A 288,358-nucleotide genomic window follows, 5' to 3' on the forward strand; every position below is an offset into this window, starting at 1 on the left:
TGACTGTATAATGTCCATTATACTGATGAATCATAAGTTATTTACTAATTCTCTATTGTTCAACGTTTTTATTTTTTTCTCCATTAAGAATAACACTGCTATTAATATCTTTGTGCATAAGTGTCCGTGTCTCTGATTATTTCCTTAATATAAACTACTAGAATAGAACTACTGAGTCAGAGTCAGAACATTTCTGAAAGTCTTGATATATGATGCCAATTTACCCTTAAGGAAATATGTACCAATTTACCCTCCCACTAATAGTGTATAATAGTAATATTTCAGCACCCCCTGCTAAGAAGGCTGCATATTATCTCTATTTTAATATTTTCTATTTTAATGAGTGAAACTGATTTGCTTTGTTTTTATGTGGCCACCTTGCCCTGTCACTCCAGCTGTGGTACTCATTTCTTTGTTACCTGTTGGTTAAGTGTGTATGCCCTGTCTACCTCCAAACAGAATTTGAAGTGGTTCTGACTAAATCATAAGCCCTTAAAGCTAGCAATTTCCCCTCTTTTTAGCTTAAGGTTTCTGTGGCTGGCACAGTGGGTTTCACATATTCAATATTTGATATGTTTGGAGGTTATTTTTGAACTCTATAGAAATATCCACTAACAGAATATTTTCTCTTTCGTGGATGCATATGGCTCTATTATGTCCCCTTCTCTCAACTCTCATCGTCCTTACGGGTATATTATGTAATTTAACGTTTCATTTTATATGTGTATAATTATGCAGTAGTTTGTTGGGAGGAAAAAACAAACAACAACCCGAAAAACCCTGTCTCCCTAGCTGGATTATCAGTTACTTGAGCTCAGGGAATATGTTATTTATTTCTCTTAGAAAAAACGAGCACAGCATTGAGCACATGCAAACACTGTGTGTGTGTGTGTGTGTGTGTGTGTGTGTGTTTCTTTGATTTTTTTTTTTCTTTTTGAGACAGAGTCTCACTCTGTTGCCCAGACTGGAGTGCAATGGCACAATCTTGGCTCACTGCAACCTCTGCCTCCCGAGTTCAAGTGATTCTCCTGCCTCAGCCTCCCGAGTACCTGGGATTACAGGCATGCACCACCACACCTCGCTAATTTTTTGTATTTTTAGTAGAGATGGGATTTCACCATGTTGGCTAGGCTGGTTTTGAACTCCTGACCTCAAGTGATCCACCTGCCTCAGTCTCCCAAAGTTTTGGGATTACAGGTGTGAGCCACCGCACCCGCCCTGATGTTTATTAAGGCATGACTTATCAGTAAAAGCTTTCTCACATTTATTGCACTCATAAGGTTTCTCTCCTATATGGGTTCTCTGGCAAACACTTTTTTTTTTTTAATGAAACATGATTGAGTGTTTGTTATGTGTCAAGCACTGCACTCAGTGCTGAGGAAACCAGTGCACAGTCTGATAGAAGAGGTGGCATGTAGGGGCACGAGGAATGTGATGAGAGCTTTAGGAGAAACCTGAAGCCCCAATTGGAGGAATCAAGGAGGACTTCCTGAAGTAGGCAGTGACTCACAAGAGTTAGCCAATAAATAATACAGCTGAGAGATTGAGCATTTCAAGAAGACAGAACAGCATATGCAAAGTTACAATAGACAAAAAATTTATTACTGGCTGGAGGAATATATTCAACATATTCAGAACAGAGAAAATTGCAGGAGGTAAGGCTGGAGAGGTGAGCAAAGTCCATTATGTGCACAGTGAGAATGGAAGCCACTGGTTTTGGCCTTCATCAGTGTGTATAGTGGTGATCCCATTAGCGTCAATACCCAGCTCTCACAAACTCTTGAGTCTCACTGGCTTAACTAAAAGAAGTCAAGATCCATGCAGGAAATCAAAGTTATTTTCAGAGTTTTCCCTGCCAAATACTTAGGGAACTCTTTGGGGAGTACTTTTATGTTTTCATGAACCCATCTAGATTACCACTTGCTACCATGTCTAGCCAGGCTGCATTTCTGCAGTTCCAAGGCTTATTGATTTAACAGGGTACCAACACAAGGTTGGAACATTTTTCCTATTATTGGCATGAATACCTAGACAATTAGGTTCATAATATTGAAACTGGAGCATCACTGCTGCATCTGAAGACCAGACTTTATTGCCACTGCTCTAGTCAAGTGTGAAGGAAAATGCTCTGATTGGCTACAGGTCAATTAAGGGTTCCATGGCAAGCCTGCTTTGGCTCCAAAATAACAGCTCTTTAAACCTCCATACAAGCCCCTGCAATGGTTGGAATGTTTATGTCTCTTGAAAATCCATGTTGAAACTTAATCTTCAATGCAAGAGTATTAAGAGGTGGGGCCTTTTGGGAAGTGATTGAGTTATGAGGGCTCTGCCCTTGTGAATGGCACTAATGTCCTTATAAGACAGGCTTCAGGCCAGGCGAGGTGGCTCACTCCTGTAATCCCAGCACTTTGGGAGGTCAAGGCAGGTGGATCACCTGAAGTCAGGAGTTTGAGACCAGCCTGGCTAACATGGTGAAACCCCATCTCTACTAAAGTTACAAAAATTAGCCGGATGTGGTGGTGGGTGCTTGTAATCCCAGCTACTTGAGAGGCTGAGGCACAAGAATCACTTGAACCTGGGAGATGGAGGTTGCAGTGAACCAAGATCATGCCACTGCACTCCAACCTGGATGAGAGAGAGACTCTGTCTCAAAAATAAATACATACACACAAACATACATACATATATACGTACATATATACATACATACAAGAGGCTTCAGAAAGCTACCTGACCCTTTTTGCCTCCTTTCCATCATGTGAGAACACAGCATTTGTACCTTCTGCTTTGTGAACACACAGCAAGAAGGCAACATCTTGGAAGCAGAGAGCAAGCCTCTAAATCTGCTGGCATCTTGCCCTTGGACTTCCCAGGCTCTAGACTGGAAGAAATAAATGTCTATTGTTTATAAATTACCCAGTTTTATAAATTACCCCGTCTGTGGTAAATTACCCAGTCTGTAAGAAATAAACGTCTATTGTTTATAAATTATATTGTTTATAAATTACCCAGTCTGTGGTATTTTGTTATAGCAGCAGCCCAAACACACTAAGACACCCATTTTCTCTCAGCACCCACATAGGCTGCCAAAGCAGCTAGGTGAGACAAGTTCCAGTACTGGGTTCCACAGTGAACCCAGAACTGCTTTTGGACATTCTGGCTCAAATGCTAGGTTGGATCCAAGGTGCCAGATCCCTTCTGCTCTATGATGACCTACTTTTCAGCACCACCCACACCACCACCACTTTAATCATGTCTCCCTCAGGGCCACCCCAGTCCATCAGATGACTGAAATCCAACCAAGAACAAGGTGCAGACCTTTTCCTCATAGACCATACTGTTTAATCTGTGTGTAAATCAACGTATGTAAATGGACACATGGGGAGAAAGGAATTGAGTTGCCTAACTGTCCTTATCAAAGGCATCTGAACAGCATCTCCTGCCCAGACAACATACTTCACTTTGTTAAAACACCTGGACTTGGCTGGGCGTGGTGGCTCACGCCTGTAATCCCAGCACTTTGGGAGGCTGAGGTGAGCATATCATGAGGTCAGGAGATCAAGACCGTCCTGGCTAACACGTTGAAACCCCGTCTCTACTGAAAAATACAAAAAAGATTAGCCAGGCGTGGTGGCGGGTGCCTGTAGTCCCAGCTACTTGGGAGGCTGAGGCAGGAGAATGGCATGAACCCGGGAGGGGGAGCTTGCAGTGAGCCGAGTTCGTGTCACTGCACTCCAGCCTGGGTGACAGAGTGAGACTCTGTCTCAAAAAAAAAATAATAATAATAATAATAATAAACCTGTACTTTATTCTGTAGGCAAAGAACTGTCAATAAAGTTTTTATGAAGTATGCTAGAATGCTAAGTATACTACATTAATTGCTGATTGATATTGATAATACACAAAAACTCTCAGAAATTGATTAGAAAAGACAAAACTAGTAGAAATAGATGATATGAATGAAATGTAATTCATAGAAGAGAAATTCTAAGGATCTGATATTTATTTATTCATTTGAGACTGGGTTTCCCTCTGTTGCCCAGACTGGAGTGCAGTGGCATGACCATGGCTCACTGCAGCCTGACTTCTCTGGGCTCCAGTGATCCTCCCACCTCAGCCTCCCAAGTAGTTGGGACCACAGGCGTGGGCCACCATGCCCAGCTAATTTTTGTACTTTTGGTAGAGATGGGGTTTCGTCATGTTGCCCAGACTGGTCTTGAACTCCTGAGCTCAGGTGATCCACCCTCCCTGGCCTCCTAGAGTATTAGGATTACAGGCATGAGCTACTATGCCTGGCTAATAAATAGATTTAAAAGATGCTCAATATGACTATCAATCAGGGAAATGAAAATTAAGGTAATAACATAATATTACTTTATACCCTTCAGATTGGTAAAAATTAAGAGTGAAAACATCTACTATTGATAGAAAGAATGAGGAGGAAATAGATACTCATGTATTGCTGGGTGCAGTATGAGTTGCTACAAACCTTTTGGCAATTAGCAAAGACTATAAAACTTTAATACATTTGCCCTTCAACCTAGTAATCCCACTGCTGGGAATCTACTCTATAGAAATAAAAGCACCAACACACAAAAAAACCGCATGTACAAAGGTGTTTATTGCTGCATTGTTTGTAGTTGGCAAAACACTGAAAACCAAGCAAAGCCCATCATTAGGGGAATGAATGAATAAATTATAGTGTCTTATACATGGGGAATTGTGTAGCCATTTAAATATATGTTAGATCTATATTAATGGACTTGGAGGGATTTCTATGAAATGTGATTAAATGGGGAAAGCTATATGCAAAGGTATAGATGTACTCTGAACCAATTTTCAGAAACTGATGACATCTACCAACAGCAAAACAAAAACCCTAAAACCGTGTGTGTGTGTGTGTGTGTGTGTGTGTGTGTGTGTGTGTGTTTAGGTACAGCCTGCTAGCTGCCTACCTAAATCTTTTATTTCTTTCTTCCTTACTAAGAGAACCTCCATTATTAGGGGTAGCAATGTGCTCAAACGTTTCTCTTCTTGCAGATAGGAATGGCCAGTGAAATTTAAGTGGAAGTTTTGGATGAAGTGTTGGATGAAGTTTAGGTGAAGCTCTTTTTGGCCGCTGGTCTTCCCCATTTCTTACCTGAAAAGGGTGCATGGCTGGTGCTTTTATAGTCATTGTTTGACTTTGAAGATATGACAATGTGAAAGATTGCCAGGCACACAGTTTGAAGGAAGCTGGCTCCCTGATCACTTTGTGTAACCACCATAGCAGCCCTGGATGCCTACGTACAAGAATAAACTCTAAAGTGATTAAGCCTGTGTTGAGTCGCTATTATGGGGAGCCAAATGCAACATATGATTATATGAGCATGAAGAAAAGGTATGAAGGTACACATACCAAGTTATTAGCACTGGTTACCTAGGGTGCAGGTGAAGCTGCAAGGAGTAGAAAAAGACAGAGGAGGGAAGGTAAACAAAAAAGATTACTTAAATAGAATGTTCTTGTAGCAGATTTTGCACAGTAAAAAAATATTTTAAAAAATAAGATGTGCCCCTCTTTGAAAACAAAACAACATTATGATTGTACTAGTGCATTTTCTGTTGCTTATAACAGAATACCTGAAACTGGGTAATTTATAAAGAAAAGGAGTTCATATCTTACAGTTATGGATCTTGAGATAGTCAAGGAGCCACATCTGGTGAGGGTCTTCTTGCTTGTGGAGACTCTGCACAGTCCTAAGGTGGCACAGAGTATCACATTGCAAGGGAGCTTAGCATGCTAAGATGCTAGCTCAGGCCTCTTTTCCTCTTCTCATAAAGCCACCAGTTCCCCTTCCATGATAACCCTTTAATCCACTAACCCATTAATCCATTCATCCATGAACAATGGCTCTGCCCTCACGATCCATTCATCTTTTAAGGCCCAAACCTCTCAGTATTGCCACACTGGGGATAAAGTTTCCAACACATGAAACCGGGGGAGGCATTCAAACCATGGCAATTAGATTTTGCCATCTGTTTACGATTATATATACCCTCTTTCTAGGCCTTCTTTGTCCCTAATTAAAATTGTTCCTCTTTCAAGGCCACTCTCTGACATCTGAATCCCAATGAAGATCACAGTTCAGACCCTTTTCTCATATGACTGATCAACATAAAAAGGTGCATGAGGCTGTGCGCGGTGGCTCATGCCTGTAATCCCAGCACTTTGGGAGGCCAAGCTGGGTGGAACCCAAGGTCAGAAGATCGAGACCATCCTGACTAACACAGTGAAACCCCATCTCTACTAAAAATACAAAAAAAATTAGCCGGGCGTGGTGGCGGGCACCTGTAATCCCAGCTACTCGGGAGGCTGAGGCAGGAGAATGGCATGAACCCGGGAGGCAGAGTTTGCAGTGAGCCGAGATCGCACCACCACTGCACTCCGTCCAGCCTAGGTTACTCTGTCTCAAAAAAAAAAAAAAAAAAAAAAAGGTGCATGAAAGGATAATCACCAAAAAGTTAGTGGAAGAATGAGGGTATCTTAGGGCAGTGGGATTTCAGGTGATCATTTCTCCCTCTTATTTTTGCGATTCTTTTTGTTTTTATATTGACCTTATAGTATCTACATAATCAGAAAAAAAAAAAAAAACAATAACGCTGTTTTCAGTGTGAAACAACAACCACCTAAGGATTGGAGTGAGGCAAGATTGGAGGCAGGGTCAACTACAATGGCATTTTAGTAATCCAGGTAAGAACTGATGATGGGCTGAGTGCAGGTAATGACAATGGACATAGAGAGAGATGTAGAAACGTTTAAAAATAATAAGGTAGTAGAATCCACAGGACACAGTGATTGATCGGGAGAGAGGAAGAAGGCAAGCTTTCTAGCTTAAGTAAGTGGGTGGAGATGTATGCTATTCTCTGACAGGGAACACAGGAGGAAAAGCAACCACTGAATGGAGGACATGAAGCATCTTCAAAATATTGAAGCCCGGTCCCCACTCTGAATACTTTAGGCAGTTATTTCCAGTGATTCCTAGACACAGCCAGGGCTGAAAAACGCTGGTGAAAACCCCAACATGGGGCTCTCAGGGGGCCCCATACTTGAAGTGTGGACTGAGGACCAGGAACTTGGAGGCTAAGAAAACATGGCCAGGGAAAGAAAGGGAAACCAAAGAAAAGTATATCCTGGAAATGGACAGAGGAGGAAGTTTCTGCTGGTGCTCAATAAATATTGACTAGATGACAGAAGGAAGGAGAGTACAATGGTGTCAAATAATCCTGAGGAGTCGAGAAAGAGAAGGGTTATAATGTGTCCAATGGAGTTAGCCTCAAAGAGGTCACCTATGACCCTTCTGGATCTGTTTCTGTTGTTGAGTGAGAAGTGAGGGCAAAAATCAATGGTTTGACAACTGAATGGAAGAGGACAAGCTATCCTATTGAAAAGTGTGATAATACCTTAGAAATTACATTTACAAAACATAATTTGTGATATTGAAAAATACTTAGAATATAGCACTAAGTGAAAAGCAGGATATAAAACATTACCTATAATATATGATTCCAATTCTGGTATAAATTAGAGGCATAAGGAGCAGGGTTAAGATCTCGCCCTCTGAAGCCAGACTCCCTGGGATCAAATCCAGACTAGGCCACTGACTGGATGTGTAACCACGGTAAAGTCCCTCACTGGGTGGTGGTTAGCCTGGCATGCAGAAAGCGTTCAGTAAAATGTTAGCTACTAAATGCTGAACATAGATATATACACATAGAAGCAAAATATTGTCAGGTGGGGCTGGGCGCTGTGGCTCACACCTGTAATCCCAGCACTTTGGGAGGCCGAGGTGGGTGGATCACGAGGTCAGGAGATTGAGACCATCCTGGCTAACACAGTGAAACCCTGTCTCTACTAAAAATACAAAAACGTTAGCTGGGCGTGGTGGCACGTGCCTGTAATCCCAGTTACTCGGAAGGCTGAGGCAGGAGAATGGCGTGAACCCGGGAGGCGGGGCTTGCAGTAAACTGAGACTGTGCCACTGCACTCCAGCCTGGGGGACAGAGCGAGACTCCGTCTCAAAAAAAAGATATCCTCAGGTGGAGAGATTCCAAAATGAGTGGCAGGGTTACAAAGTTTTTTCGTTTTTTTGTTTGTTTGTTTGTTTTCTGTACAGTTTTCTTTGTTTTCTAAATATTCTGCAATGAACATGTACTATTTTTATAAGTAGAGAAAAATGTAAAACAGTATTTAACAAAAAACAAGCTTTGCTGTTAAAGGAAAGAGAAAGAAAAGGCATTTTAGTCTGTTTTGTGCTACTATAACAGGATACCACAGACTGGGTAATTTATAAAGAAAGGAAATTTATTTCTCACAGTTCTAGAGGCTGGGAAGTCCAAAATCAAGGTGCTGGCTCCTTATGAGGGCCTTCTTGCTGCATCCTCACATGGAAAGCAGAAGGGCAAGAGAGAACCAACTTCCTCTCCGAATCCCTTTATTAGGATATGTAATCCCATTCAAGAGAAGAAGCCCTCATAGCATAATGATCTCTTAAAGGCCATGCCTTTTAATTCTATCACATTGACAACACCTGATTTTTGGGAGGGACCCATTTAAACCATAGAATTGAGCAATAGCTACAGGGTATAGGATTAATGCTTCATGTGCTCATGATGAGACTTCCTGCTCACAGTTTTTGGGAAAGATCCTGAAAGGAGTTGAGGGTGACAACTGATGTAATTATTATTATTATTAATATTTTATTTTATTTTTTTTTGAGACAGTGTCTTGCTCTGTCACCCAGGTTGGAGTGCAGTGGTGCAATCTCAGCTCACTGCAAGTTCCACCTCCCTGGTTCACGCCATTCTACTGCTTCAGCCTCTCGAGTAGCTGGGACTACAGGTGCCCGACACCATGTCCGGCTAATTTTTTGTATTTTTAGTAGAGACGAGGTTTCACCATGTTAACCAGGATGGTCTCGATCTCCTGACCTCGTGATCCACCCGCCTCGCCCTCCCAAAGTGCTGGGATTACAGGCATGAGCCACCACGCTCGGCTGTAATGATGTTTTTGAGGAAAAAGGAAAGCATGAATGTGGTGTGGGGAATTAGTCTTTAATAGGACATCTCTTCCTGTGATTGGGGAAGAAAGAATTTGTGAGTAGGTATAAATATAATAATTTGTAGGTGCAGAAACAGGAGGCTGAGGAAGTTCATGACTGATAGCCTTGATGTTAATCACTGAAGCCAGCAAGGCTGTCTGCTGAGAGGGGGGTGTCTGAATATCCACAGAGGGGATGAAGGAGGAAACTGACACACAGCTGCATTGCCAAACAGCAATGAGAGCCTGGTGCTGCCTGGAGACGTGACTCTGCTACGACCCTGACCTAGGTCACCCCCAGTGCAGCAGATATAGTCACGGTTCTGTCACACCGTTCTCGTGTGCTTGTGGCTTGCTCTAGATCCTTAACTGAGTTGCTTCCCATGGGAATTCCACTCCTCCCTCTCACATACAGAAATCCTACTCAGTCTGCAAGGCTAGCTCAGGTTTGTTTATTCAACTATTCAGATATTAATTTATCCAATTTCCAGTTGGTCTCTCAGAACCCCATGGCTTCTGGGTTCAAGAACTTGCAAAAGCTCCATCTCTGTCTTTTCTCTTTGATACCTGTGCTATCTGATCATGAAAGAGTCGTTTCAGGACAGAGGGCTTGCCTTGAAGTCTGACTTCCTGATGATTTTTGATTGGGGGCCAGTATTCTATTCAGTCTGTGTGTGAGTGTACATGTGCTTCCTTTCCTTCTGCTATTAGGGGTTTAATTTACTGGAGGGGAAGCACCTGTAATCCCTGTTTGGAAAAATGTCTGCTTAATGGCAGTTCTCCCGGATGTGACCCACTTGATAATAAAAGTTCCAGTGGAATCGGTTCTCTCTGTAGCCCAGTTCATGTGAAGATATAATCAGGCATTTGGCCAGCTATTCTTCGATTTTATCAAGATCTCCAGCACTTCCACCCCTCCATTTTCTACCAACTCAGTGCATCTCCTGGCACATTTTTTTTTTTTGTACAGCCCGCCTGAAACCCATGGCATATTTTCTGGCATTCTTGGTATCCAAACTCTCTCATCTTCCTGTCACATCTACTTTACAGAGTATCAGCTGTGAATCAATCCTGACATTCCTCCTGCTTCTTCGCCAAGGCTATTGGGCCCTTCATCAGGGTCTAGGCTTTGGCTTCAGCATGGCCAGCAGCAAATAGTGAGGGAAGAATTTAGTCCTGATGTCACTGGCGGGAATCAGTGGGGCACCAGAACCAAGGACTGGCTCCAGAGTGGCCAGAATACTGGTTATATACAGGGAGATTGAGCAAATACATAAATGTACAGAAGATAATGAAAGCTGATGCTCTCACTGTGAATGAATAGAGTTACAAATATGGAAAGGGTCCTGCTGAGGAGCACCAAAGGAAATAAAAGTTAAAATTAAAAAGACAAAAATGGAAAGGGGAAGGCTAAAATAAACCCTGTGATATTGGATTGGAATTGGAGGCATTGGTGAGGGCTCATGGTTTTAATAGATAGTTATAGAAACAGATAGAGGTGTGCATGTGTATATATATGTGAGTATATATATATATATGTACATTTCCTAGCTCTGTCCATTGAGAGGACAGGGGCCTAGAAGTAATGAACGATACTCTAGTAGCAATGAGCACACTAGTACCTAGATCCTGCTTTGTAAATATCACTTTCCACAAAAAGAATCAAGTCTCCTTAGAGAAATGGCTGATTTCAGGGGAAGGGCAGAAGACTATAAAATGAGCCTGGAACCTACTACCAGAAGTAACAAAGTGCTCAAAGAATGATGGGAGACATATCAAAAGGACACAAGAAGTAACTTAAAGGGATTTCCATTGACCAAATCTGGGATGATTTGAAGACTGAAAAAATAATAATAACAGTAATAGATCGTATCACTGAATCAAATAGGAATCTGTGAGTCTATACAATTGAATTTTAACCAAAAGTTAACAATAATTTGTGGAGTTTATAACATATGTAGAAATAATAAAAGGCATTATAGCAATAGAAAAAAGACCAGAAAGGGAATAAATATAAGTATGTTGTTTTATGTTTCTTATCTTACCCATGAAGTGGTATAATCTTACTTTGAGATATACCTGTGATAAGTGACGGATGTATATTATAATTTCCAGAGCAACCACTAAAACAAACAAACAAAAACCACCTGAACTAGCTCAAGAGTCAATAGAGGAGATAAAATGAAACCCTGATAATTTTCTTCTTGCTTTATACAAAAGAAAGCCGGAAAAGAGGCAAAAGGAACAGAGAACAGATAGGCTAAATTGAAAATAAATAGCAAGATAGTGGACATCAACTGCATCAATAATTACATTAAATATAAATGGTCTTAACACTATAATTAAAAGGCAGAGTGGATAAATAGGATGGTCTAGGAAAGCCTCGCTATGAAGGTGACAATTTAAAAAATACTGTAAGAAGAAGGATCAAGGATGCAGATAATAACTAGAATAAGAGTGTTCTAGACAGGTAAACACATACAAGATCCTGAGGTGGGTGCATTCCTGGTATGACAGAAGAACAATGAGCAGGCCAGTGTGGTAGAGCTAAGTGAGCGAAAAGGAGGTGAGGTCAGCCAGCTAATGGGGTAATAGATTAAACGGGACCTTGAAGGCCATTGTAAGAACCCCGGATTATACTCTGAATGAAATGGGAATCCATTTTTGATGGTTTTGATCCAATAAATGGCATAATGTAATTTGCATTTTTAATCTTTATTGCAATACAATTTTTTTGAGACAGGGTCTTGCTGTGTTGCCCAGGCTGGAATGCAGTGGCACAATCATATCTCACTGTAGCCTTGACCTCCCAGGCTCGAGCAATTCTCCCACCTCAGCCCCCTAAGCAGCTGGGACTGTAGGCACACACCACCACATCTGGCTAATTTTTTATTTTTTTATTTTTTGTAGAGACAGGGTCTCACTATGTTGCCCAGGCTGACCTCAAACTCCTGGGCTCAAGCGATCTTTCCACCTTGGCTTTCCAAAGTGCTGGGATTATAGGCATGAGCTACCACGTCTTGCAATATAATTTGTACATAATAAAATTTGCCAATTTTAAGAGTACCATTTGATGAGTTTTGACAAATGTATGGACTCATGTAACCACCACCACAATCATCATATAGAACATTTCCATCACCCTACTCTGGATCCTGTGCTGAGAAAGACTGGAAGATGGAAGCAGAGAGACGAGCTGAAAGGTTACTGTGGTAATCTTGGTGAGAGATAACCATGGCCTACATCAGGTGGCAGCAGTGCAGGTGGTGAGAAGTGGTCATAATCTGAATATATTTTGAAAGTAGGAACAACAGGTGTTTCTGAAAGACTGGCTATAAGGTCTAAAATAAGTCACAAATGGCTCCAGGGTTTTTGTCCTAGCATAGTGAAAGGATAGAGTTGCCATTCATTGAAACGGACAAGACTGTGGGAGGAGCAAGTTTGGTGGCAGAAGATGAGTCTGGGGTATTTTCCATTTAAAATGTGTAATGGATATTCAAGTGTAGGTGGTTTGAAACACAAATAAAATGTCCAATTCATTGGAACAATCTAAGCAGAGGAGAGGTATGAGTTAGAGGGAGATTTGAGAGAGAAACTATATCAGAAATAAACTACAATGTACCATCAGGAAAGGACAGCACTCTCGGGGTGTTTGGTGGTAGATACAGACTATTTCAACAAGGGAGTTGATTAGCAGACACTGTCCAGAAGAGAGGCTTCCTGGATTCTCAGTGACTGAAACATTCAGAAATATTCTTAGACTATATATTGGTAAGTTATTATGTCTTCAGAGATTTGTAGGAATATCCCTCAGAACACAACAAGTTCTGATTCTTGAATAGGCCTTTTCCGAGTTGACTATTCCACACTTTACCACAAGCCCCTTGTGGAAAAGGTGCCCAGTTTATGGTGATAATTATTTCAGAGTTGTAGAGTTAGAGCTTGGAAGATATCTTAAAGGTTCTCTTGGTCCCAACCTCACACCCATGGCATGGCTGATAGATAATTAGAGTCACATCCAATGGAAATGATCTCACATCTCCCAGGCTGACTCTTCCCCTGATGGTCAACTCCATTAGAAAGTTCTGTCATGTCGGGCATGGTGGCTCACGCCTGTAATCCCAGCACTTTGGGAGGCTGAGGCAGGTGAATCACCCGAGGCTAGGAGTTCAAGACCAGCCTGGCCAACATGGTGAAACCCTATCACTATTAAAAAATACAAAAATTAGCCAGGTGTCATGGAGCATGTCTGTAATCCCAGCTACTTGGGAGGCTGAAGCAGGAGAATTGCTTGAACCCAGAAGGAGGAGGTTGCAGTGAGCTAAGATTGTGCCACTGCATTCCAGCCTGGGTAAAAGAGGGCAACTCTGTCTCAAAAAAAAAAAAAAAAAAAAAGAATTCTTTCTTGCGTGAAGCACAAACATGCCTCACTGTTGTTACATTTTTTTCTGCGTCTAAGAGACCCCGATGAATGCCTTACTACATTTAGCAAATGAGACTCAAAGTGCAAGAGCGTCAATGTGACCATAAGTTTCACCTTCACGGGGCCTGTCAAATGGTTTAGGTTTCAAAACTTAAGCCCTTGGCCTTCACTAAACCTTCCCAATATCTTCTGTCAAGAGGCTTCCTGGACTTTTGAAGAGAAAGTAAACCAAATGGGTGTTTGTTTCTCATCAGTGAAAGCAACGTGCTTGCAGAGGCCAGCTGGTCTATTTTTGTCTGTGGGTGGTGGATGGTTGCCAGGATTGAGCAGAGGTGTTTTCCTGTGGTAAAGACCAAAGATGGGGGTTGGTGGAGATGGTTCTTAACGCAGCAGAAGGAAGATTCCTGAACAGGATTCAGAACCTGGGAGCCTGTTGAGCTGGTCCTAGGTCTACCTTCAAGCTCAGACCCCTCATTCGCCACCTCACTTGCATCCATCCTTTTTTAATGTGTGCTCAGGGACTGCTAAGAGAGTCATTCCTCCCCTAATGGGCAGTAGCTATGAGGCTTTTAGTTAGGCCAGGTCTTGCAGGACACTCATCCTTCTGTATGATGGTCTCATTGCTGGTACCCTGGGTCCAAGTGTCCCCTACCCATCCTCACTAACAGGGCTCTGGCACTGCTTGTTTGGATGCAAATGTCTGGGGTATGTGGCATGAAATGCCCAGGAGTCAAGTTAATCCTAAGGATTCGGGGACTAACTCAGATGCAAAGCCTGAGAAACACCTTGTCCACAGGCCCAAAGAATGTCTAGGGTTTTACAGCCACGGATTTGAGACCCAGTAGAGCTGGGACTAAATGAAAGCAGTTTGGGAACAAGCCAATGTAGGGTCCTGGGTTATTTTAGCATCTGCACTTTCTTTAAGGGCCCACGTGTATGTGGGATATTCACAAGTGTGAATTCAGGGTGGTTTTTTTTAAAATCGAGATTTTTAAATATAGATTTTAAAAATATAGATAAAAATATGGATTTCTGGGCCTTGTCCTTAGAAATTCTGATTCAGTGAGTCTGAGGGGGACTCAGAAAGCTGTCTTTTGAAAACTTTCCCAGATGTGTGTTTGCGAATCATCAGCTTAACGAATTAGAGGTGGGGCAGACACTTGTCTGTCAACATCCAAATTTCCTGTCCTCAGCCTTGGTGGTGCGCTTGTCTTCACGTTTCTTTTGCCTACCTGGATGACTCCCGCTGCTTGATTACCTCCCTGCCCAGTCTTAGCAATTCCACAGGGCTGCTGTGAGGCTTAAGTGAGCTAATGTGCAAAGAGTGCTTAGCATAGGGCCAGTACTTAGTAATCACTCAATAAAAGTGGGTTGTTATTCTTATTATCTGTGGTTAAAATGATATGACATGTCTGAGCTGTATGACTCATTGGACCAGGCAGTAATATCCCTTGAACACAGTGGAATTAGGTCAACCTCCTGCCACCACTAATCCTGGCATCTCTCCTCCCCCAGTGAGCTTCCTATTTGGCCCTGTTGGGTTCTCACTTGGTGCCAGTCTGACTTTCTTGGGTTTGCTTTCTATTCTTTTGGCAGGACCCAGGGCAGGTGCAATCCCCTTTGTGTTTGTTTAGAAACTGCTCTTCAGCGGTTGAGAGGAGTTGGGCCTCCCAGTCACAGTGTTTTGGTAGTTTGTTTCCATTCCTCCTTTGTGGTTGTGTTTATGACTGTGGTACGACTACTTGGAACTGAAATGTAGTTTCTTTGGAGACAGGGGTATTCTGTAGACACAGTGAAATTCCTTGGACTTGGAGGGTCTCCAGAATGCAATACAATATCTCTAACTGGCTCTAGAATTACCCAGAGTGAATAGGATTCTATTGTTACAGCTAGAACTAGGGTGAATGAATGAAGGATTCTTCATTTATTCAACCAATGTGTGTGAGCACTTCTAATGTGCCAGGCACTATACTAATACTGGGAAGAATAAAATAGCCCTGACCATTCCAGCTGAGATTTCCTTTGTTCCCTTTCCAGTCCATCAAGCACAATGCTGCCAGGTTAACCTTCACACACTCAGACTCACAGGTATTAACACTTACTCTATGTTAGGGTAAAAAGTTGGTTATGGAGCTGGGCGCAGTGGCTCACACCTGTAATCCCAGCACTTTGGGAGGTTGAGGCGGGTGGATCACCTGAGGTCGGGAGTTCAAGACCAGCCTGGTCAACATGGCGAAACCCCATCTCTACTAAAAATACAAAAAAAAAAAAAAAAAAAAAAAAAAAAAAAATTAGCAGGGCGTGGTGGCAGGTGCCTGTAATCCCAGCTACTCAGGTGGCTGAGGCAGGAGAATAGCTTGAACCTGGGAAGTGGAGGTTGCAGTGAGCTGAGATCACACCATTGTACTCCAGCCTGGGCAACAGAGTGAAACTCTGTCTCAAAAAAAAAAAAAAAAAAAAGGTTGGTAGGGTATAGTCCCTGTCTCTCAGAAACACAAAATTATCCTATTTTAAGGCCTGTTTGGAATGAGTGAAATACATTTATTCTACCAAGTGCTTGGGACTAGAATAGAGTTATAATAGAAATGCCTGGAGAGTACAGGAGCATGAGAACTAAATCTACTGCAAAGGAGTCATTTGCTGAATGCCTACTATATGCCCAGTGATAAAAAAAAACAGCTTTGGCTTCCGAGCTGAGATGTGAGGACTTTGGAGTAAAAGAAACCTGAGTTTGTAAACTGGATCTACCACTTAACAGCTGTGTGACCTTGGGCAAGCTCTTTATCCTCTCTGAGCCTCACATTTCTTGTCTATGAAGTGGAAGAAATAATATCTACCACAGAGCATTATTGGAAAGGATAAGGGAGATTTTTTTTTTTTTTAAAAGCTTTCAGTCTGGTAGCCTTTTGTTCTCATTTACCACCATATATGAGTTCGTTTTTTGGTGCCTGACAGTTGCCCTAGACCACGAGCTTTCCAAGGGTGGCGACTGTCCTATTCAGTTTCGTATCTACTGTGACTGTTGCTTGTTGAAGTGACTGTTTCCAGCTCACCTCTGGTTTCAGAGTCTGCCTAGCAGAGACCCTCACAGTTATGGCTCATGCTCGCCTGCTGCGGCCCATGAGCCTGTGGTTAGGCTGAGTTGATTCTCACTGCAGAGGACAATATCAGTACTGGGTCATGGTGCAGGAAGCTGCCTCTGGTTAAGTTGCTCCTCCTCTCCTGCAGGTTTCTGATGTGCCCCTTCCATTTCAACTTCCACTCACACCAGGTTCTTGAACCCACTTGGCCCCAACCCCTCTCTTGGTGCCCATGTGGGCACGGTCTTGTCTGCCTGCTGCTGACTTCCTGCCTGGCCTGATTCACCAAATCCAAGGTCACCTGGCTCCCTGGTAGTCTGATTGGCAGCTTTGTGTGCTTCAGAAGTTTGTGGTCACACAGGAGCCACCCCAACTGGGCTCTAGATCTCTGACCCAGTGACCTACTGGTCACCTTGTTATCAGCTTGGCTGCCCTAGTTGGACTCTGGTTCCACCCTGACCCACTCAACATACATGCATTGAGTTCTGAAAGTGTACCAGGCCCTGTGATAAGCAACACGCAAATGAATGACATGGTTCTTGCCCTGAAAGACACCTGTAACTGTGTCTGTCTTCAACATCCTCAGGCTAAAAATGATGTTAGAAAAAGAGTCTACAGCTGGCGAGATGACTGGTTGCGGGAAAACACCCTTTTCACAGTCACAGTGAGGTTTCTTTGCCTGCTTTGATGAGTAGACAGCAGTGTGCCGTCTGGCAGAGAACTAGGGTGGGATCCTTTACCTGACCTGAAAGAACGCACAGACATGAAGCAGGTATAACGGAAGTGAGATATAGGCCGGGCGCAGTGACTCACACCTATAATGCCAGCACTCTGGGAGGCCAAGGCAGGCAGATCACTTGAGGTCAGGAGTTCGAGACCAGTCTGGCCAACATGGTAAAACCCCGCCTCTACTAAAAATTCAAAAGTTAGCCAGGCGTGGTGGCACACACCTGTAATCCCAGCTACTTGGGAGGCTGAGACAGGAGAATTGCTTGGACCTGGGAGGTGGAGGTTGTAGTGAGCTGAGATCACTCCACTGCACTCCAGCCTGGGCAACAGAGCGAGACTCCATCTCCAAAAAAAAAAAAAAAAGGGAGATATAATTTCTGTCCTCACAGAGCTTGGAGTCTGTGGTAAGCAGAATAACAGCTCCTGGAGACGTACACATTCTTATCCTCAGATGCTATGAATTTACTATGCTACATAGCAAGGGGGAGTTTAGATTGTAAACGGAACTGAGTTTGCTAATTAACTGACTTTGAAATAGGGAGATTGGCTGGGTGTGGTGACTCACACCTGTAATCACAGCACTTTAGGAGGCTGAGGTGGGAGGATCCCTTGAGGTCAGGAGTTCAATGACCAGCTAGGCAACATAGTGAGATCTCGTCTCCACAATTTTTTTTTAAAAAATTAACCTGGCATGGAGGCACGTGCCTATAGTCATACTTACTCGAGAGGCTGAGATGGGAGGATTGCTTGAGCTCAGGAGGTCAAGGCTTCAGTGAGCCGTAATTGTGCCACAAGCACTCCAGCCTGGGAGATAGAGTGAGACCCTGCCTCAGAAAACACACACACACACACACACACACACACACACACACACACACAAAACCAGGAGATTATCCTGGATTATCCAGGTGGGCCCAGTGGTATCACAGGGCCCTTAAACATGGAAGTTCAGTGTTAAATGATGTGATATGAGAAAGACTTGATCAGCCACTGATGGCTTTGAAGATGGCCAGGGAACCTAGGAACAAGGGCAGTCTCTAGAGGCCCAAAAAGGCAAGAAACAGTTTCTCTCCTAGAGCCTCCAGAAAACACAGCCCTACTGATGCCACGGTTTTAGCCCAGTGAGAATCATTTCAGACTTCTGAACTTTAGAACTATAGAACAGTAAATGTATACTGTTCTAATCCACTGAGTTTGTGGTAACTTCTTATAGCAGCAGTAGGAAATAAATACAGTCCAACTGGAAAGATGGGAATTAAAGAAAGGATTACAATTCCAAGTGATGTGTGCAGGGACATGAAAAGTAGGGAATGCTGTGGGGATCACCAAAAGGTCCCTCCCCCAGTCTTAGTGGGCACGGTGGTGGAAGAGTCAGCCAATGCGTTCTGGAGGAAGAGGGCTTGGTACCCTCAGGAGAAGGAAAGGAGCCAGGCAGGAAATCTACTGGAACTGTGTGAGGAGGGCAATGACCTGATCCGTCCAAAGAGCTGTAGGAGGACCCAGGCTGTGAGTGAGGCAGGCGTGCAGAGCTATCCGGGTTGGTTCACCTAGGTTGACTCCTCTGCCTGAAGTTCCTCCCACATGAAGAGGAATTTGGCTGCAGTTCAAAATGTCAACGGTAGATTAATAAATTGGCATATTCATACAATGGAATGCAGTAAGTCTTTACAACTTCCCCGGTAGGTTCTTGGAAATTGAGACTTTAAGTGAAAAGGAGTATAATGAAACGAATTTTACCATAGGCTAATGGGTATAAACAAGAATTAGGTTCCTTTGGCATATTTCTGGTCACAGAAACAGCTTCTAAATAAAGACAAAAACACTTCTAATATGAAATGTCTAAATAAATGTGAGCTATACGTACATTTAAGGAAGATTAATAAAATCAAGTAAGATCACTATTTACCTGTTTATTCCAGTTCAGGATCTCCGGTTGGCAGAGCCCATCCCGGCAGTTTGGGGTACAAGGCAGGAACCCACCCTGGCCAGGACACCATCCTATCACAGGACACACTCACACACACACCCACTCTCACCCAGACGGGGACCACTGAGGCACATGAACGAGCCTCACAGGTACAGCTTTGGCATGTGGGAGGAAACCAGAGTACCCAGAGAAAGCCACGCAGACATGGGAAGAACATGCAAATTCCTCACAGACAGCAGCCCTAGCAGAGAATCCATTTTTTTCTCATCAGTGTTATAATGAAACAACAACATTGTTTGAAAATCTGCTGTATTACACTTCAATTAAAAAGTTAATAAAAGTATTATTTTGGCCTGGCATGGTGGCTCATGCCTGTAATCCCAGCACTTTGGGAGGCCAAGGTGGATGGATCATTTGAGATCAGGAGTTCGAGACCAGCCTGGCCAACATGGGGAACCCCGTCTCTACTAAAATTTAAAAAAATGAGCAGGGCGTGGTGGTGCATGCCTGTGGCCCCAGCTATTTATTATTTATTTATAAATAAATAAATAATATTATTTTACAAAAAAATGTAAAAGGCACAAACTCTTTGACCCAGCAATTTTCACTGCTAAGATTTGCCTTCCACATGTGCTCTCACAGGGGTTCAAGGGAATGAGGAAGGAAACTCCCTGCTGAATTCTTTGTAATAGTTAAAAACTAAAGGTCGGACATGGTGGCTCTTGCCTCTCCAATCCCAGCACTTTGGGAGGCTGAGGCGGATGGATCTCTTGAGTCCAAGAGTTTGAGACCACCCTGGGCAACCTGGCAAAACCCCGTCTCTACTAAAAATACAAAAATTAGCCGGGCCTAGTGGCGAGCCCCTGTAATCCCAGTTACTCCGGAGGCTGAGGCGAGAATCACTTGAAACCGGGAGGCAGAGTTTGCAGAGGTCATGCCACTGTACTTTAGCGTGGGAGAGAACAAGCCTCCATCAAAAAAACAAAACAAAACAAAACAAAAAAACCCCAAAAAACAAAAAAAACGAACTAGGAATAACTATTCATAAATAGATGATTTAGTTACAATTGAGGTATCTGTGATGTGCCATTTCATGAAACTTACTAAAAGCAAAAAGGCGGATTCATTTTGCCTGATAAATAGAGTGACTATGAGATTTATCCAAACCAGGATTCTTTTGAGAGTGGGAAGGGATTCTACTGGTAACTATACTGGGACAAAAACTGTAAACCAGGACTGGTCCAGGCAAACTGGGACATATGATCATACTACTGATAAAAGAGTGATTGCCAAAGAAGATTTTTAGGTGAAGAAAGCAGATGTATAACAGTATGTATAGCATGATTCTGTTTGTGTTGTGTTGTGGTTTTTTTTTTTTTTTTTTTTTTGCAAAAAAGATACATTCTTATATTTGCATACATACTTTTTAATAAAAATGTCATTTACCATGGTCGTATCTGAGGAGGAAAACAAATTCTACACTAGACATTTATATTTATTTTACACTGGGTATTTAAGTTACTTTTATTACACTGGGTAATAAAATGTGTGTTAGCTTGGGCTGCCATAACAAGATACCACAGACTGGGTGGCTTAAACAACAGAACAATTTTCTCAGAATTCTAGAGTTTGGAAGTCTGAGGTTAGGGTGCCAGTATGGTTTTCTGGTGAGGGCTCTCTTCCTGGGTTACAGACAGCCACCTTCTTGCTGTGTCTTCACATGGCGGCAAGAGAGAGAGAGAGAGAGATTTCTCTCTCTCCCTTCTTTTTATGAGGCCACCAATCCTGTCTGATTGGAACCCCACCCTCTGACTTAATTTAATCTTAATCTCCTCCTAAGAGCCCTATCTCCAAGTGCAGTCACATTGGGGATTAGAGCTTCAACATATGAATTTTGGGGGGATGCAACTCAGTCCATAACATTCCCTAGGAAAGCTGATTATATAATTCCAGTCCAAAAGCTGGCAGGCTCAAGACTCAAGAAAAGCCAGTATTTCAATTCAAGTCCAAAAGCAGGAAAAGATTGATGCCTCAGTTCAAGCAGCCAAACAAGGGACATTCCCTCTGACTTGCAAGAGGGTCCGCGTTTTTGTGCTATTCAGGCCTTTCATTAATTAAACAAGGCCCACCTGGATGATGGAGAGTCGCCTACTTGACTCAGTGTACTGACTCAAATGTTAATCTCATCCAGAAATACCCTCACAAACAAACCCAAAATAATATTCAACCAAATATCTGGGGACCTCATGCCCCATTCAAGTTGACCCACAAAATTAACCATCACAAAATAGAAATTTGAATAGGTGCATATATTGTTTTCAGGTTTTTTTTTTTTTTTGGGACTGAGTCTTGCTCTGTGGCCCAGGCTGGAATGCAGTGCCACAATCTCACATCACTGCAACCTCCACCTCCTGGGTTCAAGCGATTCTCATGCCTCAGCCTCCTAAGTAGCTGGAATTACAGGTGTGCACCAACTCACCCAGCTAATTTTTGTATTTTTAGTAGAGATGAGCTTTCACTATGTTGGCCGGGCTGGTCTCGAATTCCTGACCTCAAGTGATCTACCCACCTTGGCCTCCCAAATTGCTTGGATTACATGTTTGAGCCACTCTTTCTGGCCACATACATTATTTTCATAATTAAAAAATGCAAATTTAAATAAAGTCATAGAAAGTCAAATACACTTTCATTTAGCAGTGTGCCCCAATCTTTCTCTGTTTCATAGGTTGGCTTCCTTGCCAGTCTTTCCCCTCTTAATCCCAGCCTCATCTCCTCACACACCACCCAGTATGAATTGCAGCAGTTGCAACAGGAGGTGATGGGAAACATGTAGTAAATAAATAAACAGCTCAACCTCACAGATGATAAAAATCTCCCCAGGTTTCCAACTGGGACAATTAAAAAAGTAGAGGCTAAAATTTCCAGGGAAAAGTATCTTTAAAGCTACAAACTCTTCACTCAGGTTGTTCATTTTTAGAAAATATTTTTCCTCTATATTCTAAAAACTACTGCAGGACAGTAAATTCTTCCTCCCACTCCTTTTTACCTTCTGCACTGAAAAGGGAGCACATTTTAAAGCTTTTCTCCTTTAGATGATAAGTTCCTTCCAAGAAGAGAACAGTTGAATTTTAGGTCATGTGTCCACCTACTTCCTGAAAGGAGATCACTTCCTTAGTCCTTATTATGTCCCTGCCTGAGAGCAAGGGACGGGGACTGTTTCTTGGCTTGTTGGTTTGGTCAAACTGCCTTAGAGGGATCAAATTTGTCTGAAGACCTATTGATGTCCATGGATTTTTTTTTTTTTTTTTTAACCTTGAAACTTCTCTCAAGGAAAAGGAAAGGATAGAAACACCCAGATCAAAGGACAGAGAGGGTGGAGGTTGTTTGACTATTTCTATTTCCCTGAATAACTTTTTAATAGGAAGAGTCCCTGTCAGACTCATTATGTTTCTGACTTTTCCCTACTCCTCATGATCACTTAACTTTTCTGGCCTCAAAGAGCTTTCCCTCGCAGTGAGGGGCAGGCGGTGGAGGGTGGAGGTAATAGCAGCAGTAAGTGGCTGAGCTAGGGTTTGACCAAGTCTGTCCTCCTCAAAAGCTTGAGACATCTCCACACATCTGGCCTATACCAGTTCGTTCTCTCTTCTCCTTTTTTTTAACCCCCTTTTCTTAGAGACAGGGTCTGTCCATTGCCCAGGCTGGAATGCAGTGGTGCGATCATGGCTAACTGCAGCCTAGAACTCCTGGACTCAAGCAGTCCTCTCATCTCAGCCTCCCGAGTAGCTAAGACTATAGGAGTGTGCTACCACACCCAGGTAATTTTTAATTTTTAGAGACAAGGTGTTGCTATGTTGGCCAGACTGGTCTCAAACTCCAGTCTCCAGTGATCCTCCCGCCTTGGCCTCCCAAAGTGTTGAGATTACAGGCATGAGCCATTGCACCTTGCCCCCTCTTCTCCTCATGAGAATTCAGTATTCCTCTCTTCATGCCTTTCCTCAGCTCCTGTGTGTCCCTGCATCTTCTGCCCTCCACACCCCATTCCCATCCTCCCACCCCAACTCCCTTCCAAATACCATTCATTTTTCAGGGTAGACCAGTTCTATCTCTTATTCTTTCATGAAGATTTCCCTGAGCATTGATGTTATTCTAAAAAGATAGTGGATTTTAAAAACTAAAAAATGTGCAAAAGATGTTTATTGTTATCATTCATAATAGTAAAGTCATTGACTAGCTGTGGCTCACATACAAGCTCCCGGTTGAGCCCAGTGGCAGGGAGCCTGTTGTAGAAGCATTGGACTCTCCAAGCTGTTTTTCCAAACTGTGACCTAGAACAGCCGTAGGCAGGGACCAAACAGCCCAATGGACCCAGTAGCTCTTCACTCAGGGTGAAAGCCAAGCCAGTTGTAACTGGCCTGATAGCAGAAGGTACTAGGAAAGAACAGGCTGCAGTTTGCACATCAAACCCCAAGCTGTTTTGCCAGAAATACAAAGGAGTCATTTTCTAAGAGGAAGTCAGCTCTTCCCGCTGCTTATCTGGTGCTACCAAAACAACTGTTGCTTGATTTATCAGGGCACAAGGGGATGGTGTGGTCTCAGAACAGAACCTGGCTGGACATTCATCCAGCCTGCTTCTCTAATTAGAGCATTCTGGCCTTTACCACCCAAACCCATGGGTTCTCATTTCCAGCTGTGTTCAGTGGAAAGAGAATCGGAACTTGAGTCAGATCATCATAAAATGTTAAGAAATAGGAGAGAATCAACAGGAATATTTGTCAGTCTTCCAAAAAATGACAATAAGGACAAAGTAGTCTCCTTTTATTTTTAGAATACACTGAATAAAACAAACGAAATTTATTTAATTTAAAAGATGAGCTCTTAATTTTGATATCATGGTCTTCCTTGTTCTTAATATTAAAATAGCATTTCTTTTGTGCAATGATGTTGATCATAGATGGTAGCTGATCTTTAAAACTCTCTTTTTTTTTTTTTTTTTTTTTTTTGAGACGGTATCTCGCTCTTAACTCCCAGGCTGGAGTGCAGTGGCGTGATCTCAGCTCACTGCAACCTCTGCGTCCCAGGTCCAAGTGATTCTTCTGCCTCAGCCTTCCGAGTAGCTGAGATTACTGGCACCTGCCACCATGCCCAGATAATTTTTGTATTTTTGGTAGAGACAGGATTTCACCATGTTAGGCAGGCTGGTGGCAAACTTCTGATCTCAGGTGATTCACCCACTTCGGCCTCCCAAACTGCTGGGATTACAGGCATGAGCCACTGTGCCTAGCCTAAAGCTCTTTTTAAAGAAAGTAATGACTAAACTCCCTCTCTACTAAAAATACAAAAATTAGCCAGGCGTGGTGGCCTGCACCTCTAGTCCCAGCTACTCAGGAGGCTAAGGCAGCAGAATCACTGGAGCCTGGACGGTGGAGGTTGCAGTGAGCCCAGATGGCACCACTGTACTCCAGCCTGGGTGACAGAGTGAGACTCTGTCTCAAAATAAATAAATAAATAAATAAATAATAATAACTACACTTGTAATCACAAAGTTTGGATACTGTAGAGTTAGGTAATTCACTAAAGACCATAGACATCTAGTCAGGAACAAAGCTAGATTTGAATTTCTGTTACTAATTGTGTTCTTCTAAGCCACAGAGATACTAAAGGTATGATTGGGGTAAGTGATTTTATATCCTGAGCTTCATATTTTGCTTCTGTAAAATGAGGGATAATGAAATCTGCCCTGTGTCACCAAGTAATCAAGAGGCTAAAATGAGATAATGGAGATGAAAGTGTTACAGTAGGTAGCCAAGCAGACATGAGCAGGCAGGAGAACACTGTCCCCCACCCCCACCAGGAAAGTCAGTGATCATCAGGTGATGGTCAGGCAGGTGTTAAACTCTCGCGCTCAGATGATAATTGACCGCAGCTGGCACCAGGGAAGGGCAGTCTACCAATAGATAGAAATGCCTGAAATTGGTGATCAGCAGCTTCCCGATAAGATCTCAGGAGGTGGGTGAGTGGGCTCAAGCATGAGCACTAAGAGGTAAATTGATGGAGTTTTTTTTTTTCGTTTTGTTTTGTTTTTGAGAGGGAGTCTCACTCTGTCACCCAGGCTGGAGTGCAGTGATGTGATCTGGGCTCATGGCAACCTCCGCCTCCCAGGTTCAAGCGATTCTCCTGCCTCAGCCTCCTGAGTACCTAGGATTACAGGCACATACCACCACGCCTGGTTAATTTTTGTATTTTTAGTAGAGACGGGGTTTCACCATGTTGGCCAGGTCTCGATCTCCTGACCTCATGATCCGTCCGCCTTGGCCTCCCAAAGTGCTGGGATTACAGGAGTAAGCCACTGCACTCGGCCTAATTTTTTTTATTTTTAGTAGAGACAGGATTTCACCAATTTGGCCAGGCTGGTCTTGAACTCCTGACCTCAGGTGATTTGCCTGCCTCAGCCTCTCAAAATGCTGGGATTATAGGCGTGAGCCACTACACTCAGCCAAAATGACAAAGTTCAACTGGCATATGACCTTTCTCTGGGAACACTTGACTGGTAAGGGAAGAATGCTCAAGTGAGCATGTGTACAGCTCCAGTAAACACACTACACATGTGGCCCTCCCAAGTGCTAGCAGGCCACTGCACGTTCAGACAGCCACCCCAAAGGAAGAATGAGGGGAGAAGGCCCCCAGAAGCGTGCCAAGGTGTAAAATCCCAAGTCAAAGGTCAAAACATGCACTTGGATGTCTCAAGTCACCCGCATGGCCCTTTTCCAAGTGTACTTCCTTTCGTTCCTGCTGTGAAACTGTTTTTTTTTTTCTTTGAGACGGAGTCTCGCTCTGTCACCCAGGCTGGAGTGCAGTGGCGCGATCTCGGCTCACCGCAAGCTCCGCCTCCTGGGTTCACGCCATTCTCCTGCCTCAGCCTCCCGAGTAGCTGGGACTACCAGGCGCAACGCCACCATGCCCGGCTAATTTTTTTTTTGTATTTTTAGTAGAGACAGTTTCACTGTGTTAGCCAGGATGGTCTCCATCTCCTGACCTCATGATCCACCCGCCTTGGCCTCCCAAAGTGCTGGGATTATAGGCGTGAGCCACCGTGCCAGGCCCCTGCTCTGAAACTTAAAATAAACTTTCACTCCTACGCTAAAACTTGCCTCAGTTTCTCCCTCTGCCTTACACCCCTTGGTGGAACTCTTTCTTCTAAGAAGGCAAGAATTGAGGTTGCTGCAGACCTGTACGGATTAGCCGTCACTAAGAAAAGGACTTTGAGAAGTAAAGTTTTTACATTGTATAGGAGCTTGGTGTGATTATGTCAGTCCATCCATTTTTGAGGCTCCAGCTGTGTGCAGATTATTTGCTTTGAAGGCTCTATTAGTTTCCTAGGGATCTCCAAACAAAGTTCCACAAACCAGATGACTTAAAGCACCAGAGACGTATTCTCTCAGAGTTCTGGAGGCTAGAAGGTATTGGCAGGGCCACACTCCCTTATAAGACTGTAGCAGAGGATACTTCCTTGCCTCGTCCTGGCTTCTGGTGGCCTCAGGCATGCTTTGGCTCTAATCTCTGCCTATGTCTTCAGGGGCTTCTCCCTGTGTGTTTGCCTGTTCTCTCTCTCTCTCTCTCTCTCTCTCTTTTTTTTTGAGACAGTCTCTCTCTGTTGCCCAGGCTGGAGTGCAGTGATGCAATCTGGGCTCACTGCAAGCTCCGCCTTCCGGGCTCAAGCAATTTCTCCTGTCTCAGCCTCCTGAGTTACTGGGATTACAGGCACACGCCACCACACCCGGCTAATTTTTTTGTATTTTTAGTAGAGACAGGGTTTCACCATATTGGTCAGGCTGGTCTTGAACTCCTGACTTCAGGTGATCCACCCACTTCAGCCTCCCAAAGTGCTGGGATTACATGTGTGAGCCACTGCACCCGGCCCTGCCTGTTCTTTTTATAAGGACACTGGTCGTACTGGATTATGGGGCCCACCCTACTCCAGTATGACCTCATCTTAACTTGAATTCATCTGCAATGGCCCTATTCCCAGATAAGCTCACATTCTGAGGTACTAGAGGTTAGGACTTTGACATATCTTTTGTTGGGGGGACACATTTTAACCTATAACAAAGATGACGTAAATTTTAAGTTGCATTTTAATGAACACCATCTGCTCTGACTTTAAGGAAAACAAATTTCTCCCCACCCTTCTAAGAAGAAACACTATAGGCCGGGTGTAGTGGCTCACGCCTCTAATCCCAGCAGTTTGGGAAGCCAAGGCGGGTGGATCACCAGGTCAGGAGATCCAGACCATCCTGGCTAACATGGTGAAACCCCATCTCTACTAAAAATACGAAAAATTAGCCGGGCGCGATAGCGCACGCCTGTAATCCCAGCTACTTGGGAGGCTGAGGTAGGAGAATCACTTGAACCCAGGAGGCGGAGGTTGCAGTGAGTCGAGATCACGCCATTGCACTCCAGCCTGGCGTCAGAGTGAGAACCGTCTCAAAAAAAAAAAAAAAAAAAAGAAGAAACACTGTGAAGCAGAAACAAAGGGAACTGGGGTGGGGCGGGAGTGTGGTGGGAAGTTGAATTTTAGAGGCAAATTGAAGCAGTTGGTTAATGAACAAACAAACTCCTTGGCTCCTGAGAGACGAGCATTTTAGAGCCCGAGTGGCAAATCAGTAGTGACCCAAGCTTAAAAGCAAACTCTAGGCAGCACTTACTCCACGGAGAGCTCTCAGCTGGAGGCGGCTCCCGGAGATTAATCTGCACTGCCAGGGAAGGGTGAAGGAACCACAGTTTCTTAAGTCAACACACTTGGGCTTGAAGCAATATTTATTCAGGAGGATCTGAGTTGGGTTCTGCTCTGCCCGGAACTGGGCTGTGCAGTCCCACCTCGCCAGGCCCTGGGGCCAGTGAAATGACACCAGCACTCTTCTTTCCTACCTGCAGGCCTCTGCTTCCTTCCCAGAGAGCTGTTTTGTTTTTTATCCTGCCTCAAAGGATAAAGGCAGCTGTGTTCAGTTCTCCAAAGGACTGGGCCAAGGGAGGACATGGTCAAAGCAGGGATTCTGAGGCCTTGGGGGAATAAACAGTCCCGTCTCCAGGAAGTTTGTGAACCCTGCAACCTGTTACTTAAGGAAGTCAGGGCCGCATTGTAACTTCTGCTAGCCCTCGGCACTTAGGCCTTTTACGGGTCCTTCCTCCATAAGAACATATCAAATTATATTTTATATAACTGGTATAAAGAATATGATCCAGGCTGGATTCATTGTTATCTATCCATTCTTATTACATCCTTTGTATTTTCCTGGTTTGAAATCAAATTAAAACATTTTTATTGGCCCCTAAAATACTCTCCACGCTGTGCCCACTGTGCCTATGGACAGGTCAGCCCTGGAGAGAGGCTATTCTATTTTTAAGCATGTGGGTGTGGGGTACAGTAGGTGGGGGGTGTGTGTGTTAGATCTGGGAGATGATTTGAAATCAGTCCAGTCTAGGCCAGGTGCAGTGGCTCACACCTGTAATCCCAGCATTTTGGGAGGCTGAGTCAGGCGGATCACTTGAGATCAAGAGTTCGCGACCAGCCTGGCCAACGTGGTGAAACCCCATCTCTACTAAAAAGACAAAAATTAACCGGGTGTGGTGGCAGGAGCCTGTAATCCTGCTACTCAGGAGTCTGAGGCAGGAGAATTGCTTGAACATGGGAGGCGGAGGTTGCAGCGAGATGAGATTGCACCACTATACACCAGCCTGGGTGACAGAGTGAGACTCCACGTTAAAAAAAAAAAAAAAAAAAAGGCCCGGCGGGGTGGCTCACGCCTGTAATCCCAGCACTTTGGGAGGCCGAGACGGGCAGATCACGAGGTCAGGAGATCGAGACCATCCTGGCTAACACGGTGAAACCCCGTCTCTACTAAAAAATACAAAAAACTAGCCGGGCGAGGTGGCGGGCGCCTGTAGTCCCAGCTACTCGGGAGGCTGAGGCAGGAGAATGGCGTAAACCCGGGAGGCGGAGCTTGCAGTGAGCTGAGATGCGGCCACTGCACTCCAGCCTGGGCGACAGAGCGAGACTCCGTCTCAAAAAAAAAAAAAAAAAAAATAGAATTAAAAAAAAATCAGTTCAGTCTAGTTAGAGGGGAATGATCAAGATGACCTTTTGAGACCCTTGTAAGGTGAAGGAATAAGGTTTAAGGTATCGAGCTGTTTCTCTTCATAGTTAGATGCTCCCATTTCCTCCTATGGACCCAGATGTATGTTCAAATATAAAGTGCATCTACCTTGTCAGTGGTTCCCTGTTGTCCAACTGTAGTATCTGGGTACCTTGCTCCACATCAGGTCAAAAAAGTGGATGGGGTTGTGCAAACAGGACAATGAATGGGGAGAAAGTTGAGAGGAATTACCTGGACCACTGATCTGAACAGGGGCCCAGGATCTGACATTATTGCGTATCACCACAAATTCTTCCTTGCTGGGGTCCTAAAAAACATTTTTTCACTAGGACCAGAACTATTCACAGTTTTGAGCACAAAGCATTTCATCTTCCATCTAACCTTGTACTCACCTCCCTTCTCCTCCATCAAGGAAAACTGTGTCAACTCTACGGAGTCTAGGAAGCACTGATTGAGTCACTTTAGACTAACCTAGAGATTGGCAACTTTTTCTGTAAAGGGCCAGATAGTACATGTTTTAGACTTCGTAGGCCTTATGGTCTTCGTTGTAACTACTTAACTCTGCTGTTAGAGTGAACAAGCAGCCATAGACAATATGCAAATAAATGGGCATGGCTGTGCTCCAATAAAACTTTCTTTTAAAAAACAGACGGGGCCTGGTGCGGTGGCTCATGCCTGTAATCTCCACACTTTGAGAGGCCGAGGAAGGCGGATCACGAGGTCAAGAGATCGAGACCATCCCGGCCAACATGGTGAAACCCCATCTCTACTAAAAATACATAAATTAGCTGGGAGTGGTGGTGGGCACCTGTAGTCCCAGCTACTGGAGATACTGAGGCAGGAGAATCGCTTGAACCTGGGAGGCAGAGTTGCAGTGAGCCAAGATCGCACCATTGCACTCCAGCCTGGTGACAGAGTGCGACTCCATCTCAAACAAACAAACCAAACAAACAAACAAAAAAAACAAACCAGATGGAGGGGCCAGGCGCGGTGGCTCATGCCTCTAATCCCAGCACTTTGGGAGGCTGAGGCGGGTGGATCACTTGAGGTCAGGAGTTTAAGACCAGTCTGTTCAACATGGTGAAACCCTGTCTCTACTAAAAATATAAAAATTAGCCGGGCATGGTATGGGTGTGCACCTGTAATCCCAGCTACTCGGGAGGCTGAGATACAAGAATCACTTGAACCCAGGAGGCAGAGGTTAGAGTTAGCTGAGATCATGCCACTGCACTCCAGTCTGGGTGACAGAGCGAGACTCCATCTAAAAAAAACAAAAAAACAAAAAAACAAAAACAAAAACAGATGGAGGGCCAGATTTGGCCTGTGGTTTATTGTTTGCTGAACCCTGAAGTAACCCATCTTTTATTTCCTGACCACATCATTTTCCTTCTTTCCAGAAAATTTTTTTTGGAGTGTCTTTTATGTGCCATGTACTATGTTAAGTATATTATGAGGCCTTGTTTTTTATATATATATATAAAACATATATATAATATATATTATATATAAAACATATATATAATATATATTATATATAAAACATATATAATATATAACATATATAATATATAACATATAATATATAATATATATAACATATATTATATATATGTTATATATATAAAATTTTTTTTTTTTTTGAGACAGTCTCATTCTGTAGCTTATGCTGGAATGCAGTGATGCGATCTTGGTTCACTGCAATCTCCACCTCCTGGGTTCAAGTGATTCTCCTGCCTCAGTCTCCCTGGTAGCTGGGATTACAGGCATGCTCCACCATGCCCTGCTAATTTTTGTATTTTTAGTAGAGACGAGGTTTCACCAGCCAGGCTGCTCTCGAACTCCTGACCTCAGGTGATCCACCCGCCTCAGCCTCCCAAAGTGCTGGGATTACAGGCGTGAGCCACTGCACCAGGCCAAGGCCTTGTAATATTTAAGTTTTCCTATCCTTTTTCTGGTTTCTTCAATAACCTCAATGGCCTTGTTTTCTTCCATACTCACCCTGAGGCCTAATGCAGTGCTGAGCTGAGCATACTCTGGCTTCTTAGGATATTTATTGCTTACATTCTTCTAGTCTCAAAATCAATGAGGAAGGCATTAGTTAAATTCACTAAAACCCACCTATTGGTTTTTGGGGTTCAACCACCTTTCCTCTCAGGCCTCTGCTTTCTTTATGGAGCAACCTTCAGCTCTTGCCTGCAAGGCTTATCCTACAGAGCTTTGCTCTCTGTTAACTCTACTTGCCATTCATTTATTCAGTCAACAAATATTGATTGAGTGCCTACCAGTATACTCTAGACAATGCTAGTAAATGTGAACATTTCCAAAATAGAAGATACAATCTCTACCCTAAGTGTTTATAAACTGTGGTCAACATTGATGGCCCCCAATAAACCACATCTTCTGCTAGTCATATCCTTTTGAAGACTTTTCCCACATCAACTTGGGGATTTTTGTTTTTTTTTTTGAGATGGAGTTTCACTCTTGTTGCCTAGGCTGGAGTGCAGTGGTGTAATCCCGGCTTACTGCAACCTCCACCTTCCTGTTTCAAGTGATTCTCCTGCCTCAGCCTCCCAAGTAGCTGGGATTACAGGCACCTGCCACAACACCTGGCTGATTTTTGTATTTTTAGTAGAGACAGTGTTTCACCATGTTGGCCAGGATGGTCTCAAACTCCTGACCTTGTGATCCACCCATCTCAACCTCCCAAGTGTTGGGATTACAGGCGTGAGCCACTACACCTGGCCATGACTTAGGGATTTGTTATGTGACTTCTTTGGCTAGTGAGATCCTAACAAACATGAAACAAGTAGGTAAGCTCTTGCATATGGAGGCTCAACTTCTTGAAATACTCTCTTTTGGAATTCAGCCACCATGCTGTAAAAAAGTCCAGGCTAGGCCGAGCGTGGTGGCTCATGCCTGTAATCCCAGCACTTTGGGAGGCCGAAGTGGGCGGATCACAAGGTCAGGAGATCAAGACCATTCTGGCTAACACGCTGAAACCCCATCTCTACTAAAAATACAAAAAATTAGCTGGGCATGGTGGCGGGCACCTGTAGTCCCAGCTACTAGGGAGGCTGAAGCAGGAGAATCACTGGAGCCTGGAAGGCAGAGGTTGCAGTGAGCTGAGATTGTGCCACTGCACTGCAGCCTGGGTGAGAGAGTGAGACTCTGTCTCAAAAAAATAAAATAAAAAAAGTCCAGGTTACCCTGCTGGAGAGAGAGGCTCATGTAGAGAGGCCCTGGAAGATGAGACCTCACATGGAGAGATGGGACAATTAGTCCCTCCCTGTTATAATCTCCTCAGCTGAGGTGTCAGACAGGTGAATGAAGCCCTCTGGGATCCTCCCACCCCTGCTGAGCCTCCAGATGACTGAAGCTGCATGAGAAACATCAAGCCAACCAGCAGAAGAACCACCCATCTGATCCCAGCCTAGTCTAGGAGTAAATCAATAGTTGCTACTAAGTTTGGGGGTGGTTTTTCATGCAACAGTAGATAATTGACAGACTAATCAGGAAGAGAGGGGATACACACACACACACAGAATCCAGCCAAGAAGTCACACAAGGCCATAGCTACTAGATCAAATACATGTACCAGCAATACAGAGCCCAAAGAATAGGGCAACAGAGCAGAGTAGGCTGGAACGAAACCATTGAGGAAGTGCACCGGGCCCTGACTGACAGCCAGGATTTGAATATATGGAAAAGAGCAACCTAAGCAGGGGACAGCTAGGGCAAAGGGTCATTGTCCCTGGATTATGTGCCTTTCAATGGAGATTCTGGGGGCTAAATGAGTCCCTAAGGACTGACTCTAATAATAGAGAACAGTGATGTGAAGAGTCATTTTTGTATACGACTGAGGCACCTCCCCATGTCTCTCAGAACACACACGTAGGTAGCAACCTACTCCACTTACTCATAAAGTCAGCCCTGATAAAAAATAATCTCTTACCATTTTAGAAACCTCCTAGAGCTAAATCCCCAGGACCCTAATAGAGGCTTCTCTTAAGAGAAATAGCCAGGAACAGCTAGATTTCTACCTTCTACTATATAAAATTGCTGAAGGCCAGGTCTTAGGGTCCCATTTTTCTCTCTCCTGGTCCATCTTATAATATGCTTTGGTTTCATGTTGTTAATCTCCTCTGTGAAGGCTAAATGCTTCTCTAACCCCTGACTTTTTGGTTTCCCAATGGCAACACCATCAACTGAGATGCAGAGCTGGACAATTACCACATTATATTGTAGTTGACTATCCACTTCTCTTCATCCTTACAAGATCCTCAAAGGCAAAGATGTCTTATTTCCAACTTTGTGTCTCTAATGCTTATATAGTAGCCAGCACATAGTAAGTGTTCAATAAATGTGCAATTAATGACTGAATTAGTGAGGAACCCAGAATACAGCCACCATAAAACCAGGCAAATTAGAGTGGAAACATCACCAGGCACAAATATCACTAACATTGATTGGCACAACTTTGTTGCAGATTCTGTGCTAAGCAGTTTATGAACCTTTTGTTCTCTCTTTCTTTTTGTTTAGAGGGGTTTTATTTCAATTTGCAAAGGTTAAATTATTTATCTGCAGAGCTGGAATTCAACTAAGCCCTTCTGTTCCCAAGTTCATGCTAGGTTTTCTTACCCTCTTGGATACTGAATACTGCCCAACTGCTCCTATGTGAGGGTTCACCAAATAGGGGCAGGAGATAGAGGGGAGATTCACAAGGAAATCTGAGAGAATTTTTGCTTAGGCCTCAAGAAAGAACTTAACCCTGAGTGCCGGCTGAGGTGGATTAGGATGCAGACAGGAGAGGCCCTGAGAGTCTTTGCATTGGCACAAGGAGAAAGGCCTTGGCACCCAGCTTCAGTGGGAATAATAAGGATGAGTTCTTCCCAGGCTGCTCTTTTCTTTCTGAGGAACGAGTTCATGCTCTCTGCAAGGACTGACAGGCAGGAGAGGGCAGCCAGATCTGCCTATTCATAGGGTGGGGTGTTACCACTTAACCTTATTTCCCCAAAGTTTCATGATTAAGACCTGGAGCTAGGGGTGGGGCAGGGGCTTGGCACTGGGGATGGGGTAGACAAGGCACATTTGGGCTCATGAAGGGCAGGGTGGAGCTGGGCTGACTCAGTGGGGCTGCCTTTGGCAGGCAGAGGCAGATCTGAGGAAAATGTCTAACCGCACATTTGTGCCTGTAACTTTGCAGGCACCATTTGGCAGCTGCAGTGTGCTAAGGTCATCTGTGGCTTGGTCTCTGACATCCTAGGCTCAAATTTTAGCATGGACATTTACTGTCTTTGGCTCTGCCAAATCATTTAACTTTTCCAAGCTCCCATTTCCCCTTTTATAACCTAGGACCAAAAAGCTGGGCTGGGGTGACAAATAAATGGGAACACACACTGAATATCAGTTTCCCTCCATCTCCCTGTCCTGACTGGCTCTTGCTTGATATTAGCCAGAGCTTAAAGGGGAGCTTAGTCAGGGCCACACTGTCATTTTCATGGGTCTTTTTTGCCTTCCTGGTTGCTTTCTCCATTAAAAAAAAAAAAAAGGAGAAAGAGAAACTGTATTTTATGACTACATTGGTATAAAGATGATTATAATTCCAACTGGATTTATTACCTCATATTAATTATTATGTTCATTTTTCTTCTGATTCTAAAATAAATTGAAATATTTTTGCGGGCCCCTAAAAGTGTCAGGAGTCCTCGGTGCTAAGTTTCCTGTGCCTAATGGACAAATCAGCCCTGGTGTCAGGCCACAAGCTATTCCTGCAGGCTCCAGTCTTTTCTTTCTTTCTACATCTTTGAGTCCCGTTGCAATCCAGGTAGTTCAGTACAGTGAATTCACAAGTGAGGGGGCCTTTTTCCCTCAGGTCAGTGTGTTGTTTCCCATGGCTGTCTGGCCGTGCTATGTTTCTTTTTCTATCTAGGAGTGTTTCTATGGTTGTTTTGGTGCATCTGCATTTCAGGAGGTAGCTGTTTTGGAGTGGAGTAGGGTAGTGTGAATTCCTAGACTATAAAGTCCCTGAAACTTTACCTGTTCGTTCAACAAATTATTTTGCATATCGACTACATGCCAAGCACTGTTACAGGAATTGGAGATATCGTGCAATAAACAAAAACACAAAGTCCCTGGCTTCACGCACGTTACATTCTAGTGGAGGCAGATAGATAGTAAACAAAAATTGACGGCAGGTGGTAAGTGCTAAAGCAGGGCAAAGGGGAATAGGGGGTGTGGGTGATGATAAGATGGGAGTAGAGGGCCAGGCACGGTGGCTCATGCCTGTAATCCCAGCACTTTGGGAGGCCAAGGCAGGTGGATCACCTGAGGTCAGGAGTTCAAGACCAGCCCAGCCAATATGGTGAAAACCCATCTCTAATAAAATTCAAAAGTTAGCCAGGCCGTGCTCGTGCATGCCTGTAGTCCCAGGTACTCAGGAGGCTGAGGCACAATAATTGCTTGAACTCGGGAGGTGGAGGTTGCAGTGAGCCGAGATCGTGCCACTGCACTCAAGCCTGGGTGACAGAGCAAGACTCTGCTAAAAAAAAAAAAAAAAAAAAAAAAAAAAAAAAAAAAAAAAAGATGGGAGTAGAGTTTGTTATGACTTATGTGATGGTCTGGAAACATCTCTGTGTCAAGGTGATATTTGAGCAAAGTCCCAAAGTAAGTGAGGGATGGAGTCATGTGGCTATCTGGGAGAAAAGCTTTCCAGGCAGAAGGAAAGGCAAGTGCACAGGGTCTGTGGCAGGAGCATCCTTGGTGTGCCTGAGGAGCAGCATGGAGGCCAGAGGCTGGAACAGGGCTGGGGGAAGAGGGACAGGGGAGGAGGTCAGACAGGTGGCCTAGCGCCAGGACATGGAGGGCTTTGGAGGCTCTTGTAAAGACTTTAGCTTGTAGTCTGAGTGTGATGAGAAGCCACTAAAGGAATTTGTTAGAGAAGTGACATGAATAGACTTAGCTCTTAACAGGATCACTTTGGCTGCTTGCTTGGAATAGACGGGACGGGGCAAGCGCAGAAGCAGGGAGGCCAGCTGGGGGCTATAGTGTGTTCCAGGTGAGAGTTTATAAGGATTTGAACCAGAGGGTTAGCAGCGGTGTGCTGAGAGGTGGTCAAATTGTGGAGGTGAAAGCAGAGCCAACAGGATTTGCTGGCAAATTAGATGTGGGGAACCAGAGAAAGAGAAAAGTCAAGGAAGACTGCAAAGTTTTAGACTGGACAAAAAGAATGGAATTGGCATGTACTGAAATGGGTTTAGGTTTAGAGAGAGAGACTTGGCTGTGAACAAGTTAACTTTGAGATGCTTTTTAGACAGAATTGCCTCAATCTGAGGCACTGGGCAAGGCTTTGTAACCCCATATGGACCAGTCTTTGGATGTGGGCTGCCCCCAGTGAGGGGGTGTAGCATTGAGTCAAGGAAGCTCCCTTCAGCTGCCAGCAATTGCCCAGAGAGGGACACAGCTGTGAGCTATCAATAGTCAACACTCTTGGATGCTGAGGAGATGAATGTCTTAGTTCTGAAGGGGGAATTTGGATGTTCTATCGCAGAGTCTCCTACAAACCACAAACCACTCCTTTCACCATTCACATCCATTTGCTTCTTATAATAAATTCACTCCATCTGGGAATAACTTCTCTAGGATTCTGCTTGGTCTATTTCCTTGGGAAACTTAAAGGTTAGTGGGACGAACTAGCCACCGCTTCCTCTGTCCCCTCTGCTGCAGCTAGTCTTGAGGCCACATCAACATTCTTCATCTCCCTCCTCTACTACCCGTTCTAGAGTTCCCTCACCCTTCGCTAGCACCTCTGCTATTCCATACCTTGTGGTATGACCCAGACCTTCATCCCTAAGAATTCTTAGCCGTGGGTCACCATGCCCTTCTCAGATCAAGGCTGCACTTCTCCACTTACCTCTATAATTAGGAAAGGAGGCCGGGCGCGGTGGCTCAAGCCTGTAATCCCAGCACTTTGGGAGGCCGAGACGGGCGGATCACGAGGTCAGGAGATCGAGACCAGCCTGGCTAACCCAGTGAAACCCCGTCTCTACTAAAAATACAAAAAATTAGCCGGGCGTGGTGGCGGGCGCCTGTAGTCCCAGCTACTCGGGAGGCTGAGGCAGGAGAATGGCGGGAACCCAGGAGGCGGAGCTTGCAGTGAGCTGAGATCGCGCCACTGCACTCCAGCCTGGGCGACAAAGCGAGACTCCATCTCAAAAAAAAAAAAAAAAAAAAAAAGAAAGGAAGTGTTAGGAGATATCTCAGTGGATTACATGAATTTGAAATTCTTCTCTGCCCTCACAGCATAACACAGCCTTATCGCCTTATGATCAGGGTCAATTACGTCAGCCTGTGTGGTCACTCCCTTCCTTGTGTGCTGGTCTCTTGGCATGAGGAGTTTAGTGACTGGGCAGCAGCCATAGCTTAGTTTACTGAAACTACTATACCTCCTCCTGGTGGAAGCATTCTCCCTTTGGGAACTAGGACTTCCAGAGTCACAGAAGCCAAAGTTGCAGAAATAGGGCGCACAAATTCCTCCAGGAGGTCACTGGAGTGATGGTAAGTGGGTCTACGCCTTGGTTCCTGGATCTATGTATTCTGCCCACTGGGGACACAGTGTCATATCATGGTCGTTGATTTAGGATGACACCTGGAGGATGACACCTCAACTTTGTAGGATATCAACTCCAAGTTGGCACCTCAGCTGCATCTTTTTAAAATTTTTTAGTTTTTAATTTGTATGGATACATAGTATTTATTTATGGGGCACATGAGATATTCTGATACAAGCATACAATATGTAATATTCATATCAGGATAAATGGGGTATCTATCTCAGCACCATAGGAATGGTTTTTAAAAATGGAGTATCTATCACTTCAAGCATTTATCATTTCTTTGGGTTATGAACATTCCAGTTGTACTCAGTTAATCTAAAATGTACAACAAATTATTGCTGACTGTAACAACCTTGTGCTATCAAATACTAGATCTTATTCATTGTATCTAACCATATTTTTGTACCCGTTAACAATCATTTCCCTCTCCCCCTCCTGCCACGACTTTCCCCACTACCTTTCCCAGCTTCTGGTAATTACCCTCCTATTCTCTATCTCCATGAGTTCAATTGTGTTAATTTTTAGCTTCCACAAATCAGTGAGAACATGTGAAGTTTGTCTTTTTCTGCCTGGCTTATTTCACTTAACATAATGTCCTCCAGTTCCACCCATTTTGTTGCAAATGACAGGATCTCATTCTTTTTTATGGTTGTACTCCATTATGTGTATGTACCACATTTATCCATTCATCTGTTGATGGACACTTAGGTTGATTCCAAATCTTGGCTATTGTGCATAGTGCTGCAGTAAACATGAGAGTGCAGATGTCGCTTTGATATACTGATTTCCTTTCTATTGGGTGTATACTTAACAGTGGGACTGCTGGATCATATGGTAGTTCTATTTTTAACTTTTTGAGGAACCTCCAAACTGTTCTCCATGGTGGTTGTACTAGTTTACATTGCCACCAACAGTATACAAGGGTTCCCTTTTCTCCACATCCTTGCCAACATTTCCTATTGCATCTTTTGGATAAAAGCCATTTTAACTGGGATGAGATGATATCTCATGGTAGTTTTTATTTTCATTTTTCTGATAATCAATCATGTTGAGCACCTTTTCATATACCTGTTTGCCATTTGTATGTTTCTTTTAAGAAATGTCTATTTAGATCTTTTGCTTATTTTTAACTAGATTATTAGATTTTTCCCTATTGAGTTGTTTGAGCTCCTTATATATTCTTGTTATTAATCCCTTCTCCGATGGATAGTTTGCAAATATTTTCTCCCATTCTGTGAGCTGTCTCTTCACTTTGTTGATTGTTTCCCTTGCCATGCAGAAGTAAGTTTTTTTGTTTGTTTGTTTGTTTTTTAGAGATGGGGTCTCATTATGTGGACTAGTCTGGTCTTGAACTCCTGACCTCAAGTGATCCTTCCATCTTAGCCTCCCAAAGTGCTGAGATTATAGGCATGAGCCACTATACCCAGCCCTGTGCAGAAGTTGTTAATTTGAGGTGATCCCATTTTTGCTTTGGTTGCCTGTGCTTTTGGTGTATTACTTAAGAAATCTTTGCTCTGACCACTGTCCCCAATGTTTTCTTTTAGTAGTTTCATAGTTTGAGGTATTAGACTTAAGTGTTTTCTTTTTCTTTCTTTCTTTCTTTTTTTTTTTTTTGCGACGGTCTTGCTCTGTTGCCCAGGCTGGAGTACAGTGGCACAGTCTCAGCTCACTGCAACCTCTGCCTCCTAATTTCAGGCGATTCTACTGCCTTAGCCTCCCGAGTAGCTGGGATTACAGGTGCACACCACAGTGCCCGGCTAATTTTTTTTTTTTTTTGTATTTTAGTAGAGACGGGGTTTCACCGTGTTGCCCAGGCTGGTCTTGAACTCCTGAGCTCAGGCAATCTGCCCGCCTTGGCCTCCCAAAGTGCTGGGATTACAAGCGTGAGCCACTGCACCTGGCCAGATTTAAGTCTTTAATCAATTTTGATTTGATTTTTGTATATGGTGAGAGATAGGGGTATAGTTTCATCCTGCATATGGATATCCAATTTCTCCAGCACCATTTATTGAAGATATTGTCCTTTGCCCCATGTATGTTCTTGGCACCTTTGTCAAAACTGAGTTCACTATAGATATATGGATTTATTTCTGGGTTATCTGCTCTGTTCCATTGGTCTATGTGTCTGGTTTTATGCAAGTACTATGCTGTTTTGGTTATGATAGTTCTATAGTATAAGAGGTTGGGTAATGTGATTCCTCCCACTTTGTTCTTTGTGCTCAGGATGTCTTTGGTTATTCAGGGTCTTTTGTGGTTTCATATAAATTTTAGGATTGCTTTTCCTCTTTCTGTGAAGAATGTCATTGATATTTTGATAGAGATATAGAGAGTTCATTAAATCTGTAGATTGCTTTGGGTAGTGTGAACATTTTAACAACATTAATTCTTCCAATCCATGAACATGGAATATCTTTCCTTTTCTTGTAGCCTCTTCAATTTCTTGCATCAATGTCTTATAGTTTGTATTGTAAGGATCTTTCACTTCTTTGGTTAAGTTTATTCCTAGGTATTTTATTTTATTCATAGTTATTGCAAATGGGATTACTTTCTTGATTTCTTTTTCAGGTTGTCCACTGTTGGCATATAGAAATGCTGCTGATTTTTGTGGGTTCATTTTGTATCTCGCAACTTTACAGAATTTGTTTATCAGTTCTAATAGTTTTTTTTTTTTTTTTTTTTCAGCTGTGTCTTTAAGCAGTCACTCCATCACTCTATCAGGCCAGGAGCTTTGGGGTATGAGATAGAACTAGTGCACACCATGGTCATGTGCCCACTTCCACACACCTTTTGCTGAAAAGTAAGGCCCTTGGTCCAAGCCAAGGTTATACTCAGTCTTATGTCAGTGGAACAAATGTTCTCTGTAAACCCCTGGATACTGGTGTTGGCTGAGGCTTTACTGGTAAAAAAGGCAAATTCAAATTTGGAAGATCAATGTGGAATATGTTGTTTTAAAATTAAACTTTTATTTTTGAGATAATTGTAAATGCACATGCAGTTGTAAGAACTAATACACGTACCCTTTTTCCAGTTTCCCCCAAAGGTAACATCTTGCAAAATTGTAGTACAATATCACAACCAGGATATGGGCATTGATACAACCACCCAGACTTATTCGGATTGCACCAGTTTTACTTGCACTCATGTGTGTATGTGCATGTGTTTAATATCAAATTTTATCACATGGTAGGCTTGTATATCCACCACCACAGTCAAGGTACAGAACAGTTCCCTTCCCACAAGGATCCTTGTGTTTACCTTTTATAATCACACTCACTTCTTCCTCCCTTTCCTGTCCCTAACCCTTGGCAACCACTAATCTGTTATCCATTTCTGGATATTTTGTCATTTCAAAAGTATTTTAGAAAAGACTTAAAAAATATTTATTTTAAGTTCAGGGGTACATGTGCAGGTTTGTTACATAGGTAAACTCATGTCACAGAGGTTTATTGCACAGATTATTTTGTCACCCAGATATTAAGCCTAGTACCTGTTAGTTATTTTTCCTGATCCTCTTCCTCCTCTTACCCTCCACCCTCGGGTAGACCTCAGTGTCTTTTGTCCCCCTCTTTATGTCCATGAGTTCTCATCATTTAGCTCTCACTTATCAGTGAGAACACATGGTATTTGGTTTTCTGTTCCTGCATTCGTTTGCTAAGGATAATGGCTTCCAGCTCCATCCATGTTCCTGCAAATGAAATGATCTCATTCTCTTTTATGGCCACATAGTATTCCATGGTGTATATGTACCACATTTTCTTTATCCAGTCTAGCATTGATGGACATTTGGGTTGATTCCATGTCTTTGCTATTATGAATAGTGCTGCAATGAACATATGTGTGCATGTGAGAATGCTTTATGTTCCTTTGGGTATATACCAAGTAATGGAATTCCTGGGTTGAATGGTAGTTCTGTTTTAAGCTCCTTGAGGAATCACCATATTGCTTTCCACAATGGTTGAACTAATTTACGCTACCATCAACAGTGTATAAGCATTTGTTCCTTTTTCTCTGCTCTCTGCAATCTTGCTAGCATCTGTTATTTTTTTCCTTTTTTTTTTTTTTAGATGGAGTCTCTGCAATCTTGCTAGCATCTGTTATTTTTTTCCTTTTTTTTTTTTTTTAGATGGAGTCTCACTCTGTTGTCCAGGCTGGAGTGCAATGGTGCAATCTTGGCCCACCGCAAACTCCACCTCCCGGGTTCAAGCAATTCTTCTGCCTCAGCCTCCCGAGTAGCTGGGATTACAGGCATGCACCATCAGGCCTGGCTAATTTTGTATTTTTAGTTAGACGGTTTTCTCCATGTTGGTCAGGCTGGTCTCGAACTCCCAACCTCGGGTGATCTGCCTATCTCAGTCTCCCAAAGTGCTGGGATTGCAGGCATGAGCCACCGTGCCTGGCCTATTTTTTGACTTTTTAATAGCCATTCTGACTGGTGTGAGATGGCATTTCATTGTGGTTTTGATTTACATTTTTCTAATGATAAGTGATGTTGAACTTTTTTTTTTTTTTTTTTTGAGGCAGAGTCTCACTCTGTCGCCCAGACTGGAGTATAGTGGCATGATCTCTGCTTACTGCAACCTCTGCCTCCTGGGTTCAAGCAATTCTTCTGCCTCAGCTTCCTGAGTAGCTGGGATTATAGGTGCATGCCACCACACCTGGCTAATTTTTGTATTTGTAATAGAGATGGGGTAATAGAGATGTAATAGATTTTGTATTTGTAATAGAGATGACCATCATGTTGGTCAGGCTGGTCTCAAACCCCTAACTTTGTGATCCACCCACCTTGGCCTCCAAAATGCTGGGATTACAGGCATGAGCCACTGCGCCTGGCCCAATGTTGAGCTTTTTAAAAAACGTTTTTATGAAATGTTGGAACCATACAGTACAGAATTGACTCTTTTTATTCAGCATAATTGCCTGAAGATTCGTCCAAGTTGTTGCATTCATCAATAGTTCATTCCTTTTTATTGCTGAGTATCCCATGGTATGAATGTACCAGTTTGTTTAACCACTCGCCCACTGAAGGACATCTGGGCCGTCTCCAGTTTTTTGGCTGTTATGAATAAAGCTTCTATGAACATTTGTATACAGGTTTTTTTGTGAACATAAGTCTTCATGTCTCTGGGATAAATGCCCAAGAGTACACTTGCTAGGTCATATGGTAATTGCACATTTGGTTTTATTAAAAACTGCCAAACTGTTTTCCAGAGTTTCTGTACCATTTTACATTTGCACCAGCAATGTATGACTGATCCAGTTTCTCCAAATCCTTGCCAGCCTTTGATGTTGTCATTATTTTTTAATTTTGTGTGTAGTGATAGTCATTATTGCTTTAATTTGTATTTATTTAATGGCTAATGATATTGAATCTCTCTCTTCATGTGCTTATTTGCTGTCTACATATTCTCTTCAGCAAAATGTCTGTGGATATCTTTTGCCCATTTTCTAATTCAATTTTTTTTTACTGTTGAGTTTTAAGAGCTCTTTATGTATTTTAGATACCAGTCTTTTGTTGGATATGTGCTTTGCAAATATTTTCTTCCAGTTATAGCTTGTGTTTTCATCCTTTCCACAGGGTCTTTCACAGAGCAAGTTTTTAATTTTGATGAGGACAAATTTATCAAATTTTTCTTTTATAGATTATGCTTTTAGCATCAAGTCTAAGAACTCTTTCACTAACTCTTGGCAAAGCCCAAATATATTCTCCTCTGTTTTCTTTTCAGATGGAGTCTTGCTCTGTTGCCCAGGGTGGTACGATCTCGGCTCACTGCAATCTCCACCTCCCGAGTTTAAGTGATTCTCCCACCCCAGCCTCTTGAGTAGCTGGGATTACAGGCATGCACCACGACACCTGGCTAATTTTTGTATTTTTAAAATAGAGACGGGGTTTCCCCATGTTGGTCAGGCTGGTCTTGAACTCCCAACCTCAGGTGATCCATGTGCCTCAGACTCCCAAAGTGCTGGGATTACAGGCATGAGCCACCGTGCCTGGTGGTCTCCTCTGTTTTTTCTAAAAGTTATATAACTTTACATTTTACATGTATATCTGTAATTCCTTTCGAGTTCATGGAACAGGTTTTAATCCCCAGTCAAGGTAAACTGTTATCTCTTCCAGAGTGAAGAAGACCCAGTGTAATCAACTTGCCACCAAATGATTGGATTGAATCCTCAAAGGATGGTGCTGTATTGAGACTGAGTAAGTTTCTGTTTCTGGCAGGTTGGACATTTGCAGCAGCCATAGCTAGACCAGTCTTCGAGGGTGGCACTAACGAGTCCCATGACACAGGCTATCTGACATCAGCTGGCTGAGCCATTCTGCCTGCTTGGCTGATGCTTTCTTGTGGGAAGTAACTTGTGGTACGAAGATCTTCACACTTGTAACTGTCTTTTCACATACACACACACACACACACACACACACCTCTCAGACCTCCTTGCCCCCAATCCAATCTTTCACCTTCCAGAACCCTGACCAATACAGTCAAGCCCTTCACCACAACCTATGAATCTTTGTACTTTTTACCTCATGCAACTTCTCTTCCCTCATCAATGAATGACAGATGCATAGGAGCACTGTCTACGGGGAAGATTTCCCCTCACCACTGTCTTTCAGAGCTGCCCTGAAATGGGCTGAGAGGCAGTACCATCTGTGGCTTGACCCATACGTGAACCAAGGCTGGTGCTTTTTCCTCCTCTGTTGGCCGATCCTAAGGGACCACCCAGGTGGTCACAAGTGCGAGCTGCGGGAGAGGTGGTAGATGATATTGGTGTCTGGAAGCTTCACTGCCTTTCCAACCTAGGCTCAAAGTCAACACAGCTTCATTACCATATGCAATGGGTAGAAACAATCATAAATTTTCCCAGATTAAAGGAGGAATGGAAATAGACTCCACCTCTTAGTGTGGGAATAACAAGGTTGCAAGATTGGAACTATTGGTCCGTCTTTGGAAAATACAGTCTGTCACAAGGTCTCTCTACTTTGACTGGTCAGAACTTGAATGATCCAAGCCCTACATGAGCTCTAAGGATGTTTGGCTTCCACCTCCTCTGTCATTGTTATTTCCCCAGCAGTTGTTTTTTGGCCTGGCCTTGTGGAGTGTCACCCTACGCATGCACTACTGGTATTCAGCTAGAGACTCAATGTTTTACATGGAGCTCTTTCTCTGTGTAGCTCCCTCCTCACTGGTATTTTATCTAGCAAATTCTAACTGATTTGGCTTCCCGGTACTCCAGTCTCTGACTCCTCAACTCGGGAAGACCACAGGGCTCTTTCTAAGTTCTCCTTTTCTGTATTGAAATCTGGAAGTTGCCTCCACAACTGTGGGCTAACCTCATTTGTTCCCTTCCCTGAGTGGTCACAGTCCTGTACTGCCTTTTGTCTGTGTCTGGAAATAGCTGTTTCGTGTGTTTGATCCAGCTTCTCAGTTGTTTAGCAGGAGAAAGCAACTCCTGTTTCAGTTATTCCTCCATGAGTGGAAGCAGAGTCTGAATATATTGTGAAAATAAAGCCAATAGGGCTGGGTGCAGTGGCTCACACCTGTAATTCCAGCACTTTGGGAGGCCAAGGCCTATGGATCACTTTGGGTCAGGAATTTGAGACCAGCCTGGTCAACATGGTGAAACCTCGTCTCTACAAAAAATACAAAAATTAGCCGGGCGTGGTGGTGCACACCTGTAGTCCCAGCAACTCGGGAGACCGAGGTGGGAGAATTGCTTGAACTCAGGAGGCAGAGGTTTCAGTGAGCCAAGATGGCATCACTGCATTCCAGCCTGGGCGACACAGCGAGACTCTGACTGAATAAATAAATAAATAAATAAATAAAGCCAATAGGATTTGATTATGAGTTGGATATAGGTTGTAAGAAAAAGAAAGATATTAAGGATGACTTCAAGCTTTTGGCCTGAAACTGGGAGAGGGGCATTGCTATTACCTGAGGTTAGATCACATTTGGGGTTGTGAGGGTGGGTAAAATTAGGAACTCAGTTTTAAACATGTTAAATTTGAGATGCCTGTTAAACATCCCAGTGGGGATGTCAGCTTTGCAGTTGGCTATACAGGCCAGGCATTCAGGCTGAAGGCCAGGCTAGAAACATAAAATCGGGAATTGTCTGTGTACAGCTGGTATTGGAGGCTGAGTCTGGATGAGCTCAATAAGGAAGTGAGTGTAAAGAAAAAAGACAGAAAAGATAAAGCCAAGCACCGAGCCCTGGGCAGTCTAATATAAAGTTATTTGGAGAGATGAAGAGGAACTCTTGACTGTTTGTGCCAACTCTCCCCCACCCATTGTCTCTTACACCCATGACTCTCCCCATCCTGTCTGCTCGGTCAGCCTTCTCTTGCCACCTTTCTGGCACTGGCTTCTGCTGACCTGCTTTGTTCTGTGGCCATCCAGCTCCAGGCCTGACCGATCAGTTCCAGGGCTGGTTCCGGGCCTTGGAAACGGACTCTATCAGGACCAGTTTTCTGCCAAAGTATAGCCTGGGAATAAGGCAAATGGTCTGTGACTTCCAGAGTGAGCAGAGCCTTGTCCGGAAGCCCTTGCCAGTCCGTCCATGGTGATGCCTCTCACGTTGACAGCTCCAAAGAACAGGAAAAGGGAGATATATCACCCTAGACAGAGCAAGTAGTTTTTTTCTTTTTTTTCTTTTTTTTTGCCTCAGATTCTGTCCTGGACAGTGTTCCGGTGTGGTTGCTTAGTAGTTGCACTCCATATTATTGACCTCAAAAGATTAAGTGTACATTCCAAACATCCCCACTTTCCCTACAGTAATTTATTACTGACTGGATAGTGGTAATTAATGTTAGCATTATTCATCCTGTCACATCATATGTAAAAAGAACCAAATGAGGACGTTTGCTGCAGTGCTATTTATAAAGGTAAAAATATTAGAAACTACCTAAATAACTAACAATGGGGGACTAAGTAAATAAGTATGACAAATCCATAGTATGCACTTAGTAAATAATTTTGCAGATATGGGAGATGTTTGTAACATGTTGCAGATTTAAGCTTTTTTTTTTTTTTTAAGAGATGAGGTCTTACTGTCACCTAGGCTAGAGTACAGTGGCACAATCATAGCTCACTGCAGCCTCAAACTGGGGCTCAAGTGATCCTCCCACCTGAGCCTTCTGAGAAGCTGGGACTACAGGTGTGTGCCACCATGCCTAGCTAATTAAAAATGCTCTTTTTAGAGCCGGGCGTGGTGGCTCATGCCTGTAATCCCAGCACTTTGGGAGGCCGAGGCAGGCGGATCACGAGGTCAGGAGATCAAGACCATCCTGGCTAACACAGTGAAACCCCGTCTCTATTAAAAATACAAAAAATTAGCCGGGTGTGGTGGCGGGCGCCTGTGGTCCCAGCTACTCGAGAGGCTGAGGCAGGAGAATGGCGTGAACCCAGGAGGTGGAGCTTGCAGTGAGCCGAGATGGTGCCACTGCACTCCAGCCTGGGTGAGAGCGAGACTACGTCTTAAAAAAAAAAAAAAAATGTTCTTTTTGTAGAGACAGGAAGGTCTCACTATGTTGCCCAGTTTGGTCTCAAACATCTGGCCTCAAGCGATCCTCCCACCTAAGCCTCCCCAAGTGCTGGGGCTGGGATTACAGGTGTAAGCCACCACACTTGGCAGATTTAAACATTTCAATGGAGCAGTACAGTGTGGTGTTTAAGAGCACTTTAGCATAAACAGACTTGAGAATGCCATGACTTGAACTCTGACAATTAATGACTAGGTAGAGAAAATGAACCTGCAAATGAGACTGAGCAAGAGTAGTCAAAGACATAGGAATTAAGCAGGAAGAGTGTTTCATCATAGAAGACAAGGAAAGTTTTTTTTTTTTCTTTAAGAAAGACGAAATGGTCAATCATTCAACAGTGCCAAATGATGAAGAGCCAAGATGAGGCCTGAAAGGTGACCACTGTATAAAACAACACGAATGTCATTGATGACCGTTGCAAGAGCTGTTCCAATACAATAATGAGAGCAAAAGTCAGATTGGAGCAGGTTGAGGGGTGAATGGGAGGTGAGAAATGGAACTAATGGAACTAGAAAGTGTAGAATTATTTTGAGGAATTAGAGTGTGTAGAGGCAGAGGATTTTTTTTTTTTTTTTAACAGGGATATCAGCTTCTTTAAATAACCATGAGATGGATCCAATAGAGAGGGAATGATGAAATGCACAAGAGAGGAAGTGGGTAATCTAGAGAGAAGGGTGATGAAAAGGTAGGAGAAGATGGGATCTAAAACACAAGTGGTGGAGCTGCTCTTGATTAGACAGAAAAGAAACTCCTCAATTGCAACGGGAGGCAAGGAGGAGGGTGCAGGTGTGGGTGGGTTTAAGCATTTGGTAACACAAGGAAGAACTCAAAGATTATGACATCGGCGGAGAGTGGGGGGTGGGGGGAGTGTCGGAGGTATCGGGAGAGCGCAGAAGGTTTGAAATAGTTGATTGTAGTAGGAATGTGAGCTATAGCACTACATTTTCAGAGCACAGTTGTCATATTTTCGAGCATCCTTTGGTCCCATGTGGAATTGGTGATTCTGAATTATAGAGAAACCCATCTGCCTTATGGTGACTTTCTCTGGTAGTATTTAGTTGCCTTAGGCCAGGCATGGTGGCTCATGCCTGTAATCCCAGCACTTTGGGAGGCCAAGGTGGGTGGATCACTTGAGGTTGGGAGCTCAAGACTAGCCTGGCCAACATGGTGAAACCCCCGTCTCTACTAAAAATACGAATATCAGCCAGGTGTAGTGGTGCACGCCTGTAATCACAGCTACTCAGCAGGGTGAGTCAAGAGAATTGCTTGAACCTGGGAGGTGGAGGTTGCAGTGAGTTGAGGTCGCGCCACTGCACTCCAGCCTGGATGACAGAGCCAGACTGTGTCTAAAAAAAACAAAAAAAAAGTATTTCGGAGGCTGGGTGCGGTGGCTCATGCCTGTAATCCCAGCACTTTGGGAGGCCGAGGTGGGTGGATCACTTGAGGTCGGGGGTTCGAGACCAGCCTGACCAACATGGGGAAATCCTGTCTCTACTAAAAATACAAAAAATTAGCCAGGCATGGTGGCGCATGCCTGTAATCCCAACTCGGGAGGCTGAGGCAGGAGAATCCTTTAAACTGGGAGGCAGAGGTTGTGGTCAGCTGAGATCGGGCCAATACTCTCCAGCCTGGGCAGCAAGAGCAAAACTCTCAAAAAAAAAAAAAAAGAAAAAGAAAAAAGAAAAAAAGGCCGGGCGTGGTGGCTCACACCTATAATCCTAGCACTTTGGGAGGGCGAGATGGGCGGATCACGAGGTCAGGATAGCGAGACCATCCTGGTTAACATGATAAAACCCCATCTCTACTAAAAATACAAAAAATTAGCTGGGCGTGGTGGCGGGTGCCTGTAATTCCAGCTACTTGAGAGGCTGAGGCAGGAGAATGGCATGAACCTGGGAGGTGGAGCTTACAGTGAGCCGAGATTGCACCACTGCACTCCAGCCTGGGTGACAGTGCGAGACTCCGTCTCAAAAACAAACAAACAAACAAAAAGTATTTGGTTGCAGGAAAGAAGGAAGAAAATAGTTTCCTTCATCTGGGGGTGGGATTTAGCCAGAGAGAGGAGAGAATTTCTCTGCACTGCTTTGAGACCTGGGTAGATGGAGACAGCCAGCCACTCAGCTCTTCTGTGGAAGCACAGCCACAGGGAAGTGGGAGAGGGTGGTTCTCCATCCCCATAAAAGGAGGTTCCCTGCAGTTCACCTTCTAACTTCCTGTCCCTGGGAGAGCCCGCCCTTTGTTAAGCCTGACAGATTCCCCATGTAGAGCTCAGTCCCCCCATATGCTGTTTGCTGTTTTTACAGGCTTGTCAGGAACAATCCTTTTCAGCCTTCAGAAAGGTCTTTTTTCTTGATCCATACTGTGCTTGGAAATGCACGGGAGGGCCAGGGGTGACCCCCTGAGGAAGGTCACTATTAATATCAAGTGAGGACAAAACAGCCTTCTTTAATGCTCCCAGCTCACATGATACTCCAATACAGCCCATAACAAGCAAGGGGACTTCTCTTTCCTATGGCCCTTGGCTTCTGTGGGAAGCAAAATAGAATGGAGACACTTACTTTCCTGAGCTCTGTGCTTTTTACCCAAAGAGACAGGGCAGCCAAGTTAGAATTTGTGAATGTGTGGCCGGGCACGGTGGCTCACGCCTGTGATCCCAGCACTTTGGGAGGCCGAGGCGGGCGGATCACGAGGTCAGGAGATCGAGACCATCCTGGCTAACACGGTGAAACCCCATCTCTACTGAAAATACAAAAAAATTAGCCGGGCATGGCGGCAGGCACCTGTAGTCCCAGCTACTGGGGAGGCTGAGGTAGAATGGCGTGAACCTGGGAAGAGGAGCTTGCAGTGAGCCCAGATTGTGCTACTGAACTCCAGCCTAAGCGACAGAGCGAGACTCTCTCAAAAAAAAAAAAAAAAAAAAAAGAAAAGAATTTGTGAATATGTGACATTCCTAACTTGGTCTTTGGGCCAGAGCTGGTGCTGGGAAGGGAAAAGCTTAGGGAGGAGGATGGGAGGAGTGGTGGCATCAGGTTCCAGCTCAGCCACAGGCTCCAGCCATGCCTCTACTGCTCGGGAGACAGAGGAGTGAGGGTGAACATGGGAGGGTGGCTCTGCTGGAGGGTGGACACTATTCTCCAAGCAGACTGGCCTTGGGGAAGGAGCCAGTCACTCCCACTCCTACCTGGACATATACACCCCAACCGGAGAAAGGCTGCCCTGTGCATCCTGCATGCCTCTGTTACCTCAGGCCAGGCCAGGGACAACCCCATTTAATAAGAAGTCACTGGCCAACTGACAAGGATGGGGAGGTGATTTGTCATCTCTGGGCCTGTTCCTCATTTACAACCTGAAAATTGAACAGGGTAATTTCTTTTTTTTTTTTTTTTTTTTTTTTGAGACAGAGTCTCACTGGAGGGCAGTGGCGCCATCTCGGCTCAGTGCAAGCTCCGCCTCCCAGGTTCACACCATTCTCCTGCTTCAGCCTCCCAAGTAGCTGGGACTACAGGCGCCCGCCACATTACCCGGCTAATTTTTTGTATTTTTTTTAGTAGAGACGGGTTTCACCGTGTTCGCCAGGATGGTCTCGATCTCCTGACCTTGTGATCCGCCCACCTCGGCCTCCCAAAGTGGTGGGATTACAGGCGGGAGCCACTGCGCCTGGCCGAACAGGGTAATTTCTAAGGCTCCTTTACTTCTGGCTATTAGTCTCTGGTTGGTCTGAAATGACACTGGGTTTAAATTATTTTACAGTCTTTGGATATCAAAGTCTTCACATGATTCAGTTGATAAGCACAGAGTTCCGGCAATGGTCCCAGGGCTGTGGGGAAGAGAATGACTTGGGAGGGCTCTGCCTTGAAGAAAGGCCCTGACTCTACTTTGTAGGCTTCAGTTTCCTCAACTGTAAAATGAGACTCTGAAGTCCAGAAGATCTTTGAGATCCAGTTGTGGTTCTCTATGCTGAATCTCTGTCTTCAGGCAATTTGGATCCCCAGTGAAAACATACTTCCTGAGCTATTTGCTTGGCATGTGTGCAGTACTACAGTGGAACACGGTCCCTGTCCTTAAGGAGCTCACAATGTATTTTAAAAAATAATAAGCCACATACATAGGAAAAACTAGTGTAATCCACATCCAAACGAAGAATAGAGACACCAGAGAATGACTGTCTCTGGGTATACTGCAGGCCGGAGGAAAGCAGGCAGAGGCTGTGACTAGAGCTTGCTCACCCCATGACTTCCTGCTAACTCGGCTCTCAGAGGGGCGTGGTGGAGCCACACTGTCTGGGTTCAGTCCTGTCTTCACTGCTTGCAAGCTTTAGGGAAGTTACTCAACCTCTCTCAGCCTCAGTTTCCTGATCTTTAGGATGGGGATAATAAAAGCATTGCCTTGCATCTTTGTTGTGAAGATAAAGTGAAATTATCCATGTAAAGTATTTAGCATAGTGCCCAACACATAGTTGGTGCTCTATAATGATCCCTTCCCACCCTGACCTGCCAGGAAGCCCAGCTGTGGGAATGACTCCAGATTAGGGAGGGTTCAATACAGCTGGCCAAGTCCAATATGACCCTGGCTTAGTGCCAGATCACTCAATTCAAAGTCTAAGTCCATGTCTAGGTAGGACTGGGCATCCTACCTAGAGCATACCATTGTCCTCCTGGCCTACAGGTAATCCCTGCTTTTCCAGGAGAAAAATCTAGGTGCAGATGGAGTCAGGGCAGGATGAGGACTACATGCAAATCAAGGAGTGTCAGGGGCTGGGTGCGGTGGCTCAGGCCTGTAATTGAAGCACTTTAGGAGGTGGATGTATTAGTGAGGGTTCTCTAGAGGGACAGAACTAATGGGATAGAGAGATATATAAAGGGAGTTTGTTAAGTATTAACTCACACGATCACAAGCTCCCACAATAGGCTGTCTGCAAGCTAAGGAGCAAGGAGACCTAGTCTGAGTCCCAAAGCTGAAGAACTTGGAGACCAATGTTCGAGGGTAGGAAGCATGCAGCATGGGAGAAAGATGAAGGCTGGGAGGTTAGGCCAAGTCTGGTCTTTTCAGATTTTTCTTCCTGCTTTATATTCCAGCATGCTGGCAGCTGATTAAATGGTTCTCACCCAGATTAAGGGTAGGTCTGCCTTCCCCAGTCCACTGACTCAAATGTTAATCTCCTTTGGCAACACCCTCACAGACACACCCAGGATCAGTACTTTGCATCCTTCGATCCAATCAAGTTGACACTTGGTATTAACCATCACAGTGGAAGTGAGAGGATCACTTGAAGCCAGGAGTTTGAGACTAGCTTGGGCAACACATAGCAAGCCCCCAAGACCTTGTCTCTGTGAAAAATAAAAAAAATTAGCTGGCCATGTTGGCCTGAGGAACATAGAAAGACCCCATGTCTACCAATAACATAACATAACATAACATAACATAACATAACATAACATAACATAATAAAATAAAATAAAATAGCTGGGTACATTGGCATGTGTCTATAGTTCCATTCTGTTTTTTTTTTTTTTTTTTTTCTTTGAGACAGAGTTTCACTGTTGCCCAGGCTGGAGTGTTACAGTGGCATGATCTCGACTCACCGCAACCTCCACCTCTTGGGCTCAAGCGATCCTCCTGTCTCAGCCTCCCAAGTAGCTAGGATTACAGGTGTGCGTCACCACGCCTGGCTAATTTTTTTTGTTGTTTTGGAGACAGAGTCTTACTCCGTCGCCCAGGCTGGAGCGCAGTGGCACGAACTCGGCTCACTGCAACCTCCACCTCCCAGGTTCAAGCAATTCTCCTGCCTCAGCCTCCTGAGTAGCTGGGATTACAGGCATCTATCACTACGCCTAGCTAATTTTTGTATTTTTAATAGAGGCAGGGTTCCACCATATTGGCCAGGCTGGCCTCGAACTCCTGGCCTCAAGTGATCCTCCTGCCTCAGCCTCCCAAAGTGCTGGGATTATAGGCGTGAGGTGAGCCACTGTGCTTGGCCTTTTTTGTATTTTTAGTAGAGATGGGGTTTCACCATGTTGGCCAGGATGGTCTCAAACTCCTGATCTCAAGTGATCTGCCCACTTTGGCCTCCCGAAGTGCTGGGATTACAGGTGTGAGTCACTGTGCCTGGCCTGTAGAGCTCCTGTGTGCAAAGTTAGCTCAATTATTAGGGAGTCACTTGAGCCCAGGAGTTTGAGGCTGCAATGAGCTATGATTGTGCCACCACGTCACCATACTACAGCCTGGATGATAAAGCGAGACCCTGTCTCAAAAACAAACAAAAACAAAGAATGTCAGGGATTGAGGAAAAGAAGCAGCAAGATGATGGAGTAAACACGGTAGAGTCAGAACAGGGCTGGGAGCTTGCTTAGGTACCTAAAATAGTTTTATCTGGATTTAGTGTGGAATCCTGGCTCCCTTTTTTAGTTGTTTAGTTCCAGTATTTACTCAAACTTTTAGAGTTGCCCTATTCCAGAGTCACATGCCCATCAAAGATGAGTCTGAAACTAAAGTGGCCATAGATGGTAGAGGACCTTAAATTTGTCTCCCTCCAACTTGATTTATGACATGAAGAGATCTTGATGCTGTGGCCAATGGGATCCCTGGGTGTAGACAGCATCTGAATCAATATCTATGCAGAACAAGATAACTATATTGCCATAGAAGAAGATGCTGGCACCAAATTGTGTCCGTATGTGTTTGTTTTTGTTAGTAACTTCTTCTTTTTTTTTTTTTTTTTTTTTGACACAGAGTCTGGCTCTGTCGCCCAGGCTGGAGTGCAGTGGTGTGATCTCAGCTCACCACAATCTCCACCTCCCGGGTTCAAGTGATTCTCCTGCCTCAGCCTCCCAAGTAGCTGGGATTACAGGTATGAGCCACTGCGCCTGGCTAATTTTGTATTTTTTTTTTTTGAGACGGAGTCTCGCTCTGTCGCCCAGGCTGGAGTGTAGTGGCGCAATCTCGGCTTACTGCAAGCTCCGCCTCCCGGGTTCACGCCATTCTCCTGCCTCAGCCTCCCGTGTAGCTGGGACTACAGGCACCCGCCACTGTACCCAGCTAATTTTTTGTATTTTTGGTAGAGACGGGGTTTCACCGTGTTAGCCAGGATGATCTCGATCTCCTGACCTCATGATCCGCCCGTCTTGGCTTCCCAAAGTGCTGGGATTACAGGCTTGAGCCACCGCGCCCAGCCTGTATTTTTTTTTTTTTAGTAGAGACAAGGTTTCGCCATGTTGGCCAGGCTGGTCTTGAACTCCTGACCTCAGGTGATCTGCCCACCTCAGCCTCCCAAAGTGCTGGGATTATAGGCGTGAGCCACTGTGCCCGGTCAGTTTTTGTTAGTAATTTCTTAAGGAAGGTTTGAGCCTTATGGTAAATAGTACGTAGCACAGTGCTTGGTGCACAGTGGACGTTAAATATGTTTTTTTGATAAATGAATAAATGAACAAATGTATGATAGACACTTAGTAAATACTGGCTGCCTATCTTGGTTCATATCTTTAAAAATGGAGATATTATAATCATGTGCTTTCTTCCATATATAAAGTTGATATTCCTGATTCACCATTAAAAGAACATCTACTTTGTGGTGTGACATAGGCTGTAGTCCTGACCCTGCCTGTAATTATCTATATGACCTCAAGTAAATGACTAATATTCTCTTGCTTCTTTTTTTTTCCTGTTTAATCTGTAAAACGAGGTGGTTGAACTGAGCACATGCTAAACCTCCTTCTTGATCTGAACTTTTGAGATTATTCTATGGTTCTAAGATAAGAGCTGCTGTGTACAAAGTTGGCTCGACCACATAGGGACCAAACCTACCAGCCTTGTTCCATCAGCATTGTGCTTGGGCTTGAATTGGCTTAGAGTAGTTTAAGGCATCTTTAAACAGAGATCTACAAATCTCCCAGACTCCATCAAGGGGCTTTATACGGTTTACAAACTTGCAGCCCCTCCTCACACTCTTATAAGTAACATTTTGTATATAAGCATCTTGTGAATTTTTCTGGGTTATGTGTCCTTAGGTTTCAAAGAGTCTTAAAAATGTGGATAACCTCTAAAGGTTAAGAAATCCTGCTCTGTCACCCAGGCTGGAGTGCAGTGGTGTGATCCCAGCCCACTGCAACCTCCGCCTCCCAAGTTCAAGTGATTCTCCTGCCTCAGCCTCCCAAGCAGCTGAGTCTACAGGACGTGCCACCATGCCTGGTGAATTTTTGTATTTTTAGAAGAGATGGGGTTTTGCCATTGTTGGCCAGGCTGGTCTTGAACTTCTGAACTCAAGTGATCTGCCTGTCTTGGCCTCCCAAAGTGCTGGGATTACAGGCATGAGCCACTGCACCCAGCCTGTTTCCAACACTATTGCATTTAATCTGATAAATGAGTAAGTCCCAGTTGTAGCCACAGAAAAACTAATGGAATTTAGAACACAGATCTCACCATTTCTATGCTTTAGACATTTTGCCTACAGGGAAGCCTGAAACCCTCTCGATTAATCAACGACAGAGAAAAATAGAGAACGCTCTGACTGCAGGACAATTATCTCTGGGCACAATAGAATTCCACCCGATTGGGCTTATCACAGAAAGGAATCTGTCAGAAAGTTCCCCCAGTGTAGTGATGACCATTACCCGATGCAGTGACGTCCAGACTGTCACACAGGAGGGGTCCATACCTGTGGTCACAAGTGGTTTGGGTCTTAGACTGGCACAAACCAGAGATCAGCAGGTGGAAGGTGGGCCAACTGACAGAGGCAGAGACTGTGGGGCTCTAATCACTGCTGGGCTATAAAGTTCTTTTATTTGTTGTTTTTTGTTTTTTTTTTTGAGGCACAGTCTTGCTCTGTCGCCCAGGCTGGAGTGCAGTGGCGCAGTCTCCGCTCACTGCAAGCTCCGCCTCCCAGGTTCAAGCCATTCTCCTGCCTCAGCCACCCTAGTAGCTGGGACTACAGGCACCCGCCACCACACCCAGCTAATTTTTTGTATTTTTAGTAGAGATGGGGTTTCACCATGTTATCCAGGATGGTCTTGATCTCCTGACCTTGTGATCCACCCGCCTCAGCCTCCCAAAGTGCTGGGATTGCAGGCGTGAGCCACTGTGCCCGGCCGCTATAAAGTGCTTATGACCATTCAGTGCAAACCACTCAATCTCACTGGATTCCAATTCCTTTCTTTCTTTCTTTTTTTTCTTTCTTTTTTTTTTTTTGAGATGGAGTTTTGCTCTTGTTGCCCAGGCTGGAGTGCAATGGCGCCATCTTGGCTCACTGCAACCTCCCACTCCTGGTTTTAAGCGATTCTTCTGCCTCAACTACCCAAGTAGCTGAGATTATAGGCATGCACCACCATGCCCGGCTAATTTTGTATTTTTAGTAGGGATGAGGTTTCTCCATGTTGGTCTTGCACTCCCACCTGCCTCGGCCTCCCAAAGTGCTGGGATTACAGGCGTGAGCCACTGCGCTTGGCCCCAATTCCTTTATTTCATAAGGGTACTTAATATGAGAGAAATTGAATTCCTAAGAAAAAATCCCAAGGAATCAATAGGACATACTTTTTAAGAAAAAGGTGGGTCAGTATATAAGAAATTAAGATATTAATGGCAACTCACCTAGAGTCCAGACTTGGGGGATCTGGAGGGGTCTAAGGAAGACTGGAGATTTAAGGGAACCAGATCTACTATGCAAGAACCATGAGTATCCCCAGGGCTGAGTCTTTGGTTTTATATGTTTAGCAGAAATTAACCCAAAGGCTTGTCTCAAAGGTTCTCAGGGCCAGTTAGCTCAAGTTTCCAGAGCACTGTGCTCAAAGAATCGCAAGTTTGTGTATATGCGACAACTAATGTCACTCTCTTTTCACATTAGACTGAGCCCTAGCTGTAGCCAGGAGCATCACTAGAGACTCATGGAGGACTGGCTGGGAGAGTGTGAGTGGCATCCCTGCCTTTGGAAACCAGCTCAAAGTCCACTCTAGCTCAAACTGCACACCTTAACACCTCAAGTTTGTATGTGTTCTGCATGTCATCATTTTAGGTAATTTTCAAAGAACAAGTCAGCAGCGAAAGTAAACAAGGCTCACTCCTAAGGGACTTCAGGCTGAGGCACTAGCCCAGTTGGGATGACCAATGGGATTGACTCCTTCAAGAAGTAAGGACTCCTTTAAGAAGCAAAGACTCAATTCCCCCTGTCTTTGGTGAAGTCACATAACTCATCTTTTTTACAGGGCCTGCCTCTCTGGGCACCTCAGCCAGTGCCTGCAGGGCTGGTTATCCAGGCTCGCACTGAGACCTGTCACTGAGTGTCAGGCACACAGAACCAGAGGCCTGGGCCTTTGACAGCAGCTCCCAAAATAAGGTGCCAGGCCCTGCTTCTCACTTTCCCCTTGTGCCCTGTGAGCTGCTGGCATTGCCTTTGGAGTCATTACTCAGCAGGCTGAATGTAGCAGAAATAGGATGCTGCACTGACTCAGGAGCCCAGATTCTTTCTCGGGCTGAGTCCTGCAAGCCTGTCCCCTGCACTGCAATGGGGGGGCCCTGGCAGGGCTATGTGGGGCCATAACCTGGCCTCTCACTCTCGCTTCCTGGCAGGGCAGTAATCCAGGACAGTGTTTCACTGCTAACTATCCCTGGGCTTTTGCAGATGTCTCTGTGACCCTGGGCTGTACAGCACCAGCTATCTGGTGAACACCCTTTCCTTACCTCCTCCATTCTTTTCACACACACTCCTTCCCCCTTCTCATCCTAAATGAAAACCTGGCCTGCCACCAGGCCCCACCTCTCTTCCTTGGGGTCAGAATAGGCTGACATTCTCTAACCTCCTGACCCCAGCTTCTCCAGACCCCAGTTTCCCCTCCCTTCTTGGGCACATCATCCTGTTTTACTGCCGGCTCAGTCCACTCAACTGTTCGCTGGTGTCCAGCGCATTCTCTTACCCTCCTCAGTGGCTTAACACCTACCTGCCTAGTAGCTTTCACGGCAACTTAGCTTCATTATTGTTTTTTTTTTTTTTTTTTTTTTTTTTTTTTTTTGAGACTGAGTATCACTTTGTCACCCAGGCTGGAGTGCAGTGGTGCGATCTTGGCTCACTGAAACCTCCACCTTCCGGGTTCAAGCAATTCTCCTGCCTCAGCCTCCTGAGTAGCTGGGATTATAAGCACCCGCCATCACGCCTGGCTTATTTCTTTAGTAGAGACGGGGTTCCACCATGTTGGCCAGGCTGGTCTTGAACTCCTGACCTTGTGATCCACCCGCCTTGGCCTCCCAAAGTGCTGAGATTACAGGCACGAGCCATCACGTCCGGCCTCATTATTGTTTTCTAAAACCTACAAATGACATTAAATTCTGCCCAACCTGTCATTCACTGTAACAAATACGCTTTGGACATGGGCATCAGAATGGCCCATATCATACCAAATTCTTACAACGCTACTCTGACCACAAACATCTTAGCTTCTTTTTACTTGTCTGCTTCAGGTAATTCTTCCTCACCTGCTTGCCCTTCCCAGAATCTCTTGCATCCTCCACATCCAGCCCGGATCCCTTGGCCTGCCGTTTCCAGGGTGCCCGTGGGACCCACATGCTTTCACTCTTCCCTGGGTCGCCCCTGATGACTTCCCACCTTGGGTAATCCCTACCTCAGTTTTCTTTGGCTCTGCTCCCAGATTGCTGAGTGCAGCTGAAAACATACAAGCTCTCTGTGGTGTTGGAGCCTTCAACAACCCATTCCATTAAGACCATGTGTGTCTGACTGTCTTCCCCACTATTTGCACTTCAAGGTAGGGACTTTAGCACCCCCAGGATAATCATAAAGAGTTAAAATGTAGTACATGACTGGCACTTGTCTAGGCATCTTACATATAGTAATTCATTTAATCCTCCGATGTCTCCGATGACAATTTCTCCGATGAGAAAGTACTGTTATTGCCTTTCCTGTTTTTCAGTGAGGACACTGGGGTTCAGAGAAATGAAGTCACTTGCATAAGGTCACAAGATCAGTACGAGTCAAGATTATGGGATCTGGGTGACACGTTTATACTGTTCTCTTCACAAGAGCTCCATGGAAAGTTTGTTGACTTTCATCAGAGTTTCTGCTGCATCTAGCAATCTTTTAAATCATCCCCTGTTCACTCTTAATTGGACTTATGTATATTTCTTTTTTTTTTTTTTTTCCGAGATGGAGTCTTGCTCTGTTACCCAGGCTGGAGTGCAGTGGGGTGATCTTGGCTCACTGCAACCCCCCTCCCAGGTTGAAGCGATTCTCCTGCCTCAGCCTCCTGAGTAATTGGGATTACAGGCGCACGTCAACATGCCCGGCTAATTTTTGTATTTTTAGTAGAGACGGGGGTTTCATCATGTTGGCCTGGCTGGTCTTAAACTTGTGACCTCGTGATCCACCCGCCTTGGTCTCTCAAAGTGCTGGGATTACAGGCGTGAGCCACTGTGCCCGGTGGACGTATATATATTTCAATTCTGACTCTTCAATACTTCTGTTAAATTTAGACTAGAGATCATTGCTCTCTGGTCCCAGTGAGCATCTAGACTCTCAGGGCATCCTTCCATGCTCTTCTTCCTTGTGTTTGACTGAATCACCTCCCAGATGAGCTTCCCTCGGGGCCCCATGTGCCACAACCCCAGATACCTCCACTGTTCAGCTGGGCTGTGCTGTCCCAGTTCCCATTCTCTAGGGAAGAGAGAAGACATTACAATTGTCATGATAGTTATTTAAAGTCATTTCCATGTCAACAGGTTTTGGAGGCTGGTACTTAAATCCCCCCTCTGCCACTCACTACCTTCCATGGGCAAATCACTTAAATTCAAAGAGATTTAGTTTCTTTCTCTCTTCTCTTCTCTCTCTCTCTCTTTTTTTTTTTTTTTTTTGAGACGAAGTCTTGCTCTGTTGCCCAGGCTAGAATGCAGTGGCACAATATTGGCTCACTGCAACCTCCACCTCCTGAGTTCAAGCGAGTCTCCTGCCTTAGCCTCCTGAGTAGCTGGGATTACAGGCACGTGCCACCATGCCTGGCGAATTTTTGTATTTTTTTAGTAGAGACACGGTTTCGCCATGTAGACCAGGCTGGTCTCGAACTCCTGACCTCAAGTAATCCACCCCTTGGCCTCCAAAAGTGCTGGGATTACAGGTGTGAGCCACTGTGCTTGGCCTAGATTTAGTTTCTTTATCTGCAGAATGAGAATAATAATGATACTATTAGGGTTATATTTATTAAAGAGCCTTGCACAGAGCCTGGTTCATATTAGGCACTGTAAATATTAGTTATTTTTCCTTCTCTTACCCCTACACCCCTCTCCTGTCAATTTATTCTCTGCAGATGATCTTTTAGGGTGAATTCTCTCAATTCTCTTTTATTTCTATCAAAAATTTCTCATTTATAGTACAAATTTCTTAAAAATGAGTTGGTACTTTTAAGGCAATTGCCTTTATCAGACTCTTTGTCATAGTAATTCCACTTCTAGGAATCTATTATGAAGAAGTAGTTGGATATGTGTGTATAATATTCTGTAACATAGTTATATCATCTTATATAATCTGTTATATTTAAATATTTTCCATTATAAGACTCTATATTCTGTGTTTTTTTTTTTTTCTTTTGAGACAGACTCTCACTCTGTCACCCAGGCTGGAGTACAGTGGTGTGGTCTTGGCTCACTGTATCCTCCACCTCCCAGGTTCAAGCAATTCTTGTGGCTCAGCCTCCTGAGTAGCTGGGATTACAGGCGTGTGCCACCATGCCTGGCTTATTTTTGTATGTATGTATGTATACATTTTTTAGTAGAGACAGGGTTTTCCCATGTTGGCCAGGCTGTTCTCAAACTCCTGGCCTTAAGTGACCCACTCACCTTGGCCTCCCAGAGTGCTGGGATTATAGGTGTGGGCCAACATGCCTGGCTTATATTCTGTGTGTGTTTCTTTTCTTTTTTTTTTTTTTGAGGTGGAGTCTCGCTGTGTCACCCATGCTGGAGAGCAGTGGTGTGATCTCGGCTCACTGCAAGCTCCACCTCCCGGGTTCACGCCATTCTCTTGCCTCAGCCTCCCAAGTAGCTGGGACTACAGGCGCCCGCCACCACGCCTGGCTATTTTTTTTTGTATTTTTAGTAGAGACGGGTTTCACCTTGTTAGCCAGGATGGTCTTGATCTCCTGACCTCGTGATCCACCTGGCTTACCTTCTCAAAGTGCTGGGATTACAGGTGTGAGCCACCACGCCTGGCCTATTCTGTGTTTTTATACACACAAAGATGTTCATTGTGAAATTCCTTATCCTGGAAAAAAATGCAAAGCTTCTTTGTATCTCTGCTCATTATTTCTTCATTTTCTCCTACTTCTGAGAAATAAGTAACCTCTTTCCTCCCTAGTTTCAACTAAACCTTATTTTGTAAAACAACTTTTACATTTTATTTATTTATTGTTGAGACAGCATCTCGTTCTGTTACCCAGGCTGGAGTGCAGGGGTACAATCATGGCTCAGTGCAGCCTCAACCTCCTGGGCTCAAGTGATCTTCCCACCTCAGCCTCCCAGGTAGCTAGAATAGCAGGCGCTTACCACCACACCCAGCTAATTTTTACAATTATTTTTGGTAGAGACGAGGTCTCAACTATCTTGCCCAGGCTGGCCTCAAACTCCTGGGGCCAAGTGATCCTCTTGCTTCAGCCTCCCAAAGTGCTAGGATTACAGATGTGTGCCACTATGCCTGGCCTGGCTTAAAATAACTTTTTTTCCTCTTTTTTTTGAGACGGAGTCTCGCTCTGTCACCCAGGCTGGAGTGCAGTGGCACAATCTCAGCTCACCGCAACCTCCGCCTCCCAGATTTAAGCAATTCTCTGCCTCAGCCTCCTGAGTAGCTGGGATTACAGGCACCTGCCACCACGCCTGGCTAATTTTTGTATTTTTAGTAGGGATGGGGTTTCACCGTGTTGGTCAGGCTGGTCTTGAACTCCTGACCTCGTGATTTGCCTGCCTCAGCCTCCCAAAGTGCTGGGATTACAGGGGTGAGCCACTGCGCCTGGCCAAAATAACTTTTTAAAATTACAATATTAACATATGCTTCTTGTAGAAAATTTGGAAAATGCAAGCAAAAGAAAAAAATCACTTGTGGTTTCTACTATGATTACAGTACATTTCAATGTATGTGTCTGTATATAATATACTAAGCTTGTCCAACCCATGACCCATGGGCCGCATGTAGCCCAGGATGGCTTTGACTGTGGACCAACACGAATTTGTAAACTTTCTTAAAACGTTATTATTTTTTAAGCTCATCAGCTATTGTTAATGTATTTTACATGTGGTCCAAGACAATCCTTCTTCCAATGTGGCCCAGGGAAGCCAAAAGATTGGACACCCCTGATTTATACCATTTATGTATTTATTTAGAGACGGAGTCTCACTCTATTGCCCAGGCTGGAGTGCAGTGGCACAATCTCTGCTCACTGCAACCTCCACCTCCCGGGTTTAAGTGATTCTCCTGCCTCACCCTCCCAAGTAGCTGGGATTACAGGCACACCTGCCACCACGCTCGGCTAATTTTTGTATTTTTTAGTAGCGATGAGGTTTCACCTTGTTGGCCAGGCTGGTCTTTAACTCCTGACCTCAAGTGATCTTCCTGCCTTAGCCTCCCAAAGTGCTGAAATTACAGGTATGAGCCTCTGTGCCCAGCCGATTTATACATTTTATAACAAAATTATATATTATACCTCTTATTTTATAACTTATGTCCTATTTTTAAAAAATCATTACAGTAGTATAGTTTCTAACAGCCACATTTTAATTTATTTAAACATCCTCTAAGAATGTTGGAACTGTGTTATCCAGTGTAATACCCAATGTAATACCTACATGAAATAGGGGATTTTCTACCCGACCTTAACTCTGATGCCTAAGATCAAAATTCCTCCTCATGACCAAATTGGCTAAGACTGATGGGATCCCAGATGGTACTCACTTTACCTCTGAAGTACCTCTAAGTTCATTATAATCTAATTCCCATACTAAATGACACTCCCACAGCACCATGACAGTTGATCACCATGACAATGACCAGAAGAAACCACAAAAGGACATAAAGGAAGGTAGCACTTCTTTTTTGAGTTCTCTGCCTATTCCTAGAAAAGACATGAATATTCCTCCCCTGGCTTTTAATGCCCAAACCTTTCATTAAATATACCCTGTATCTGTGACTTCCCAGCTCTCACAAGCTGATAAATTGGTTTATGAGTCAAACTCCCACTTCTCAATTCCATGGCCATTGAATAAGGCCTGCACTGCTAGACACTCACTTTTGGTTTTGTGTATTGGCTTTGTAGCACCGAACAGGGAGAGATCCCATTTTTGGGGCACTGGCTTTGTTGGTAACAGAAACATTTAAGCTGTTTCTATTTTTCCAAGATTATACATAACACTGTGATAACTTCAACTGCATTTCTGGGCACTTTCTAAATTATTTCTTTGCCCATCTCTGTTCCTGATGCCATCCCTCCCAAACCTCCATTTCTGGGACCCTGAACTACTGCTTCACCTCTCCCATAGCATGGGCCCTGCCTCTGGCTGGCTCCTTCCCTTCTGCCTACAAACATTACAAACTTGGTGCAGGATACCTATTCTTCCAAACCCTCCCAGATTCTTCTGGCCTTTCCTGGCATCCCCAGCCGCCCCTCTGGCCTCAGAGGTGGGGCTCCTCCTCCTGCTTAAGGCAAAGTCCCCTTCCTTCCTGCTTCCCTTGTTAACCCCTCATTGTTATCTGGGTCTTTAAAACTTTCCTCTTTCTTGCCTGCTTTCTCCTAGCCCATGAACCTTCCCCATCCCCAAGTCCTTTCTTGACCATGACCCCTTCCATACCCTCTCAGTGTCTGTTCTTCTCACTTCTCTTTTCAGCCAAACTCTCTGGAAATGTAAACTGCACTTGCTCTCTCCCATTCCCTGACACTGCCACTTGGCTCCAATCTTACCTTCCAGATTGTCAAATGCAATTGACATTATTTGTGCTTCATCCGGCTTGACTTTACTGTTTTACTCCTTGAAACTGTCCTGGACTCTCTCCCTAAAATAGCTTCTCAGTCACCTCTGTCAGCTCTTCTTTCTCTAATTACCCATAATGCTGGCCTTTCTCCACACTTAAGAAGACTTTAGTTTGCCACTTCAGGAGCATCTCTCAAAGCAGTAACATCCTCTCATGTGCACCATTGTTTTGTTTCAGGTCCACCTTCCATACTGCATGGATCACTACAATCACCTCCTGATATGGTTTCACTGTGTCCCCACCCAAATCTCATCTTGAATTGTAGCTCCCATAATTCCCACATGTCATGGGAAAGACCCAGTGGGAGGTAAATGAATCATGGGGATGAGTCTTTCCCGTGCTGTTCTCGTGATAATGAATAAGTCTCACGAGATCTGATAGTTTTATAAAAGGGAGTTCCCTTGCATATGCTGTCTTGCCTGCCGCCATGTAAGGCGTGACCTTGCTCTTCATTTGCCTTCTGCCATGATTGTGAAGCCTCTGCAGCCATGTGGAACTGAGAGTCAATTGAATCTCTTTCCTTTATAAATTACCCAGTCTCGGGTATGTCTTTATTAGCAGTGTTGAGAAGAGAGACAGACCCTCTCATATTGTTTTATACTCAGAAAAGGAAAGAGAAGCAAAACTAAAGGCACGTAGCCTGGCACCTAGGAACTAGACCCGAAACCAAGGAACCAGACCTGAAACCAGGCCTGGGCCTGCCTGTCCTAAGCTTGGTAGTTAAAATTCCACCCCTGACCTAGCAACTGATGTCATCTATAGATTATAGAAAGACATTGTAAAACTTTCTGGTCTGTTCTGTTTCACTCTGACCACTGGTGCATGTAGCCCGTCACGTACCCCCTGCTTGCTCAATTGATCATGACCCTCTCATGCAGACCCCCTTAGAGTTGTGAGCCCTTAAAAGGGACAGGAATTACTCACTCAGGGAGCTCAGCTCTTGAGACAGGAGTCCTGCCGATGCTCCTGGCCGAATAAACCTCTTTCTTCTTTAACTCGGTGTCTGAGGAGTTTTGTCTGCGGCTTGTCCTGCCACAGTGTGAGAACAGACTAATACATCTCCTAACTGGGCTGCCTGCCCAATATCTGGTTCCTTTACAATCTTTACATTAACCGTTTACATTACTATGTAAAAGAACCACTTTTCAAAAATAAAAATCTGATTGTGCTTGTCCCCTGCTTGGTCATTCAGTAGTTGTCTAGTGCCTCAAGATAAAGCTCAAACTCAGTATGGTGGCAATGCCAGGCCTTTGTGCCCTACCCCTGCTTACCTCCACAGTCTCATCTCCTGCTGTTCTTTACATGTTCTCTCTGCTGCAGCCATCAGGGAAACTGGAATAACAGAGTTCCTCAGACAGGCCATTCTTTCTCATGTCCTCAAACCTCTGTTCATGCTATTGTGCTATTTCCTTTGCTAGGATAATTCTTCACTTAAACATCTGGAAAATTTGTTTTTTCTCCAGAGTTAAGCTTAGAGTTGACTTCTGTATGCAAACTTCCTGGGATCTCCAGGCTCATTTTAATATGCTCCAACAGCCCCCAGATCATGCCTTCAGAGCACTTGTCATTGTGTTCTTGTGTTTGTCTGCCCTGTGAGTCCAGGAGGAAATTGAGGATGGGCCCATGTGTTGTCTTTGTTTAATGCAATGCCTGACACATAGTAGATGTTCAGCAAATAGCTGTTTAACAAGAGAAAGACTCCTCTTGTCTTGAAAGGAATTTACATCTACTGCTCATTTCCTAGCCACCTGTATTTTTTTTTATTCCCAGCCATCTTTCATATCTATCATCCTACTGAAGTAGCTCTTGAGAAGGACAAAGATGTGCTTAATTTAGCCTTATTTAAGTTATCTTCCAACCTGTCTGCAGCAGTGAACACCCACTTCTCAGAAACTTCTCTTCCCTGGGCTCCTGAGCTGACACTATTTGAATTCTCTTTCCTTTTGATCTGCACTTTCACTGGTTGCCTTTCTTCTTCATGCATCTTACAACCACTATGCCAAGCACTACAGCAAGCACAGGGGCAGACAGGTGGTGGCAGGATATGTGCAGTGATGTGCTGGTGAGCTAGCTCTCCAGAAAAAAATAAAAGACCCCGATTTGTACCTTCTGCCTACTTCCACAGTGTAAATACTCTTGCCATGATTGAGTATTTACTTCTGAGTATCAGGCTACTAACACTTTAACAGCTCACAAAATCCCTGAATATTTAATAATTGGCTGTCACGAGTATAAGCCAGTTCCAGCACAATAATGGGTATAGAGAAATAAGTAAGACCAGTTAGATATTGAGGAGACTAGTCTAGTGGAGGAAATATATAAATAATTCTAAGACAAATGTGCTAAGCACTGTCAGAGTGTTGAAACCAGACACTATGGGGCTGAGTGGAAGGAAGCTATATTAGGAAAATCTGTGAAGAATTCCTACAGGAAGTGGTGGAGGGGTTGAACTGGATCTTTAAAAATGAGGGCTTAAAGGTAGTCCTAAGGTGGGAAAACTATTCCACGCAGAGAAACATTTTGAATAGCAAAGTATTCAAGTGTTCAAAATATTCAAAATACCAGAATAGCAAAGAATTGAGGATAATGGCTAATAGATCAAGAGGACTGGGTGCAAAAACTGTAGGATACCAGCATGGATTCTGCCACTATCTAGTTTTGCGACCCTCTGTATCTTTAAAATAGGAATTTGATTTCTATGCCCCATTTCTGCATTGATTTGATGGTTGACCTTGAGGAGAGAAAGAAAATACAAGACTGGGGAAGGAGGAGAAAGGAAGAAATGCATATGATGTGGAGCTTTAACAGGCTGCCAAATGCTGCAGTGCTGGCAACGCTACAGGACCTCCCTCTGTTGGCCACCCCTTGCTGTCTTCTGGCTCAGTCCCAGCTATGAAAATCCCAAACCCCATGCTTCAGCCACAGCACATTTTGCTGAAGGGAAAATTCTTTTCTTTTAAACTGAATGCATATACTGAATCCTGACAGTATATGGAGAGGCAACTTAGTTTATCCTTCTGCTTTGAGGGAACAGAGGATTCTCCTGTTTTCCTTAGAAAGCATCAAGAAGACCCACAGTCTCACTCCAGTAGCTTATTCCCTTTGAAGAACTGGTAGCCAAGTCTATCTAGACCTCCCCAATGCCCACCCCTTGTCTATCTTCTCTAGAGAACTATCTGATCTTCATTCCTTTTTTAAAAAACCTTTAAAATCATGAATCATAAAACATATATAGAAAAATGTATAAAACATAAGTGCAAGATATAATTATAGAGCAAACACCCGTATAATCACTAACCAGGGCAAGAGACAGAACCTTACCATAACCTAGGAAGTCCTTCACGTTACTACCCAAGCACAACCCTCCAGAGGGAACTACTGTTTCATTATAATAATCAAATCAGGATTTTGTTTTGCTGTTTACCACCCATGTGTATATTTCTCCATACTAGTTAGAATTTCCTGTCTTGTTAACACTTGATCTGAATGCAATCATATTTAATACATTCCTCTTTCTTGCTTCTTTTGCTCAACATTCTAACCATTCATTGGCATTGTCATGTAGCTAGTTCATTCTTTTCCATCTCCTTGTAATATACATTTACAATATGAGTATTTCACAATTTATCCATTCTACTGTGGACAGACATTTGGATTATTTCCAGCCTTTCACTAGCATAAACAATGTTGCCACAAACATCTTTATACATGTCCCAGTGCATGAGTTTCTCTCGGGTAGAAGGGTGGAATTGTTGGGTCATAGGGCATGTGTACCTTTATCTTCATTCTCTGCCGTCATATTCGGGGGTAAGCCTTTCTTCACTTTTTCTAATTTTAACTTCTGTGCTTTTGTTCCTGTTTTCCTATCACTGTGTTCATCAGTCTTCTTCCTGTGCTCTTATAACACACTCTCAGCACTGATTCTAGCTTCTAGTCCTGCATATTCCCTTCCTTCTATAGTTAACAATTGTTTCTTCTCCTAAGGAATATTTTTTCAAATATTACTCTAGTAGGAAATGTATTTTGAGAGTTCTTCTCTTTTGAATATACTAACAATGGAAAGCACATATTTGATTGATGGGGAGGGCCAGAGGACAGACACTCTAGGATGGGAATTAAGACTGTGGGCTTTGAGTCAGACCAAATCCACAAGCTGCCACTTGCTACATATCCTTGGGCAAGTTATTTAACTTGTGTTTTAGTTTCCTTACCTGAAAAAAAAAAAATGGGGATAATAATTATACCCATTTATAGGGTTATAAGTGGGTACAGGAGTGTGCACTAAATCAAACAATCTACAACTTTGATTGTAAGAGGTTTATACAATTGGTCTTCAGGCAGGAAGAGGAAAGACAGGCAGCACTGAGAATGCCTTCAGGTTGTATAGTGAGGATACATACTATGAGTTTCTATCTAGTGTTTATACCAAGTCTAAACTCTGTCCACTCCTCCTTGTGGAGTGGCTGGCTAGCGCAGGCAGTGAGACGCTGCCTGTGGCCACAGAATACACACAGTGAAATGAATTGGCCCATTTGGGAATGAAACCCACAATCCTGGGTTCATGCACTACTCAAATGAGTACAGTGGCCAAAATGACATAAAAAGGGAGAATATAAATGGGCTTAGAAATGCTGTCAACGTAAACAGGAAGGCAAGAGGACACCACAGGATAACTCAAATTAACAAGCTGCTCTAAACAGCATCCTCTCTTTGTGCAATTTATTGTACAGGAGAGTTGGCTGGAACAGAAACTGCTCCTATTCATTATAATTTTTTTTATCCTGCAGGCTTTCCGTGTATAACTTCAGACTCTGTCACTTACACTTCTTGGTTTTAGGAGTTTTCCAAAGCCAGATACTTAATTACACATGCAGCACTCCAAGGCCAATACCTCATTATCTAATTAGGGAGTTGGGAAGTGTTTATCATAACCACACTCAAGATACTGATGTTCGTTTTAACTTGTCTTCCTCTTTCTGAAGACATTGATTTTTGGACTCTGAGTCTCTTACTCCCATATAAAACTGTCTAAATCCAAAAGGGCTTTTGAGGAAGCAGCATTTCCAACTTGACATTAATGGTTGGGCTGAATGTTGCCTCTCATAGAGGCAACAATGCCCACTGGATTTTAATTTCTCAGTTCCTGAACCACTAATAAGTTATTTCACAGTTACATTTAATAAATCCTCTTTATGCTTCTTTTCAAATAATTCTTGGAAAATTGTGTTTGAATATATTGCAGGAGATGAGGGAAAGGTGGAAGAGAAATTAACAGTCATGCTGAATGATTATCAAGTGACATGGTATAACAATATTTGCTAACTCCATGTCAACACAGCAAGGCCAGATGGTTTGGTTTTGTTTCAGTAACATATATCATATGGTGATATATTGACAGAGAAAGGGTTGATTTGTATAATTGCTTTTAGACCTTGATTTCAGAAGTAAGCAAGGTTGTTATCAAGAAAAAAACAACCCAGCTCTTAACATCTTCATTTGAATTGATAACTGGCACAAACCCATGAAGGGGATACAAGGTGGCAGGACTATTTGCAGAAGCAGATACCAGCTTCTAATAAAAGCATGCCACATTCCTTAAGTTCCTGTAAATTGGAATCTAGGGTCCTTAATAGCATCAGTGGCAGCATAAATTCGATGCTTAGATGACAGCTGAAACCCCAGTGTTGGATTTATACATCAAAATATCAAGCAAACTTTCAGGGCTGGTATTTTCACACTGATGTGAGAATGGCAACAAGTATTATTGGCATCAAAAACAGAGTAGCCTGGGGAAGAATCTCATCAAGTGAGAGCGAAGAATCTAGAGTCTTCATTATACTTCAATGAAATGTTTTAATCTTCTTTTGTATCCTACTACTAACAGACAGCAACATGGCTTGTTTTCAGCTTTACCTATTTTATTTGTCTGCTCATGAGCAAGAGAGCACAATAGCCTAACAAGTGAGCAAGAGTTGGCTCTTGGCTCTAAAGACCAGCAGCTGCAGCTTCCTCTCTAAAGGTGATCACATCTTAAACAATGAGGCAGAGCTGGGGGCAGCAGTCAGGAAATGGGAGGGTGGGCTTTGTGTGAGCAAAGGCTTTGGTTTGTTTAAGAGTTCAGGATACAGATTTGAAGATTATGGTCTCTTTGAACAGTGGCTACAGGCCACATATGAAATAATCTCTGTAATTTTCATGTGTACCTGGTAGGACAAAGTCATGAATTTCAAACTTGATTTTTCCCCACAGACCTACTTGCTCTTTTTGAAAAGTGCTGGGACTGGGAGCCCCAGGCAACATTTATGCTTTTGTTGTTGTTTTTTAATTACCAGTTGATTCTGATTTGTGAAGACCTTTGCAGACTGTAGCTGTTAGTGGAAAGGGAACAGGAATGAGCTAAACTTTTATGTCCATGTATCGAATATGGATAATAACCTTTGCCCTCCATACTTTACAGCTAATAGCAACTGTTCAATAAAATATTAGGTATTATGTGCCAGGCACTGTCCTAAAAGCTTTATGTGTAATAACCACAAAAATCCTTTTTTTTTTTTGAGACGGAGCCTCGCTCTGTCATCAGGCTGGAGTACAGTGGCACGATCTCAGCTCACTGCAACCTCTCGACTCCCTGGTTCAAGCGATTCTCCTGCCTCAGTCTCCCGAGTGGCTGGGATTACAAGCATGCACCACCATACCCAGCTAATTTTTGTATTTTTAGTAGAGACGGGGTTTCACCGTGTTGGCCAGGATGGCCTCCATCGCCTGACCTTGTGATCTGCCTGCCTCTGCCTCCCAAAGTGCTGGGATTACAGGCACGAGCCACTGTGCCCCGCCCCACATAATTCCATTTTAAGGTAGGAAACTGATTCACAGAAGGGTTAAGTAACTTGTCCACTAACACACAGGGCTTGGATTCAAAGCTAGACAGTGTGGCACTAGAGATCATGTTTTCAACCATTATTTATAACCTTGTAAGGAATTTAATAAAAACATGTATCCAAAAAGTATTTTACTTTGAGAAGTTAAAAGTTCTAAGCAGCAGCTGAATTAAGTTCCTGGAGGGAAAAGTAGGCTTCTAGACAGTACTTGCTACATAATAGCTGATTACAAAACAACTTTATTCAAAGGACTTGAAATCTGATCTTTGCTGTTTCTCTCAAATGCTGACTCTGGCCTCCTGAGGTATTATAAAGTGACTCCTTTGGCAACTGAAAATAAAGAAAGGAACTCTTTGCAGACCAGGTGCCTCACACACAGGGCTTGGCACCCAGGTGATATGTAAATGTTGGCTGACTTAAACGCCTTCCAATCAAAGGCATTTTGAAATATGCTATTCATATTTCACAAAATGGCTTGAATATAAATTATTCAGAATGTCAAAACAAAGGGGCATGTGGCAAGTTAAGGAAATTAAAGACAAATGGAGTATAAACGGAATATTAAACCTTTTACATTCAAAATAAGGAACCTGGTTACATACCCTAAAACCCTCTTTCCTGGCTTAGCGAGGGATGAACTTTAAGGTTCAAATAAGCCTATTCTTTAGTAACATAATATCTCTCATTTGTGATGTTATATGCTTGCTGCAGGCATACCAATATAAACAAGCTACTTAATATGCTCAGGTGATTTCTTCTTTAAAGGTTGAATTTATCTTACATCATTTCTCAACAACCCCTACACTTTTTAGCTTGTACTCAAACACAGCTCAGAAATAAAACAGGTTTTGCTACCACTTTAGGGATCAAAATGGTTACCTTATAACAAGCTAGGGTTGTATTCCAGGGATGAAAGCATTAAGCTGAAGTCCAACAAAATGTATTCAGCCTGCCTATAACTTCCAACGAATATCTAAAGAACTGATGCATAATCCAATTTTTTTCCCATAATCCCTGATAATTTTATGAGTAATGGGTTAATTGGTAATGTGGCATGATCCAAACCTAGGGCAGGCAAAGAATTCCCTGTGAAGACCTGTGTGAGAAGCAATGAGATCTACCCACAAGAGCTCAACTGGGCCTACATTTAGCCCTTTATGGAATTATGAAGCAGAAACCACTTGTGTTGAATTGCCATAGGGAGGAAATGAACTCAGTTTTTCTAGTACAATATTTTCACTCAGTCTCTCTTCTGACACACATTTGTAAAATGTTGCCCACACTACCTAGTTGTGGAATTGATTTTTCTCTGTGAGACTACTTGGCCTTTGCTTTAAGAGCAATGTAAAAGGAAGTCTGGCCCTCTTGGGACTAGGAAAAGCAGAAAAACAGACTTAGGAAAAGCAGAAAAAAAGAGCAGCAGTGTGTTGGCTATGACAGGCTCTCAAAAAGCATTTGTTGAACCCACACACGACTGATGTTACGAACATGGCCATAGGCTAATTTCAAGCTGGGAGTTAAAGCTGTTTTAAGCTATTAGGGCTGGGGATGGGGATAATGGGCTGACCCTCAATACAAGAGTAGCTACACATGGTCTTGATCCATCATCAGTTAAATATGCAGTCCAGATGAAGAAACATTTGAAGGGACTAGTCAGTCATCCTCACAAAATTAAATTAAGGGCCCGTGTTGAAACAGCCAAAAGCAAACTCTTATACGGGATCCTAGCAATAGTGCTTGGAATGTATTCAAATGGAAAAGTTTGTGCTGGAAATACTTGTTTAGAAAAAGAACTACATCACTCCACCCTCCTTTATCAAGTAATCCAAGCCATCTTAAATCCTCAAGGTCTGACCCAGGCAAGATTTTTTTTATTAAAAGCTCTTTCAGCTTGAAATAGATTATAACTTTGGGAATAAACATTTTATTTAATGAACAAGTAGAAGGGATTCTTGACTACCATAGTTCTTTTGTGTAGACTGCTTCTAGGTAATGCAAAAAGCTCAGAAAAGGACATCAGATAAGGTAAAAGGCTTTATTATTCAGGATCAGCTCAAAGTCTGACACCGACACAGGCAGGGATAATTATCTCATTACAGTTGACCTTTGGCACCCATTTAAAAGTACTAGCTTTCCAAGTGAGACATATTATACCCAGCAGACTCTCGGTATAGTTTCTGACAGCCAAATGTATCCCAATTTCACTCAGTAGTGCTGCCAGGAGATGTGTAGGGATACAAACAAAATCACCTACTTTATCAATCTTTTTCTTTTTCATGGATTTTCCCCCCCATTGGCTTTCAAAGCAAGTGAGATAAACAGCATTACTGGCAGATATTGGTCATAAATAACATCTTTCCAAAGCCCAACAGTCAAAAAACAAACACTAGATATAAGCAGATTTCCTAAATATTCAGTTAAGGCTATGGTGTGCTTGGTTTTGACCAGAGCAATTCTATGGCTTCCTTTTATTTATTTTTCTCCCTGGATGAAACTATGCGTACTTGACCCATGCAATTTCAGTTGTTACAGCTTTAACTTATAAGATCAAAGGAATTAAAAAGTTGTCAGTAAGAATAGATTTTCAAATAATGACAAAAACCGACATAAAGTTACACAGTCCTCAGGGATATGGATAAAACAAACAAAGTTTCATGACTGGAAGGAGGCTCCCTTCTAAGTAGGTAGTACATAGAAAGTATGTAAAGCCTCTTTCCGTGAGGTTACAAAGGTGAAAAATATAAAACAATGGTTCAAGATCACTGATACATAATTGTTGCTTAAGGGGAGGGATGTTGAAGATATTTTGCACATTATTAACTTAGAGTCAGTCTATACACTCTGTATTAAATATCTAGAGAAAATTCTATTACTTTTCAGCTCAAGGCTATCTATACTAAAAGGCTATTGCTTTTTATGTACATGAAGAGAAACTCAAGATTTATGTTTCTGGTTCTGGATTTTCAGTTAAAAGCTATATTCTGTTATAAAAATATCAATAAGAAATCATCACTTTTTTCTTAAAATCTGATGACTTATTTTTTTAAAAACATTGCAGCCCCTAAAGAACCGATGACTACACCTGAATTCAAACCCCAAATTGATTTTATAAAACATCTTCGTCTAGTAAATGGCGAAAATCACAACCTCCTGTAGAAAGTGATGTTGGGTTGGCTGACATACCAGATCGCTTGGTGAAAACATGGGGACCCGAAATCTCATACGGGAGATATATTTGAGAGAAAAAAGACAAACACAGATTTCTGTTGTTGTTCTCCTAGTTTCTCCAAAGAGTTGACATTTATCACTGCATTTAAAATAAAGATGACTTTAACTCAAGAGACTGCATTTTAACACTGAACTGATATAAATGTACTTATCTGAACATCACATTTTTACACATACTTAAAAAAACCTCCACAAAAGCATAGTGAAAAGATTATGTATTTCAAATAAAATTATACATGTTGGAGGCAGAACAGAACCAGGGGTCTTCAGCAGAGGATTTCTTCAGCAGTCAGCCTTCACAGGCCTCATGCTGCAGCTGGCAGATACTTTTCACTGAGAATAGAAAAGTTTCAGGATAACAAGAAACTTGTTTTTTGCCTCCATGAACCAGGATGTCATTATTGTAGAGAACATGAATAATTTAAAAAGTGAAAACTATTCATTCAAAATGCTAGAGTGACAAATTTACTTTATGAAATTTAAACACAGCATTCATCCTGGGGAAGCTGCATATACATTATGGTAGCAGAACGGGATTAGGTACATTTCAGCATTGAAAATATTTTGTCTAAAAATGAAAGGCAGCTTTCTTAAAGACCAGAGTTATAGAGTCAGTCTTGTATTTTTCATCTTATTTTAGTGGACCAAAGCTCAGTAACTCACTCAGATTAGAATCTATAATTCTGTTGAGTGTTCAGGACCACAGAAGTCCTCCTGGGACTTTCTATGGAAGTATGTGCAGATTTTCCTCATGGAGCTGGGAGTGATGGTGACCTAGAGGAAGAAAGTTTAGATTTCAGAGATTTCCTTGAAGTTCAACTGTTACCAAGTTATTACTAAGGTGTACCTTAAATTAGGCTGCCAGAAATTTGATTGTTTAGTTAACCTACTTTCAGCTCCAAATACTTTTAATGGCAATGTCTTTTTGGCTAATTTGTACTGACTACAGTAAAAACTTAACAGATGATATGTAGGGAAAGAAGGCATAGACTTTTTACGTGAAAAGAAAACATTTACTAGCTAAGTCTCCTAATAAGAAATGAAGAAGTTACAATTAACATCCTTTTTGAAATAAATGAATAAATCAGCCCCCCCATTTATAAACAAAATAGGTATTCAAATGGAAGCTGTTACTCTCTTCTGAAGTTGACATTATCATCATATAAAGGTAAAAAATTTTTAAGAAATGTTAGCTTCAAATAAATTATAAGACCAGCACACTATTTCTACTTTTTAAAGATTTTAAGATTTATTTATCAGTGAAAGTAGTTTTTCCTTGAAACTACTTTTCTGCTAACACATAGCTGAGACCAGCTCCCTTGAAAAAAAAAAAAAAAATAGAAATTTTGGCTAGGGATAAAGAGCAGTCACAATTTTGAGAGAAGGAAAGATTCCTTATAACTCTTTTTTCTCCACTTTCTACAGCAAGGTCTTGATTGCAGTTTGTGTACTAAGTTGTCTTTAAAATGTATCAGTTTATTTTTCTAAAATTATGGGATAGGCCTTCATGAGAGCAGGTGGGGGATATGAACACTTATTAAACCAAAACTGGCCTAAGGTTGGTTATCTAGCTTCTGCCCTTTAAAATGGCAGATGATGCTGATCATGATCCCGGATTCTATTTCAATCATCCTGCCACCACTTCCATAACTCATAACAAGAGCTACTGTGAAGTACAGTGGAAACTTGGTTAACCCATCTCCCCTTAACATGCAAACAATAGAAGCTTTTTATTCCCTCTGACAGGTGCCCATAGCTCACCCAATGCTCTCAGCTACTTCTGCCTCCATCACTGTAATGAATCTTGTTTTTCAAGGTTCACAAACCTATTTCTGCCAGCAATCACTGATGACTGATATTATCTAATTTAAATATTAAGTCAGTCAATGAAATGAGTTCTAAAAAGGTGACACTACACTGAATGTTAAAAAGATTAGATATAAGTGTCAAAAGTATTACTGTGGTGTGGCAAGATGATTATAAAAGACTGGGGAGAAGTCATAAAAATCTAGAAAGATTCTGCACTCAAATTGTTCTGTAAGTATCTAAGTTTCACTGTATTTTAAATAATCACAAAATGTAATTACAAACTGGAAATCTACTTATGGATGTTGGCAACTTTCCCATGAACAACAGCTTTATCTATAAAAAGAGGATGGCATACTGTCTAACAGGGGAGGGGAGATATTTTTGAATTGATATCCTGGAGCATGATGAGGGCTTTAGTGAATCAGGCAACAGGGCTGAGGAGTATGGACCCTGACAGGAGGGATTTTAATGGGATTAAGTAGAGTTGCCAGATAAAATACAGCACATCCAGTTACATTTGAATTTCAAACAAAAAGTTTCTTAGCATAAAAAATTTTTAGTTAAAATATGGCCCATGCAAAATTTTGTATTTATGTGCTAAATTTGGTAGCACTAGGAATAAATAGATTTCTTTCTTTAAAAAAAAAAAAAAGCATCTTGACTTTAGACATCTGGGTGTCTGGCCTCTTTTAAGTTAGGAAATGTATCTTCCCACCACTGCTGACTTACCGGGCTTGGCGATGTCTTTCCGCTCTGTCTCCTGGAATTGGGTGTCTGGGATGACGGACTTCGTGGAGATGGATTCTCAGCCTTCCGTTTGGCTGCCATGGCCAACAACCAGTTTTTATTCTCTGGGGAACTATTCTCTTTGCCTACCATTTCAGACCCTTCTCCACAAGGTCTCAAAGGAAGAGGTAGCGTTCCACAGCTTTCTGAAGCATATGGACTGACAGGAGACGGAGGCTCTGAGATACTTGTACCAGCTCCTTCAATTTTGCTTGATTTGGTAGGACCTAGAGAGTCCTTACTAAGGTCTTCCTGGTTACCAGCAAGGCAGCACAGATCCAAATGAAGATTTTCAACTTGGCCATCAAGCTCAGTCACACAGTTACAACTCTTCACACACTTTTGTTTCACACTCTCCAGACAGCTTGAGTCTAGCCTCCTCTTTACTCTATTTCTAGACTCAGAGCAAGCCTCTGCTTGGGATGACTTCTGGCTCACGGGAATAAGGGCTTTTCTTGGAGACATGATCTTGGTCTCGGAAGCAGGTGGAGTGATGGGTGGTGATGAGGAAGGTGTTCGGGTCACCCAGTTTCTAATTGACATCTTGAAAGATGAAGGTGGCTTGGGAGAGACGGAGGAGACAGAACCTCTTCTGTTGAGGGGAGACCGGGCCTTGGCAGGAGGGGTTTTAATAGAGAACGTAGGAGTATTTGAAGGAAGAGGGAGGTCTCCAGCACAGCTTGGGGCACAAGCTGCAGATGACGGGGAAGAAATGGATGCATTGCACTTTACCCTGGGGGCTTTGGCAGGAGTACTCTGGCTACTCGTTACTGTTACTGAAAAAGAGGAGAGGATCATGAAAATCAGAAGTGAAAGCCATACAAAGTCCCTAAATTCTCATCAAGAAAAATCATAGTTAACTTAATTATCTAAGGGTCAATTTGCCAGTAAGTAGGTTATATACATCACTTGATTCCAACCATACCCTTTTATCATTTTCCTTTCTCTTTTCCAAGTCACCAACCTCCCAGCTATCCCATTATAAAATATATACTTGTAAAAATCAACAAAATACCAAAAAACATAAAGAGAAAAAATTTAAAGCGCCTACATAAACCATGTTTAGCATACTTTCTATATTTGTGCATGTGATACATACTACATATCTCAACTTCTTTCTATACAAAAATGAGACTGATAGAAGGGGAAGGTGGCAGATAGGAGGCAGGACTAACTTGCCACTCAGACAGAACAGAACAGCATGTGGAGACTCACATAGTGAACTCTGGCTCCAAGAACTACCGCAGGAACATATCAGAAAAAACAAAAGAATTAACAGATCCTTTGAAAGAAGTAGTTTGCTGCTGCAAAATCCATAAGACAGCAGAAAAATTGAGTGCCCAAAGTGTGAGAGGGCTCCCAAAACTGCATGCTTGGTTGAAGAAGACAACCATCCCTGATAGAGAACTGGTCTTCGGTCAAGGGTATATGAGCAGCTGTACTCCTCTGCTAGAACCTCCAAACAAACTCTCAAGGTCCAAAGTGTGAGAGGGTGGCCGTGCATGGTGGTTCATGCCTGTAATCCCAGCACTATGGGAGGTGGAGGTGGGTGGATCACTTGAGGTCAGGAGTTCAAGACCAGCCTGGCCAACATGGTGAAACCCTGTCTCTATTAAAAATACAAAAATTAGCCAGGCATGGTAGTGTGCACCTGTAGTCCCAGCTACTCAGGAGGCTGAGGCAGAAGAATCGCTTGAACCCAGGAGGTGGAGGTTGAAGTGAGCCAAGATCTTGCCCACTGCACTCCAGCCTGGCCGACAGAGCATGACTCCATTTCAAAACAAAAAACAGTGTGAGGGGTGAAAATCCACCTCTGCACACATCCTGACTGAGGAACTTGAAAATCCAGATCATGGGAGAAGGAGAACTGAAATAAATTTAGAGAGCCAAGCAAAATATATTAAGTAGAAGCAGCAGCAGGAAGAGCCCTGTAGGCACTCCTGGTCCCCAGGGAAACCATTTCTGACTATCTCACAGGGGTCTTTGGAGAGGGCAGCCAATGGAATTGGGGAAGGACCATAGGGAGAAGGAGACTTTCAGGTGAACTTTGTAATAATTTCAACTGAGCGTGAATTTTCCTGGGCAGAATCTGTGGGGGGGATGGGACAAATAGGAAGTGCACATATGAGCAGAGAAGCCGTGGCAGGCAGATGGGCAAGGTCTAAAACCCCTGCTTGCTTTCTCGGCGGGGAGGCGTGTAGTCTAGGGCACAATATCCACCCTGTGCACTGGAGGCATGGATATAAATTTGGTTCTGTTGGGCTGTTGGGGAAGCACGGCAGGAGTGAGACTGGCCTTGCTGGCTGTGGCCTGTCACTGCCGGCTTTCCCCTATTTCCCTGGTGATGTGTATGAAGCAGCAGAGGCAGCCATAATCTCCCTTAGAACATAACTCCGTTGGCCTGTGAACTACCACTCCCACCACCCACAGGCCACAGCAAGCCCCACCCAAGGAGTCTGAGCTCAGACACACTATCCCTGCCCCCACCAGATGGTCTTTCTCTAACAGCCCTGGTAGCCATAAACAAAAGACATAAACTTGTGGGAGCTCTATGGTCCTGCTCATCGAGTGAGAAACCCGAACATTTATCCAGGCAACCTTAGGGCAAGCTTATATCCCCGCTATACTACCACCGCAGTTGATACTCTCTTGAAAGCAACACCTCTGGGCTGGAGGCCAACCAAATCAAGCCATCACAGCAACTCAACAGAACCACCCTGCTCCAAGAAAGGAGAAAACAGCAGCTAATTCTACTGCCTGTAACATCTCTGCCAACCAGAGGTCCTGAGTCTGTCCATGTAATAACTTCAGTGCTAGTAGAACTAGCATTCAAGACAACCAGTGCACTAAACAAAACTACAACCAAATACTCTCACACAGTCCACTTCATTCCCTTGCTACCACCTCCATCAGAGCAGGTGCTGGTATCCATGGCATACAGACCTGAAGACAGATCACATCACGGGACTCTGCAGACACTCTCCAGTACCAGACTAGCACCCAGTAGCTCTGCTGAGTGGCTCGACCCAGAAGAGCAATAACAATCACTGCAGTCCGGCCCTCAGGAAGCCCCACCCCTAGGGAAGGGTGAGAGCACCACATCAAGGGATCACCCTGTGGGACAAAATAATTTAAACAGCAGACATTGAATCCCAGATCTTCTGATATAGTCCACCCAAATGAGAAGGAACCAGAAAAACAATTCTGGTAATATGACAAAACAAGGTTCTATAACCACCCCTAAAAGATCACACTAGCTCACCAGCAAATGGATCCAAACCAAGAATAAATCTTTGAATTGCCAGAATTCAGAAGGTCAATTATTAAGCTACTTAAGGAGGCACCAGAGAAAGGTGAAAACCAACTTAAATTTTAAAACAAAACAGGATGTAGATGAAAAGAATCTCCAGAGAAACAGATATCATAAATAAAAAACAATCATGACTTTTGGAAATGAAAGACACATTTAGAGAAATGCAAAATACACTGGAAAGTTTTAACAATAGAATCAAACAAGTAGAAGAAAGAATTTCAGAGCTCAAAGACAAAGCTTTTGAATTAACCGAATCCAACAAAGACAAAGGCAAAAGAATAAAAACTTCTCTGGCCTTGCTCGAGATCTAGACATCCAAATACAAGAAGCTCAAAGAACACCCAGGAAATTCATCACAAAAAGATCATCACCTAGGCACACAGTCATCAGGTTATCTAAAGTCAAGATGAAAGAAAAAATCTTAAGAGCTGGGAGGCAAAAGCATCAGGTAACCTGTAAAGGAAAAACCTATCAGATTAACAGCAGATACCCTACAAACTAGAAGGGATTAAGGTCTTATCTTTAGCCTTATTAAATAATTATTAGCTGACAAAATAATTATCAGCCAAGAATTTTGTATCCAGTGAAAGTAAGCTTCATAAATGAAGAAAAGATAAAGTATTTTTCAAATGCTGAGACAATTTGCCACTACCAAGCCAGCACAGTTTACAAAAACTGCTAAAAGGAGTTCTAAATCTTGAAGCAAAACCTCAAAATACACCAAAATAGAATCTCATCTCATAGTGGGGGACTTCAACATAGAAAGTCAACATAGAAACAGTGGACTTATACCCTAGAACAAATGAATTTAACAGGTTATTTACAGAACATTCTACCCAACAACTGCAGAGTATACATTCTATTCATCAGAACATTCATGGAACATTCTCCAAGATAGAGACCATATGATAGGCCACAAAACAAGTCTCAATAAATTTAAGAAAATCAAAATTATATAAAGTACTCTCTCAGACCACAGGGGAATAAAATTGGAAATCAACTCCAAAGGGAATTCTTAAAACCATGCAACATTAAGTAATTTGCTCCTGAATGATCTTTGGGTCAATAATGAAATCAAAATCAAGCTAGAAATTAAAAAATTCTTTGAACTGAATGAAAAAAGTGACACAACCTAACAAAACCTCTGAGATACAGCAAAAGCAGTGCTAAGAGGAAAGCTCACAGCATTGAGTGCCTACATCAAAAAGTCTGAAAGAGCACAAATTGACAGTCTAAGGTCGCACCTCAAGAACTAGAGAAACAAGAACAAACCAAACCCAAACCCAGGAGAAGGAAAGATATAACAAAGATTAGAGTAGAACTTAGTGAAACTGAAACAACAACAACAACAACAACAACAACAAAATACAAAAGACAAATGAAACAAAAAGCTGGGTCTTTGAAAAGATAAACAAAATTGATAGCCCATTAGTGAGATTAACCAAGAAAAGAAAAGAGAAGATCCAAATAAGTTCAATTAGAAATGAAACAGGAAATATTAACAACGAATACCACAGAAATACAAGATCATTCAAGGCTACTATGAACACCTTTATGCTCACCAACTGGAAAACCTAGGGAGATGGATAAATTCCTGGAAATATACAACCCTCCTAGATTAAACCAGGAAGAAATAGGAACTCTGAACAGATCAATAACAAGCACTGAGATTGAAATGGTAATTAAGAAATTGCCAACAAGAAAAAGTCCAGGACCAGATGGATTCACTGCTGAATTCTATCAGACATTCAAAGAAGAACTGGTACCAATCCTACTGAAACTATTCCAAAAGAGAAAGAGGGAATCCTCCCTAAATCATCCTATGAAGCCAGTATCACTCTAATACCAAAGCCAGGAAAGGACATGACAAAAAAGAAAACTACAGACCAATATCCCTGATGAACGTAGATGCAAAAATCCTCAACAAAATACTAGCTAACCAAATCCAACAGTATATCAAAAAGATAATCTACCATGATCAAATGGATTTCAAACCAGGGATGCAGGGTTAGTTTAATATACACAAGTCAATACATGTGATACGGCATATAAACAGAATTAAAAACAAAAATCAGGCCGGGTGTGGTGGCTCACACCTGTAATCCCAGCACTCTGGGAGGCCGAGGAGGGCAGATCACTTGAGGTCAGGAATTTGAGACCAGCCTGGCCAACATGGTGAAACCCCATCTAAAAATACAAAAATTAGCTAGATGTGGTATCCCAGTTACTTGGGAGGCTGAGGCAGGAGAATCCCTTGAACCTGGGTGGCGGAGGTTGCAGTGAGCTGAGATCGTGCCACTGTACCCCAGCCCGGGCAACAAGAGCGAAACTCTGTCTAAGAGAAAAACAAACAAAAACACATGATCACCTCAATAGAAGCAGAAAAAAACATTTCAGAAAATCTAGCATCGCTTTATGATGAAAACCCTCAGCAAAATCAGCATAGAAGGAACATATTTTAAGGTAATAATAGTCATCCATGACAAACCCACAGTCAACGTTATAGTGAACGCAGAAAAATTGAAAGCATTCCTCATGAGAACTGGAAAAAGACAAGGATGCCCACTTTCACCCTTCTATTCAACATAGTAGTGGAAGCCCTAGCCAGTCACAGCCAGTCAGAAAAGAGAAATAAAAGGCATCCAAATTGGTAAAGAGGAAGTCAAGTTGTCGCTGTTAGCAAATGATATGATTGTATACCTGGAAAACCCTAAAAACTCATGCAAAAAGCTCCTAGATCTGATAAATGAATTCAGTTAAGTTTCAGGATACAAAATCAATGTGCATAAATCAGTAGTACTGCTATACAGCAATAGCAAACAAGCTGCAAATCAAATCAATAACTCAACCCCTTTTACAATAGCTGCAAAACCAAAGAATATACCTAACTAAGGAAGTAAAAGACCTCTACAAGGAAAATTACAGAACATTGCTGAAAGAAATCAGACAACACAACAAATGGAAAAACACATCCTATGTTCAAGGATGGGTAGAATCAATGCCGTGAAAATAACTATACTGCCAAAAGCAATCTACAAATTCAATGCAGTTCCCATCAAAATACCATATAATTCCTCACAGAACTAGAAAAAACAATCATAAAAGTTATATGGAACGAAAGAACAGCCCACATAGCCAAAGCAAGACCAAGCAAAAAGAACAAATCTGGAGGCATCACATTACCTGACTTCAAACTATACTACAAGGCTATAGTCACTCAAATAGCATGGTACTGGTATAAAAATAGGCACATAGACCAATGGAATAGAAGAGAGAACCCAGAAATAAAACTAAATACTTACAGCTAACTAATCGTCAACAAAGCAAACAAAAACATAGGTGGGGAAAGGACAACCCTATTCAGTGGTGCTGGGATAATCGGCAAGCCACATGTAGGAGAATGAAACTGGATCCTCATCTCTCACCTTATACAAAAATCAGCTCCAGATGGACCAAAGACTTACATCTAAGACCTGAAACCATAAAAACTCTAGAAGATAACATGGGAAGAACTCTTCTAGACATGGCCTAGGCAAAGAGTTCATGACCAATAACCCAAAAGCAAATGCAAGAAAAACAAAGATAAATAGATGGGACTTAATTAAACTAAAAAGCTTCTGCACAGCAAAAGAAATAATCAGCAAAGTAAACAAAGAACCCACAGAGTGGGAGAAAATCTTCACAATCTATGCAACTGACAAAAGACTATTATCCAGAATCTACAAGGAACTCAAACAAATTGATACAGGAGTGCTGGGAAGGGAAGAGCATGGCCCCTTTAAATGATACAGAATGAGGGAAGAGAAGTGCTGGGTAGAAGGTGTGATCCCTGGCTAGGGCTCCATCCCCACGGACCTAGGTGAGGACAGGCATTTCCTGCCCAAATGTTGCATTTCCCAGACCACCTTGGCCTGCCACGCCCCCATCCTGTGCCTATAAAACCCCCCAAGACCCTAGCAGGAACACATGGTGACTGGATGTTGTAAGGAACACATCAGCAGAAAAAGACACAAGTGGCTGCTCCTCAAGCAGACCTTGAAAGGAGCACGCTGGCGGAAGAGCACACTGACAGGCTTCGGCAGGCTGGCCAGCAGGGCATCAACCGGTGGAATGATGCAGTTTGGTCGGGGCAGTCAGAGGAGAACTTGGGCCGCCAAGGGCCCAACTCCAGGGGAAAACCATCTCCCTTCTGGCTCCCCCATCTGCGGAGAGCTACTTCTGCTCAGTGGAACCTTGCACTCGAATTCTCCAAGCCCACATGTGATCCGATCTTCCGGTATACCAAGGCAAGAACCCCGGGATACAGAAAGCCCTCTGTCCTTGCGATAAAGCAGGGGTCTAATTGAGCTAGTTAACACAAGCCGCCTATAGACAGCAAAACTAAAAGAGCACCCTGTAACACATACCCACTGCGGCTTCAGGAGCTGTAAACATTCACCCCCAGACACTGTTGTGGGGGTGGAGCCCCACAGCCTGCACATCTGTATGCTCCCCTAGAGGTTTGAGCAGCGGGGCACTGAAAAAGAGAGCCACACCCTCACTGCACGTCCTGCAAGGGGGACAAGGGAACTTTTCCCGTTTTAAAATCAGCAAGGAAAAAAACAATCCCATCAAAAAGTGGGCTAAGGATATGAATAACAGAAAATTCTCAAAAAAAAAAAAAAAAAAAAAAAGAGATACATAGGGCCATCAAACTTACGAAAAAATGCTCAACATCACTAATAATTAGGGAAATGTAAATCAAAACCACAATGCAATACCACCTTACTCCTGCAAGAATAGCTGTAATTGGGGTGGATGTGGTGGAAAGTGAACACTTTTACACTTCTGGTGGGAATGTAAACTAGTACAACCACTATGGAAAACAGTACAGAGATTCTGTAAAGAACTAAAAGTAGATATACCATTTGATCCAGCAATCCCACCACTGGTATCTACCCAGAGGAAAAAAAGTCATTATATGAAAAAGACACTTGCACATGCATGTTTATAGCAACATAATTTGCAACTGCAAAAATGTGGAACCAGCCCAGATGCCCTTCAATCAAAGTGGATAAAGAAAATGTGCTGTGTATATATATACCATGGAATACTACTTAGCCATAAAATGGAATTGAAATAATGGCATTTGCAGGAACCAGGATGGAGTTGGAGACCATTACTTTTTTTTTAAGCTGTTGTCTCGCTATGTCACCCAGGCTAGAGTGCAGTGGCACAATCTTGGCTTGCTGCAACCTCAACCTCCATCTCCCAGGTTCAAGCAATTCTCCTGCCCCAGCCTCCCAAGTAGCTGGGACTACAGGCATGCACCACCATGCCTGACTAAGTTTTGTATTTTTAGTAGAGAGGGGGTTTCACTATGTTGGCCAGGCTGGTCTTGAATTCCCGACCTCAGGTGATCCACCTGCCTCGGCCTCCCAAAGTGCTAGGATTATAGGCATGAGCCACTGCGCCTGGCCTGGAGACCATTATTCTAAGTGAAGTAGCTCAGGAATGGAACCAAACATCGTATGTTCTCACTTACAAGTGGGAGCTAAGCTATGAAGATGCAAAGGCATAAGAATGATACAATGGAATTTGGGGACTCAAGGTGGGAGGCAGGTAAGGGATAAAAGACTACACATTGGTTACAGCGTACACCACTGGGGTGATGGGTGCACCAAAATTTCAGAAATCACTACTAAAGTACTTATCCATGTAATCAAACATCACCTGTTCCCCCAAAACCATTGAAATTTTTAAAAAAGAGATCACTATATATATACACTATTTAGTAATCTTTTATCTCAAGTCAATTTATTTGTATTATGTATATAGGCTATAATGTGATGTTTTGATACATGCATACATTGTAGAATGATTAAATCAAGCCAATTAACATCACTTCATATATTTTTGCAGTGAGAACATTTAAAATCTACTCAGCAATTTTCAGGTACATAGTACATTATTCTACTCTCTGCTCCTATGAGTTCAACTTTTTAAAATTCCACACGTGAGATCATGCAGTATTTGTCTTTCTGTGTCTGGCTTATTTCTCCTAGCATAATGTCTTTCAGGTTCATTTCTGTTGTTGCAAATGACATTAACTTTCTTCTTTTTCAAGGTTGAATAGTATTCTATTGTGTATATACATCATATTGTCTTTACTGTTGATGAATACTTAGGTGATTCTGAATCTTGGCTATCATGAATAGTGCTGCAGTCAACACTGGAGTGCAGGTATCGCTTCCACATACTGCTATCATTTTTTTGATATATACCCAAAAGTGAAATTGCTGGATCATTTGGTAGTTCTATTTTTAATTTTTTGAGAAACTGCCATTCTGTTTTCCATAATGGCTATACTAATTTACATTCCCACCAGTGCACAAGGGTTCCCTTTTCTCCACATCCTTACCAATACTTGCTACCTTTTGTCTTTTTGATAAAAGCTATTCTAACAGGTGTGAGGGGATATCTCATTGTGGTTTTGATTTACATTTCCCTGATGATTGGTGATGTTGAGAAGTTTTTCATATACCTGTTGGGCATCTGTATGTCTTCTTTTGAGAAACATCTATTCAGGCTCTTTGCCCATTTTAAAATTAGGACCAACCTGCTTCCTTAATGTATCGTGAACATTTCCCACATTAATACAGATTTACCTTATCATTTTTAACAGCTACAATGTATTCTAAGGTATAGGTATTCTACTGCACATTTAATGCTGCCATTAGCATTCTTATATATACTCTTGAGCAATGCTAGGGCAGAAAGGCACTGCACAGGGGCTCTCAAACAGGAACCCACGGATCTAAAATCTGGCACAATCACTTACTATGTGACTTGGGCATAACCCTTTATCTCCTTGGACTCAGATTCTTTATCTGTTAAATGGAGATAGTTTTTCTTTTCACAAGAAGCCATTCAATCAGTTACGTGTTTAGGTTATCAGGCCTCACATGGCTTTCCACTTTATTTTACAAATGACTACTATTTTCCACAAATAAAAAAAAATTCAGAATCTCAGTGCTTGCTCTCTGTAAATCAAATCAAACTTAGTAAATAGGGTTTCTCTATGTGTACCCATCCCTTTGTTTACATACGATGGCAAGTACTTCAGGCAAATTTTTATGAACTTCATGCTTCTTCCCTCTCAGGCCCCACCACAGACAACACTTTCTCAATTTCCTTCTGAGCTTTCTAGATTGCTGAAATAGCATTCCTGTTGTCAAATAATAAGGGCATTTATTTATTTCTTAGTCACAAAGCCTTTGAATTGTTAACTATGATTTTTACCTAATTGCATTTATATCCAGCTGAATTTAGGATGGGCTGATATAAAAATGCAATCTCTCTTTTAGCAGAAATAAAGATTGGCAAGTACTCACTTTAGTCAGTTAATTATTCTGTCCTTTTTTACTCTGTGCTTTTCACTCCTAAAGCAGTCTTGCCTTGAGAGAGAGAAATTCTACAAATTGACTTTTGCTTAAACTTTTCTCGTCAACCATATGTTTAGAACCAGCCAAAATGATACTGCTCTTTTTAATAAGGATCATTAATGAAAAACCCCATTTTGTCATAAGGTGCTATGAAAATGACTTAGTAACAGGGACCTATTCATGAAGCCTCTGGTTATGGTTCTCACACTAATGCTCTAGAGCTTGATAACAGCTATTTTTTTCAGCAGAAGGAAGTTTTCATTTGTTGCACTCCTTGGTGCAGGTCAATAGTCACTGCACAGCTGCCACAGTCATCTGTAATCTGTTCCATTTAAGTAGGTCAAAGTGTACATCTAGGGCAGAAAGTTCTAAAATTTTATGAGTCCTATAATATGCCAATTAACAAGGCAGGATTGGAGAAGAAGGAAGAGTTGGGACAGGGACAAACCAGGTATGTAGGTTTCTGAAACTTGCATGGCATACACTGGAAGTATTTACTGATAGGGCTGGTATAAAACTGATGTGTTGGAAAGTTGGGGCATTTCCTCTTCCTTCAGGATGTCATGGTGAAAGAGGAAATGGACCATGGGGGTCAAAGAGATTTTGTTAGCTTTGAAGGTTAGCAAACACTGGGTCAAATTTAGTGTGTGTGTATGTGTTTTTTAAACAGTAACTAGATTATAACAGTATGAAAGTTAATGGTAAAAAAATTCAACCAATACAGAGGGGAAGAGGGTAGAAACAGGATCCTCTTTCAGAAACCTACATACCTGGTTTGTCCCTGTCCCAACTCTTCCTTCTTCTCCAATCCTGCCTTGTTAATTTTCAACTTTTTCATTTCACTTTTACATTCTTGTGCATTCCACAATTTTCTCTATGCCTATTTAGCATATACAAAGGTTATGTACCGTACCTTAAAAAACTCCAAAATACAAATGGATTATACTATATCTATGTACATGTTCTGCAATTTGCTCTTTTATTTTTATGTCTCTTCATGAAAGTACACATAGATGCACTGCATTATTTTTTACAGGTGCATTGCATGCCATTATATGAGCCTACACATTTAAATATGGCATGCCATTTTCTTTAGTACTTCATCTACTTAAGTAGACCAACTCCTTATTGACCTTAAGCAATATATGAGATTTGATGACATGGTAGCATAGATGGAGTTATTGCCCTAAATGCTTCCTAAAGTCAGTTCCTTTGAAGAATTATAAGGAGTCTACTAATAGTTTGCAGCTTCTTTCTTTATTTTTTGAGATGGAGTCTTGTTTTGTCGCCCAGGCTATAGTGCAGTGGCATGATCTCAGCTCACTGCAACCTTCACCTCCTGGATTCAAGCGATTCTCCTGCCTCAGCCTCCCAAGTAGCTGGGATTACAAGTGTGTGCCACCATGCTTGGCTAATTTTGTATTTTTAGTAGAGATGGGGTTTTGCCATGTTGGCAAGGCTAGTCTCGAACTCCTGACCTCAGGTGATCCACCCGCCTCGGCCTCCCAAAGTACTGGGATTACAGGCGTGAGCCACCATGCTAGGCCAGCTTCTTTCTATATGAGAGTTTGGCATCTGGCCTCAGCCTGCCTTTTCAGTCTTATCATGAACTTTGCTATTCTAGGATCGTGTTACAGGACACTACTAGTTGCTTCCTGAACAAGCTGTGTACTGTCACATTTCTTTGTTCATGTGGTTTTCTTGCCAAGTCAGCTCCTCCTTTGTCAGGCAGAAATTCTTCTCATGTTTCAAGACTCTGATGACAACGTTAACTCCATTGTGAAGAATTCACAACTTCTTTCCTCTTCTCCCACAGAGGAAGTAGGTTCTCAGAGTCCCTTGTTTATACAGCTAATGGCTGTGTGCTACAGTTTTTGAATATGCCTCCTAGACTAGACTGTGAGCCTAGAGGGCAGCTAACAATGGTTTATTCATCTTTAGGCCCAGTGCTCCTATAGTGCCTAGCAAGGAATTATTAAACAATGTTTGTTAAGTTTCATTACTGCTGACAAGGATACAGGTGAGGTTCTAGGCATCAGAAAATTAACTCCATAATTATCCTGTTGACTTGTGAGACTGCAGCAACTGAGACAGAATAGGTAAGGTTTCCTTCTCTTTAGGATAAGGATAATCAACTTTGTCACTCAATAATGCTTAAACCAGAGGTTCTCAATCCTGGCTACATAACAGACCTACTTGGAGCTTTGTAAAAATACAGGTACTTGGCCTCCACCCCAGTCCTATTGAATCAATCACTGGGGATACATGGACTTGAAAAGCTCCCCAAGTAGCTATGATGCATAGCCAAGATTGAGGACTATTGGTTTCAGCAGTGCTATGAGATCTCTGGCTAAAACACAGGGAAAGAGCGGTAAGCAATAAAGCAGGTGCCGGCTGGGAACAGTTGGGCAGGGGAAAAGAGGCTGTGTCTTGGCACTTAAACCCTTCCAGTTAATGTGTTAACTGGGGGGTTTACAAACCAGGGCCAGAAGTGAAGATATGCAGCCCAGGATAGCAATGAAAGGTTGGTGTGGCAATTAGAAGCTTGGGAAAGCAGAGGAACATGATTTTCAAGATGGCAATGTGATTAGAAGCAGTAAATCTGTGGCTGGAAGCTGGCTTAGAGAGTCGTATGGTCAGTGTGCCAGCCTTTGGCACCCATGTCAGGTTGTTGCTTCGTAGTGCTCTTCAGAGTAACCCTAGCATCACCCATAAATGGGGTAATCTAGGCATAACTCTTACTCCGATCTTAACCTGAACTTTTGCCTTGCTTTGTTAGGTTCTAAAGAAGGCAGTGCTGCAGAGTGGTTCCGAGCATGTGTTCTAGAGTCAGACTGTAAGGGTTCAGTTATAGACTCTGGTTCTACAACTTCATAGCTATGAGATTTTAAGCAAGTCTAACTTCCTTGACCTTCCATTTCAGTTGTTTTCATAATTAAATGAGATAATCCAAGTAGGTCCTTAGAACAATTATGCTAGGAGTCAACAGTGGCTAAACGTTGTTATTATTACAACTCAAATTTGGTCAATATGTAACTTTTTGGTGACTTGGCTTCTAAGAATAATTAATGGCACACTAAAAGTACATAGTTAAAAGTCAGATACTTTTCATCACAAATTTTAAAAAATGGTATAGTCATTAACACAAGAATTCCACCTTTGGGAATCTTATTTTAATGGGAAGGGGGACCCTAAATTCAGGGAGGAAAAACCTCCAACTTTTAAAATATTGGAAACAAATGTTTAACTACAGTAGAATAGCTAGGTAAATTATGGAACATTTACTCAAGTATAGTATTTTAAATAGTGTTGCAAAAAAGATAACATAGAAAGTACTTAAGGCTGGGTGCTGTGGCTCATGTCTGTAATCCCACCACTTTGGGAGACTGAGGTGGGTGGACTGCTTGAGCTCACGAGTTGAGCCCAGCCTGGGCAACATGGTGAAACCCCACCTCTACAAAAAATACAAAAATCATCCAGGTGTGATGGTCAGAAGTCAGAAATAAACCCTCACATTTATGGTCAATTGATTTTTGGCAGATTTTTACTAAGGGTGCCATGACAATTCATTGGGCTAAAGAATAGTCTCTTTAACAAGTGATGGTGAGAAAGTTAAATATCCATATGTAAAAAATTAATTTGAATGCCTAACTCACCATAACACAAAAATAAACTCAAAATGAAACACAGGCCTAAATTAAAAAACTGGAAGAAAGCACTGGAGTAAATCCTTGTTACCTCAGAATAGGCAGTAGTTTCTTTGGTTTAACATCAAAAGCATAAGTGACAAAAGAAAAAACAGATAAACTGAACTTCATCAAAATTATAAAGTTATATGTATCTAGAGACACCATCAAGAAAGTAAAAACACAACCCACAGAATAAATCATTTCAAATCATTACATGACAAGGGACTTACGTCCAGAATATATAAAGAATGCTTACAACTCAACAATAAAAAGACAAATAACCCAATTAAAATATGGGCAGAAGATCTGCATAGACATTTTGCCAAGGAAAATATATAAATGGCCAATAAGCACATGAAAAGATGTTCAACATCACTGGCCATCAGGAAAATACAAATCAAAACCACAATGGGATACTAATTCACACCTGCTAGAATGGGTACAATGAAAAAGACGGACAATAACAAGTGTTGACAAGAACACAAGAGAAATTGGAACCTTCATTTTAGGTGTTGAAAATATTCTAGAATGAGATTGTATTAATGACTACATAACTCTAAATATAGTTAACTCTCTGTATCTTGAGTTCTGTATGCTGGGTTCCACAGCCATGGATTCGGTTAACCACAAATTGAAAATATTAAAACAAAAATGTGAAAAAAGATGGTTGTGTCTGTACTAAACATGTACAGACTTTTCTTTCCTGTCATTATTCCCTAATGATATAGTACAACAACTATTAGTATAGCATTTATACTGTAAATCTAGAGATGATAAAAGCACACGGGAAAATGTACATAGGTTTTAGGCAAATACTACAACATATATAACGAATCGGAGCCTCTGTGGACTTTGGTATCTGTTGGGGGTTCCTGGGTCCAATCCCCCATGGACCCTGAGGGACAACTGCATACTTAAAGGAACTGAACAGTATCTTGATTTAACCAAAATCATGACTCTGTATTAGGAGGATGAGGAGTATGAAGGTTTGATAGTGGTGGGACACAGGAAAGGGAGTTAAATCCTCATGCCACAAAGGAAAGAAGTTAATAAAGCTGAAAATTGCAAAAAATAAATAGAAATGCACAAAACTATTTAGAGGTCTAGACATACATATCAAAGAATCAGCAAAAAGATTTAAAAGAGGTTGCCTCTGGGAAAGGGAAACTATGAGGCAGAGGGTCTGTGGATTGCTATTTATCTTATTCACTCTTGTAGAACTAGCTGACTTAATATAAAAATTAGCTGGGCATGGTGGCGTGTGCCTGTAATTCCAGCTACTCGGGAGGGTGAGACAGGAGAATCACTTAAATCTGAGAGGCAGGGGTTGCAGTGAGCCGAGATCATGCCACTGCACTCCAGGCTGGGCGACAGAGTGAGACTTCGTCTCAAAAAAAGAAAAAAAAAAAATTAAAGCAAAGAGCAAAAACAAATAAGGCAGCACCATCAAAGACTACAGAAACCAGACTTAGAGCAAAAGACTCCTCTGAAGTCTAGTTCTGCATCTTATAAGCAACTAAATAAGTCATTAGAAAAATGGGCCTGTATATTTTCCCTTTCTCACCTTCAATTCCCCATTAACCTTAGGCCTTGATGGCTGAAGTAAAATGAATCTTTAAGTTTAAACCTCAAGCTTAAAGATAATAAAGTCTGAAACAGTCACTGAGAGAATATAAGAGTAAATGGACAGGGAAATATGATTGTTGGCCAGTAAGAGTCAACTTCAGGCTAGCAGTAATTAATTGAAAGTGAGCATTCCACATGGTTGTGTGTTTACCATGTAAGTACAAATTGATACCCTGAGGATCCACTGTGGCTGGCTCATTGCTTGAAGATTTTTGCTCTTGGTTCATTGTTACTCTCTTCAACATCGTCTCTGTCAATTTGTGGTGATTAAAAAATCCACGTACATAATCTTTCCAATACCTTGGTTTCTCAGTTTCTTGACCTCCTTCTTCTATAATAATCTTGTCCTTTCACTTTCCTAAGCCACTTATTCTTGATCTTATTATTACTAATACCTGGAAATCTTCCATGATCTTAATTTCAGTCATCCCACCACTTATTTTCCCAGCTCCCTTTAGTATTTCAATTCCAACAATCTTTTATCCTCAATCCATTGATAGTACCACATTTACACTATCCCTTGGCCCCATTATGTCCTCACTTCCCCTCCTGACATAGTTTTGCTGTTTCCCCACCTGAGTCTCATCTTGAATTCTCATGTATTGTGGGAGGGACCTGGTGGGAGGTAACTGAATAATGGGGGCAGGTCTTTCCCATGCTGTTCTCGTGATAGCGAATAAGTCTCATGAGATCTGACAGTATTATAAGGGGGAGTTTCCCTGCCCAATCTCTTTCTTTGTCTGCCGCCACCCACATAAAATATGACTTGCTCCTCCTTGCCTTCTGCCTTGATTGTGAGGCCTCTCCAGTCATGTGGAACTGTAAGTCATTAAACCTCTTTCTTTTGTATACTGCCCCGTCTCGGGTATGTCTTTATCAGCAGTGTGAAAATGGACTAATATGCCTCCTTACCAAGGTTATATCCTATAGTCATAATCATCCTCTTTGCATCCACCCTCAACTTCCTTCTTCACTTGCATTGCTAAACCACATCCCTGGTTAAATCCAGCTCCCTACCTATAGTATACTTGTACTTGCATAGCAAACACAGAACCATGTGGAGTGCTCACTTTCAATTAATTACTGCTAGCCTCAAGTTGACTCTTGAAGCCCAACAATCATAATTTCCTGTCCATTTATTCCTCTATTCTCTCAGTGACAATTTCAGACTTTCTTATCTCTTCTAAAATCTCTACTCCCTTTCTCCCTTATCCTTATTCACAGTTAATAACCCTAATTCACATTTTAACATCAGAACAGAAGGAAACTTCCATTAAGTTATGGCCATCTCATCTCTCCACCTCTCCCCCCACCATCTCTCAGTAGCCTACCTGCACCATGCTTATATATTCCACCTTTTCTCCAATTACTATGGATCAATTATCCACGTTCCTGGCAAAGGCCTACCCTCCTACTGCGTATCAGATAGTATCCCCTCATGCTTAACATTGCTCCAGCAAATTCCCCTGCATCAATTTCCCCCTCTCTATACGATCCTGCCAATCACTGCGAAATGTTACATTCCTATTTAAAAAAAACCCAGCAAACTTCAACCCTGCTTCTTTCTCCAGCTACCACTTCACTTTTCTTCTTTCCTTTATAACAAAACTCCTTGAAATAACTGTCTATACTTGTAGTCCCCAAGTCATACACATGAATGACACCAATCAGGCCACCATACCAACAAAATGACACTTATTAAGGTCACCAAATAACCCCTACAACTGCCTAATCCAATGGTCAGTTTTTAGGCCTCATCTTATTTGGTATGCCAGAAACATCAGATCAAATTCATTCCTCTCTCCTCTTATTTAGTTGGCTTCCAGGGTACAACACTCTCCTAGTTTTTCTCTTACTTCTCTGGTTGTGGCTGCTCAGTAGGCTTTAATGGTATTTGTCACCTCCTCAACCTCTACACACCGGGGTACCCCAAGACACCAGGCCTAATTTTTTCTATCTATACCTATCTTCATCCTGTGTGATAATGAACCTCACATCTACAATCTCAACCCTGAACTGCAGAATTGAACATCTAAATGTCTCCCTGACATGTACACTTGGGTGTTTAATAATCATATCAAACAACATGTCCAAAGGGAACTCCAGCTGTTACCTCCCAAACTTGCTCTTCCTGCAGGGATATTTATCTAGGTTAATGAAACTCCATCCTTTTAGCTTCTTAAACAAAACCTCTGAAGTCATCCTTGATAACTCTCTCATATAGCCACACATCTGATCTCTCAACATATTCTGTTGGCTCTGTCTTATAAATATATCCAAAATTGAATGACTTCTCATCATAGTTTCTGCTACTACTCTGGTCTAAGTCACCATCATCACTTCCTGGATTATCTCAATGGCTTTTTAAAAGTAGCTTTTTGCTTTTATCCTGACCACCTTACTATTTATCCTCAACACAGGAGCAAGAATGATCAAGTTAAAAGTCAAATTATGACACCCTTCTGCTCCAAACCCTCTGGTGGACTTCTCTCTATCAACATAAAAGCCAAAATCTCACAAGAATTTCATTTTCTACTACTATTCCCTCCCTTTCCTTTGCCTGCTCCAGCCCTAGGGGCCTGCCAAGCTAGCCTCTCTGAGGAAGAGAAAATATGCCAAGCATGCTCCTGCTTTAGGGCCTGTGTACTTTTATCTGCCTTGAATACTCTTCTTTAAAATATCTACATGGCTTACTACTTCACTTTCTTTACTCAAATGCCACCTTTTAATTGAGGCCTCCCTGGTCACCTAATATAAAATTTTGATAGCATACTTTACCCTTGCCCTTCTCCCTTTCCTATTTCCTTTATTCCTAAGCCCTTATTGTTATTTGACACAGTATATATTTTACTTTTTTATCTTGTTTATTGCCTCTCACACTAATATGTTAGCTCTATTTACATCTTCAGGATTTTAAAAATTATTTTGTTCATTGCTGAATCCCTAGCAACTAAGAATAAGGCCCAGCACATACTGGGTGTTTAAGAAATATTTGTTGAATAAATCCACCACTGTAGTACCTTGTGTAAATGATAAACATGGTAGTGCTTGGGAAGTACTTATCAAAAAGAATGAATGGCAAGAAGATACCAAATATACCAAAGCAAGATCAAATCTAGCTTATTACTCTGTACTGTAGGATTAAACTAGTCAAACCATAAAAAACTTGGAAAGTACATGATATCCTTACCTAGGCCAGGTCTTGACTCTTTTTTCTTCTGAGAGGCCCAACCCACCATGGAAAATTTATCACTTCCTGGTTTCTCCTCTAAGCCTCTATTCAAGCGCCAGATTTTTAGTGTATTGTCATCAGAACAGGTAGCAATCTAAGAGGGAGCACCAAGAAGGGAATTAAGAAATTTTAATCAAAGATTCACAATACATTAAAAAAACAGGTGTGTCTTAAGGACTTGTGACTGGAGAATTATTTTGTCTAATAAACAGGATATAGAAAATAATATCTGAAAGATCATGTACATCCATTTCTTGCTTTCAGGAATCATTCCAGATTTCCAACAAAGCTGACTCTTTAGTTTCTTCTTCGTATACATTCTACTAGTATGTCTTTTGTTAATGGTCATTTCTTATCTAATCTAAAGTTCTGCTATAAAACCTGGCTCTTTATTATCTTCTGTATAAATACAAAATATGTAATTAAGACACCCTTTTTACGTTTCTGTTAAATAATCAATCAGTATATGTTACCAACATTCAATTTCTACAATTTTCTTCTGAATTCTGCATTTTGTGCTACATTGCTAAAGTAATGGCACCATTTGCAAGATCAGACTTGGCCCATGTCTCTAGTAGGCTGTGACAAGTAGAAGGAAACCATTCCTTTTGAGATTCTTTTTCAGATAGGTAAAGGAGCAATCTGGGAAAACAAGTTCACTAGGCTGAAAGAAGTTAAAAAATAACCTTTGCCCCTTTAAAAATATCTGACTATTCTCGATCTTGGTCCCAAGCCTTTTATGGCAGAGAAAGTCCAGCTTGAAGAGCTTGTGGCAAATGGCCACTGGTACCAGAGCTGTTCCCCAGCATTTGTTTATATAATTTCTCTATTTCAGTCACTAAAGAGAAAGAAAAAAAGAATACACGTTCTCTTAAGTCTTGGCCCCCAAGAGACTGGCAGCTTTTTCCTTTCCTTACTGGGAGGCCAAAAGAAGATACACATATTTAACTGTTCAATATGAAATGTTTGGAATCTCACAGTTCCTCTATAGTTTATTAACAATAGTTATTTACAGAGCATCTACTGTGTGTCTGGTAGTTTACATTCTTTATCTTATTTAATTCTCACACTCTAAAAGCTTTGTACTCAAATAATCTCATATGCAAAATGGGAATAAAGTTATTTGCCCAAAGTAACCACAATCAAATGGAGGAGCTAGAATTTAAACCAAGCTTTCTCTTACTCTAAATGTCAGACATTAAAAACACAAAAACAACACAAACCATATCCTACTTTCCTAATTCTAGTCTTGGGATGAAATTATTTTTAAAAGACTTAAAAAAGTAGCCAATACATTAGTATAGATAAACAGCCCTGGTATTCCCTTTGAGCACCAGAAAAAAGGATAATTAATATATGATGTCTGAGATGCATAGGGGTAAGGATAATATATAACAATTGAAAAAAGATAACATAATTAACTGAATAATTCAAAAATCATTCAACTTAGTAAGTCCATGAAGATGCAACACTCCATGTTAAAAGTAGACATTTCACTAGAAATTACATGGAATCTCAGAGAAAAAAACATCATTAACATGTAATTTCGGGTGATTAAAGTAATGACTGAAAAAAAAGAAAAGGTCTGCCATGAAGTTGAACACAGAAATGGTAACAAGAATAAGAAGAAATACACAGCAATACTGGAAGCTAGCAGGGATGCCACAAATAGACCAGACCATGAGGAAGTTTCTGGAAGATAAAGAACAGATGGGAATAGGCAACAAAACCTCAAAATGTCATACGTGAAAGGGGAGACCTCCACAGAAATAAGATGTCCTGTAAAACCCAGAATAACTCGAAGACCAGAGGCAATGGGGGTTGGGAGAATGACCGGAACTTGAGCTACTATTACATGAAATTCCAATATATACATAGGTTTTAATGTTTTTGGCCTTTCTACATTTTAGGGGTTTTTTTGTTTCTTAAAGTGTCGCTATAAAAAAATTAAAAGGTGGGCATATTGTCTTCTTTCTGGAGTATCTAAAACATTTCAGACCTACTTACATAGTTTAGCAACAGATAACCTAACATGTTAAGACTTCACAGTAACCATTTTGTTAGTCATATGTGAAAACCCAAATGAGGCTGTCAAGATGTTACCTTTAATATACCACATTGATAGTATCTAAAAAGTAAAAAAGACTAGTTCTCACCTTAGATCATATTTTTATCTTAGATTTTAATAGAAAACTTTAATTAAGTTAACAACTTAATTCTACATTTAGGAAAGAAATAACTCTATGGAACCAGAAATCTATCCTTATTTCACAGGGCATAATACCATTATGGTATGGTTAGAGAAAAGCAGAATATGCTTGAGTAATGTGAATATAGATCCTGGATGGCACCTAGATCTTTAAAATCTCAAACATAAAAATTTATATCATTCTCAAAACAAACCTTAGAAAAACCTATAAACCTGTGATCTACATTTTAAACCAACTATAGAGATTCATTTACAAACCTTTGTGAAGTCAGACGGACACCAGCACACAGACGTGACCTCTTGAGAATGACCCAGGAGCACAGTAGGAGGTTGCCAGGGTGTGGAGACCTAGTCCAATCAAAAAGAAACAAGTCAGCAAAGCAATGTTAGATTTCCCAGATAGAGGCCTTTGAATTCAGAAGTGTGTCTTAGAGAGTTTTAGGATTGTTACCACTAGACCTTCCTAGAGATAGTTTGGGCGGGGGGGGGGGGGAAAGATTTCCAATGGGCAATGAAATATTTCTGTTACTGATCTGGGAAAACACAATGAAAACAGCCAAAATAAGTAAATAATATGAGCTTACACACAAGGATAGTTCTTATTTCATATCAGGACAACCTAGCCATATATATTTTGACTAAAATTCAAGACTGGCATTGTCCCTTATTCCTCAGGTGGTAAACTTTCTGCAAGGATGTTATCCATCCTTAAGTAGTCAACTTGACAACTCAGTCCTGTTTTTACACAGCACAGACATCGTCAGATCTCTAGTCAGCTACTTCTAGGAACACTAAATTAACTGTGAAACTTGCAGATTTCTGAAACATGCTACCAGCTCTCTTGGGACAAAACGACAGTCTTCCTTCCAAAACAAGACCATTCTCTTGTCCCAACAGAGCTGGTCAGTAACTTTTACCAAAACCCAAAGTTATACTCCTTCATTTTGAGTTGGATAACCTTCATTCTGAAGGGATATAAACTATATTTTACATGGCACTTTGGTATCCTTTCTGGAAAAACATATTTTTTCCTCTAAAACTTTATTTCAGTTAATTTTCTGAGAGAAGTTTTGAATTTTCAAGTAAGTGTCACTCACATTTTAATATATTTTAATGTAGAAAGAAGGGTCACATTGTACTGTCCTGTACATGTGACTAAGAATCGTATTTTTCCATCATCAGGTGCCACCAGTTATGTGCATTTGACAGCATCATACAGCTGACTCATTCAAGAGATGTCAATCTCTTTCATAGGCCATGGGAATTAATCAGCACAATAAGGAGTACAAACTCACATAACTATTATTAGCATGTGTGTTTCAAAAGAGCAAGGAGGTTGGGGCTGAGAGAAGTTATTCTCTTTCCATTTTCCTGAGGCTCTGAATCATGGCTCATTTGTATGAAGAAAGTGGAGGTGACTCTGGAATGATTATTTGTGGGAATGACTAAGTAAACTTAATAGATTCCCCATATTATAGTTAAGAGATCTGACACACTGATTGATAAGGTTATTCAACTCAATCATTAAATGGTTTAAATGGTACATATGCAATAATTCAAAAAGCAAAAGAATACAACGAGCAGAGTCTAACTTGTCTTGCTGAGTAAATTAAAATTTAACAAAAAGGAGGCTTTTTCCACATCCACAGGAACCTCACTTACTGCCTACTCCTACAATGGCACAGAGATAATTCATTCTCACAAGGTAAAATATTTTAGAAAAGACTTTGAAGATCGTCTCTAACTATCCCAGCAGTCACAGAAATTTTCCTTTCCTCTTCCATTTGGGAAGGCCCCAGTCTATTAAGTTTCTCTTCACCCAAGGTCCAAACAGGTCTGGTAGCAGCAAATTAAAAAGGAGAGGAAATCCTCAAGTCCTACTGAGCATCCCTGGTAGAAACACATTATTCTCTTCCATTGGTTCACCCTGCTTATTGCCTCTAGCTTTTAATTTCATGATATTGGTCCTTCCTCAGTTTCTGTATTATAATACCTAGGAGAACCTAAATGTGTACACCAAGGATTAAAATAAGTTTCAAAAAACCCCCGAAATACCCACCAATAGAATATATGCACATTTTTGCATTTATCTATAGGGTTTCAGAGAAAAAAGAAAGAGACCCATTAGAAAAACATTTTGGAATATGATAACAAGGTATCAATGATGACAGTAAAAGTCTAATCCAGGCACTTTACAAGCATTAAAAGTGGGGGGAAGGTTCCTCAAAAAGTTAAACAATTATATGACCCAGCAATTCTATTCTTAGGAATAGAATTCTGTTCCTATACTCCCAGGAGAATTAAAAACCTATGTTAAACAAGAACTTACACACAAATGTTCATAGCAGCTTTATTCATGTCAAAAATGGAAACAACTCAAATATCCATCAACTGATGAATGAATAAACAAAATGTGGTCTATCCGCACAATGCATATTACTTAATCATAAAAAGGAATAAGTACTGACTCATGCTATAACATGGATGAACCTTGACGATGTTAAGTAAAAGACGTCAGACACAAAATGCTGATTTTGTATGATTCCACTTATATGAAATGTCTGGAATAGTAAATCCATAGAGACAGAATGAGGTTTAGCAGGTGTTGGGGAGGAAGAGGAGATTAGAGAGTGACTTAACTGTTAAAGGACACAGGTTTTTTTCTGGTGTGATGATGTTTGGGAATCAAATAGCGGTGATGTTGGTACAACACTGTGATTACAATAGTAAGTACTCCATTGTAAACTTTAAAATGACTAAAATGGTGAATTTTATGTTATATGAATTCTATCTCAATAAAGAAAAGTTGAGGGAAGGGCATGTTATGGGTTAAAATGAGAAACGAATGTCTAACAAGTTTTTATGAACTTTTATGCTTTGATAGTTTAAGACTATCCCAGGGTATAGTATGACTACTTCAAGAAAGATTCATTTCTTCTAATGAGATTCAGGTGACTTTTAAATCCTTCATTTTTATTCAAATAAGTTTTTATTTATGTCCCTACATTATTATAAGAACATTATCATAATTACATAACTTCATTTTTTAAAGCTTCCTTTCCCTTTTAAGTAGGAAGACTATTAATTCTAAGAGACATTTATATCCATGCATTTTGGAGATACTCAGACACAGAAGACTGTCCTCTCTTACATATTCTACCTTTTGTAAAATAAAGACTTCAATTCAAGGCACAAGGAATCCCAAAGTTAAATCTCCTAGAACTATGAAGGTACCTCTAGAAGTAAATGGCTCTAACCTACAGAGCTCATAAAGTTATTCTGTGTACTGAAACATACAAAGAAGATCAGCACTTTTTCTCACAAAATCTCTTCTCTGCCCAGTTGGAAACCAAGTCTAATCTTTATTTCTGCCATGAGATCATTTACACTTCCTAAAGTGTCAGGCTCAACGTTTCACCAGTCAGTGGTAGAATGACTATGCCAAATCAGTTTATTTATAACCACTTCGATGCTATTCAGTGGCTGTATCAGAAACAAACCAGAGAAAAGAGGATGGGGTGAGGGTGGGACAATAGTTAGGAAATAAAAAAGAAAAGGTATAATATTAAATCTTTTTAAGACTTAGACCTCAATATCAGTCTGAATATATTATATTTCCCCTTTGCTGGGCAGTAGTGAGGATTAAAAAGCCATTCTTTTCTGTCTTAAGATACAAAACTCCCTTCTATTTTGTTTTCTTGTGCCCATGGGCTTTTGGCTTTTTAGCATAGAACAAATTCCAATACTTAAGATAATTCTGACTTTTTAACACGTAGAAGAGCAATCTAACAGCCTGGATATTCAGCTTGAATGGAATTGCTCTTAAAATACTACTCCTCCTTTTTTTAATCATGGAAAAGAGAAACTGAGCCACCTCACTAGGCAAATTCAATTTTAGGAGGTGCAAGCTTGCCAGGATCTCAAATATCAGAGCCTGTACACCGAGTTATGTGGACAGGCAGAAGAACATCACATCTGAACCACGTCATTCAACACTGACATGTGATCCAGCCTAGGAATTAAAAAAGGGTGACCCATGTATGTGGTAGCCACTGATTGGTTGTCTGAAAATGGCTTAGAAACAACGGCCAACTATATTTAGTGTATATCTTTAAAGGCAGGAAGTATTCCCTCAACCTTCATTCCCTGAAACAAAATTTTAAAAAGGCCTTTGTGCTAGAGAAGAGGAAGGAACTTTAAGAATTGTCAAGAAAACTTTACACACATACACATACTATATAATTGTACACATAATTATGTATATATATAATTTAAAAATTTATTAAGAATTTTAAAACTATCAAGAAAACTATACAACATACATGTAATTGTATACATAATTATGTACATATAATTAAAACTTATTAAGAAAAATTTAAAAAGAATGATCAATGCGTATTTTTTTAATTATTCTTTACATGCTTTTTGTTATGTTTGGAAAAAAATTTTTTTTTTTTTTAAAGAAGAAACAAACTTTAAAAGATACAGACCTGTGGTAGGAATAAAATCCTCTAGTTAAGTTGGGAGCCAAAGTAGAGAAGGAAACACAGGTAAGACAGTGAGCAAAGAAGAAAGGAAAAAGGTAGCAAAATAAGCATTAAGACCAAATTTGAAACTGAAAATTTAAAATATAAGAGCATTAGTGCCAGTGACATAACATTGTTAAAGTTAAAATCTCAAGTAAGAAGAATACTATAAAAAGGAAACTCCATCTTGTGATGGAGTCTCAAGTATATATTTTACAGGCAAATTTTCATTTAAAAATATAACGAAAGAAATATGCTTGTAGAAAAAGGCAGGCCCAACATAGAAGCATCTTGGATAGAGCAATATCTCCACCTTGTGACTATTTAGGATATTGTCACTAAAATTTTAATAAAGCAGTGTTGCATTTTCGCAACTCTAGTTATATAGAAACCACTTTTTTTTTGTACTTCCCTCAGGACTGGAAGAAATTAAGCTGAAGAATTATGCTTCATACTAAACAGGTTTTACCCCTGTCCTAAAAAAAATTAGCAATATTACTTTCTAGAGCTTGGCAGGATAAAGAATGATACAACTTTCTCTTGAGAAGGGTTTGATACTATCAAAACTATGGGATCTATGAAGTTTTAGACGTTATGACTTTAAAACCCAAAATATGTGAACTCTAATCATTCAATTCACCAATGTCAAAGACATTTATGAAGTTACAGGGAGATCTAGAAGATAACTAATTCTTAGTCATGGGTAAACAATGCGTTAATGATCGTTCTCTGAATTCCCAGAACATTTCCATAATTAATTCTTCCTTCAAGAGACAGTTTTCAGTAATAAGTGCTACCTGTTGTGTAATATTTTTATTTTCTCCACTGGACTTCAAAAGGACAGCTTTAAATTTCTTAGCTTACAGTAGATACTTTAGAATTACTGTTATTTAAAAAAGTTAATTAAAAGATTATTGGTCAGGCGTGGTGGCTCACCCTGTAATCCCAGCACTTTGGGAGGCCGACTTGGGCAGATCACGAGGTCAGGAGATTGAGACCCTCCTGGCTAACATGGTGAAACCCTATCTCTACTAAAACTACAAAAAAAATTAGCCGGGCGTGGTGGCAGGCGCCTGTAGTCCCAGCTACTTGGGAGGCTGAGGCAGGAGAATGGCATGAACCTGGGAGGCGGAGCTTGCAGTGAGCCGAGATCATGCCACTGCACTCCTGTCTGGGTGACAGAGCGAGACTCCATCCCAAAAAAAAAAAAAAAGATTATTAAATAATGCTATTAAGTATATAAAAATCTGAGAAAGCAGCCATATCTACTTGTAGCCTGAAGATCAGCTACTTGTAACAAGAGAATAAAGATTAAATTAATCACACAAATAGTTTTGAGTTTCGGTTTTGTGCAAGGCTCCATGGGTGATTCAAATACAGGATCCTGAGGATCAAAATACTGTATTCTCAACAAGAGTTTGAAAACACAGGGCAGAAAGTCAGTACAGCATATTTTCCAGGATGCAGGAACAAAGTAGTTAAGGTTCTTACTACCCTCTGAATTCTCAATTCCTAATCATTTGTGAAACAGAGGATACAAATTGTCAATTTCTGACGAGCTATGGCCCTGAAAGTGTCATACATTCTGTAGCAGAGTAAGGTTTCAGCTATATTAAGAGCCAAGAGCAACCTTTACTAAATATCTGACGTAGGAATAGTACAGTATGTGGTTACATTAAACTTACCTCATATTGGACAGAACAAATATTTGCAAGAATACTTCAGTCTAACATTTGTGGGTGAAGTTTAGCAGCTTACCTTCCATATGTAGGCAGCTTCATCACTTGAGCCACTGACTAAAAACTGGTCATCTGGACTAAGGCTGGATTTTACATAAAAGGTAGAGTTCTGGTGTCCATTGAAAATAGCCACTGCCAGAGGAAAAAAAACAAATTACTTGGCTCTTGTTATTTCTAGTGGTCAAATGGATATAGACAGCATATATATTCTAGCAAGTTTTATCACTGTATTGCCTATTGAAGCAGATGGTCTAGCTTTATCCATCAAATACAAGGGAACTGGACACTGGCAGAAAAACAAAACCCTAGAAAGAGGCTTTAGATTAGATCCAATCTCATGAACTCAGTCTGAATACTTGGTATGAAAATGGCGATATCAAGAGAAAAAAATTTGATGGAAAACATTTCTTAAAAAAAGAATGCAGCCAATGTGCAACTGACAGTAAAACACCTTTATAAGACCCTCTCTCTCCAGCCCAGGGTAGGATTTCTTCCATTGCATAATATATTCATCTAATTTCCCCTTATACTTCAAGCCTCTTGAGGATAAATTTTATGTCTTACTTTTTCTTCACTAGATTTTATAGTGCTTTGAACAGAGTAGATCCTCAAACATTTGTGCCATGAATCGGAAACAAACAAACAAACAAAACAGTGAAAAGTATCATTTGAGTTCTGGTTAAAACTTACTACCAGCTTATCTGGGATGTGAGAATCATTTTAATCCAGCATTTTAAGTAGGCTGAATGGTGAAAGTAGCTAGTGGGGTAAACTATGTTCATATGCAAGGTACTAGATTAGGTTTAGCCTTCTCACTATCAGTGGCAAAAGGGCAGGTAACCCAATCTAGCATACGTTCTTGATAGGTTCTTCTATCCTAAGAAGGTCAAAACCTGAGGCCTCTGACATTAGAACACTACTAGGAAATACAAGAGAAAAATCTCAATGTTTGGAGAATTTAAGGATACCTTTAGGCAGCAAAAAACAATCACACTCCAGAGAGAAAAGTATTAGTAGGGGACTTAACAGCTTTCCATAAGTGCTTACAGGAATCTCTTCCATTTTCTAGAATAAAGCTGGAAAAGAACTTTGTATTTATAGCTTTTAAGGAAAAAGCTATGCAGGCATAGCAAATACTCCTCACATCAGATATTTTTACTGTGAAAGTGAGGCAGGATATTAATCAATTTGTATACACCTATCATCACTGCAAAATAAACAAGTTCCTTTATTCTGAACATTGTTTTAAAACTGTAATTTTTAATCTTCCTCAACTCTGAACTATGAATGGAAAACTCTAGCCTGAATTTCCCACTATACCTGTAAGGATTTATTGCCCTCTGCTGGTCTAAGAAAGGCTGGTATGATATGCACTGTAAATGTTTAAACCTTGCTAAAAATCCTCCTAAACTGCATATTGGCTTTAATGAGCTCAATTTAATCTTGCAAAGTCATCCTCATGAACATCACTTAATATAACACCATAAATACAAAGCATGGTAGATCAAGTATCAAATCCAAGTTGCTTTCAGAAGTTTTGAAAAGGACAAGTAATTACAAGATGTTATACACACACACACACACACACACACAGAGTTGTCATTCAATTTTTTTTTTTTTTTAAGACAGGGTCTTACTCTGTCACCCAGGCTGGAGTGCAGTGGCAAGATCATGGCTCACTGAAGACTCAAACCTCCCAGGATCAAACGATCCTCCTACCTCAGCCTTCCGAGTAGCAGGACTATAGGTACATGCCACCACATTCAGCAAATTTTTTGCATCTTTGTCAAGATGGGGTTTTGCCATATTGCCCAGGCTGGTCTTGAACTCCTGGGGTCAAGCGATCCGCCAGCCTTGGCTTGGGTTTATAGGTGTGAGCCACCATGGCCAGCTGTCATTCAATTTTTAAGGAACAAATTGATCTATTAATCTATTTACCTATCTATCCATCTGAGCAAATGAAATTAAATAGAAGCACACAAAAGGTTTACTAAATTATTAGCAAAGTGTTTGACGGCAGGACACTAAACTCAAGGCCCTTTTCAGTGCCACACTGCAGCAAAAATTATATAGAAAGAGCTCTTGTACATCTGATAATATAATCAGGATTAGGTTTTATCTTTCAAGGAAAGATTTTTGATTAACTAAATTAGCAGTTCTCCAAGCTCAGATTCCATTAAGGAAAACAGCAAAAGAAACACCTCTTCCCTTTTCTAAATACTATTGCTCTTGTTTAGAGAAAACCAGACCAAGTACAAAGCATCAGAAATGCCGACTATGATACTGCCACCAATACTAAAGTCCTAATAAGATTGCTTGGAGTGACCTTTGGAACTTCTGTAAGATCTCAGCTAAAATGACAAGTTCTGGGCCGGCACGATGGCTCACACCTGTAATCTCAGCACTTTGGGAGGCTGAGGTGGGCGGATCACGAAGTCAGGAGTTCGAGACCAGCCTGACCAACAAGGTGAAACTCCGCTTTTACTAGAAATACAAAAATTAGCCAGGCGTGGTGACCTGTAATCCCAGTTACTTGGGAGGCTGAGGCAGAAGAATTGCTTGAACCCAGGAGGCGGAGGTTGCAGTGAGCTGAGATCGAACCACTGCACTCCAGCCGGGGCAACAGAGAGCAAAACTCCGTCTCAAAAAAATAAAAAACAAAAGATAAAAAAAAATAAATAAAATGACAAGTTCTGTACTTGAGGTTTCTTGTTTATCAAACCATTTCACTTTAGTGGAAACTGGGTAACTCTGAGGATTGGTTATGGAATTCAAAGTGTTTTTGAAAGATCTATAGATGAGGAATAACCAGGCTACTAAGATGTAGCTTAAGAAACTGATGTTCTTAAAAATAACGTAACCCAAATAACTCTCTTAAAGCACGCCTGAGGCTAGTGATTTGGAAGAGGGAGGGGAGAAGATTAAAAAAAGAGGAAAGCATGCTTGAGAAACTTGGGTTTTCTTTTTAAAATTATCATTTATTAGTTGTAAGTATCAGATTCTATTTTTATAGTTTTGAGGGGAAAAAAAAAGGCGAGGCTGGGGAAAACATCTAGAAATAAAAGGGCCTCTCTTTAACATTAAGGAGAAGGCTGAGATAGGCTAAAACTATTTTGGGGGTCTGAGAAATTCAGCCCCCTAATTTTAACCAGTAGCCCCTAAAGAGGACAAAAGCTGAGCAGAAGCGCTTTGTCTACTCCACAGCTTATTAAATCAAAAATTGAGAGAATTCTAAATACAGACCAAAGGGTATAATTTTAGGAGATATTCTCTATTAAAATAAAATTAAGTCACCATATAAAGCACAATTCAGCTTACTTATGAAATCACAAGGAATGTACACTTAAGAAATTATCACCGGATGTAATCAAAGATGTCAAAGTCCTCATATGGCTTAACAAGTTCAGTTTAGAAGAAAACCCATTGAATTATCATTACCAAAAAAAAGCCCATAATGGTTTCCTGGTAAGAGAATTTGAATGACTAATGTCTTACCTGGAGAAGTCTTCAACCCAGTCATATTGAACATGTAGATGTTATCGTCTGTGCAATTAGCAAATAAAGTAGAGCCAGTGGAATCCAAAATCAGACTTGAATATCCTGGAAAAAGGAAACTTAAGTTAGCATGTCCTGATGATGGTGAGTAGATTTGAGGTAGAGACAAAACGTAGAGACAAAAATAGATCGTTCCTTAAGAAGAATCATCAGAATTCTTTGTCCCCAAAATATACACAAACCAAAAACATTCTTCTGAGTTTTTATCTTTTGAACTTCACATATTAGAATTTTTCGTATCAATGTTACTGGAAACTAGCCTAAGGTTTTTTTTTTTTTTTTTTTTTAAACAAAAACTCATATCTCCCCCAAAAGACCTATACAAAGGCTTACCAAGTTTTCGAGTGCTGCTACCTGGGTACAGGAAAGACTTGGATGCTATAGGTTCTTGTCGATAAGCAGTATAATTCTTACGTAAATCCCATACTTTGATTATCCTAAAAACCAAGGCAAATAAATATTTTGTAGACCTTCTTCCAACCCCAAACAACTTCAATTACACTAAATGTGAAATGACTTTTAATCTAACTCTTCTGGCACATTAGCTAGGTACAGTGAGGATACTTCATTGGGAAACAAATCAAACTATCTTACACTGTTGTCTCCAATACCAGGCTTATAATTCTGACAGAACGGAAACAGATGTGATTTGACCCAGTGATGGGTTACTGTAGTTTACTCTAAGGGAAGGAAAAGGAAGATGAAGGTTGAGTGCCGATAGTAATTGTTCCATTGTTTTTAGAAAAAACACTTCCTAAGCCTTAATATTCTGCATATATCCTTTGATATCATAAGTAGTAAGTTCTGTCCCTGTGGTTACATCTCCGTACATAATTCCTTAAATAATCTAAACAAATTGTTCCATGAAATAAAGTATTTTTTCATTTCATCTACTGAGATAATTGTCTTAACCCTCTACTTCTAGCATGAAGGCAACTTGAAAACACAGACCTGATATGAAATGACAGTATTCTTGGAAACAAACAGAGCAAGCTTTCACAGTCATTCACAAGCAGAACTAATAACTTTTAGATAATCCTTCATTCCTGCCTGATAATTTGGTTCAGAGGGTTTTAGTGCCCAGAGGACACAATGGAAATCCTAGCTTGGTAAGCCATCATATTTTAAATTAAAAATTTTAAGGGAAGGATGCCTTGAGAGATATAATAGGAAGGAAGCTTAAAAAGAGAGTCTCCATTTGCAAAGAATTTATATTCTACAAAGCAACCAACCAACAAGCATCACAGAGCAGACTTATTTGGAAGCCAAGAATTCAGACTAATCATGGATGATAGGTATGTGAAAGTCATTAGACCTTACTATCATCAATCTAGTTAGATTACTCCCAGAAATGTTAATTACATCCCCAGAATCAGATTTCTTCTTTTAGGATATTCTTAAACCTGAAAAAGATAAAACCCGAAGTAACAGAAATTTTACTCTTCAAAATGAGAATTAGTGACTAAATTATATTGCATCAGGCAAGCAAGCTACCCAGCCAGCTTTTCTAAGATAGCAACAGCAGCTACCACTGCTCTTACGTGCTAGACAATGTGCTAAGCGTGACACATGTATTCTTTCATTTAATTATCCTTCAAGAGTCCTTCAACTAGGTATTTTCCAATGTGATCTACAGTTCCTTTTCTCATTTGGGGTACTTGCTGTGCAGACAGTTGAAAGCACACACATTCAATTATAATGAGACTATGTGACTGTACCATCACAGCTCAAAAAAAAGATCTCGTCGGAAGAAATAAGAAATAGACTCTTACCCATCCACGGCTCCTGCTGAGACTAATGTATTCTCGTCTTGAAAGAGGACCACAGTAACACTTTGCTGGAAATCCTGATAGCACAAGAAAAGAAAAAGAAGATTCTATCTTGAGCATCATAATCTTTACCATCAAGAGAACGAGGTGCTAAAAAACGACTTTTCTCCCCAGACTGACTTAGATGAAGTCTTCTCTAATGAGCTCAATCAGATATATATGCTGACCAAGAGGTAATTTTAGCAAGGATCATTAAGTTTTAGTATATAATACTTCAACTTGTACTCAAGAAACAAACTGGTGACTAAAAGATTTTGCTTGTCTGAGCCTACTGCATCTAGTTAGACTCAGCCCTACTAATATGCTGTGTGTATCCTTAGGAAACTTATTTAACTTTCTTGTGCTGGTTTAACCTCTAAAATGTTGCTCTACCTAGATTATCATACAGGAGTATCAAAAGAATTATGAATAAAAGATTATTACATGTTCTCTGAAAAAGAGGCCCAGTGGAGTCTTACCTCCTAATTGCTATTACCTAACAAGTTATCTTGGCTCAGAACCCGATTAAATGTCTGAAATGTTACTCATTTTAACTTCATACGGCCTCCACTATCTGCCTCCATTCATGCTTGTGTCCTGTTCATGGTGTATAGTTTTAAGTCTTAATGTCTTAGCAGTCATACTTCCCCCAAAATATTAACTTGTACCCTACACACCACGAATATGAAAAAAATTAAAGTGAGAAAAAGGGCAATTTTTTAAAAGAAAAAGGATATATTATGGGCATTGTTTGAGCTCTGACTGTAAGTTATTAGAGTGGTACTATGTTCTACCCATGTGTTTCTCAATATATTTAATAATATTTTGTCAAATGCTTAAAAATAAGCTGGCCGGGTGTGGTGGCTCACACCTGTAATCCCAGCACTTTGGGAGGCTGAGGTGGGTGGATCACGAAGTCAGGTTATCGAGACCATCCTGGCTGACACGGTGAAACCCCCTCTCTACTAAAAATACAAAAAATTAGCCAGGCATGGTGGCGGGTGCCTGTAGTCCCAGCTACTCAGGAGGCTGAGGCAGGAGAATGGCGTGAACCCAGGAGGCTGAGCTTGCAAGGAGCCAAGATCGCGCCACTGCACTCCAGCCTGGGTAACAAAGCGAGACTGTCTCAAAAACAAAAAACAAAGAAACAAAAAACAAAAAAACGTATCTCTCTGTAGTTTGTATTACGAAAACAACAGGTATTTTTCCCCACAGAAGACTGCATCACAGTACTTAAAATGCTTCCTCAAACTACTCCTCCCCGACTTTTCCTAATGAATTCCACTATACTATAGGGGTGTGTGTGTGTAGAGAGATTTTTAGGGATGAGACTCAGTAAGGTGAATTTTTAACATGTGCCTCAGGCAACTCTGATGTACATAGTATTTGAGGTGATGGCTATCTCAATTACGCTGATTTGATCATTATACATAGTGTGCCCCCCCAAATATGTACAATTATGTTATTAATTTTTAAAAATGTAGATATTGAAATTTTTTAAAAAATCATCACTTGAAAGCTTAATGGCATGAGACAACATGATCTTATGTTTAATTCAATCTAATTATTTAAAACCAAAATAAATTTAAAGATATTTATCAACAAGCCTACGTATATTTTAATTCCATCAGTAATATAGGTAAATGTAATTATAATTCAGAAGAACTAAACATTAGAATTTGAGAACCACAAATGTAGGCACTGAATAAGCAATAAACCATTGATATCAAATGAAAATCATGAAGATTCTCATTCACTTAATCAATAGCCTCCCATTTATTCTATCCTACAGATAAGATCTGCACACATGTATACATCTGTAAAACCTTACCACAGATGGAGCAAGTCCTTTTGAATTCTGTTTCTTCTTGGGTTTTGAAGGGGTTTGCTTGTCTGAGGTATTGTGAGCTCCACTGATTTGATTCACTTGCCTATAAAACCCATCTGAAAGATATTCCAAGGAAATTTAGGTTTCAGGATTCTTACATGCTGAATACAACATGTGTACATAAAACTTCAATATTAAGTAATTTTTGACCAAATTGGTGAAATTAGAAGCCAGCAGAGCCAGCTACACTACATCTCCTGTGGTGAGACTATAATGTATAAAAAGGGAGAGATGTTTTAACAGCTTTAATAATTGCCAAAACTTGGAAACAACCAAGATGTCCTTTAATAATTGCCAAAACTTGGAAACAACCAAGACTCCATCTCCAAAAAACCAAAAAACAAAGATGTCCTTCAGTGGGTGAATGTATAAACTGTGGTTCATCCAGATAATGGAATATTATTCAGCACTAAAAATAAATGAGCTTGATAAAGCCATAAAATGACATGGAGGAAATGTGACTACGGGAAGTAATAAGATCAGTGGTTGCCAGGGCTTAGAGGGAGGTAGGGATGAATAATTGGAGCACAGAGGAATTCTAGAGTAGTGACACTATTTTGTATGATGCTACAATGGTGGACGCGTGTCATTACACATTTGTCAATGTCCACAGAATGTGTAATACTAAGACTATATAACACTAATGTAAATTATAAACTCTGAGTGACAGCATGTGTTGATATAGGTTCACTGATTATATAACAAATGTACCACTCAGGCATAGGATGTTGTCAGTGGGGAAGCCTGTGTGTGGGCAGGACAGGGGCTACATGGGAACTCTCTGTACTTTCTGCTCAGTTTTGCTGTGAACCTAAAACTGTTCTACAAAATAAGGTTTATTAAAATTTTCAAAATAATTTTATTATATATTTCAAAATAGCTAGAAGAATGGAAGGCCAAGGCAGGCAGATTGCCTGAAGTCAGGAGTTCCAGACCAGTCTGGCCACATGGTGAAATCCTGTCTCTACTAAAAATACAAAAACTAGCAGGGCGTGGTGGCATGCACCTGTAATCCCAGCTACTCGAGAGGCTGAGGCAGGAGAATTACTTGAACCCAGGAGGTGGAGGTTGCAGTGAGGTGAGATCACGCCACTGCACTCCAGCCTGGGTGACAGAGTGAGACTCCATCTCCAAAAAAACAAAAAACAAAAAACTAGAAGAGAAGAATTGTAATGTTTCCAACAAACACAAAGAAAAATGTTTGAGGTGATGGATTTCCCAATTACCCTGATTTGATCATTTCATGTTCTATATATGTATCAAGATATCACATATACCCCCCAAAATATGTACAACTATGTTATCAATTTTTCAAAATGTAGAAACTAAATTTTTAATAAATTAACTAAACGTGAACAGTGAGATAATCATCATTGTCTGCTTAATGGCATCACGAGACAACCATGAGTTTATGTTTGAATTCAATCTAATTCTTTAAAATCAGGCCGGGCATGGTGGCTCACACCTGTAATTTCAGCACCTTGGGAGGCCGGGGTGGGCAGATCACTTGAGGTCAGGAGTTTGAGACCAGCCTGGCCAACATAGTGAAACCTCATCTCTATTTAAAAAAACCAAAAATTAGCCAGGCATGGTGGCAGGTGCCTGTAATCCCAGCTACTCAGGAGGCTGAGCTAGAGGAATTGCTGGAACCCAGCAGGTGGAGAGGGCAGTGAGCCAAGTTCATGCAACTGCACTCTAGCCTGGGCAACGGAGACTCCAGCTCAAAAAAAATAATAAAATAAAAAAAAAAATAAAAATTCTTGAAAACCAAAATAAATTTAAAGACATTTACCAGTGAGGCTGCGTATTAATATTTTTAAGTCCATCAATAATGTGGGTAAATAGCATTATAATTCAGAAGACAATATGAGAGAAATACGTGAGTGTAATACTTGTAACAATGACAAAGATCCTGAGATCTGGAACAGTGAGTAGAAATGGGGAATTATGAGTACACGCCCCCTGGTGGTAATCAGATGAAATCACTAACTCTTTCACTCAAAATTAAGCACAGGGTAATTCCAAATCTCTCAGAATTAAAATCTAACCTTTTTTGTTGCACCTGGTATCCCAGACCATAATGTTGCCATCTCTTCCACCTGTACAGAATACAGCTGTGCGGGAAATAAACAGATTATTGAGAGGTTAACAAAACCAGTAAATGACACATATATTTCAATTTAAATTTCCTAGACTATCTATTATGCGCTAGGTACTGTATCTGGCACTGGAGTCAAACATTTAAAAATATATGGCTCAATAACAAATAGGAAAAAGGATTACGAAGAGCTTGAGATACTAATGTTGAACCAAAACTTTATAGAATCACTCCTCTGTAAAATTTTTAAAACCCATATAAAATATATAGTGGTTATACTAAGAACGACAAGCAAGAGTCAAAATACAGAGTGCTTATTATTCTAAATGTTAGCTATTATCCCACATGTTTTATACAAATTATCTCAATCCTTGCTATCAACCTTATTAGGTAGGTACCAAGAGAGGCACAGAGAGGGTAAATAACTTGTAAAGGTATTCCTGGCAGTATGAATCAGCTTACACTCCAAACCTCTAAACTGTATTGGCTCAGTATAAAAATATGGACCAGATCCGTATGAAGTTTGTGAAAGAGGCTGCCTCTGGGATGCAATGGGATTGGAGAAGGCACTATAGGAGAACTTCAATTTATCTGTAATGTTTTATTCTTTAAAAGTAAGCCAAAGGGGTTACTTCTTTAAAAGTAAGCCAAAGGGGTTACTTTAAAACCCCTGCCTCCTGTGTGAAAGAGTGAGCACTTAAAACTAATCCACTTGCATTAGTTGTAAATGGGATAAAACACAAAAACAACTATCTGAGGGCTCTGTGGAAACTGAAAACATGCAATTTTGCTTACTGATACACATAATAGTTTACATATTTATGGGGTATATGTGATATTTTGATATCTGCCTGGAATGTGTTATGATCAAGTCAGGGTATCTGGTATCCATCACCTTGAGTATTCATCATTTCTATGTGCTGGGAACATTTCAATTTGTCTCTTCTAGCTGCTTGAAATATACAATATTTTGTAAGGTGACAATAGTCAGGTTTCGAACAATGGAACTTATACCTTCTATCTAACCTTATGCTTGTATCCATCAAGCAACCTTTCTTCATTCCACCCTCACACCCACTCACTTTCCAGCCTCTGGTTATCTATCATTTTATTCTCTACCTCCATGAGATTGTTTTAGCACACACATATAAGTGAGAACATGTGAAATTTATCTTTTGTGCCTGTCTTGTTTAACATGTTGATGTGAATGACATTTCATTCTTTCTTATGGCCAAATAGTATTAAATTGTGTATATACTACAATTTTTAAAAACTCTATTTGTTCGTTAATAGACAGATTGATTCCATATCTTGGTTATTGTGAATAGTGTTGCAATAATGTGACTGCAGTTATCCCTTTGATACACTGTTTCCTTTTGGCTCTATACCCAATAATGAGACTGCTAGATCAATAGTAATTTTTTTTTTTTTTGAGAAATCTTACTGTTTTCCATAGTGGCTGTACTAATTTACATTCCCATCAACAGTGTATAAGAGTTCTCTTTTCTCCACATCCTTGCCAGCATCTGTTTTGTTTAATAATAGCCATTCTAACTGGGTTAAGATGATATCTCACTGTGGTTATTAGTCATGTTAAGCAGTTTTTCATATACCTGCTGACCGTTTGTATGTCCTCTTTCATGAAATGTCTATTCATGTTGCCTACTTTTTTTTTTTTTTTTTTAGACAGGATCTCACTGTCACTTAGGCTGGAGTACAGTGGTGTAATCACCGCTCAGGGCTCAGGTGATCCTCTCATCTCAGTCCCACCAAGTAGCTGGGACTACAGTAGGGCACCACCATGCCCAGCTAATTTTTTTGTTTTTCTTTGCAGAGCCAGAGTTTTGCCATATTGCCCAGTCTGTGTTTGCCTACTCTTTTGTTTTTTCTACTGTTGAATTGTTCGAGTTCCTTGTATAGATTCTACATATTATTCCCTTATTAGATGAATAGTTTGCAAATACTTCCCATTCAAAAGGTTTTGGCATGCAGAAGCTTTTTAGTTTAGTATAGTCTATTTATTTGTTCTTATTGTCTGTGCTTTTGAGTTCTTAGCCATAAAATTTTTGCTTAAACCAATATCCTGAAGTGCTTTCCCTAAATTTTCTTCTAGTTTTTGTTTCAGGTCTTACATTTAAGTCTTTATAATCCATCTTGATTTTTTATTTTTATTTTTTTTTGAGACTGAGTCCCACTGTGTCAACCAGGGTAGAATGCAGTGGTGCTATCTTGGCTCATTGCAATCTCTGCCTCCTGTGCTCAAGCGATTCTTAAGCCTCAGCCTTCCAAGGAGCTGGGACTACAGGCACGCCCACCACGCCAAGCTAATTTTTTGTATTTTAGTAGAGGTGGGGTTTTGCCATGTTGCCCAGGCTGCTCTTGAACTCCTGAGCTCAGGCAATCATCTGCCTTGGCCTCCCAAAGTGCTAGGATTACAGGCATGAGCCACCATGCCCAGTCTATCTTGATTTTCTTTAATATAGTGAGACAGGGGTACAGTTTCATTCTTCTGCATATGGATACTCACTTTTCCCAGCACCATTTATTGTATGTTCTTGGTACCTTTATTGAAAAATCAGTTGGCTGCAAATACATGGATTTATTTCTGAATTCTCTATTCTGTTCCATTGGTCTGTGTGTCTGTTTTTACGCCAATGCCATGCTGTTTTAGCTATATTAGCTTTATTCTTTTTGCTTAGGATTGCTTTGGCATTTGGGTTCTTTTTGGCTCCACATAAATTTTAAGATTGTTTTTTCTACTTCTGTGAAAAATGATGTTGGTATTTTGATAGGGATTGCACTGAATCTGTAGATTGCTTTGGGCAGTATGCCCATGGGAAAATAATTTTTCCCATCCATGAGCATGAGGTCTCTTTCCATTTGTCTCCTCTTCAATTTCTTTGATCAGTGTTTTATAGTTTTCCTTGTAGAGATCTTTCACCTCTTTGGCTACATTTATTCCTAGGTGTTTTATTTTTTGGTAGCTATTGTAAATGAGATTGCCTTCCTGATTTCTCTCAGCTAATTCATTATCAATGTATAGAAATGCTATTGATTTTTGTATGTTGATTTTGTATCCTGCAACTTTTAATGAATTTATTAGATCTGAGGTTGTTTTTTTTTTTTTTTTTGGTAGAGTCTGGTCCTGAACTTTTCTTTGCTGGAAGACTTATTATTGCTTTGATCTTGTTATTATTGATTTGTTCAGGTTTCCTATTTCTTTCTGATTCAGTCTTGGTAGGTTGTGTCTTGTAATCTATCCATTTCCTCTAGGTTTTCTAGTTAGTGTATAGTTGTACACAATAGTTTCTGATGATCTTTTGTATTTCTGTGGTATCAGTTGTAATGTTTCCTTTTTCAGTTCTGATTTTATTTAGACCATCTTTCTTTTTTTCTTGGTTAGTCTAGCAAGTACTTTATTGATTTTATCTTTTCCAAAAACCAACCTTTTGTTTTGCTGACCCTTTTTCTTGCTTTTTAAGTCTTTATTTTATTTAGTTCTGCTCTGCTATTTATTATTTCCCTCTGTTAATCTGGGGTTTGGTTTGTTCTTGCTTTTCTGGTTCCCTGAGGTACACCATTAGATTCTTTTAAAGTCTTTCTACTTTTTTGGTATAGATGCTTATTGCTATAAACTTTCCTCTTAGCACTGCTTTTATTGTATCCCATGGGTTTTGGTATGTTGGGTTTCAATTTTCATTTGTTTCAAGAATTGTAAAAATTTCCTTCTTAATTTCTTCCTTGACCCAAGTCATTCATACCATACTGCTTAATTTCCATGTATTTATAGTTTCCAAACTTCCTTTTGTTGTTGTTTTCTAGTTTTATTCCATTGTGGTCTCAGAAGATACCTAATATTATTTCAGTTTTTAAAAATGTGTTGAGACTTGTTTTGTGTCTTAACATGTGGTCTATCTTGGAGAATATTCTGTTTGTTGATGAGAAGAATGTGTGTTCTGTAGCTGTTGGATGAAATGTTCTGTAAATATGTTAGGTCCATTTGGTCTAATGTGCAGTTTAAATCCAATTTTCTGTCTAGATATCTAATGCTAAGTGGGGTGTTGAAGTCCTCAACTGCTATTGCACTGGAGTCTCTCTCTCCCTTTAAATCTAATAATATTGGCTTTATATATCTATGTGCTCCAGTGTTAGGTATATACATGTTTAGAATTGATATATCCTTTGGCTGAATTGATTTATCATCATTGAATAACCTTCATTTCTTCTTACTGCTTTTGACATAAAGTCTGTTTTATCTGATGTAAGTATAGCTATTCTTGCTTGCTTTTGGTTTCCATTTGCATGTAACATCTTTTTACATTCCTTTATTTTCAGTTTATATGTGTCTTCACAGGTGAGATGCATTTCTTGTAGGCAGTATATAATTAGGTCATGTTTGTCTATTTGCCCAGTCTGTATCTTTTAAATGGAAAGTTTAACATGTTTACATTCAATATTATTGATATGTGAAGGCTTATTCCTAACTTTATTGATTGACTTCTGGTTGTTTTGTATATCCTTTGTTCCTTCCTTTCTCTGGTATTTTATTATTGTGGTTTCATGGTATTCTATAGTGGTAACATTTCAGTCTTTCCTCTCTCATGTGTCTGCTTACCAGTGGTTTTTGTATTTTCATAATAGTAGATATTGTTCTTCACTTCCTGGTATAAGACTCCTTTAAGTAATTTTTGTATGGCCCATGTATGGTGATTAACTTCCTCAGTTTTTGTTTGTTTGGGAAAGACTTTATTTCTCTTTTATTTATGAAGGATAATTTTACTGGGTGTAGTATTCTTGGGTGGCAGGGTTTTTTGTTTGTTTGTTTTTGTTTTTTTCTTTAAGCATGTTGAATATATCATCTCATCCTCTCCTGGACTGTAAGATTTCTGCTGTGAAATCTGCTGTTAGGTCTGGTGGGGTTTCTTTTATAGGTGACTAGATGTTTTTTCTTTGCTTTTAGAATTTTCACTTTGTCTTTGACTTTTGACAGTTTGACTACAATGTGACATGGAAAAAAACCTTTTTGAATTATATACTTGTGGGGATCTTGGAGCCTCCTGTATGTGGATATATAAATCTCTTGCTAGACTTGGGAAGTTTTCACCTATTATTTTGTTAAATAGGCTTTCTAACTCTTTCATTTTATCTTTGTCTTCTGGGACACTGAAAATTCATATATTTGGCCACTTTATAGTGTCCCATATGCCATGAAAGCTTTAGTCATTCATCTTTATTATTTTTTCTCTATTTTTGTCTGACTAGGTTATTTTAAAAGATCTTCAATACTTCTTCAAGTTCTGGGATTCTTCTGCTTGATCTAGTGCATTGTTGAAGCTTTCAAAGGTATTTTGTATTTCATTCAATGAATTCTGTAGTTCCAGAATTTAGCTCTATTTTATAATACCTATCTCTTTGGTAGATTCTTCATTCATTTCCTTAATTATTTTTCTGTTTCTTTGTATTGTCTTTCAGAATTCTCTTGTATCTCACTGAGCTTCCTTAGTGTCAATATTCTGGATCATTTTTCCAGGATTTTGTGAATTCCTTTTTGATTGGAATTTGTTGCTGAAGAATTACTGTGTTCCTTTGGATGTCTCACATATCCTTGCTTTTCAATTTCTCTGTGTTTTTATGTCGATATTTGTGCACCTGGTGTAACAGTTGCTTCTTCCAATTTTTTGAATTTGGTTTGTAGTGGAGAACATTTTCCTGAAGATGTATCTATGGTGACGGTTGGAAAGGATACTTGGCTTTGGTTCTGGATGCATGCAGTAGCATAGTCTCTATCATTCCTTTTGGCCATAAATAGAGTCAGTGGTATCTGTGGTTTCATTGGTAGATTAGAGTGTGGTTGTTAGTGCAGACTGGTTAAGTTTTGCCAGAAACTGAAATACCAGGTAGGCCAGTCTTCAGGCCTCAGTGGTGACAGCAGTGGTCTGAGCCTGCTTGTCCTTTGGCTCCAAGGCAGCATACACTGGCACTGGTGTTAATGGATCCAGGCAGGTAGATTCTTGGGCCTTCAGATTGCTTACTCAGGTATTGCAAATGGCAGCAGTGGGCCAGGTAGGTGGGCAAGTTCTTGAGCCCCTGGGCAGCAGGTGTGGAGTGATATGGGTGATGACAGTAGCAGTGATGGAAAAATCCCCTGGAACCCAAGTGTTCCATACTAGTGCTGGCAGTGGCTGTGACAGGTTGGGCAGGCCAGTCCCCAGACCTGCAGGTTGCACGTACAGGTTGATGCCATCTGTGGTGGTAGCAGCAGATTGAGTAGGCCCAACTTCAGACTCTAAGAGGAGTGCTCAGGCACCACTGGTGATGAACTGAACTGGGCAATCCTCAGGCTTCCCAGATGGTGTGCTTGGGTAGTGGCGGGTATGAAGCTAGGCTGGGTAGAACTGCCCTCAGTGACCCTGGTGGTGCCTGTAGGTGCTGGCTATGGAAGGCAGGGGTGGGGTGATCCCCAGGCTTCCGGTGGAATGCTCAAGTAAGGGGCAGCAGCAGCTATGCTGCAGTACTGACATGGAGAGTGGGGTTGCTTTCCCTGGGAGTATCCATAGGCAGGCAGTGAAGGGACTGAGCTTCGCTTACACCTCTGCCCTGCGGCAGCTCAGAGTGGTGGTGGTTGCAGGCAGTGGAATTTGTCCTTGGGAAGTGTGAAAATGTGCAGCTGCCCCTCCACTCAGGGGAATGAGGTTGCTGTGTGTGGCTCCTAATTCAGCCTGGGTGGCAGGGCAGGACACAGTCTGGTGGGGGCTGGGCTCTGAAAATCAAACTGTGTTATAGCTGCTTAGGACTTGGAGGTTTGTGGGACCCAGTATGATATCTCTCTGGAGCAATGCCTTCATGAAGTCTCCAGGCAGCTCCCTATGTTAGTCTCAGGGTCCATGAGCATCAAGGGGGTCTCCCATGGCTATTATTATTAGGGTTCACAGTAGGTATTTGGGCTGCTGTGTGTCTCACTTCCTCTTTCCCTGCATAGGAAGCCTCTCCAGATTCCTAGCTGATCCCAGTCAAATAGGCTGCTTTACTTTTCCCTCCTTCCTTGCTTCCAGAGCTTCTTGTCACTTCCCTGTTGAATCCCAGTGTTCTCTCTTACATGATCTATTTGAAGTGTGATTATCTACGATCTCACTATCACTATAATATCTCACTATTTGGGTTCCACTCTGTGAAAGAGGTGAGTGCCAGATGCATCTAATCAGCCATGTTGAAACCATTCATCTAATTCAGCACTTTTTAAGTGTCAGGCACTATTCATTCCTTTTAACAGCTTTGGTTGTACAGACTCTCACTCAGGTTCATTTTCCCCCTCTTTTGTTGGAATTTGTTGCCTAAAATAGAAACTGTTGTTTGGGGATAAAATTTACTCCTCCCTTTAAGTTACCACTTTCTCCTTTTTTTTTTTTTTTTTTTGAGATGGTATCTCGTTCTGTCACCCAAGCTGGAGTGCAGTGGCACGATCTTGGCTCACTGCAACCTCAGCCTCCCATGTTCAAGCGATTCTCCTGCCTCAGTCTCCCAAGTGGCTGGGATTACAGGCATGCACTACCACACCCTGCTAATTTTTTATATTTTTGGTAGAGATAGGGTTTCACCATCTTGGCCAGGCTGGTCTTGAACTCCTGACCTCAGGTGATCTGCCCACCTCAGCCTCGCAAAGTGCTGGGATTATAGGCATGAGCCACCAAGTCCAGCCCACTTTCCTCTTAAACATACAATTTTTGGAGGAGAGTCAACATCTTTAGCAAATGATTGCCCTGAGGTTAAGTTACTGGGTTTTTTGTTTTGGTTTTTTTTTTTTTTTTTTTTGTGGTTTTACCTTGAGGACAGCCAAAGTTGCAGCATTAATACCAGGCAGCTAAAATGCAAATTAAAAAATCTGCCATCTTTCAAGCCAGAAGAACCAGGAAAAGGAGACTGGGAGCAACAAGAACAGTCAGAGAGTGAGGGGATGGGAAAACCTGGATACAGCTAGAGAAAGGGAACCCATGGAATTATGATTCCATGTTTAAACTCAGTCCAAGTCTCTGGCTAACCCCTGTACAATATGGGCAAGAGAAACTGAAAGCAGTTTGCAACTGAGGCTTAAACTAAAGAAAATAATTAAGATAAGATCCACTGTCCTCCTGTAGGTGTGATAGTCTTCAATTTGGATCTAAACAAGTGAATTGCCTGTTAAAAAAGGAACACCTACTCTTTTCTAAGCAATATAACAGAATCTAGAATCCATCATACCATTCGCAATGTCCAGAATATAATCTTAAATTACTTGACTTACAAAGAGCCAGGAAAATGAATTATTCTCAATGGAAGCCAATCCCGAGATAATCCAGATGTTGATTTATCAGATAAGGTTGTAAAGGATACATATCCATGTTAAATGAGTTAAAGAAACGTACACTTGGCCTGGGCAACATGGCAAAACTCCATCACTACAAAAAATACAAAAATTAGCCGGGTGTGGTGGTATGCACCTATAGCCTCAGCTACTTGGGAGGCTGAGGTGGGAGGATCACTTGAGCCTGGGAGACAGAGGTTGCAGTGAGCAGATTTCACCACTGTACTCCAAACTGGGTGACAGAGTGAGACCCTGTCTCAAACAATAACAATAACCAAAAAAAAAAAGGAAGAAAAAAATATATACATTTGCAATCAATAAAAAGATGATAAATCTCAGCAGGAAACAAACAGATGAAGGTCAGGCACCGTGGTTCATGCCTGTAAACCCAGCATTTTTGGGAGGCTGGGTTGGCAGATCCCTTGGACCCAGAAGTTCAAGACCAACCATGGGTGAAACTCTCTCTCTACAAAAAATACAAAAAGAAATTAGCCAGGCATGGTGGCATGCACCTATGATCATGCTACTGCCCTCTAACCTGGGCAACAGAGCAAGACCCTGTCTTTAAAAAAAAAATAAGAAAATTTTAGAACTGAAAACCAGTATCTGAAATGCATCTGAAATGAAAAAATTCACTTGATAGGCCTAAGAACAGACTGGAGAAAACTGAGAAAGTGAACTTTAGGACAAATTAATGGAAATCATTCAATATGAAGAAGAGAGAGAAAAACAGAACTGAACATTATGTTAAATTAAAGAAGCTCGTCACAGAAGATCACATATTGTATCATTCCATTTGTATGCATGTGTATAACGGGCAAATCTATAGAGACCGAAATTACTATAGTGGTTGTATAGGGTTGGAAGGAATGAGTGAAAGTACTGCTAATATGTTCAAGTTTCTTTTTGGGTTGATGAAAAGATTCTACATTTAGATTGTGGTGATAGCTGCACAACTCAGTGAATAAACTAAAAACCACTAAAACGTGCACTTTAAATGGATGGATGTTATGGCTTTTTCAGTTTATCTTAAATTTAGGATAACTGAAAAAAAAGAAAACCTCAAGGATGCATGGGATAATTTAGAAAAGTCAAATATATGAGTAATTGAAAATATATATATACATATGAGTAATTAAGGTACCAGAAGAAGCAGGGAGGAGAGAAAATATGAATAAATTAGGCAGAAAAAATATTTCTTTCTTTTTTTTTTTTTTGAGTCAGAGTCTCGCTCTGTTGCCCAGGCTGGAGTGTGGAGTGCACACTCATGATCTCAGCTAACTGCAACCTCCACCTCCCAGGTTCAAGCAATTCTCCTGCCTCAACCTCCTGAGTAGCTGGAATTACAGGTGCCCACCACAACGCCCGACTAATTTTTGTACTTTTAGTAAAGACGGGGTTTCATCGTGTTGGCCTGGCTGGTCTTGAACTCCTGACCTCAGGTGATCTGCCTGCCTCAAGCCTCTCAAAGTGCTTGGATTACAGGCCTGAGTCACCATGCCTGGCCCAGAAAAAATATTTCAAGAAATGATAGAAAAATTCCCTATTCAGTAAAAAGGAATTTACAAATACAAAAGGCTCAGCAAGCTTCAAATAGGAAAACTGTGAAGGGAACCATGACTAGACATACCACAGTCAAACTGCTAGAAACCAAAGACAGAAAATCCTGAAATTAGTCAGGAAAAACAGCATATTATATACAGGGAAATGATTTTAACAACCATAGAGTTCTCAATGAAAGCAGAGATGATAGTGGAACATCTTCAGGCAATGAAAGGAAAAAAAGCTGTTGACCCAGAATTTCATATCCAACAAAAACGTCCTTCAAGAATGATGATGAAATAAGGACATTTTCAGATAAAGAAAAACAAAGGTAAATTATTACCATCAGACTCGCACTATAAGAAATGTTAAATGAAGTTATTCAAGGAAGTGATACCAGAGAAGATGAAAAAGATGGCATTGCCAGGGAGAAATCATGAGTTCAGGAAGGAAATTGTTGGTTCAGTTTTTCCTATGTTGAATCGGAAGTACCTGCAGAAAGGTTAAGGCTAGGATTATAGATCTGGGTCAACACAAGCAGAATGAAAAACAAAACAAAACTGGTACAGATGAAACTGTCCAAGAAGGCATAGGTTGAAAGCAAAAAAAGGCTAAACACCAAATCCTGGGCCTTGATAACACTTCAAGCTTGGTAAAAGCAACTATGAAAGAATAAAGAGAAAGCAGAAGGAGTACCAGAGGGAGTGGGATGTCGCAGATTCTAAGCAAATACTTTTACTGAAATTTTATAAACACTAAAAGTGTAATATATTATAAACACTAAGTGTAGCATATTATACAAGCAGAAGAAAAGACCTGGAAAGTTTCACGCTTTCTGATAATTAGATAATAACCTTAGCAAGAGTGATTTCAGGAAGAGGGCTAGATGTGGAAAATAGATTAAACCAAATTAAAGGAGATGGAAAATATGTAACAGTAACTAAAAGAGAACACAGGGTTAAGATATTTGGGAAAATAGGTCACAGGCATTCTTGAGTCTTTCCTAAGGCGAATCAGCCAATAGAGAGGGAGAACTTGAAGATACAGGGTAGTGGGGATACGTGCAATGGGGGAAGGTCTTGGGAAGAATCAAGAATGTTTCTCAATTTTAGCTACACATTGGAATCCCTTGAGGAACTTTAAAAAAATAAATGCCTGGCCCACTTCCAAGAGATTCTCATTTAATTAAAACTTGAGAATGATGAGAAAGAAGGTTCAAATATAGGTAAGTTTGTAGGAGAGGAAATAGAAATAAATTTATAATCAATTTTAATTTTCCACTAAAGTTCTAATACTTGCCCTTTTGCCACATAAAGCACTTATCTGAGTCCATTTTCTTTGCTTTTAGTTGGTAGATACTTAGGGAAGGCAAATTCCATTAGTATGACTATGTCCAGTTAGGATTATTTGTATCCTACCCAGGTAGGGTGGGAAGAACTGGACCAATGATCTTTTCTACCATGCTACCTACAAAAACCTCCACAAAACACTAAGTATTTATATGGTCCCCTGATTGATTATAGACAGATCAATTGATTTAATTTATTTTGAGACTGGGTCTCACTCTATTGCCCAGGCTAGAGTACAATGGCACAATCATAGCTCACTACAGCCACAAACTCCTGGACTCAAGCGATCCTCCCACCTCAGCCTCCCAAGTAGCTCGGACTACAGGTGCATACCACTGTACCAAGCTAATTTTTTATTTTCTTAGATATACGGTCTCACTATGTTATCCAGGTTGGTCTTGAACTCCTGCCTCAAGCCATCCTTCTCAGCCTCCCAAGTTGCTGGGATTATAGGAATGAGCCACCATAATGAGCTCAGATTAAAAAAAAAAAAAGCATTCATATTTCACCTCACTTTTATGTCTACAATATTTTTGTGACCTAAATAGAATAGGTATTTATCTCACAAAATTAGAAAATGAAGGCCTGAGGAGGTAAAAATCACTTTGCCCAAGAGTCCAGAATAAAACAAAGGGCTTCCATGTTTAGTTGCAAAGGTTTGTCCTGTAAGAGGGCTTATGGCTGAGGGAGTGAATAGAGCTATTATCTGTTCTGTTTTACCAAAACAAACCACAGGGCTTGGGAGTAGTATCTGATCAGATTAATTTACACGAGAGCACCTATGGACTACTGAAAGCCATGAAAAAAGCCACCTGCCCCAATCTCTAACTCAGTGCCTTTTCTTCTACAGCTCATTGTCATAAGCTGGTTCACATGCAGAGTTGTAAAAATTAAGCAAAAAGACCAAAAAATATGATGTTTTCCATTATTCTGTAGTTAGATAAATTTTCATTATTTTAACATTATTTTTACAAACTCAGAGTGAACTCTGACACATGAGTGTAGAAAACTAGAACACAAGCATACCTAACTACTTAAATATGTTAATAAAGTTATGCAGAAATAAGAAAAATCATGCCATAGTTCTCCTTAAAGGTTCCAGTTTCAACTGCAACCACAGTAGATTAAAACTGACTTTCTTAAAAGTCCAAGCCAGGCTGGGCATGGTGGCTCATGCCTGTAATCTCAGCACTTTGGGAAGCCAAGACGGGCAGATCACTTGAGGTTAGGAGTTCGAGACCAACCTGGTTGACATGACAAAACCCTGTCTCTACTAAAAATACAAAAATTAGCTGGGTGTGGTGGTGCACGCCTGTAATCCCAGTTACTCGGGAGGCTGAGGCATGAGAATTGCTTGAACCTGTGAGGAGGAGGTTGCAGTGAGCAGAGATCATGCCACTGCATTCCAGCCTGGGCAACAGAGGGAGACTTTGTCTCAAAAAACAAACAACCAGTCCAAACCAGCTTAACCTCCTAAATGGCTCAGGTGAATACATGGAAACATCTGATTTTTAAAACAGAGTATTTTTTTTAAGTGATAAAGGAGATTGTAATGTCTGTCACTATTATTCAGAGATTAAAGTCAGATTACTTCAGAGACTCCTTTGAGATGCATGTTTGTTGGTCCACTAAAAAAAATTTATTTACTGAGAAACAAATGGAAGGAGAAAACAAAACAAAACAAAAAACAGAAATGAAGAGCTTATTCAGACACCACTGATACATTTTTCGCTAGCTGCCACAGTACTGCGCTGTGTTATATCACTCTTAAATCTTCCTTGTCCGTTATAACAATAAAATAAACATAGGAAAATCAAATTTTAAGTAATAGTTGAAAACACAATAGAAAATTGGACCATCTGGCCGGGTGCGGTGACTCACGACTGTAATCCCAGCACTTCAGGAGGCTGAGGCAGGTGGATCATGAGGTCAGGAGTTTAAGACCAGCCTCGCCAAGATGGTGAAACCCCGGCTCTACTAAAAAACAAAAATTAGCTGGCTGTGGTGGCGGGCTCCTGTAATCCCAGGTACTTGGGAGGCTGAGGCAGATGACTGCTTGAACCCGGGGGCTGGAGGCTGGCTTGAACCCAAGGTGTGGAGGCTGCAGTGAGCCATGATCGAGCCTCTGCACTCCAGCCTGGGTGAAAGAGCGAGACTCCATCTCAAAAAACAAACAAACACACACAAAACAAAAAACGGCCCATTTAAACCAAATACATGATAAATTTTTAGGTAGAAAATCATGTTCAGTTTATCAGCCTTATAGCTCATTTAGATTTTACAAGTAGAGTTAAAGTAACTCTGTTTTACAGAGTTAATGAGTGCCCAGTACAAGGTTTTACCTTCAATGAACAATCAAAGTTAAACAATGGTATCATAGCTGTTTATAAATCTTCACCTTATGTGCATGACTATATAAAAATTTACCAAAGACTCTTGACTTTCAGAGACAAGCTAGAGATAATGTCCAGAAGAGTGGGCCTAAAACCAACTTAATTTTATTAAGGTTTTCAGTCATATTAGAATCTTAATCACCTGGCTGAGTGCAGTGGCTCACACCTGTAATCCTAGCACTCTGGGAAGCTGAGGCAGGTGGATTGCCCGAGCTCAGGAGTTCTAGATCAGCCTGGCCAACATGGTGAAACCCCATCTCTACTAAAAATACAAAAAAATTAGCTGGGCATGGTGCTGCGCGCCTGTAGTCCCAGTTACTCCAGAGGCTGATGCAGGAGAATCACTTGAACCTGGGAGGCAGCAGAGGTAGCAGTGAGCCAAGATGGTGCCACTGCGCTTCAGCCTGGGCAACAGAATGAAACTGTCTCCAAAAAAAGAATCTTAATCATCTAGGTAGGTAAAGTAGTAACTTTGATAGGGGAAAGGGTAGAAACAATTATAGGTTCTTATCTCCCCACTGTAAAGAAGGTTAAGGAGATGAAAGAGGATAAGCACAAACCTACCTTTTTCAAACTTAGAAAAGGCAACTGACTTGAGGCTGCATTGATGACCTTTGCACGTTCCAATCAGCTCACCAGCTTTCACATCCCAAAATTTGGCTGTTTGATCACCTGCTGCTGTAACCTTTCAAAAATAAGGTAAGCACAATTTAACAAAGCAATCCCTTATCAGTATTTACCCAGATCCTAATGAAATAAAGTCACTTACAAGTTTAAGTTCACCAGGAACCCAGGCCAGGTCAAAGACAGCATTCCAGTGAGCCATCCATTCTAAACAAAGAAAATGGTAAATGTGAAATGTCTAAATTGTATTCTGTGGTAGCCATATTAATAGAAGTTTAAATGCCCGGAAAGCTGTAGTAGTAAAATGATCAGTAGTCGATCATTAAGAGAAATACAAATCAAAACCACAGTGAGATATCATCTCACGCTAGTCAGAATGGCAATTATTTAAAAAGTCAAGAAACAACAGATGCTGGCAAGGCTGCGGAGAGACAAGAATAGTTTTACACTGTTGGTGAGAATATAAATTAATTCAACCATTGTGGAAAACAGTGTGGCGCTTCCTCAAAAGACCTAGAACCAGAAACACCATTTGACCCAGCAAACCCATTACTGGGTATATACCCAAAAGAATATAAATCATTTTATTACAAAGATACATGCATGCATATGTTCACTGCAGCACTATTCACAATAGCAAAGACATGGAATCAACCCAAATGCCCATCAATGATAGACTAGATAAAGAAAATTTGGTACATATACACCATGGAATGCAATGCAGCCATAAAAAGGAATGATATGTCTTTTGCAGGGACGTGGATGGAGCTGGAAGTCATTATCCTCAGCAAACTAATGCATGAACAGAAAATGAAACACTGTATGTTCTCACTCATAAGTGGGAGCTGAACAACGAGCACACATGGACACAGGGAGGGGAACAACACACACTGGGGATTGTTGAGGGGGAGCACGGAGAGGGAGAACATCAGGAAAAATAGCTAATGCAGCCGGGTGCGGTGGCTCACGACTGTAATCCCAGCACTTTGGGAGTCCGCGGCGGGCGGATCACGAGGTCATGAGATCGAGACCATCCTGGCTAGCTCGGTGAAACCCCGTCTCTAATAAAAATACAAAAAATTAGCCGGGCGTGGTGGCAGGCACCTGTAGTCCCAGCTACTCGGGAGGCTGAGGCAGGAGAATGGCATGAACCCAGGAGGCGGAGCTTGCAGTGAGCCGAGACGGCACCACTGCACTCCAGCCTGGGTGACAGAGCAAGACTGTCTCAAAAAAAAAAGCTAATGCATGCTGGGCTTAATACCTAGGTGATGGGTTGATATGTGTAGCAAACCACCATGGCACACGTTTACCTACGTAACAAACCTGCATGTCCTGCACATGCACCCTGGAACTTAAAATAATAAAAACGAAGATGCATACACAAAAAATCAGTAGTCAGCACCCTTTGGCATGAGCAAAGATAATTGTGGACTCACAGAAATTACACATTCCCTTAATTACCACATGAGAACTAACATCTGATGTCAAATTCCTTTCCATGAGTTCACTAGTAATATATTCTCTAAAATGGAATCTTTCTGAAACATATTCCAGTTCAAAAATCTTCATGATACTGGCTGGGCACAGTGGCTCACACCTGTAATCCCAGCACTTTGGGAGGCCGAGGCAGGCAGATCACTTGAGGCCAGGAGTTAACCGGCCTGGCTAACATGGTAAAACCCCATCTCTACCAAAAACAAACAAACAAACAAACAAAAAACAAAAATAAAAAGAACTTCATGATGCTCTCTGAATGGAATGTAAAATACTTTAGTTTGACATTCAACATTTTGCATTCTTTTTTTTTTTTTTTTTTTTTTTGAGACGGAGTCTGGCTCTGTCGCCCAGGCTGGAGTGCAGTGGCCGGATCTCAGCTCACTGCAAGCTCCGCCTCCCGGGTTTACACCATTCTCCTGCCTCAGCCTCCCGAGTAGCTGGGACTACAGGCGCCGCCACCACGCCCGGCTAGTTTTTTGTATTTTTTTAGTAGAGACGGGGTTTCACCGTGTTAGCCAGGATGGTCTCGATCTCCTGACCTCGTGATCCGCCCGTCTCGGCCTCCCAAAGTGCTGGGATTACAGGCTTGAGCCACCGCGCCCGGCCTCATTTATAGCCTTTGTTTTATTTATTTCAACACTTGACTTATAGGTTCCAAATTATCAGCTTCTTAAGGTTAGAAGAACTTTGCTTTATACCTGAAAAATGTTTGATCAATATAAATATTTTAAAGCAACACTTCTCTAACCACATTAAGTGTTAAAGATTCAACTTTTTGAAGGAATTGTTTTTAATCCTAAAATGTATTTTTCTTAACTTTGAGTAAAGGCATTGTCATAGTTAACAGTTATTGACAGATAGGTAGTCCACCATTCACATCTAACCTGGTCCCTAAAAAGACTTAATCAGAAGTTAATATAATCGGGAATGTGTTACATATACTTCAGATGTTTGTCCCTTCCCAAATCTCATGTTACAATTTAATCCTGAAAGTTGGAGGTGGGACTTAATGGAAGGCATTTGGGTCATGGGGGTGTATCTCTCATGAACAGATTAATGCCCTCCCTAAGAGGTGAACAGATGAGTGACTTCTCACTCTATTAGTTCCCTGGAGAGCTGATTGTTAAAAAAAGAGCTTGGTACTACCCCTTTCTCTTGCCATGTAACCTCTGTATTCATGGGCTCCTCTTTGCTTTCTGCCATGAGTTGGGGCAGACTGAGGCCTTCACCAGATGTCTAATCTTCTAGCCAGCAGAATCATGCACCAAATAAACCTTTTTTCTTTATAAACTACCCAGTCTCAGTTATTCCTTTGTAGCAACACAAGACAGACTAAAACAGAATGTGTTCAAATAATAATACACTTGAGGATCTGTAAAGTTTTTTAAATGTTAAAACAAAAATTGTAGACCTAGACTTACCTTTGAAGCACTTCTTTCTGAAAGTTTGTGATTCAGTGTTATACAATCGAACAAAGCCTTCTTCATTGGCAACTGCTAGTACATGTTCCATATTGGGAGCTAAAGCAGAAATAAAGAAAAAAATATATGAAGAGTAACACAAAATTTTTTTTTTTTTAAGACGGAGTCTGGCTCTGTCGCCCAGGCTGGACTGCAATGGCACGATTTGGCTCACTGCAACCTCCACCTCCTGGGTGCAAGTGATTCTCCTGCCTCAGCCTCCCAAGTAGCTGGGATTACAGGCATGCACCACCACACCCAGCTAATTTTGTATTTTTACCAGAGATGGGGTTTCACCATGTTAGTCAGGCTGGTTTTGAATACCTAACCTCAAGTGATCCACCTGCCTCAGCCTGCCAAAGTGCTGGGATTACAGGCATAAGCCACTGCGCCCAGCCACAAAACTTTTTAAGCTTACTCAAAACCACCAAAATTTTCTTCACATAATCTCTTATTTAGAGGGCTAAATCGAGGGTTGTACTTAAACAAAACAGGAGTGGTACTGGCCAATGGCAAACAAAGGCATATGATGATGTAGGCCGCCAGCAGGCTGAGTCTATTTTTTTTTTTAATCATATTTTTATTTACGTATTTTTACCACAATCATGACTACGTAATAGTCTATTAGTTTTTATTTGTTTTTGAGATGCAGTCTCCCTCTGTCACCTAGGCTGGAATGCAGTGGCGTGATCTTGGCTCACTGCAACCTCCGACTCCCAGGTTCAAGCAATTCTCTTGCCTCAGCCTCCCCAGTAGCCGGGACTACAGGCGTGCACCACCACGCTTGGCTAATTTCTGTAAGGAGTCTATTAGTTTTAAATTTTCTTTTCACAACTTTTTCTCTCCTTTCACAACTATTATGGGTGGAGACAAGTACTTCCATTTCTTTTTTCTTTTTTTGGAGATGAAGTCTCATTCTGTCACCCAGGCTGGAGTGCAATGGCACAATCTTGGCTCACAGCAACCTCTGCCTCTCAGGTTCAAGTGATTCTCTTGTCTCAGCCTCCCAGGTAGCTGAGATTACAGGCATGCGCCACTACGCCCAGCTAATTTTTTGCAATTTTAGTAGACATGGGGTTTTACCATGTTGGCCAGGCTGGCCTCGAACTCCTGACCTCAAGTGATCTACCTGCCTTGGCCTCCCAAAGTTCTGGGATTACAAGTGTGAGCCACTGCACCCAGACTCGCCTTGGGCTCCTAAAGTGCTGGGATTTCAGGTGTGAGCTACTGAGCTTGGCCAAAGTACTTCTATTTCTGTTCATATATTCCCCAGTGAGTCACAGAAAGATACATTCCACCAGATCAAAGGGTATGTATCTACTGGGTAAAACAGTTTCCATTGTAGCTGAACCTTTGCAACCATCTCCTTATATTGGTTTTTTTTAAATGGTGCTATAATAATCCTATGCTTTAGAAGAAATATAGTTATGCTAATGATGCATAGAGATTAAGAAAAGTCTATTTTATAAATCAAAAGACAACAGTTTTTACAAAAACTCTAACATCTACCTAGTTTACTTTTTGAAGTATATTTGCCCTGTAAATGTGAAATAGATCATTTCTGTCCAAGCCTTGCCTAGAGAGTAATTCTCTTACCAGAAGAGAAGGTACATCCAAAAGGAGGAACTGGGACTCCTGTTTCTCCATAAGAAGTGTGTTCATCATTACCACTGCATTGATAACCAGTCAGAAGGGATTGTAGAGGGTATTGTGAAGACCATCCTAAAACAAGACAATTCCTTATAGAATTCCAATAGAGCATCACATTTCAGCATTTTTAACAAATCCAGAGGTAAATATTTGTTCTTAAGAAACTTTAGATATTAACATAGATCCACTTACTATTAATATCTATGGAAGACACCGTTTCTGGTATTTCCTTAAAAGAGTCCTAAGGAAAAAATGAAACAGCACTTCCAACTTCTGGGGAGGTATAGCTTTGGGCTTACTATCTAAAATGAAGACTCTCACTAGCACATTGAGATTAGAAGAAATAAGAGGCCTTTGCATATTAAGAAAGATCTTCCCCCTTCTCCTACCAAAGAGACAACCACAAAAGCATTCCATTAAAACTGTTATCCCTTTCTATTAAATTCTTATGCTGGAACATCATACAAAATCCAGTGGTCAAAGAGCCAAAGAAAATAATATATATCAATGCAACTACTATACCCAGTAACATATTCACCAAATTTACATTCTTTTTCCTTTAGTGCTGAAATTGTAGGAATCTAAAATGTTAATAGCAACACTTATAGTATCTTAAATGATATTAGAGAAATTGTAAAGTGAAGCGTTACGTACCTACCCCTAGAAAACATTTAGTTAGCCCTGGCTAGTGGCAGTGGGTCAGGCAGTCTTTACAGGGGGTCTTGAAAGATGGGTAAATTTTCACTGAATTTAGAACAGAGAACAGGAAACTCAGGGTGGAAGAAAAGTTTATTCTGCTTGGGTCAGAGATCTAACGTGCACTATGGTCCTACATAGTAAGACATCTTCAGAGATTTGTTTTTATCATACTGATTTGTGGTCAAGACATTTTAAACATATAAAAGAAACATTCAACAAGTAATTACTGAAAACCAAATGTTCGATAAGCATTGGAGGAAACACTGAGTTTACAATCTATTGAAAGCATAACAAACTCACATTTTAGGGTACTCTGAATTCTCACTTTTCATCAAAAGTACTATGTGGAGAATACATCCTAGCTTGACATAACCTCAGACAAATCTACATTTGGATGTTCATAGACATAACCTGAAGGAATCAATAGAAGGGCACCAAAAAATTTAATCCAAATTTAATAATTAGTTCTGGGGCCATCATGTCATAATTTCAACATCAGATATCATTGTAAAGGAGCCGATAAAGACCACTAAAATAATGCAATAGGCTGGGCGCGTTGGCTCATGCCTGTAATCCCAGCACTTCGGGAGGCTGAGGTGGGAGGATCACGAGGTCAGGAGATCAAGACCATCCTGGCTAATCCAAGAAACCCCGTCTCTACTAAAAATAAAAACAAAAACAAAAACAAAAAAATTAGCCAGGCATGGTGGCAGGCGCCTGTAGTCCCAGTTACTCAGGAGGCTGAGGCAGGAGAATGGCGTGAACCCAGGAGGCAGAGCTTGCAGTGAGTCGAGACTGCGCCACTGCACTCCAGCCTGGGCGACAGAGCAACACTCCGTCTCCAAAAAAAAAAAAAAAAAAAAAAAAAAAAAAAAAAAAAAAAAAAGAATGCAATAGTTACGTTGAGTTCACAAGTATTAACCTACAGAATAAGTGTGTAAAAACAAAAGCCTCTGTTCAAAGGTTATGTAAATATACATGTTTTGGAATTTTAAAAAAAATCAACTGCAAAATGCAAACTCAAAAGGGACTTTTGAACAACTTGGTTGAAAGAAGAAGATACACTCCAAAAAACCTGCGATTTTTTTACAATTAAACAATGACTTTAACTCTGCGTCATTGCCTACAATTAACATCCAAACACCAATGAATGGTGAGTGATTGGTCCTTGCCTACTCCTCTACTTATGCAATCCCTGCAATATACACTTCACTGATGAACCACCTAAGCTACTTTTGGATCCTTATTGTGTTATGAACATGAAACTGTAATGCTTACCTCCACAACACATTTGGAAAAAGCTATTATTTCCTCATTGTACAACTTAAGCCCCTAGAGTTACATGCATATATTCCAAGTAGTATACAAGAACATGAGAGTTTTCAGAGACTAAATTTCCAGATACAGCAGTCACCCCTCATCTGTGGTTTCGCTTTTTGTGGTTTCAGTTGCCCATAGTCAACGATAGTCTGAAACTATTACATTGAAAATTCCGGAAATAAACAATTTATAAGTTTTAAATTGTGTGCCATTTTGAGTAGCAAGAAAATTTCACACTGTCCTACCCTGACCTGTCCAGGGATATGAATCATCTGTGTCCAGAGTATCCGTGCCATATACGTTACCTGCTCTTTAGTCACTTAGCTGCTTTGTCTGTTACATAGTTGGAAGGTCAGTAGTAGCCTAATGTTATATCACAGTGCCTGCCTACGTCATTCATCTCACTTCATCTCATCATGTTGTAGGTATTATATCATCTCACATCATCACGAGAAGAGCAAGTATAGTACAATGATATATTCCGAGAGGCCACCTTCACATAACTTTTATTATAGAATATCGTTATAATTGTTCTGTTATTATTAGTTATTGTTTTTTTTTTTTTTTTTTTTGAGACGGAGTCTCGCTTTGTCGCCCAGGCTGGAGTGCAGTGGCCGGATCTCAGCTCACTGCAAGCTCCGCCTCCCGGGTTTACGCCATTCTCCTGCCTCAGCCTCCCGAGTAGCTGGGACTACAGGCGCCCGCCACCTCGCCCGGCTAGTTTTTTGTATTTTTTAGTAGAGACGGGGTTTCACCATATTAGCCAGGATGGTCTCGATCTCCTGACCTCGTGATCCGCCCGTCTCGGCCTCCCAAAGTGCTGGGATTACAGGCTTGAGCCACCGTGCCCGGCCTATTATTAGTTATTGTTAATCTCTTACTGTGCCTAATTAAACTTAATCATAGGTATGTGTCTGTATAGTAAAAAACACAGCATACATAGGGTTGGGTCTTGGAACATATCCTTCAAGGATAAGGAGGTACTATTGTACTCAACTACGATATACAGTCATACGTCATGTAATGGCATTTTGGCCAAAGACAAACCGCATACACAATGGTAGTCTTATAAGATTATAATGAAGCCTAAAAATTCCTATTGTGTCTTAGTTTTTAACAAAAGGTTCGAAAAGTTAAGAAGAAAAAAGAAAAAAATTTAAAATAAAAAAACTTATAGAATATGAAGAAATAAAATATTTTGCACAATTATACAATGTGTCTGTGCTTTATGCTGTTACCACAAGGGTCAAGAAGTTAAAAAATTTAAGATGTTTGTAAGTTTAAAAGTTACAGTAAGCTAAGACTAAGGTTAATTTGTTATTCAAGAAAGTATTTTTTAATCAATTGAATGCAGCCTAAGTATAGAGTGTTTATAATGTTTACAGTAGTATAATGTCCCAGGTCTTCACACTGACTGACCACTTACTCATCGATTCACTCACAATAACCCCGAGTCCTGCAAGTTCCCATTCATAGTAAGCACCCTCCACAGGTGTACCATTTTTTATCTTTTATATCCTATTTTTACTGAACCTTTTCTATGTTTAGATACACAAACACTTACCACTGCGTTACAGTTGCCTACAGTATTCAACACAGTAATATGCTGTACAGATTTATAGCCTAGGAAAAATACACAGCTTAGGTGTGTAGTAGGTTACACTATCTAGCTTTAAGTATACTCTGTGATGTTTGTACAATGATAAAATCACCTAATGATGCATTTCTCAAAATGTTATCTCCATTTATAAGCAATTGGATACTATATATGCATTTCCAAAACTCACCTGTCTGAAAAACCTGATGTCTCTGAGAAGGTTGAGGTATCACTTTTTTCCTTTCCCTTCATTACTTCCTTTCTTCCACTTTATAAAAGAAAGGCATTCCCGTGCCCCAATCTTAAACCTTGCATTGATCCAAAGAATAAAAACTTTTGGGTATCAAATATTTTTAAATAAAAACAAATAAACTTTTGGAACCTTAACTAACAGATAAATAATTCCTTCAATAAAGGAATCATAAACACCCAAATTCATCTCTTGAAAAGATGTACTTTCAACAAAATTTTACTTTTGGTTAATAATTACTTTTGGTTAATAATATACTAAAACTATATTGTTTTAAACAATCATATAGTACTAATAATTGAATTGAAAATTCAATCCATAAAGAAGTTTTAACACTGAGAGGCTTATGACAGAAAACAGCAATTTAAATACATCTTTTGACACAGAGGGGTATGACAAGAGTGATCAGTAAAAGAGCTTTTCAAGTATAAAATTAAATTACTGTGGGAGAAATGAAATGGAAATAAATTCAAGAGGAAAAAGCAGCTATATGGAATTTCTAGCAGTTAAAGAGTTTGTTCGTATGTTTCTAAATATTGGATGATGTAATTATCAAATCACTACAGTATCTACATTATATTAGATACACTGAAAAGAGTGATATAGCATTTTTATTTTAAAATGTCAATATTCCCAATGTGGTCAGAAATTACATTCTTTGCATTTGTTTAAATTTATGATAAAAACTTTTAGATATCAATTTGAAAATACACAGAAGAGTCATCAGATTTCCATTTTAGAAGGATCATTAGCAGCAATGTGGAGAATAAAGTGAAGACAGACAAACTAGGAGACCATTTGGGAGACTTCTTACAATCCAGACAAGAAGGCATTAGGGCCCAACCTAGGGAAATGGAATGGTAAAAATAGAACACATCCAGGATACAGTAAAGATGCATAATCACAGAGATTTTAACAAAATGTTTTGAATGTGTAACTATGAGGAAGATGAGGAAGTCTTTAACTGACTCAGGTTTCTGGCTGGGAAAACTGGTTTAAATAATGAGGCCACTCCCTAAAATTGGTAATATAGCAGGTTTGGGGGAGAAGTCGAGTTCAGTTTTGGGTATTTGAGTTTGAGATGCTTGTGGGATTGACAGTCTGCGCGATAATCAACCCACACAGCTTTTACAGAAATGAATCTCAGGTACATGAAGTCTTCCAATAACATCATTTTGTACAATGTCATTTCCTCATACTGTTCATGAGAAAAAAAATCAATTTCTGTTTGAGGCCACTGGCTGGGTGGAGTTTGTACATGTTCTCCCCATGTTCACAGAGGTTTTCTCCAGGTACTCTCGTTTCCTCCCACATGCCAAAGATGGGTATGTTAGATTCACTGGCATGTCTGCATGGTCCCAATAGACAATGGGTGTGTGTGAGTGCTTCCTGTGATGAAATAGCTTCCGGTCTAGAGCTGGTTTCCACCTTGTACCATGAGCTGCCAGGATAGGCTCCGGGCACCCACAGTCCTGAGCTGGAATAAGTGTGTCAGAAAATGAATGAATACAAATAATTATATAATAAAAATGGTAAACTTTACAATAATCATACAAATGAATGACAATAAACGATTTGGTATGAAAGGGCTCAGTGAGCTGCCATATTTGTGATTGTTTTTGAACTGGGTGGTGGTAGGAGGTGCTCCAATTTTCAGTCTGCAAACATTTATTTCTTGATTTAGCCCACCACTACTATGACCGAGGTCACTCACTGATACGCCAAACTTGGGTAAATAATTATCTCACTTGTTTTTATTAATCTTTCTCAAATGTATGTATAGCACACAATTATTTCAACATTTAATATTAAAAGTGTTTTGGGTCTTTATTTAGAAGTTCAGTGGTGTTTGTATGACCAAAATATGCCACTGGAACTTAATTCTTGTTTATATCAAGTAGCCTATGGTAGAGTTGGTTTAGTTATACATTGTTTTCCCTAAAGTCGCAGTTTCCAAGAGCCTATCTAGACATTAAGTGAGGACTTACCGTATAAGAAATAGAAAGTTGTATGTACAGAGAAGTGGAAGAAGCCCTGGTTATGGCTGTGATCATCCAAAGGAGTAGGAAGAAGAAGAAAAGGGGCCAAGGAGGGAACACCAACACTGAAGAGGAAAGGAGATGATTCTATAGATTTCAGTGGGTAACATATAATAGTGAATGAATTTCAGTGTCTATTGTGTAACAACGAATGAGTACTTGTGAACAGGAAAGAGGGAAGGGAAAGGTAAACACATGGAGAATTAGGAGAAAATCTGTCACAAAACAGTCTGAACAGCTCCCCCAGGACACACATATAGTAAGGTGTGGAGGTATAATAAAACCCAGGCAGCACTGTGCGTACTGTCACTCTTAAACAGAGGACAGAGAAGTTAGTCAAACAAAGTCCCAGAAGAGACAGAAAGAGGAGCATTTAGAGTATAATTACAAAGATTATCTATGAGGGAAAGAAATAAGAATGGTATAAAGTTTCAGATTGCTAGCAGGAAGCTGAGGGACTACTTCTCAGTCTCTTTCTCAATATCATTTTCCTAGACTCATCCCTGAACATAAAAATTCCCTTCTCAGGTTCCTTTTCCACATGGTTTCAAGAGGAAAAAGAACCTCTGGCTATAGTCGATGTTCACATGAGTGAGATTTTATTTCTGTCCAAGGTTAGTCTGCCTAGTTACCTTCCTTATCAGAAACTTACCAAAAAGTTTAAGTTGATGACACCCAAACCTAGCCTCAAATCTCTTATTGCCAATGCTTTAGCGTAAGAAAGTTAGATTTCTACATATTAACATGGGAATACGTTCAACTCATACCATTAAAGTGAAAAAACAGGACATTTTGATCCCATTTCTGAAAATAATAGATATTACCTCTAGTGTCGAAAACATCTGGAATAATATACTTCAATCTATTAACAGGGGTCATCTCTGGCGGATGTGGTTACAGGCATCTTTCACTCTAAATGTTTATAACCATGTAGTAAACGGGGAAAAAAAGATTTTGATCCTGTTAGAAGCAGATATCCTGTCTTCTCTGCTTGACTGAGTTCCTTAACAGTGGGTCATATTCACTGGTATATACCCATAGCAAATAGCTGGGCTCACTAAGATTCTACAACAAACGAATGAATAAATCAATGAGTATGAATTTTAACCATCTCAAATAACTGTTGATAGAAACATATACACACAAATGCATGCATTTTCCCGTTAACGCGCAATGGACATGTAAGCTGTAAGAGGCCTTGGAAGGAAGTTATTTCGACGTCCATGCCTACGTTACGATTTTAAAAGCCCGATTACGATTACAAGTGTTCCGAGGAGATGAAAGCACAGCTTTCTTCAGTAGTCCGAGCTAACACTAATTTACCCTTGCCATGGGAGAACTCAGAAAGCTGAGTTCAGAATTGAAGTCGGCCCTGGTCGGAGGTGGCGTGTGTTTCGGGGTAGATGAATCCCGCCAGCCCCGAGCAGCGGTTGGGACCGTTACTCACCATTTCTCAGGACGCCAAGCTGGGGCTGGCGAAGCACCGAATTGAAGAGCATCAGGGCCGGAGGAAAAGGCTCAGCTGAGAGAAAAGTCGTAGAAATGCCTCCAAGTTCAGCAAAAATCGCAGCTTGCGCCTCTCACAACACAAATCGTTATCGCCTCCAACTCCCGCCACTGTAAGCCCCGGCCGCCAAACTCCGCGCCAAACTGACGTCACGCTCTCTGATTGGCTTCCGAGCGACGTCCGGGCGCCTCAGAGTCATTTCCCCCTTCGAATCCCCGCCTCCTTTTCTCCCAGCCGCGGGAACCTGGAGTCCAAGAGCTCCTTGAGCGCCTGCGCAGAGGGCAGCAGAGGCGACTGCGAACCGCGGGGTGACCAGGGCGCATGCGTAACAGGGCTTGACAGCGCGCGGAGGAAAAACCAACAAGAAGGCGGCGGGAGAAGATGGCGGTTCTGGGGTAGAGTTTGCAATCTTTCTGACTAGGCTAGTCGAGTAACTATTCGGGTCATGGCATCAAACTCAACTAAGTCTTTCCTGGCAGATGCCGGCTATGGCGAACAGGAACTGGATGCCAACTCTGCCCTTATGGAGTTGGACAAAGGTATTCGAAAGAGCGGGCTGAATGGGTGAAACGGGCGTGGGGGGGAAGTGGCGCCACCACGTGGTGGTAGCTTCAGAGGACGCGTAGGCGCATGCGCGTGTCTTCGCTGGGCGGGGAGTGCCCGTGCTTGTGCTGGGGCGTGGGCTTTGACCCCTTCGGGAGGTTGTGGGAAATTTGCAGGATTGTTTGGCCTTACACCGGCTAAACAAGTGGCGAGCTCTAGTGAGAGGCCCGTTTTGACCACTTGAGGGAACAGCCCCCTATTTTCTAAGCAGTGACAGTGGCTGGTTTCTAAGAAACACTACAAAGAAATTGTGAAATTGGTTTTCAGTCTGTTCAGTTGAGACCAGGTCACCATGAAATGTGCTGAATAGTTAGTTGTCTTGCACCGACTTGACAGCGATTCATTTGATTTCCGTAGCTCTGTTACCTGCGGGTTACAAGGCAGGCTAACCATGGCCGAGACCATGCAAAAAGCCCTGTTCATTCTCTGCGGACAAGTTCCAGGAGTTCTGTTTCCTTCCTTACAGGGAGCAGTTTGGTGTAGAAGGAGCTTTGGGGTTGCACAGAGTTAAATTTCAGTGCCGCTAATTTTATGATTTATTTCATCTAGCCTCGGTTTGTCGTCTACCAAGTGGGTACAGTACCATTAAGCCGGCAAAATTGTTGTATTAAGTGACTTAATGGTATGCAAAAGAAGCATTTAGTAAATGCTGAAGAGATATAGATATGGATTTGGGACGCAGGGTCGGAAATTTATCAGTAAAGAACTCGACTGGTGATATGAAACCTGCTTCATATTAAGGATTTTTATTGTACGGGAAACATTTCGGCAGCTGGTATACAATTAAATCTTGATTAATCGTAGCCAATATATAATGTTGGAGAACAGGGCTAGAACTCAGAAGGATCTCTCTTTAAGTCCCCTTTGAGCCACTTCCCAGTTTTCTGAGTTGGATATGTCTATTAACGTTTTTGGGACTCTTTTTCCGTTTATTTTTTAAACTGTGAATATTTTTAGTGGGTTAATCTAAATAAGAGTTTGTCAGGCTCTTATAAAAGCTTTTACCTCCTGATAAACACAAAAATTTCACAACCCCCAATGGGATATTCCTTTGGTTGAGTCTCAATATCTTTAGTGCACCCCCATCAACCAAGAAAATGATGTTGAACTTTTCTTTCTCTTACCAAATCTATAGGGTTTTTCTCCTCTGAAAAATAAAATTATAATATTAAATATGTTTTTCTTTTCTTTTCTTTTTTTTTTTGGAGACGGAGTCTTGCTCTGTTGCCCAGGCTAGAGTGCAGTGGCGCGATCTCGGCTCACTGCAACCTCTGCTTCCCGGGTTCAAGCGATTCTCCTGCCTCAGCCTCCCGAGTAGCTGGGATTACAGGTGCTCACCACCACGCCCGCCTAATTTTTGTATTTTTAGTAGAGACGGAGTTTCACCATGTTGGCCAGGCTGATCTCCAACTCCTGACCTCAGGTGATTCCTCCGCCTCGGCCTTCCAAACTGCTGGGATTACAGGCATGAGCCACTGCGCCCGGCCTTAAATGTGTTTTTCAAACACTTTCCTCCTCATTCTGATACATCTCTTTCTTATTCCCCAGTGAAAGTTACAGGTCAGGATAACATCTAATATCCCTACCAGTTCTAAGGACATTTTCTATCCTGCTGGTCCAGCTGAGCTTGTACCATGCTGACAGTAGGATAGTGGTTGTGGAACAGTGATCAAGATGGGGCACTGAAGAGGAGTCTAGAATTGTTTAATTCCTCAAATTTTGCAGTTGTAAGAAAAAAGCCACAATTTTCCTTTTTAAAGAAAAGTTGAAATGAAAATATTTTATATCTGTAAGAAAGAAATCAGGTGTCAATCTTAGACACAGAGTAAGTGATCATTTTCACTCCTCCCAGCAATGCCCAGCATATTTTACAGATGAATCTCAGGCTCAGAAAGATAACTTGTTCTTTTTCATCTCACCTATAGTATCTTTTAAAGCTGTTAGGAAATTAAGTTATAGAAATAGCCAGTTTCATGTAGAATATAGTTGAGTATTTTAAATATTGAGTCATTTCATCTTGTACCTGTTAAAGTACTTTTGTGAGCTAAAGGTCAGAAGGCTACAAGTTACAACTCTTTTTTCGTTCCCAAACTCCAAGGAATGCTGTTTCTGAAATATCTCCCCTACCTCAGCACAGACACTCAGACACATGACTTATTTGATCAGGCTTTGTACTAGGAACATGGCAGTTAATGAAACAAAACAAAACTCCTACCCTTATAGAGCTTACATTCTAGACAGCAGATGCAGACACTCAGCAAATACAGCGAACACATGACAGTTAGTGATACATATTCTAAAGGAAAATGAAGCAATGAAGGGGACTGGAGAAAACTGATCAGGGGCTGGAGTTGATTTCTTATTTTATGAAGGATAGGCAAGAAAGACCTCCTCAATCAATTGGAGGAACAGCAAGTGCAAAGGCCCTGAGGTAGAAGCCTCCTATGCATACAGTTATCTGGAGCACAGTAATAGACAATGAGTATAGAAAGATAACCAGAGTTGGTTGGGTGCGGGTGGCTCACACCTGTAATCCTAGCACTTTGGGAGGCCGAGGTGGGTGGATCATGAAGTCAGGAGATCGAGACCATCCTGGCTAACATGGTGAAACCCTGTCTCTACTAAACAAAATACAAAAAATTAGCCGGGCATGGTGGCGGGCGCCTATAGTTCCAGCTACTGGGGAGGCTGAGGCAGGAGAATGTCGTGAACCTGGGAGGCGGAGCTTCCAGTAAGCCGAGATCACACCACTGCACTCCAGCCTGGGCAACAGAACAAGACTCTGTCTCAAAAAAAAGAAAAAAAAGAAAAAGAAAGATAACCAGAGTCCAGTTCAGGTAGGGCCATGCAAGCCATCAAAAGGACTGGCTTTCATTCTGAGTGAGATAGGAAACCATGGAGGATTTTCAGCAGGTGTGTGTGTGTGACATGATCTGACTTTCCTTTGGAAAGTATCAGTCTGGCTAGTGTGTGGAGAATAGACTGAAGTGGGGAGGGTCAGGGACCCAAGTAGGGAGACGAATGAGAAGGCAACTATAACAATCCAGGGAAAAGAATATAGTGGCTTGGACCAAGGTGGTGACACTGAAAATGTGTGAAGTGCAGAGATTCTGGATATACTTTCAAGGTAGAGCCAACAAGATTTGCTAATGGATTAGATGAGGATATAAGAGTAAGTGGTCAAGAAAATTTAGAGGTTTTTGGTCTGAGCTACTGGGAGGATGTATGTATGTTTAGTGAAATCAAATCAGTTTGTGATATGTTAAATTTGAGATGTCTCTTAGACATTCAAATGGAGATGAGTAGACAGACATAAGATGTAACCTTTGAACGCTATTTTAAATAAATATTTTGTGGCACTGGTGTTGCTAGAAACACACTCGGGAAATGCTGCCATTCATAACCTGTTATATATTTATAACCTATTGTACTTTATTCTGAGCCTTTTGAGCAAGCATTGGTAGTAAGCTGATTGTTTCTGATCTCTATAGGAATAAGTGGATACTATTTTGAAGCTGACTCAATTCCATTACTTTAGGATGTAGTTAGTAACGGAAAATCATCCTCCATATGGTAGCCATTCATTTACTCAACAGATACTTACTGACCACCTGCATTGCCTCAGGCTCTGTACTCAGACTAGGGGCTATATTGGCAAATAAGACATCTTTAAGGAGCTTGCATACAAATATAAGGAGATAGACAATGCTAGATCAAATGTGACGCTGTTAGGACAAGAAGTTGGATTTTGTGCAGAGTGCAGTGGGAAGGCATTGAAAGTTGTAGGCTGATGGCCATGCTGACTGAGCTTCTGTAAGACTGAGCATACACAAGCAGAGTTAAGTGTTATAATCAAATACATTACAGCTTATGTTTATCTGACACATTTCATGATATAATCATTACTATACGTAGTTGGCAATATAAAGAATGCGTCTCACAAAAATTAGTGTAACTTTTTCACTAATATAATTTCTTAGTCTAAACATTTTTAGATCAGCTGATGGGAGGTTATCCTGATGATCTGGGAAAACTTATGCAAGATCTCTTTCCACCTGGGAAAAGAGGAGTCTCTTAAATGACATTATTCAGCCTATCTGCCTTCTGCAGTGTTGACCTTGGAAAGGATGAGGTGAAAGCAATGGGGAAGAGAGCAGTGACTCATTCCTTTTCTTGCAGCTGATGCAATGGGAAGGGAGGAAATATAGAGGGTAGATTTGTTACTAGAGGTGCTGGTGAATGTAATGCTGCGTGAAAAAGCTTGATGGTGTGCTTAATGAAAAATTTAGTTATGAAATAGAGAAATGATGTGAATCAGGAAACTATCTCTACACTCTAATTCCCCCTTAGACGCTGTCACCTCACCTGTATTCCAAAATACCTGAATGCTCAGACCATCAAGATTGTCAAAAAAGACCACAGATTGCTTTTACATTATCTATATGGCTCAGATGTCGTTGGTGTTTCAGTAAACAAATATGAGGCCTTTGAGGAAGTATCTTCATAGGCCCTCCTGAAGAGAAAGGCCTCAGCAGCCAGATTTGTTTCAGGTGACTAATTCCCTACCATAACTGATTGATTCAGAAGGAGGCATGTGACCCACACGGAGTCAAATTCTTTCTCCTAAGAATCTCTGCTGCCAGACCACACAGTCTGAGAGTGTTGAGAAGTGGACCTATAAAATCATGTAGAATTAGGCCGGGCGCAGTGGCTCACACCTGTCGTTGCAGCACTTTGGGAGGCCGAGGCGGGCGGATCACCTGAGGTCAGGAGTTTGAGACCAACCTGCCCAAGATGGTGAAACCCTGTCTCTACTAAAAATACACAAATTAGCTGGGGGTGGTGGCAGGCACCTGTAATCCCAGCTACTTGGGAGGCTGAGACAGGAGAGTCACTGAGGCAGAGGTTGCAGTGAGCTGAGATTGTGCCATTGCACTCCATCCTGGGCGACAAGAATGAAACTCGGTCTCAAAAAACAAAACAAACAAACAAAAAACATATAGAATTGAACTAAGGTGAGACTCTGGGCAACTTAATGCCACATAAAAACCAGCAGCCTGGTTGGTAATTCCTTCATGGGCTATGAACTAATCCAAAAATTCAAGTTTTTACTGAAACCCACAGACTCATTCTTGTATATTACTAAGATTTACTGTCTTGGAATTTGCAAAGTAAGTTATTAAATATTCTTAGAAGTTGGCATTCATAAACTCAAATTTGTTTAGGATTCTAAATTAGTATTCTCATGTGCATACTGGATGACGTTGCATATATCTTACCATGTACATTTACAGACATTTTCTGAAATTTGGGGGATGGATGCTGCCTTATTAATGCATCATTAGTTTTCACTATCATTTTACTTGTTTCTATTTCTGCTTTTTAAATATAAAAATTGGCTTTGCCATCAATTTTTTAAGCTGTAGGTTGTATGCTTGTGTTCATATTTCTACCCATGTCCCCCCGACACCTTTTATTAATGTATAGATTTCAAGATTTGTTTGTGTTATGGTTCAATTTCGAATCATCCTCATTTCTTAGCTAAAGCAAATGTATGTCACAAATTCTCCTAAATTGTGTTTGTTTGGTAAGGTTTTATTTGTGGTGTTCTTTGTAGTGGATGTTAGTTATGTTGATGGTTGCTTAATATCTTTTGAACACTCTTTTTGTGCTTAAGGAATGTCCCATAGCATGAACCTTGTCTAACCAAGGTAGAAGCAAAAACTCATTTCCTAGTTTCCCTTGCAAGAATGCAGGATCTGACTTAGGCTCTGCCAGTCAGACACACCTCCTTCTCACTGTCTGATTTAGAAGTTAGAGATGCAAGAAGGAAGAGTTGAACTGTCCACTCACAGTTCTGCCCTGGCAGTAGCGGTATTTCTAGTGTACAGTAGCAACAACAATGGCTACAATATTCCTAGATGACAGCAGAGCTCATTGTTGCATCTGGTGTTTCCTACCAAAGACAGGGTTCCTCCATCCAGTTGTTTGGATAGTGTGATATTAGGTGTTCCTAGAAATTTAGCCTTAAAAATGGTTCTTAAGCTTTTAATAAACTCATTTTCTGCCTAATAAGCCAGAGTTAGCTTCTGTTGCTTGCAACTAAGAACTGCTGATAGATGCAACTTGGAGATTTGTGCTGTTTTGAAAACTTGATTAATGTGTATCCCAAACCCCAAGTTTACCATAATTTATGGCATTCCCCTAATTCCCTAGAATTCATCACCTCAGAATTCCACTATTTAATCACTCATTTAAATGTCTCATTCTTGAATCTTAATCTCTTTCTTTCTAGTTGCTTGCTATAGATACATTTTAGCATAATGGTTAGCACTATAGCCTCTGGAGCCACATTGCCAGAATTTGAATCCCAGCTCTGTCATTTGTTAGCATTGTTGTTTCTTATGCAAATTGCTTAACTAGTCTGTGCCTGTTTCCTCACCTTTCAAATGGGGAAAATAATGGTGCCTAATTTATGTGATTTTTAGTGAGACTTTAATACATGTAAAGTGCTTCAGAGTGACTGGCACAGAATAAGCACTTCATGTGTATCATCATTATCATTATGATTAACTGCTATTTTGGCTGGTCTTTATTTTCATTCAGACCTCAGTATTTCACCTCTCTACTTTTCTGTACCTGTTTTACTTCTTTGTTCAGCTTAGATTTCATGGTCCCTCATTTTATTAACTTCATTTACTTTCTTACCAGTACTTTAAATTCACATCCAAGGTTCCATTCTTTACTATCCTTAAAGGCAGTCAAAAATTGCTGCAGAAAGTCATACAGTAGGGTACATGGCTATCATCATAAATGGCAGCCAAATACACACTGACCTTCAACACGGACCTGCAGTACTGTAATGTTTCTGCAGTACTACTGTGTTTCTTTGGTCAGACACTCCTACCTTCTTCAGTAACATTTCAGATCTTTTACTTTTCTAAAACCAGAGATCCTGGGGTTTTATGTGAAGTATGATTTGTAAAACCTGACAGTGTGTTCAAAACCTTTAAAAACATTGTGCCTGTCAGATAACAGCATTCTGAGGACCAAATTCGGCAGCCTAGTAGTTTTCTAACTCCAGTGTAATCAGTGTGGGCAGGCCAGTCAAATAAGTTATCAGGTGGCAGAAGTTAACTTGAGACTCTAGGTGCTGGCTGGGCACAGTGGCTCATTCCTGTAATCCTAGTACTTTGGGAGGCTGAGGCGGGAGGATCACCTGAGGTTGGGAGTTTGAGATCAGCCTGGCCAACATGGTGAAATCTCTACTAAATATATAATCTCTACTAAAAATATAAAACTTAACCGGGTGTGGTGGTGCACACCTATAATCCCAGCTGCTCGGCAGGCTGCCTCACAAGAATCACTTGAACCCCAGGGGCGGAGGTTGCAGTGAGCTGAGATCGCGCCACTGCACTCCAGCCTGGGCGACAGAGTGAGACTGTCTCAAAAAAAAAAAAAAAAAAAAAAAAACAAAAACCAACAAAAACCAACCCTTTCAAAGTTAAACAGATGCCTGGGACTCTGCCCCATATATTTAGTAGGTTTGGAGTAAAACCCCTAGCATAGATATTTTTCAAAAACTTAACAGATATTGCTGATGCAGAACAAAGCTGAAAACCACTAGCATGGCAAAAAGCTCTGCACATTTTAAGTGCAAAATAAGATTAGAATAATGCATGCTTTACTTCTGCCAAATGAATTTTGAATGAATAAATGATTTTACAGCCTATTTTAATTCCCCTGGTCTACATGCATGTTGCAACTGAGTTAAGCACTGTTTAAGTCCAGGCACAGAAAAGCAGGAGGGATCTGTTTTTGTTTTTGTTTTTGTTTTTGTTTTGTTTTGTTTTTTTGGTGGAAGAATACAAAATAAAATGTAGGTATGGCAATCACATCCATCCTTCTTAATCTTATCTCTGGGCTCACAGTAGTATTCTTATGATTAGTGGTCTTATGACCAGGGCATTCTTCCTGTAGCAAGCAATACAAATAAAATGTCTAACCCTCTTATACTAGAACTGGAATGTGCTGAGCTCCTGTTTTCCAGTGCTTACAAAATTGGCCTAGAGCAAGCAAGATGAGTACCATACTACGCCACCCCAGGGCTGTTGCTAAATAATAGGCCTTTAAAGCACTTTTTCCTTCTTTTTCACTTTAACTCCTATCCTTCAGAGCCAGCCTACTTCTCACTTCCTCTTTCCTAAGGAGGGCTCTTACATCAGAAAATACAGAAGAGATTTAATATTCTTTAGCTCCATTTACCCCATGGAGTTGTTATAGAGGAATGAGAGTCTACTTTATCTCAGATAAAAAAGTTTGACGATATTAGATAAAACATTCTCTGACTTCATTCAAAATAATCTTTGGTACATTTTAAATCAGCATGTTTAAACAAATCAATATGGTCTTTGGTTCTGTTTTTCAGGGAAGATAAAACATGATTATATTCTGTCAAGGAGACTACCTGTACATAGGCTGTTTCCTACTATGCCTTTTTCATCTCAGCCAAGGTTAATTCAATACAAACAGAACTTTACCATCCTTTGTATGTAACTCAGCTACTGGAAGTGAGAAGAAAATCAAACAATCCAATTACTGTGGATTTTCTCAACCCTTTGGCCAACACATACACATAAGCACACATCTCTGTTCCTTGTCTCTTCTTCTCACCTCCATCCTCAGCTATGTCTTTCCTCTTCTGTGCCTTATCTGTGTGTCCCTTGACCCGTTTTTCATATCAGGCTTTTAGAAAAGCCTTTAAGGCTACGTGAGCCACACTGCCAGCTATGTGGAATTACCCCTTTTGGCGTTGTGTATTTGATAGGAAAAAGATTTCTAGAGCTTCAGAGGCAGTTCTTTGTGTGTGTATGGGAGTGAAGGGGAGGAGGGACCAGATGAAGGAGGAATGTGTTCTATCTCAGTTAGAAATGTTAATTAATTATCCCATAGAAACTTTTATTATAAATGGTTATTAGGTTCCAGAGTACTATCAGTGCTGATAGTGCTATTATTTTCCTATGAGGAAATAATGTTCTAAGTACTGAATAACTAACATGAGTGCATTATAGAACATCACTCATTAGTAAATGAGAGGAATTACCTGTGCAGTTTTACTTTGTGGTTGTCTTTTGTATGAAACATTGTGGCAACTAGGAAGAGCCTTCAGATTTCCTTGTCTTTTTGCTTTTTGGAGACAGGGTCTCTGTCACCCAGGCTGGAGTGCAGTGAGTGTCGCGATACTGGCTCACTGCAACCTCTGCCTCCAAGTTCAAGCAATTCTCATGCCTCAGCCTCTTGAGTAGCTGTGGTTACAGGTCCCTGCCATCACGCTGGGCTAATTTTTGTATTTTTTTTGGTAGAGACGAGGTTTTACCATGTTGCCCAGGCTGGTCTTGAACTCCTGGCCTCAGGTGATCTGCCTGCCTCGGCCTACCAAAGTGCTGGGATTACAGGTGTGAGCCACTGCTCCTGGCCTCCTTTCTTGTTTTTTTAAGAATAATCAAAGGTTACTGGACGGAGATATTCTAAGATACTTATTCCTGTGAGGATATAATTAGCATTTTATGACTGGTAAAATACTAAACAGAGACATTTGAAATTGATGCTATTAAATCCTTACCAACGTATTCACTCTTAGTGAATTTTTTTTTTTCCTGGTTCAGCTGTGACTCCAGGCAGGATCCAGAGGAGTTTTCTAATCTCTTCTCTGGGTTTTGTAGAGACTTATTTTATCCTTCTATGTTAGCTTCTTAAAGCACTACATCAACCTTAAAAGGGCATAGGAAAGGGCGAATTCCTAATGAATTTTTTAGAAAATTGAATATTAATTCTTTTTTGTTGGTTGGGTTTTTAAAATTTTTTTAAAAATCAGATTTAGTGAGGTACAATTTGTATCAGATAAAATTCACCAAATGTATGTAGTCATGAAACCATGACCATAGTCAAGACAAAGAATATTTCCTTTACCCGAAAAACTTTCCTTGTGCGCCTGTGCAGTCAGTTCCCTTTCTCTAGCTCCCGGCTACCACCAATCTATTTTTTGTCACTATAGTTTTGCCTCTTCCAGAATGTCATATAAAATAGAATCATACAGTAAGTAAGTGTAGTCTTTCGGGTCTGGCTTCTTTCACTCAGCATGATTTTGAGATTGTTTTATGTGGTTAAAATAAGGTATGATTTCACAAATCACATGGTTTATTACCATACAGAAAGAGTTACCCCCACCTTGTTCACAATGTTTAGAGGGGGAGAATAATAAGACAAATCTCACAGGGAATACATTTGATAGACAAAGTCCATAAACCACATGTGAGTGAATACTAGTTTCATTTAGAGTCCAATTAGTAAAGTCTAGTTGTGCATTTAGGATGGAAACAGGCCACTGTGAATGTAAAGTCTAATTGAAGTTTGAGATGTACCTTTCTATGAGATGTTCTCTGGAGAGAGGATCTGACCAACACTGGAGATTTATGATGACAACAAGGTTTTCAATGCTAGGAGCCATGTCATCAGGGAGGGAGATTACACTCCATGTTCTTACCACAGCAGAACATTTCACTCACAATAGCAGACTATGTGTTTGTAATCATTTCAAAGCTACACAACAGAGATCCACCTTTGTTGTTGTATGCATCAGTAACTGGTTCCTTTTTTATTGCTGAGTAGTAGTTCATTGTATGGATATACCACAGATTGTTTATTCATTTACCAGTTGGTGAACATATGTGTTTCCAGTTTGGGGCTATTAATGAATAAAGCTGCTGTGAATATTTGCATACAGATCTTTGTGTGGACATATGTTTTCATTTCATTTGGATAAATAGCTAAAAGTAGCATTGCTATGTGTCTATTAGTTTACCTGTATTAAAAAAGAACCAACAAAAAATAAAATGCCTAGGGATACCTCTAACCAAGGAGGTGAAAGATCTCTACAAGGAGAACTACAAAACACTACCAAAAGGAATCATAGGTGACACAAATGGAAAAACAGTCCACGCTCACGGATTGGAAGAATCAATATCGTTAAAATGGCCTCACTGCCCAAAGCAATCTACAAAGTGCTATTACTGTCAAACTATCAACGTCATTTTTCACAGAATTAGAAAAAAAAAAACTCTTATAAAATTCACGTGGAACCAAAAAAGAGTCTAAATAGCCAAACCAATCCTAAGGAAAATAACAAAACTGAAGGCATTGCATTACCCAATTTCAAACTATTCTGTAAGGCCACAGTAACCAAAACAGCATGGTATTGGCACACACGCAGTCACACAGACAGCAGAATAGAGAACCCAGAGATAAAGCTGCACACCTACAGCCATCTGATCTTCAACAAAGTTGATAAAAATAAGCAATGGGAAAAGGACTCCCTGTGCAATAAATGGTACAAGGATAGCTGGCTAGCCCTATGCAGAAGAATGAAACTGGACCCCCTTCCTTTTCACCATATACAAAAATTAACTCAAGGTGGATTTAATATTCAAATGTAAGATCTCAAACTGTAAGAATCCTAGAAGAAAACCTAGGAAGTACCATTCTCAACATCAGCCTTGGGAAAGAATTTATGACTAAATCCTCAGAAGCAGTTGCAACAAAACCAAAAATTGACAAGTGGGACCTAATTAAGCAAAAGAGCATCTGCACAGCAAAAGAAACTATCAACAGAGTAAACAGCCTACAGAATGGAAGAAAATATTTGCAAACTACGCATCTGACAAAGGTGTAATATTTAGTCTATAAGGAACTTAATTCAACAAGCAAAAACCAAATAACCCTATTAAAAAGTGGGCAAAGGACATGAAAAGACATTCTCAAAAGAAGACATACGAGCAGTCCACAAACACGAAAAAAATGCTCAGCTTCAGTAATCATCAGAGCAATGTAAATTAAAACCATAGTGAGATACCATCTCACACCAGTCAATATGGGTATTATTGAAAAGTCAAAAAATAACTTGCCGGTAAGGCTGTGAAGAAAAGGGAATGCTTATATATGTGCTGTTGGTGAGAATATAAATTAGTTCAACCGGTGTAGAAAGCAGTTTGGAGATTTGTCAAAGACCTTAGAACTGCCATTCAACCCAGTAATCCCATTACTGGATATATACCCAAAAGTTCTAATTGTTCTGCCCAAAAGACACATGTACTCATATGTTTATCCCAGCACTGTTAACTATAGCAAAGATGTGGAATCAACCTAGATGCTTGTCAATCATGGATTGGATAAAGAAAATGTGGTACATATACACCATGGAATACTATGCAGCCATAAAAAAGAATGAAACCATGTCTTTTGCAGCAGCATGGATGCAGCTGGAGGCCATTACCCTAAGCAGATTAATGTTGGAACAGAAAATCAAATACTGTATGTTCTCACTTATAAGTGGGAGCTAAGCTTTGGGTACACATGGACATAAAGAGAGGAACAGTAGACACCGGGGACTCTAAAAGTAAACAGGGAGGGAGAGGGGAAGAGTTGAAAAACTACCTATTGGGTACTATGCTCACTACCTGGGTAATGGGATCATTCATACCCCAAACTTCAGCGTCTTACAGTATACCCATTAGCAAACTTGCACATGTATCCCCTGAATCTAAAATAAAAGAAAAATGAAAATTAAAGGAAAGAGCCAGAGGGTTGTCAAAAGAGCTGAACGGTTTTACATTCCCACTAACAATGTGTGAGAGTTATAGTTACCCCATATCCTCATTAGCACTTGCATTGTTGGTCTTTTTAAAGTTTTTGCCATTCTAGTGAATGTGTAGTGGTATCTTTTTGGAGTTTAAATCTTCCTTTCCCTGATGACACTGTTGAGCATCTGTTCATGTGCTTATATTTGCCATCCATATTTTTTCCTCAATGAAATTTCTCTTTAATTCTTGTCCATTTAAAAAATCGGTTTGTGTTACTGATTTACAACAACTGTGGATGAAGTCCTTTATCACATACGTGTTTTGTAAATGTTTTCTTTCAGTATGTGGGTTGTCTTTTCATCTTCTTAACAGTGTCTTTTGAAGAGCAGAAGTTTTAAATTTTGATGGAATTTAACTTACCACTTTTTTATTTTATGATTTATGCCTTTTGTTTTATCTAAGAATTCTTTGCCTAACCCAAGCTCATAAAAATTTTCTTTATGTCGTCTTCTACATAGTTTATAATTTTAGCTCTTACACTGAGGTCTGTTGTTCATTTTGAGTTAATTTTTGTGTATGATGCAAGGGAGGTTGATTCTTTTTGCTATGCTTATCTAGCCTTTCCAGAATCACATGTTTAAAAGATTATTCTTTCCACATTGAATTATGTTGGTACCTTTGTTAGATCATTGATTTGAGAACTTTCTTCTTTCTTAATATAAGCCTTCAATGTTATAAATGTTCCTTGAAGCACTACTCTAGTTGCATTCCATAGATGGTGCTTTTATTTTCATTCAGTTCAAAATATTTTTCTAATTTCTTCTTTCAGCTGTGAGTTATTTATTTATTTGTTACTTAAAAATTTTTTTTTGAGATGGGGTCTTGCGCTGCTGCCCAGGCTGGAGCACGGTGACACAATCACAGTTCACCGCAGCTTCAACCTCCCAGGCTCAAGTGATTCATCCACCTCAGCCTCCCCAGTAGCTGGGTCCACAGGCGCACACTACCATGCTTGGATTTTTTTTTTTTTTTTTCCGTAGAGACAAGGTCTTACTATGTTGTTTAGGCTGGTCATGAACTCCTGAGCTCAAGCAGCCCTCCTTTTCCCAGCCTCTCAAAGTGTTGAGATTACAGGCATGAGCCACCATGCCTAGCCACCTATGGGTTAAAGGTGCTTTTTTTTTTTTCTTTTTTCTAATTTAATTCCATGTGGTCAGAAAACATGCATTATATGATTTCAGTCCTTTTAAATGTGTTGAGCTTTGTTTTGTGGCTTTGAATATTCTTAACTCTTACCTTAAAACCATTTTTCATTATTGTTTATCTAAAAGTAGTGATTTCCCGATTACTATTTGATATACCATTTTTACTTTTAAAAGGGTAATGAATTATACTTTACCTGCTTTTTAAGAATGATTATTTCTTCACTATCTAGTAAATTAATATTTGCTATTTTTGCTTTGTAGCCACGAATATGCAAACTGTTCTTCCCTCTCTGCTTTTCTTTCCATAGGCCTAAGATCTGGCAAACTTGGTGAACAGTGCGAAGCAGTTGTTCGCTTTCCCAGACTTTTTCAGAAGTATCCATTCCCTATTCTTATCAATTCTGCATTCCTAAAGTTAGCTGATGTTTTCAGAGTTGGGTAAGTCTTTTTAAAGCCTCAATGTTCTAAAGTACTTTGTTCATATTTCTTGTTTTCTATTGTGGTCTTTTTCTTTTTGCCTTTTAGGACTTCCACCTGGTTAGTTACCATTAGTGGACACACATGACTATGTGCAGCACATCAGTGTGAGATTTAATGATGTTTAAAGCAAAAATGAAGAGTATAATTTAGACAATACTTGTTTCTTTGGAGAACAGAATAAAATTAAGACAACCTTGATATTTTAGTGTATACTTCAGGAAAATCTGTGGCTTTGTACAGATTGTTTTTGAGAAGTTGCTGATTTGATAATTTGTTTTATAGCATGAGATGCATGTCTGTGAAGTACCTGAAACATATAAGTACTGAATACATGCCTGTTTGCTTTTTCGCCCCCACCATTCCCTCTTCTGCTGCTTTCTGCCATTCTCCATGTGCTCATGTGCTCATATGTACACAGTACCACACTTGAGGAGAAAAGAAGTTGTGGAATAAGCCCCAAGAGAAGAGAAAGACCATCTGACTTCCTGGCCTTGGTTATAATATAGTTTGAGGAGATTTAGTTCTGCTCTAGGTCTTCTCCTTGTGTCACTGCCATTTTGGTGTCTTGCAGCAACACTATAGCATAGCTAACTGCTTATGCTTAGTGTCCACGTAAAGTACAAACTTTAAGTAGCTCTTTTAGTAGTGAAACAAATAATGATAAGATTGAAAAATATTTGCTGCTGCTAAAATTTAATATTATTAGTGTTGCTTTGGTTCCTAATTAAATATTACTTTCTAAAGTGACCTAATTTATTTTATTTCTGGTTTTTCTAGAAATAATTTCCTGAGGCTATGTGTTCTTAAAGTTACCCAACAAAGTGAGAAACATTTGGAGAAGATTCTAAACGTGGATGAATTTGTGAAGAGAATTTTTTCTGTGATTCATAGTAATGATCCCGTGGCAAGAGCCATCACCCTCCGGTATGCTGTATTGTAATAATTCACTATAAGATTATTTGAACTGTAGTTATGTACAAAAAAGGCAGTATATTTACATTTTTCATTTTGAATATTAGGAGTTGTTTTTGGTTTTTTGACTAAGAGTCAAGGCAAAACTGTGATAACCATCCCAATCTGCAAATGCTTTTTAGTTAACATCTATGTTAACTGTTTTGGTTATAAATTGTTGCCTAACTTGTGTTTGAAATGCATCTCTATATAGGTAGCTGTTCTGATCAGATAACTTGGTGGATCTCAATATAACAGCCTCAGCTCATTTTGAACTTTGCCTTCCTGACCTTGTACTTAATGTTTTCTGTCAGTTTTCTATATTCTTCCCTGATTATGTGATTATTTTTAATGTGATAAATCATATTTGATCTCACCGGAGAACATCAGATATAACCACTATGGTTTCTTTAGCTTTTTCTTTTCTTTCTGGGCATATTTTAAAAAATGTATTTGTTAGAATTTCATTTTGTAAGCCTTATATCCAGCTTGAACCATATTCTCTTTTTAGCTCTGCCATTTATAGAATCATATCTATAACTTTTTGTATCTTTTGAAATTCACTTTCCTAAATTATAGGGTTCATTTCTGACCTACCCTGCCCGGACAGTCTTCTTTTTAACCGGGAAGTTCGGGATGTCACATCTTCCCTGAATGTCCTTTTTCCCACACCAAGAATTAGTTCTTCCTTCTTGTTCAGAGTTTAGTGCTTTTGTCATTTCTTTGCCTTTTGAGTGATTAAATTGTGAGCAGTATGTGATATTTTAAAGTCAGTTAATTGATTTTCATCTTTTGAAAGCTATATTCAATAGAATTGATTGATTGATTGATTGATTGATTGATTGATTGATTGAGATGGAGTCTCAGTCTGTCGCCCAGGCTGGAGTGCAGTGGCGTGATCTCGGCTCACTGCAACCTCTGCCTCCTGGGTTCAGGCAATTCTCCTGCCGCAGCCTTCCAGGTAGCTGGGATTATAGGTGCCCGCCACCACGCTCAGCTAATTTTTTTACTTTTAGTAGAGGCACGATTTCACCATGTTGGCCAGGCTGGCTGGTCTTGAACACCTGACCTCAGGTGATCTGCCCGCCTCAGCCTACCATAGTGTTGGGATTACAGGTGGGAGCCACTGCGTCTGGCCCAGAATTTAAACTTAAGATATTTTTACCCTTTTACTTCAGCAAATATACCTGTAGGAATTTTTAAAATAAATCATTTTTAAAAGTTGGTGAATATATGTATATAGATGATTATAGTGTCATTTTTGTGGAATGAAAAATTGGGGAAAAATCAACGTGGGAATGGCTATTTGTGAACTACTGTATAACTTTTAAAGAGTAAAGTGAGTTGTGAGTCTATATATGCTGACATAGAAAGATATTAAGTTTTAAAAAGTTGTCAAATAGTATCAATTTTATTAACTCATTTTGTCAGTTAATACTAATATGTATGTTTATATAGGCTCAGAAAAAAATCTAGAGGAATATATACCATTAACAGTGATTATTTTTGGTAGAGTCTTTGGGTTATAGATTACAAGAGGCTTTTCCATTTGACTTTTTTTGTAATGTTTGAATTGTTTTTCACAAACGTGGTTTTTTTTTTAAATCAAAAGATAATAGAATTTAACTGGTGGAATGAATTTCATAAATAATTTAAAGCTAGCCTGAATATTTTGGTAAGAATGTAGATTAATATTTGTTATTCATTTTGCATGCTTGCCTTTCTCTAAGTCATGGCAGTTGACTCTTGCCTCAACTCTTTTTTTTAAGCACTATGGTTATCAGTAAAACTAGCGATCTCTAGAAAGCTTCCAAAAAGAAGGATCACTTTAAAGGAAAAAAAAAAATTATATTTAAATCAGATTTTTCAACAGTAACACTTGTTGCAATAAGTATTAAAGGAAAATTGAGCTAAGAATTTTATATCTATCCAGTTTTCATTTTAAAGAGTAGTAAAATAAAAAGATTCTCAGGCACACAAGGCCTTAGGAGGTTTGCCATATAGGACCTATTTTGTAAATGTTCTAGAAGGAGGTACTCAAGTAGGAAGAGAAAAATTAAGCTGGAAGCAGTGGGAATAAGTCGTTAAATGTGTCAGTATTAGACTAGTCTAATCTTTTCTGTTATAATAGATTAATAGTCATTTGTTATTTCTTTTCAAAAATGTATAATTTCAAAACCTTCAAATTAAATATAAATTACATATTTAGTCCATTTTAGTTTCTTGCTACTAATAGTATTACTTAAACTTAATAGTACTAGGAACAATACTAATTGATTGAGTGTAATTACAGGGAATAATTAGGTGATTACATGTCACATTGGAAGGTTATTTAGGATGTTGACTTTGAAAAAGGTTGTCATTGTAGGAACATTGTAGGTTTTGTTTACTGCAGTGTTTTGCAAATATCTAAAATTTATGCCTTTCTACTGAAAGGATTTTTCAAACTACTTTCTGTGGTTTATATCATAAACAATAGATTTTTTTCCTTTCTAATTGTGTAATTTTATTATGAAGTAGACTGTTTTCCAAGCTTTACCTTCTGCACCATTGTTGATTCTGGCATGAGCCCCAGGGGTGTACTCAACCACTCCTTTCTTGATCTTGAGGACATTTGAAAATCATCATACCAATATTTACTGATGTGGGAAAAAAAGATTGGGAGGTCTTACTTTTTTTTACTTTGTGTATCTGCTTAACAGCAAAAAAGTAGTATTCTTAATGCTTTGCTGAAATGGACTTCTTTATGCAACATTGGAAAATTGATATTTTGATGCTTTAATAATTCAGAAGTTTCCTTTCTGGGCTGTTTGGTACCTGGAATGTACTTCAAGGTGATTGTTAAAAATTTTGCTTTTTAGATAAGCCATCTTAATTTTTCTGACATATTGAAATATGTAAAAGTGTTTAAAATTTGAGTCATGGATTTCTAAAGTTATGCTTTATTAACCAGAGTTACATGGAATTACCTATAAACTTTAGTTTTGATAATCTGACTTTGCCTGGCCTCTTCCTTTTCTGACCTTGACTTTATCATATGCCCGATATTCTTGGCTTTCTCTATTTCTGTAGGATGTTGGGAAGTCTGGCATCAATAATTCCTGAGAGGAAGAATGCTCATCACAGTATTCGTCAGAGTTTAGATTCACATGATAATGTAGAAGTTGAAGCTGCTGTTTTTGCTGCTGCAAACTTCTCTGCACAGTCAAAGTAAGCATACAAAAGCACATCCCTAAATGACAAGGTATATTTTCTGAGAAGGTTTACCTTACACTGGGAAAACAAGACTTAAATTCATAAAATAGAAAATGGAAGTACAAATGTTGGCATTAATTGTGTAAATGAAATGAGTTTCCAGAAGGACAGGATCAGCATAGATTAGTTGGGGAAGGCTTCATTGGGTAGCAGAGGCTTTATTCACTAAGGAGCTTCTCTCAGACATATACATCTGTAATACTAAAATGCTTACCCACTGTCTTCTAATGTTAATTTGTTTTGCATTAGAGCTGTCCACAGTTTGGCAAAGACAGTAACTTGAATCAAAACCAATTTTAACCTATTCAGAATGTCATATCCTACACTTGTTTTACAGAACAGTATTTTTTTTGGGGGGGTGGGCGGGAGGATTAAATGTTGACCATGGTTTTATTACTATGTTTGATTGGCTTGTTTCTCTTCTGTAAAATAAAATATAATATCCCCCTGACTGACAGGAAAAGTAGCATTGCCTTCTGGGGAGTGTTTTGGTAATATGTGTGAAAAGCCTTAAACAGGTACATCCCTTTGACCCAGGAAATTCACTTCCAGAATTTATCCTAAGATATCAGTAATATGTACTGATAATTATTTGTATGGATGCTAGTTGTAGTGTTACTTGTAACAACAAAAGAAATGAGAAGCAACCTACATTTCTGTCATTGAGCTTAGATAAATTATGATCATACAATAGAATACGGTAACAACTTAAATGTTTTTAGAAACGTATTTGGAAGCAGTTTACATAATAGGTTATGTAATATGACAGGTTTGTTTAAAAAAAAAACCCTACTAACTTATGTAATATAACAGGTTTGTTGAAAAAACAAAAAGGCCTAGTATTTGTATTTATGCAATAGAAAAAAAGACTGGAAGGATATATATAAAAATCTTGTCTCTGAGTGGTAAGATTGTATATAATTTTTGTTTTCTTTTTATAAATTTCTCTATATCTTGGCATGAACAAGTTCCAGTTTTATAACCAGGTGAATAATAAATTTTTTTTAACATTAAAAAAATTAGTATTTGCATACCCTTCTCTTCAGCTTTTGTTTTGTTTTGTTTTTTGAGATGGAGTTTCGCTCTTGTCACCCAGGCTGGAGTACAGGGGCACAATCTCAGCTCACAGTAACCTCCGCCTCCCGGGTTCAAGCAATTCTTCTGCCTCAGCCTCCCAAGTAACTGGGATTATAGGCACCTGCCACCATCCCTAGCTAACTTTTGTATTTTTAATAGAGACGGGGTTTCAGCATGTTGGCCAGGCTAGTCTTGAACTCCTGACCTCAGGTGATCCACCTGCCTCGGCCTCCCAAAGTTCTGGAATTACAGGCGTGAGCCACTGTGCCCGGCCCCTTCAGCTATTCTTATCAAACCTTCAGAGTTCCAGTAATTCTTATTGAAAAAGTAGATAATAGAAAGCATATAGTTTTAAATTTCATGGATCAAAATTAATAAATAGATGTGGCTGTAATTGATGATCAGAAATATCTGAATAAGTACAGTTCCTTTTTGTGCCTTTGAAAATAAGCATTTTTTTTTTCTCATTGAGAGTCATTAGTTTTGAGGACTTTTAAAAATTTCAGTCACATGTCTCTTAACTATGAGGTTACATTCTGAGAAATGCATTGTTAGGCAATTTCATCATTGTGCAAACATCATAGAGGACTTACACAAATCTAGATGGTATAACCTACTATACACCTAGGTTATATGGTATAACCTGTTGCCCCTAGGCTGTAAACCTGTATAGCATATTTCTGTACTGAATACTGTAGGCAATTGGAACACAGTGGTAAGTATTTGTATATCTACACATAGAAAAGGTTCAGTAAAAATGTGGCATAAAAGATAAAAATGGTATTCCTGTATAGGGCACTTACCATGAATGGAGCTTGCAGGACTGGAATTTGCTCTGGGTGATCAGTGAGTGAGCGGTAAATGAAAGTGAAAGCCTAGGACGTTACTGTATTACTACTGTAGACTTCCTGAACACTGTACACTTAGGCTTCACTAAATTTATTTTTGAAGTTTTTCTTCCTTCAATGATAAATTAGCTTTAACTTACTGTAACTTTTTAACTTTATACAGTCTTAATTTCTTTTAACTTTTTGACTCTTTTATAATAACACTTAGCTTAAAATACAAACATATAGCTGGATAAACGTATTTCTTTATATCCTTATTCTGTAAGCTTTTTTTGTTAAAATTAAGACATAACTGGGCACAGTGTCTCACGCCTGTAATTCCAGCCTGTAATTGGGAGGCTGAGGCTGGGGTATCCGCTTGAGCTCAGGAGTTCAAGACCAGCCTAGGCAATATAGTGAGACCCCTCAAAGAAAACACACAGGGACACATACATTAACCTAGACCTACACAGGGTCAGACATCAAGACATCTCTGGCCAATATGAATTTTTCAGCTCTGTTAAACAATCTCTTGAAGCCGCTGTCATATATGTGGTTTGTTGTTGACCAAAACGTTATTATGCTGTACATGACTGTACTTTTACTGATTAAGAGTTGTGCCTAGTGAATAATTATCATCTGATTACCACTGCCAAGGTGTCAGTGCTTCATAGTATGTCAGATTAAATATGTACTTCCAGTGCTTCCAAAAATAGTTTTCTAAATTTAGTTTCTAAATTTGGATGATAAATTTGTAATTTAGTGATTAAATTTTATATATGAGAATCACTTTTAGTTCAGTTTTTCTCTTGTGTTCTTATTAGAAGCTAATTTTATTTCAGTCTGTGTAATTACTGGTTTTGGAAAATGATTAAGACCAAGTAAGAGAAACAGCAAGATTCTTCACTTGTGGAAATGATGATTAAACATCTAAATTAGCAGTTTATGTAGAAACAGTTTTTAATATACCACGCTTTAATGTGATAACTTGTAATTTATTATATTAAAAATTACCAAATGAGTCTCTTGTCACCTAGGCTGATGCAGTCATGGCACACTGCAGCCTCGAACTCCTGGACCCAAGTGATCCTCTCACCTCAGCCTCCCAAATTTCTGGGATTACAGGTGTGAGCTACTGTGACCAGCTGACAAGATTTATATTTTTGAGATCAGTGTTCATGTCTTCTCCCAGAAATAATGACCTGGCTTGAGATCACATATCTTGGTCAGTGCTGATAGATTTTTTTTCTAGTGTCTGTATTGATCGGTTTTGGATATTAAATCAGAGTAACAAGCCAAATAAGACCTTTAGAATTTATTTAATCCTTTTCTTCCCCTGTCTCCTACCGTCACCACATCTGTTTTATTCTAAAAATTTTAAATTTTTTTATTCAGAAAATTTTAAATTGCTAGTCTCTGGGTCGCAAAGCAGGAGTTACAAGCTCAGATGTTTTCAGGGGCCAGGTGAACATTGTCAGTGAGAGTAGTGTCCCCTAGTGGCATCTGTGGTGAACTGAAGCACATCCGCTCCATCTAAAGTGCCCCATGGCACCAGCCTGTTGTTAACAGTGCGGGAATGGATGCCCAGTGCTCAGGTCTCAATTTTTGGCAAAGGAGAGGGGATAATCTGAAAAACCAGATTATTCTATTTGGGCTCACTGTATTTAAATGTTGACATTAAGAATTTTTAAAATGTTATTTAAAAAATAGTTTTGAAAATATTGTTACACACAAAAAGCCTGCAGTCTCCTTGTTTGCAGTTTCTTGGCCCTAAAGGTATGTAACTGATTTTTAAATTTCAAGTTGTTATAAGAAGTCTTTTTATGGTTATTAAAGAAATACTTACTGAATATCCACCATGTTCAGACACTTTTCTAAGTACCAGAAATATAGGGGTGAAAATGGTCAGGCCCTGTTGTTATATAAACACAAAATAATTTCAGATGCTTGTTAGTGTTATGAAAAAAAACACTGTATTGTGATAATGGCCTAAGTGAGCTGCTTTACAGCAGTGTTGGCATAGCCCATTTGGTTGCTGGAGTTTTTGTTTTAGTTGTGTTTCTTACCACCTCCTCTAATCCGAGCACCTGACCTTGGAATGTTAGTTGCAGTTTGGAATATTGGATTTCTTCTGTGCTAATTGTGTTTTATTTCTTTTAAGTCCTTAGAAAATACAAGCAAGTGTAATTTTTTGGTTTTAAAGTTTTTTCTGTTCTCTTTTCCCAAAGGGATTTTGCTGTAGGAATCTGTAACAAGATCAGTGAAATGATTCAAGGTATGTATTCTTCATTTAGTATTATGAGTGACTTAATGAGATTTATAATAGTTGCTAACACTAATTAAGTACTTATTATTTGCTAGTCACCATACATTCAAATAATATTTATTAAGTATCTTCTATGTGCCCACACTGTTATAAACGCTGAGGATACAGGAGTGAGCAAAACAAAGTCCTTACCCCCTCTAACCTACACTCTAGTCGGGGGTGGGGTGTGTGGGGATAGACAAATGTGCATGTGACATTTCTGGTGCTATGGTGAAGAAGTGAGAGAATAAGGATAGAGAGTCTCAAAAGTAAGTCGGTGGGGGGAGAGAAGGGACTTATCTATTTTATATATATTGATCAGAGAAGGGACTTTCTTGTATATATTGATCAGAGACAGTCTCTGATGAAGTGATATTTGAGTGAGACATGAAGGAGAAAAAGGAGTGAGCCATGCTGATATAGTCCTGCATTGCTTAACAGTGGGGATCCTGTGTGAGAAATGTGTCCTTAGGCAGTTTTGTTGTTTGAGCTTCATAGAGTGTACTTACATAAACCGAAATGGTATAGCCTCCTATACACTTAGGCTATATGGTATAGCCTATTGTAAGCCTATGCAGCGTATAACTATGCTGAATACCATAGGCAATTGTAACAAAATGATAAGTATTTGTATATCTGAGGTAGAAAAGGTAATATATTGCACTGTGGTGTTACAGTGACTACAGGATCTCTGAAGTTACTCGGAATTTTTCAGCTCCATTATAATCTTATGGGACCACCGTCTGTCATGTGGTCCATCATTCACCAAAGCATACTTATGGGGTGCATGATTAGTTTAGGGAAGACTGCTCTGTCTGAGAGAGAGTAACGTTATTAGGAGCTCTGGAACTCTCTGCTAATGTCCCTCCAGTGTCTCCCAGTTGCAGTTAGAATCAAATCCAGATTCCTTACCATAGATTACAAAGCTCTGGTTTTCCAGTCTCTTCTTTTATATCATGAGTCATGTGTATTAACCCTATTTATCCTTATAACAGTCATTATGGGAGCCCAAGAACTCCCATAGGGTTAATACCTGTGTCTTACCCCTGATTTATCCTAGCAGTCATAAAAGGGAGCTCTTGGGCTATAGCATTGCATGACTCTAGAGAACACCACTTTGTTTATATTCTTATAAAGAGCATTCCTTTGAATTGTGCAACGTGGCAGCCTTGGATAGGTAATACTATTATGTTCGTTTTACAGGAAAGGAAATGGAGCCACACTAAAGCCGAATGATTGGTTCACAGTCAAAAAGCTGATAACTTGCAGTTTGGCTTTGAGGCCCACGCTTTTAACCACTATGCCATTGTGTCTTTCTAAGGCATGAATTTCTTAGTGTAGTTATATTTTACATGCATTTAAATTGTCCTTCAAATTAAAATGAAAGAGAACTTGCTCACTTGCATAAATAATAAAAATCACTTAAAGACCAAGCTACAGTGAATGAGCTTTGTTGTTTTCCCCTTATTCCTTTGTCTTTTTTCTTCCACCATTAGCAAAAGGGCTTTCCTGCAGAAAGGTATCCTTATGACATTAGAAGGAAGCATCACTTATTCATTGACCAGGATTTTATCAATTGCCTGCTATATCAGACAAGATCTCAGCAGGAAACAGGTGGCACATTTGAATTAAGATAACTCAAGGAAGGTGTAATAAAGGAACCATTCACAAAGGCATGGCCAGGGTATACTGTAGGGGATAATGTAGTTTTTGAGCCTGTAATAGCTTTTACCACACCTCTAAGGGTATAGGTTAAAGAGAGGTTACTAGAAACTTGGAGTCATGTCAGGAGGGCCACTTTGAGAAACTAACCTCCAGGAGCATGATGTGACCCTTCTGTGAGAGAACCAGGGAATAATTACTCTGACCTCATTCTCTGCAACTCGTGCTGGGCTCTCCATTGGTTAAACTCAGAGGGCAGATAGCAAGGGAATTGATGAGAGCTATACAGGTGAGCCTTCTAGGATGCTGGAGTATTCTGTGTATCTGATGGTAGTTATATGGGAATGTACATATGTAGAAATTCATTAATCTGTACACTTAAGATTCATTACTTTATTGTTCCTTAAATTTTATCTTAGAAAAATCTAAAAGAACAGGAATTAGGAGAAGAGAGAGGTAGAGGAAAACATAGGAGTGTGGGTGGAGGAAAAGTGGAGGAAAATTGGAACCCAAGACATGGAAATGGAAGAGGAGTTTTAGGAACAGAGTATCCTGACATTTGGTTTTAAGCCGCTTGTGTTTCTGCCAAGTAAAATCTCCGCGCCTCACTAAATCTTTAGTAAAGATGCCTGTAAGCACTAAGATCTCTCTGAGTACTGGGTTGAGAATAAACTTGCAGTAGAGGAAAGGGGGGATATGAGAGTGGAGTCTGCCATGGGGAAAGGTCTAAGTAGGGAGAATACTTAGGACACTTTCTATAATTTAGTCAAGAGATGATAGTGGAAGTGGATCGGCATGGTAACGACGGAGGTAGAGTTAGTTTTGGATTTTATTTTGAAGATAGAACCAGTAAGATTTGCTAATACATTTGGAAATGGGATGTGAGAGAATCCTTCTTTCATTAATTAAGAAAGACTCCAGGGCCTCAGGAGCTGTAATGATGTCATTTACTGAGACAGGAGTATTTTTGGAGGGGCAGTTTCAAGGTGAAGATCAGTTCTCTTTGGGCCCTATTAATACAAAATTCTTCTGAGACCTCCTAGTGCAGATGACCAGAAGGTAATGAGATACATGCATCTGATGTCCTGGGCAGGAGGACGGGTGGGTGGCAACCTTTCACATTTAGCTAATAAGGGAAACCATGGAATTATATCAGCTCACTCAGGGAAAGCACATAGAATGAGAAGATAATTTATTACCAACCTATGGTAATATCAGAAATTAAAGTGTGGACAGACGAGGAGATTGCAAAGGAGGTTAAGAAGGAACAGCCAGAGAAAGAGGTCAGAAAACAGTAAGAGTGGAAGAGCCAAAGCCATTAGGAGAGAGTTTCAAAGATAGAATGGTCAGCAGTGTCAAGTGCATTCAGAACCTTAAGGAACAAAATAACAACAACATGAGCATGATGTGACCCTGCAGAGAGGAAAGCAGGGAATACTCTGATCTCATTCATTTCCCTCTGGCAAACCCAAGTAGAGGCCATCTAGCAATGGAGTTTGTTGATGTAGGCAACTGTTGGACATTGAAGTGCTGTCTTATGTTCATACCCACAATTATTTCACCATGGAAAAACCAGCGATATGCAGAGTATAATTAGCTTGTGGCATGTATGTGGTCATACATTATGACTGAGAAATTTGTGTTCACCATTACCGCAAAGCCATGCCATAGAAGAAAAGATTTGTTGGTTTCACTCCACTGTTGACAGGAAAACGTGGATTAGGGTTAGTCTTCACGGACCCAGTTGTGTATGCAATAAAGAAAGGCGTTTACTACACAAAGTTCAGAGGATTTCAAAACTGTTCTACACACAGTTTATTCACATCCTGATTCTGATTTAGTTGTTGAAGGAAATAATTAAAATCATAAGTATAATCAGACTGTAGCCATCAAGTGTGTGTGTGTGTGTGTGTGTGTGTATATATATATGTGTATGTGTATGTATAATTTTTTATTATGATAATGAGAGGAAATAGGCAGCAAATATGACTTTGTTTCTACTGTGCTTTTTAAAGACAGTTCTTATTATCAGCATGTAGTTTTATAATCATTGAAAAGTTAATGTCAAGATAAATACTTTGGAAAAAATACTGAATTTATTGTTTGGTTCTAGTATAATCTTTAATGTTACAAATATAATATTAGTATACCGTGTTTCTCAAGTGCAATTTTGCTAATTGAGTCACAGCTTTTTAATCTGGAATATTTTTAAGGATGATGATCACAAATACCTTGAGAATTCTTTTTGTGTCTAGGTTTAGCGACACCAGTAGACTTGAAGCTAAAATTGATACCCATCCTACAGCACATGCACCATGATGCAATCTTGGCTTCCAGTGCTCGTCAGCTTTTACAACAGCTGGTCACATCCTATCCGTCCACCAAAATGGTGATTGTGTCTTTGCACACTTTCACTCTACTTGCAGCTTCATCTTTGGTTGATACACCTAAGCAGGTAATTTCAATTTTCTTTAAACTGCCTATTCTCTGGTAAACTTAAATATATGATTAGAAATAAGAAAGTGGCCCATAAGTCTGGAGGACATTAAGGTTCTTTTCTGTAATAAAGGTCAGATTAATTTCCTTTTGCTTGCTTTTTTATTCTCTCTGTTCACAGTACTGATTGTTGGGATCCCTTGAGGAAAATGAGATGTTGTGGGGTACATGGCTGGCTGTGAAGTTGGCCATATTAAAAAAAAAAAGAAAGAAAGAAAGGATTGAGTATCTGTTAAATGCCAGGTCATGTGCTAAAACTTTAAAGTTAAATGGTAGTATTTTACAAACATGGAGAAAGAGGTCCAAATGTGGGCACGTAGCTAATGAGTGACAGAGCTCTGATTTGAAGTGAATCCTGTCCCTTTATAAGTTTCACTAAACTACACTGCATTTCTAATGATCATTTCAGTTACAGTATTGTTTATGGAGTGACTTATTTCCTTTATAGATTCAGCTTCTATTGCAGTATTTGAAGAATGATCCCAGGAAGGCAGTAAAGAGACTTGCTATTCAAGATCTGAAATTACTTGCTAGTAAAACACCACATACTTGGAGTAGGGAGAATATTCAGGTATGTAGAACTTGTAACATTTTATATAGAAAAAATAATATAACATTACAATATAGTAAAATGTTTTGCATTTTTATATTGTCTTTGTCATCTAAGTGGTTGAATATGAAAAGCTTCTAAAGCATTGTTGATGTTTGTGGCAGAAGTTATTTTATAAATGGCACAATAAATATATAAAACTTCTATACTTCAATGTTTGTTTTAGTCAATGAAACTTGCCACTCAGTTGCTTGTTCATTTTCCCATAGTGGCACTAAGGCTAATTGAGAAGCCCAATTACATTGTTTTTTTTATTCTTGTATTTTTCAATCAATTTGGGGAGAAAAATTTAGGGGCTGACTGTTATCTGTAATGGAGATGGGACTGGATGGACAACTTGGGAAGTATATTTCTCCATGGAGAGCCGAAGACATTCTTCAGTCTTCTTTTGTAAACAGAAGAGCAGATCTCACTCTTTAGACTTTTAATGTGACATCTTTGACACCATCTATTACCATCTGTTAGGTTAAATTAATATTTTATGTTTATTGTTTTCTCAAAATAGAACCCTGTTTACCCATTACCAGTAGAGACACATCATTTTGCAAATAATGCTATTTAAAATGGAATGGAAGTTTTTATCTCTTAGCATCATCATGACTCCAGTGGATCAAAAATCTTTGAATTTCAGATTATTAAAACTAAACTGCTGTGTTTGTTTTTCTGTTTGTTTGCAGTTTTCTAAACATCTTTTAATTTACTATATTATGATTTGATGGTCACAGATATCCCAAGATAAGGACAGTTGTTAAATCTACATTTCGTAGATAAGCACTTAGGGTTCAGAAAGACTTTATATGCTTAAGAGAGCATCTTAAGAGAAGTAAATTAAGAATTTAATTCAGAGAGCTTCTGTCCTCTGATCCATAGTCCTACTGCTTTTTCTACTAAATAATGCTATCTTTCCGAGAAGAGAATGTGCCCAGCCACTTTAGTCATTTTAGAGAATTTGTATAAAGAACCAAACCCAGTTTAGAAAGATCAGTGAGAAGCACGGTATTATTCCTTCTCATTTTTTTCTTACTGTGAGATAGATCACACATACAGAGAAGTATGTAAAATATATAAATAGTTTAAATACTTTTAAGTGAGAAAAGTATGTAAAAATGTATAAATAGTTTAAATACTTCTAAGCGAAAACCCATGCAACTGCCATCCAGCTGGAAATAGAACATTACAGGATCACAGAACCCTGCTTCCTTCCCTTGCATGGTCCTTCCTGATTGAAACTTTACACCTACCAAAAGCAAACCACTATTTTGACTTTCGTGATAATAATTTCTTTGCTCTTCTTTTACCTTCTTCACATGTATTCCTAAAGAATACTGTTTAGCTTTCTTTTTGTTTCTTTTGCTTGGCATTACACTGGTGAGACTTATCCATGTCTTTTCCCTTTAATTGTGATGTAGTACCCCATTGTATGAATGTATCACAGTTTATTTGCTCTCGATGGGTTATTTCCAGCATGGGCCTTTTGCAAACAGTGCAGAACATTCTTCTGTTTGTCTCCCAGTGCACACATGCTAATTTCTTTAGAGTGTATACCTAGGAATGAAATTTCTGACTTATAGAAAATGCGTATCTTCAATTTTAACAGATAACGTCAAACTATTTTCCAAAGTCAATGAACCAGTTTACATTCCTGCTGTGTATGAGGGCATCCATTGATCACATCCTTACCAACACATAGACTTATCAGACTTAAATTTTTACCAGTTTAGAAATTGTACTTTTTATGTGTGACTCCTTGATTATTAAAGAAATTGAACCTTTTTAATATGTTTATTGATCATTTGGATTTTCTCTTATGACATGGCTATTCAGGTCTCTTGCCTATTTTTCTGTTGATTCGTAATTATTTTTTATATATTTTGAATACTCATACTTTGTTGGTCCTTGGCAATTCTGTATAAATTTCACAACCAACTTGTCAAATTTAACAGTTTGATTGGGATTACACTGAATATAAAGATCAGTTTGTATGGTAACTTTATAATACTGTCTTCCAGTGCATGAACATATTTTATCTTTCCGCTTATTTTAGGTCCCTTTAACGTGTCTCTTGCCCTAGTCTATTTCGTCTGATATTAATATCACTACTTTAGCTTTCTTTTACATTTTTTGACATGATAGGTTGTTTACCATCTTTTTAGTTTCAATCTTTGTATATCTTTATGTTTCACATGTTTCTTATAAACAGCATTTAATATTTAATTGGATTTTTTTTTTTTTTTTTTTTTTTTTTGAGACAGAATTTTGCTCTGTCACCCAGGCTGGAGTGCAATGGTACAGTCTTGGCTTACTTACTGCAACCTCTACCTCCAGGGTTCAAGCGATCCTCCCATCTCAACTTCCCAAGTAGCTGGGACTACAGGCATATGCCACCACACCCGGCTAATTTTTGTATTTTTAGTAGAGAATCATCATCATGTTGCCCAGGCTGGTCCTGAACTCTTGATGTCAAGCAATCCACCTGCCTCAGCCTCCCAAAGTGCTGGGATTACAGGTGTGAGCCACCATGCCCGGCCTAATTGGATTATTTTTAATCCAGCCTGGCAGTCTTTTGTCATTTTCAGATGGAGCATTTGATTCACCTGATTTACTGTGATTTATCACACATTTGAGTTTAAATCTACCATTTTATTTTGTGTTTTTTCTCTTTCTCCCCTGTACCTTTTCACTCTTTGGAGGAGATGGGGGTTTCTTTCTGGATTGATTATTTTTTATATTTTACCATTCCATTGGACTTGACTAGTCTGGAAGTATACAGTCTTGTTAAATATTCTTTTAGTTGTTATCCTAGAAATGAAAACATAACTGATAGTCATTTTTATCAGTCTAAAGTTAATTCTGCTGAAAGTCCTTTGAACACACTTGAATGCCCTTTTCATCACTCTAAACTTTTATGTATTATTGTTTCATCACTCTAAACTTGTAATTAAAATACAAGTTACATAAAATACAATTAAACTATTTTTTCTTATATAGTTTTGTTATTGTTTAGGAAATTAATTATTCATTTGGACCTTCCATTGTCTTTGCTCTCTTGCATCTCAGCTATTTCCTAGTTACTTTTCCTTTTGCCTTCAGAAGGTCCTTGAGTGAGAGTCTGTGGTGGTAAACCGTCTCAATATTTGCTTGCCTAAAAATGCTTTCATTTTGTCCTCAATCTTGAAAGATGCTTTCTCAGGATAGAATTCCCAGGGCGTTGAGGATACCATTCTGCTGTCTACTGGTTTTCTTTATTGCTGCTGAAAAGTAGTAATACTCTTTGGAAGGATTTTTTTTTTTTTTTTTTTTTTTTTTTTGCTTTACAATTGTTCTCTTTGATTTGATTTTCTGTAGTTTCACTATGAAATGTCTAGTTGTGAATTTCTTTTTAAACTAGACTGTGTTTGATTTCTTGAATCAGAAGATTGGTATCTTTCAGCAATTCTGGGAAATTGTTACTTGTAATTTCTTCAGATATTGCCACTGTCTCTTTTTCTCACCTTTTCTTCTGGACCTCCTATTAAAGGTATGGTAACCCTTCTCCCGTTAATCCTTCATGTGCCTTATCTTGTTTTCTATTTTCTGTCTCTGTGCTGTGTTCTCGGTAATTTCTTCTTATATATGTTTTAGTTCAATAATTATTTTTCAGTTTATCTAAAGTCTGCAGATTTGTCTCTGCTCTCTGTTTCTATACCCTTTTTCCTTGTTTACGTGGTTGTTTTTCACTTTGAACTACTCATTATTCTTGGAGAAGTATGTGTGGGAATTATTTGAGGCTCAGACTAGAAAGTACTTTCCTGTAGAGATTTGCATTTGCTTCTGCTAGGCAGAGACGTCAGATAGTGATAAATGCTGCCAAGAAAAATTAAGTCAGGAAGAAGATTAGAGAATATGGAAGGTGGAGGTTGCAGTTTTAGGGCTGGTTAGAGAAACCCTCACTGAGAAATTGACATTTATGGAAAGACCTAAAGAAGGGAATGTCAATTTTGTGGGCCCCTGAAGGTAGGATATTATCAGCAGGAGAAAAGCCTGAAGGCCCTTAAGTGAGAACATTCATGAGTGTGAGGTCAGTGTGATTGTTAATAGGGGAGATTAGTAGGAGGTGATGTTAGGTGATGATAGGGAAGAATAGGCATTTAGGGCCTTTGAGTCCTTCTTAAGGACTTTAGCTTTTTATTCTACATGAGATAGATTGCCTCTGGAAGATTTTGAGCAGAGGACATTATCTGACTTAAGTTCTAAAATATTATCTCTGGCTTAGCTATATTGAGACTAGGTTGTAGGGGCCCAAAGGCAGAAGCTGGGAGAACATTTAAGAGGCAGTAACAAATAATTCAATTAGAAAATATATAGTTACCTGAACCAAGGTAGTTGGGGTGGTAGTGAGAAGTGGTAATAGTTTGGATATATTTTAAAGGCTAAAGCTGATGGATTTCCTGGCATAGTGTAGAGAAAGAAAGGTGGCTCTAAACTTTTTGCCATCAACAAAAGCAATTGTCATTTACTTGGAATGGGCAAGACTCTAGGAGACTCATTCAGAAGTGAAGAGTTCACTTCTGAGTATATAAAGTGTAAAATGTCAGACATCCAGGTGGAGATGTCAAGGACGTATGTGCCTGGAGCTTAGTGGACAGATACAGCTGAGGTTATAAATATGAGAGTTATCAGTTTATAGATGGTATTTGAAGCCATGAGACTGGATGGCTCAACTAGGGAGACAATACGGCTAGAGAAGATTTAGGGAGTGATGAGCTGAGAAACAACCAGCAAAGGAGCCTGGAAAGGAGTGGCCAGTAATACATAAGTCAGAATAGTATTTTATAGGGAGAAGACCTTGATCTACCATGAGAGCTACTGCAGCCATATTTGCCAAGATAAGGACTGATAGTTCACCTTTGCGTTTGGCAATATGAAGTCATTGATAACCTTAAGAGAGCAATTTTGCTGCAGCATTTTGGGTAAAAGGCTGATTAGAGTGGATTCTGCAGAAAAACAGGAGAGAGATTAAGGCAGTGAATGTACATTGGTCCCTCAGTATCCGCTGGAGATTGATTCCAGGACCGACCCTTTTCAAGATTACTTATAATACCTAATACAATATAATTTTAAGTAAATAGTTGTATTATGTTGTTTTTTTATTTGTATTATTCTTTTTTATTATTAATATTTCAAATACTTTTGATCTGGAGTTGGTTGAATCAGTGGATGCAGAACCCATGAATATTGAGTGCCTTCTGTAGAAAACGTTTTAAAAGGAATTCTGGGCTGGGCGTGGTGGCTCATGCCTGTAATCCCAGCACTTTGGGAAGCCAAGGTGGGTGGAGTTCAAGACCAGCCTGACCAACATGGAGAAACCCTGTCTCTACTAAAAATACAAAATTAGCTGGGCGTGATGGTGCATGCCTGTAATCCCAGCTACTCTGGGAGGCTGAGGCAGGAGAATCACTTGAATCCGGGAAGCGGGTGTTGTAGTGAGCCGAGATTGTGCCATTGCACTCCAGCCTGGCAACAAGAGCAAAATATGTCTCAAAAAAAAAAAAAAAAAAGAGGGAATTCTGCTCTCAAGGGAGCAGAGAAATGATATGGTATTGCTAAAGGGTATGCTGTTTGTTTTTATCCTGGGAGGAGTAAACTTGTTTTTTATTAATGGAAATGACCTGGTAGAGGGCAAAAATTGCTAGAGCAATGTCCTTCAGTAGGTGAGACTGGAAGGGACCCAGAGTAGAAGTAGATAGGCTTTCTCTAGTTCACATAGAATCGGAAGGAAGACCTTAAGAAGCCTAATGTAAGTGAGTGAGTAGGTATTATGGTAAAAAGTTACAGAAAATCTCTTGTGATGGATTTTTTTGGGTTTTGTTTTGTTAGGTAGTTAGGAAACATGGTAATTAGGTATGGGTAAAAATGGGGGAGGCAAAGAGAAAGGTTTTAAGGAAACATAGAAATTCAAATAAACTAGGGAAATAGAGGATTGTCAGGTAAGATATTTGAGTAAAGCAATATATAATGTGTGTCTGGCACATACAAATAAATGCTTTTTAAAGGGTAGCTGTAAGTTACATTAAAGGTAAGTTTATTCTTTAGTTTTCCTTTTTGAATACTTTGACAGATTGTAGGGTTGGGGTTGTGCTGTCTTAATAAAATGAACTGGGAAGTTTCTCTTTCTGTACTCTGGAATAGTTAAGAACTATAACAGAATTTTCTGTTTCTGAAGGTATAACTTTAAAAGTACCATAAATTTATCTGAATCTAGAACTTTTTCCAGCGATAGTTGTTTTGAGAACGTTTCCAATCACTACATGTTATTTTCCTGTCAGTTTTTTACCTCTTCTGGAATCAGTTTTGGTCATTTGTTTCCTGTTTAATTTACTTCTCAAATTCATTGGTATCAGCATAAAGAGTCTTTTTAACCTCTAATATCTTTGATTTTTAAAATTTTTTATCTTGTACATTTGTGTTTATATCCCCTTTTTCTTTTTCTTTCTTTCTTTCTTCTTCTTTTTTTTTTTTTTTTTGTTGGAGATAGAGTTTCACTCTGTTGCCCAGGCTGGAGTGCAATGGCACTATCTCGGTTCACTGCAACCTCCGCCTCCGGGGTTCAAGCGACTCTCCTGCCTCAGCCTCTCAAGTAGCTGGGATTACAGGCATGAGCCACGCTGCCAGGCTAATTTTTGTATTTTTAGTAGAGACAGGGTTTCACCATGTTGGCCAGGCTGGTCTCGAACTCCTGACCTCAGGTGATCCACCCGCCTCGGCCTCCCCAAAGTGCTAGGATTACAGGCGTGAGCCACCACGCCCGACCTTTATATCCCGTTTTTCTTGATTAGACTTGCCAGAAGCTTTGCTTTCTCATCTTTTTCAAGTGCTTGATACATTTATTTTTATTTTTCTTATTTAATAATGAAAGCAGTTAAGACCATTAATTTGCTTCTTGGTACAGATTGACCACATTTCATAAATTATGTCTTGTGTTGTTCTTATTACCATTAGTTTGAAATGCATTTCTTAAAAAGCCGGATTTATTGTGGTATAATTTATTTACAGAAACTTTTCTAGGTATGCAGTTGGATGAGTTTTTACAAATGTACAAAACCACTGCCACAGTTGAGATACAGAACATTTTCGTCATCCCTCAAAGTTTCTGCAGGCCCCTCTGTAGTCAGTTCTTTCCCCAGCCCCTGACAACTACCAGTCTGATTTCTGTTGCTGTGATTTTTGCCTTTCTAGGATATAAATAGAATCATATGGTATATGGCCTTTTGGATATGGCTTCTTTCACTTACCATAATACTTTTAATATTTATCCATGTTGTTGCATGTAGCAATAGTTCATTCCTTTTTATTGCTGAGCAGTATTCAGATATATGGGCATACAACAATTTGTTCACAAGTTGACGGACATTTGGATTATTTCTGTGTTTTTGGCCATTATGAATAAAGCTGCAATCATACATGAAAATCATACACGATTTTGTGTGACATCTCTTGGGTAAATACCTAGAAATGGAATTGCTGGGTTGTGTGGTAAACACTTATTCCATTTAACTTTGTAAGAAACTGCCAAACCGTTTTCCAAAATTGCGATACTGATACCATTTTACTTACCCACCAGCCATATATGAGTTCTAGTTCTGTATCCTTGCCAGCACTTTGTGTTGTATGGTTTTGTAATAGGTGTGTAGTGGTATTTCATCATGGTTTTATTTTGCATTTTCTTAATGACTAATGATGTTGAGCATCTTACAGGCTTATTTGTCATCTGTATCTTCAGTGAAGTGCCTATTTTAATATTTTATTTTTTTATTAGGTTTTTTGTCTTTTTGTTATTGTTATTTATATATTCTTGATATTTTATCAGATGTATGTTTTACAAATATTTCCTCTCAATATGTATCTTTAGTATCTGTCTTTTGAAAAGAAGTTTTAAGTTGTGATAAAATCTAATTTATTAATGTTTTTTTCTTTTATAGGTTGTATTTTATCTAAGAAGTCTGCCTAACCCAAAATCACAAAAGTTTTCTCCTAAAAGTTTTGTCGTTTAAGTTTTATATATATCCCTGTGTGATCCATTTTGAGTTGACTTTTGTGTATGGTATAAGATAGGCGTCAAGGTGCATTTGGATAGCCAGTTGTAGCACCCTTTCGTGGGGAAAACTTTTCTTTTCCCATTGAATTACTTTAGCATCTTTGTTGAAAATCAGTTGGCCATATCTGTGTGGATTTATTTCTAAATTCTATTCTGTTCCATTGGTCTGTATATCTGTCATTAAGCAAATAGGACACTGTCTTGATTACCGTCATTTTATGGCAACTCTTGGAATCAGATAGTGAGTCCTCTACCTTTGTATTTCTTTTTCAAAATTGTTAGGCTGGGTGGGATGTGGTGGCCCATGCCTATAATCCCAGCACTTTTAAGAGGCCAAGGTGAGAGGATCACTTGAGGTGAGGAGTTTAAGAGTAGCCTGGGCAACATAGTGAGACTCTGTCTCTACAAAAAAAATTTTTTTTAAAAATCAGCTAGGCGTACTGGTATATACTTATAGTCCTTACTACTTGGGAGACTGAGCTGGCAGGATTGCTTGAGCCCAGGAATTCAATTTGGGTATTCTAGGTCTACTGCCTTTCCATGTAAAATTTAGAATCAGTTTGTCAATTTCTACCAAAAAAAGGCTGCTGGGATTTTTATTGGTCTTTACATCTAAAGATCAATTTGGGACGAATTGACATTTTAATAGTATTGTGGGGTTTTTGTTTGTTTGTTTGTTTGTTTTTTGAGATGAAATCTTGCTCTGTCACCAGGGCTGGAGTACAGTGGTGTGATCTCAGCTTACTGCAGCCTTCACCTCCCAGGTTCAAGCAATTCTCCTGCCTCAGCCTCCCAAGTAGCTGGGATTACAGGTGTACACCACCCCCCCCCCCAGCTAATTTTTGTATTTTTAGTAGAGGTGGGGTTTCACCATGTTGGCCAGGTTGGTCTCAGACTTCTGATCTCAAGTGATCTGCCCATCTCAGCCTCCCAAAGTGGTGGGATTATAGGTGAGAGCCTCTGTGCCTGGCCAATAGTATTGTGGTTTTTTTGAACATGGTATATCTCTCCTTTTTTTTTTTTTTTCTTCCTGTTTGGAGCTAGGTTTTACTCTGTTGCCTAGGCTGGAGGGCGGTGGTGTGCAATCATGATTCACTGCAGCCTCAGGTGATCCTCCCACCTCAGCCTCTGAAGTAGATGGGACTACAGGTACATGCCACCACGCCTGTCTAATTTTTGTATTGATGGTGTTTTGCCACACTGCCCAGGCTGGTCTCAAACTCCTGGTCTCAAATGATTCACCTGCCTTAGCCTCTCAAAGTGCTGGGATTCCAGGCATGAGCCACTGCACCTGGCCTATCTCTCTCTCTCTTTTTTTTTTTTTTTTTTTTTTAAACTCTTCAGTTTCTCATCAGTGTATTTTTGTTTTGTTTTGTTTTTTTTCCATAGGTTTTTGGGGAGCAGGTGGTGTTTGGTTACATGAGTAAGTTCTTTGGTGATTTGTGAGATTTTGGTGTACCCATGACCCAAGCACTATGCACTGTACCCAATTTGTAGTATTTTATCCCTCATCTTATCAGTGGTTTTTATTTTTATTTATTTATTTTTTGAGACAGGGTCTCACTCCAGTGCCCAGGCTGGAGTGCAGTGGTGTGATCATGGCTCTTTGCAATCTTGACTTCCTGGGCTTAAGTCATCCTCCTGCTTCAACCTCCCAAGGAGCTGAAACCACAGGTGCACACCAATGCCCAGCCAGTTTTTGTATTTTTTTGTAGAGACGAGATCTCGCTATTTTGTCCAGGCTGGTCTCAAACTCCTGGGCTCAAGCAATCTGCCTGCCTCGGCCTTCCAAAGTGCTGGGGTTATAGGCGTGTACCACCACACCGGGCCACGTGGGTGGTTTTTAGTTCAGCATACAAATCTTGCACATATTTTGTTAGATACATTCCTAAATATTTCATGGTTTTAATGCTACTGTAAATGATTTTTTGAAATATCCATGAGAGCAATTTTTGTTTCTTCTTTGACCATGGCATTAGTGTGATGTTTTCTACTTTTGAAGTGATTAGTTTTCCATATTTGTTGGTGGAATTTTTGTTGTTGCTAACTTTTTGTTATTCTTAAAGTTTATTTGTGGCCCATTGTAGGATCACTTTTTGTGAACAGTTCAGGGGTTTGAAAAGAAGACATGTTTTGTTTTGTTTTGTTTTTGAGATGGAGTTTTCCTCTGTTGCCCAGGCTGGAATGCAGTGGTGCTATCTCAATTCATCTCAGCCTCCGCCTCCTGGGTTCAAGTGATTCTCCTGCCTCAGCCTCCTGAGTAGCTGGGATTACAGGCATGAGCCACCGCACCCGGCCTGTAGTCTTACTGGAAGAGAATATTTGACTTATGCAACCTCTCTGTTACAGAGCAAAATATTATTTGTTCCAGATAGTCTCAAAGATGCAAATTTTATTTTTAACATTTTCTCTTCTGAGAGCTTCTAATTTGTACCTTACCCGTGACTAGGAGGAGTGACAAGTTCAGCCTTAGAATTAGTTCTTGTAATAATCTTTTTCTTTGCAGTTAGTACAATGGAGACAGAAAAGATTGAGGTATTATGTTTCTGACAGAGTACTTTCAAACATAACTTTTTTTTTTTTTTTTTTTTTTTTTTTTTTTTACTTTAAAGATTATAAACTTCATTTTACTATACTTTTCTGGAACACATCCCTGGTGGCCAGTCCTATTCCAGGGTATAGGAGAAGACCCTATTTAGGGATTGACCCAGAAAACAATAATTCAGGCCAGAGCCTCTAGTTGAGTAGTGAGTTAAGCCAGTAGAGAAGAAAATTTAGACCAGATAGTTAGTGAAGAAGGCAGTGGTAATGAATGAGACCGAGGACTCCTTTTGAAAAGACAGTTTTTCCTTTTTGTTGATATGAAAAATGATCCTGGTAACAATTTTGTAGTAGGTAATGTCCATAAACCAGATTTTATATTGAAATGTGATTGACGTACCATTTCTGGGGAACTTCGTGATTTGCTCTGTTATGCTTACTAGTTTGGATTAATGAACGTTTAAATCAGTGTTTTTTATTTTATTATTATTATTTTTAAGACAGAGTCTTAATCTGTTGCCCAAACTGGAGTGCCGTAGCACAATTGCAGTTCACTACAACCTCAAATTCCTGGGCTCAAGTGATTCTCCCACCTCAGCCTCCCAAGTAGCTGGGACTACAGATGTGCCCCACCACACCTAGCTAATTTTTAAAAACTTTTTAGTAGAGATGGGACTTTGCTATGCACCCAGGCTTAAACGAGTATTTATTTACTGAGACTGCTTTAGGTTCCCAATAATGTGCTAGATGACAGAAACAGAATATAATGTTGTAAATAATTTTATCACAAGATTTTCTAATATTCAGTTTTTTAAATGGTAAAATTCTTGTTGAAATTATTGTCATTTTATATAAAATGTCTCACCTAGTTTATTATCACAGAAGGCTAAATATCTATTATACATAGAGCAATCTGAGACATAATATGGAATACATATAAATATAGGATGTAGTTCCTAACTTGTGGGGCTGTTTGGTTTAGGATATTAGTCCTAATCACAAGTTAATTAACAGTACAAGGCAGGCCAATTTAGGTAACAAAAAGTGAACAAACGGAAATGGCCTAAGTGCTTGAATAAATAAATATAAATTATAGTATTAAATAATAATCACTTTTTAGAAATACATTCTTTTGAACTTCAGTAACAGCATCTGTATCTGCTTTTATTTCCTCATCCCCTGCTGTTTCTTTTATACACTTGCATTTTGATCTGTTTTCCTGTCACTTTGCTTAGGCACTTTACATTTGGCACTGTCAACCTGCCCCTTCCTTTGGCACTTAACTGTCCTCACTCATTCATTACACTACCTAACCTGCACCTTCTCTGTATTCTTCACTGCCCTTTTTCTTCCAAGTTGAGTCCATGGCTCTCTGCTTTCTACCAGTTGTTCTCTGTCATTCTTATGGCCTTTCTTAATGCTGGTTTGCAGGGCCTCCGACAATCTAATCCTTTTACCTGAGCTTCTATATTGTTCTCTAGCATAGTAGCCTGTATGGGTTGCAAAGTGATTTGACTTTCAGTGGCTTTGTAATCTTACAGGCAGTAGATGTCACCTCACTTACATTTGATTTTTAATTTTAATTCAGTTTTTTAAATGCCAGCGCATTCATGTGGTCAAAATTCCAAAACTACAAAAGGATATATAGTGACTATTTCCCACCTACTGTTCTGTCATCTACACAGCTCCTTTGCCCAGTGGCAACCAATATCTCTTGTATATTTTTCTAGAGGTGTTTTTTATGAAAATCAGCAGTTCTTTATAAATACCCCATTTTACAGACAAAGAAGTTGGGACTCAAATATTTCAGTAATTGGCTCAGATCAGAGAGATGGTAGGTGGCAGAGCCAGAATTCTGATGTGTGTCTTCCAATTAAAAATTTGCTGTATCTTAGATTCCAAATGCCTGGTGGATGTTTTCTTCTTGGACTTCATATCTCATCCTATTTTCTGTCCTTTTTCTAAAATTGACTTATCCGCCATAAATTTCAATCTTTTAAATGGAATCTGGTTACTAGATTTGAAAGTTTGCAATAATTATTGAATCCTTCTTGTTCATTTCTTGATATGTAATCTCTTTTAAAATGTCTGTCATACTCATTCACTATTCTCCATTCCTGCCACCAAATTCTAGTTCAGGCCATCATCACCACCTGCCTGGATTGCTGACAGAGGCTATAGGTTGGCATCCTTCACTCTCAGTTCTCTTTGTTAACTTTGTTTTGTTTACCATTTGCCAGAATTATCTTCCCTAACACTTTAGATGCCATTATTCCTCTCCTCTGGCTTCTGTTTTTCGTTTTTCATTAGGTTTTAATTGCCTAACTTTTAAGGCCCTATATCATCTGGCCTAATCCCCCCCGATCTTAGCCTCTATCCTTTTGAACATTTCTCCTCTTAGGCCAAAATTAAACACCCCATATTCTGGCCTAAGTGCCAAAGTATGTGTTGTATGCATTACCTAGACTGTCTTCCCTTCGGTTACCAGAAACATTCTGCATCTTTCAGGTCTATTTCCATTCCTTCCATGATAATTTTTGTGCTGCTGCTGTTTTTCTTGTTAACTAGGTCTTTCTTTCAGTCAAAAAAGTATTCATGCACCTGACAAAAAATTTCTAGAGTTCAAAAGTATACAGTGAGTGAAATATAGGTCATCTCTTATAGGTCTCCTCTGCAGAAGTGATCACTGTTAATAGTTTCTTATGTAACCTTCCTAAACTTTTTCATCAATATGGAAACCTGTGTATGCCCCATCTTTTTTTCTTTACAAGTGAAAATACACTACATGCATGTTTTAAACCTGTTACCTCTGAATATAGGGGAACAGTTTTTTTTTTTTTTTTAATTTTTTTTAGACGGAATCTCGCTCCATCGTCCAGGCTGGAGTGCTGTGGCACGATCTCCGCTCACTGCAAGCTCCGCCTCCCGGGTTCATGCCATTCTTCTGCCTCAGCCTCCCAAGTAGCTGGGACTTCAGGCACCTGCCACCACGCCTGGCTAATTTTTGTATTTTTAGTAGAGACTGGGTTTCACCGTGTTAGCCAGGATGGTCTCGATCTCCTGACCTCATCATCCGCCCGCCTTGGCCTCCCAAAGTGCTGGGATCACAGGTGTGAGCCACCGCACCCAGCCAAACATCTTATATTAGCAGCTAGATCTACTGTACTTTTTTTTTTTTTTAATCAGCTGTGTGGTACTTCTTTTATATACCCAGTTCCCCACTGATAGACATTAGGGTTGTTTCTGATACTTTTACTGTTACTGTTGACATTTCTACATCGAATAGTTTGTGAAAAATCACTTTAGTGAACATAAATTTTCAGAAAAGAAATTTCTAGGTCTAATGATGGATATTTTAAAATTTTTGAGAATTAATACCAATGACTCACTAGAGAGATTTATACCATTTTACTCTTCTAACAACAATGTGTGAGAGCACCTATTTCCCCATATTCTTCAGTGTTATGTTTTATCAAACTTTAACCTTGGTCAATCTGATAGTTAAAAAGTAACACATTTTAATTTAAAATTTTCAAAGTATGAATGAGGTTAGACTTTTTATTTAAAAGACATTTGTGTGTGCATTCTTTCTGTGAAATACCAAATTTTTATTGAGTTTTTGCCTATTAGTAAGCACTTTTTTTTATTTTTAAGACAGAGTCTGGCTCTGTCACCCTAGCTGGAATGCAGTGGCACGATCTTGGCTCACTGCGGCCTCTGTCTCCTGGGTTCAAGCGATTCTCCTGCCTCAGCCTCCTGAGTAGCTGGTACTACAGGCGTGCACCACCACACCCAGCTGATTTTTGTATTTTTAGTAGAGATGGGTTTCACCATGTTGGCTGGGCTGGTCTCGAACTCCTGACCTGAGGCCGTCCTCCTGCCTCGGCCTCCCAAAATGTTGGGATTACAGGCGTGAGCCACTGTATCCGGCCAGAACTTTGTATATATTAAGGTTCTTGGTCCTTTACTGATGTTATATGATGTGAATATTTTTTTCTAGGTTTGCCATTTATCTTTTTATCTTTGTATTGTTCCACGTTACCTCATAGTACTTTTTACAGTTTTGGTTTTTTATTTGCCATAAAAAAAAAAACAACAGGGATATAGTTTTATTTTACCAAATGACTGGTCAATTGTCTTTGTAGTTTTAACTGGTATCTTTAATTTTAAATGCCATTATCATATATTAAATTCTAGTATATATTTAAATCTATTCCTTGCCAGTTTTTCTGGATGTTTTCTGATTTTTATTTTTCCACATGATCTTTAAAATCAGATAATCTAAATCGTCCTGCAATTTTATTGACATTTTTATTGAGGGTCATATTAAATTTATTTTAACCCTTTCTGAAATGTTATTTTTAACTTTTTCCTTAGACTTTAAGTTTTGCTTATTTTCTGAACCTTTGTCTTTGTGGGAGAATGGAAATTAATTTAACAAAACAGTTATTTGACTTGTTACATTACATGCAGTCATATGATACAGAACCGTGTGATAAAGGATAAGGCAAGAGTCACTGTACTGTGATTATATATTCATAGTTCACTGCATTGAAAGAAAAACTAGCATCTTAGTTTTGGTAATACTTCAAACTACCTGATCAAGAGTAGAGTAAATGACCAGAAATGGGGGAAGATAGCTCTGTTCACTTAGAAACTAGATAGAATTCCATATTCTCTGTCATTTAAAAAAATTACGTATATATGAAATAATATTCATATCTCTCTTAGGTAAGCAAAATATGGTGGGGGTTTCAGAATAGTTTTACATTTACAGAAAAATTGAGAAGATAGTACACAGGGTTCCCACATTCCCCCACCATTTCTCCTATTATTGACATGTTACAGTAGTATAGTACTTTTGTTATAAATGAACCAATATTGATGCATTGTTATTATTAACCAAAGTTCATTCTTTATTCATAATTTTTTAGTTTTTACCTAGTGTCCTAGGTAAAAAGGTTTATGTATCAACATAGTTTACATTTAGTTATCCTGCCTCCTTAGGCTCCCGTAAGGAGTTTGGAAGTTTGACTTAGTGCTTTTTTTTTTTTTTTTTTTTTTTTTTTTTTTTTTTTTTTTTTTGAGACAGGGTCTTGCTCTGTCCCCCCACTAGAGTGCAGTGGCGTGAACATGGTTTATGGCAACCTTGACCTGGTGGGCTCGAGCGATCCTTCTGCCTCAGCCTCCCAAGTAGCTGGGACCACAGGAACGTACCACCATACCCAGCTAATTTTTTGAATTTTTGTAGAGACAAGGCCTCACATTGAGCCCAGGCTGGTCTCAAACTCCTGAGCTAGAGTGATCCTCCCACCTCCCAAACTGGTGGAATTACCGGAATGAGCCACTGCACCTGGCCTCGACTTAAGTTTTTTAACATGAAAAAAAGTCCTTAATATATAATTTTCTAAAAACCAGAAAATGTAAATGGAGTAGACAATTTAGAAGTGTATTGATGTTTTTAACTTCTATATTCATTTCTTTTCTGCATTCCAGGCACTTTGTGAGTGTGCCCTCCAGACTCCTTATGACAGCTTAAAACTAGGAATGTTGTCTGTCCTTTCCACACTATCAGGGACCATCGCCATCAAACATTACTTCAGTACAGTTCCAGGTAAGGAAAAGAAGGGAGATACTATATGTGCTAACTCCTTTATCTGTATTTATGTTTCAGGTTGTTTCTTCTATAAAGCTTTAACATCAGGGAAAGTTTCAAAAATCTCATACTCCATTACATGCTGGTGGTTTATTTGAACATGATTTCTTAACTAATGCCTATGATAACAACATCTCGCATCCTTGATCTTGAGTCAATAATATATTTTTCTAGGTTTGTCCTTTTTTTTGAATTATATGTGGGTGAAAATATTTTTAAGGATGCTTAAAATAGTTGGTTTGCTTTTGTATATCTCTGACTCAAAGTGCCCTTTGAATTTAAGTACATCTCAAAGGTCAAGTAGTAGTGAGTTTTAAGAGCAAATGTCATATGCTTCCTTTTAGGTGCATATTATTTCTCTGGAAAACAATTAAAATAAAACTTTACTCCAGCTCAAAATGCTTTCCTAGTTACCAGTTGAAGATGATTAACTCTAAAATGCTTTCATTAATGCCCAGTAAGGAGCTTGCTTACCTAACAGACTTAAAGCTAAACTTTTTTGTCGTTTTGGGTTTTTTTATTTGTTTCTTTGTTTTTTGTTGTTGTTTTGTTTTGACACAAAGTCTCACTCTGTTGCCCAGGCTGGAGTGTAGTGGGGGGATCTTGGCTCACTACAACCCAAACCTCCTGGGTTCAAGCAATTCTCTTGCCTCAGTCTCCCAAGTAGCTGGGACTACAGATGCCCGCCACCATGGCTGGCTAATTTTTGTATTTTTAGTAGAGATGGAGTTTCACCATTTAGCTCAAGCTGATCTCAAACTCCTGGCCTCAAGTGATCCACCCACCTTGCCCTTTCAAAGTGCTGGGATTACAGGCATGAGCCACTGTGCCCGGGCTGGTTGTTTTGTTTCAATGCAAGCTTTGTGGAACCTCTGTTGCTTCCTTTTGTAGTCAGTTAGTTTGAATTAAAGAACTGTAATGTAGATTTGTTTGTCCCTTTTATGGCCGCATAGTGTATGATACTTTCTAGGTGTAGGGAATTCCCTGCCCTGTAAGTCTTAATAGGATGCTAAAAAGACCTGATACTCTATTGTCACACCTCCCTTCCAGCTAGTGTGCTTACATGTGGCCTGGACTCGACTAATCATTTCCATGCCACAGACTGAATTGGGAGCCAGTAACAACAAGGAAGTGGGGATATGAGAGAATGGGGATGTGGTGATATAGCAATGACAGCGCAACATTTGTTTCCAGAATATACTCTAGCAGTGGGTGTTTGCTATGTCTGGTACCCTGTGACAGAAGTTAAGCTGTGACGTGAAATAATCAGTAACAATGGCTGCTGTGTCCTCACTGGACTAATTCCATGCATGGTCTTTTGGGCTGTGGTCTTGGTTACTCCCTGGCCTTTTGCTTATTTGTTTTCTGACCTTGTTTTCCTATTAATTTTACAGGCTTTCCAGTGATTCTGTGAAGTACATTATCAATTATTTATTGCTACATAACAAAATCACCCCAAAACGAGTAGCTTAAAACCATGACCTTTTTATTTGCTCTAATTCTGTCAATCAGCCATTTTAACTGTACTTAGCTGGGCAGTCCTACTGGCCTCACTCGGGGTCACTTATGTGACTACGGTCATGTATGACCAGGATTAGATGGTCTAAGATGACCTCATTCACATGCTAGAAATTGAAAGGCTTTCTGCCAAGGCACCTTAGTTTTTATCCATGCAACTCTTGGTGGGCTAGCTTGGGCTTGTTTTCAGGATGTTGGTTGGAGCTAAAAGAAAGCAAGCCACCAACACACAAGCACTTGTCAACCTTTTGCTTGCAGCCTGTTTTCCAGTGCTTTATTGGCCAAAGCAAGTCACATGGAATTGGAAGATCACATGGTAAAGGAGCATGTCCACAAGGGATGTGAGAGATTATCACAGCCTTCTTTAGAAACAACCTACCATATACCTAGGGTGCTTTCAATTTATTCTTTTTCTGCATAAATCAGCCAGTGTATTTCTTAGCTTGCAGTTAACATCCTTCACCGACATTGCACTTTGAAAGAGCTGTGGTAGACAAAGTCTTAATCATATATTAGAATAGGTGAGAGCTTTCCCATACAAGTAGCCTTTCAAGTGAGGCATATGCAAAGGAGTTTGTAAGCATTGAAACTGAGACTCACAAAGGTTTGACGGTATGTCCAAAGTTCACATACTTGTGAAGTGTGTGAGCCTAGGCCTGAACTCAGTGATCTGACTCAGAATTCTCTTTTTTGTACCAAACTGACTTACATGCATGATAACTTTATTTTTCTTTATTTTTTAATTCCAAATACATGTATTAGCATTATGTCGGGTTATAATATTTAAACACTTTTCAAGCTAGGTATTTGTCCTTTTATTGAAGTTTGTTAATTTTGGCTTATATATGGAATTAAGCAAAGGCTTAAATAGACTAGATAATATTTTTAAAAAATAAAAGTCAAGGATTTTCCAAAGTTAGATTATTTCCATAAATAATGGTAAATCTTTATTTCTGTTGATTAGGTTTTTTTCAGTGTAGCCAAAAGTAGTTTAAACAGCAAACTTAAATTTAGTATGTCTAAATCATCACTAACAAGTGGCTCAAATATATAAGATGTTCAATATCAGACATATTTAAGATAAATGCACCTTAAAACAACACTTGAAATAATTTTAATCCATCAGATTGGCAAGGATTTAGAAGTTTGATAAACATGGTGTGTCGACAAGGGTGTGGGTAAGCAGTTATTGCTGCCGCGAATGTAAATTATTAAGCTTGTACATAGGTGATTTGGAAATACTCATTAAATTACAGATAACCCAGACATTCCACTTCTAGGAATTTATCTTATTTACATAGTCACACATTGAGAAATGGCATAAATACAAGATTATTCTTAGCACCATTTTATATAATAGCAAAATATTATCCCTCAGTGGAGGATGTAATAGCATTAAAAGGTCCATCAATAGAGGACTCAAAGAAATTATGACACATCACTGCAATAAAAATCAATGCAATTTACTAAAAAGAAAACATGGCATGGAACAGTCTCCATGAGATAATATTTAAAGAAAAATAAAACAAGGTGCAAAACAGTATGTGAAAAGGAAAAAGAAAGAAAGAAATGTGCTTGTAAGTCGATAGACTCTCTGGAAAGTTACACAAGAAGCTGATAACATTGGGTCGGGGAGGAAGACTTTTCTCTCACTAGCCTTTTACCGTTTTCTACTCTTTGTTGTACCGTGCGAGCCTTGTGAGTTTATCTTAGAAAATCATTACAAAATAAATAAAAATTAAATTAAAAATAATCTTATTCCTAGAAAACATAGGAAAAGGCTAAAAAATATTAGATTTTAAAAGCAGGATATTGGCCAGTATCTACATATCCTGATTATATGTGAGTTTTTAAATTGTACTGTTGTACATAGGGGGACAAAGATTTAAAAGAAATATTTCAGAAAATTAACAGTAAGCTTATGCTGGTTTGTGAAATTTGGTATGATATTTGTATTGTTCTTTGGAGTTTTCTATTTTTTTTTCCCCCTAAGTTTTCTATGGTGAGTGTTGCTGGGAATAAAACAAAGAAAAAATAAGTTATAAAACATGTTTGTAAATTTATAGATGACTCCGCATTGTGCATATCACATGGACAAAAAGAATAGAGGAAATACAATTTCCACAGTTTTGAAAAAATAAAGATACAGTTTCATCTTTCTAATGTTTTGCCTAACTTAAAAACACTGAAGGGGCCAGGCATGGTAGCTCATACCTGTAATCCCAACACTTTGGGAGGCTAAGTTGGGAGGATCTTTTGAAGCCAGGAGTTTGAGACCAGCCTGAGCAACAAAGCAAGAACCCGTCTCTACAAAAAACAAAAACATTAGCCGGGTATGGTGCCATGCACCTGTGTTCTCAGCTACTTGGAAGCTGAGGTGGGAGAATGGCTGGAGTCCCGGAGTTTGAGACTGTAGTGAGCTGTGATCTCTAGTAAGCCATGATTGCACCACTGCACTCCAGCCTGGGCAACAGAGTGAGACTGTTTCAAAAAAAAACAAAACAAAACAAACAAAAACCAAAAAAACACTGAGGCTGTCTCCTAAGCTTGTATTATATTAAACCAGAAATCAATAAAGTGACCATAGGTCCCACACCACCTCAGATAGTCATGGTTTATGCCTATTGTAATTCTTAATAGTGTCCCTTTCAGCCTCAAAAAAATACAGTCACCCTCGGTATGAGAGACAAAGTTGAAGTTGACAGGAATCATGGAAAAATAAGCAGAGGAAAGGAAGACAGTAATGGGAGACTCTTTTAAGTGGTGGAACAAGCTTTAATCTCCTTATTTTCTTGAAGCTTATGCAGTTATAACTGAGGGCTTCTCTACTGTAAATTACAATAGTTACAACATGAACCTTGCATTCCAGAATTTCAAATGTGAATTTAAAAAATTTTGCAATCTATAGCATGAAATTTAAGGTATAAAGCAGAAGAGTATAATAACAGGGGCATTAGTACATGACTAGTAAGTTTTATGACCTTAATGGCAAGATTCTTAAAATTTTGGGGCTTTGGGCTTTGATTTCATCTGTAAAAATAGGGTGTGTTAAGTTAGATGATTCCAAAATTCTTTCCAGCTCTAAAATCATGAATTCTTATGTAAACCCTTTGAGGTATAAATGTATGCCAGCAATCTGAGATGGAAAAAAAAAGCAAACATTTTTTTTTTCTCTTTTCTCTCCTATCTTGAAAGTGTGGTTTTGTCTGACAAGAGGCCTATAATGATACCTGTTTTAATGAGAATTCCTTTGAACTCTTAGGATAGTTGTTTTGGCTTTTGTACTGTTAGTCAATTTTTATTAATATTTTTTAAGAAATTATATGTTGATTTTAGATCTTAGTCATTACAAAACTGTTGGCACATACCTATTTTAAGTACGTTAATGGAGAGAAATGCAGATACGTATTGATAGTGGGATTGTGGTAGGAAATTTCGTTGAAGTTTATTGTTAGAGATTTTTCTCAAAAATTAAGAAAATTGAACCTATAAGCTGAACTGTTTTTGAATTATTTGAATTAGAGTCTCTACTACTTTTCTCTGCTTTTTTAGGAAATGTGAGTTCTCCTCCCAGATCTTCTGATTTAGTCAAATTAGCCCAAGAGTGCTGTTACCATAATAACAGGGGCATTGCAGCTCATGGAGTTAGAGTCCTAACTAATATAACTGTTTCTTGTCAAGAAAAAGGTAAGTTTGATCAGGATTGATATTATATATAAACTTTGGTTTAGACCTTGGACAGAATTCTGTTTGATTTTTTTCAATCCCTTATTTTTAGCCTGTGAGCCTTGATCTACAGATTGACTCCTTTCATAGTGTTCTTAGAACATGTGTTCTCAAGACTACTTTATCCTTGTGAAAAATAATAAAGAGATTAAGACCTTGGGAGTGGAATTGAAAGGTTTTATGGAGCATTGCCCATTTCCTTCCACTGCTTGCCTTTGCGTATATGGTGCTGGTGGATAGAGATTGCTTAGTACTCTACCCCTTTTGTATAAGGTGATATGTTCACTTATACAAAAACCTATAAAATTTACTTAGGTTCTCAAGGGACTTAAATAACAAATAGTTTCACCTAGAGGCAAGTGAATTCGCAGACCAATGTGAATTAAATTTTCACAGAATTTACTCTAGGTATATGTGGCATTAAGCTGACTTGCATAATCGAGGACATGCAAGGAAAATAATGTACATATTTTGTTGTCTACCTAACATCTTTTGACTTGTGTTCAAGAACAAGAAATGCATTTTGGATATTCCATCTGTTTCAGTGCTGATTTTGATCTTTATTAAGGATTACAAGCTTAGTGGTTCCTCTTATCCCCCCTATCCTTCTGCACTGCTTGTTCCAAGTACCTGTTTTTTCTAGCAACCTGACCTTCACTAGCCTTTACTCTGCTAAGCTCCAACACTCAGGAAACATTTCTTAAAGTTGAATAATTAAGCCTGTGTTACATTGGCATAGCAAAGAGTATTTTCTCCCATGTAACATAGAAAACTGCTTGTTTCAGTGTTGAGAACACACTGAAATATATTAACCTAAAGGTAACTAATATATTCAGAACTTTCTAAAACCTTCAGAGAAATTTTAACCCTATGGTAGTGAAAAGTTGTTGTAGTACTGCTATTTCATGAGACATCTAAGAGGTTCATTCTTTATGGTCAGACTTAAAACATTAATAAGGTTATATGGAGTCATTATTTTCTAAAAGTGGTTCAGCTTTCATTAGAAGCTGAAAACTGTTATATCTTGGGTAAAAATGGACCTGCATAATTTATTTCTGATTAGGGAGATTAACACATACTGCATAGTTTGCTGTTCTTAGTATTTTCCTTAGCTAAGCTGGTGATACTATTTCAGTTTTGCTTTATTTATAGCTTTGTGGCTTTAGCTCTTGATTTAATGTGTATATTTTTATAAATACTTCAATAAAGTGGTAGAAATAAAGTCTGAAGATAGACTTTACATTCTTGAAGTAATGCCACGTGTACTTTTTCAAGGAAGGTTAGGTTCATCCATTTAATAATTCCCTGTATCTTAAATCCTTAATGTTTTTTCTAAGAGAGCATGTGTGTTTGCATATATATGTGTGTGTGTGTTTATACACACATCACTTGACCATCATAAAGCTTAGTGTTTTTCTTCTAGATCTTTTGGCACTGGAACAAGACGCTGTCTTTGGCCTGGAATCCCTACTGGTACTTTGTAGTCAAGATGATAGTCCAGGTGCTCAGGCCACTTTAAAGGTGAAAACTTTTATTTTTTAAGTTGTAATAGATATATATGATGGTCTTAGGCAATGGAAAGCAAAGTTAAGCAGATATAGCTCTGGTACTCTTAGAAGTTTTAATCTAAGTGATTATATCTAGCTGATAAAGCCACACTGATTTAATCTAACTGATAAAACCACAAAAAAAAACTGATGAAATGACTGCAGCCAAACTCAGAAATATTCATTAATTTAACATAAGCGTTCATTAATTTCCCAATGGCATAAGCCCTAGTTTATAAGCCAAGGGAAGAATATTTTAAGGAATTTTCACTTTCACTCAGTTACAGAAATCATCTTAGAGATGTGTAAGATTTTTAAAATGTGAAATGAGGCCAGGCACTGTAATCTCAGCATTTTGGGGAGGTCAAGGTGGAAGGATTGCATGAGCCTAGGAGTTCAAGATCAGCCTGGGCAGCATACTGAGACCCTATCTCTGGAAAAATTTTTTAAAGTTTAGCTGGACATGATGGGACACACCTATAGTCCTAACTACTCATGAGACTGAGGTGAGAGGATCGCTCAAACCCGAGAGGCTGAGGCTTCAGTGAGCCATTATTGCACCACTGTTCTCTACCCTACGTGACAGAATGAGACCCTGTCTCAAAAAAAAAAAAAAAAAAAAAAAATTAAAATGTGAAGTGAGACTACTCTTTTTGGAGTGAAACATGAAATATAATTTGTGATGGTGCAAAATTAATAAGGAAAAGCATAGTTAATAGAAGTAAGAAACTGTTAGATAAACATTGGTACATGTAAGAGCGTTAGCTTGTCTAAGGTATGGTTTCCAGGAAGTCATGGCTCATTTTAGCATGTTAAGGAAAGTAGTGATATGGTCATAGTGATGAACAATAAAGATAGTAATATCATTAAGTGAAAGCTAATAAGAAGTAGAGAAGAGAAGTAGACAACAGGTGTTTGGCAACACAGTCTGAGGGGATCCTCAGAATCCCCTTGGAACCACAGTACATTTAAAACTTTTTTTAAAAGCAAATCTTTTTTCCAACAATTGTGGGTGTCAGTAAAATGCTGGATTCAGCACAGTGGGACATACATAGATGGCCAAGAAAGGTTCCTGTAATAGCAGAGCTTTCCGTCTAGAATAGGCTACTGATGTTTATATAGGAGACTATAATACCAAGCAGAACACAATACATTCTCTGATACTTCACAAAAGAAGTGCAGTTCTAATGAGAGGTCAGAGTCGGGAATGATTAACTTTAACCAAGGATATTAGGGAAGACTTCAAATAAGTGTCATATGAGTTAAGTTGTGAAAGGTGGAATCGAATTACAGTAATGAGGTAAGATTGTTTGAGCCCAATGACCACTATTATAAAAGACTTGAATGTAAGAATGTACCTGTTGTGGTGGAAGAATGGTGACTAGCCCACTGTGGCTGGATGAAATAATGTGAGATTGGAAAAGTAGTTCAATCATAGAGGATATCAAATAACATGCTATTATGGCTTTGATTCTATAGATAATGAGGAGATAATATAATTTAAAGTAATGGTAACCTTTGTCATAGTTATTGTTATTTGAATGTCTATTATGTGCCAAACTTCGTTGAAAACTTATATTATACATTTCTTTCAGTCCCTCAATAACCCTATAATGAAATGTGTTTCTCTCTTATACACATCAGAAACTTAAGGCTGAGAGAGATGGAAGTACCTTGTTCAAAGCCACCTAGCTAATAAGCGGCAAGCTGAGCTTCAGCCCTTGCATTTATCAGACTCTAAAGTTTATGTGTGTGCCTAACACCCCACTGATGGCTGCGTGTTTGCATTGTGAAGGATGGATTGAAGGGCCCATCTTTTCAAGAAATTGGAATTAGGAAGAGATTTATGATGTGGTAGAGAGATTGGAAAGGCGCTAACAGTGAATATTGGAGATTTGACAAAAGAATATGTTAGCTATGTAAAAGTGGGAATATTTCTAGGTTTCTAGTTTTTTGACTGGATATTAGTGATGCCTTTAACAAGGCCTTAATAAGAGAAATTCTGTAGCCAAATTGATTTTTAGATTTCAGTTGAGAAATAAGAGAAAATTAGGAATCTCTTTCTCACTTGAGTGTACTTAGAGTCATCTAAGGCATCTTTTTAAAACTGTGAACCCTCGGTAGCCTCAACACACACACACACACACACACACAGACACACACACACACACACGTATGTTAATTCATTAGGGTAGGGCCCAGGAATCTATATTTTTATTTTCCTTCTGGGAGATGCTGGCATAGTTTATAAGCCACACTTCAGAAGCAGTTCCTGAAAAGTAATGATAGTACAATGATGGTGACATTTGGCATATATTTGCCTCTTCAGCATTCTTCCTTATGATTTCCATCTTTCTTAAAAGTATTTTGATAGTCTTAGATTGAAATGAGTGGTTGACGTGCAGTCCTAATTTGTTATTTTAAATGTGGTGCACTTCACAAACCCTAATGTGGGATTCAGTACCTCGTGTTTCTTATGAAGAAAAATGCTATGCCTACAAGAAACCTCGCCCTTGATTTTCCCCAATAACCTGTACAAAGCTCTTTTCTTTAAAGCTTCCTCTGTATCTTCAAAATGTAACTAGTTAATTTTCTTTTTGGCATGCAGATTGCTCTAAACTGTATGGTGAAGTTAGCCAAGGGCAGGCCCCATCTTAGCCAGTCAGTGGTTGAGACCTTGTTGACTCAGTTGCACAGTGCTCAAGATGCTGCCCGGATTTTGATGTGCCATTGCCTGGCAGCCATTGCCATGCAACTGCCAGTGCTGGGTGATGGGATGCTTGGTGACCTCATGGAACTGTACAAGGTGATTGGACGATCAGCCACAGACAAGCAACAAGAACTTCTGGTAAAAAGCCACATTTTGAATCTCCTTTGAATGACTAGGATCTGGTCTAGTGGGAATTACTTTTAAGTTAACATTACTGTTTGACTTTACTTAAAAAACAGAACGAACAATAGGTTAAATTCATTACCTAAGACCAAAGAGTGTGCTGATGTCAAAATAGAATTGGCTGTATGAGCTTTTTACTTTTTTCACTTGTGATTTAGAAAGCCATGTTTTGTTCACCTCTAAAACTGCTTTCTTCCTAAACCCTGTCAAATCAGCTTAGTATAGCCAAAGCCTTCAATCTCATGTTTTTCTTTTATTACAAAGGACAAAATGAAAATGAAACTTTTTTCTTCCTTATACAAAGTAAATAATGAACTAAACCCTATTTTGTACTTCAGAAAATAGAAGTTAAAAATCTAATGACAATAATGACCATAAATTAGCCCAAATTTATGTTTTCCATTCCGGGACTTCTTTAGCTGTTTAGGATTCAGTTGAGGCTTCTGCAGACCCTTGGGGTTAGGAAAGGTACATGCTTAGAAAGAAACAGAAACTGTGGAAGCTATAAGATGTTTAGTTGAAAAGTTCTGCAGGACTGAGAGTAGGCTATATTCTAAATAATTGTAAACTAAATGAAAGTTGTAAGGTCGCCATTCCATATTGTGGGAAGAAATATAATGAAATGACTTATTCAAGCCTGTTTTATATTTAATCCTCCAGAGGGAATTGTATAAAAGATTGACACCATCTCATCATTTACTGCCAGAAAAGGTTACCTTGATGACCAAATGTATGGATCTTTATATGAATCAGCTTTGAAATATTAAGAGGCAGTTAGCTAAGTTATTTATTATGTAGTGGCATTTTGAACTAATGGTCCTGATATCTTTTTTGTGAGTACTACTTTAAGATAGTCTTAAATTACAAAATGTAATACTCAAAAAAATCTAAGGAATAATACAGTGAAAACTCTTCCATTCATTATCTAGCTTAAGAAAAAGGTATTAACAGTTTAGTTGAAGCCCCCTGTGTACCTTGCTGATAGCATCTTCTCCCTTCTCTTAGGTAACCACTATCCTGAATTTGATATTTATCATTCCCATGCCTGTTATTCTTTTACTACCAAAGTGTATATGCCTAAGTAATATGCAGTATTTTGCATATTTTTAACTTTTTGTAAACTTTATCATACTGCTTGTAATCTTTTGCATTTTGCATATTTTTGCCTATTTTCCTTGTCATCTATATTGGTAAGTCTATCTCTAGTTTATCCATTTTACTTACGTGTCTCATTGTGTGATTATGTTATATAATTTATGTATCCATATTGTGGATATTGCTTTACTTATTTGTTATTATAAAGAGTGCCCTGAGTGAATGGAATAAATTACTTAATGACTTCAAAATAAAAAATTAAATAAATGTCAATGGAAAACAAATTTTGTTCTTTTGCAGTGGGCTCTAATTAGTTTTCCTCCCTTTGGGGTAGGTTATCAATGACACTGGATAAAATTAAATGATTTTCTTGGTTTTCTTCTTGCCCAATGTTAGGTGAGTTTGGCTACTGTGATTTTTGTAGCAAGTCAGAAGGCATTATCTGTGGAAAGTAAGGCAGTAATTAAGCAGCAGCTTGAAAGTGTCTCCAATGGATGGACTGTATACCGTATTGCCAGACAGGCTTCCAGAATGGTATGTGTTACCCTTCTGAGTGAACTGGGTTGGCGGAAATGTCAGGTCATGTACCTTCAACTGTATGATTATTAGTCGTAGTCAAAACTAAAAATAAAGTTGAAGTACCTTTTAGTCATGGGTTCTGAAGATGAGGAAGGAAAGGACCTGATTTTTAACTTTTATCATAAAAGAATGGTATATATGTTGTTGGTATTAGTAATGAGGAAGTTAAAATCTGGGCCCTTTCTGGCTGTAGGTTGTTAGTGCCACTTTCATTTTGCTCTGTATCGTTATAACCAAGGCCACCTACCACCCGCTGTTTCTATCTTCCTTTCTGAGTATACCACATCTTTGTTCCTCTCCCCAACCATGTCATTCTGAAGTAGAAATGGGAAAGCTTTAGTATGCTGTACTCTTCTCAGCCATATGGAAAGCCTAACAAGTTTTATTAATTTTGTTTGAGAGGAAATAGAAACCTTGGTTAGTACAGAAATCCTGGCCGGGTAGGGTGGCTTATGCATGTAATCTCAATACTTTGGGGGAGGCCAAGGTGGGCAAATCTCTTGAGGTCAGGAGTTTGAGACCAGCCTGGCTGACATAGCAAAAGCCTGTCTCTACTAAAACTAAATTTAAAAAAAAAAAAAAAAATTGTTTGGGGAGAAGTCCAGAGACCAAAGTTTGAGAAAGCATTACTCTAGGTGATTGAAGTGCATGTTCTTAATTTTATGTTGCTTCTCAAATGGGGGAGGAGCACACACTCTTGGCAGGACAGCTCTTTATTTTACTGTTCTGTCCCAAGCATTACAGGACATTGAGCATCCCTGGCCCCAGGCATTAAGTGCTATTCACATTTCTCCCAACAGCTATGCCTTTTCCCCTGGGGTTTCTCTTACCCACTGAATAGTTCATTTAGAATAGCATTAAAAAGTATTTATACTTTCTATATTTTGGGCTAAAGTTCTAGACTTGGTTTATAGTTAATTCCATTTATTTTCTCTTTTGGAACTGTTTTAGTAAAGAATTTCAAGCATTATGTTACATAAAAGCAACTCAGCATATTTTCTCTGAGGAAATATTTAGACAGAGTCTCAGGGAATTATATAATATGAGGAATGATTCTTCAGACTTATCCAAGGTTTGGGTTTCTCTTTTAGCTGCTACATCAACTCTTTCAATGTAAGAACCTCACCATGTGCTCCTTCTATTCTTTTTTCTTTTGTTTTTTTGTTTTTAGGGTAATCATGACATGGCCAAAGAGCTTTATCAGAGTTTGCTGACTCAGGTGGCCTCAGAACACTTCTACTTCTGGCTAAATAGTTTGAAGGAGTTTTCACATGCAGAACAATGTCTCACTGGGCTGCAAGAGGAAAATTATAGTTCAGCACTTTCTTGCATTGCTGAATCTTTAAAATTTTATCACAAAGGGATTGCTTCCTTAACAGTAAGTCCTCTTAATTCACCTTTGGTGATGATGACTTGTGTGAGAGTTCTCTCCTCTCTCTTTTTGGATTGGCCTATTTCAACTAACTTGAGAAACCTGCTGATATGTATTTGACTATAAGAAGTAGGTCATGAAAATAAACCTTTTCCCCTTTTTAACATTCTTAGATTGATAAAAGTTTATCATTTTCTTGTTATAAAGAATTGGGTACCACTTTTTAACATAAAATGTGAAGAGGATTGCTGAATCCATGCAGAATGGGTAAGTGGTGTGGAGATAGGATCCTCCCTCTACAGACTCTTACTAGTAAGATTCCAGCCTGCATGCATCAGTACCACCATCAAACATAAACCCCTGACCTCATCTCATACCTGGCAACTACTGACTAAGTAACTAGAGTTTCTTGCTTTACAGATAAAGAGAAATTATCAAAGATTCTAGTGTCCCATTTGTACCTCTCTGTGATATCCTCCTACTCCACATTAACCATTAGCTAGATACAATTTCTGTTATCTCTGCCAAGAAATTGAAAGGGTTGCAATGTTTCCTTGAAATTAGTTAAATTCCTAAGTAGGAACCTATTCCCTAAAATCAGCATTTTTTGTATTAATGCAAGGGCTTTTTCCCTTTAAAAGTAAAGAAGTTATATAATCAACATTAAATATTTTTAAAATACTGTCACATGACACTTAAAATTGTATGTATTGAGATGGGACCATAAAACTTTTGGTACCTGTTTACGTACATTTATAACATATCTAAAATGTTTTGAATGGTGGGCTATTTCAAAAGAAATGTTTCAAAGTAGAAAAAGCAGGTGTCAGTAAAGAGAATATTCACACTACTGTGAGGCACACATATTTTGAAGTATTTTATATATTTTTTTTACTAGGATTAATTGATGACTGTTTAAAAAAGGAGTATAGGCTCCTCTCCATCTAAAGGGTAGCATTAACTACTTTGATTCTTTCTTGATTATTCTGGGAAGAGATTGTTGTTTCCTATATTAGGCTAATAAATGCCTCAGAAAATTAAAAGTATAATTATTGATTCAGATCAGTAGAACGATTTCATTTTCTAGTTTATGTGGAGCAGAAAATTGTTAATTATTTAGTACCATAAGTGGTAAGAACTTTGGACAGACAGGCTCACAAAACAGTAAGGCAGATGGAATTAATTTTATGAAAAATTATTTTGAATATTTAATACTCGGTTAATGATTTCTATGGTATGTGTTGTATTTAACGAGGGTTGACAATAATTTAGTATTGAATTGACACAGGAAGAAAGCACTTGATTCACAGAGAGGAGACCTTACCTTAGTCTTGGTTCTGCCATTAACACAGTGTGACTTTGGGTAGGTCGTTGGGCCTCAGATATTCTCCTTTTGAAATTGAGTTATTTTATTCACAGATCATAAACACTTGCTATGTGTCAAACACTGTGCTTTTAGGATTAAGAAAAACAGGAAATAATTCTTCACTTGAGTGTAGACTATAGGGGAAGGCAGTATGATCCTCAGAGTTGTTGGAAACTTCCCACAACTCTGATTGTATTATATACTCTCAGGGATTTTTTGAGGACTTTTTTTATGTTTATTTTTTAACCTGTTCATTTGGTAAGTGTGGATTTGACAGTTGCTTTCTGTCTTTTTAACTGAGTAAATATGAGCATGTACTGCGCCTTTTAACTTACTGATGTGAATGATCCATACCTGAGATCGTACAGCTTTGAGGATCATGCTTTTTATCTGCTTCAGCCACACTAAACAGGAGAAGTTCAAAATTCTTTGTTTATGGAGACCCAATAGCAAAGTTAGGTGTTTAATTTCTCAATACAATGATTAATGATAGAGTTGTCTTTTTTCTTAGGAATAAAAATTCTAAAAAGTATTTATATTAGCTTTCTGTGCTGTGTAACAAATTACTACAAGTTTAGTGGCTTAAAACAATACCTATTTATTATTTCACAGTTTCTGTAGGTCAGAAGTCCAGGCATAGGCCAGGCGTGGAAGCTTATGCCTGTAATCCCAGTATTTTGAGCCCAGGAGTTTGAGACCAGCCTGGGCAATGTTGGAAAACCCCGTCTCTACAAAAAAAATAAAAATTAGTTGGGCGTGGTGGCATGTGTCTGTGGTCCCAGCTACTCAGGAGGCTGAGGTGGGAGAATCACCTGAGCCTGGGAGGAAGAGGTTACAGTGAGCCAAGATTTTGTCATTGCACTCCAGTCTGAGACTCTGTCTCAAAAAAAAAAAAAAAAATGTAGTAGTAGTAGTAGCAGTAGTAGTAGTCCAGGCATGGCTTAGCTGGGTCCTCTGCTCACGATATCACAAAACTGCAGTCAAGGTGTCTGTGAGGGCCAGTCTCAGATATCTGAGGCTCAAGGAGGCTCAGGGTCCTGTTCTAAGATCATGAATTTGTTGCAGAATTTATTTCCTTGCACCTGAAGAACTTGTGGAACCTGGTTCTTCCAAACCAGCAAGAGAATCTCTCACCCTCTTTTAATGGCCTCAACTAATTAGATCCGATTCACTCCGAATGATCTCCCTTTCTACTAATCTAAAGTCAGTTCATTAGGGACCTAAACTATATCCTCAAAATCTCATCACTTTTGCCATATTCCATTAGTTAGAAGCAAGTTTTGGGTGCTATCTACCTTCAAAAGAAGATGTTGTAGGTTTAGTATTCCTTAATGTAAAATGCTTGGAACCAGGAGTGTTTTATATTTTTAGGTTTCTTTGGATTTTGGAATATTTTCATTACGCCAGTTGAGCCTCCCTAATTCAAAATTTGAAATGCTCCGATGAACATTTCCTTTGAACATCGTGTCAATTTCAGATTCTGGAGCATTTCAGAATTTGGATCATTTCAGATTTTAGGTTTTTAAACTAGTGATATTCAGCCTGCCCAAGGTGTGGATACCAGGGAACTTGAATCAGAGGAACCAGCTTAGCATTCTACCTACAATAGTTTTTTTTTTTTAATCATTTAATTTTTGTTATTAAATATTGAATAGGCATAATATCTACATATGTATTATGTAGGGCATAAAAAAACACAACAAATATCCAAACATCCAGTTAGAAAATAGAACATTACCATTGCCTTTAAAATTCTTATATGCTTGTGAATATCACCCTGGGTAACATAGCAAGACGCTGTTTCCAAAACAAAAAAAGTAAAATTCTTATGTGTGCCTCCACATTTGTACACTGTTTCCTTCCCACAAAGGTAACAGTACTTTGAATCTTGTGTTTACTGTTCCATTGCCTTTCTTTATAATTTTTTCTTTTTCTTTTCTTTTCTTTTTTTTTGAGACTGAGTTTCACTCTTGTCACCAGGCTGGAGTGCAGTGGCATGATCTCAGCTCACTGCAACCTCCACCTCCCAGGTTCAAGTGATTCTTCTGCCTCACCCTCCCAAGTAGCTGGGATTACAGGCACTCTTCATCCCTGGCTAATTTTTGTATTTTTAGTAGAGACAGGGTTTCACCATATTTGCCAGACTGGTCTCGAACTCCTGACCTAAGGTGATCCACCCACCTCGGCCTCCCAAATTGCTGACATTACAGGCGTGAGCCCAATGCCCAGCCCTTTCTGTATAATTTCAACATGCTTGTGCAACTGAAGCCCTAAATGAAAGAAAAAGGGACAGAAGCAATATCTAAAGAAGTAACGGTCAGGTACAGTGGTTCGTGCCTGTAAATCCAGCACTTTGGGAGGCTGGCTTGAGGCCAGGAGTTTAAGACCAGCCTAGGCAACAAAGCGAGACCCCCATCTCTACCAAAAATAAAATTAAAACATGTTTTCTCCTGTCCTATGTTCTAGTTCATTAATATTTTCACTGTTTAATCTGTTGTTAAACCCATTAATTAAACGTTGGTTATTTTATATTTTCCACTTTTCAACTAGGCTTCTCCATCTTGTCATTTAATTTTTTAACATATTAATCATAGTTATTTTAAAGTTCATATCTGATATCTCTGCTATCTAGATCTATTGTTGTGTTTTTTACTTTTTTTCCCCTCTTGGTTTGGGGAGTTTTGTCATTTTTGTATGCTTGGTTATTATATTTTTTCCCTACATGCCAGCACTGTCTTTCCAGCTCTGTCGCCCAGGCTGGAGTGCAGTGGCGCAATCTTGGCTCACTGCAACCCCCGCCTCCCGGGTTCAAGCAATTCTTCTGCCTCAGCCTCCTGAGTAGCTGGGATTACAGGTGTGTGCCACCACGCCCAGCTAATTTTTTTGTATTTTTGGTAGAGACGGGGTTTCACCATGTTGGCCAGGCTGGTTTCGAACTCTTGATCTCGTAATCTGCCTGCCTCAGCCTCCCAAAATGCTGGGATTACAGGTGTGAGCCACCGCTCCCAGCCCCTTGGTTATTTTTTATTGAATTTTGGACAGTATATTTGAAAAATGATAGGTATTACATTATAAGAGCCTTAAATTATTTTTCCTTTCTTTTGACAGGCGCTTAGGGTAAGGGTAGATCACCTTAATTCAGCCAAAGATTGAACTGATTCAAATCTAGGCTTCAGTCCTTGTGAGGGTCAGCATATTTTTGGGTTCTCCTGATTCCTAGGGTATAGTTCTTTGAGGTTACAGCAGAAAGCCTGAATGAAGTGTTTTCCACAGTCCTTTCTAGTTTTATGAGACCTCTGAAAGCTCTGCTCAGCTTTTCAGTAGCAGTTTTCAAATTAGCGTATTCAGGGCTACCTTTTTGGGTTTTCCTTCTCTTCATGATTTTGGTTCCACAGGTCCTTATAACCTTAGTAGTTCTTCAGTGCTTTCACATAGATACTTTAAATATTTTGTTCCATTTTCCCAGTTGGTCTTAGTAGGAGGGCTGGTTTAATCTAGTTTCTCCTAGCTTTAGGCTTGGCTTATTCTTTTAAAAACTGACCTTATGCTAAGTAAAATAAGCCAGTCACAGAAGATATATACTGTATGGTTCCACTTATATGATATCTAAAGTGGTCAAATTCTTAGAAACAGAGAGTAGAATAGTGGTTGCCAGGGGCTTGAGGCAAGGGAAAAGGGGGAGTTTGTTGTTTAATGAATATAAAGTTTCAGTTCTACTAGATGAAAAAAGTTCTGGAGACCTCTTTCACAATAATATGAGCTTATCAGGTAGCTTTTTTCCAGCTATATTGGTTTCTTTAGCTAGCTCTGTTTAGAAAACAGTATATGTAATACAAATCAGAAATTCAGTGAAATAGTATTAATTATATGCCTGTTTAACACACATTTAACTCTATATGTTTCACCAAAAAAAAAAAAAAAAAGACTATTTGGATAGTGGAGACAATTCTGCAAGTCATTCTTCTCAATTAGCTTATACCCCAGAATGAGCATTAGAAAACAATTCTGAGTTTGTTGTTCCTTCATCTGGCTATGTTGAAATAACTGGAAATAATTCATTCCTGAGGAATTTTCAGGGGTAATTTTGATTATACACAATGTTTGCTTTATCTCCTGATGTTAGAACCCCCAACCTCTGTTTAAGCTTTAGCCCCAGTGGAAAGAAATGAGATCCCTTTATTTTTCATTGGCATTTTTCATACTTCTATAATCCAAATCTTATTTCTTATACATCTCCTATTGTTATTAGATGATATTACCCTTTAAATAAAAGTCTTTGACTTTTATTACAAATCTATCTCTTCTTTTTGAACACTAGTACTGTATGTAACACTGCTTTCCTTCAGTATAACATGGTCTAGGATGGCACGATCACCTTCAAGGTTATCATCAATCAAATATTTCTTGTTAGAGGTAAATCCAGAGTAGCAGCAGATCTTTACTACAACATCTTTCTTCTCTTTCAGTTTTATAATGTGTGTTAGAACAGTATTGCCAGTATTTTTTGTCAGTTAAGATGGTTGGTAGTATTTATATAACTGTATCACATACACTTACTTGTACCCCTGTCCCTTTTAAAGTTGCTGAGAAACATAAATTTAAAATAACAAGTAGCAGTGTAAGAGGCAGAGGAGGTGGGGGGATTTATCTTCCTATAACAGCAAATCAGATCTCATCTGAGAAATTAAAAACAATTTAAGTAGTCTCTTTAATGTCCTAATCTGTGCTGTTTTGTGATTACAACAAAATAATTTTGAAGGTCGAAAACCACAGAATTAAATGTGTTGAGTATAGTTATTACTTCTACCTTATATAAAATGTTTCATCAAGGGCCTTTGCGGTTTGAGAGGAATACTACAGCAAGCATACATTCTTAAGAAGGATACGCTTTTACACTGTTGGTGGGACTATAAACTAGTTCAACCATTGTGGAAGACAGTGTGGCGATTCCTCAAGGATCCAGAACTAGAAATACCATTTGACCCAGCCATCCCATTACTGGGTATATACCCAAAGGATTATAAATCATGCTGCTATAAAGACACATGCACACGTATGTTTATTGCGGCACTCTTCTCAATAGCAGAGACTTGGAATGAACCCAAATGTCCATCAATGTTAAACTGGATTAAGAAAGTGTGGCACATATACACTATGGAATACTATGAAGCCATAAAAAAGGATGAGTTCATGTCCTTTGTAGGGACATGGATGAAGCTGGAAACCATCATTCTGAGCAAACTATCACCAGAACAGAAAACCAAACACCCCATGTTCTCACTCATAGGGGGGAATTGAACAATGAGATCACTTGGACACAGGTTGGGGAACATCATACACCAGGGCCTGTCGTGGGGTGGGAGGAGTGTGGAGGGATAGCATTAGGAGATGTACCTAATGTAAATGACAAGTTAATGGGTGCAGCACACCAACATGGCACATGCATACATATGTAACAAACCTGCACGTTGTGCACATGTACCCTAAAACTTAAAGTATAATTAAAAATATATATATATACGGAGAGTGGTTTACTAATTTGTAGAGTAAAATCTGAATGCTACCAAATAATAAAACAGATCATTTGACACTTAATAGTAGAGACGGCTATGCTAAGGTCAGTATGAGATAAAATTGGCCGGATAATGTTGTAACTGACTGCTAGAACCCCAAAATTATGTCTGGCTCTTTTGCTGAAAGACTAATGTGAGATAGTATCTAAGAAACAGCATCAGTGTGTTTTAAGTGTGTCATGTCATAGAGGAAGATTTTCACTATGCTTCCGTTTATTGTTAAATTAGCACATTTTTAATATGTGCCTTTTGTTAAAACTATATAGTGCTAGGATCTCCACTAGGACAGTTGCCAAATAGTTAAAGGTTTTCTTAGTTCTGTGTCCACCCTGGCTTGCCTTACCATTTACCTTTTCTACCTAGCTAATGCTACCCAAGACTTACCCCTGACACCCCTCCATCTTCATTGAAACTTATTTATGTGTTATAACCTCTTCTTCCTTGGTGTCCTCTCTGTGCTTTCTGAAGTCTCTACTCAGAAATTATTTTTAAAATTAATCTGGGCTACAGGAGTTTGAGGCCAGCCCGAGCAACATAGTGAGACCCTGTCTCTACAAAAAAATTAGCTGGGCACAGCCGGGCGCAGTGGCTCTCGCCTGTAATCCCAGCACTTTGGTAGGCTGCGGCGAGCAGATCACAAGGTCAGGAGATCAAGACCATCTTGGCTAATATGGTGAAACCCTGTCTCTACTAAAAATACAAAAAATTAGCTGGGCATGGTGGCACGCACCTGTAGTCCCAGCTACTCGGGAGGCTGAGGCAGGAGAATTGCTTGAACCCGGAAAATAGAGGTTGCAGTTAGCTGAGATTGTGCCATTACACTCCAGCTTGGGCAACAAGAGCGAAACTCCGTCTCAAAAAAAAAAAAAAAAAAAATTAGCCGGGCATGGTGGTGCACACCCTTAGTCCCAGCTACTCGGGAAACTCAGGTGGGAGGATCATTTGAGCCCAGGAAGTTGAGGCTGCAGTGAGAATGATTGTGCCACTGCACTCCAGCCTGGGTGATAGAATGATTCCCTGTCTCAAAAAATAAAAAAATAAAAAATAAAGAAAAAGAAAAATTTGGGCTACTGTGGAAGCAGGTAACTTTGAGGCAATGTTCATTTCTTAAAAACAGTGACTGTCTAGAAACATATTTCTCCTGCCCTTATCTTTCTTTTTCTTTCTTGCCCCCAACTTTTCAAGGTTCCAGTGATGGGAATTTCAGATTAGGAAGGTAGCAAGGTAATAGGGGATTTGGGGGATGGTACTGTCCTTGAAGCATCCCTTATGTGATTTTCTTTCTTTCTTTTCTTTCTTTCTTTTCTTTTCTTTCTTTCGACAGAGTCTTGCTCTGTAGCCCAGGCTGGAATGCAGTGGCGCGATCTCAGCTTACTGCAACTCCGCCTCCTGGGTTCATGCCATTGTCCTGCCTCAGCCTCCCAAGTAGCTGGGACTACAGGCGCCCGCCACAATGCCTGGCTAATTTTTTTGTATTTTTAGTAGAGACAGGGTTTCACCGTGTTAGCCAGGATGGTCTCTATCTCCTGACCTCGAGATCCACCTGCCTCAGCCTCCCGAAGTGCTAGGATTACAGGCGTGAGCCACCGCTCCCAGCCATGATTATCTTCTTGATGATATTCTTGACAACCCACATATTATGGGATCTTCGTGAATGTAGGCAGTAAGGAACCTTTGAATAGTGATTGTACATACAGTTTTTCAGAGCTGGTGTTTAGTAACAATGTTTTTCATTCTAATATTACATTACTCTTTTTATCATTTAGGTCTTTATCCATCAGTGTTTTTAGAGAACTACTGCCCTTGACCACAAACTGATAAATACTTAGTACTGCCCCCCATCTCACTGTTATGTTTACTTTGTCTTAAATATCTCTTTTTTTTTCCAGGCAGCTAGTACACCACTGAATCCTTTAAGTTTTCAATGTGAATTTGTAAAACTCAGGATTGACCTTCTACAAGCCTTCTCTCAACTTATCTGTACTTGTAATAGCCTGAAGACAAGCCCTCCACCTGCAATTGCCACAACAATTGCCATGACCTTAGGAAATGACCTTCAGAGGTGTGGTCGCATCTCCAATCAGGCATGTCTTAACTTTCAGTGCATTTTTTATTTACACTTTAGAGGTTTTTGAAGTTATAAGATGAAAAGTTGTGAAATTTAAAATCAGTGGTTTGACTCAGACATTATCATAAATGTTTATTAACTCAACTGTCTAGCTGAAAATAGGCTGATGTGTTATTAGAATGATAAAGTGATTGATGGTATCTCAATGGGTGCTACATATTTATATAGAGAGAAAGGACATAGATTTTTTTTAAAAAATTGAGAATGTTTATAACTAAATTATTTTAGTGGAACTTGAAGAAGCTAAAATACAAATGTTTTTGTTTCTATATGTCATATATAATAATCTTGTGAACATGTATAATTTCATTTGCCATTTTTGTTTTTATTTAACAAAGTTTATGAAGATGAATGACAGTGAAAAGACTGCAGTATTTTTTTGAGTTATTGTTTGAAGATGCTTTTTTATGTTTTGATTTTTGTGTTGTTTATACGATAATGAAAGCATGTTTATTTGTCATAATTGATTTTTTTTATAGATGAAACAGTCCATGGAAGAATTTCGAAGCCTTGCTTCTCGATATGGGGATCTTTACCAGGCATCTTTTGATGCTGACTCAGCAACTTTAAGGAATGTTGAACTGTATCCCAAGCTTGCCCTAGTATTTCTTCTTCTTTTTAGAAGTATTCTTTTAAATATAGACTACCTCAGATAATGCTTATCTACAAAATACATGTTAGATAACCCTATAAATTTATTATATAGTTTCCCCCTTTAAAATATATAAGCAGAATAATCTTACTTTTTAACTTTACCCAGGTGATTTTAACAAAAAATGGTGATTCAAAGGTGTCTTTTTTTTTATATCCAGAAAGAGCATCCAAAGCAACATCCAAAGCCAGTGCTTACCTGCGCTCACTTGAGCTACAACAGACAGCACAACACATTTTCCAAAGAACTTGTGTTTCACCTCACCTTTCTTTGTGGCTAACAGTCCTAGTTTTTATCACCTTTATTAATGATCTTTTCAGTAGCATTAGTTGTCACTTTTGTTTTTGTTTTTGTTTTTGTTTTTTTTGAGATGGAGTCTCACTGTGTTGCCCAGGCTGGAGTGCAGTGGCATGATCTTGGCTCACTGCAACCTCTGCCTCCCGGGTTCAAGCGATTCTCCTGCCTCAGCCTCCCAAGTAGCTGGGATTACAGGCACGTGCCACCACAACCTGGCTAATTTTTATATTTTTAGTAGAGACAGGGTTTCACCATGTTGGCCAGGCTTGTCTCAAACTCCTAGGCTCAAGTGATCCACCTAAAAGTGCTGGCATTATAGGCGTGAGGCACCGTGCCCAGCCTAGTCGTCACTTTTAAACCCTTCCTAAGTTCTCCATATTTTCTTATTAGCAACTTCACTTTTGAAAGGAAGGAATAGAAATTCTTTTTTTAAGTTGTAGTACTTACCAATCAGTAGTTCTTGGCATTTAGTTTACTGATTGAAACCCAGTGAATGCTGTGAGCCCTCTGTCCTGCAAAATGCATATATGCAGAGACACCCAAAATGTGCATATAAGTTTGGGGGGGGTTGCTAGACCTCTTGAGCCCTAGATTAGGAACCTCTGGGATAAAGGCTCCTTAGACCACTGTGTGTTGTTTTTGTTTTTATTTTTTTAACTTGTATCAGTGAAACGTTTATTTGCTTGTCTCAGACTCTTATGAAAAACCCCTATATCTAAGACAGATAAAAACAGAGTTGCTGTAATTGAGTCACGGGGTCTATCACTTGATTTCCCCTTCCCACAGTAGTAGCCTCCGAAGTACCCTTCTTGGAACAGAGTCTGAGGATCGCTATTATAGACAATGTATATCCCTTAAAAAGAAAAGGTAGAGCCCTAGACCATTCGAGTTGATAACATTATGATTACTTTCACTAGGCAATCAAATCTTGACCCGTTTAGTATTCAGGTAATATAAACCTGTAGTGGGTTTCTTCTCTATTTTCATATGTAACCTTAACATCAATCCAGACAGCAGCAGAGCTGTTTACTGATATCTCATGCAATAGAAGCCCTGATTTTGGATCCAGAATCAGCAAGGTAATTCTAATATTAATAATAGTTGAAGTTACAGAACGCTTTCTATACATTGTCTTACCTAATCATCAGAATCATCAGAAGAGTATTTTGGAACAAGTATTATGGAAGTAAAAACAAAGAGGAAGAGTTCTTCCAGCATTTTCTCTGAGTTACATAACTAGTGACAAAACATAGATTTTCTGACTCTGTTGTCTATTTGCCTCCTGCCTCCTGTTTTCAATAAGTTAACATGGAAAGATAACTGGGAAGAAATTCTTTGAATATGAACAGTTTCTTCTCGTATATTATAATTAAACTATGAAAAATTGAGTTAATGATACAATTAAACTTGAACTTGAGATTTTTTTCCTTTGGCTTCTTAAACCAAAACATCCCTGATTTTGCTCTTTTAAATTTTTCCCTTCCCCCAGTAACTAATTAATTATTCAAAATAGTTGTTTTCATTAAAGAATGATTCCTTTTTCTTCCCATTATAGTATTCTCTTTTTGAATGTGCATTTTCCTTCTTTTTTAAGTTTTAAGTTCAGTGTTACGTGTGCAGGTTTGTTATATAGGGAAACTCGTGTCACCAGGGTTTGCTGTACAAATCATTTCATTGCCCAGATTTTAAGCTTAGTACCCAATAGTTATTTTTCCTGGTCCTCTTTTTCTTCCCACCTTCCACCCTCACGTAGGCCCCAGTGTGTGGTGTTCCCCTCTATGTTTTCATATGTTCTCATCATTTATCTCCCACTTCTAAATGAGAACGTGTGGCATTTGGTTTTCTGTTCCTGTGTTAGTTTGCTAAGGATAATAGCTTCCAGCTCCATCTATCTTCCTGGCAAGGACATGATCGTCTTCTTTTTTATGGCTGCATCGTATTTAGTGATGCATATGTACCACGTTTTATTTATCAGGTCTGCCATTGATGGGCATTTAGGTTAATTCCATGTGTTTGCTATTGTGAATAGTGCTGCAGTGAACATACGTGTGCATGTGTCATTATGATAGAATTATTTCTATTCCTCTGGGTATGTACACAGTATGGAATTGCTTGGCCGAATGGTAGTTCTGGTTTTAGCTTTTTGAGGAATCACCATGGTGCTTTCCACAATGGTTGAACTAATTTACACTCCCACCAACAGTGTATAACGGTTCCCTTTTCTCTGCAACCTCACCAGCATCTGTTATTTTTTAATGATTTAATAATAGCCATTCTGACTGGCGTGAGATGGTATCTCATTGTGGTTTTGATTTGCATTTGTTTTTTTCTATTCATTTGCTTGGTGGATTTTTCTCTATCCCTTTTATTTGAGCCCATGGATGTAATTGCATGTGAGATGAGTCTCTTGGCATACCTCAAAGAGAATATAATCAACAAAGCAGTTTAAATTTCTCTACCCAAATTGGAACAGAGGAAGAAAAAAGGCTGAAAAAATGAAGAGTCAAAGCTGGCCCGTGGAGTAATGTCATTTAGACTAATATGCATGTAACTGGAATCCTAGAAAGAGGGAAAAGGGGAACAGAAAAATATTTAAATGACTAAAAGTCTTTTATATTTAATTAAACATATAAACCCACAGAGCCAAGAAGCTTAATGAACCTCTAGCAAAAGATGGAAACTGGACCCCTTCCTTACACCATAGACAGAAGTCAACTCAAGATGGATTAAAGACATAAATGTAATGTAAATGTAAAACCTAAAATGATAGAACCCTGGAAGACAACCTTCAGGACTAGGCATGGGTAAAGATTTCAATGCAAAGATGCCAAAAGCAATTGCAACAAAAGCAAAAATTGACAAATGGGATCTAATAAAACTAAAGAGCTTCTGCACAACAAAAGAAACTATCCACAGATTAAACAACCTACAGAATGGGCGAAAATTTTTGCTAACTATGCATCTGACAAAGGTCTAATATCAAGCATCTATAAGGAACTTAAATTATTTACAAGAAAAAAACAAGCCCACTAAAAAGTGGGCAAAGGACATGAACACTTTTCAAAAGAAGACATACACATGGCCAACAAGCATATGAAAAAAACCTCAACATCACTGATCATTAGAGAAATGCAAATCAGCGAAAACATAAAATTAGAGCAAGGCACACATAACAGTGAAATTGCTGGAAACCAATGATAAAGGGAAAATTTTTTTAAAGAGAAGGTATTATTTAAAAGGGAAGAAAATATTTAGAAGGGAAGAAAGATCAGAATGTCTACTGATTTCTCATCAGAAATATTGCAAACCAAAAGACAATTGGAGCAACATCTTTAAAGTCCTGGGAAAAAAAAGTTAACCTATAATTCTATATTCAGGAAAAATACCGTTCAATAAATTAAGGTTAAATTAAGACATTTTCAGAAAAAAAATCTGATAAATGCCATCAGCAGGTCTGTACTACAAGAAAAGGAAGTTCTTTAGGCTGAAGGAAAATTATTTCTGATATAAACTCAGACCTACAAAACTGAATAAGGAGGATTACAAATGGTAAATTTTTTTAATTTTTAATTTTTAAAAAGATAATTGACCATTTATAGCAAAATGATGTTTAGGAGTTTATAACATACAGAAGTAAAATATATAAAGTAAGACAACAGGGGGATATAGTAGTAAGAATCTTACATTTAGTAGTATATCTTTTTTTTTTTTTTTTTTTTTTTTTTCAGACGGAGTCTCGCTCTGTGGCCCAGGCTGGAGTGCAGTGGCCGGATCTCAGCTCACTGCAAGCTCCGCCTCCCGGGTTTACGCCATTCTCCTGCCTCAGCCTCCCGAGTAGCTGGGACTACAGGCGCCCGCCACCTCGCCCGGCTAATTTTTTTTTGTATTTTTTAGTAGAGACGGGGTTTCACCGTGTTAGCCAGGATGGTCTCGATCTCCTGACCTCGTGATCCACCCATCTCGGCCTCCCAAAGTGCTGGGATTACAGGCTTGAGCCACCGCGCCCGGTCTAGTATATCTTTTGATAGTAACTTCTGATAAACTGAAGGTGAATATTTTAAACTCTAGAGCAGCCACCAAGAAATAAAACAAGCCAGTAGAGCCATAAAGTGTAATACTAAAATACTTAGTTAATCCAAAAGAGACCAGAGAAAGAGGAAAACAGGAACAGAAACAGATAGAAAAAGTAGAAAACAAATCAAAAGATGGTACCCTTAAATCCAGTCATACCAGTAAATATATATGGTCTTACTCTAAATAAAGATAGACTGGATTTAAAAAGCAAAATGCGGCCAGGTGCAGTGACTCATGCCTGTAATCCCAGCAATTTTGGAGGCCGAGGGAGTCAGATCACAAGGTCAGGAGTTCGAGACCAGCCTGGCCAATATGGTAAACCCCGTCTCTACTAAAAATACAAAAAAAATCAGCTGGGCATGGTGGCATGCACCTGTAGTCCCAGCTACTTGGGAGGCTGAGGCAGGAGAATCACTTGAACCTGGGAGACGGAGGTTGCAGTGAGCCGAGATAGAGCCACTGCACTACATCCTAGGTGACAGAGCAAGACTCTGTCTCAAACAAACAAACAAAAAAAGCAAAATGCAACTATCTGCTTACTACAAGAAATCTATTTTGAATGTAAAGACATAGGTTAACAGTAAATAAAAAGATGGAAAAGGATATAACATAACATGCAAACCCTCCTAAGAAAGCTGTAGTGGCCATATGAATATTATACAAAGTATACTTTAAGATAGGGGCTGTTGCCAGTGAGAAAGAAGTACACTTCATCATGATTAAAGGATCAATTCATCCAGAAGACATAATCCTCAGTATTATGGAACTACTAACAGGTCTTCCAAATATATGAAGAAAAAACTGACAGAATTGAAAGAGAAATACACAAATCTACAGTTGTAGTTGGAGATATCACCACTTCCTTCTGGGTAATTTATAGAGCAACTTGAATGATACTGTCAACTAACTTTACCTAATTGACATTTATACAGCATCTGTAGCAGCATACATCTTTTCAAGTGCATTTGGAACATTTACCAAGATAAACCATATGCTGGGCCTTAAAACAAGTCTCAATAAATACTAAAGCATTGAAATAAAATAATATGTTATCTGATATAATTAAATTAGAAAAGAAGATTTCTGAAAAATTTCCAAGTATTTAGAAATTAAACAACATTTCTAAATCCAGTAGGTCAAGAAATTACAAAGGAAATTAGAAAACATGTTAAGCTGAATGAAAATGAGAACATACCACGAAACTTGTGGGATGCAGCTAACCTGTGGGATAAGTAGAACTTATGGAGAAATTTATAGATTTAAATGCTTATATGTATAAAAGAAAGTTTAAGATCAATAATCGTAGTTTCTACTTTATGAAGTGAGGAAAAGAAAGCGAATTAAACCCAGAATAATTAGAAAGATGCAAATAAGAAAGACTGTTATCAGTGAATTAGAAACAAATAACTAGATATCTATATAGTGGAAAAAAATTTAACCTTACCTCACAGTGTACACAAAAATTAATTCCAAATGAATCATAGACCAAAATATAAAACTCCAGACTTTCTAGAAGACTACATTGGAAAACCTCTTCATGACCTTGAGGTTGGTCATGATTTCTTAGGACACAAACAGCAGTTACCATAAGAGAAAAATTTGCTGAATTAGATTTAAACTTTTAAATCTGCTTTTGTTAATATGTCAGTTATAAAATGGAAAAGGTTATGGACAGCAAGAAAATATTTTCAAAACATATTCTATCAAAAGACTTTTATTCAGACATTGTTTTATTAAGAACACCACACAACTCAACAATCCGATTTTTTTCTTTTTTTTTTTTGAGACGGACTCTCTGTCATCCAGACTGGAGTGCAGTGGCGCGATCTCGGCTCACTGCAACCTCCACCTCCCGAGTTCAAGCGATTCTCCTGCCTCAGCCTCCCGAGTAGCTGGGATTACAGACATGCATCACCATGCCCAGCTAATTTTTGTATTTTTAGTAGAGTTGAGGTTTCACCAGAGTGGCCAGGCTGGTCTCAAACTCCCGACCTCAAGTGATCCACCCGCCTCGACCTCCCAAAGTGCTGGGATTATAAGCATGAGCCACCATGCCCAGCTGACAATCCAATTTTTTAAAACTGATAAGAGGATCGGGCGTGATGGCTCACGCCTGTAATCCCAGCACTTTAAGAGGCCGAGGCAGGCAGATCACAAGGTCAGGAGATCGAGACCATCCTGGCTAACACGGTGAAACTCTGTCTCTACTAAAAATACAAAAAATTAGCCGGGCGTGGTGGCGGGCGCCTGTAGTCCCAGCTACTCAGGAGGCTGAGACAGGAGAATGGCGTGAACTCGGGACGTGGAGCTTGCAGTGAGCCGAGACTGTGCCACTGCACTCCAGCCTGGGCGATAGAGCGAGACTCTGTCTCAAAAAAAAAAAAAAACTGATAAGAGTTTTGGACACTTCAAAAAAGAAAATATGTTAATACCCAATAGGCACATGAAAAGGTGCTTGACATTAGTAGTCATTAGGGAAATTAAAATCACAATGAGATACTACTCCCACTAGAACAGCTAAGATTAAAAAGACCTTCAATACCCTACGTTGGTGAAGATGTGGAGGAGCTTGAATTCATACTAATACTACGTTGTTGGGAATACAAAATGATATAGCCACTTGGAAAACTGTTTGACAATGTCATATAAAGTTAAACATACATTTATCATATGACCACCAATTCTACTCCTACTGTTTTACCCAAGAGAAAGGAAAACATGTTTCCACACAGACATATACACAAATGTTCATAGCATTTTTATTCATAATAACAAATCTGGAAAAATGCAAGTGTCTCTCAGTAGGCTGATGGGTAAATAAATTGTAGTATATCCACAAATGAAATGCTACTTAGTAATGCAGACGAATGACCTGTTGATCATTCAGCAAGTCATACAGAAACCATGAGTGCCCTCAAAAACATGCTGTGAAAGAAGCCAATAGAGAAAATCAGTGAAACCAGAAGCTGGTTCTTTGAAAAGATTAATAAAATTGATAAAACTTGTCTGAGCCAGAAAAAACAATCACTAATAGTAGAAATAAAATGATGGCATCAATACAAATCTTAACAGATATTAAAAGCATAATAAGGAAAGAATAACTTTGTGCAAAGAAATTTGCTTAGATGAATAGGACAAATTTAAATACTCTTCATTAGCATAGACAAAAATTTTTAACAAAAGTTCAGTCCAACAATATATGTAAATATAATACATTAAGACTAAATAGGGTTTATCCCAGGAATGCAAGGTTGGGTTAACATTAGAAAATCAATTTAAGTACTTCACCATATTGCAAAATAAATGAGAAAAACTTAAGTGGGAAGACTTAACTACTGGTTTCAAGACTTAATATAAAACTACAGTAATTAAGACAATGTGATGATGGCTTAAGGGTAGGATGGAGAGTCCGGAAATAGATACTCACATAGTCACTTGATTTTTGTCAAAGATGCCAAGATAATTGTATGGGAAAAGAATAGTCTTTTCAACAGATTGTGCTAGAACAACTAAATATATAAAAGGGAAAAAATAATCTTCCTTACCCCACACCATACATAAAAGAGTATGTATTGTATGGCTCTATTTAGATGAACTATTAGGAAACAAATCTCATTTACAGAGATAAAAAGCAAATCTGTGGTTGCCTACCGCCAGAAATGGAATTGTTTTGTTAGCAAAAAAATGGAAGTCTTTTATGTAGTTTAGTTGTCCTTAAAGTCCATCATACAAATGAGCTTCGGTTCTTGTCTTAATAGAACTTAAGATATAGTACAGAGCAGGAAACAGAGCTTTGGAGCCCAGCAAATGTGAACATGAATCCCTTACCAGTCACTCCTAGCTCTGTGAATGTATATCACCCCAGTGAGCCATGTATGCATAAACTATAGGTAGATAATGATGCCTGTTTCCCAGAGTAGTTGTGAAGATTAAATGAACTAATATATATAAAATAGCTGGCTGAAATGCCTTCTACATAGTAGGCATTAAAATGATAGTAGGGAATAATAAGAGTAGTGTTATGCCCAGCATATTTAAATTACCTACATTGCATTTTTAAAAGTTTAGTTAGAAATGCCTTTTTTCACTTAGAAATATTTTCAGAAATTTGCAGGGGTTCGAAGCAGTAGAAGAAAAAGGAAGAAATCTAGGTTAAACTTATCCCGCCATGCTGTGTATACAAACTGTCTTCTGAACATGCCTGTGTGTTTCATCTCCATGCTTTAGATTCATGCTATATCTCTAGCCATGAATGTCCTGTACTTTCCATCTCTCCAGAGTTTACCTGTCTTACTCACCTACTGATATGTTCAAGACTATTTTCTTCTGTGACATTCCCCCATGTTCTAACCTGTTATTTATGTATCTAACCTGTTGTTATATATCTTTATTGATAGTTTGGCACTTATCTGCTGGCTTTATTGATAGTCCCCTTTTCAGATGTCTTTATGTCTCTTTCACCTATGGCAGTAAAACACTGTCATATTTCCTGGCAACCAAAGAGATTAAGAATTACATAACTTGAAGTCAGACCTGGGTTTGAATTCTGGTTTGCCATTTACTAGCTGTATGACTGTAGGCAAACTACTTACCCTCTCCTAGCCTCAATTTTCTCACCTATAAATGGAAATAACTTCATGATTTTAAAAATTAAATGAAAATATTTGAAAGTACCTGATACATGTAGGTATTAAATAGCCATGCTGTTTTGATGGATTAATGAATATTGACCTTTACTTCAGTTTCCAGGAATATGGATCTACTGGAACAGCCCATGCTGATAGTGAATATGAAAGAAGAATGATGTCTGTATATAATCATGTCTTGGAGGAGGTAGAATCACTCAATCGGAAGTATACCCCTGTTTCTTATATGGCAAGTGGCATTTGTTTTATTGAGCTTTTATTGTATGGATGTGGGTTTTTCATACATCTATGGCGCTAACTAACTCTGTGAGTTCAACAAATTAACCTTTCTGTGCCTGTTTCCTTATCTATAAAACAGAGTTAATACCGACGTCACAGCATTGTGGTGGGGAGTAAATGAGATAATCCATGAAAGCACTTACCACATCTCTAGCTGCTACAGAATACAAATAAAACTTTTTTCTTTTTTTAACAATTTAAATGAAGTACAATAATTCTCAACCCAGGCTACACATTAGAGTCACTTGAGGGCTTTTTAAAGAATACATGAATATACAGGCCTCACCCCTGACCAGTTAACTCTGAATTTCTGGAATTGGGGCCCAGGCATTAGTAGTTTTACATGCAGTCAGGTGATTCTGTCATGTTGCCATGGTTGGGAGAACCACTGGCCAATTGAAACAGGAAGAACTGGGCTTGTTGTCTGACTGGCAATGAATCATTTCCTACCAGGTAATGACAGTAATGTCTTTCAGTACACTCTTCAGCCTTTAGCCTGCTGAATTTCTGCTGCCTTTGGCACTTCCTAAGAAATTCTCAGAGTGCTCACCCTTTATTAAATCTTCTCCCCTGATTTACCAGTCGTAGGACAGGCTGACACATTCTCACCCAAATTTTCTCCTCCCTGTCTGACCATTCCCTAGTGACTCTGCTCAGGTTTTATAACAAATGCCATAGGCTTGGTGCCTTAAACAACAGACATTTATTTCTCACAGTTCTGGAGTCAGGGAAGTCCAGGATCAAGGTGCCGGCAGATTCGGTTCCTGGTGAGGGCTTTCTTCCTGGACCTGGTGGCAGCCACCTTCTCACTGTGTCTTCACATGGTAGGGAGAGATCGAGAGCTCGGGTCACTCTTCCTCTTCTGGGAGAACACTCATCCCAGCCGGGTGCGGTGGCTCACACCTGTAATCCCAGCACTTTGGAGGGCGAGGCGGGCAGATCACGAGGTCAGGAGTTTGAGACCAGCATAACTAACATGGTGAAACCCTGTGTCTACTAAAAATGCAAAAATTAACTGGGCATGTTGGTGCATACCTGTAATCCCAGCTACTCAGGAGGCTAAGGCAGGAAAATCATTTGAATCGGGTGTCAGAGGTTGCAGTGAACCGAGATCATGCCACTGCACTCCAGCCCGGACAACAGAGCGAGGACTCTGTCTCAAAAAAAAGAAAAAGAACACAGGAACACTCATCCCATCATGGGGGCCCACCTCCAAATGCCATGACCTTGGGGGTTACAGCTTCCACATACGAATTTGGGGGAACACAAACATTCAGTCCACAATTCCCAGCCTTTGAATTTTACCCCTTGGAGAGTTTCTCTTCTGCTTCTCTTCTCATTCTGTACTTTCTTGCTTTATCAAGTATTTTAGAATAAATAGGATGTGTCATTAAAGAGTTAGGTTAGATCTAAAGATGGGCAATTCCCTTGACATACTGCTTTCCATGTAAAATTGTCAATAGTATTTACTGAACCGAATTGACAGCTGTTTGACAGTGACATTGTTTGCTAAGAGAGAGTGTAAAGACAATCTTTGAAAGAAATACACACATCTGTGTGAGACAGTGGTTATTTTCATATTCGTCTAAGCTCCATCCTAAAAAATGAAATAGATGATAAACAGAAACTTGGTTTTGATGGAATTGAATATAATGGAATGGGAATTTTCTGCCCAGCAGAAGACAGTACAGAGAAAAGGGCCCTAGGCTCATTCAGAACTAGGTTCAAATTCTGGCATTGCCGCTCAGCAGTTCTGTGACTTTAGTCACATTACTTAATATCCTTTTATATGAAGTAGAAAACATGCCTGCGTCATAGGATTACTGTGAGGTTTAAATGAAATGATGCGTATTGCCTAGCACAGTGCTGTCATATAAGGAGTGGTTAATAAAACATTTCCCAGTCGGGCATGGTGGCTCATGCCTGTAATCTCAGCACTTTGGGAGGCCAAGGTGGGCGGATCACCTGAGGTCAGGAGTTCAAGACCAGCCTGCCCAACATGGTGAGACCCCATCTGTACTAAAACTACAAAAATTAGCAGGGCATGATGGCAAGCGCCTGTAATCCCAGCTACCTGGGAGGCTGAGGCAGGAGAATTGCTTGAACCCGGGAGGTGGAGGTTGCAGTGAGTCGAGATCACGCCATTGCACTCCAACCTGGGCGACAAGAGTGAAACTTCATCTCAAATAAATAAATAAATAAATTCTCTTTTTCTGTATTTCCAAATTGTATTTTATAGATTTGTAACTGTCTGAGCCTCCAGATTCAGTTCAACAAGTACTTATGGGATCCTAGGGATAGAAAAATGACAGACATGGGATCTTCCCTCAAGTTGTCCATAGTCTTAAGAAAGAAAGATTTTTTTTTTTTTTTTTTTTTTTTGAGACAGAGTCTCGCTCTGTCGCCCAGGCGGGAGTGCAGTGGCGCGATCTCGGCTCACTGCAAGCTCTGCCTCCTGGGTTCACGCCATTCTCCTGCCTCAGTCTCCCGAATAGCTGGGACCACAGGCGCCCGCCACCATGCCCAGCTAATTTTTTGTATTTTTAGTAGAGACAGGGTTTCACCGTGTTAGCCAGGGTGGTCTCGATCTCCTGACCTCGTGATCCACCCGCCTCAGCCTCCCAAAGTGCTGGGATTACAGGTGTGAGCCACCACGCCCAGCTGAAAGAAAGATTTTATAAACAAATAAACACAATACAGTGTATGTGCATTAATAGAATTCTGCACAACGTAGAGATGTACAAAAAAAAGTAGTTCACGTCAAAAGATAGGGAAAATGGATTGGTGGTGCAGTTGAGAGGGAAGATGTATTTGTATATGAGTTTTCCAGACAGATAAGAAGGGGTTGGGAATCTCAGGCAGAAAACATGTTCAAAAGCAGAGGCATGAAGTAGCATGGTGTCTTCTAGGAACAGTTTGTTATTACTGCAGTGTAACGTACAGACTAGGGATTAGAGAGATTAAATCAGAGAGGTAGCCAGCGGCCAGGTGACAGAAGGCTTTGAACACAGTATTAAGGAGTTTGGACTTTGTCCTTAGGCACTGGGGGGCTTCTTAGAAATTGTAAATGGGTGGGAGAGAGAAGTGCTTAATATAGATTGTATATTATATAGAAGCAAAACAGGAAATGGCTGGTAGGGTGTGAAATTAGAGGAAAGAAGAATGACTACAAGGCTTTTTCAGTAATCCAAAGTAAGGAACAAATTACTAAAATATCAGTAGGAATGAGAAAAACAGATATATATGAGAGATACTTAGTGAAAATATTTTCAAGGCTGAGTGTGTTTTTTTTTTGTTTTTTGTTTTTTGGTTTTTTTTTGAGACGGAGTCTCGCTCTGTCGACCAGGCTGGATTGCAGTGGCACAATCTCCGCTCACTACAAGCTCCGCCGCCTCCCGGGTTCACACCATTCTCCTGCCTTAGCCTCCCCAGTAGCTGGAACTACAGGCGCCCACCACCACGCCCGGCTAATTTTTTGTGTGTTTTTAGTAGAGACGGGGTTTCACCGTGTTCGCCAGGATGGTCTCAATCTCCTGACCTCGTGATCCGCCCGCCTTGGCCTCCCAAAGTGCTGGGATTACAGGCGTGAGCCACCGCACCCAGCCCCATTTTTTTTTTTTTTTTAAACTAGACATGAGATGATGGAGGCATGCCTTCCAGGTTTCCAGCTTCAGTAATCAGTTACACAACTGATTGATCCTTTACTGATAGAATATAGAGAGGTGACAGAAGATGAAGGTTTATTTTCAAACACGTTGTTGTCTTTAGGCAGTTGGATAGTAAATACATTGGAGTTGGAAGAAAGATGAGCTGGGATGCATATAAGGTCATTTGCACATAGAAGGTCTTAAAGTCAATCAGAAATAAGGGTATGGACTATTAGGTGGAATTTCATGGAAGGAAAAGCATTATCAGGTGCCACAGAAATGTCAGAAAATACAAAGACTGAGAAGTATCCATTGGATTGACAATTAAGAGAGCGTTGGCCAGGCGCAGTGCCTCCTGCCCGCAATCCCAGCACTTTGGGAGGCCAATGCAGGTGGATCATGAGGTCAGGAGTTTGAGATCAGCCTGACCAACATGGTGAAACCCTGTCTCTACTAAAAGTACAAAAGTTAGCCGGGGGTGGTGGCACGTGCCTGTAATCCCAGCTACTTGGGAGGCTGGTGCAGGAGAATGGCATGAACCCAGGAGGCAGAGCTTGCAGTGAGCCGAGATTGCACCACTGCATTCCAGCCTGGGTAACAGAGCAAGACTCCGTCTCAAAAAAACAAAAAAACAAAAAACAAAAAACATTAACGTCTTTCTGATTATGATATGTAATTTACATCTCCAGACATCTTAATAGTGGTCTGCTAATATACCTATGGAGGTCAATACCCAAGGGGCTGTTGACCTCAGAGGCACTCCACACTTTTCCAAGGGGGTATTGCAAAATCTGCACCATTCTTTTAAAAGGCAAAATGGTGACTTTCTGCCTGAAAACAGCCTGAAGTCCCTTGTGGTCCTCTGAGTCCACCCTTCAAAGATGTTTCTCTCCTTAAACACTAGTGTGGCATCAGAGGTCCACCAAAGGTGGATGTCCCTGCAAATACTTTCCAAATTACTTGTTGCAGGAAGCTGATTAATGCTATTTTAACAGTTGAATCTGAAAAAATAGAACCAGTGTCTTTAAATCTGTGTTGTAATTATCTCAGGTAATAGACCTGGCATTTGTACTATGAGCCTATTGGGCACAAAATGTTCAACTGCCTGAACCCAATAAGGAATGGATTTTTCTGGCTTTTAGCCTTAACACCCAACTTAAAAAAAGAAAAAGAAAATGTTTACAGCATGAGCAACTAGGTGACATTCTGTTTGAAAGCGGGAGCTTAGAGGGACAGACAGCATACCACGTGGTGCATGCAGCAGTTTTCAACCTGTGGTGTTGGGTTTCAATCAGGCTGGTGGGAAAAATATTAGAGATAGTTATAGAAATAGACACAAATCTTCTTGGAAGGCTGAGAAGTTTGTATGACTTCAGTAATAGATCTGACTGAAGGCGACCTGATCCCTTTACCTTTAGTTAAACAAATTAAAATAGTAATAAAGAAAGGCAGAGTAGTTTACCTAGCTAGCTTGTTTACTCATGTAAAGACTAACCTTTGATGTACCATGGGTGCTTAAGTGCCTTTTACTCAGAAGTCCACAATGTCAATTTCCCTCTAATGGTGTTGACTCAAGCTTTTGTTAATTAATCTGACTGAATAAATGCGAGTCTGACTAGCTGATCAGGGACCAGTCACAACTATTAACAGGACTCAGCAGGAGCCTGTAAGCGACTGGGACCCTCAGCTGGACTGGCAGAGCAGAATATCTGGGTGTCAGTGTACTTTATTCATCCGTTGCTGAATCGGGTCTGCAGGAACAGACCCCCCGCAGCTAGTGCCCCCGCGAAAGGAGTGCTGCCTCACTGTTGTGCCTTAGGAGGCCACTGAGACCGGAGTAGACTGAGGAAGGGATAGTAGACCAAGCAGGAATGGTTCTGGTTCACCTAAAGTTGAAGGTGTTCTTATGATACTTTCAGTTTTCTTCTATTAAGTTGGCAAATCATTGGTGATACAGAAGAAAATCACTGAAGAGTCAGGCAACCTAGATTCTAGTCCCAGCGTGTTCTATTACCTATCTGTGTGACCTGTGTCATCAGCAAAATTGAAGATTAGACTGGGTAATCTTTAAAATATCGTTGAACTCTTAAATTCTGATTTTATGACCACTTTCATTAAGGCTCAAAATATTCTCTGCAGTGTTTCTGTACCTCTGCAGTCATGCTGGGATTTTCAAAACTCAGTTAAATGTGTGAAGCAGATTTGAGAAATAAGGTATTTTGTTAGAGTTTCAGGATTCTCTGACTATATAGTCCTCTTTCATCTGAATTCAACTAAGTTTCCACCATTGCTTACTCTGAGGACCGGTGGCCATAGAGACAAAGAAGCCACCTAATGAAAGAATGAGCCAGCTCAAAGCCAAGGTCCTGCAAAATGCTCGGGCTTCTTTACCATACTGTTTATCATACTTTGCCATGTGATAGTTACTCTGTATTTTAGCATCTAATGTATTTGTTTAATAATATACTGATATTTCTGAGTGCTGTAGAAATGTGGAATTTTCCTATTGCTTGGCCTTGAGGACTGTGGATTTTCTCATTTCTGTCACTTATATTTTATTGAATATACTTCACAATAAAGTAAAAATCTATAATTGTGATTGATGACATGAATGATTTAGTATGTATGCACAGTTCCTGGATGTGATGCCTAGTTCTTGATTGGTATGTACATTTGTAATTATATGGGCATTTGTAGTTTTATACTGAATGTACCACTTGTTGATGAAATTTGAAAATTTATTTTTATTTGATTTAGTTTCTTTTTTTCCCCCAGCATACAGCATGCCTCTGCAATGCCATCATTGCTTTGCTGAAAGTTCCTCTTTCTTTCCAGAGATATTTTTTCCAGAAACTACAGTCTACCAGCATCAAGGTAATACAGGAAGAATACTAAGGTTAATATAGGTTTTAAAACCAGGTGTCTTCTGAAGATTATGTAGGACATAGCTACACTTCAGTGTGTTACCTTTGGTTTATTGGTTTTTTTGTTTTGTTTTGTTTTTTGAGACAGAGGCTCGCCCTGTCACCTGGGCTGGAGTACAGTGGTGTGATCTTGGCTCACCCCAACCTCTAGGTTCAAGCAATTCTCCTGCCTCAGCCTCCCGAGGAGCTGGGATTACAGGCATCCGCCACCACACCCAGCTAATTTTTGTATTTTTGATAAAGATGGGGTTGCACCATGTTGACCAGGCTGGTCAGGAACTCCTGACCTCAAGTGATCCACCCACCTCTGCCTCCCAAAGTGCTCGGATTATAGGCATGAGCCACCGTGCCTGGCCTACCTTTGGTTTTGATAAAACCTAGTTGTAAGCCATTTCTCTCCTTTATCAAGGGTTGGATGAAAGGAATGGATTTGAGAGTTAAACTCTCTCCCTTTTTAATTGTCAGTGCCAAATGCTATGAGACAGGCATTTAGGTAACTGGAGCTCTGTTGTTTGCCTCTTCCCTCCAGGAATAAATTAGTGATATATCACAGTAGCCTGCAAGGATCTTGAGCTGAGTCTATTCAGACCCAACTTAGAATGAATCAGGTCCAGTAAAGTGTCACCAGTTCTACTTCCAAAGTACTTCTGCCTTTCAGTAACATATTTTGAGGGGCTAACCAGTGAGTAGAATTAGTATTTTGAAATATTTAAGCCACTCACAATTCAAAAGCTATTTTTGATTCAAAAAATGAAATTGTTGGAAAAGGGAGAAAATTGTCACTTCTAAGAGATTTCCTAGATTATCCCTGTTAGTTAATGTCTTCAGTAAACTTTTACATCCATGCAGATGCTTTTGATTACAAATAACAAAGCATTCCATTTCAAAATGACTGGAATAATGAGGAAGACTGACGATCTAGATAAGAAGTCCTAAAGTAGGATGTCTCCAGGGTTGATTAGTTTAGTGGTTCAACAGCATTATCAGAAAGACTCAAATTTATTCCATCTTTTCATTTAGCAAGACTTGAGCTTTCTTTAATTGATGCGTATTTGGGATTTTTAATACATTTTTGAAGAAAAACTAATGAGAGGTAAAAAATGTCATTTGATTCATTTGTGGATATTGACTTTTTTATAGCACAGTGACTTCGCTGTGTAGATAATCCTGGAACTTTAAGTTCATTTACATTTGAATTTAGTTTACTTAAATTTACCTAAGACCAAAGAGACAGCAGCTCTTAGGTAATGAAAATTGATATAATGCATTTCCCTACTAGAAGTGGTTCATTGTCAAAGAAATGCCTCACCACAAAAATTGGGAGAACAGTGCCTTTGCTTTTCTCTAGTTCTCTATCATCCTCAAGTAGAACTGAGGTTTGAGATGAAAACCACAGTGATGCTTAGAAGGAGGCACTTTAAAGGTACATCTGTCTTTTCTCAGCACAGTCAGGTCATGTGGGGGTAGGGGAGTACACAATCGATTTTGTTAACCTGTAACCAGTGATTAGCACAGACATGTTTGTCAGAAGGAAGCTTGCTCTTGGTTGTTGGCATTTATTTGAGTGTTGGCATTCCAGCTTGCTCTGTCACCATCGCCCCGGAACCCTGCAGAGCCCATTGCTGTCCAGAATAACCAGCAGCTGGCGCTAAAGGTAGAGGGAGTGGTTCAGCACGGATCTAAACCAGGACTCTTTCGCAAAATTCAGTCTGTCTGTCTGAATGTTTCTTCCACACTGCAGAGTAAATCCGGACAAGACTACAAGGTAATTTAGGAAAGAGGCAGAATTGTGATACAGATTTTATATGAGCTCATTGATGGAAGTTTTCCAGTGTTTTTCATGGTTAAACAGATTGCAGTTATACCTCCAAAGGGATCAGATGGACATAAATTAAAAGCCCACACTGGGGCTGGAAGGGGTTGATAAACACTTCTTTTTTCTCTCCCTGAACCAGTTAATAGGGACGAAGCATCCAGGCAAAGATCAGAATATGAGTTTTATGACTGTTAGAGCTGTGGGAAAACCTAACTCCGATGCCTGGCAGCAAGGACTTTATAACCTTAGACCCCTGAATTGGATTTTTTCACCCAGCCTCAGTCAGTACATATGGGAGCCTGCCCCTATAAATTTATGGCAGGGCACAGAGAACTCGGGTGCCCAAAGCAGAAGAGAAAGAGCAAGGGCTTACCTTCCCATGTCTGGTTCCTGCCCAGAAACTCACCCATCAGCAAGACTCACCTCCTCCCTCCTCCCCACTAGGCCAGGAAATTAATCTAATGAAAGGCCCCTCGCACATCAAGAGGTCCCTTTAAATGTCAGAAGTTGAAAAACAAGTGTCTCCCTAACCCACCCAATCCCTCCCCACAAAAAAATACACATCTATGTAGTTTTCTCCATTTTAAGTAAATTTTATCATTTAAAAAAAAGTATATAGCATTTGTATAAAATGGTCAGATAAAGTAAAATCTTTTTTTAAGAGTGTAACCCTAGGGATTTGCTGCCTTGAGAACTCAGGATATAGGTAAGTAGTAACCTGAATCAGGCTTACATTGTTAGCCAGAGCTAAGCTACTGAATCTGTACCCATGAAATGCCAATGTTCCAAATAAAGAATGTTCCTTGCTTTAGACATTCATTTCCAATTCCTTGGTGGTTTATCCACAGTAAATGGAGCGAGGGACCAAGTCCACAGTTGTAGCAGCAAAGTTATTCAGATGCCCAGATTGGCTGTGTTTAGGTTTATTGTGGCGTAGCGTGGAAGGCAGGTTATCAGTGAAGGTATAAAAAGAGAGCATTTTATTATCTTTGGTGGTTTTAGGTTAAAAAGCCAATGGAAGGTCTGGTTCTAAACTATTATTACTTTCTTAAGCCATTACTACTTTCTTAACTATGGCAAGTTCCTCTCACTTTGGCACTCTGACATGGCTCAGCCTTCATTCTCCTCTTTTCCTGTTTTGACTTCTATGCCATACTGCATGGTACCTTATGTAGCCACTCAATAATTTGTGAATGATGAAAAAATTATTTACTGTATTTAGAGTACAACTGTTAAAATTGGGTATCTGCTGTCACAGAAGGTTGTAATGAGAATTTACACATTTATCCCTGTCTGCAGCTCTCTCTTCACTTTGAATTTGAAACAGTAGTAACCATGATTCTCTTTGTTCCTTGCGTATAATTTCTTCTATTAAGAAAACGACATTTAAACCTAGAAGCTATGGTCTTCTGCTTGTTGACTTACCTCTCAAGAGGCATTGATTAAAGTCAGGAAGCTGATATAATAAGCCGTGTAATAACATGATTACTTTGCCGTGTTATTCACAGTGAGTTTGCAGCTTAAAATGCAGCCATCCTTTCAGGGTGATCAGGTTCCCTAGGCCTATTTCTGGTCCTTTTAAGGAAGTTCTTTGGTAGGCATATTCTTTAGGGAAATAAAAACTATACAAAGGCTAAACGTGAAAAAGTACCTGTACTATAAATAATTCTAAGACCTTGAATTGGTTGGTGAGGTCAGTTCATTAATGTTACAGGTAAATGTCTCTGGAAAAGTGACATGATAACTGCTCCTTGAGACACAAAGCTGCAGGGCACGTTTATATAATTAATTACACCACAGAAACACACACATAAACCTAGAGCAATCTGGTCAAATACACATTAAGATCACCTTTATTTGCATTCTCAGGAGAAATCTATCTCTTGACATGTTTCATCTTGGGTACAGGTAAGAGTACGTCAGCAGGTTTTATTCTGGTCTTTGAAGAACAAAAGCATGAATGTCTGGCTAAATGAATGAGCCTGTAAATCTGTGTTTTATAACATATTGTACTTCCAGTCTGAACAAGACACTGATTATTAAATGAGCAGTGTGTAAATTGTTCAGTTAATTTATTAAAGGAGTAAGGAATCACTACATTAAGTAATAAAAATCAGACCAACTGGATGGGGGGGAACCTAACTTAAATTTGCTTAGTGTTTTGTTCTTTTTCAGTCTCTTAGATTTTAAACTCTCTGGGACAGGTGATTTCATCCTATTTCTTCAGAATATCTCTTCACAGTCTCAAGGAAGATAGGGATTTAGAGATGGGGTTGAGTAAGCAAGGAAGAAAGCCTAGCATGTGAAGGGGCTGTAAACAGCCCTGGGAGCTCATTCTACTCAAGGATAGTGAGGAGCATCGCTTAATAGTTCAGAGTGTAGGCCCTGGAGGTAGCCTGCTTGTGTTCAGATTCCTACTCCATTCACTAATCATGTGACTTTGGAGAAATTACTTCACCTGTCTGCCTCAGACTCCTCATCTGTGAAGCAAGGATGATAGCAGTACCTACTTTTTGATTGTCTGCATGGTCTAAGCTCTTAGAACAGGGCCTAACTCATAGTAAGTACCGAATAAATGTTAGCCATTGTTGTTATTTAACAATTGTTTCATTCCAGATACCCATTGACAACATGACCAATGAGATGGAGCAAAGGGTTGAACCTCATAATGATTACTTCAGTACTCAATTTCTGTTGAACTTTGCTATCCTTGGAACACACAACATTACAGTGGAATCTTCTGTGAAAGATGCCAATGGTATAGTATGGAAGACTGGTCCCAGAACTACCATATTTGTAAAATCCCTGGAAGACCCTTATTCCCAGCAAATTCGCTTACAACAGCAGCAAGCCCAGCAGCCATTACAGCAGCAGCAGCAGCGCAATGCCTACACACGGTTTTAACCATGGAATGCATGCACAGCAGACTTTCAAGAGATCAATCAAATTGCCAGAAGCAGTTTGCTTTTTCATATGGAATATATATGAAAGTTAGAGTGTAATTCATTTATTCATTGATTTTTGTAATGGAATATTCTGGAAAAATTTTGTTTTCTTAAAAATTTTGCCTGAAAAATAATTGGGCTCCTGGCCAGAAGATTGTTTTGTTTTGTCATTACTGTTTTTTCTGTTGCCGAGCTTTTTCTTTTTCTTTCAAGAATAGTCACATGTTGAGATCATTGAATTGATAAATTTGACCACTACTCTTCCAAAATACATCATTTGCTGCCTGGCTTAGACCTAGGATTCTGAGCTGTTCATTGGGAAGTTCTGACCAGTCACTACAAGGTTTATCCATATTAGCAGAACCTGAGTCCTTTTGTAGATGGACTTGAAAGTGCTCCCTACAACATCCAGCCTTCTGGATTATGAAAGCCCACAGTCTAGCAGTATTGAAACATCCTGCTGTATTGTTTCAACCACATATCTATCTATCTCTTCCTGTGCTAAAGCAATCTTAATTTATTATTTTCATATTTATTGAAACAAAGAGCAGCTAGCAATTTCATAGAAAATTAAAGATTAATTTGTTTTTTTCTAATGTGTCTGCAACTATGTGTAATACAGACATTTCACATTATTTCCAAAATTGAAAAAAATCACTCATTTAATATCTAATATTTTAAGTTAGAAGGGGTGGATCTTTTCCTTTGGTTGGTGATTGGTTTGGTTTCTACTTGATGAGTTATGCTAGACTTGATTGTTTAGAGAGAGCAGTCTCTTTATAACACAGGCTCAGTTTGTTGAGATGCTCAGGGAACAGAGTTTTCTGGTTAGCCAGAAAACTGCTTTTTTTTCCTATTTTAATACTGGTTGAAAACCATGATAAAATAGACTTTCTTAACACAGTATGCTAGATATAACTTAACTGCTTTTTGATTGGGGATCATTTAGGGCTTCAGGGTCACGGTTTCTAAACATCAGGGATCATACGGTTGCAGATATTGATGCTATAAGTAATTTGGCCGGATGCAGCTCCTAAGGTAATGCAGGGTACTTTCCCTGGAACTTCCTTTTTAAATAAATATCTCAGTTTCTTTGCTTGTGTTTTGCCTTTTTCTCTTTTATGTCAACATTAATTCAAAGGAGAATGGAGTCTGAGTTAAAAAATAAAAAGTTTTTTTTTTTTTTTTCTTGTCATGTGGCCTCTGGGACTGAGAAGTGAATCACAACTTGGGTCTCTCCAAGATTGCTTGCTTTCATGAGCACAACCCATTGTGCTGCTAACAGCCAGAACATTCTCATAAAATGTGTACAGATCTACGGTGTCCACTGTGAATGACATCTCTTTAGATGCAGCCCAGTTGTATGCGGTTCACACAACCTGCACAGTCATCTCAGCATCTGGGAACACGTGCTTAGGAAAAATTGCCAGAGCAGTGCAGAAGACGTGTGCAGAACCCCTTGTTCTTTTAGCAGGTGTGGAAACAGCTGAATCAGAAAGCCTGGGTTTCACTCTTTGTTCTGATGAATTAGCTGTGTGACCAAGCAAGTCACTTTACCTCTCTACATCTTAGGGGTTTTTTTGTCTATAAAGTGACTGAATTAGACTGGTTTTCTGGATTGTGGCCTAGAGTTGTATTATCAAGTGACTGAAAGACTAAAAACAAAAACATTTCTTAAACTGGGGAAGATCTTTTTTATTTGTAATTAAGCGGCTATTTTCAGGATTAAAGTTTACAATGTGGATTTCAAGCTTCTGGTGCCATTCAAGGTAGATTTCTCCAAAAAAAAGAAGCAAATCTTGTAAGCCATCAATTCCCTTTGAGAACTTCCCAAATGTTACGTTCTTAAAAGATAGGTTTTTGATAGCTGTGTTTATGAACTTTTTAACTTGGTGTATTATGGGCTCCTGGCAAACTCAGAAGAGAATTTTTTTTTTTTTGAGACAGAGTCTCGCTCTGTTGCCCAGGCTGGAGTGCAGTGGTGCAATCTCAACTCACTGCAACCTCTGCCTCCCGGGTTCCAACGATTCATCTGCCTCAGTCTCCCGAGTAGCTGGGATTACAGGCATGTGCCACCATGCCCGGTTAATTTTTATATTTTTTAGTAGAGATGTGTTTCACCGTGTTGGCCAGGATGGTCCCAAACTCCGGTGATTGCCCATCTCGGCCTCCTAAAGTGCTGGGATTACAGGCGTGAGCCACCGTGCCTGGCCAGGAATTATTAAAATAAAAGCAAGTCCAAGAAGTTCAGAGTATAACTGAACATAACTCTAAAGCAGGAAAGACTTATTTTAGTATGTCCATTAGATCCAGGATTGGAGCTCTGATTTAGTTTAGTAAAATATCTACTGAATTTTTGGCATCAACTGTTAAACAGTTGTTTGTGGTGGGGGGAAACTGTTTAGAACTTCAACACTACACTAATGAATGAAAAGAAAAATGAGATGCAGAAAAGAAAGATACGCATACTAATTGGGAAGTGGGCATGTTCCCTAAATTTAGAAGTATCAAGGGCACTTGCTGGTTAAAGCTAGGAAGACGGGACTAGTTTTTCTCAGTGCTTCGTCACTTTGCAGTGCAGTAGTGTCTCCTTATCTGCTGTTTTGCTTTCCACAGTTTCGGTTCCCAGAGGTGAAGATACTGAGAGACCACATTCACATAATTTTTATTACAGTCTATTGTTATAATTGTTCTATTTTATAATCGCTTTTAATATCTTACTGTGCCTATTTTATAAATTAAACTTTGGCATAGTTGTGTACGTATAGGAAAAAAATGTAGTGTATATAGGGTTCAGTACTATCCTCAGTCATAGGCATCCACTGGGGGTCTTGGAATGTATCTCCTACTGATAAGGGGGACTGCTGTGTAGTCTGGTGACTGAGAGCACCAGCCTTTGGAGCCATACTGCTGAGGTTCCAATCTTAACTTTGTGACCATGGACAAGCTTAGTCTCTCTATGCCTCAATTTCCTTATTCCTAATAGAGAAACATTAGTGTTTCATGGGGTAGGTATGAGAATTAAGTGAGTGTAGAATTAATGTATGAAAACACTTAGAACATGCTTGGCATATAGTAAACAGATCTATAAGCATTTGCTTTTATTATTACTACTACTGTCATTATCCTCAGTATTTTTTTTCCACAGTGTTAGATCAGTTCTCACTGAGCATTTTATTACCTTGTCTCTACTATTAAACACATTTAAGCTGTCTTTCCTCATATGCGATTTGGGTACCTCGAGTAATAAAATAATGACCTAAACAAAATGGAATTTCTGTCTACTATGCTGTAAATCATTTAATTAAAATATGTAAAGGTAAACATACAAAGAAATATATGTAAATACATTCTGCTGATTGCCTTCAATGAAGATAGCAGTAGAATGTTGACTGTTCAGAAATTAATGTATTCCAGCTTAAATTAAGATCTTCAGACATAACCTTTCTAGCACAAACCAAGATAGCAGGCAGTTTGCAACTGGGGAATATGCCATTTCTCATGTTAAGATACTGTTCAGAGAAGAACAAATCAATTAAAACAAGATCCTCAGACTAGGGTCCCAGAGATGTCAGTTTAAATTCTATTTATAAGACTCAGCATTAATCCTTAGGTAAGTCACTTGATCTTTCTGTGCCAATACCTGCCAGAAGAATACTGAGATTAAGATGACCTGGCACTTGGTATGTAGAGTATAGGCACCACTGACCATCAGAACTTTCTGTAATGATGGAGGCGTTCTAAATTTGCACTAACCACTATAGCCACTAGCCACATGTAGCTATTGAGTACTTAACATACGGCTAGTGTGATTTCAGTTAAATTTAATTATAGTATTTTATTTATTTATTTATTTTGAGATGTTGCCCAGCCTGGAGTGCAATGGTGCGATCTCAGCTCACTGCAACCTCTGCCTCGCGGATTCAAGTGATTCTTCTGCCTCAGACTCCCAGGTAGCTGGGATTATACAGGCATGCACCACCACGCCTGGCTAATTTTGTATTTTTAGTAAAAACGGGGTTTCATCATGTTGGTCAGGCTGGTCTTGGACTCCTGACCTCAGTGATCCACCCATCTTGGCTTCCCAAAGTGCTGGGATTACAGGCATGAGCCACCATGCCCCGCCTACTGCAATTAAATGGCTTTGTGTGGCTACTGCCTATGGAGTTGGAAAGTGCAGGGAATAAGAAATGAAAAAATAAGAACTATTACCTTAAGACCCACATAACCCTTAAGTGGATTTCTAGATAAAGGGGCCCACATTGAAATCTTTTGACTCACTAAAAGTTCCACACAAAAGAGTGTATAGATGACGAGGAGGGTGCTTTCCTTCTGGTATTAAAATACTATGCTGAGGCTGGGCATGGTGGCTCACGCCTGTAATCCCAGCACTTTGGAAGGCCAAGGCAGGCAGATCAGGAGATCGAGAGCATCCTGGCTAACACGGTGAAACCCCATCTCTGCTAAAAATACAAAAAATTAGCAGGGCATGGTGGCGGGCGCCTGTAGTCCCAGCTACTCAGGAGGCTGAGGCAGGAGAATGGCGTGAACCCAGGAGGCGGAGCTTGCAGTGAGCCGAGATTGTGCCACTGCACTCCAGCCTGGGCGACAGAGCGAGACTCCGTCTCAAAAAAAAAAAAAAAAAAACTATGTTGCTCAATCAAACCCTGTTTTTTGCACAATGCCTTGGACTTAGCCTTTGCCAGTCACATAGACATTAACAGTATGATGAGATGTAGTGAGAAGTCCAAAGTCTGGTGAGTTGGCTTAATTTGATTTTATTTTCTTCCTTCATCCATAATAATATATCCAAATTTTGTCTTTATGGACGGATCTGTAAACACAGGCTTACCCATCCCACTTACAGGCAAGGCAAATGCTGCTTCTTGAAAAGCAGGGGTCCGTGGTGAGTCATGATCCTCCTTACCCAAGTCGTCCCGGGCCTGGCTTTATCTTCACTATATTGTGGAGCCACTTCATTGAGTCTTGTACTAGATTTTAACTTTCCATGGCTTCCATGGTTTTGCCTTGTTTTTCGCGTAGAATGTGTCTGTATGCTGTGTCACCACCCACTTTGGGGCCCTGAGCCTTCTCATCAGCACTGTTGCTCCCAGAGACGTGTCCCCATTTCCCCCTTTTCCAGAACCATTTTTTCCTTTGGGCATCATCTTTGAAATTTGCTGTTCTAAAAATATTTCGTTGTTGTATCCAGATAATTTTTCAAGTGAAGTTAATAAAGATGGGGTAATGCCAAATGAAGTATAACAATCAGGAAAATGAGCATCTCAAATACCCAGAAAGTCAGGATGTTTTGAAGAAAATTATATGGTATGCAGAGAAAAAATACTCTCTAACTCAACTTTCTTGGGTTTTCTTGGTGATTTCATTTGAGAGTTTTGATGAATTTATCTGTGGTGATGAGTCAAAAATGTTTAAAGGATTAGGACAAATAAAAGGGAGCTAAATTACACTAAGGAATTATGAGAAGATACCAGTGTCTACCTCTCCTGTTTCCCAAGACCATGGAAGGTGAAAATAGGCTGAGCTGCCTGGAGTTTCCCTCCACCCCCAGCTGGAAGCAGTGAAGCTAATGATGCTTTCTATTTGTGTCATCTTGCCCTGATGGCATGAAAGTGTAGTGAGATGAGCAAAGTGATGATGAATTGTTAACACTTGCTCCTGCCTTGCTTTGCCTTCCTATCCCACCCACCAGCAAAAGCGGACATCCTGTGGTTAGGAGGATCACAGGAGAAGCAGAAGACAGGACTACTGTGGAAATGCAAATGGAGGAGACGGACTCTCCCTGTGAGAGCACAACACGTCGCCAGGCCTGAGCTGGCCGTGGGAGAGTCAAAAGGAAACTGACAGGGAGAACCCCCAAGCAACTTGGAGTCTCACAGAATAAGGCCTATTTTTAGAAAATGTGGCGAGGGCTTTACAAAAATGACAAAACACAGTGTCATTTCTGAAATTCACGATAGTGTCCCCTTGTATGTAGCAGTCAGGAGAGGATCTTAAGTAATTTAAAAACTGGTCACGGCAATTTTTTCTTTTGCAGCATTTAGAATGCATGTGTCCCTTCCTTCTCAGCCTCTTCTTGATGTAATTCAAACAATTGAGCACCTGTCCCTCTCTTTGTTATCCAGAGAGGGACAAAAGAGCATTTCGAAAAAAAAAGATATGCCCCTAAAGTGTAAAGGAAATATTTAACTTCAAGGAGATAGGAGTTTACACTTAAAAAAAAGTTAAATACCATCTCCTTACAGAAACTGCTGCTGCCTCTGGTCAGGCTGCTAGATGATTTGAACCCCTCCGTGTCACATTTCAAGGTATTGACGCATTAGGGAGAAATAAGTATAATCATAGAATCCCTTCAGCAACATCAGAGCTATCCTGCTCAATGGTTACCATGTCCCCTGGGATGCTCAAAGGCATATTAGCCCTGGCTAGAATTGTTCTATCTCAGAGTGAGCACATCTGGAATCTCTCCTTGAGGGCCCTTGACACAGGAGAGGGCCTAAGAATCTGTCCTAAGCAGTAATTCCCCCTGCCCCCCACTCCCGAGTGGCTGACCAGGAGTAGCTGATGAAAGAAAGCGCTCCTGAGCATCGAAGGTAACTCAGCTGACATCAACAAGGCGCTGCAGCTCAGTCAGCAACATTTGTCAGAGAAGGAATTTGAACACGCGTTTCCCGGATGTATGCCAAAGGCATGGCCAGCAAGGGCATAAACCATTTTGAGAAGCTATTCTTTGATTGATGCACGAGATGTCTGTCACACACACACAGCATAGCAGGTGCTGGGAATACAGTGGTGGCCAAGCTCCTGGGGTTCAGGGCCACACCACCCCCTCTTTCCTAAAGAGACAATGGGAGGAGGGTGGTGAGAAACGCATTCTGACCCTGACTATGCAGGGTGAGCCTGAGCTTCCTCAAGAGGCTGATCATGTTCTCCAGTGAAAGGAGAAAGGGATGGGTTTGGACAGGACACCCCAGGGCAGAGTCACTGCAGTTCCCTGTGGAGCCCTTCAGAAAGGCTCACTCACCCTGTGTCTCCTTTGGTATAACCATCCTCACAACCCACTAAGTTTTTCTTACATCCAGCCTAAACCACTCATTGCAATCTTTTAATTTTTACTTTTAAAAAATGAGAGATCTGTCACCCAGGCTGGAGTGCAATGGCACACTCATAGCTTACTGCGGCCTCAACCTGAGTTCAAGCAATCTTCCCACTTCAGCCTCGCACTGCAATCTTAAGCCTGCTTCATTTCTCTGCGACTGGGGAAGATGGCAAAACTTTGGTCAGAGGGAAATAGCTCCTGTCAGAATTCAGTCTTCCCTGACACCAACTATTCCACATTGAAAAACTCATCTGTCCCTCCAGACCCTGCAGAAACACCCTGGCCCTGATTTGTCTAACCAAGCACGATCCTTTGTATTTTTCTTTGACCAGTATTGTGTACATTCAGCTGCCTGACCCTGGGCTTGGCTGAAATGTGGATAAATGGTGGCTAATGTTATCAGGTCCTGTTAATGGGAACAAACAGCTCTCTCCACTGTCCCACACCCCATTCAGCCACCTGGCTATTCTGCGAGTCTCTTGTTTCTTCTCATCACATCTCTCTGAGCCTTGGCTTCGTCATCTGTGAAAGGGGGCTCATAGTTACCCTGTTGAAGAGTTGTGAAGATTAAATATGATAACACACACAAAGCCTGGTGCCTGGAGGGTGCCTAACAGATGTTGGTTGCCTTCCTCCTCAGTAGTGGATTGGCCAACCTGGCCCAGTGGCCCAGAGGCCCAGAGAGCAGAGGGGACAGGAACTTCAGCCCTACAAAACGTTTCAGGTCATCTCTGCCTTAAAGAACGATGATGTTCCAGGTCTCATTTGAGGACCTAGAAGGGACTAAAATCTCTTAGACTCAAGAGGAATGTATCCTTTTCTGTAGGGAGGAGAGTATTTCCATCTCTCAGCCTTCCCTGTCAGCACAAGTCTTGATCCCTGGGAAAGTGAGAGAGGGGGCAGGAGTGCACCAGGAAGGTATGGGAGAAGTATCACCAGTGCAGTGAGCTGACCCAGACATCCTGTCATTCTTTCAGAGACTTATTTGATCAACTGCAAAATAAATGGGCTTATATCCAAAGTTAGTTCATGTCATCAAATCCATTGGACATAAGCCCCATGGTTCAATAGGCACTTCATACCCAACTGATCAGAACTCTTTGCCTACTGACAAGGTTTTGGAGAGTTTGCCACCCCTCAAAAACGGAGCAAGAAGCAAGGTGGCCTCCTTCATGTAAGTAAGAAGTTTAGGCTGGGTGTAAGGAAGAACTTAGTGAACTCTGGAAACAATTACATACTGAAAGAAGGAAGCATTCAGGCTTCATGGGTGCTTCTGAAGGGCCTTAAGATAGGAAGCCTGTTCGGTCACAGGGGTGCATTTGCCAAGAACCTCTCTGGAGGCAGAGGAATGGACTGTGTGACCTCTTGGCCCTATTTTTTCAGCAAGATCTCATGGAGGCCACAGCTGCAGACTTCCCAGCAAGAGGGCTTTGCCTGGGAGATGGGGTGTGGCCCAGCTCCCCACCAAACACATGCCTTCGAGACTAAGGGCTCAGGCAGTGCAGCCGCAGATATAAATAAGCTTCGCGTGACTCTGTCCTTAGAGCGGATGCCTCCAGCCATTGCCCAAAATGGGATGGAGGGAACAGGAGAAGGGTGTACAGAGAAGTGGTGGGGGTGGAGTGGGGGTGGAGCTGGGGAGGGCTGGGGTTGACAGCTGAGAAGAGAATGACGGTGAAGAGGCTGTGTTTTCTCTCACCTCCTAAGTGTGTGTGTCTGCATGTTTCTGTGAGATAGGTGTTCATGCAGGGAGGGGCGTTGTCCTACTTTTGGGGAAGGGGGTGCTGTTCTTCACAACATGCTTTCTTTCTGTTCCCACTACCATCATCCTAGTTCACAACCTCATTATGTCTTCCTGGAATATTACTTTCATTTCCTAATTTCCTTGCTGCTAGTTTCGGTCTCCTCTGAGTGAACTTTTCTTACCATTGCTTCTCAATTCTTTTTTTTGTTGTTGTTTAATCTAGACAGAGTCTTACTCTGTTGCCAGGCTGGAGTGCAGTGGCATGATCACAGCTCACTGCAGGCCTGACCTCCTGGGTTCAAGGGATCACCCACCTTAGCTTCCTGGGTAGCTGGGATTACAGGCACGTGCTACCACGTACGGCTGATTTTTTGTATTTTTTTGTAAAGGCAAGATTTCACCACGTTGCCCAGGCTAGTCTCAAACTTTTGTGCTCAAGCAGTCTGCCCACCCTGGCCTCCCAAAGTGCTGGGATTACATATGTGAGCCACCGCGCCAGCTGCAATTCACTCTTCTAGTTAAAAAAAAACCAAAACTGGGTTCCCAATACAGTGCACATTCTTCAATTTATCATTGAAGATCCTCCACAATTAGACACAGGCCTAGCAGCCAGACCTCTGTTTCCTACGGCCCTCTGTGTGTATGCCAGCCCACAGTAAAACCGGTACGCTGGGCATTCCATGAGCTCAGTTTGCACGTTCTTACTTTTGTGGCTTTGCTCATCTTTTCCCTCTATCTGAACACTCTTCCCTCCATCCCCAAAAAACCTGTTCGTCCTTCCGTGTCTTGACCTCCAGCCAGGCACAATACTCAGTATTCCTCCATAGCCCGTATCCCAATCCATCCGTGTGAAGCAGTCAAGCTGCATGGCCCTCTGGTTGGAGCCACTGTGGACAAATGGAGGCTAATGTTACCATGTCCTGCCAGGAGCAGCCAGCTCCCTCCACTGCCCCATGCCTCCCATCAGCTCCCTGGCTATTCTCTGGCCTCCAGCCCTGGTTCTCACCCTGACTTGAAGCAGTCCTGGCTGATCTGCCTGCTGGCCATCCCTGATGTTCACCTTGGAGACTGAGGCAGAGAGGCACGCTGTCTGAGCTCTGAGCAGTGGAGAGGCTGGAGCAGGGCCTGCTAGTATCACAGAGGCCCACTGGGGGCCTTGAGTGCAGCTGAGGCTCTAAACTGAGGGCTGAGGTAGGAGCGAGTGGGCAGTGACTAAAACTTGCAAGAAAGTTTTATTTTTTAATTTTTTTTTAAGAGTGCTTATCTATCTCGTTCCTCCTAGTCATTCTCACCCTCCTCCAGCAGCAGCCTCCTCTTGGTCAGAATTTAGAATATGTTGTTGCTTTGGATGGCTGGGGTTTCCGTTTCTAGCTAGGTTCTTCCCTGTCCATCCTTCCTCCCTCCTGGCCCTTCTCTTTCCTAGACTATCTACTATGTGCAAATCATCATGTATATGTGTAGCAGACTCAGAGTCCTGCCCCCAGGAAGCTCCCAGATGTTGTCACCTATGTTAGGGTACTCAGTGAGTGTCCATGGTGCCAAGGTCTAGCTGAGGTGGCAAAGTGGCACTGAGGGAGACTTGAGCAGGACATACATTATTCTTGTTGACTAAGGAGGTATATGAAACCCGTAAGACCCTGTGGAAGGTGGAGTGAGCAAGGAAGACACCAGGGAAAAGAAAGACAAAGAAGCCGGGCGTGGTGGCTCACATCGATAATCTCAGCACTCTGGGAGACCGAGGTGGGCGGATCATTTGAGGTCAGGAGTTTGAGACCAGCCTGGCCAACATGGTGAAACCCCATCTCTACTAAAAATACAAAATTAGCCAGACGTGGTAGTACATGCCTGTAATCCCACTACTCGGGAGGCAGGAGAATTATTTGGACCCAGGAGGAGGAGGCTACCGTGAGCCAAGATCGTGCCATTGCACACTCCTGTTTGGGTGACAGAGCAAGACTCCATCTCAAAAAAAAAAAAAAAAGGGGGGGAGCAAAGAAAGGAAGCCAGAGGTGGCCTTTGGTTTCCCACCACTGCAGTCCAGCCTGATTCCAGAGCCAGCTGTGAACCCGATTCCTAAAGCTCAAACCTGAGGCTTCTGCTCCTACGTGGGCCTTCTGTTAGGCTGCCTGCCAGCTCGCGTTTTCTCCGCACACCCCTACTCCCCATGTATTTTCATCTATCGATTCTGCAACAAGCTTTGGCCCACAGAACCTCCCTCTGGGTGGCCGGATCTGTGACAGGTAACCTTGGAAGCTTTCCAAGGCCGTGTTTTCTGCTGTAAAGATGGTAAAAGAAGGCCTAACTGGGTTCCTGCCCAAAATCCCCTGAACCGCCTCCGCTTGTATCCACATACTGCAGTGAGATAGTCATCTTTGTGCTTTTTCTTCAGGAAAGATACGTGACCTTTCCCTCCTCAGAGGCACCCACAAGTCCCTGAGGAGAAATGAAGGGTTAAAGCAACAAGGGAAAGATAAAAACAATGTTCAGCCTTTTCAACATCCAAAATAAAATATTGAGCACAGAAAGAGAGATTTTTGCTGTAGTAATAGACAAGAGAAAGAACAGTGGGATGACCATGGCCACTTTGGACATGCTGACTTTCTCATTGCTCCCTGAACCCCAGTACATGGCACGTCTCTGGGCCTTTGTCCGTGCTTGACTCTCAGCATGCAATGCACTTCTCCCCCAACTCTGCCCAGCAAGCTCCAGCCCATCTCCTACGATTTACCCAAGTCAAAAGTCCTCCTCTCCGGGAAGCGGGAAGAACACCCTGAAGGCCCCAGGGCTGAGTACTGCTAGCCTTCTGTTCTACTCTCTAGTAAAGCACCCGGCTTCTGATAACTTTGTAACGTTCTGCTTACATATCTGTCTCCTCTTCTAGACTGTAAATACCCAAAGGGAGGGATTGGGAGTTCATCTTTGCCTTCCTGGTGCTCAACATGGTGGCTGGCACATGGTAGGCAATCAAGAAAGTTTAACTATTTAACTGTAAATTTAGTTTCAAATTACCTAGCCTTTGTGCAGTTTCTGGTCTGAGCCTTGCCACTGAGAACTGGCTGTAAACACAAGAGCTATTGCTCAACCAATTCCTGGGTGTGGCTAGAAATGGCAGAGGCTACTTTTCAGTCCTCAACTCAATAGCGGATGCCCCCTAAGCCATACTGCAAAGGATCCAGCATTCCCTGCCATGCCCTGAAGCAGTCTTATAATTCTGCAATCACTGCTAGATAAGCAATGTACCCCGGGCCCTGAAGCTTGGCTCCTTTGTGACCAAGGTGAAGCCTCATCATCCCTGTCTCTGGGCTTCATGTTCTCCATCTGTTGTGAGGTTGTAGGTCCTAATTAGAAAGCTCTTAGAGATTCCTGAAAGGACTGTTATTGTACTGCAGCACAAAGAATATTATGTCAGGGTGCTATAAGAGCACAGCAAATAATGTGAACGAGGAAATAATAAGGGCACTTATTCCCAGAAGCATATTGATTTAAACCACAAAAGCTCCTTGGAACAGGGCTCAAGAATTATAAAAGCCTGAGCAATCAGCAACCCCTGTGGGAGGGGAGCCCATGCCAGGCAATTGCTGGAGAGTTCATTTGGTTGGTCTTGGCAGGCCAGTTTTGTCCCTCAGGTGTTCTTGCTTTGGTGAAATTTCCCTGTTGTAATGAGCCCAGCCTACCTGCTGGGTTCTGGGGAGAAAGGACCATTATTTCCACATCCTTTGCATAAGAAGCGAAGAACGCCTTAGCACACAAGTCAATTCAATTCTCATTCTCCGTGTAATGAAAACAGATCTCCAGATAACGGAAGCTGCATCATCACTTTTGCTTCTAAAATTGGCGTAGCAGGTCACACCCTGACCAGCCATTGCTATCTCTGGACAACAACTTGGGAAAACCAGTTACTTTGTGAATATGAAAAATAAAAAGTCACCTTAAATGCATCATCCTGGAGTAGAAAAGCATGTTTAAACCTGCTTCCAACAGCAGAAAGGGCAGAGCTTGTAAGAAAAAAAGAATGATAGCGCTAATTGGACAAAAATGTTAATTTAAAACTTGAAATGGGGGAGCACTGACCCCATTCCTCTGGAGTTTGCACATCCCAGGGGAAATAAATAAAACTTTAAATGGCAAAAAGTATCATAAGCCAAACTGTAAGATAGAATAAGTTATAGGGAATATACTTGCAGCATTCATAATAGATATCAGAGTAATATCCTTAATATAGAAAGGCATTTACAAATCATTAAGAAAAAGATCAGCAACTAGCACGGAAAATTGACTGAGAACACAGAGAATCCACAAAAGAAAAAATAAAAATGACCAATGAACAGCTAAAAAAAAAAATGTAATAATGTAGCTATGTGCAGTGGGCCTGCCTGTAGTCCCAGCTACTTGGGAGGCTGAGATGGGAGGAATCGCTTAAGCCCAGGAGTTCAAAGCTGTAACGCACAAGATCACCTATGAATAACCACTGCACTCCAGCCCGGGCAACACAGTACAACCTCATCTAAAAACAACAACAACAAAAAAAGTAATAGTGAAATAAATATAATTTAAAAATGCAAATTTAAGCAATGAATTTAATTTTTACCTATTAGATTGGCCAATTTTTTTTTTTTAGTGGTAAGTGGTAAGTTCATGTATGACATTGAGTGAGTGGTAAGTGGTGAATTCATGTTCTAAAGCGAACAATAACTATATTCTATGACCCCGAAATTCCATTCCTAGTTTCTCCTAAAGAAACCTTTGCACCTGGGCATAAAAAGACACATAGGAGAATGCTGAGAACACCCCTGTTTATAAGAACAAATGCTGGAAGAAACCCAAATATCCATCAATAGATACATAGATATATAAATTATATATTTGTGTAATAGAACACTATACAGTGGTAAAAATGAGTGAATTGTAGCTACATGTAGCAAGAGGCATGAACATAAAGTTGAGTGTGAGAAATCAGTCACCCTAATTCCATTTATATAAATTGTATGGTGTTAGAAGTCAGAATAGTTGTTCCTTTCAGAGAAAGACAGTAACTTGGAGGGAGTCAAAAGGGTTTCTGGGGTGCTAGTAATGTTTTGTGTCTTGATCTTGGCGTGTGCTCACTCAGAAAATGGACCAAGCTGAACACTTATGATACATGCACTTCTCTAAAAAAAAAAATTAAACAAAAGAAAATAATCAAAATATATACTTCAATTATTTTTAATAGGTCTGCAGTATAAAAAAAATCACCTCAATTGCTTACTTTCCAGATATATTACAGGCCTAGAAAAATAATGTAAGAATACATTTTCTTATTATTAACATTCTGAAACATGAGAGGAAGCCCCCCAAAATGCAAGGCCCCCTTCATTGTACACAATATTTAGTGTAGCACGCAGGCAAATACAGGTTTACAGCTTTCTAAGAAATGTGTCTGGTATTATTTCTCTCTCCTTTATCCAGCACTTTCTGAGCTGCCAGCACGGAAGGCATTTGAATGTGTGACATACTTCATTTACAAAATTTTAAAGCAAGTTATGAAAGAATACATACGTACAATTTAATTTATATAAAGGAAAAATATGCAGAACTAAGGCACATGTTGTTAAAGGATACAAGCATATGTGGTAAAACTAAAAGCAAGGAACTGGTAGAGACACAGTTTAGGAAAGTGGATTCTTCGGAGGAGGAGGAGGAGGAGGAGGAGGAGGAGGAGTGCAGGGATGGGGTCAGAGAGGGCACGGGGGGCTTCCAGGAGACTGGTGATATTCTAGCTCTTAAGTTAGATGGTGGGTTCACAGATATTTGAGTATTCTTTATGTCCTTCACATTAGAAATATTATTTGTATGTATTTAATATTTAATAAAAACAAATTTACAATTATTTTAAATAGACTTTTATACCATTCCTGTTGGGGGTGGGGTGGAGTATAAATCGGTAGAGTTTTTCTAGATGAAAGAGTGGTTATGAGTGAAAACTCATGTAAAGATTATACATCTAAGAAATTTTCCTAAAACAGTGATCAGACAAGAAAGCAGAGGTATTATAAAAATATATTTATCAAATGTGGTTTATTAAGACAAAAATTAAAAACAAGCTAAAGTCTTAAAATAGAAATTGACCAAATTATACTAACTCCATAAAATAGAAAATATGTAATATTAAGATTGATGATGATGATGTACATCTGTTGACTGTCATTGAACTATATTCACGACATATTTTTTAGTAAAATAAAGTTTCAGAACATTATGGTTACGGTATAATCTAATTATGTCTAACACAATATATTTTCATGTAAAGGTGCATAAGTAAGAAGGTCTATAGAAATATTAATAAGGTGGTTCTTTCTAAATGGTACATGTATTACTCACAGTCAAGAAAATAGGCCGAGTGCAGTGGTTTGTGCCTGTAATCCCAGCGTTTTGGGAGGCCAAGGAAGGGAGATCTCTTGAGCCTAGGAGTACAAGACCAGCTTGACCAGTATATTGAGACCCCGTCTCTACAAAAAAAAAAAAAAAGAAAGAAAGAAAAGAAAAATTAGCCAGATGTGGTGGTGCACTCCTGTAATCCCAGCTCCTCAGGAGCCTGAGGCAGGAGGATTGCATGAACCCAGGAGATCAAGGCTGCAGTGAACCAAGATTGCACCACTGCACTCCAGCCTGGGTAAAAGAGCAAGACCTTGTCTCAAAAAGAAAAAAAAAAAAATTAAACAAAAGAAAATAATCAAAATATATACTTCAATTATTTTTAATAGGTCTGCAGTATAAGAAAATCACCTCAATTGCTTACTTTCCAAGATATATTACAGGCATAGAAAAATAATGTAAGAATACATTTTCTTATCATTAACATTCTGAAACATGAGAGGAAGCCCCTCAAAGTGCAAGGCCCCCTTCATTGTATACAATATTTAGTGTAGCATGCAGGCAAATACAGGTTTACACATTTCTAAGAAATGTGTCTGGTATCATCTCCCTCTCCTTTGTCCAGCACTTTCTGAGTTGCCAGCAGGGAAGGCATTTGAATGTCCACAGCCTTCAGCTTCATCCACAGCCGCATCTCAGTCAGCATCCCACAGCTGCGTTCTGGGGTGATGCAGCCAGGAGGGCGGGACAGGAGGGTGCGGCCTGGGGACACCTGGCACTGGAGTAACAGCCCTGACTGCTCTGAGCATAAGACTGCCCCTCTTGACTCAGAACCTCTCCCCATCTCACCAAAACCATCACCCACACCTCTGGAATGTTTTTAGGTGACAAATTAGGTGATCAGTAAACCACTATAAAAAGCCCTTTCCGGTTGGGTGCGGTGGCTCATGCCCGTAATCCCAGCCCTTTGGGAGGCCGAGGCGGGTGGATCACTTGAGGTCAGGAGTTTGAGACCAGCCTGGCCAACATGGCAAATCCCCATTTCTACTAAAAATACAAAAAATTAGCTGGGCGTGGTGGCGTGAGCCTGTAATCCCAGCTACTTAGGAGGCTGAGGCAGGAGAATCACTTGAACCTGGGAGGTGGAGGTTGCAGTGAGCTGAGATCACGCTACTGCACTCCAGCCTGGGTGACAGAGTGAGACTATGTCTCAAAAATAAGATAAAACAAAATATAAATAAATAGCCCTTCCGACAAGGAGCTACTCAGCCTTAAACAGTGGCCAAAGGACTCCTTAGGGTTGCTCTGTCGTTCCCCCAAGCTCACCATCTTGGGGACCATCTTGGTGACCCGTTTCTGACCGCTGCTGGTTCGTGGCTCTTCCCTCAGCCGTGTCTTTCGTTGGTTCTAAAGCTCAGAAAGGCAGTTGGGCTCTGGCCAGAGTCTGCTGGGTGATGTGTCCAGAATGGCAGCGCCCGGTTGCCGTCTGTGCCCTAACCTAACTGCAAAGTAAGACACACATCGTGGTGTCTACGGTGGGGCCCCAGACAGCACACAGCCCTGGAGTTGAGGCCATGAAGTGGTGAAGGAGGCTGAGGGCAGAGAAAGGGTGCTAAAGAGAGGCAATGGACAGGGGTTGGAACAAGGAAGAAAAGGAAATGTGCCACAAGAATTTCCCTCTCATCTATGTTTCCCCCCTTTTTAAAAAAGCACGGGCACTTACCTAATGGCTGCCTGGTTCCTAAATAATATCTGGATAGAAAGAAGGATAAATGAGTAAATCTGAGTGTAGTTTTAATATTGTTTACCCTAGAAACATGCAAATTCATTATTTTTGTCCTAGTCAATCAAACTTAATTCAGCTACTTCAGTGTCCATCAAGTGCCTGTGAAGGTGAGGGGTGGGCTAGGCCAGTGAAATGCACAAAGGTGAATAAGACACATTCTTGCCCTCCATGGGTTTCTAGAAATGTCAGAAATATTCAGTAAAATACGAGCCATGGGCCGGGCTCGGTGGCTCACTCCTGTAATCCCAGCACTTTGGGAGGCCAAGGCAGGCGGATCACGAGGTCAGGAGATTGAGACCATCCTGGTTAACACAGTGAAACCCCCTCTCTACTAAAAATACAAAAAATGAGCCAGGCATGGTGGTGGGTGCCTGTAGTCCCAGCTACTTGGGAGGCTGAGGCAGGAGAATGGTGTGAACCTGGGAGGCGGAGCTTGCAGTGAGCTGAGATTGCACCACTGCACTCCAGCCTGGGCGACAGTGTGAGACTCTGTCTCAAAAAAAAAAAAAAAAAAAAAAAAAAAAAACGAGCCGTGATGATACCACAGAAGTGCAGAGAGAAACAGAGAAAAAGTAACTCACTTCCAAATTCCTTATCTTTATTTATGAGGACTAGCAAGCTTTCTGATTCCATCTCTGTGTGTGTGTGTGTGTGTGTGTGTGTGTGTGTTTTACTAGAGTCGATTATTTCCATGTTGTGTTTTCCTGTGTTGTACTGGCCCAGAATGGGCAATTGCTGTGGATGACCTTGGGTGCGCAGTAGCAGTGGTGGTGGGCTTCCCTCCAGGAGGCTGCCATAATGGGTCGGCCTCCCCAGACAGCCCCCTTTCTTTGTGCCTCTGTGTCCAAAATTCCAAATTCCTGGGAGAGGAATCTGGGCAGATCATAGCATAAAAATGGCCACCTGGAACTATCTAGGGGTGTGTGCATCAGAAGGGCAAGGGAGGTTGTACCGGCCCCAAAGAAGAGCAGCTGAGCAGATAACCCACTGCAATTTTGAAGTATGCACTATCGCTTCTTGTAAGTGTATCTTTACGTCACTAACATGTGACAGGCAGAAGGCATGGAGGTGCTCAATGATTGCCCTCATGTTTTACATTGTGTGGCAGATCCATTTGTTTTATCTCTTTCTGCAGTAAAAAGCATCGTGTGATGACTCCCTGGTAAGTGACAGTACGCCTGAGTGCCGAGTCACCTTTTCAGATAAGATGTGTTCCCCTTTTATTAGGTGCTATAAGGAGCGGTCGGTATTCAGATGCTCAGTCGTTTACCTGGCAACCACTTGCTGGGTAGCAACTACACGCCTGATATGTGATTGCTTTTCTTGAGGAACCCACAGTCTAAGGTGCTTGAGGAACTCACAGTCTAAGGTGGGAGTCTGAGATACATACAGCAGCAAAGTGACATGAGCCATTAAAAATTAAAATCCATCTTCTCTTTCAGCTACTTGCCTACATTAGAGATGAAATGCAAGGAATACCTACTTCCAAACAGACAAGCACAAGCCTTCTTAATTGGGACCAAGCACAGCTGGCCGCTGCAGCAGCAGGCACAGTAACAAATATTCATCGCAAGTGTGCAGAGCCCTCATTACACTTTTGGAGGTGTCACAGAGAAAGAAGAGATCTATTTCCTACCCTTGGGAGGGAGTGGAGAGTCTCATGGAAGAGACAGGCATATGTGCAGATGACCCCAGAATTTCCACCTAGGAGGGACACAGGGGCTTCATTTACTTGGGAAGGGGCAGGCTTGGGGACCTGGATTGTTGTCTTTTCGCAGGACTTTACCTGAACTGAGAAAACGCCAGGTGCTCATGACAAAGAAGGAAGTGTGTGTGTGTTGAGGGGCATGGGATGCTGATGGAGATTAAGAGGAGGTGGCTAAGGCCTCCAACCCTGCTCTTGAAAGCAGCACTAGCCATAGGTAAAACTACATCATACATATATGAAAGAAACATTGAAACATGCACACGGGAGTCAAGGACCCTGGCCTCAGGTGGCAGTTTGCCGCTGACTGGAGCAGGTAATTTTTCTCTCTGGGCTGCAGTTGGGGCTCCTCTGGGATGCCCCTGTGCTTCAGGAGGCTCCGAAGACAGATGTGAGACAAGTGTGATATGCCGCAGAACCAAATAAACCTTGTCAAGCCAACCTCAGGTAAGGGCTGCTGCTCACTCAGCTTGCCTGGTCAGGCAGGACACGTGGCCTTGATTTCCACGGCCTGGTAGAATCCACCCAGCCCAAACTCCTCAGAGTTACACAACTGAGGAATGTATGTAGACAACAAAAGAAGGAGGTAAAAATAACTCAATCTGCAGATCTAAAAGATAATTGCATTGCTTAATCATAAATTTACTCAGCTAACTACTGATACATGATCTGATGTGATATATGATTTGATATGTGCTCTCAATTCCCTTCTTAGTAAGAAACTGGAAAAGACTTTTTTTGAGATAAGATGTCGCTCTGTCACCTAGGCTAGAATGAGGTGGCACAATCATGGCTTACTGCATCCCTGACATCCTGGGCTTGAGCAGTACTCCCACCTCAGCCTCCTGAGCAACTGAGACTAACAGGGGCACACCACCACATTCTGCTCATTTTTTTTTTTTTTTTTTTTTTTTTAGAGACAGGGTGTCACTCTGTTGTCCCAGCTGGTCTCAAGCTCCTGGGCTCAAGCGATCCTCCTGCTTTGGCTGGAATTACAGGCAGTCCTCCAAAAGTGCTGGGATTATAGGCATGCACCACTGCGCCTGACAAGAGTCTTGAGCACGACTGAGAGATGGGTGTGGCGTGCAGGGTTATATGTGGAAAGAGAAGAGAGGTCAGGGTCACTCCAAAGTGTCTGGCATCCCAAATCTGACAATTACCAATTGTGCGACTTGAGAGATACTACTTGGGGACCTCAGTTTCCTCATTTGTAAATTGGAGAGAGCCTCCTTGGTGGTTGTGAGAACTAAATGTTAACATAGATATAAATTGTGTAGCACATGCTAGGTGCCTAAGAACAGTAGCTACCTGCTTCATTCTTGTTTCCAATACATTATTCTTTTTGTTGTTGTTGTTTGTTTTTTGTTTTTTTGTGTGTGAGGGCATCTCGCTCTGCTGCCAGGCTAGAGTGCAGTGGTGTGATCTTGGCTCACTGCAACCTCTGATTCCCTGGTTCAAGTGACTGTCCTGCCCCAGCCTCCCAAGTAGCTGGGATTACAGGCACATACCACCACGCCCAGCTAATTTTTGTATTTTTAGTAGAGGTGGTGTTTCACCATATTGGCCAGGCTGGTCTTGAACTCCTGACCTCGTGATCCCCCACATTGGCCTCCCAAAGTGCTGGGATTATAGGTGTGAGCTACTGCATCTGGCCTATTCTTCCTCTCATATGTCCCAAGTCCTCCCAGTCCTCACTTGGCTATACTCTGCTACTCATGTCCCGTGTCAACCTGGGTAACAATGTCCTTTTAAGATTTAGGGTGTCTAATTCTACATGAAGAAAATTCTGCGTTAGACACTTGTCCCAACTCCTGGAAAGAGGCCTGAGTCACCATGCCCAGCATCTGCCTGCAGAGAGAAGACAATACTGTATAGCCACGGGGTCCCAGCTAAACGGGTCAAGTGAAGCCAGAGGGGTTGGATGGAGACAAACAACAGCCAACTTCCTTAATTAGGGATAACCTGTAAGGTTGCTTCCAAGTCTAAGATACGATGATTTTGACTTTTTTTTCTCTGTTTATTTCATTGATCCAGATAGACTAGGCAAAGTCTAGAGAGGTCAGCTGACTCACATTGAGCAATGGCTGGGCTGGGATCAGAAGCTCTGGCCTTTGAGCCATCATCACAGAGCTGGAAGAGACCTTGAGTTCATAAAAAACAGAGCCAGCTCCCAGGGGAATTTCAAATCCATGCATGCTACCAAAAAATAAAAAATTAATTAATTAATTAATTAATTAAATAAAATTAAAAACCACCACGTTCATTTTGAAAGTATTCCTGGATAATTTCCAACTCAAATAGTTTTACTACATAAATTCCTTTGATAAAATATTTATTTGGCATCTATTCCAGGCAACAAACACACAGCACACACTGAGTTATCTTTAGGGTATTTGTTTTCTTCCCTAGTGACATTTTCTAATTGGAAATAATGAGTGGGAAGCTCTAGGCAGGGCATCTCGGCATTTGCCTTTGCTGGGTGCCAGCCTGTGTTAAATCTTCAGGCTGCCTGCCAGACACAGACTTGTGATTGGGAATGGAGCGCAGGAAATAGTGCAAAAGGAAACCAGGCAGAGGTCAGAGAGAAGAGGGCTTGAGACTGTAAATAGCATAGTGGTTAAGAGGAGCAGCGGCTGCATCAGACCTTCCCACTGATGCAGGCAGAGGATAAGGAAAGATGGAGATGTGGTGATTGGAGAGGAGGGGCAGATGGAGAGATGGAGGGGGTGTGGGCAGGAAGCAAAGAACGGAAGCAGGAAGCTTTGGCCGGGCACGGTGGCTCACGCCTGTAATCCCAACCCTTTTGGAGGCCAAGGTGGGCAGATCACCTGAGGTCAGGAATTCAAGACCAGCCTGGTCAACATGCACGGTGAAACCCCTTCACTACTAAAAATACAAAAAAACTAGCAGGGCATGCTGACGCACGCCTGTAATCCTAACTACTGGGGAGGCAGGAGAATCGCTTGAACCCAGGAGGCAGAGGTTGCTGAGGTGGAGGTTGTAGTGAGCCGAGATCGTACCATTGTACTCCAGCCTGGGTGACGAGAGTGAAACTCTGTCTCAAAAAAAAAGATAAAAAATAAGAAGCAGAAGGAGGAGGAGGAGGAATAGGAGGAGGAGGACAGGAAGGGGAAGGGGAAGGAGAAGGAGAAGGATAAGGAGAAAGCTTCTTTGTCAAGGCCCACCCAATAATATTTGCATTCATCAGGGCCAAACCACGGAAGCAGAACCACTGATTATTATGGACTAAGGTATTTATTGTAAGAATGAGATCTTACACAACACGGTGGAGAAAGTGGGGAAGTAAAGATCTGAAAAGGGGAGGTGAAGAATCACAAGAGAGTCACTGCTTGACCTGGCGTAGGTGAACAAGGTGCAGCTTGCAGAAAGCAAGACAAGTCTGGCTGCCATCAAGGGCCAGGTGACAAGAGGACAGACAGCCTCAAATGTAGGACAATGTTTCTTTTTAAAGTTGGGAGGAAAACTGTCGGAGAGTTTCTGTTCATCAAGACTAAGCTGCAAGTGGTAGAAACTCTAAAACTGACTGGCCTAAGTGGGAAAAAAAGAGAGAATGACTTTTGGGGAAAACTCTGGAGTAGCTCGAGGAATCAAAAGAACAATTGCCAGATGACGCCAAGAGAGTCAGACCTGGGAACTCGACACCGCAGACCCTTTCCTTGTTTCCATCTCTGTCTCTCGCTGCCTCATTTCTTCTTCCTTCTGGCTGGTGGCCTTGTCCTCCCAGCCTTCTCATGTGGCATATGGGGTCACATTGATAAAGCTCCTTGACCAGAAAGGAAAGATACTTTTCCCTACAAACTTAATTTAGAAAAATCCCTGGTTTGCTCTTCCTTCCTTCCTTCCTTCCTTCCTTCCTTCCTTCCTTCCTTCCTTCCTTCCTTCCTCCCTCCCTCCCTCCCTCCCTTCCTCCCTCCCTCCCTCCCTCCCTCTCTCTCTCTCTCTCTCTGTCTGTCTCTGTCTCTTTGGATTGATCCTTGGATGAATTCCCAGACCAATCACTTTGGCCAGATGAGTAGGTTATTATGGTTGAGTCAGGGTCACATGCCCACCCCTGTGGCCCAAGAGGAGGAGGCCAGGGTCCTTTGATCAGCACCCTCCTCACAACCATGTGGAAGAAGAAAGGAGCAGTTCCCCCACGGAAGGAAGTTCTGTCCCCTGAAGAGTGGAAGAAGTGCTGAGCAGACACAAGTCACAGCTGTCCACGCTGGTGTCCCAGGGACTGAATGAAATGTTCCTTAAATTCATTGTTCTCATTCTTACCAATTTTCTCTAATGTTATGCCCATTGCAGCAAGTTTCTGAGAACACTCAACTGATATTTTGAGGAGAGCTGCCATAAAGAAGGAAATACTTTCTAAAGGGTGATGCTTAGTGATCATAATCATCTTAGAGACCTAGAGAGATTGAGCGACTTGCTTGAGGCCACTCAATTATTAAAAAGGAGAACTAGGGCTCTCACAGAATATCCCCATGGAATAAATTAATAGTCTGGTTTATACAGCACTCTGGAGACTACAGCAACTATGAATCCACCATCCAAGGCCTGATCAGATTGTTTTCCTGGACGACAAAGAGCAGACTAGGGCCAGGGTGATTACTCAGACGTTGAAGAATAAAAGACATTACTTGGAATCTGACTTCAGCATGCAACCAGGCAGAGATGATTCATGAAGTGTGTGTGTGTGTGTGTGTGTGTGTGTGTGTGTGTGTAATCTTCAGTGTGTGTTTAGATTGCTAGGTAAGAAAAGTAATGTAATTGAAGTCACATCTTTTTCAGGAAGAAAAACGTACTTGAGATTAGGGTTTCAAGTACCTTGAAAAAGATAGGCAATTTAATTGTTCTCTAAGTTGGCCCTTAGTTATCCACTCTAAAGAGAGCTTAAAACATGTCTGTGTCTTTAGCTCACAATTTATTTCTCTTCTCCTGTTTGTCTTTTGTACTTTGTCAGTGGTTTCCACATTTGGATGTACATCGAAATCACTGGTGGAACTTAAACAAAAGCATCCAGTCACCAGCCCGCCCCTAACCCCTACACTCACATTTCAGGCTCCATGGAAGATTCCAGTACATAGGCGGGGCAGAAAACATCTCCTCATGCTGCAAAATGCTCTCCAGCGTGCAGAGAGACTTTGTGTGCTTTATCTTGCCTGATACCCCACAACTGTGGGGGCAAGGTCAGACTGGGAAAATAAGGAGACAGCAGTTAAATGGTGTTCCTAAGGTCAGGCAACTTTTAAGTGGTAGAATTAGGAGGACTAGAACCTAGATTTTGCTCCTAATCCAATCAATAAGGATGACTAGGTCTTGGTCTTGACCAACTGTGGAGGAGTAGCAGGCAAAAGAGGCATACCTAATAAGCATAGGTCTACGTTTGCAAATAATCGATCAAAGTCATACTCTTAAGTAGCATCTAGAAATTAGCACCTTCCACAGGCAGTACCCTTCCTAAAATGTCCCATCTGTGTACTCTTTCCCTGTAGAAGGTATCTTCCTTTCTTATTCTGGTAATGACCTTGGGAAAGTTGCTTGGCCTCACTCTTCCTTGGTTTCCTCATCCATACAATGAGATTGTAGGAGGTGGTTCCTTTCTGCTCTTGTGCTAGATAATTACATTGGTTCAGTGACAAGCCCTTGGAGGTCATGGGATTGCAAAGGGCTAAAAAAGAGCCCTCTGCATTCTAAATGTTTGTTGATGCTTTGTCCGGTGGACAAAGCCTTTCAGGTTGCAATGTGGCATAAGAAAAAGCTTAAAATGAGGCTGGGTGTGGTGGCTTACACCTGTAATGCCAGCACTTTGGGAGGTCGACGTGGGTGGATCAAGAGGTCAAGAGATCAAGACCATTCTGGCCAGCATGGTGAAACCTCATCTCTACTAAAAATACAAAATTTAGCTGTGTGTGGTGGCATGTACCTGTAGTCCCAGCTACTTAGGAGGCTGAGGCAGGAGAATTACTTGAACTTGGGAGGCAGAGGTTGCAGTGAGCCAAGATCATGCCACTGCACTCCAGCCTGGGTGACAGAGTGAGACTCTGTCTCAAAAAAAAGAAAAAGCTTAAAATGTGATAATCCCTGGAAAAGGTGCATTATTACTCAGGCTCATTCAAGTAAAAAATGAAAAAGATCGACAGCAAAGGGAGGGGGAAGTGTGCAGAAAATAAAGTAGGAAGGCTGCAGACCTGTGAAGGGGAATGGGGAGATGGGGCTGAAGAACACACTCAGGGGCTGGAGTTGACCAAAAGAAGGGTGGCAGCAGCAATGTCTGATTAATTTCAGTTTTGCCTGAGGTGGGTTGGCCCTACATGGATTATTGGATGAAAATTGGACTCTGAGCCCTTACTTCTGCCCCAGGCCATCTGGAAGGTCTTGAGACCATTTTCCCCAAATTTTCTACTATCCAGAGCCCCATAGGCTGAAATAGACACTAGTGTCCTAAATGGATGAAACATTGATGTTGGCCCTTGCCCATGCTGGCTGCAAGAGCTGGAAGGAGGAACCTGGAAGCTAAGAAGGGAATAGAAAGATGGGCACAAACTCATAAGAGTAGTGTCAGGAAGATTAAAGTCACTACAGAGAGGGACCTTGCAAACCGCGGCCAGGGCAATAAAGAGGCCTATTAGGTGAAGTTCAGGACAAGAAGATGGACTGGTCCCATAGCTTGGGAAACAGCACAGTGATAACAAATCGCAGACACAGAGGAGCCATTCAGCTCCTAAGTGCTTGTTCTTTTCCACTATTGGAGACACAGGTAAGTCTCTGAATACCCAGCTGAGCTCAGGGCCTGGCACATAGTAGGGATACAATAAGTTTGCTCAATGAATGAAGAATGAATGGGAGGAGGCTGAATAGAAGAAGGCTCTTCAAGCTCAACAAGAAGCCCAAGATGGCTGAAAATGTCCTAAGAGGCGTCTTTGCTGTCAGTTCAATCCAAGTCACAAGTAAAAGGTCATCGTGCCCACAGCCATTGTGGTAGTGGGTTCCCTAGGAAACTACTGAGATGGAGGTTGTGTGCAGGAAGCTTATTGAGGAGTGCCCTTGGGACCCACACCTATGGGGGAGTGAAGAGAATGGAAAGGCAGAGGGATGGGTTGAACTGTGGTGTAGATGCAACAGAAGTCTCAGGCCAAATCCATGGGACGACTCTTCACTGTTGGCCCACCTTGAGACAAGGGTCTGGGGGATTAGGTTATACTTCCTCATCAACCAGTCAATGGACACAGGCTTCACCCCTGGAGGAAACATGAACTTGGACCACCTGAGAACTGTCAGCAGCCAGCCAACATTGCCAACAGTTGAGAGAATGAGTGACTGGATCTTGAAGAAGGGATGTGTGAGCTCACCACAGCACCATGGCATCCACTGCAATAATTAATCCAACCTCCTCATTTGACAGATAAAAAATGTCCAGAGATGAAATCATATAGCTGGTGAAGAGCAGAGCCAGGACATTTCTCAAATGGTCACCAGAGGATTCCCTTAGTGCCCTTGGAATTTGGTACAGGATTCGATAAATCCATCAATATGGATAAGAAGGAGAAATGGTGATTAGATCAATGGCTCCCAAACCTAGCTGTCATCAGAATCACGTGGAGGGATGTTAGAATATGGATTCTGGGGCTCCATCTTCAGCAATGCTATTACTGGGGGGTCTGGAGAAAGACCTGCGAGTCTGTACTTTTTTATAAGTACCAGGTTATTCTTATGTGGCCTCTCACCCTGCACTTGGGAACAAGTGACTAAGATCATAGAACACTGGTCAGATACTAGATTTTTAAACAACCTACACTTGCAGACTATCGCTCAGTGATGTTGCTCTGGAAGATCTCAGGTGGGTGCACGGAGGCTCGTTTCTGATTTCTGTCTTTTTCAAAAACTTTAACCCTAAGAAAAAGGCGAGTTGCAGTGGCTTATGTCTGTAATCCCAGCTACTTGGGAGGCTGAGGCAGGAGGATCACTTGAACCTGGGAGGTGGAGGTTGCAGTGAGCTGAGATCGCACCCTTGTACTCCAACCTGGGCAACAAGAGTGAAATTCCATCTCAAAAAAAAAAAAAAAGAAAAAGAAAAATTACCAACACTCAAAGACATTAATAGGCTTTAAAACCACTGAAGATAATCCCCAGACTAGAAGAGATTGCTAGTACTTTGGATGCTTAAATCAATATTTCAACAGATTTCAACATGTACTTTGAAGTATCATGTTGTAGGTTGATATTTCTTGACATTAAAGTTGTTCGTGATGTCTTAAATGAGAGGAAGCAGCAGAGAGGCAGTGGGATACGAGAGTTTAGAGCACAAACATTTTAGAACATGGATCCTAATAGACTGCCCAGGTTTAAATCCCAGCCCCATTGCTTGCTCACTCGCACCTCACATTCCTCATCTGTAAAGTAGGGATAATAATATATAATCATATTACTTGCTGCATCAGGTTAATGTAAGCATTATGTGAGTTAATAGGTATTTAAAAATTATAACTGCCTAGCACATAGTAAGCACGATGTAATACTATTTTTCTGTGTAGTTGTTTCAGTTATCAATTGCTGTTTTAGCAAACTAACCAAAACTTGGTGGCTTAAAATGATAATTTACTACTTCCCATGCTCCTGTGGATTGTTCTGTATCACTTGGTACTAACGGGGGCTCTGGGGAAGCTCACATTTGGTACTGGGACCATCTGGAGCTCTACTGGCGTTCTCAGCCATAGGATTCCATTCTCCTCCGTGTGCGCCTCTTCACATGGCTAGTGAGTCCTCCTCACATGGTGGCTGGGCTCTGAGAGATGAAGGCAGAAGTAGAGGTCTCTCAAGATCCAGGCTTGGAAGCTACCCAGTGTTACTTCCACCGCAGTCTATTGGCACAGACTAGGCTCAGGCCCAGCCTGGATACACCACGAGTGGAAATAGACCCCACCGTCAGTGAGGGGAGTGGCAAAGAATTAGGGGTCATTTTTAATTTACCACAGATGTTAAATCCCACTTGTGTGTGTGTATGTTCATGTGTACGTGTGAGTGGTTGTGTGTTCATGTGTGCATGTGAGTGTGTGTGTGTGTGAGAGAGAGAGAGAGAGAGAATGTATGTATGCATAGAAAATGCCTGCAAGAATATATGCCAAAATGTGAACAACACTTACCTTGAAGAGGTAAGGTTACAGTATGGTTGTCATTCTCTTCTTTATCTTTGCATGTTTTGCTTTTTCTCCCCATGAATTTTCCATGATTAAAAATATCATGATTTTACAGAAAACCAAACACTGCATGTTCTCACTCATAGGTGGGAACTGAACAATGAGATCACTTGGACTCGGGAAGGGGAACATCACACACCGGGGCCTATCACGGGGAGGAGGGGGAGGGGAGGGATTGTATTGGGAGTTATACCTGATGTAAATGACGAGTTGATGGGTGCTGACGAGTTGATGGGTGCAGCACAGCAACATGGCACAAGTATACATATGTAACAAACCTGCACGTTATGCACATGTACCCTAGAACTTAAAGTATAATAAAAAAAAAAAGAAAAAATAATCATGATTTTAAAAGTTAATATGAACCAAAATTGAGATCGTTCTACCAAAAATAAAATAAAAAGCTAGCTCGAATTTACACAGCATTACTAAAACCACAGTAGCTAGCTGTAGAACAAAGAAGGTTCCACTCCAACCCCCACACCCCCATCAGAGCCCGCTGGAGTGTGTGTGCAGCACTAAATTCTTAGCTCTAAGATTCACAAAGGGAAACATAACATGTCCAGCTGTGAGAGGAGAGACAAAGGTCTGTAAACTGCGTCTTGTGGAGAAGGACTTAAGGACAACTGGGAGGAAGAGCAGACTTAGAGGGGACATGGTATCATGAACATGCCCTCACTCGGTGTGGGGGAACAGCTGCCATGGGGAAGAGGCAGTAGTTCTGGTCCTACAGAATTAGGAACATTGAACGGCAGTGACACAGAGGCAGAGTTAATATTTTTCATATGAAGAATGCTTTATTTTGTAAGAGAGCAGGCTGGTCACAGTGGCTCATGCCTGTAATCCCAGCACTTTGGGAGGCCAAGAAGGGCGGATCTTCTGAGGTCAGGAGTTTGAGACCAGCCTGCCCAACATGGTGAAATCCCATCTCTACTAAAAATACAAAATTAGCCGGTTGTGGTGGCGGGCCCCTGCAATCCCAGCTACTTGGAAGGCTGAGGCAGGAGAACTGCTTGAACCCGGGAAGCAGAGGTTGCAATGAGTTGAGATGGTGGTACTGCACTCCAGCCTGGGCAACAAGAGTGAAACTCGGTCTCAAAAAAAAAAAAAAAAAAAAAAAAAAGGAACAAAGATGGAACGAACTTCCCAGGAAGGCCACAACTTCCCCTGTTCTCCTGCAGACCAGATGCCCATGTCGCAGGGGGCGTGGAGAGCAGAATCCCACCCTGGGATATGCCTGGCCCAGAAGACGTTCCAAGTCCCTTCCAAATCTCAGATTGTATGATCATAGGCTTATGTGGGAGTACAAATAAAATACACGCTCATTTATTTAGGAAGCTGAAATCTTATCCTGGCCAAAGGCAGTGACCCGAAATAAATGAGTTCCTAAGATTCCTTTTATGAGGCTATAAATGGAAATTGCCCTTCCTATGAAAATATGATGAATCAACAAATATGACCAGGTAAACACGAGATGTGTGGCAATGTCCTGGGTGTTCAGAAAGGTCTCTCAGTCCACAGTCTTAGACTTTGAGAGGAAAGACATCTAATCACCGTATGAACCTAACATTCCTAAATATATTCATTACATATGAGTACCTATGGGGGTAGCAAGGGCTGAAAGAATACCTGATTGATTTGTAATAGCAAAGAAAACTTGGGGCTTGTGGAGGCAGGAAGTTTAATAAGTTGTAACCAAGAGATGAGAGGAGTGGGGACTGAGAGAGGAAGAGAGGCCCTGCCCTGCATCTCTGTGTTAATGTGAACAGCTTTGGTGGAGGAAAGAAGCACATTGCCAGTGGAGGAAAGAAGGCACAATCTTTCCTAAACAGATCACAGATATCTTTATTGACGAATATAATAATTATAATTGGCTGGGCGCGGTGGCTCATGCCTGTAATCCCAGCACTTTGGGAGGCCAAGGTGGGCGGATCAGGAGTTGGAGACCAGCCTGGCCAACATGGTGAAACCCCGTCTCTACTGAAAATACAAAAATTAGCTGGGCGTGGTGGTGGGCACCTGTAGTCCCAGCTACTCGGGAGGCTGATGCAGAAGAATCGCTTGAACCCAGGAGGCAGAGGTTTCAGTGAGCTGAGATCATGCCACTGCACTCCAGCCTAGGCGACAGATCAAGACTCCATCTCAAAATAATAATAATAATAATAATAATTATTATTATTATTATAATCTCCTCCATTTACTGAGGGCCCACTGGATAGCAGTTGCTTTACACACATTATCTCATCAAATCAGTGCAATAGCTAGGTAAAGCAGTGACCACTGTCTCCAGGGACCAGGGGCCAGAGATATGAAGAACTATGGCTGATGGCTTTTAGGGCACCTGCCTAACAGACAAGAGCCCTCTTCACTGCCCCTCGCCCACAGTGGTTCCTCCTAGCACCCTCCATTCAGTGTGAACCCTCCTCTCTGTCCTTGGCTGAGTCAGAGCCCATCCCTGAGAGGGCACACATCTGGAACTGTGTCCAAGAGAGATCCACACTTTCCATGGGATGGGAGCTGTAATTTGAAGCAAGGGCACAGGATGGTCATATTCTGCTATGCTGAGACAGAGGAAGATGGGAGTAGGGGATGGTCAGGGAGGGGAGAGAGAGAGAGGAAGCAGATGCCTAGAGAGATACAAAGAAAGAGAGAGGCACCACTTGGCTCCCTGTGGGTGGCTGCCCACTTGCCTGTTTCTGGTTCTTCCTGGGATTTGGAGCCTTCCTGCCCTCCAGTAAAGACACAGCCCTATAGCTTTATAATAAATTGATTCTTGTTACTTACGCCAGCTTGAGTGCCCATGACTCGCAACCAATAAGCTCTTACTAATACAAGTGCTTTGTCCATCTGTTAAATAAGAAGCCAGTCTTCCAACACAAGTTTGCACCTATGCAGAGTCCGTGAGGAGCTCCTGCCTCTTTTCTGTGTGCTCCAGTGGCAGTTTTAAAGTAACATTTCCTAAAAGGAAGTCTGGTGGGATGGCTCACTCTTTGCATCAACAAGGTGGCCCCTGTGCCAATTAGGTGTCTCCAGCCTGAGAGTCAGCTGCTCTGATGAGCACAGGGGCTGACCAGCAGCAATGAAGCTAGTTCACAGAGTTGAGTGGTCACACACCTATCTCCATCGTCACATTCTCGCTAGAACAGTAGTCATCTTTCCTACAACACTCTTGCTTTCCATGTTTTAATGTCATGGAGCAGGAGCAATTCCTTTAGGAGCTTGGCTTCCTAAGCCTCTGGCAGCTGCCAGCACCGGCTCCCACTTTCACTCTCACCACCCCAGAACTGCTCCTGCTTGCCACACACGTGCCTGTCAGAACTGCCACCATCGCTGCCCCTTTTTCCAAGCCTCCTCCTGGCCTCTGCCTACAGACTCCCGCCTGGTTGGCTTCACCCTGAACCTTGTCCCCATGTCTATGATAGCCCTGATGACACATTCCTGCTTCTACTTGTTTAGCCACCTGTCTCCCACTTCTACGTGAAGGGCAAGGTCTGTGTCCAGTTGGTGATGTGTCTCTAGTCCCTATCACAGTGAATGGCACATACTTGTACTTAATAAATGTCTGTAGAGTGAATGATTGAAAGAATAAATGAATGATTAAACAAACTCATTTTTTTCTTCCCAGATTCATTTCATTCACTGTCCCTTCCCTCTGACACATGGAAGATGCTATGTTTTACTTCACTAACATTTCTTTTAGGATAACTTTATCTTCCCTGTTTCTTTGTGCAACTGAAGGACTGTAGAACAAGGGCTTCCTTCCCTTTCCTTTTCATACCTAGCACAAAGCTTCACATACAACTGGCGTCAATTTGTGTGTGTGTGTGTGTCGTTCTGTGTGTTTTGTTTTAGAGCTCAACATAATAATCTTCATGCTTATTCTTTCCCAGGGAGCTTCCCAAATAGCAATGCCATTGCTGTCCTGTCCTTTTCTTCCTCTCGTTATGGCTGCTCGCTTCTTGACAGTGGACGTAGTTCAGCATGAGGCTTTAGATTCAATGGGAGTGACGTTTAGCTTAGGCAACCCAGACAGGAATTTACTCAAACAACCAAAAATAGAGACATCTATTTAATCACCCTGATTGAGCTTAGGAAAATCTGTCACATCACATTCCTGCACCTTCTGACCTGCCTGAACAGAACAAACAAGAAGTGAAGTGCCTACTGGGGGATCACCCCTGTCCCCACCACTCAGGCAGCAGGTGCACACGTGCAATGGGTGAGCTCCTGAGGTGGAAGGGCTACATAACATCTGCCCCCCTGCTGCTATAACCCTTACAGGCTATTTCCTTCACACGACAAGCCAGTGATAGTGGCCTTGAGGCTATATGATGAGGCTATTAGAGGAGAGAGGGCTATTAGAGGAGAGATGATGGTGATGGTGATGATGACAGTGATGATGGTGATGACGGAGATGGAGGTGATGATAGAGGTGATGATGAAGGGGAGAGCCAGCTGGGAGGGTCCTTGATGAGTGAGGAGAAGCCCGTGCATGGGTTATGTAGGTTGTCACCACCTCTTGGTGTTCAGGGTGCTGCTCCCCAATAGTGGCACTTGCCATTTTACCAGACAACCCTTGACATTACATTGCTGCCACCACCTTTGCTCTGGGCTCTCTGGGCAGCAGCAGCTCCCTCTGCCATCCTGGATTACATCACTTGGTTTTAGGTGAGCCAGGACAGCCCCTGGAGAGGAATAAACATGCTGAAAGGGAATTCACAGGAAGGGGAACTGACATTTAAGTGCCTACTTTATGCCAGGCACTGTGCTAGGCTTTCTTTTTCCTTTTCTTTTTTTTATTAAAGAGCATAAACATGAAATTCATATATCTTAAATTAGTTATTAGAACCCCACACAATTAATTTCTTTTTCCCATGTCTGGTTTGCTAAATATTATTTAAGATCTCAATTCCCCACTGTTTTGGCAAGATATGATGAAATTGATGAAATATTTTTTTAAACATAAAAAAGAAGGATATCCTGCCATTTGCAACAATATGTATGAAACTTGAGGACATTATGCTAAATGAAGTAAGCCAGACACAGAAAGATGAATACTGCATGATCTCACTTACACATGAAATCTAAAAAATGTGAACTCATAGAAACAGAGAGCAGAGGGGTGATTACAGAAGTTGGGGTGATTACAGAAGTTGTTGTGTAGCTACTGATCATTCATTTTCATTGCTCAGTAGTATTCCATTGTAAGAGTATACCATAGTTATTTATCTATTCATCATTGACAGATGTTTATGTTGTTTCTAGGTTTCATTTTTTTTTCACAAAACTGTACATAAACATTCTTGTACATACTTTTAATTGCACCTGTGCATGGATTTCTCTAGGGTATATTCTTAGGAGTAAAATTGATGAGTTGTCGAGTACTTTACTAGAAATGCCAAACTCAAAGTGGTCGTACCAGTTATACTTCTTCATGCGATATATTTGTGTTTTCTTTGTTTCATAGTCTTGTTTGCTATCTTCAGGTGTTTTAATTTTGCCACCCTTGTAAATATATACTAGTGTATATATGGGGTTTAATTTATCTTTTCCAATTACTAATGAGGCTGAGTATTTTTCATGTTGTTTATTGGCCATTTGTAGTTTCTCTTTTGTGCCTATTCAAAACTTTTGGAGAGAGCTCTTGGGTTATCTATCATTTTTATGTTAATTTGTAGGAATTCTTTTATGTAATCATTGATCTTTTACATAATGTTACAAATATGTTCTCTCATTTTGTGGCTTGTCTTTTTACTCCGTATCTGGTGTTTTGATGAACAGAGTAGTTAAATTTAATATGGTTAAACTTACCAATCTTTTTATCCCTCAGTCTGTATCTCTTCCTATCTATGGTTCACATTCAGGATCTCTGAAAGTTCATCTAATTGGTTGACCAGGCACAGTATAGGGAAATGTGGTGTGGTTGATACTCTCATACCAGACCATTTCCTAGGACCTGGGCCACCTATGGATGTCTGCCTCGCAGTCAATGCCAATCTCTGGATCTAGTAGCTGGGGCCTAAGATGGAGAGTACCATTTAATTTTTATTTACTGATTTTGGGTTGTTTTTTTTTTTTTTTTTTTTTTTTTGAGACAACGCTAATTCTGTTGCCCAGGCTGGAGTGTAGTGGCCCGATTTTGGCTCACTGCAACTCCCGATCCTGGGTTCAAGAGACTTTCCTGCCTCAGCCTCCCGAGTTGCTGGGATTACAGACACCTGCCACCATGCCTGGCTAATTTTTGTATTTTTAGTAGAGATGGGGTTTCACCATGTGGGCCAGGCTGGTCATGAACTCCTGGCCTCCTGTGATCCACCCACCTCGCCTCCCGAAATGCTGGGATTACAGGTATGAGCCACCATGCCTGGCCTAGAATACCATTAAAAGCAATAAATAGGCCAGGCGTGGTGTCTCATGCCTGTAATCTCAGTACTTTGGGAGGTCGAGGCAGGTGGAACACATGAGGCCAGGAGTTCGTGACCAGCCTGGCCCACATGGTAAAACCCATCTCTAATAAAAATACAAAACTTAGAACACATGAGGCCAGGAGTTCGTGACCAGCCTGGCCCACATGGTAAAACCCATCTCTAATAAAAATACAAAACTTAGCCGGGTGTGGTGGTGGGGGCCTGTAATCCCAGCTACTTGGGAGGCTGAGGCAGGAGCATCACTTGAAACCAGGAGACGGAGGCTGCAGTGAGCTGAGATTGCACCACTGCACTCTAGCCTGCGCAACAGAGTGAGATTCCGTCACAAAATAATAACAATAAAATTAAAAATAACAAATAAATAAATAATGGGGCAGGAGGAAATCAGACAAAGAATAAGATTGCCAAGTCTAGAAATATTACTCTTGGATCAAGAAAACATGATCTACATATACAGTGGAATATTATTCAGCCTTTAAAAAGAAGGAAGTACTGTCATTTGCATGACATCATGGATGAACCCAGAGGAAATTATGTTAAGTGAAATAAACCAGGCACAGAAAGATAAATGCCACATGATCTCACTTATACATGAAGTGTGGAAAAGTGAGACTCATGGAAACAGAGTTAAATGGTGGTTATCGGAGGCCAGGGGTAGGGGGATTGGGGATATGTTGATCAAAGGACACAGATTTAGACAGACAGGAGGAATAAGTCTAAGAGGTCTATCGTATGCCATGGGACTACAATTAATAACAATGTATTATGTACTTGAAAATTGAAAGAAGAAAAATAAATATTATTTACTGATAAGAAAACTCTTAATCCACATCCAGAGATGAAGAAAATAACTAGCAGGAGATTTCTTAGAAGTTATATAATTTCATAGTATGGGACTTTGAAAAAACTATTTGGTAATTGAATACCTAATAACAATAACCCACCTAAAATGTGGTTTTTTTACAATTTATTGATTAAATTAGGGTGATTCCAAAGTTAGTACCAGGAAGTTATAAGTTTAAAACTTCATGAGAGTCTGTTGAAATGATAACTACAATTGCAATCTAACAGGTGGCAGTCCAAAGTCTAGAAGGAGGAGAGCCAGTGAGTTAAGATTTGCCAGGGTCCATCAAGGAATTTCCAGGAGAGCTGGATTGGATAGACAACATTCCTGTAACTTCAGGAAGCTCTGTTTCAGTTTTTGAAAATGAGAACGTCCTCCTACCAGAAGTCTCAAGCTCAAATGAGGAAAGGAGCTGCTGGGAACTTGCATGGGGCAGACTGCCAACAGGAAAACTCTGCAGGGAAGATCCAGAGAACCAGAAAACAACTATCCCAGAATCACTGACTCATGCAACCGTATAAGCATTTATCAAATGCCTTCCATGTGGCAGATACTATGGTGGACACAAAGTTGAAGATAAATTCCCTATATCCAATAGAACTCTTCATGTTGCAAGCTAGAAAGAACTTGGCTCCAACTTAATAGCAATTGTTTTGGCTCATGTAAAAGGAAGTTCAGAGGTAGGACAGGCTTCAGGGTTAGATTCATTCAGTAGCTTTTGGGTCATCTCCCATGTACTGGTCTCATCTTCAAACTGGCTTCCCTCATTGTGCCAAATTGGCTCTTTGTGACACCAGGATTTACAAAAGAGAGGAAAAGTTCTAATGGAGGTTAGAACTTTCCCAGAAACACCTAGTGAAGATTGCCTTGCTCTTCTTCTTTCAAAAATTAATTCTTGTATCCAGAGAAATGTCATGCATTGCATGGTTCAGAAACCAGGCATACACAAATTGGCTTGGCAAACAGCATGGGATTGATTACCTCTAGATAATAAAAACTCATCTCTGGAGCTAGGGGTTGGAACCATCTTCCCCCAAAGTCAATAGGCCAGAAAGTGAATGCTGAGTGAAATTTGGGATACTATCAGAGAGTGGCAGAAAGCACACTGTGTCATCTTCCAAAAAATATCCATTCCAGTCTCAATTTGCAAGAAGTTTACAGTTTAGAGGGGAAGACAGGGCTGTAATTTACTCATAATGAAAAAGTGATATGAGAGATACAAAGTGTTTTGAGAAACTAGAGGAGAAGGTTGTTTATAGCACCTAAGGGATTAAGGAGCTGAGCTGTGACAGATGCATTTTTGAAAGACACAAAAATAGAAATACATTTGTTGCAAGATCCTTGGGATGTCGCTTTTCTGGTCAGAAACCTCTGTGGCTGTTGGTGCTTTTGCTTGAGTTTTGCTCAGGCCTGCTGGGCTCGTACCATCCACTCAGCCTGGCAGGCTGCACTCAGCTCATACTACTGGCCTGGATTGCACACCTGCCAAGGGTGAGCCAGGTGTGCAGTAGTGAGGGGTGTGTGAGCAAGTGAGTGTGGGGTCTGGCCAGCGTGCACAGTCAGGCACACTGGCTGCTGCAGTGGGGCAGGCAGCTCCAGGTGCCAGCATGGGCACTGGCTCTCTGCAAGGCTGTGGCTGGACCAGGTGCACTGGAAACAGCTTCTCACAGCTGCCATTGGGGAACACAGTGGTGCCTGGAAGCTTGGAGACTCCAGGAATCACAGGGCCCCAAAGAGGGATTGACAGCCTTGGCTCAAGGAGCTCCCAAGTCTGGGATCCCCAAAGGATTGTAGCTCTTCTCACCTTCTCTTCACCTGCAACTTGGTGAACAAGGGGCATGTTTCAGCCCTGTTTCTGTTATAGCTCTTTCAGCTCTGCCATTTGGTAGTTCCTGAGTTCTTGTCCTGCTCCAGGAAGAATGAGATATGTGGACAAGTGGAGGGTGAGTATGGAGAAGAGAAGCTTTATTGAGTGACAGCTCAGAGGAGACCCTGGAGTGGGTAGCTCCTCTCTGCAACTGGTTGTCCTGATGTCTCCCACTCTCAGCAGAGAGGAGGCCCTGAAGTGAGTAACTCCTCTCTGCAGTTGGTCATCCTGATGTCTGCTGCCCTCAGTAGAAAGAAGGCCCTGGAGTGGGTAGGGTAGTTCCTCTCTGCAGCTGGTTGTCCCAACATCTGCAGCTCTCAGTAGAAAGGAGGCCCTGGTATGGGTAGCTCCACTCTGCAGCTGGTCATCCTGACGTCTGCTGCTCTCAGCAGCGAGGAGGCCCTGGAGTGTGTAGCTCCTCTCTGCAGCTGATCATCCTGACGTCTGCTCAGCTCTGGCTGAGCTGGGAGATTTTATGGGCCTCAGAGCTGAGGAAGTGAGCATCAGTTGGTCCATGGGTGGCCATGGGTGGGCTCAGAAAAAGCACCACAAGTTCCCACTCTGGTTTGTGGGGACTGGCAGCCCAGCCCTCAACCTTCAAGCCCTCCCTGGCCTGAATGTGCGACCTCACCAGGGACCCACCCTTTTCCACCCAGGAGACTATTTGCCTCCCACTGCCATTAATGATGCCCAGGCTGTTTGCGCTAAGGAGCACCTGAAGCCCAATGCTGAGCTGCCCTCAGCCCCACCTAGGCTTCCCTTCCATGCATGTCAGTGCCCAAAGTCTGGAGGGGGCCAAGCTGGCAGGGGGCTGTCATGTCAGCACTGCCCCAAGCGTATGCACACCCAGCTAGGTGCTACAGCACCTGGGCTCAGCCCCAACCTTGCTCCGAGATCAGATCAGGTGCCAGGAGTGGGAGAGGCCAGGCAGCAGGAGCAGACACCTCTGAGCCTGTGGGGGAAGGGGGCCTTCCCAGGCTCCCAAGAGTGCAGAGATGCCCAGCTCTTCAGCCCCAGCTTAGATGACTGTAGCTGCACCCAGGGGGGCAGGGTTCCTGTATGCTCTGTGGAATGAGAGACATGGGTCCACAGCTGTGATTTGGGTGACTGTAGCTACACCCAGAGGGCAGGGCTCCTGCCTGCTCTCAGCAATCCCAAGAGCACAGGTAGGCCCAGGTCTGTAGCCACGACTTGGGTGGTTAAAGCTGTGCTTGGGAGGGTGGGGCTCCTGCCTGCTCCCAGCCCACCCAAGAACACAGGGAGGGGAGGTAGCGAATGAGTAAAATTTGTAGTAATATGGAAACATCCAAGTGAAAATATGTGAAGAAAATTTGGGGGCAGACAGACCTTGAGAAGCAGCGTTGGAAGCCATTAGCATAAGAGAAATGAACTATCATATATTAGATACTACATAGATGTCAGACTTGTTCTAAGCATTTTATTTGTATTATTTCTTTTAACTTTCATAATGCAGTACAGAGACTCCTGTCTTAATTTTACTAAAAAGGAATCTGGCACTTGAAAAGGTAACTTACCAAGCCCATTCAGCTGGTCAATGGATGAGTAGGATTCAAACCCAGTCAGTGGAAACACTGACTCAGCAAGCCAAAGCAATAAGGAAAAAGTATCACTTCATGTAATAAGAAGTCCCAGCTGGGCTTATGGTGGCTCAGGCCTATAATCCCAGCACTTTTGGAAGCTGAGGCAGGTGGATCACTTGAGGCCAGGAGTTCATGAACAGTCTGGCCAATATGGTGAAACCCTGTTTCTACTAAAAATGCAAAAATTAGCCAGGTGTGGTGGCAGGTACCTGTGATCCCAGCTACTCAGGAGGCTGAGGCAGGAGAATTGCTTGAACCCAGGAGGCAGAGGTTGCAGTGAGCCAAGAATGGGCCACTGCACTCCAGCCTGGGTGACAGAATGAGACTCCATCTCAAAACAAAAACAAAAACAAACAAACAAATCCCAATGTGGTCAGTTCCAGGGTTGATTAATTCGGCGAGTCAGCAACTCAGCATCACTATGAACCTTGATTATTTCCCATTTTGCATCTTTAGCATGTCAGGCCTTTAAGCAAACTCTCTTGATAGACCAAAGATAACAACCAAAGTTCATGTCAACACATCAAGACCTGACAACATCTGTGGGGAAAAGATAGGCCACTTCTTCAAGTTTGATTTTTTTTTTTTTCTTTTTGAGACGGGGTCTTGCTCTTGGCTCACTGCAGCCTCGACCTCCTTGGTTCAAGGGATCCTCCCAACTCAGCCTTCTAAGTAGCTGGGACTATAGGTGGGTGCCACCAAGCCCAGCTCATTTATTTATTATTTTTTTTGTAATTGTTTGTAGAGACGGGGTTTTGCCGTGTTGCCAAGGCTGGTCTCGATCTCCTGAGCTCAAGTGAGTCCCCACCTCAGCCTCCCAAACTGCTAGGATTTCAGTTGTGAGCCACTGATCTTGCCCCCACCAACCCCACCTTTTTTCATTAAAACAGCAACAACGACAAAAAAAAAATACGATGGCTAATCTGCCCTCATATCCTGTTGCCCAGAATTGTGTTATACACTTATTCTTAATCAATCATTAGCAAAGAGAATGGGATATTGCTTAATTGATTTAGCAAAGTACATGACCACGTGGAAGACAATGGATTCATGACAACAATAAATTAGGGGCCGGGTGTGGTCACTCACACCTGTAATCCCAGCACCTTGGGAGGCTGAAGCGGGTGAATCATCTGAGGTCAGGAGTTCGAGACCAGCCTGGTCAACACGGTGAAACCCCATCTCTACTAAAAATACAAAATTAACTGGGTATGGCGGTGGGCACCTGTAATTCCAGTTACTCAGGAAACTGAGACAGAAGAATTGCTTGAACTTGGGAGGCAGAGGCTGCAGTGAGCTGAGATCAAGCCACTGCACTCCAGCCTAGGCAACAGAGTGAGATTCTGTCTAAAAACAAAAACAACAACAGCAAAACAAAACAAAACAAAACAAATAAACCCCAATAAATTGGTGCTCTCTTAGGAGAGAAACCAGAAGACTGGGGGTGGGACTGAAGTAGTGAGGAGGTGGGAGATGAGAGGTTTGAGGAGGCAATCAACATGTCTACTAAATTTCCATTCACATCATATATTCTCAATGGCAGTGATATTCCCCCAGGAGGGCAAATAAATGCTTCAATGAGGATTTTACTCTTTTTATATGTAAAACAGAAATATACATAGAGTATATTAACAGAAATATACATAGAATGCATTAACAGATATACCACATGTCTATAATATTAACATTTCAGAGGAAAGATGATTAGAAAAAAATGCCTAAAGCAGCTTCCTAGAGAGGGGTGATCATTAAGAAAAGGTTAAGAAACACTGGTTAACATCAATATGTCTTTATCCAGAAATAGAAATTCCTAGAGAAAATCAGCTGTGCTGAACAGAGAACTGTGTGGTACTCAAGGCAGCACTTTGAGGACATCTGCAAAGGGGAGTAGCTGTGAGGCAGCTGCTGGTGGCAGTGGTGATGATTATAACAACACTGGCACCCTCTGACCACTTAGTGTATTCTGTCTCCATCTGGTTCAGATCTGTACATATCACAGCAGCCAACATTACATGTTTTATTTATACCTTTCACTCTGGTGAGTACTTGGCAAGTATCAACTTGTTAAGTCTTCACAACAACCAGTTGGAGAGGACATAATTATTATCTACATTTGACAGATGAGGAAACTGAGGCATGGAAGGGTTAAATGACTCATAAGAAAGTGGTTGAATGAGGATTTGAAAAAAGAAATTTGTATTGAAATTTCAAATATAGGCATTCCTCACTTTCTATAGTAGTGCAAGACTGTGAAAATGGTCATGCAAACAATCTGTAATAATCAATGGGGGAAAATTACAATTTGTTTCATGACCTTTAAAAATGTTTGTCAAAGCATTAAAAATGCTCTTACTTTCAGTTGTAAATGTATAGGGAAATGAAAAAATTATTTAAAAAACCCAATATTTATTTAGTACACTATAATTTAAAACATTAGAAACATTGAAAATAGGTGTTTTATTTCTTGGTTAAAAAAATGTATCTGGATAATTTGAACAGTGCTTGCCTTCTCATTGTTTAACATATGATATGGAGTGAACATCTTTTTTATGTCTTAGCTTATTGTCACACTCCTGAATTTGGATCAGCTTCCAGCATTTTATCTTTCGCACTTTCAATGATGTAAAACATCTCCAAGTGTGCCCTTTTATGCCTAGTGTTCCATTAGTGGAACGCTAAGCTTGTGGGAGTTATCTTACGTATCCTACTGCTCAAGGTCATCGCCAAGGTCTGATTTTCAAAATTCAAAACAATTGCATCCACAGGCATAAATGGGTTAATGTGAAGGTTTTTTCCCCCAGTGTCACTTCCTCTGGGATATCTTCATCCCCTTTACTTTCTCCATTTATGCTGATGTCACTAGCTCCCCAGCTACATACAGAGTCTTGAAGAGTGGCGGTATCGACATTCCCATGGTTCACAATTTTCTCCTATAATTCTATTTGTGTTTGTCTTGAATTTCACTGCTATTGTTATCACTTTTCATTTGTTTGGTGCATTTTCTTCTTTCTTTCCTTCTTTCTCTCTCTCTCTCTTTCTTTTTTTCTTTCTTTCTTTTCTTTTTCTTTCTTTCTCTTTCTCTCTCTCTCTCTCTTCCTTCCTTCCTTCCTTCCTTCCTTCCTTCCTTCCTTCCTTCCTTCCTTCCTTCCTTCTCCTTCCTTCCTTCCTTCCTTCCTTCCTTCCTTCCTTCCTTCTTCCTGGCCAGTTTCCTCTTTTAACTATCCATTTTTTTGGGAAAATGTCATGGGTTTATCACTAGGAGACAAGGAGGCAACATGAAACGTGCTCCCGTCTCTGTGTGAACTGAACCACAGATGGGCAGTGACCAATCATCAACTGACAGACTTTGAAAGAAGTGATGTGACTGACCACTAATCATGATGTGCATCTGTTATTTACGCAGTGATTTGGGGACTGAAGCGCCAGCAGCCAAGTTTGTACTTTATTCAATTACTCACATTAATATACTGTGGAAACTGAAATCTGAACTGCGTTGTGGGGTGACTGATGTTATTTAACTAAACCATGGCAACTGAAATCCATGCAGATTGGAGCCATGCAAATTGAGAACTGCCTGTATGGCCATCCCTTAATGTTCTTGGGGGACTGGTTCCAGGACCCCAGCAGAGACCAAAATCCACAGATGATCAAATCCGTGATATAAAATGCCTAGTATTTGCATACAACATATGCACTTCCTCTTTAAATCATCTCTAGATTACTTGTAATACCTGATACAATGTAAATGCTATGTAAATTGTCATTATACCGTATTGTTTAGGGAATAATGACAAGGAAAAAGGTCTGCAAGCCATGGGCCTGTAGTCCCAGCTATGTGGGAAGCTGAGATGAGAGGATTATTTAAGCCCAGGAGTTTGAGTCCAGCCTGGCCAGCACAGAGAGACCCCCAAGTCTAAAAACAATAAATAAGATAAAATAAAATAAAATAAAATAAAGTAAACCTGTACATGTTCAGCAGAGATGCAATTTTTTTCCCATATTTGTGATCCTCAGTTAAATCCATGGATGCAGAATCCAAGGATGTGGAACCCACAGATCTGAAGAGCCCACTGTATATACAAAGTAGGCAGATTTGTACAGATTTGTACAGATTTTAGATATACAAATCCTAATGTCTCCAACACCTGGCTTCAACCATTATCAACTCATGGCCAATCTTGTTTCTGCAACACCCCCATTCATTTTGAAGCAAATCCCTGACATCTCATCATTTCATTCTTAAATAGCTCCATATGCCATTAAGACTGGGGATTTTGATCTAACTCTATCAAATTCCAGGGCATGAACTTGTAAAAATACACTCGCCAGCTTCTTGGGGAGGGCAGTAGACCCAGAGAAATGGAATGGCATACTAATAAGTATTTGCTCCTTTCATGCTGACTGCAACCCTATGAAGTTGAAGTCTTGTTGTCTTCATTTTTTCAGATGAGGAAACTGAGGCATGGAGGGGTTAAGTGACTTGTCCAAGGTCACACAGTAAGTGAATAGTTGAGTCAGGCATTATATTCAGATCTGATTCCACATGTCATTCTCTTCTTATACATCACAACTGCACAGAAGGGGGTCCTTAACTATCGCTGACATTCTCCTGTGTCCAACCTCCTGTACCAGTTAGCACCCCAGCTATGGCCAAGAACTTAGGAACCATATATTCTTTCCTTCTTTACACCCCTGGTCTTCCTGGAATATACTCTCAGTGGGAAAAACAAAACAAAACAAAACAAAAACAAGGACTCAGCACACATCTTTGCTGAGGTGTTGACTTCTCTCAGTCCTGAGGGAGATAGTTACTCCTGGCACTGAATCCATTGTCAGGGCCACACTTGTGCCATGCTGAGGAGGGCTCAGAAGAATCCTAGTCTATCAACAGCCCCCTTCCCCAACAGTGTCCTCTGCCACTGACTCACAGAAAAACCTAATGGAACAGGTTATTGTGTTGAAACCTGCAATGTCCCTAGCTGTGCCTTATCTGGGCCTGGATTCAATGACTCTTCGTTTTGTGTTCAAACACCTTAGCCCTGGACTGTGGCCTTTCAGGGCTGAAGGTCTAGCAGGGGAAGGGAGTTGCCTGGAGGGATCTGATACTGTGAAAACAGCAGAGGAGAGGAAGAGGGAAGGGGAGGGATGATGAAAAGGAGGAACAGAGGAGAGGGAGAAGAGGAGGGAGAGAAGAAGGAGCCGGAAGGAGAAAGAGAAAGAAAAGAGATCCTGCTTGCATTCTATTGGCACCTCTCTGAACACTGCCACCGATTCTAATGGGACTTGTGTCCCAGCCCATAATCCCTCAAGTGCTAAGAGAATAGGCCTCATAGTGGCTTTTCGGTCTTTTTTTTTCTTTTCAACTACAGCTTTCTGATTTCTTTGGAAAACTTCCTTCTATTCCAGAACTAAGGCACTTTTCTCTTGCTCCTAGAGGCTGTGCAGAGGGACAGGGTCTTTTTGGTCCCCTTTGGCTGGAGTTTCCCAACAGTCTCAGAAATGACTCTGGGTGTGACTGGAAGATATTTAAGGAAGGAGGTAGGAGGCACTAAGAACAGAGGGACTGGGGGTTGATAAAAGAAGGAAGAAACAAGTGGCCCAGATTATGTCTATTTAGATCCCAGGCATTATAGCTTTACATATGGCATCCCATCAATTGAAATAGATGGTGGCTTTTGTCTGCCCAAATCTATTCCCGCTCCCAAATTCTTATTTTTTGGTAACAACATTTACACATACCCTGTCCTCTGGGAAGTTTCCTCTCCCCATTCTCAATGATTCTGATGAGAATGCCAATCACAAAACCCTTCTTGCCTCACAGAGGTAAGCATGCAGCCCAGATCTGGCCAATCAGAGCCTTCCTTGGGCTTATATATATGGGTATCGGGAAAGAGAAGCCCTCCTTCCCTCTGGGGTTGCTAAGGAGAAATTAAATAAAACTAGAGTGACATGCACTGTAGTCCCAGCTACTCCAAAGGCTGAGGCAGGAGGGCTGCTTGAGCTTAGGAGTTCGAGGCGGCAGTGAGCTGTGATTGCGCCACTGCACTCCAGTCTGGGCAACAGAGTGAGACCTTATCTCTATTTTTTAAAACACTGAAATTAGGCTGAGCGTAGTGGCTCATTCCTGTAACCCCAGCACTTTGGGAGGTTGAGATGGGAGAATTGCTTGAGGCCAGGAGTTTGTGATCAACCTGGTCAATCCCATCTCAAAATTAAAAAAAAAAAAAACCTGAAACTATTTGCAACCATTGCCGCCATTTGTATGGAGGAAGCTCATTTGTAGTAGGAGAAAATAAGGGCAACACACAAAAAGAAGTGTGTGTGTGAAGAAAGAAAGATAAATCGAGATACATGTTTCCAGTTATTCATTTATCTATCTATCTATCTATCTATCTATCTATCTATCTATCCAACCCTGACAACTCTATTTTAGTCTCTAAATTATGTTGTAATGTAAACTAGCAATACCTCTGTGAATAAATTTGTGCGTGTGTGTACATGTAAGCTGGTTTGAGTTGGGTTTTTCATACTTAGAACACAGAGAGTCCTAACAGATTCCTTTAATCCTTACAGCAATCCTATGAAGTAGTCAAGGCTCAGAGAAGTACATTGTCCAAAAGTCATGTAGACAGCACTGGAAAGTCAGGACTCATACCCAGTCTCTCTGATCCTCCAGCTCCGAAGCTGGTACTTGCCAGCTCCCAAAAATGGGTTAAACCTGGTCCTGCCCCAAAGTAACAATGCCTGCAAGGAGAGTTGACCTTTATACAACTATAAAGCAAGACAGAACATAATGCTATAATATAATAAAGATACAAATACAATTCACTGGGATACACAGGGGAGAAAGTATTTGAGACCAAATTGTGCCTAAGGCATCCCAGGCCCAGTTTGGGGTGGGGGGAGATTCCTGCATACTTGGATGCCCAAAGAAATCCCAAAATGACCAAAGCTGTTTCAGGATTTTGTGGGCACTGACCATTTATGGATGTGTGACCAGCAGCCTGTACAACCCTGAACAGAAACTTATTGCTGCGAGCTGTTGCCACTGTTTGCAGAAGATGGTATTGCTTGTGCAGTTGCCCTGAAACCTTTGTTTCGAGAAGTCCCACTTCCCTCCCTCATTCCCCATCACAGCTCTGCTGCCTGACCAGTTGGCCTTCATTACTTCTGCTACAACCACCGTGAGCCTGCAGCTGGTAGGGGCTGGCAAAAGGTTCAGTATGGCTATTTATTTCCCATGCATCTACCAAGGAAAATGAATTTGCACGTGCCATTTGCAAGCTATTTGCAAAGTGTGCGGTACATTCCGTTGTTTCCTAGAGTCTAAAAAAGTGGTTTTCAATCTTTTCTTTTTCCTATTCTAGGCCACTTTAAGCTGGGCAGAATAACCCACAGTCAATTTGCTCCACCCTTTCTCACATACAAGTGGAAAAATAACGCAAGCATACTATCGAGGCGTCAATGTAAAGTATCTTGGGCAGGGGGATTAGTTGTACACGTGCTTTCATGATCAAGGCGTAAATGACTCATATTCAAATTGCAATGCATAATTGTCTTTAGGTATAATTACCAGAAAATTAAAGGCCAAAAATACAATTAAAACAAAGATATATCACTAGTCACCTTAAGGTTCAAACAAATCCCAACTAACTTGATAATGATGAAGCTAAATTAACAGTAAATTACAATTAGAAGCAAGAATGGCAGCAACTGGAGACCCTGGCCCACACACGACAAACAACACTGATGGCAGACTGATGATAAAGCACCTGTCCACACAATGCCAGGGATGAGCAAGGCTCCAACAGCATCGGGCCACACTTTCTCCAGAGGCCAAACTTCTCAGGGGAATACAAAATCAGAAACCTCAATAAAATTTGGTAGCACATTGACTTTTGTTTATAAATTCCAAACTAGGTTAACCTGTAGTCATTCACTTAGCAAGCTTTTAGTAAGTAGGTCTTAGATGTACATAAAAATGAGTGTGGATGAATTTGTAATTAGCTCTTCCTAAAGATAATTATTTACAGTAGTTCATCCTAAAGGGAAGACTTGCTTTCTTGGGTCAGTTTGAAGCCCATCATGTGGGTCTTGGGTAGCATTTAAGAATCACTGGTTGGGGACAGGCGTGATGGCTCATGCCTGTAATTCCAGCACTTTGGAAGGCGGAGGCGGGGGGATCCCTTGAGCCCAGGAATTCAAGACCAGCCTGGGTAACGTGGCAAAACCCCGTCTCTACAAAAAATATGAAAACATTAGCTGGGTGTGGTGGTTTGCGCACCAGCTACTTGGGATGCTAAGGCAGGAGGATCTCTTGAGCCTGGGAGGTCGAGGCTACAGTAATCCATTATCGCACCATTGCACTCCAGCCTGGACAACACAGTAAGACCCTGTCCCCCTCCACCCAAAAAAAAAAAAAAAAGACTGGTTAAAAGGCATTGGAATGCAACTGAATTGTTTGTTATATGCAGGGGTCTTAGACTAAGAGACATGAGAAGTGAGAACCAGAGACATTTATTTCAACTCTCTTGCTTTCTACCACAAGAGTTATGCCAGGACCTCAGGCAAAAGCTAAGCATTCCAACCTGACACCACCAGTTAGGTTAGTACAGAGGTTAATGTGAGTTGGAAGATTTCACACTTGCTAATTTAAAAGAAGCAACTTCCTCAAAGCAACAGAGGTGAATGTCAGCAATTCACAGAAGCGTTATGATATTTTACCTTTGGCTTAAAAATTAGACAAAAGAAAGACTAGGAAGCAGTCTGCCAGAAAACCTAGCAGCACCCATCTCCAAAGGGTGCAACACCTGGGTAACTCTGCCTTAGAAAATAACACTTTATAATTGTGTAACACTTTAACCTCTCCAAACACATTTGCATGTGTTACTGCAATCTCCAGAAGGAAGAGTGAGTTTCTGAGGTGTCCTGACTCCCTGACCTCTTTTTTCTTTCCTCAGCTCTCTCCTTCCTTCTCCTTGGGTCCACATGCCTCCGGATTCGTTCCTTTCTCTCTTGTTCTTGCCGTTCAGTTTCGCAGTTCCTGCTTCAGTCGCTTGCTCAGGCCTTGCATATCCTCAAGATGCTACAGCACTTTTCAGGGTTACTCAGAGTTCAAAAGGAATCAAAATCTAATTCAACCTAGATTTGTTGAGTCCTTTTTAAATAATAAAGCTATTTGGCTTTTGGTTGGGCATGGTAGCTCATGCCTGTAATTCTAGCACTTTGGGAGGCCAAGGTAGGAGGAATGTTTGAGGCCAGGAGTTAGAGACGGATTTGGGCAACACAGCAAAATCCTGTCTCTTCAAAAAAATTACAAAAATTAGCCAGGCATGGTGGCTTATGCCTATAGTCCTAGCTACTCTGGAGGTGAACATGGGAGGATCACTGGAGTCCAGGAGTTTGAGAGTAAGCTATGATTGCACCATGGCACTCCAGCCTGGGTGACTGAACACGGCCCTATCCCTAAAAGTTAAAATTTTAAAAAAAGATATGCCTGTAATCCCAGCACTTTGGGAGGCCGAGACAATCCAATTTTTTAAAACTGATAAGAGGATTGGGCGCGGTGGCTCACGCCTGTAATCCCAGCACTTTAGGAGGCCGAGGTGGGCGGATCGTGAGGTCAGGAGATCAAGACCATCCTGGCTAACATGGTGAAACCCCACCTCTACTAAAAAATACAAAAAACTAGCCGGGTGAGGTGGCGGCTGCCTGTAGTCCCAGCTACTTGGGAGGCTGAGGCAGGAGAACGGCATAAACCCGGGAGGTGGAGCTTGCAGTGAGCTGAGATCCGGCCACTGCACTCCAACCTGGGCGACAGAGCGAGACTCTATCTCAAAAAAAAAAAAAAAAAAAGATATGACTGTCTGAATGAGTAAGGTAGGGCTCTTTATGTAAAGCCCCTTCATTCCTGGATAAGTAATTGAAGGCAAGCAGGTTTGGGAATCGTCAGGCCCTCATGTGTAGCACGGGCTGCCGCAGGCCTCTAGCCTCACTGAGTCAGCCAGCATGAGCTGTGAAACCTCAGTTCAAAGTCACTGGGGGAGTACTATGTGTGAATGTTTCTCCCTCCCCTGAAGTTCATATGTTGAAGTGCTCCTAACTTTCTGTACCTCAGACTGTGACCTTATTTGACTACAGAGTCTTCATAGAGGTAACCAAGTTGAAATGAGGTCATCGGGGTAGGCCCTAATCCAATGAGATACCAGTATGACTTGTATCTTATGAGAAAGGAAAATGTGGGCACAGAAAAACAGTGGAAGATAATGCAAAGACACGGGAGGAGACAGCCAGCTACAAGCCAAGGTGAAAGGCCTGAAACAGATCTTTCCCTCATGGCCCTCAGAAGGAACTCCATCCACATTTTTATTTATTTATTTATTTATTTATTTATTTATTTATTTATTTATTTATTTTTAGAGATGGAGTTTCGCTCATCACCCAGGCTGGAGTGCAGTGGTGAGATCTTGGCTCACTGCAACCTCCGTCTCCTGAGCTCAAGTGATTCTCCTGCCTCAGCCTCCCAAGTAGCTGGGATTACAGGCGCCCACCACCATGCCTAGCTGATTTTTTTAATTTTAGTAGAGATGGAGTTTCACTATGTTGGCCAGGCTTGTCTCGACTCCTGACCTCAGGGGATCCACCTGCTTTGGCCTCCCAAATTGCTGGGATTCCAGGAGTGAGCCACCATGCCCAGCCCCCTGCCCACATTTTGATCTTGAACTTCTGGCCTCCATAACTGTGAGAAAACAGATTTCTGTTGATTAAGCCATCCAGTTTGTGGTACTTTGCTACAGCAGCCCTAGTAGGCTCATTTAGAGAGCAACTAGCCCAGAAGACTAATTTTTCTCACCTCCTCACAAGACGGTTTTAATAACAAAATGAGCTGATAGAACTAAAGCCCTTTGCAAATAGTTAAAGCTACAATGAAGATGAAAGGGATTAATATTAATATGATAATGGTCCCTGGCTGCCATATTTAAAACTACTGGATTTTAAAAATTACCCTTCTTCTATGCATACAACTGAATCCTTTTCCTGGATATATTTTTCTCTATAGAACACATATCACCTTCTAACATACTACGTTTTACTTATTTATTTTGCTTGTTCTCTGTCTTTTCCCATGAGTAGTAAAGTTCCATGAAGGCAGGGACTTTCTGTTTCGTTCACTGCTAGTCTCCAGCACTTAGAGCTTTGCCTGCCGCATGGCAGGTCCTCAGCATGCACTTATCATTCATGCACGTTGGATGAATGATAAATGCACATTTGCATCCTCATCTTCATTAGGCTATTGTCTACTGATCCTTTAAGGCCTAACTCAGGCCTTCTCTTTCTTAGGAAGCCTCCCCACACCACTTTCCTCTTTCCTAGTTTGGAGCTTCCCCTCCATTCTCTTACATGGGTCTTTCCAACACTGCAGTGACCACATTGTGCTTGTTTCCATGACTCCCTTGCTGTGGGCTTTGGAGGTGGGGAACACCCAGGTCTATACACCCTGTAGTCCAAGGAGGTGGCTCTGTGCCTGGCCCTTGGTGGGTACTCTGTGCTTCTCTGTTGAATGAAGCAGTAGCTGGGGAACCAGGGAAGGGCATGGGCAGAGAAAGGGTGGATCAGAGGTGGCCCACAAAGGGGTACTGACCTTGTAGCCTAGGCTGTGCCCTCGAGCTAGAATAGTCAACAACACTAAACACTGAAAAGGAAGCCCACCAGCACACATTGCTGGAACCACAGAGGAAACCAAAGTGGAGAAGAGTGAGGCCAGCTGGGAGGATGACCTCAGGGTTTGGAATAGAAGAAGTAAAATAAAAATTGATAACTCAGAGCAGAAATATGAAAAGCCACTTTAAAGAGAAAACAAATGAAAGTTTCCTGGAAATGCAAAACAGAAGTTTCACCTGATGAATACGTTCACATAACTGAATATAGAATGAATTGCCTGGGGCTGAGATGGGGCATGGGGGTTGTCAATTAAGAAATTTTGGTTAGAGGTCAGGCGCAGTGGCTCACACTTGTAATCCCAGCATTCTGGAAGGCTGAGATGGGCGGATCACTTGAGGCCAAGAATTCAAGACGAGCCTGGCCAACATGGTGAAACCCCGTCTCTACTAAAAATACAAAAATTAGCTGGGCATGGTGGTGGGCACCTGTAATTCCAGTTACTCAGGTGGCTGAGGTACAAGAATCACTTAATCTGGGAGATAGAGGCTGCAGTGAGCCGAGATTGCACCACTGCACTCCAGCCTGGGTGACAGAGCAAGACTCTGTCTCAAAAAAAAAGAAAAAGAAAAAGAAAGAAAGAAATTTTTGTTAGAAAAGGGAGAACTGGCCAGGCGTCATGCTCATGTTGTAATCACAGCAATTTGGGAAGCCAAAGTGGGAGGATTGCTTGAACCCAGGAGTTCAAGATCGACCTGGGCAAGATGGTGAGACCCCCCACCTGGATTGAAAAAGAGAGAGAGAGAGAGAGAACAGGGAGAACTAAGAGGTCTTTGTCAGCTGAGCAGCTGGGTAGAGAGTGCCCGGACTGGGGATGAAGGTATCAGATCTTCCTGGGAAGTCTTTGATGGGAATTAAATCTCAGAGGTGGGGGTAGGGCCGGTCTGGTAAACGGAGGGCAGCGTGATTAGCGAGTAATTGGAGGTGGAGCTCAAATATAATGGAATAATTCATGGTAAGAAGTCTCTGCCCCATGTGGAACACGGCGGTGGTGTTTGCATTTACAAAGGTAAAAAGTATGGGCCAGGGCAATGGCTCATGCCTGTAACCCCAGCACTTTGGGAGACCAAGGCAGGAGGATCACTTGAGCCCAGGAGTTCAAGACTAGCCTGGACAACATAGCAAGACCCTATCTCTACAAAAAAACCCACACACCTGTAGTCCCAGCGACTCAGGAAGACTGAGGTAGGAGGGTCGCTCGAACATAGGAGTTTGGGGATCCAGTGAACTAGGATCACACCACAGCACTCCAGCCTGGGCAACAGAGTGAGACCCTAACTCCAAAACAAAAATAAAGAAAAAAGAAATAAAAAGGACAGGTAAGACCATCTGTAAAGGTCATTGTGCTCTGAGGGAAGAACTAAGGATCTCAGCTCATGCTGCTTGTCTACAAAGAATGAGGAAAATTATCACTGGCTTGCCAGGCTGAACTGCCTTTGGGATTTCACAGTCTTGAGGGGGAAATTGTCATCCTTTGATTGTTCATTCATTCATTCATCAAACATTTTTGAGCCAGATACTGTGCTACATCCTGGGATACAAAAATAAATGTCACCATCCAGTTCAACTAAGAACCTTGACCTCCCGGATTTGTGTAATCTATAATCCAGTTCAAACAAGCATCCTCTAACATCCCCCTGTGCTGTGGGGAGGAAGGTGGTTAGAAAGGACAGCTCAAGCACCAGAGGCAGCAAGGCTAATCAAGAAGAACAGAAGGTCAAAGTCCCAGAAGAGGAGTAAAATGCCAATCCACCAGGGGAGTCTGGAACCAAGGCTTTGCAGCCTCTCCCTGGGAATGTTGAATGGTACCCACGAGAGCAGAAGTACAGCACCAATTAGGTTACAGGCACTGCCACTAAAATTCAGTGAGCCAATATTATCATTGAACTGAGCAAGGAAATAATTTAGTTAAACAGATCTTTTGAGAATGCCTGCAGAGTCACTGGAAAGAGTTGTTGACATTCTTCATCAACGGAGAAAATGTTGCCAGGGTGCCTGCAACAAAACAGATTTATATGATGCCACTCCTGACTCCCCAGAGACCTGCCCACCTGAAGCAGACAGATTAAAGCCAGCCTGGGACACACTTCCTGATTTTAAAAATAAACATTCTCCAGGTTTTGAAAAGTGAATTTCTCCAGGAAACACTTTATACAAGTAATATCCTAGAGTGTACATATTTTGTATTCTCTATACTCTGTGAATATTTCTCATATTACAGACAGGAAGATATTCAGTGTTGACTTCGGATATAAAGGGAGTACATCCTTGAGAAGGAGAGTAGAAAGTCCTTATCCAGCCTTTGTCCAAGTCATCAACTGTTTTCTGTTCATTAGACATTAGTAGAGGGTCTACTCTGTTCAACACTGTGCTGGGCACCAGGGTGATGCAGCAGGAGGGAAGGAAGAGGTAGATAACAAAAGACTTGACAGCTGGCCCTTTATGTGCTTCCAGCCTAATGGGATGGTGTAGGTTGAGTTCCCTGGGTCTGAGATAGAGAACTGGGGGCAAGAGGTTTATTGGGGAATATACCCCAAAACAACATCTGTGTGTGACTGAAGGAAGTGGGCAGAGGTGGGGAAGTTGAGCTGTAATGCAACATAAGCTTGAGCGGGCTCCATGGGACACTCTGAAGCTGAGAAGTCCTTCAGAGATGACTCAAGTTGAGGCCAGGGAGAGGTGTCTGTGCCCTTTATTGAATGTCAAAGGGTGTGGACTTTCCCCAGGGAAGGGGAGTAGCCTTACACAAGACAGCTCCATTTTGTGGAGGGACATTTCTGAGAAGGAGCTGAGCCTGGAGCTTTCAGCAAGCAACATTCCTAGAAGCTGGGAAAATGCAAGCCTTGGGCCTGAACATGGGGATCTGGGCAGCATGCCACAGCAGCCACCACAAGGGAGCCTAATACAATAGCATGAAGGGCAGTGTGACATTATGGTGCTGTAACGAAGGTACAGATACAGTAGAATGAGCATTCAGAAGGTGGAGGGACCGCATCTGATAGGGAGCAAGGAAAGCCTCCTGTGGAGGTTGAGGCCCCTGAATATGCACAAGCCTTCCACCCCTACCCCACCCCGGGAGAAGAGCTAAGGTAATTAAATCACACATTCCCAGCTGATGGGGAAGGAGGATGGAGCAGATGGGAGGAAATGAGATGTCTGCAATTATCTCCTTCCTTAGCACTTCCAGAGTCACAGCCCCAACTGGCAATCACTTCTGACTGCCACAGTTAAAGATTTCCTCAGGTCAGCAACCCCTTATAATATGGGTAGAGTGATGGCCACAACGGGCCTTCAGATGTGTCCACTGACTGCCCAGCTAACTGACTGGCTTACCTGATGGATCAAGCCGTGTTTGGTCCAGGAACAAACTGACCCAAGGTCATCCCAGAATCTACAATGCCTCCCATTTTCAAAATTATTTCTTCCTATCAAGTGAGGTTATTCATTCCTTTTTCAAGAGTGACTGTCGAGACTTGTGAAACTAGAGTCACCCTTCTGGGATCAGGGTGGATGGAAGCTCAGGATGTGAGGAAGTGCACGAGGCTCCACTCTCTAGCAAAGCAAAAACATTTTTTAGAATCAGTTTTAAGATTTATCCTTCTGTTTGGGATGCCTCCAGGCTAAAGGAAACAAATATTCCATGGATTTACCCCTAGAGAGCAACATGTCCCCTGTCCTAGTTTATATTTCTGCTCAAAAAGCTGCTGTTCAACAGCTGAATAATGATTTCGCTTCTCAGCACTCTGTATACACTTGCACACTGCAACATACAGCTTTCTATGCCAAGGTTCAAAGGCATTGCTTCAAGTAAACAAAATTAAACAAAGCAAAGCACTTTGGCCCTATTCAGATAAAGCCTCATTTTCCTACATGTGAAATAGAGACTGGTCCTACTCAACAATCTTTGATTGCCAGGCCCTTCTATGCTAACAGTCACTGAATTACATTGACCTGAAACAGCTAAATTGAGACCCACTGGAAGGTATAATAGTTATATATTGCTGTGTAACGAATTACCCCTACATTTAGTAGCTTAAAACAACCAACATGTGTCTGGGTGCGGTGGCATGCCTGCAATCCCAGCACTTTGGGAGGCCGAGGTGGATGGATCACTTGAGGCCAGGAGTTCAAGACCAGCCTGGCCAATATGGGAAATCCTGTCTCTACTAAAAATGGAAAAATTAGTGGGGTGTGTTGGTGCACACCTGTAATCCCAGCTACTCAGGTGGCTGAGGCATGAGAATCGCTTGAATCCGGGAGGTGGACATTGTAGTGAGCCAATATCCTACCACTGCACTCCAGCCTGGTGAGACTCAAAAACAAACAAACAAGCACAACCAACATGTATATGTCACAATTTCTTTAGGTCAGAAATGAAAGCAGCTCCACTGGGTGGCTCTGCTTGAAGTGTCTCATGAAGTTGCAGTTAGGATGTTGACAGGGGCTGCAAACATTCAAGGTTGGCGGGGTTTGCGGATCCACTTCTAAGATGCTTCAACTTACACAGCTGTTGGAAGGATGCCTCAGTTCTATGCCACATGGACCTTTTTTTGTGATATGGTATCTGGCTACCAATAGAGCAAGTCCTAACTGGAGCAATCAGGCATGAGAAAGAAAAGGTATCCAAATAGTAAGAGAGAAAGTCAAACTACCTCTGTTTGCAGATGATAAGATTCTATACCTAGAAAACCTACATCTGATAAACAACTTCAGCAAGTTTCAGGATGCAAAATCAAGGTTCAATAATCAGTAGCATTTATTTACTCCAACAGCAACCAATCTCCAAGCCAAATCAAGAACGCAGTTCCATTCAAAATAGGCACAAAATGACTAAAACACCTAGGAATACAGCTAATCAGGGAGGTGAAAAGGCCCTACAAGAAGAATTACAAAACACTGCTCAAAAAAATCAAGGATGACACAAACAAATGGAAAAACATTTCATGCTCATGGATAGGAAGTAGCAATATTTTTAAAAAGGCCGTACCGTACTGCCAAAAGCAATTTACACAGTCAGTGCTATTCTTATCAAACTACCAATGACATTCTTCAGATAACTAGAAAAAAACTATTTTAAAACTGATATGGAACAAAAAAAGAGCCTGAATAGCCAAGACAATTCGAAGCAAAAAGAACAAGGCTGAAGGCATCACAAAGCAAAAAGAACAAGGCTGAAGGCATCACGTTACCCAACTTCAAACTATACTACAAGGCTACAGTAACCAAAACAGCATGGTACTGCTACAAAAACAGACACATAGACCTATGGTACAGAACAGAGAGCCTAGAAATAAAGCTACACACTTACAACCAACTGATCTTCCACAAAGTTAACAAAAACAAGCAGTGGGGAAAGGACTTTCTAGTCAATAAATGGTGCTGGGATAATTGATAGCTACATGCAGAACACTGAAGCTGGACCTCTTACTTTTGCCATACACAGAAATCAACTCAAGATATATTAAAGACTTAAGTGTACAACCTAAAACTACAAAATCTGGATGATAATCTAGGAAATAACACTGTGTACATGGGACCTGGCAAAGATTTCATGATGAAGACACCAAAAGCAATAGCAACAAAAGCAAAAATTGACAAATGGGACCTAATTAAATTAAAGAACTTCTGTACAGCAAAAGAAACTATCAACAGAATAAACAGACAACCTATAGAATGGGAGAAAATACGGGCCTCCCATAGAGAAAACTATGCCTCCGACAATGGTCTAATGGCCAGAATCTGTAAGTAACTTAAATTTATAAGCAAAATACAACCTCATTAAAAAGTGGGTAAAGGACATGAACAGAAAGTTTTCAAAAGAAGACATACATGTGGCCAACAAGCATATGAAAAAATGGTCAACATCACTAACCATTGGAGAAATACAAATCAAAACCAGAATGAGATACCATCTCACATCAGTCAAATTGGCTATTATTTAAAAGTCTAATAAAACAGATGCCGACGAGGTTGAGGAGAAAAGAGAATGCTATTACATGGCTGGCGGGAATGTAAATTAGTTCAGCCATTGTGGGTGGGGTAATTTCTAAAGGAATGTAAAAGAGAAGTACCATTCAACTCAGCAATCCCATTATTGGGCTTATATCCCAATAATCCCATTATTGGGTTATATACCCCAAGTAATATAAATTGTTACTTTAATATAATTTATGTATTTAATACAAAAATAATAATTATATAATATTATGTAATTAGTATAATTTATATTTTAATATAATTTATATTTAATACAATATAATTTATATTTAATATAATTTTTATATAATATAAATTGTTACATAAAGATTTTTATATAATGTAAACTTACATAATATAAATTTTTACATAAAGACATATGCACGTGTATGTTAATCACAGTGCTATTCACAATAGCAAAGACATGGAATCAACCTAAATGCCCATCAACAGTGGACTGTATAAAGAAAATGTGCATATACACCATGGAATACTACACAGCCATGACAAAGAATGAGATCATGTCCTTTGCAGCAACATGGATGAAGCTGGAGGCCATATCCTAAGTGAACTAACACAGGAACAGAAAACCAAATACTGCATGTTCTCACTTATAAGTAGGAGCTAAACACTGAGTACACATGAACACAAAGAAGGGAACAACAGACATCAGGGCCTACTTGAAGGTGGAGGGTGGGAGAAGACAGAGGATCAAAACGCTACCTATCAGGTATTATGCTTATTACCTGGGCGAAAAATAATCTGTATAACAAAACCTTGCTACATTCAATTTATGTATATAATAAACCTGCACATGTACCCCTGAACTTAAAATAAAAGTTGAAAAAAAAGATAAAATTCAAAAAAGTAAAAATACAAAAAAAGGGAAAAAAAGATGAAGTATTTAAGGCTATAGAAAATAAAATAAAATAAAATAAAATAAAATAAATACCCAACATGCTGCACTTCCCCAAGGCTGTTATGATCCCTTCTAACTTCTGTGATAGGATAAGTATGAAGCCTAGTGATGGCTTACCTCAGAGAAGCCCTTCCTATCAGCCTCTGCATTGGGACCACAAACCCTAGAGAGATGCTTTGAGCCCCTAGTGGGTGAGCACAGTTTTGCTCCCTGAGCCCCTGTCTCTTCTCCCATGTTTCATCTATTGAGCTGAACCACATCCCATCCCAGAGTGGAAAGCAGACTCAAACCCGTTTCTTGGAGTCTTTCTGCGCTGGGTTTTGGAGGCTGCTCCTCCTAGGCCACCATTAGTCACTGTATTCTCTGGGGACCTACCCAACCAGGCCTGGATTCAGCAGGAACATGGACAGCTGGACCTGTAGCTGATTGGCAGTTTGCAGATTGAGCATCAGTGGTTGGTTGCAAACACCAGATAATAGGAAAAGCCCTGTTGATGTTTTTAGGTACCCAAAGAGTTCTCTCTCTTCAACTCCACCCTTGCAATAAACCTTCTTACTTGTATTAAGGCCCAGTTGAGAGCTTCTCTCAGCTTGCCCTCTCACTTTCAAGGGCAATCTAGCACCTAGGCTTAGCAACATGAGGGCTGAGGGCTAGATTTCTTCCTCTCTCTTTTGCTTCCTGTCTGGCCCTTACCATGCACAGATCTGGGCTCTAATGTTCTCTAGTCAGACGATTGCAAGGGCCTTTTCTACTGTCTTCCAGGTTCTGCTTGGCACACTTCAAACTATACATTGCTGCCGGCATGCCCCCTCCAGTCATGTGCCCCAACAACTTTCAGTGGCTCTTTAATGTGTCTTCCGAATGAAAGATGCATTCTACTCCCTAGATCTTCCAGCCTCATTCCTACTATTTGTCTTCTTCCCTAGATGGGGTTATCCAGCCAAATTAAACTCTAGGTGAGTTTCCAAACAGATTCTGACATAGATGGGGTTATCCAGCCAAATTAAACTCTAGGTGAGTTTCCAAACAGATTCTGACATTTTCCCACCTTTGCTTATGTTGTTCTCTCACCTGTAATGTCTTCCTTCCTTACTCTCATTTCTTTTTTTGAGACAGAGTCTTGCTCTGTCACCCAGCCTGGAGTGCAGTGGCGTGATCTCCACTCACTGCAACTTCTACCTCCTAGGTTGAAGTAATTCTCCTGCCCCAGCCTCCCAAGTAGCTAGGATTACATGCATGCACCACCACACACAGCTAATTTTTTTGTATTTTTAGTAGAGATGGGGTTTCAGCAAGTTGGCTGGGCTTATCTCAAACTCCTGATGTCTAATGATCCACCTGCCTTGGCCTCCCATATTGCTGGGATTATAGGCATGAGCCACCGTGCCCAGTCTCTACTTCCATTTCTTTGTCCTTCAAATTTCTCATTGCTTTCACTTCAAGCTATGTCCCTCATGTGCATATATAAACAATTCTGTCCAAAATTTTAGCAAATCAACATTTGCTAAAAAGACAACACAGTTATAAAACGACCACACATCATGGTCAAATAGGGTGTATCCCAGAATGTAAGGTTGGTATACCATTAAGAAATCAATGTAATTCACTGTATTCATTTTCTTTTTTTCTTTTTTTTTTTTCTGAGACAGAGTCTCGCTCCGTTGCCCAGGCTGGAGTGCAGTGGCACAATCTCATTTCACTGCAACTTCCACCTCTCCGGTTCAAGCGATTCTCCCGCCTCAGCCTCCCAAGTAGCTGGGATAACAGGTGCACACCACCACACCTGGTTAATTTTTTGTGTTTTTTGTAGAGATAGTGTTTCACCATTTGGCCAGGATGGTCTTGAACTCCTGACCTCAAGAGATCCACCCACCTTGGCCTCCCAAAGTGCTGGGATTACAGGAGTGAGCCACTGCACCTGGCCAATTGTGTTCATTTTCTGTTGCTATGTAAAAAATTGCCATGAATTTAGCAATTCAAAATGACTCAAATTTGTTAAGTTTCTGTAGATCAGAAGTCGAGGCCAAATTCTCTGCTCAACATCTTAACAGGGTGAAATCAGAGTTGACCATAGCTGTGGTTCTCATGTGGGGCTCAAGTTTCCCGTCCAAGTTTGGAATTTCCATAGCCTTTTATTATACCTCTTTATATAGCCTATTTCATTTCAGAAATGCTTGTGTCTTTGTCTTATCCCCACCACATCCCCTGTACTGAAGGCTGAAACTGTCCTCTTATTCTCAGTTTTGTGGACCTGAACTAAGAAGTTCAAATGTGCTGGTGCTTTCCTTTGTTGCTTGAGCATTTTATAACAGTGAATAAAGAGAGAGTCATCTTCGGTTACGTATTTCTACCATTTTGCCACAGTCCTTGTCTGCATTCTTCCCATTTGGCAGTGCTTTCCCCTAGTCTGGTAGTCAGCATTTCTGACAGCTGTTTGGCATGGCTTTCAATTACAGACAGCCATCTGTAAAAGGTACATTGCCATACAGCCCATTATGGCTCTAGAGCTGGCGATGGCAGCAACAATGACAATTATTTATCATCTAGTGGGCCGAAGTATTTTTTTTAGAGCTCTTACCTGAACATGGCTCTGCCATTTCTAGATAAAACTTTCATTTTAAGAAATTGCATCAAGTATACTGAACTAGACAAAGACATACCTGCAAAACTGGAACAAATGCCCACACTCCCAACTAGGGGGTTATCCTTTGGCACACAGGTCCAGGTAGTGCTATACTTCTTTCCTCATTTCGGCTGTACTTACTGCTTTTTACTTCCCAGTAATGGGTGCGGGCAGAGAATTCCACTATGGGAGCAGGCAGGGATTCTACCTCCCTTCTCCCATAGAGATCTCCAGCGGGAGGAAGTAAGCCAGTCAAGGAGGGTCAGGTACACAATACTAGTTAACAACCCAGCTGTCTGGGTTTGAATCCCAGGAACCATTTCTTAATATTTTGTACGTCAGTTTACTCACCTGTAAAATGGGAACAATAATAATACTTATCCGAGGCCAGGTGTGGTGGCTCATACCTGTAATCCC

General features: G+C 40.7%; 2 protein-coding genes, 1 non-coding gene and 1 pseudogene across 4 annotated transcripts; 1 reads left to right on the forward strand and 3 right to left on the reverse strand.

Moving 5' to 3' along the window:
- Positions 1–73,431: 73,431 nt before the first annotated feature.
- On the reverse strand, positions 73,432–140,756 carry DTL (denticleless E3 ubiquitin protein ligase homolog). The gene is made up of 15 exons (XM_007988509.3): positions 140,543–140,756; positions 133,137–133,262; positions 131,502–131,600; positions 128,729–128,790; positions 128,524–128,644; positions 114,288–114,353; positions 112,183–112,295; positions 110,316–110,389; positions 108,877–108,980; positions 108,484–108,588; positions 105,008–105,120; positions 98,982–99,071; positions 96,473–96,608; positions 77,174–78,006; positions 73,432–75,409 (listed from the first exon to the last, which is right to left on the reverse strand). Exons 1-15 carry the CDS (start codon positions 140,592–140,594, stop codon positions 75,311–75,313), a joined length of 2,193 nt encoding a protein of 730 aa, XP_007986700.1. The 5' UTR covers positions 140,595–140,756; the 3' UTR covers positions 73,432–75,310.
- Positions 140,757–140,923: 167 nt separating this feature from the next.
- INTS7 (integrator complex subunit 7) lies at positions 140,924–229,158 on the forward strand. 2 transcript variants are annotated; one of them, XM_007988508.3, is made up of 21 exons: positions 140,931–140,997; positions 141,082–141,141; positions 155,354–155,483; positions 156,303–156,449; positions 159,549–159,686; positions 163,864–163,910; positions 167,858–168,057; positions 168,547–168,669; positions 184,820–184,937; positions 190,050–190,184; positions 191,647–191,744; positions 194,379–194,618; positions 196,155–196,292; positions 197,509–197,715; positions 206,538–206,732; positions 207,256–207,359; positions 208,736–208,804; positions 216,542–216,674; positions 223,147–223,245; positions 224,875–225,060; positions 227,728–229,158. In XM_007988508.3, exons 2-21 carry the CDS (start codon positions 141,126–141,128, stop codon positions 228,013–228,015), a joined length of 2,811 nt encoding a protein of 936 aa, XP_007986699.1. In that variant the 5' UTR covers positions 140,931–140,997; positions 141,082–141,125; the 3' UTR covers positions 228,016–229,158. The 2 variants fall into 2 exon arrangements, with proteins under 2 accessions (XP_007986698.1, XP_007986699.1); XM_007988507.3 differs by having other exon boundaries at positions 140,924–141,141.
- LOC119619862 (small nucleolar RNA SNORA26) lies at positions 150,869–150,988 on the reverse strand. Its single transcript, XR_005236306.1, has one exon. It is a non-coding gene; the product is annotated as a small nucleolar RNA SNORA26 (small nucleolar RNA).
- A 3,644-nt stretch (positions 229,159–232,802) lies between the features above and the next one.
- LOC119619759 (peptidyl-prolyl cis-trans isomerase NIMA-interacting 4 pseudogene) lies at positions 232,803–233,224 on the reverse strand (annotated as a pseudogene).
- Between the last annotated feature and the right edge of the window lie 55,134 nt (positions 233,225–288,358).

The sequence above is a fragment of the Chlorocebus sabaeus genome, chromosome 25 (assembly GCF_047675955.1).
Source record: "Chlorocebus sabaeus isolate Y175 chromosome 25, mChlSab1.0.hap1, whole genome shotgun sequence".
Lineage (NCBI taxonomy): Eukaryota > Metazoa > Chordata > Mammalia > Primates > Cercopithecidae > Chlorocebus > Chlorocebus sabaeus.

Coding starts and splice junctions, on each gene's coding strand:
- DTL (XM_007988509.3), bottom strand. CDS start 140,594: ATGCTCTTCAATTCGGTGCTTCGCCAGCCCCAGCTTGGCGTCCTGAGA. Junction 131,601..133,136: donor TGGATGTACCTTCTCTTCTG/GTAAGAGAATTA, acceptor TTTCTGCTTTAG/CTCCCAATATGGAACATGTA. Junction 108,981..110,315: donor TCAGCAGGAGCCGTGGATGG/GTAAGAGTCTAT, acceptor CTTGGTTTTTAG/GATAATCAAAGTATGGGATT.
- INTS7 (XM_007988507.3), top strand. CDS start 141,048: ATGGCATCAAACTCAACTAAGTCTTTCCTGGCAGATGCCGGCTATGGC. Junction 168,058..168,546: donor TGGTTGATACACCTAAGCAG/GTAATTTCAATT, acceptor TTTCCTTTATAG/ATTCAGCTTCTATTGCAGTA. Junction 184,938..190,049: donor TTACTTCAGTACAGTTCCAG/GTAAGGAAAAGA, acceptor CTGCTTTTTTAG/GAAATGTGAGTTCTCCTCCC.